The sequence below is a fragment of the Nipponia nippon genome, unplaced genomic scaffold, assembly GCF_047370975.1.
Source record: "Nipponia nippon isolate SJK-2023a ecotype South Korea unplaced genomic scaffold, ASM4737097v1 scaffold_1, whole genome shotgun sequence".
Classification (NCBI taxonomy): domain Eukaryota; kingdom Metazoa; phylum Chordata; class Aves; order Pelecaniformes; family Threskiornithidae; genus Nipponia; species Nipponia nippon.
Window position 1 is genome coordinate 36,740,782 of NW_028262290.1, and position 288,358 is coordinate 37,029,139.

Genomic DNA, 288,358 nt, shown 5'->3' on the forward strand with positions numbered 1-288,358 from the left:
TACTACTTAAAGAAGCCTGCTAACAATGCCCTTGAAGCTTTACTTACTTTGTCTTGTCCTCATGCTGGGAGCAACTCTTCCTTTAGGTGATGGATAGGAAGCCCATTTTCTGACATTTCAGATCCAGCAATGTCATGGCATGAAAGGCAAAATAATAGCTGCAGGGCCAACAATGACAGACTAAAAACATCTGAATGAAAATCTGCTTTATGAGCATCATTCTAGGCAGGACTTCCTTTTAAAACTATTCAGGATTAATTTTACATAACCATTTTATATGTAAAATCATTTAATTCCATTCACCACAGGTAATGTTGCATATTGAAAGTGAACACACTGCAGCATTTCTTGTACAAACACAAGCTCTGTCCCTGTGGACCAGAAGGGTTTCTGAGGAGTAGTAAAGCCAATAAGAAACTCAATGTTTGCTCCTGCTGACCATGGGCGCAGCAATCCCAGTGGTGTCCTATATGACTTCAAGCCCACCGTGAGAGCCTTGAGGTTGCACTCCACAGTGTGTCCTTGAGAACTGCACAACACCGAGGTCTTAATGGTCCCTACAGACATCTAATAATAACTTAATAATTAATACAAAGCATTTTTTAAAATAAGAAAATAAAAAATTACCATTTGGGTGAAAGGAGTGCCTGGCTTTGACTGAGCAGACTAATGTTCCAGGGCACGCTTGGGTCAACAGCCTTCATGTACTGCTCAGTCCCTAACTTTTTTGGAAGTTGTATTACTGGTCACAGATATAACAGACAAAATAACGTTTACTTAGTATCCAGGCCAGGACCATGTTGCCAGCTGGGGTGAGTAGAGAAAGGGAGCAGACAGAGCTTCCTTCCTCCACAGTGGAGTGGAAACTGCATTTGCAGAAGAGGGAACTGCAGTCCCTCTGCCCTTCTTGCAATTCCACTTCTGGCAATGCCTCACTGTATTCTAGCCAGTATTTCTAATGAAAATCTCCCATCTTCTTGCTATGATTTAACTTGCTAACTAAAGATAAAATGAGAACAGGCCTTCCCCAAAATGTCATTACAGTAAGTATGTTACAAGTACCTGTGACCCTAAGCTGAAGAGCTGCACAGGACAGTGCCTTATCTTAGCTGATACAGAATATTACCATTTAAAGAAGCACTGCAACAGTGGCCTTCCTCTTCTTGACAGCAACAAGGTATCTGGATCACATCTGGAGGCAGCAGTAGAACCTGCAGTAGGAGATTGAGGGCAGGAAATTCGCTGGAGAAAAAATGGGGCTAGCTTGCTTTTCCCTCTTCGAGAAGGTGCCCTCTCAGCCCAGCGTATCTCCACCTGTCTCTGGTGACACCCAGGAGACACCAGAAACACCAGCCCTGCTGTGTGCAGGACCCATCAGGTCAATGGTCACCACATCTCTGCTCCGCTGCCTCACTTCAGCTCCAGTGCAGCAAGTTTGCCCAGTCCCTGCCCAATCGATGAATACTGGGCAAAAGTCAGTGTTCATCCTCGGTGGCAGCTGGATGGCTGATGTCAGTCCTATGGGTAGAACAAACCCAATGGTATTTTCCTGCACCCAGGGGAATCGCTTTGTCCTATAACTCAGACGAGAATTTGGGCCACAGAGATTAGAGCTCAGGGCAATAGTAGGGTGGTCTTTAACACAGAATGGGAGGCTGCAATAGTTTAAGTTTACCATTGGATTTCATATATAAGCCTCCATGACTGCCATGCCTGAAAGCTTTCTTGGGTCAGCAGCTGCAGAGGCTACTGCTTGCTGAAATAAGCTTTCAGAGTGCCCACGTTAAAAACATGTTTTCAAGGATAAAAGGTGAATAATGTTTCAGCATATGGTTCCTCTTAAAGCATTTCCTTTGGTTCTTTTTTCAGCCTTATAATAATAAATACATAACTTGAGGATAATTTTGCATGCATTCCTCTAAGAGATCTGTGAGTTTTATTTGTATAGGGACCCTAAGGCTGTGAAATATGCCTTGCTGGGCAAAATATTCTTCCTAAAAAAACAACAAAACGCTGCTCTCATATCTGGCCTAAATCTGTTTTGAACATTGGTGCATATTTACCAGCTGCTTTCCTGGCTGTTTTTTTGTATCTCTGCTTTTTACACTGTGTCATTTCAGACCAGATAATTGTAAATAGCTCACTACATTCCTCTCTGGTTTTCATATTGTAGGTAGAGAATTTGGTTTAAGTGCTGGAGATGTACAGTAGCCCCAGGGCTTTGAAATGGCTTTACCACTCCAGAGGTAGGGAGTAGAAGTCTTACGGACTTATCTCAGAGTATAATTCTCCTCATTTTAGCAGTTTTTTCTCTTTTCAGGTCTACTGAAACAGGAGGAAGCTAGCTTCTGTACTGGCAATCAAAGAACATTTTTAATATTTTCAGATTTACTGAACTGATTATGTTAAATCACACTTTAGATGGCATTGCATTTCATGAGAGTCTGTTCTCCTCACTCCTTCTTGTGTTACTCTTATTTTGTGCTATCTTTCTCTATATTGATCAATGTCCAATTACTTTATTGCTACTCACTAATTAAACTTGCTCATGATTTTATTTAAAGGTATTGGTTCTGAATGACATGCACTTTCCCTGCACAAATGCTCTTTCCCTTTGTGTGAAGAAGGCACAAGTGCTGATTCCAGGTGGCACACTGCTGACTCCCATCTGAGGTGACTGGCTGGGGTGACACCTTGGAGCACCAAATCAGACACTGGCATGGTCCAGAAAATTGTATTTGATGTGTCTACCTCTAGACACACAGCAGATTTACTTAGAAGCTGGCAATGAAATTGATTTTTTTCTTGCTCTCTGTTTAATGGTGCATTACAGATTTTGTGGGTTTTTTTGTGTTTTGTACTAAACCCCCTACGTTTTGCAGTTAGTGATGTTTGTGGTCAGGCCACACTGTGGCCCACAGAAGACTAAAAGCCTGTTATGTTGTGATAACTGGGGTCGGGGGATGATGACCCAGGAGTTCCCAGACATCTTGATGTTCCTGTGTACTGACTTTTGGAGAGGATATTTTTACTCGGTGGCATTCTTCCATGTTTCTTCTATTGTGGCACTGATATTTTGTGATTTTGCCAGTGTGTTTCCCCTGAGAGAAACTAATGATCAGGTGGGGGAAAAAACAATGAGCAAATGTTCTATTTTAATACAGAATTCTGAGTTTGGATATGGGCAAAGAATTCAAACAGATTCAAACTGTTATTTCAAAGTATTTTGACTTTGTCACTTAACATTTAAAACTAGCACACTTAAAGGCATATAAGTGTAGAGAGGAGAATAATGTTTAAGGATGGTTAAGGTCATAATGCATACATTAACCAAATATAAATGCATTAGCTTATACATGAATACAGAATTCTTGCCAAAAGGCCGCTGAAAGGTGACATTGAAATAAAGTGGCAGATGCTGAGAAACAAGATCTCTGTGAATGAGAGTGAGAGGGAAATCTGGTTTAGTCTTTGTTCATGGCTTTGATCCTGGGTTCAAACAATGCTTCCACAGTTTCAGATGAATGCTTATATCATTTTAAAAGCAGGATGTTGCGGAGGAACAGAGACTTTTGGGGAAAAAATGTGAACATAAAGAATGAAATGGCATAGAAAGGCACGGTGTAACTCCCTACTTCCTCTCCCATGTAGACTGTGTGAGTATCTCTTGTCTCCTTAATGCCTGATATTACTGTGGCAGTAGGAAAAAAAAGGCTTAAAACCAGGGGTATAGATCTTAGGAAACAATTATAGGTACTAAATGTGCCTTTGCATTCAAGGCATATACCATATCTGATCTTATTGCTGCTAGGCTACCACAGCCCTGTATACATTCCTAACCAAGTATCCTGGTGTTTAATCATCTGGTATATCTTACTTGTAAATAACTTGGAAAAAAGATCTCTTTGATGATTAGCTGGTGGATCATCTACCTTTAGATATTCCTTGCTCGGGGCTAGATTGCAGCACATACAGCATCGTGCTGCAGGATGAGCTGTGGCTCAAAGCTGCCCAGGGCCTCGGCACCCTACGGTGCCTGAGTGAGGGGCTCCAGCCCGGCTCCAGAGTGGAGGAAAGGGCCTGATCCCCTCCTCAGGGCAGGGACAGAGGAAGAGCCCTCACGGCTCTCCTCAGACCTGCGTGACTGCCCATATAGAGGCCCTGTGCTGACTCAGAAAGCTTCCTGCATCCTCCCCCTTCCCTCTGCCTCACTACCCAAATTCCTACCACAGTCTGGCGTGTTGCAGGATTGGGAATTAGAGCCCCTGCCTCCTAGTTTGTCACTTACCATTTATCAATGTGATCTCCAGAGGTTAATGGTATGTAGAAAGAGAAACCATGCTTTAGTTTCTCCTTGTTTCTTCTATGCTTTCTCTTCTAGTGTTTTAAAAGTTTTATTTTATTCTTTATACTCCTTATGTACAAAACCAACTGAGACTTTTTACACTTTATTTTTCAAAATAAGAGGTTTTCTGTGTGTACTTGCATAGGAGATAGATATAAATAATTGAGAGTCAGTCCCATTTTTAAGATGCTTGACTAGCCTTTTCAGACACACTTAAACATTGGGCTTTTGCTTGAGAAGGAAAGTCTAATTTTGAACACAACTGTTAAAATTATCTCAAGTAGATTCACTATAACTTACCTCCTGAGACTTGGCATCTTCTAAAATAAAACAGTAAACCCTGTAGAACCACCACTATGACTAATACAGGTGGCATGGGCTTTATCCTGCTACTAGGCACTCGAAGGGGAGCCCACATCTATAGGCATGGTGCGAGATCCAGCCCTGCGCTACCCTTTGCAGGTAGCCTTATCACCTGCTGCTTCAGACCAGGCCCCCCGCACTGATGCAAGCCCGGCTCACCACCCCTCCGTGCCCGACGATCACTGGACGGCCAACTGAACCCATCGCTCTCACTACCCTGGCCCTGCTGTGGATCATGGGGCTGCTCCCTGGATGGGAGGGCATGGCACAGGGCAGACTATAATGTAGGAGAATGACCTCAGTGAGAAAAGGTAGCCCTTTCTTCTCTGATGCGCAGTTGTAATGCTGACAGCTGTCACCCCTAAGCTTAAGCACTGTTTCTGAGACTATCTTTCTCTTTTCTTCCTTTCCCTTATTGCTTTGCACCTTCCTCGCATTCATGGTTTCTTTATTTCATTCATGTAATTGTAGCTAGCTCTTCTCTGGAGACTGACAAACGTTAAGGTGGATTTATCTGAACAGTATCTGAGTGTGGTTAAGCTCATTGCTTGTACTAAATGAGCTCTTTAGTTTAGGATCTGCTGTTATAAGTGCTCTCTCTGACATCCCAAATAAAAATAACGAGCTGCCCTCGGGAGTTCATTAGGACACTAGCTAGCTTGGTGAGGGGCCCTGAGGAGTGAAGTTACTTGTCCTTTCGCTTTATGCTTCCCGATGCTCACGCTCCAGCAGGACCTAAAGCCCATTAGCGTCCTAATGCACATCCTGTTTTGCTTATTGCTTTATTAATGTTGGGCTGGGAATGAAGAGCAGATGTTGCCCAAAAATGGCAGCAGTGTTAGGGAAAAGGGGAAAGAAGACAAGTGTGTTGATTTATTGCCCTTGTGGCATAGCATCGAATGGAAAACCTGGCTGGAAATGTGAAATACTGAAGGAAAAGCAGAGCCATCAACTCACGCCACCCTTCAGCTGAGTTCTTCCCTCTCTTCATGGCCTGGAATAGACCAGGCTGAGGCATCTCATTGGGTGTCAGCAGCTCCCTGGACTAGCAAATACATGTAAAGCCCCAAACCCATCACAACTAAAGTGTCACCTTAAAAAGATGATGCCTTTGTAGCTCTTTTACCTTCTCTTCTGAAACTGATACAGCTCAGGAGACCATGCCAGCCTGAGTTAAGGTACTTCTCTTCCTCTCCGCTGATGATTACCATCCCTCTGTCAAGAGGTCGTGCCCCTCCAAGAACAGCAGCTGAGAGTACCGTGCGAGCGCTCACCACTGCGGCAGAGTCAGCCCATGTGGAAAGGAGGTTGTCAGTTGGGAACGCAGGAACTGTTAAGATGAAGGGCCTGTGCCTCACTAGTCCTGACTTAATGTCTTTCACTAACACAGATAAATCAAAAGTAGAATGTCAGCCTATGCCCTTAATCTAGCAAAATGGGAAGGATGTTCTTTTGCAGCTGTAGCTGTAAACAGATCGTTCTGCAACACCAATTGATTGCTTTGTGCTTGAAGTATCCCGTATATTTTAAATTCACTAAGGTGAAACTTTAAAAGCAGAAAGTTTGCATAATGAGTCTTACACATCTATATTCTATTGTGAACTTGGGTACCATCATTGCATCTTCTGTAATCAACCTGTCAAGTGAAGGGAGTAATATTGATTTCCCATTCATCACTTGGCACTGGATGCTCATACCCACTGCAGACTACAAATACTCTCTTTGCTCAGCTAAGCTGTTATTTAGGTATTCAGAGCCAAAAGTAAGCAGGGAAGTTGGGCGTTGTAGCAGCTGTAGTCTGCTGGAGTAACTTCCTAAAACAAACATCTTCACATAGTCCTAAGGACAATTTTATCTCTTGCTAGGTTTGCCACTGCAGAAAGAATTGAAATTGTACCTCTTTGCAGGCTGTACTGTTTGCAACTGCAGTGAAGGCTGCGAATGCTACACCCTTATATTTTCCCATGGGATTGGAGAATGCTTTTGTAATGCTTATGGTTATTCTGTGATCTCATGAAAATTATTGTTGGCTTTATACAATAATGGCTAGGAATTGTGGCCATGGAACAAGATCCCAAAGCTGATGTATAAATACATGATCCAGAAAGCTTACAAACTGCAGTTATGGGTTCATATACTAGTTCAAGTGCAATGGAGTTACTGAAGTGTAATGGGTTACTGCCTATCAGCTGAATTATACGTATGTTCTCAGGGATGGTGCAATAAGATGACTGAGTTGAATTAAGAGCTCGTCCTTGTTGAAATGGGCTATCCTCTCTTCCTCTTTCCCCATGGACCTCCCCTCTTCCTTCCCTTTTTTATGCAAGTTCTTGTGCTCCCATTCTTGTTGAAGTGATCCAGCTCACAAAAACAAAAGCAAAACCCTTTCTTTCCCTTGAGTTGGTTTCATGCCGCCTCAGTGAACTGTATGAGCTTACCGAAGGCTGAGCTGAGTGCCAGAGCCGGCGTGAGGGAAGCTGTGGCCATGAGGGACTGACAATGGAGGAGGTACAAAAAGAAGAGAGGAACTGCAGCAAAAACAGGCCGTGGGATGATGAGATAGAAGGAACCATGTTAGGGAGCTTATGTAGAAAGAATCATTGAGATGGAGAATCATTTAGATGAGTTTTTCAAGGATGCTTGAAAACCTGTTTGAATTGAAGAGAATACTAAAGCTACAGGCCTAGACAACCACGCAACTTGGGGTATCTTATCAGCAGGAGAAATATGGTGAAAACCTAGGAATAAAAAAGTATTGCTTTGGCTGTGCTGAGTTTGAACTGTTTGAGTGCTAAGTAAGCACAAAAAGGTATCAAGCACAAGCTTGATAAAAATTGAAAATGGTATCCTATGAAACTATCTTATCGATCAAGATTATAAATAAATGTGGTGAGTCAGTCTTAACCACTGTTTTTTTTTTAAAGGAGGGAAAACAAATCAAAGCAAAATCCTCTATCCTGCCAGAACAGCACTAGATATTCAGAAATGTGTAGGATATTATACTTCTTTGGTGTATTCTTCATCACTATTTTATGGTGAAGCTTAGGGCAAAAAGAGAACCTCATCAGTTCACCCTCTATCAAACCACAACAAATGTAATAATTTGCAGGACTATCTAGACTTATCTTAGTACTAGGGCTTTCAAAACAGAGACTTGAGAGGAAAACAAACCAGTTTGATTCAAGACACTACACAAACTGAGAAAAGGGGATTAAGAGGAAACTCTGTGAGGAGGAAACTCCAAACTACTTTTCCCAGGTTTTGTGTGTGTTTCCCACTTGTGAAGGTGGCTCACGTTGGAGACAAGAGTCTGGACAACGTGGATCATCAGGTGGCTTGCCTTTCTACTTTCAAAAAAAAAAAAAAATCCCTTTCTTCTTTTCAGTTTTCAGCAGACGCTGTAATTGAGGCATCCCCTTCCAAACATTTCATTACCTTTTACAAAACACGGTGCAACAGCACGGAGCATCCTGAACTCCGCCTGGGGCTGACAACCCTGCCTACATTTCGCGGGGCGCTCCGCTGACTTTCTCAGCGACGGGCTCGAAGTTGCAGCACCCGGCAGCTCCCGAGGAGAGCAAAGGCACCGGCCGGCCGCTCGCTGAGCCTGCCCCGCCGCCTCCTGCCGCAGGGGCTCCGTGGACTCTTGCGGGGGGGTGCACTTTGGTTTATGGCGGGCTGCCGCTCTGCCCGGCCGGTGCAGGTGGCGAAGGCCCCGGGAGCCGCTCGCTGCTCGGCGGGAAGGGGAGGTCGGAGAGGGGACGGGGGTGCCAGGCGGCATCGGCCGCCCCAGCCCGCCCCGGCGGCGCCCCGGCCCGCAGGCGGCGGCGGGCGGCAGCGGGCGCGCCTGCGCTCCGCCGCGCCGCCCGGGGAGGCGGAGGCGGGCGAGGGGGACCCGGCGTTGGGTGACAGGCGGGGCGGGGGCGCAGGGCCCGGCTGGCTCCCCGGCTCGGCCGCCGGCCGCCCCCCCGCGCCGCAGGCACGGTGAGTAGCCCCGTCTTCCTCCTCCGCGGGGGCCGGGAGGAGGGAGCCCGCTGCGCCCCGCCGGCTCCCCCGCCCTGCCCGCCGCCCACCCTCCGGGGGTCGGGGCAGAGCCGCCGCTGGGGCGCGGTTGCCCGAGCCGCCGCTGCGCCCCCCCCCGGCCGCCCAGCCGCCCCTCCGCACCGCGCAGGCGGCGGCGGGGAGACAAAAGCGGACAAAGGAGGCAAAACGCGGGTTTGGCTGCCGGGGTGGGCAGGGCTGGGCATCGCTCGGCGCCTGGCGGTCCCGCGTCTCCGCGGGCGCGGGGAGCACCCAGGCGAGCTGGGGCGGCGAGGCCGGCCCCGGGGTGCCGGCTCCCGGGGTTCCCGCCGCCGCTGCCCCGGCGTCGTCTTTGTTCCCCTCTCCTCCGCCGGCGGCTGCTCCCCGGGCCGCCGAGTTGTAGCGGAGTATTTATTTCAGCGTGTTTATTTTTAGGCTGGAAAATAAAAGGCTTGGCATGGCGACCTTTGGCGGTCGCATCCGGCGTCAAAGAAAAGGGTCGCCCCAATGTCCGCCCCTGCTCTTATGTAAATCCATGTGCTGTCCCCAAGGACGCGGTCCCCCGGGCGCTCCGGCGGCCCTCCCCGCCGCTCAAGGCAGATCCCGGGGACGGGCGGGCAGGGGCCGGGGCGGCGGGGAGGGGGGCTCGGGGGCCGGCGCCGCTGACCTCCCGTGCTTGCTCTCCGCCCCCGCAGATCGGCAGCAACCCCCGGAGCTCTGTCACCGGCGTCGGCGGCGCGGAGAGAGGAGGATGCGGGCGGCGGAGCGGCAGCACCGGCGGCAGCGGGCGGCGCTCCCCCGCGGCGGCCGGGCTGGCCGCGGGGCCCCGGCGGGCGGCTGCTGAGCGCGGCGCCGCGGGCATGCGGCGGCGGGGAGCAGGAGCCGCCGGCAGCGGGGACGCCCCGGCGGGCGGGCGGGCGGCCGCTTGAGCACGACCGAGGGAAGATGGAGCCACAAAGGACTTCGGCTGACACGTGCGGCGGGGCGGCCGGCGGCCGCGGCTAGGGCCACCCCCTCCCCTCCCTCCTCCCCTCCCCGCCATGCTGCGCTCCCGCCGGGCCCCTCAGCGCGCTCGACGCACGGCGGCGATGGAGCCGGCCGGCCTCCTCTGAGGCCGCGGCCGGACCCAGCATGGCCTCGGCGGGGACCCCGGCGCAGCGGCGCCCCGGGGCGGAGCGGCCGGCGGCGGCGGCGGGGCGCCGGGCGGAGGCGCCGCGGTGCCGCAGCCTGCCCGCGCTCGGCGGGGCGGCGCCGCGGGGCCGCGGGGCCGCGCTCGGCTCCCCCCTGGCGGCCGGGGGGGGCGGCGGCGGCGGCGGCCCGCCGAGCCCCGCCGCGGGACCGGCTCCCGAGGACGGACGGGGCGGGGGCCCCGCCGCCGGGGCTGCCCGGCCCCCCGCCGGCAGTGGGAGCTTCCCCCGGGGGCCGGAGCGCGGGCAGCCGGCGGCGCCCGGCCGAGGGGTGTCCCCGGGCCCCCCGCTGCCGCTGCGGCCGCCGCCGCCGCTGCTGCTGGCGGCCCCCCCGGGCAGAGCTTGCCTGCGGGCCGTGCTGGCGGACTCGCGCTTCTTCTTGGTGTGCATGTGCTTCCTGACCTTCATCCAGTCCCTCATGGTCTCCGGCTACCTGAGCAGCGTCATCACCACCATCGAGCGGAGATACAGCCTCAAGAGCTCGGAGTCGGGGCTGCTGGTCAGCTGCTTCGACATCGGCAGCCTGGTGGTGGTGGTCTTCATCAGCTACTTCGGGGGGCGCGGACGGAGGCCGCTCTGGCTGGCTGTAGGGGGTTTTTTCATCGCCCTGGGGGCTGCGCTCTTCTCTTTACCTCATTTCATCTCTCCGCCGTATCAGATCCAGGAATTGAACTCCTCCGTCAGTAACGAGGGCTTGTGCGTGACTGGCAATGGCACCGCCAAAGAGCAGTGGGACTCGCCGGCCTGTGTCAAGGACTCCGGCGGAAACGACCACTCTGTCTATGTAGCTTTATTCATTTGTGCCCAAATCCTCATTGGCATGGGCTCGACACCCATCTATACCTTGGGACCAACCTACTTAGATGACAATGTCAAGAAAGAAAACGCCTCGCTTTACCTAGGTAAGGCATCTGAGTACCAGGGTGCTTTGAAGGCTGAACCCCAGATCTCTCTGAGGGACTGGTTACAGGTACTTCGGTCCTGTTCCTTCTGAATGATGTCTGTGCTAAGCTTTCCTTCTGAAATGAACTTTTGATGTAAAATTGCCATGGTTTCCTATTTTAAAATGTTTTTTTCCCCCTTTCTTGTGGAGTGGTGAACAGCAGTAACAGGTGAAGCTAACCTAGCGCGCATGGAAGCGGCTGTACTCGCACCCTCCTGCACGGGGACGGGACAGCAGAGAAGGTCAGCTTCTCTGATGCTTTCCAGCACTTGGCATTAGCCGGTGACTTTTTCAGAAAGCAGTGGTAAAGTTTGCCGTGTCCCTTCAAGTTTCTTTTTGCTAATACAGAAGCTATATATTTCTAAATTTTGGTCAGCATTTTTTAGCCTAGTCTCTATCTATGATGTTAATGTTTTATAAGCACTTTGAGAGATTCTGGCATGCTTCATTTTACTTTTCCAGCATTCATTTATCTTTAACTAGCAATGCATTTTGGCTGGCATCGGTAAATCATCTGGCAACTCAGAATGAGTTCAAAAAATGTTGATAAAACAGCAAGTGAAACCTTCAGGGTTAAGAGCTCAGTTACGGGAGCTCAAGGGATGCAACAAAACAAGAGTCCGACCTGTTAGTACCTGGCACCTGGCTTTCGGCAGGGACAGACGGGTCTTCCTGACAGTTGTTCTTATGACGGGAGAAAAGGGTTTCTCAGATAACTGGGTACTAAACATTTTTGGAGTTTGACCATGATAACGAACACCATACATTTTTGATAGTTTGTGTAATGCCTAAGAAGATTGATTGTTTCTCTGAATTTGTATTCGTATCTTACATGCTTCTGTAAGAAATGAACCTCACATACTCCTTCAGATTCTTTTCAAATAAGGAGAGGCACTTACGGGGCCGAGAGAGCTGGATGGATGGATGCTCAGCATTTGCGGTTCAATTTACTTCAGCTTTACGATAACCGTGGAGATAATCATTCCCCATAAAATAGACATGCAGGAAAGGAATACACTTGGGGTATGTGTGTAATTACTTTAGTAAGCAAAAGTAGTGATCTGGATCAGTGTTTTTATTCCTTTTGACCTGTCCTTCAGCAATTTGACTGTTCCCTGAACTGTTTTAAAGCCACGCACAGTCTGTGTGCGGTGTCTTGAGAAAGCCTGAGGCGCTGTTGGTTTTCAGAAGGAGGGAGAGGTATTATCTGTGTTTTTTTCTATTGTTTTCACAGCATTGCTAATCTGCGTGATGAAATATTTGACAAAGTGTTTTCCCTCTCTTGCTTCCCTCTGAGAAAGGTTAAGTGGTATGGAAATTTAGATTAACCTGGAATCAACTTTATTGGCAGTATGAAAAAGCAAAGCATCTTGCTGCTGAGTTTAGTAACTCGTTTGGAGCAGCAGAGAGGGGGCTGAAACTTTTGCAAATAGATGATTTCATACAGTCCTCAAAAACACGGCAAAAAAGGGAATGGAAAGGCTGTAGGTGAGGAATGAAGGGTGAAAGAGATGAATGGCGTGAGAGGAGGAAGCCTTCACGGAAGGGGGAAGCAAGGGCAGCGGTCGGAAATCCTCACTGTGCAGGAGAAATGGTGCCTGCCATCGAAGCGCTTCAGGCGCAGGAAATTGTAATAAAGTGACTCAGGTAACTTTTAATTGCGGCAAAGATCAGCCTTAAAGTTAACAAAGGTAAAAGACACCAGCAGCTGTTGGAAGATTGTATGTGACCCTGTCGCCAGGGACTGAAGGCAGCTTTGATCTATACTGGCAATACCCTTGTAGAGCTGGTGTTCATATGCAGTGATACACAAAAGTAAAGATGAGGTACCCAGCTAAATTGTACATGAAAAATTTATGCCTGTGATCTGATTGTGTCCACAGGGAGAAGAATTAAAATGAACACAAAGCATGTTTAAACATGGAGTAAAATGTACCATCACCTCCTTTCAGTCTTTAAGCTACTCAGGGCTAGAAGCGATGTTGCTTGCCATTGGAAATCTTGGTATTATCTTTTTTAAGTAGTGGGAAATTCTGAGGAAACTCTTAACTTTTTCAGGTTTGAATGTTTACCTCTTGTTGGACTTGCCAATACTTTTTTAGGGGTAAAAGCTGAGTTCAGTGGGAAAAAAGAGCATCGTTTGGCACACTGATGTGAGCAAACATGGGTTTTGGAGTTTCTCAGAGGTCTGGAATGTTTCATGTCCTTGAAGAGAGGGATTTGTGGGTGGCGGGCAGCCCAGCTGGGTGCAGAGATGGGCTAGAGGTGGCCAGGGCATGGCTCTGCAGGCCAGCCACTATACATCTTGCATTACGCAGTGCCTGTTTCTCAAGGTAGTGTGATTTTATTCCTGGGGCAAGCTATACAAATGATGTCAAAATGTAAAATGTATTTATGCCTGTAGGCATGAGGTAACAAAAAGTCTTGGAGTGGGCCATGGGAGCTGGGAGGTTTTGAAAAGAGAAGGAAGCCTGGTAAAACAGATTTGAGTCACCCAGATATATGTGTCTGAGTGAGGACAGTTAATTAAAAAAAAAACGTATCCTCTAATGTAAAGTGGAAGGTCATTAATGTGTTTGTTCGTAATCATGCTGGTATTGCATTCTATGTTTTTTTTCCAAAGAAATGTAACATATATAAAGATGCGTTCAGATGAGAAACATTTGTTTACAAGCACACCCGTGATAAAAGTTCCACCGAGCTGCAGAACTGAAGAGCTCTTCCTCCCTGCGAGTGTGCCCGCTAATCATAGGTCAGTAAAGCCCCCCTGAGTATCGCTAATCCTGATTCTGCAAAAACTCACCTTATGTAGCTGTGGAAGCTATTTTATTTCTTTTCCAAGTTAATCCAGCTCAGGGCTCGAGTGGCAATAGCATATCCTCTTAAGTGTAGGCACGCAAGCTCAATGTGGACAGCTGTTTTAACATTCCTGGCTGGAAGTCCTGCTCTCAAAAAACATATTTGATGCTTATACATAGTCTCTTGGCTGCCTACACTTAAGTCCATCTGTCAGGGTGGCACGGTGCCAGTTAACAAGGTGGTATGGCGTTTTTAGTAGGACAAAGGTGCCAAGCAGGGACGTGTATTTGGGCTGCCTGCATAGCAATGTGCGAGCTCACTCTTCTGCGGGATGTTTCTTCCTTGTGAAGGCAGTGCTACCTCTGGGTCCTCCTGCCCCTTAAACCGGGTGGTGCTTTGATGCGCCGATACTAATTTTGAGAAAATGTATGACATCAGGCTTGGAAACAAGTCATGGTTGTAACAGGTGCCTAGGAAATATAAGAACTGTCTCCCTTAATCACAGATAATCCAAAATGGAAGTTACGCACTTTTGGTAAAAACTGGGCCATCACTAAGTTGTCTTTGTCCACTCCTAAAGTCTCTCCCTTCTGTGCTCGGCTGTACCGTAGCATGTCTGTCATCAGCTGCCCAATGTGTGCAGGAACTCCTTTTAATTAATTAATTAGTTAATTGAATGAATTGCAACTTAGTTTGGAGCTGAATTGGCCTTCGCGAGTCTTGTTTTGTACTCTTGATGGTATTTTTGCTACTTGTAAAATTCTAGCACTTCAACACTCTGTTTTTTCTAAACCCTGAGTTGTTTTTTTTTTTTAGGGATCCAATAGTTTGTCTTGAATGTGAGTTTACCTTGTGATTGTATCATGAATTTTAAAAGCAGTTCCTTAAAGTTAACTGTGGCACTTGGAAAGGGAAGTTTTATTAGTGGCATTACAATGCCTGAATAATTGTAAAATATTTTGCTTCTTTTGCAAGTGGGTATCGTAATAAAAAAGGAATTTACTTTGAAAATTCACGCATAGAAAGTCAATGTTAGGTTTTACAGAAATATTACATTAATGAGAATATTTGAGCATTCAGGAATGCCTTTCACCAGTACCCCCAAAAAATGACTAGTGGGTGAATTAGTCATTGTGCTAAAGATGTTTTATTTCCATTTCCAGAATGCTATAGGCTAGTTAGGATATGGTATGAGAAAACGGTCTAAGTCAGTTTAATTTCATGTGGACTCTCCATAGTTTTGGGCACACACTGTAATTACAAAATGCAAAGATTAAGCCTTTAGGAGATAAGAGCTGAAAAATGGGATAAGCCTGTGTAAATGGGGTTGGTGCAGATAATGGCTTGAGAGCCAGGGAAGTAAAATCCTTTCCTAACCTGGAAAAAGAATAAATATTTAGACTAGTTTCAAAAATATTTTGGACTCTAGCTTTGTTTTCATGAGGATCATTTGTGGGTTCCTGTTTCTAGCATTAGGTAAACCATTTCCCTGTGGCTATATTCTACCTGGAAATCACCTTCTTATCAAGTGTTTTAGAGCTGGATTCTCTGTGTACCCCTCATGTCTTTTACAGACTTCCCCGAAGCATATCAACATGTATATATGTTGATTGTATTTATTGTATTTCTAGTTAAATCTTCCCTTATATTGATGTCCCACCTGGAAGGAGAGGGCAGGAGGAGTAACTTCACGTACTCCCGTCAGAAACCCACTGCCTCTGCCTGCTGGGTCCTGGGGCAGAGTCCAGCTGCCGAACAAGCTGGGCCTCTGTAACATGCCATTGCCTGGATGTTGGCACGGGAAGCACTGGATTTTTGTGCCGCTTTGATTCGTTTTGGTCTGGCCACTTCTGGGGTTACGAATGCCACTGGAGGACAGGAGCTGGAGCCTGATGAGGGCATCAGGTTCTCTGTATGGATGCTGCAAGATCACTGAGGTTTTCCAAGGCAGGATCAACTTTCTAGCTGAACAGGAGGGACTGTCTGGAAGCAGTGAAACGGCTGACCAGCATTTCATTTTATTGTCACCATTCAGCCTATGACTACTTGTGGTTTACATTGAATATGCTTCCTGCTACCTGATATCCGAAAAGGCTCATTTCCTACAGGGTTTTCTCAGCATTGATCCCTATAGTTGGTAAACCCTACAGAAATAGTACCTTTATTTTTACAGCGTGCCCATGAGGAGGCAGGGTTTTATGAATCAAAAATTGAAGCAAAAGGGCATGTTCACCAGCATTTTTTACTGCTTGCTGTATTTCCCTTGTAAAAGACCAGCATGCAGAGCTTATTCCTCAAATACAGGATTTTAGTTTATCTGACTGAAAGCCACATCTTGGTTTATCCGTAGGCTAATGCTAAGACTTAGCCCATCAGCAGTCTTTTTTGTACAAGCATGTGCTTGCTTTGTTTGCACACTCAGCTGGGCAGAGCTAGCTGCAGGCTGAGCACACTGTGCTCTCGGCTGGGTGTAGAGAGCATCTTGGGATGCAGGTGAAGTGTCTGTGGGTCTGTTTGTGCATATGCATTATACCGTTTTCCCACACAGATGATTTAGCACTCAGAGGGTTCAGTATTGTGCTTCTCTGGCATTTCTGTAATATCTTTTTTGTTAAAATGCTGATCAGGCAGCAGGCATGGTTCCTAATAATTATTTAAAGTAGCGCTATGCAGTTTTATTGCCGTTTCCTATAGCTGAGGAAATAGAAAGATAAATTTTACTGTTCTTCTCCGCTTTAGTCTCCTGCTCCATACATGGGCTGATACTTTATTTTTCATAGTATAATCCTAGGTATAATTTTCTTAGGCATTTAGAGAAGGTGGGGTTCTGTGCCCGTATAAGCAGTGTGTGCATACAATGAGTTCAATGAAAGGTGGGGGCAGCCTTTCCTCTGAAGTTTTCTGCCTGTGGGATTTAACGTCGTGAGTGATATACCTTCACTTGCCCTGCCAGTGTCGTGTCCCTTAGGGATGCTTTCTGCATCTCTCTCGTTGTGTCCTTGCCATGAGCTACATCATTGTTCACAAGCAGCTGCATTGACAAAGCATCGCTTGAAGTAACTGGCAAAATGCGCTTTGCCCTTCTTAGGAGCAAGAAGAGACTTATGCACATACTTCCCTGATTGTCTTTTTCCTTTTATTTTAAAGGAGGAAAACTGGGTTGGATCCAGGGGTCTGAAACTCACTGAAGTCCCAAGCCCGGTTGTTTTCCTTGCTTAGCATTTGTCAAAATGCTTAGTATTTTGTTTCTGAGGCTGACAGTGCCCTTTTCACCTGCTCGAGCTTGGGAATGGCGTTTTCTTGGAAAGCAGCTCCTTTCTTCTCTGGCGAGCTCTGCTGCAGGGCTGGTTTGGGCAGACGAGTGTCTGAACCTGCTGCGGTCCCCAGAGAAGCTTGGAAACTTAGATGTGAAAGTGGCCTTTAAGTAACAGCTTGTTTGTACCTTCTCCCAGAAACCGAAGGCTTGGGATCTAGTGTTTGATTACCCCAGGGCTGGAAACTTCAGCTGTCTGCTGGATACCCTGACCATTTTGTAAAGGGTCACCGTAACTACTCCTGTTGCAAGTGGATTAGAGATGCTTTGTGTTTTATGCCTTTTCCCTTAACTTTCAGTGGCTGCCTCACCTGGGAGGACTTATTGCTGTGAAAGTACTTATGCAGTCAAAAGAGAGGAGACCGGATTTGTCTCTACCATCATTCAAAGATACATAGGTTTCTGTCTTGGCAGTGCAGGGAACATGGGCAATTATATAAATGAGGCTCGACCTGCTGTTTAGTCCTGAAGGCCAGCATCTAAAAATTCTGATTTTTAAAGTAGGTGAATGGATTTCATCCATGGATTTTAAAAGAGCAGAAAAGTAACTCAATCATATTAGACTCTTTAGTCTCACGCTCTCTTTTTAATCCTATTTTAAGTCTTTTTCACCCTGCTAGCACTTTTAAAACCCTTGTTCCTTGGGAAGCATGAACTCAGTTTTCCTTTTTTGTTGTTTTTACATGCCTTTCCCATTTCTTTTGAAAACAGTTGAGAAGTTACCATGCAAAAATGCCACATACTTCAACTGGTCCCCTCTGGCAGTTGTTGCCTCTGTGGACTGTAGGGGTCAAAGTAAGTGTTAGCTCTGTCTCGTGCTGCTGATGGATCGGACAGTGTCACGTGGACTCTGATGGCAGGGCAAGCCGATTGCCTGCCTGCCTGTGAATCATCACCAGGGCTGTCAAAATTTCAGCTCCGGGTCCAAAGGTGCCTTTGCAATCTCCCTCAGCAGCTGTGGGGGTACCAGGAGTCATTAGGGCTGTAATCTGAAGGCGCTGAAGCGGCACAGTCGGAAGAGGGAAATGTTTTCCCCAGGGAACCTCTAGAAGTAAGGGCTCTGTGCAAGGAGCAAACAACTCTGTTGGCTTTCTGAGTCCTGGTGTCCATGCTTTTATTCAAGTACCATGGTGCTTTTACCGCGACTCAGTTGGACTATCTGGGCACATGGGCTGGAGCTAGCGAAGTTATCACAGCAGACAACTCTGCAGTGTGCATGGAAGCTGATTTCACTCGAGTCAGCCAGATCCGTACCCCAACTCCTCCCAAGTGCCCAGAAAAAAATAGGATGTTTCCCATGATGGGAAAGAACATGTCAGCGTCCGGCAGCACAGAGAAGTATGGGCTGTGTCCTGCTTTGCTGCTGAACAGTTGGGAGTTTGGGCATCTGTTGTGCTGTCACAAGGCCAGAAATTCAGACTCACTGCACGGCGTTAACAAGAGAGCTAAGGAACCTGGGTCTTTCCTCTTCCCTTTCCTCCATCCTTCTCTTCTGCCACGGTGAATTTGTTCTTACCTGAGAAACTGGGAAGTGTGAACAAAGAAACCTGAGTGCTATTTTCTGCTGCCATTACACCTGATAGTGTAATCTGAAAGCACTAATTCTCATCTAGGTAAACAACTTACTTGGTAGAAAAGACACATTACAGCAGTGAAAACATTGTACTCTGGTATGAATTACATTTTAACTAGTCTCATGGTGAGTTTGGAGGAGATGCAGTCCAAAAAAAACATGTATATTTTTACTTGTAATTTGAACAAGCAGATACAAAAATTATTCAAAGAAAATAAACATGAATTGTATCATGTGAAGTACTTGCAAAACAGTACTGCATGTTCACTAATCATATGCTCCTGTGCTGTTCCTCTTTGATTTTCTTCTCCGTTTTCAGTACAGGTCCTTTTTCAGCAGCTTACTTTCTTTTCATTAGCTTGCTGGGATATTTTTTGGTTGCTCCCATTTTTTTCCTTGCATATATTGATATTAACACTTTCTTTGCCTTGCACCATTCACAGTAGGACCTCAGTCTGACGGTTACCCTCTGTGCCTTTTATCTTTAGTTCTTACAGGATCAGAATGAAAGCCTCAAGAGTGTTCAGCATTGATTTTCTTAAAATCCAGTGCTGCTCTGAAACCAGCTACCAGCTCTTCAGTTGTCTGAATTTAGTAAGCTTTTGTAAATTAGCAACTACTTTCCATATTTATTTGTCTGTTTTTTCCATCAACTTTTTCTAATTGATACTGGGTGGATTCTCATGTGGTTGTATCCTTTCCTTTCTGGATTAATTAAGATATCCTCTAGAGTCAGAATATTTCAGATAATCCTTATATTAGCTGAGCGTATCTTCTGATAGATGCTTTGCTAGCCAGGGCATGGTATTTGCTGTTCCATGCTCAAGTTGTAGTTCACCCCAGTGTTTGTCACAGATTTGTTCACAGTGCTTTACTCAGGTGTCATGTAGGCACTCAAAGGTCCCAGTGGGCTCCTGAAGTCGTGTTCCTAATGACACCTTGGTTCCCACTTCTCCATTTTTTCAGTCCCTGGTTAGATTAAAATCTAAATACCCGAGCTCCCCAGAAGTCATTTTAAGAAATACGTTTTTGCAGATAAATCAAAGTAGATTGTGAAATAGTTTTGAGCACGCTCTGGTGCCTGCTAACCTGTAATTACTCAAACAGAATGTGTTAAGCAAGCCTCATTTGTGTCTAAAAATATCTAAAGGAAATACTCTGTAAGATATTATCTGATGTTGCTGTGTGTTAAGCTTTCCTTGTACTTAAAGAGAAATTGCTCTATACAGCTGAGATGTTGACTCAGTAGATTTTGGTGGGTGTTAGATGACAGAAATCACTACCTTTTCCATCAAAGGTCCCAAAGGACCTGAGCTCATAGACTCAGAGATCAAAACCATGTGAAATTCGTGAGCAGAATACCCTGAGGATGCTGGTTAGGTGGGATTTCTCAGCTGAAGACAAACCAGGAAAGGTGAAGAAGAAGGGGAGGTTTAGTGCCAGTGGCATGGGACTGGCAGTGCCTCTTTGATGCAGTTCAAGGCGGTGTGGGGCAGAGCCAGAAGGGGCTCTGGGCCAAGGGAAGGGCGCCTGCTGGGGCCGGTTCCAGACGGAGCCCATGGGAAGGGCTGAAGGTGCTGCTCTAAGTGTCTGTGAAGTCCTGGAAAGCCCCTGGCAAGGCCGGGGACTTTTGGAGATGGAGACAACGGATAAGTTTTGCTTCTGCCCATGCTCTTTTCCCCCCAGCCCAGTATTTCCTGCTTTAGCCCGACATACTTCTCCATGTTGTCCGTTGATCCCTGCCATTTCAGTAGCTGGAGTTTAAAAAATAATAACAAAATAGTTTGCCTCTTTGTGATTTTTAATCTGAACTTATGTTTCTGTTTGTTATTTCATCCCAGTGAGTGAAAAAGAGGTTTAATAGAGAGTGTAACCTTCTGGAGTGCAAATAGCTTCAGTAATAGCCCTCCCATTTCAAAAAGTAAAAAATTCGCAGAAGACCACTACATAGTATTAGAGTCTGTAATTTCTGTAAACATGATGGGCAATTTATATCAACTTGATTTAATACAGCTGTCTATTGACAGAAATAATGAGGGTGTCCCTAGAGAAATTTTATAGTCGTGGGGGAATATAGATAACACATGAGCTTTTGAGTCTGCAATATGGTAGCGCTGATGCACACAAATTCAGGCATGTATCTGGTAAGTTATATAATTGTCCTAAAATAGGAATTTCAGGAAACTATGTTTCTTCTGCTAATAGCATGACTGAGGGAAGGAAGTGGGATTTTGGAGTTGTCTGAAACAAGTAGGTGTTAATTTGTTACCACACCTGTCTTGTGTTATTGGAGGAATATTAGTCCTGTTACACAACGAGAGTAAATAGGCTCTGAACTCAGCACTACATCACTGTAATGTAATGCCATACTGTAAATAATTTTTCAAAAGCATAGCTGAGGACTGAATTGATGCTTGAAGGAAGAGCTGTACTCTAAGTTATAGTTCCTAAGTAGCAATTGCACTCTTTTGATATGTGGAAGCTCTGTATATTCATTGACCTCAGTGACTGAATATTTTAATGGAACAGTGATTATAATGGCAAAGATATAGCTGGCCGGTGTGAATTCCTTTGGCTGCAGAAGCAAAGTAGGCAACGATATCTGTATGTTTACTCCCACGGCTTTTCCAAAAGCTCTGGGAGAAGGAAGATGAGCACTTCTAAAAGAGTACCCTCTGCATTTACGAGTACCTCTGTGACTGAGCCTATGCAGAAGTATAAAAAAAGACCTTTCCTCATTAGCTTTTGCTTCTTGCCTTACTTGATATTTGTTAACAATTGATTTTTGCTTAGATGTGGACATTTATGGGTAATTGCAGTAGCTTTGGACACTCAGAAGCAAATAGGACACAGACAGCAAGTAGGGAGGCATTTCACCTTGAAAGGCAAAATAAAAAGAGTAACGGTACTGCACCCATGCATTTGTGATAGTTAAAAGAAGATCAGCCTTCTATGAGAAATGAGGTAAAACTAATTGACTAGTATTTGCCAGGCCAGCTAATGGGAAAGGAGTTGAAAAAAGCTTTTAAACCTGGTGAGTCAGAAGCCTTGAGTACATATGTGCCTTCTCAGCCTACAATAAGGATAAGAGATTCAATTTACCAGAGAAAAATAGAGGATTATATGAACTAATATAATTTTAAGAGTGCCTACACTGATGTCGTTAGAGCAGCTATTACTCCTTTGGGTAAGTAGTAATATTTTAAATATTTGGATAAGGTAAAAGTGAGCTGTTTGTGATCAGATAGATCTATACTTCCCTTAGTCCTTATTCCCTTCTTCATCCTCCCCTGCATCGCCACACTCCAAATTTAAATCCTACAAAAATAAGAGCTTACCGCAGGTCTGTGCAATGCTTTCAAGAAAACCCCATGTTTAATTCTCAGAGTTGTACTGTGTATTTATACCTCTCTTGAGTATTACAAAGACTGAAGAAGGGATCTATCATATGTCACAGTTTCAGGTTATGTGAGAAATGACATCTCATTGTTTGCCCAAGTTGGCATACTGAAGTCTTTTACTAACTGTTGGGTCAAGGTTGACCACTTTCCTGTAGGAGCAGAAGATGTAACTGGCCCAGACAGTGAGAGGACTGCTGAATGGTCATGGTAGAAGAGTTTGATAGCCATGATGTTTATACTAGCAGATAGGGATCCTACATTATGAGCCAGCTGCTTTTTGTTTGAATTCTGCCTGACAGGAAAAAAATGGTGTAGTGTATTAGGAAAGTAGTGAATTTCCCTTGTCTAATTCCATAAGATGTTCAGATCAGTTATTTTGTGGTCTGAGCGTTAAGATTTCTCCAAAGTGCAACTGCTGGGCTAAGCAACTCTTCTAGTACTGGATTAATCCCAGCTTGCATGGCCTGTCTGGAGATATTAGAAGAATTAGTAGCATTACATTAGAAGAGACAGTAGTGTAACGCTTGTGACTGTGTTAGAGAGTCCCTGGATGCTCTTAGAATGGCTGTCTGCTGCTTTTCTACTGAATCAGGATACGGAGTGTGAGGAGCAGTGTGGTTATTTTTGTATGCAAAGGACTGGAAAATGATACAACAATTCTGCCCTTAATTTAGGCTGTATTGCACTCCTGTTAAATTGAAAACAAAAGGCTTCTTGACTTTCTTGCTGTTTTCCCTTCATTTGGTTGAGTAACAAAATGGTGTGGAGCTCAGGGAACTGACAGCTGGTGGTTTTCTGATGTGGGAGATTTGACTTGAAGAATATATGTGTGGGTGTGATGATACGAGGCAGCCTCTTTGTCCAGCCCTTTGGTGATGTGCTGTATACTGTTATGCATAGTGCCAAAATAGACAGTAATCCTCTTACGTGGGATTGTGAAGCAAGTAATAATAGAGCACAAGTCAGTGTCATCAGTTCAGAGCTGGGTTTTTGATAAACATATTTGTCATTTGTATCTCCTAGGTTCTTTAGTACTTCTTAATCTTTTTATTAACTGAGTCCTTTTCTCCAGCTGGAAATGTTAATGTTTCACAATTGTAATATCAGCTGCAATCAAGACCTTTCTATTCATCTTTCAAATTGATGCACTTGCTTTAAAAGGGCCACAGAGGTTTTGAGTTTTATAATTCAACTCATTTCCCAATATGAAAAATTCAGATGAAGAAAAATTGTAAGATGACTTAGGCTGCATAAAACATTTCAACTGTCTTACAAGGCACCCTGAAAAGATCTAAAGCAATCAGAGTTACTATCTGCAGGCTGTTCATCCCATTTAGAAAAGATGAAGTTGGCTGCTATGCAGCAGGGCAGGCACGATAAGCGTGTGCTGGAGGAGAGAAGCAATTAGCTCTACAGCAAGTGCAGTAGGAGCAGAAAGGAAGGTCTGGAGGCGTTTAATTAATACTAATGCTTTTGTGCTGATGAGGACCAGAGTCATGATAGGTTACTGCTGCCTTGGTCTTGTGGTTCTCAAGTCTGGCATCTAATGAACATTAGATTTAGAAAAGCTTTCCAGAAAAGTTAATAAATCACAACTAACTATGGCATATTCACATTCCCCCAGAAGATAAAGAGGTACACCTGATACTGAATGGGAGCAGGATCCAATCTGTAAAGCTTTTTCGTTTTTAAACAGATAACAAGTCCTCATGGGATTTTTGTACCAAATTTATTTAAGTAATCTGAAATAATGAAAATGCATGTCGTTTATTAAACATTTCTCAAGTCACCAAACCAATTAGGGAAAAATAAAACAGGGTTTCTTTTCCATTGTGAAAAGAGTTTGGGAACAGGTATCACTTTTATTAATCTGAGTTTGATGGCAGAAGTACTTTTGATGGAAAATTGTTTAGCCATCAGTGTATACTTATTTGCATAGTTTGACATTTTGAGATGCATTTTTGCTCCTTAATTCTCAATTCTTTTTATTCATTTCAACTTCCATTCATTCTTGGGTGGAAGATACAAGTAATGTCCCATTTGGTTTGAGGACCACTCTGTGTAACTCTTCTTGCTCCTGTTTTCATCTGGTGCATCGTTCAAGACATATTTAGACTCCAGTAGACTGGAGAGGAGGAATTTTTCCATTTGGTCACACTGAGAATACCAGCTCTGTGGCTTCAGGCTTACCTGTTTTGACATTTTGTAAGTGGTGTAACCTGATGGGTTTCAGCAGTGTGCATTAATAAATGCTCTGTGATGATTTAATCTTTGTGCAGGAGCACTAATATAATCCAGTTTGAGTTGTACTTGTAATCACAGACAATTCAGATAACTGCAAGGGGCCATCCACAAACTTTTCAGTTTTGTTTAGAGATTGCCTGTGTTTAGGTAACCCTATGTCACCTATTCTACTGAAAGTTATCTGTACAAACAGCTTTATTGTTCCATTTTGGGAGCAAACTTACATATCACATTGCATTTAATATATTGTATTGCGCTGACTGCCTGTTACTACATATTTTCAGATTTTGCAGGTATTGTGTGATTAAAATATTCTTATTGTACATTACTGTATGGTCCAAGAGTTACATGTCAAGGTAATTAGTCTATAATTTCTCCAAGGAATAAATCAAAAGTACTGGATTAGAGTCACAATGTTTAAGGATTATTTATGTCACAAGAAAAAAGCTGAGCAGAAACATTTGGATTTTCCTGTTTTGATGGATTTTTAAGTGTATAGCACTTCGTTTCCTTAGTCATCTGGGACTCCCCAGCTGAACGTTGTTAGTAGTATGGTAATAGCTTACAGGTCTGGTAAATGAACATAAGGAGTTGAATTCTGAATTACGGGCTTCTGAATACCCTTAATAGCATCGATATGCGGTTAATATAATGCCAAAAAAATGGTTAGTGTTAACTTGAATTGGAGCTGGAGGCCATTTTCGCTGAAAGCTGTCCCTTCGTTTTTGTCAGCTGACAGGTGTGTTTTCAGGTCGGCGTGGCGGGCCGCCTGGAGGGAGGTCTTCTACCGCACCGCTCCTTTCCCTTCGCTGTGGGTGTGTGCTGCTGCCACTTCCCTGGCGCTGGGTTCAAGGTGTTTGTGACTACCGCGTGGATCAGACCTCCTGCTGCTCTGACATAAAACTCCCTCACCACCACTGGCAGGGCCAGGTTCATCCCAGATCCACTCCTTCCCGTAGGTTGCCCACGGCCGCTGGCCCTGTGGGAAGGAGGGGGACAGCCGGGGCACCCGGGAGTGGGTGGGAGGGGGACAGCCGGGGCACCCAGGGAGCAGGTGGCTTTCAGGACCACCCAGGGCAGCAGCCTGCAGACACACGGGTGAAACCACACGCGGCGGCTGAACCACAGGCTGCCTGCGGTTGATTCTTTGGCGGCCTGAAGAGAGGCAGCTGCAGCAAACATCTGAATTTTTAATAACTGCCTGAAACTTTCACTCCTTTAGTCACAGACTTTCTTGAAATGAGGGGTGTTTAGCTGAATAGCACATGTATTTTTAGTATTTTGGAAGAGAGGATTTTTCTTTAATATCGTATTTGGAATGATGACTTCCTCATTGCCCACCTTTCAGTGGAATATTTTCTCTGCAGGTTTTTTCCCTTTATTATTACGAATGTTTGAAGCTCCCACACTGTAGGTAACAGTACATTATCCATTGATATGCTTCTTACACACTTGTAAATAGAAATTTTGAAGGTAATATTGTAACTAATAGTAATACATTATTCATTAAGGTGGTGCTTGTGTAGAATAGCAGCCAAATAGAAAAACTATTTGGTTTTATGCAATATTGGATATTGAAACTAAATGATAAAATGATAAATGAAAAAAAGATGCTAGGGATTTATCACCCTCCATAATAGACATGCTCCCTTTCTTTCCTCTGCAGTAGGAGTTTTTCTCCCAGCATCTCGCACAGACAAGCAGGCATCTCCCCAGGACGCTGCCAAACCCACCTTGTTCTGCCTTACCTCAAACATTGCATGTTCGTTTCTGAGAACCAGGTGATATTAAATTCATGCTGAAGTGTCCATACTCTAATCTGCTTTCGGATACTGTGATGATGAATCTGATCTAAAAAAAATACTAGTGTAGAATAACCTTTAAGATTAAGTGCTGTCCTTTCACTGAGTAGCACATAGGGAGATGGATGTTACAGCCTAATAAGGTATTTCTTTTGATTCCAAATGTATTATTCTTACAGTGGAAAGTCAAAGAATTTTCATTTAAAAATTAATAAAACAGCAAGACAGAGACAATGCAGTATGTATTCTATTCTTTAGAATGGCAGTAAGTGGAATTAGGTGGTGCTGCAGAAGTGCTAGCTTGTAAAGTTGTGTGAAGGCACAAGGCAGGACACCACCACATACCTGCCAAAGGGAACCTCTGTTGAACCCTATCTGCTCAGTAGTGGGGAGCATCTCTTTTTCAAGCCTGGCTTTTCTCTTTCCACTCATAAACAAAGTTGGTGCATCTCTGCAGAGATTAATATCTTCAGTGTCAGAGGGCTAGCTGTGAACATTTATGCATGTGCTTTTGGTTTGTTTTTTTTTTTAATTGAATCGTAGGAGGGGAAATCGCTTCCATTCTTTAAGATTCAAACTTGATTGTTTGGCCTTCCTTTACATCTTTCCTAACACAGATATCTGAAGTTGCATTAATTACGTGATGACAGCCTCAGCCTGAGGCATGGGAGAGCCATGGTATGGGTGAGTGGCAGGAGGACCTCTGGGAAGGCTGTGCAATGGCTCCATAGTAGCAGAGGACTTTGGAGAGGAAATTAAACAAACCAATCATAGTAATAATTGCAATATTTTAGAATTGTTGGAAATGTTTGTTTCCTAGAACAAGATCTCTACAGAAATGAAAGCCTTCTATTTTTCATTTGTTTTAAGTGGAATAAAGTATCGACAGTAAAGATGGCACATAAAATGTATGACTCAGGTGAGCTTACTGAATAACTAGTTAGTAAATAATTGTTCCCCAAATCAGCGCTCCTGTTTTCCACCCGAGTGTCTTCAGGATATTCCTGAAACTGGGCAATAAGGAGAGAAAGCCATTTTCTAATTTAGTTTCTTCCTGTGCCAATCTGAAGACATTTCATTGACTTCTGTGGATTTTTTTTTTCTGTATTGCATCAATGTAAAGGAGAACATAGTATAATCTTTACTTTTTGTTTTCTTTTTTAAGCCTATGCAAATAGTTTATTTTTTAGTTCATCTCCTGAGCCAGTTCTTCTATGACTGAAACATTACATATTTTCTGTGATTATATGAAAACTAAAAACTAAAAAAATAATAAAATACTCTGTTAAACAAAAGATTTCTTTCTGGACACTTATAAAGGTACAGCTGAAATGAAGGGATCGATTCATAAAAATGACTAGGGAAGACAGTGTCCACCAGTCATGTGCTAAATATCCCAAAGGTAAGAGCCTAGGGTGGTACCTCTGAATTGTTCCTCCTCTGGAAAAGGAGACGCATGCTGGTAGAGTCTTCTACACATTGTTTCACACTGAGAAGTAACATTTTAGTTTGGTTATTCAGCTATATTTGCTAAGAACAAGTGTCTGATTCTGCTGCCATGTCTCTGCTGGAGTTGTCACTGCAGTGTTTTGATCTTTTAGTTGCTAAGTTTTTCCCAACAGTTTCAGCGTTTGTAAAGCATAATGCTGTGTTACTATCATTTGTCTGTTTTGAAAGAAACATTTGCCTGAGTGGTTTTTTATACGAGTTAGCAGATGGCGATCTAACTGTGCTTGATCCAGCAAGAGTCTTGGTTCTGTAAGCATGTCTCCAGCTCAGAAAATCTCCGCAAAGCACTTACAAAGTGGTTAGCAAAATAATAGTAGCTGTGCTGTTTGGGAGCACAAATGGAGCAGCCGTGATGTGTTTGACAAGGGTTTACGCAGTTTTCAGGATTAGAATTGGCCTCTAGATAAGGATGTGTCACTCCAGTATAACATACGGTGACCTCAGTGGTGCAACGGGTGAGCTGCTTGATTGAGGAGAGGAGGAAATTACGGCAGGAGATATCTCAAAGTTGAATTTACTGTGCAATGTTTGATTCCTGTATTCTGTGAATGAGCGTTACCATGATATACATTATAAAACAGCTGAAGAACTTTGCCTGTATAAGAGGTTACAGTAGATGAAGGTCTGCATTTCTCAGAAGTTCTGCAAAGACCCTTTTTTAACTTGTTGTGTTTTGTCTGAGCCATTTGTGGTCTGAGTGTAGTGTCAGCAGAAGTAGACTTGTAATCTTTGGATGCTTTTTAAAATTTATTATAGACGTGCAATTTAGATTAGGGATAGGAATGTGTCAAATATAATGATCTGTGTGGTGATATAAAAATATGGATCTAAGAATGTTATATTAACTTATGAATAATTTACATAACATTTTTAGTTCAAGGGAATGTGTTAACCAGAGAGATTTTTGTTCTTAAGGCAAATGTTTTATTGTAGATTGTATTTTTATTTATGGAGTTTATTAGAAGCAAGTATGATTTAAACAGTGATTGAAAATTTAGGAGTTTTATTGCTAGTGTTCTCACATTCGATTATTTTAACTTTCACATTATAATTTTAATTGTTTTACAAGAGACAAAACTAAGGCTTACACTGCATCTTCAAGTATATGTGTTTAATAATTATCTCCGAGTGAGATAAGATATAATCTTTATATCTCCATATACTCTTTGAAGGAGTACTAGATGTTTATGTTTTTTGTGATTAACATTTTTACTCTTTTTCTCTGCCTATGAGCTGCGTGCTTCCACTTGTTTTGTTGGCAAATTTATCAGTATGAATCTGAAAATGTCGTTAAGGGTCCAGCAGTGTGTGAAGACATCCCTCTTCTGTCACATGTTGTAAAAAACTCCCATAGAGTGGAAGGATGCCAGACTGATTTTCATTAGACTTGGAAAAGCTCTGACAGCAGCAGAGACCACTGGTAACACTTGCAATCATGGTTATTCCAAGCAACTCCAGTATCATTCTTCGAGGACCTCCCTGTCAATCTCTCTCTCCCTCTGTCAGAATAATTTAGTAACTCAGGTTAAGATTTCCCAAGGAGCCTAAAGAAGTCAAGGGATCTGACTTTCAATGAATTTCAGTGGGATTTAGGGCTCAAATTTAATTTTCTTTGCAAACATAAGCCTAAAGTTTCAACAAATAACTTGCTTGTGGTAAACTGATTGAAAGCTGTGATAGTTTGCAGATTGGTAATCTTCCAATTGAATCTTCCTAATGTAAATAACGAAAAACATGTTCCCTATGAGAAGGGATGCAAATGGACAAAGATACTAGAAAAAAAGGTCACTGAATTGCTTGAGTAAGTAAAATCTAAGTCATGAGATATATTTTATTTTCATTGGTACTTAATACCTTATTTCCTAAGCCTGGCTGAGTAGTTTCTATGTGCTCAGGGATCAGTACCAGCTCCCATTTTTCTGGGGCGTTCTTGCTCTTCGGTGCTCTCAGAGTCAGCCTGGCAGAAAGGGATGCCCCAGGGTGGCTCAGGACGGCCTGGAGGTTCCCCAGCTGCCGCAGCCGGTACTGAGGCCACCCGTTCTGGGACTACCTCTGCTAAATGCTCAACTGATACACTGGTGACATATGTAAAGGGCACGGGGCCAGCTCTGGTCCTTCCCTTACCTGGGTAAGGACTTCGGAGATGTCTCGAGGCAGCATGGCCAGGAAGGAAAGGTGAAGAGGTTTCTTGTCTCTTGGCATCCTTCTTTGCAAAGCATGATGACTGTTTCTGCAAGATCTACTGTGTTAGAGATGAAAGGAGAATTTATGGGATAATTTCATGCTTTATTGGGCCAGAAAGGACTGTTATGTTCATTTACTCTGACATCTGTGTTGAATCACATTTCATTACTGCGTTATCCCTATGCAAAGCTCTATTTATATAAAACCATTTAGCTTAAAATGAGCCACTCACGGTTACAGAGAGTCTGCCACATCCCTAGGAATATAATATAGGTAATTATCCTGTTAAAAAAGTTACTGCTATGAAAGCGTGCCTGAAGTTGGCTGAAAGTCATTTGTACGTAGCCTCTAGCCACCATGTTTTTCATGTCTGTCTGCTAAATGTGAAAGCATCTTTTACTATTGGAGAATAACAATATGCTTAATAATCTGCTAATCTAAGTAGTTGAGAAACAAAGCTGTCATGTCTAATTCTACTCACAGAAGAGAGAAGGAAACAGGATGAACAGTCTGTATTTAAAAAAATTGCAGACTAAATAAAAGGATATTGGCCAATTTTCCCCAAAACATGTCAGCTGAATAATTAAATCACCTAATTAGTGAAAGTAACTATAGCTGATTTTAAATTTTTCAGTTTTTGTAAATCAATCATAGAATCATAGAATCATAGAATCATCAAAGTTGGAAAAGACCCTTAAGATCATCGAGTCCAACCGTTAACCTAACACTGCCAGGTCCATCTATACCATGTCCTCATGTATGGTGTTTTGAAATATCTTGGAAGGATCACTGTAATGTAAATAATTTTCTCTCTTGGCAATGCTAACACTGCAATTAGTAATACTTCTATATTTTATTAACATATTAACATATATTACTGTGACTGGGAATGAGCTGCAAATGGAGCCCTATATCACAGTGACAATTTATATCTTAAAAAGGAAGACAAATGTAATTATAATATTACCATTAAGGAGAAACTTTTGTAAGAGTAATTACTTTTTCAATGCTACACTTCGTGTTTAAACTACGCCATTTAGTAGCACTGATAAAGATGTTCTGATGGTTATCCTCTGGCAAATGATGATTCAATTAAATCTTGATTTTTTTGGATATATTGATTTAATATTTTTTCATGTAGAAAAAAATATTTATTTTTAATAAGGTTGAAATATTTAACTTACATTGCATTATTTTGACCTTTATATAGGAATACAGGTTAGCATTTTAAAAAATCTAGTTATCTTTACTTGACACACAGACAAAACCAAACCAAACCATGTAAAACACATTACTTAATAATGTCAAACCAAAATATTTTCATAATTTTGATTTGATTATTGACTTTGCATGTCAATATCTACTTTTTCCTGTGAGATATACTTTCATTTCTTTCAGGACCCTAACTAAAACTGTCTAAGCAATCATATGTGTTTATAGAGTCAGTTAGTTACTAACAAATGGTGTCTGTGGTAGTTTTCTGTCCAAAGCAATAATATGAGTGAATTTCCTTCCTTTTGGTTTCTTAGAAAACTGTATTCCCCTTTTTTCTCCATGACTCTCTGAGATCTCCATTTTATTTTCTCAAAATTTCTTGTGTATCTCTGACAATTCACATCCCTTTATCTATTGGGTTTAGCAAGACCTTTTCAGGGATCAATGGCAGCAGCTCTGAGCTTCTGTGTCCTATTTCATGCGACTGTGTCAAGAGTGCCAGGGTCATTTGGGAACAATTTGTTTCTCCAGGCTGCACCCATTAGCTCCTTAACTATGGGGAAGGAAGGAGGTGGTGGGGCATTTCTTGCTGGCATTTCTGCATAGGCTGGGATGTCTACACAGAAATGAAGATAACCCTTTCCTTAACTCAGGGTTATTTCTTCTTTAATTCAAGGTATTAAATCCCAGGAGTCTTTTAATTCAGTGAATCCAAGTCAGGGCCTAGAAGTTCACAGTGGTCCTGGTATTTGGTGTTGCCACAGAGATATACAGAAGTTTCTTCTGCTTTGCTGATACTAAGGCCATGTCGTCCATGTCAGGCTTGTCATGGCCTGGGTTCTCTGCAAGACCTGTCATTTAGATAATATTGATCTAAGACCTGGCTATCTAGACCTGGCTATCAAAGATCTGGCTAAGCACCATTTCCTTCTAGGTGGTTCTAACTTCTCCTGCCCTAATTCTATTAGAAGTTGTGATTAGAACCATTAAGAACATTTTGCTGTTGCATCAAAACTGAAACCTTTTTTGGTGTGGGCAGTGTGGATAAGACAGGGGAAGCCTGTCGTTTTCATCATCCATCTGTTGTTGTTAAGGAGACTGCTTGAATGGTGAAGAAATTCGTTTTGGTGCTGCAGCAAAAAACTCTGCTCTCTCCAAGCAGAACATGCAGTTGATTGAACTCTCATGTCTATCTTATGATCCAGAGGAGAGACACCTACCCAGAGCCCAAAGCTCAAGTTTTCTTCAGAAACAAACATTTCAGCATAATTCCAATTTTGTGAAAATGCCCAAACAATGTTTGTTCCTATGAGAATAAAGAGCAAATTTTGAAACTTTGGAGGTTTTCATAAAATGGTGGTGTTGTCCTATAGCCAAAATAAATAGCCTCTGCTATTTATAACTGTTACACATGGATGGGAGTGTTTTTCAGACTCTTTGACCTGTAATAATATTTTCAATGTGGTTTCAAATATGGCTATACGGCTCTGCACTTCACAATTAAATTGTTATTTAGTAATTTTTTTATTGAAGCTATTGCAGCTTTCAGCCTTTTTGAATGTAGAAAAATAACTTCTTTAGCAATAATGTTAATAAAACTAACAGGGTCATCTGCAAATTACTGGAATAATGTGCTTTTGCTTACAGGCAGATTTTCAGTGAGATAGGAGTAATGAACTGTAATTCCTGTTGTTTCGGTTGAAAGACGAAAATGTAAGTGCAATTTACAAAGAAAACAAGAAGAAATGCTATTTGGCTTACCCTTCTTTGCAATCTATTTGCAAGAGGTAGTCAAGGGAAAAACAATCGCCAACATTTTCAATAATTAACCTGTGCCTCCTAGGCAGAAACCAATTTTTGAAAGGAAATTAATTCTGAGAGAACATGATTGAAATAATTTCCCCCTTTACTTCTTGGTGCTATTATCTTGCTGGTGGGACAAAGGAAAAATGAACATATATATAGAAATTCTTTGACTATCAGTACCTAACCTTCCCTTTCCCTTTCTACCCTTCTATGGAGATATTTGGTCTATCTCCATTTCTTCCTCACAGTTTCTTTCCTAGGCACAAAGGGTCTGGTTTTGGATAATGATGAAGTATGCAAAATGTGTGTCAAACCTGCCTCTGAAAATCAGGTATTTAGGTGTGCCATTACCCAGTTTGTGCACAGTAACAAGTAAAGCCCAGATCCATAGACATTAGGTATTTAATGTATGTAGACTATGCTAAGGAACTGGTACTTATTCCTGGTTTTTCGCATGGTACATGATGGCATACTCTAAAATCTGGTCCTGTGTCTGAAAAATTTCACCAGGCTCTTCCTCTGCTTTTCCTCCAAGAAAAACATTCTCCCATCAAAAAGAAATGAGAGGACCTGAATGATATATTCCTGCCTGCTTGTGCTGTTACACTACCTGAACATGATATAAAGCTAGGACAGATACAAATATGCTGAAATACTCTTCTGAGCTGGGTTCTGATGGTCTTGTAGCTATGGACCTGGGCTTTCTCACTGCAATTTTAAATTCGCCGGATTTAAAAATACTTCAGTCTCTTTCTTTCACTTGATTATTCATGATCTACCTGGTGAGGTCTGCTTGCAGGCCAAATTTCAGCTTTTACTGCTTGATATTTTTCAGTTATGATAACCTAAAGAAAAGGGAGTGAGATGCAAATGAACAACCCAGCCTCACTCCAGGTTAGTTAGAAGTAATACTAAAGAAATGAAAATTAGTGTTAAGAAGTTGAGATCAACAGAGTCTGTAAGCACGTGCCTGGGGATAGTCCCCAATGAAAATTAAATGCGTGTGTGCGCCTTCAGCTGCCAAACCATTAAAAAAACCAAAGCCAAGCAATTAAAAGGCAGAGATGAGATATTCCCATGTGACATGACTTAACGGAAAGAATGACTGTTAGTCAAGAAGCTGCTCCAGTATCTCTTAAAGACAGCCAACAGCTTCAGTGTCCTCCTATTAGGAACATCACCAAGTAATAGGACAGAAGTGCTAAATCCTGCCTGCCTCGTGAGAGTAGCCCCACTAACTTATAGGATCCTACTAGTGTGAGTGATGAATTCACTACTGTGGACTTAGCTTTCACTGTTTGAATGAATGGGAAGTAAGACAATGAAATTAATCTAGCTAGTAATTTCTTGGATTTGGGATGTTAAAGGCTTTTAAAATAATTTGGAGTAGTAGTTTGATTAGGATTTAGGTTATATACAGTAGATAATTTTCTGTGTGGAAATGAACATTACATTTATGACGTTTCATTGAAGGTAACTTTGGGATGCTGACAGATCAAGAATTCAGAAGGGACTGAGGAGTCACTTAGTAGGTATTTACATGAAGGGTCAATGTCTCTGCCTAGTTCCATTAGTTAAAGGTATTCACAAAAGAAAACATCTTTGAGAAACATGCACTTTTGAAAAGTCAAGGTTTGGGAACTCATAGCTAGTGACCTTCTTGGGATATGTTAAGTTGGTTTATGTTTATAATGCAACGTACTGACAGAGACTTCAAAAACTTGAAGGTAAGATGTGGAGCTTTTTTTGAGAACTGATTTCCAGCAAATAACAGCTAAGAGCAAAGTTTTGCCTTTCAGGGCATCTTTGGACATTCTCACTGTGTTCAGCACAAGTTGTGTGTGCATCTGTCTGAGAGCTAAATTTCAATAACAGCGCATCCATAATAACATATTCAATAACAATATTCAATTCAATAACATATTCAATAACAATTCAATAACAGCGCAAATCATAATTCCCTATGTGTGGAAAAACACCTCAGAGGTTTAAAAAGTTGGTTTTCATTGCTCTAAGATTTGTGCATTTAAGTAGTTGTTGACACTTCTGTTTTTAAAAACAAGTTATTGAGGGGCCCAATGCCTCTTAGTCCATGGAGAGAATGCCAGAGCATCTTTGTTCTCAGTTTAGGTTGTGGTCATGCAAGTATAGACAACCTCATCTTTAGACACATGAGCCACTCGCATCAGTGGGGACTTTCCATATGCTTAAAGTTAGAGATAGCTGTATGTGCTTTTGGAATACTGTCACCAGAAGGTTCTTGCCTTTGAATTGGTTTAAGAACTGATAAAACTAATAAAGCCTGATTTGCTTAACTAACTGATCTAAGAATTTCCTCATGTGTGGTATCTAAATTTAGTTAACCACACTGATATGGAAACTGCACTTAGAAATTGCAGCTCTTTTCATTAAACTCTTAAAGCAGATGTGTCTTTTTCATATTTACTTACTAACCACAAGTCATGCTTGGTAATATTATCAGCAAATGTTTATTTATAGGTGAATATAAAAAGAGAAAAGACAGATTCTGAAGAAAAAAAAGAAGTAATATTTGTGTTTCCAAATGAAAGAGTTGTCTCTAAAGAATGGGACAGTCGCCAGTTGCCCCTTGGGTTTTTACTTCCACAGTTCTCAGGTTTTAAGAATGAAGAAATAAAGACTCCATTTTAAGCACTAGAGTAGTTTTTCTTGGGTATATCTTTTCTTAATCCAGGTATCTCTAAGGCTGAAATAACATGGTACAAGTGCAAGCCTTTCTTCTTTGATATTTTCAATGTTTTCAGTTTTTGGATTGGATGCACACACCTGTTGATAGTGTAACCTAAAGACAAGTGCTGAGTCCTGTGAAATTTTGATTTAAGATGAATTGCTTTGTAGTCTCTCTGGCTCCACAGCATAGCAAGTGACTGGGAGCAGCACTGCAGTGGCAGTGTGTATGAGAGGTACACTTTGGGATAGGCAACCTATTTTAGCTTGTTTTGTTTGGGCTTATTTTCCTCGTTTTTTGTGATGTGAGAATGGATCCTGTGAAAATGATTGTAATGTTTTAGAATATGACCACAGATGGAATACAAAGCATAAAACAGCGTAGCTGTTTAAGCCAGGGAATGATATCTGTTTTGATACAAATGATATCTTAGTAATATATCTGTAAGAGAAAAGTAAAAATCTAGTGCTTTACATCTGGCATTGGCAAGTCACTGGACATACTTGTATTTAATTTAACTTGCAGCATTTTTTAATGGAGTGGTAAGCTGGACCATTCATTTTAGTTTGCATGGTAGGCATGTAAAATTATGCTTTAGTTATGCTTCTCTAAAAATTTGTCTCCTAGATCTGTGGAATCTGCTTGTGAAAATAGTGACAAATATATTCTATACAAAGATCAAGGGAGGCTACCGGAATAGTTTTGTTGCTCTAGTTATTGTTTTGAGTGGAGCACTGGATCTGAAGGACTTTTAAAGTCATGGTAACGCTAATACATTTTGAAAGGAAATGATTTAAAGATCTGATCTGTACATTGTTATCTGAACGGCAATAATGCTTAAAGCATTGTTTTTTCCTGAGCAAATAACCACATTAAAGAAAAGCATGTATAGAAAGGCTTGGCTGTGTGTGCATGAAGAAAAGAAGGAAGTGAACTGATTTCCTAACTTAAAAGCCTTTGAGAAGTACGCCTGGCTTCCGCTCACAACTCCTCACAGTTTTGTGTCCTCAGGCTCAAAAGAGTGGTTAAACCTTATGGTTTTTTGGATGGCTTCTGTGTGGGTGAATTTAGACAGGATGAGGTAAATACGCCTTTATGAATGGGAGCAATGTTTCTTTGAAAGCTGCTTTATGCTTGTTCCTTGCTACCCCATCATGGTGCTGGGACATGAGAGGAACAGGGGAGAGCTGAGGCATGTTCCCCATTGAAACCTCTGCCTGTCAGCTTTGTTCTGTGGGGAAACTAAAACCTGACCTAGAGAAATATCCTGCTGCTTATTCTCCAGTGACAGCATAGCTCAGCTTTCCAGGGACATGTGCTGCAGTAGGACTAGAGAGGATGCTATGGTACCACAGCGTGGTGATGCTTCTTTTGCTTGCAAAATCCTGGATGGTAACTCCTGTGACTATCTTTTTTTTTTTTTTTTTTTTTTTTTTATTCTGTAGCCCCCTAAATTTCCTGACACATAGAGACACAGTCAGGATTATATAAAGTTCACCTTGCCATTTCTGATAAAGCTCACTCCTCAGGTGGTAGACAGGTAGTCTATAAACATAAGGCTTTTCTTGCAAATTCACGAATGTTTTCTTTTTTTGCTGTTTTTGTTCTGCCTTGTGCTGTTCTTTCGGTAAGAGTGTTGTTCAGCAGGTAGGACACTGAGTTATTGCTTTGGTGAAGTAAATTATACTCCTGGACTTTCTACTCTACTGCATGACTATGTGTCCTGGTGTCAGCTGGGATAGAGTTAACTTTCGTCTTGGTAGCCGGTATGGGGCTGTGTTTTGGGTTTAGGATGAGAACAATGTCGATGATGCACTGATGCTTTGGTTCTTGCTAAGTAGCGCTAAGCTCTTGCTAAATAGGTGCTAAGTGGCGCTCACACTGGTCAAGGACTTTTCAGCTTCCTATGCTCTGCCCGGTGCACAAGAAGCTGGGAGGGGGCACAGCCGGGGGGACTGACCCAGACTGGCCAAAGGGCTATTCCATACCATATGACGTCATGCTCAGTATATAAAGCTGGGCGAAGAAGAAGGAAGGGGGGGACATTGGGTACGATGGCGTTTGTCTTCCCAAGTAACCGTTATGTGTGATGGAGCCCTGCTTTCCTGGGGATGGCTGAACACCTTCCTGCCGATGGGAAGTAGTGAATGAATTCCTTGTTTTGCTTTGTTTGCGTGCACAGTTTTTGCTTTGCCTATTTAACTGTTTAATTTATTTTACTTCAGTTATTAAACTGTTCTTATCTCAACCCACGAGTTTTCTCCCTTTTACCCTTCTGATTCTCTCCCCCATCCCACTGGTGGGGAGTGAGCAAGCGGCTGCGTGGTGCTTAGTTGCTGGCTGGGGTTAAACCACGACAGTCCGGGGGATTAGTTTTACCTTTTGTATCTGTTTCCCAATCAATACCCTCATGATAATGACGGTTAAGTTTTTGGAGTAAACATTTGAAATCTACAGATATAAAAGGATTATACCTCTATGTCACTAAGTGGTCCTGCAAAATCTACCAAAATTGCCATGCTATTTTGACAGGAAAAAACATGCATATATATATTTATTTATTTTTTTAAACACTGTGGCTTTTGCAGGATTTTGCAAATTCTAAACTTTCATTGCAAATAGAATAAAGGTCAAATTCTGCTTGCCTTACACATGTATGAAATGAACAGCTGTACTACGGTGACATGCTGCCAAGATTTGAACAATGGGGTCTTTCAGAAATGTTCCTCCTCATCCAGTGATAAACTCTGTGTGGTGACATGTGTGTGCACACAGAGGAGATGACAGGCACTGAGCAATATATGCCTTTGTTTTTACTTCTTAAACCAAAGTGGCTTTTTTAGAACCCAGAAGCCAGACAGCCTGTTGTAGCCCACTAATGTTGTGTACTTTCTGTTAATCTAGGCACGATATGATGCTTGCGACTTTAATTGATACTAGCATTACTAATATAAAAAGACACAGTCAGAGGGTTAACAATGTATGCATTTAAGGATGCCATAGGGACATATGTTATATATTCCCATATGCAAAATGTATTGAAGTTGTCATTTGGTGTGATTAGAGGAGGAAAAGGACATTCAAAGTATTTTTATGACCTCTGTTTCAGTATATTTTTATAGTGTGGGTAGATTAAATAAAAATAAAATCTGGATTTTCAGACCCGTAGAAGATTCAGTCCATCTTATTGTAGTCATACAGACTTTGCTGGAATAGGCTGTATGGAAAGCTTCCTTCTGTTGAAGAAGAATCTCCTATGAATAGAAGCAATAGACAATATTATCATTTTGTCAAATGTTGTTACAATGGCAGCATTCATTGCAACATGTCCCAGGATAACGTTTCCAGTGAATGACATTGCTTGATCTTATTTCGCTTTGGTAGGTAAATTCCATGTGTTGTTCAATTACTGTTCCTTTGACTCCCTCTCTCCCATCCAACATCTTAGCTGTGATGAATGTTTGTGGCTAAGCCTGGCTAGCCATAGCCAGCTCCAGTTTCTAAACTAGGCGGTCTTGCTAGTATGGTGTTGTGCCTGAGATAATATGCCATGCTGAGGCCATACTCAGTGAGGCAGAGAAGCTCCTCAGGTACACAACTTCAAAGGAATTAAAATAACCATGGCTGGATATCATGGGGGCAAATGGGCACTTAATTAACTGTGTCTGAACCAGGATGTTTTTACTCATCTACCATCTGTGTCAGAGGTAGAACCACGGTCTGAAAGCTCAGTTTTGGGAGGGCTGGGAAAGGCTGCCCCTTGTCACTGAAAAGAAGCTGCACTCAGAGGAAGAGGTATGCTTGTTAGTGCAAACTCCTCCCCACAACGCTGAGAGAAAAGGAAAACTTGAAAGAATCTGCAAGCTCTTTGGTCTTTGAAATTGTCTTGTTAAATACCATGTAATTTTAGTAGACTAACCTGTGCTTTGGTTTGAAGACTTAAGATCCTACATCACAGCAGCAGCAAGCTACAACAGGCTTCTGGGGAAAGAGTTTTGCAAGGTCCAGTCTGAGCTGGTTGTGTTGAATGTCATGAGTAGTTCTCAGATGGCTCTAATTCAGCTAGGAGTGGGTGACCTGCAGATGCTCTTTCCTAGAGAGACCCATGTTTCCCGAGAAGTGTACTCAGTGACTTGCCAGCATTGAACGTGCATGGCTAATGCAGTAACTCTGAGGGGTACAATTTTTCATTTCAATGAAAACCAGTTAGAAGAGAATCAGATGAATGTTGTAGCCCATATGTCTATATTAACAATAGTTTCCTCATTTTATCTTTGAAAGATGATTTATTGTTTGGAGTAGAGCTATAACTTATAGAATGTACATCATCTCTATTTTGTCATGGGAAAGGACATATTACTGCTATTTTATAGCATAGTTTTTTTGACTTTTTTAGACTTAGAAATTTGAAGGCAATTTGCAAATCTAAGCACCACTCAAGGTTATGGCTAGGAGGTTAAAGGAGAAATCCTGGTTGTCCTTAAGGGCAATTTAAAAAATCATCTGGATACCATGTGGCCTGCCTCTGCATCACAGTACTCCACCATGTCCCCTGATAAAATGTTTGTTACTTCTGTTGTTGAAACTTCTCAGCTGTTGAATCAGTGCAACTCCCTAGATCAAGATCCCAGATCATGGCCCAAAGAGGGAGGACCAAAAAGAGCTATCTGAAATGCCAGGCAGGGGGCTGAAAGGAAGGTGCTCCTACATCATCTACGTGTTTCAGAACCTTTTTCATCCAGAAGCTGGAGACCTTCTAGTGACGCGAGTGGAAAAAATTATGGAACAGTATTTCATAGAATTTTGTATTTGTGAAGTGGGCTCAGTTTTGATGATGCCCTGATTGAATCTGTTTCCAGTTTAGTTTCATTTCTATATCATCCAGTAATCTTGGTGGCCTGTTTGGGAATCAGGAACCTCTCTATTCCTGGACATTGGGGTGTGTAGCTGTGAGGGCTGTGACCAGAATTTCAAGGGTCCAGGACCCTGGAGCAGCCTGCCAGGGTGACTCTTGGAGATGGCTCTCCCTTCACTTCCACAGCAAGGTTTGGAGGTTTGGGGCAGATTTTTTTAAGTACCTCACTTTGAAATATCAAAATCTTTTACTTGCCATGCCCTATCTTTAGTCCTATTTAGAAGTCCAAATCAGTTTATTGCACTTGGTGTCCAATTTCTGATAGTGGCCATTACTAGGTGCTGAGGAAGATGCTGCAAAGTGTCTTGAAGTGGCAATTGTGGAACTCGCCTGCTCACAGGTTTCCTCCTGCCCTGGACCAGGCACATGGGGACTCTATGTTTTCCAAAAGATCCAGAAAGTTACATGTTGTCTGTGAGTAAGTTATATCAAAAACTTGAAGCCTGACCAGCATACAGTAATTTTAAAATACTTTTGAAATGTTGGACAGCATTCCCTCCTCTAATGGAGCACAGTATACACTCTTATTTTTATCTTTACTGTACAGTATTTCTGCTTATGAAGAAAACCCTCTGAAATTACCAGGTGTACAAAATGCACTGTCTAGATAGTGCTTCTAAGCCTAAGCAGTTGCTGCATTTTGCCTGTTTCAGTGGTGGAACTGAAGCTGAATAAATGCAGCATAAGTATTTTTTCTGAATACTGAAATGAATGGATTAGGTCACTCTTTTACTCCCTTTGTGTTTCCTCTGTAAACTTTTTAGAGATCTGAGTTTGCTGTAGTTGTTTGAATCAATTTTCCAAGCAAACATTTGTAGAACAAAATTTATTACAGTGGATGGAGTTTGTTTTTTTTTTTTTTCCCCTCCTCATGATGTGGATTTTGCAAATAACAGTTACTGTGGGATTTATCTAACCACTTACTGCTAAGGAGCAGCATTACAATGTCTGATGGAGCATTTTAGGCATAGAGAGAATTGTTTACAATCAATCCAGAAGGGAACATGGCTGGAATAAATTTAAATAGTGAACACAGTTCTGGAAACCATTATGCAAAAAAGGCTTCAGCAAAATCTAATTATTTGAAATTGCAGTTTAATAAAAATTGAAAATGTGTTTAAGAAAGAGTAATTTAAAAATGATAAATCTGTTTAATCAATTTGTAGTCTGGAAACATTTTTTTACTATAGGCCGTTTACTTTTTGTGGTAGCTTCTGTGATGTTTTTCCCCTCAATACAGCTCTCAGATTGCAGCCCCTTTTTACTCATGACAATGTTCTTTTTCTTCTTTCTCTTATTTCAAAACATAAGATGAAAATGTACAAGTTATTTTGGTTTAATCAGGCAGATTTAGTGATTTCTTTTTGCTTATTTTTCTGTGAGATATAATTTACTATAACTGGTAATGCAGAAACCCAAGCTCTAACAACTCAGCTGTGCTTCCTCAGGTGCTGCAGTCTAGGACACAGCATGTCTGATTGAGGATGGGACCAAAAAGGATGGAGTTTGCATACTGCCATGGAGAGTGACTGCTCCACAGAAAGCATGCGGAGATAGAGATTTCGCAGTGAAGATGATGTCTTCAGAGAATTAGATAGTCAGTTGTTTTTTCATGTGCTACATAGTGGATCTGCAGCAGCTGAGCAAGAGGTGTTGTACTGCTGGAGCTTGGGTTTTGGTGGTACTGGATGTATGAGTGGACAGCAGAGACCATCCCTTACCACCCCTCTTGCCTTTCGTGCTTACAGCCAGACAGTACGGGAAGCAGGACAGAAGCATCTTAAAACGGAGTACTGCAGGATGCATTAAGGAAGGAATAGACTAGACTAGACTGTTTCAGTTGGAAGGGGCCTACAATGATCATCTAGTCCAATTGCCTGACCACTTCAGGGGTGACCAGAAGTTAAAACATATTGTTAAGGACATTGTCCAAATGCCTCTTCAACACTGACAGGCTTGGGGCATCGACCACCTCTCTAGGAAGCCTGTTCCAGTGTTTGACCACCCTCTTGGTAAAGAAATACTTCCTAATGACCAGTCTAAAGCTCCCCTGGCACAGCTTTTAACCATTCCTACACGTCCCAGGGAGAAGAGATCCGCACCTCCCTCTCCACTTCCCCTCCTCAGGAAGCTGTAGAGAGCAATGAGGTCGCCCCAGCCTCCTTTTCTCCAAAGCTGACAAGCCCAAAATCCTTAGCTGCTCCTCACAGGACATGCCTTCCAGCCCTTTCACCAGCTTTGTTGCCCTCCTCTGGACGTATTCAAGGACCTTCACATCTTTCTTAAACTGTGGGGCCCAGAACTGCACACAGTACTTGAGGTGAGGCCGCACCAATGCTGAACACAGAGGGATAATCACCTCTTCTGACCGGCTGGTTATGCTGTATTTGATGCACCCCAGGATGCGGTTTGCCCTCGTGGCTGCCAGGGCGCACTGCTGGCTCATATTGAGCTGCTGTCGACCAGCACCCCCAGATCCCCTTCTGCAGGGCTGCTCTCCAGCCACTCCTCTCCCAATTTATACTTGTGCCTGGCATTACTCCATCCTAGCTACAGAATCTGGCATTTCAACTTGTTAAACTTCATGCCATTAATGATTGTCCAGTGCTCCAATCTATCTAGATCCTTTTGCAAGGCCTCCTGTCTCTCAAGAGAGTCAACAGCACCTCCCAGTTTGGTATAATCAGCAAACTTGATAATGGTGCATTGAACTCCTGCATCCAGATCATTGATAAATATATGGAACAGAACTGGCCCTAGAACTGAACCGTGAGGAACATTGCTGGTGACTGATCACCAGCCAAATGTAGCCCCATTCACTACAAGCCTTTGAGCTCTGCCCTTCAGCCAGCTCTTCACCCAGTGTGCCGTGAACCCGCTCATCCCACAGTTGGACAACTTGTCCAGAAGGCCGCTGTGAGGGACAGTATCAAAAGCCTTATTAAAATCCAGAAAAACTACATCTACCACCTTCCCTTCATCCACTAGGCAGGTGACCTTGTCATAGAAGGATATCAAATTAGTTAAACAGGACTTCCTGTTCGTGAACCCATGTTGACTGTGTCTGATGATTGCATTATTCTTTAAATGCCTTCAAGTAGTACCCAGTATTACCTTCTCCATAATTTTTCTGGCAACTGAGGTTAGACTAACAGGTCTGTAGTTCCCCAGGTCTTCCCTCATGCCCTTTTTGTAGATTGGAATAACATTGGCTAGCTTCCAGTCAGCAGGGACCTCACCAGACTCCCAAGACCTTTGGTACATGGTCGAGAGGGGTCCTGCCATAACATCTGCTAGTCCCTTCAGTACTCTGGGATGAATCCCATCAGGCCCCACGGACTTGTGAACATTCAGCTGATACAGCTGGTTCCTTACAAAAAAACAATCTTTGGAAGATGGCTATGGTCTTGATGTTGTGGTCAAGATCATATGGATCTTCTAAAAGGTGTTGGAATTTAAGATTGTGAAAACTGACATTGACTTAGTTAAAAAGTTGATGTGGGATTTGCAGAAGCAGAAAAGGAGAAGAGTGGAATTGGCAAGACTTAAAGGCAAGGCAAATGACAGCCTTTAAATTATCCACCTTTCAAAACCTGCAAATGAGAGCAGGATTCCTAAATCTCAGCACTCAGTTCTTGTCAGCAAACAGACCAGATGTTTTTGCTCCTGCTGGTGTCTCAACTATGCCTCTACTGGGAGATGCAGAAAGGTTTCCTGGGTCCCAGGTCCAGTTGCATCTTGGCCCCCTGGTAAGATGTAGTATTTCCTTGCCTCTGTCTCTCCCTTCCTCCTGACAGCACTAGCACACAAGCCAAAGGGGAGCTGCAACATTTTCTCACACATGCCCTGATGCGGATGGTTGAAGGACCAGGACTGGAGACTGCACTCTGAAGAGTATCTTGTAGAAGACACAGCAGATAGGAGCATTCTGTTGCTATCATCTCCCACTCTGTTATTCCAAGTTATAACGATTTTGCTGTCATCCAATGGTCAGACCGTGATGCTATTGGAAAATGTGCGTCTGTATGGTTACACATGAACTACTTATTTTCATTTTACTTGCTTTTAAAATAGGAAATCCCTTTTAAAATAGCATTAAGATTTTAAATTTAAAAGATCAAATGTTCTGAGTAAGGCAGGAGTCTTGCAGGAAATATGGTATATACAGTCTGCTGGCATCAGTTATGTAAAACAGGGGCAAGTTCATGGCTACACAGATAAAAACAGAATTCTGTCAATCTCTGAAATAGAAATATTTGCTTTCTTAACTTTGGTCATTGTTTTAAACCCAGTATTAGTGTGATGGTAACTAAGTCGGAATGTTGTACTTTGTTCTTTGGTGTCTTACACAATTTTTATCCTTTGCTTTTCTGTTTGCTTACCATTAATCATGTTTTTTCTATTTATGTATTATATTTTGTTTCGATTCAAAAGAAATGTTAGCAAATATGAAAAATATTGTCAAAGTCAAGTATGCTTTCCATCCAGAATACCAAAGTAGTATATACTTCCATCCATAATTTGACTGAAAATGTACAGAAAGCAGTAATTTTCTTATCAATATGTTACTTGCAAAAAAGGGCTCTGAAGGTTTTAGGGTACAAAACTCCCTGCTTTAAGAAGCATCTTTTACTTTTGGATTTTACATGTAAATAACTAATGAAACATTCATTTTATTGATGTACGACTCTGACCTTTTATTTTCTCAGCCGTCATGTACGTAATGGGAGCACTCGGTCCCGCAGCTGGATACTTGCTAGGAGGACTTCTTATTGGTTTCTATGTTGATCCTAGGACAACTGTTTATATTGACCAGAGTGATCCCCGATTCATTGGAAACTGGTAAGGATCAAGCATTTTTCAAAACTACTTTCTAAATTGCTGGTAGGGAATTGAAACAGGCTGGGAAATCGTATTGCTTGACGGCTTGTTTAAGGTTGTACAAGGAGGCCAAGGAAGAGGAGGTTTCTGTTGATTACTACACACTAGCCTCTGACAGAGAGGGAATGCTTGCCACAAAAGTGCACGGGGACATTGCATGGAAAACCTCCTGCTTTTGGCTGCTCCCGGGCTGTCTCTGACTACTGTGGGCGCTGACTGACAGTGCTCAGGACAGGGATGGCAGGACAGAATATACATGTTGCAGGAGACCGTTGAGGATCATTGGTGCCCAAGGCCAAGCCCTTCCTGCTGGAAGGTAGATTAATCCCTTCTTTGGTTTTCCAGAGCAGGCAGCATGAAATGCTGAGCTGTGCTGCCCAAATGAGAAATGGTAGACTTTGTTTACCCTGGTCTAGGAGACGGAGGTAGGATGGGGTCAGAACACGGCCTTTCCCGTTTTGTTTCTCAGGGTGATGGCTCATGTTTAGGCAGCAGATGATGTAAACTGTTACATTATTCTCTAGTAAATAGTAGGATTCCAGCAGCGCTGAAATGTAACAGCCATAATCATTAGCTGATGTCTTTGGGCAGCCTTTGATATATGGCCTCCTTGGAAATGTCTTTTTGAGGAAGCAGGTCTTGAGGAGGCTCTAACTGGCTCTTCTCAGATAATTCATAAATCTGCCTTGAAATTTTCATGCAAGCCCCAAAAAGACTTAAGTTCATTATCCCAGGAGGAGACAACTTTCTAGGTGTAGGGTGCAGTGTCAGTTCTCGTGCACTAGATTAGTGTTTGTCACTGTGCCAGTGCAGTCAGATTGTATCCATTTCTGTTTATCCTGCAATGATCTCTCCTGACAGTTTGATGTGAAAAATTTTCTCTTTGGAGTGTTCTTAAGATTTTGAAGATTTATTGCAACTTTATTTCTCTTACTTAGTCCAAGAGCATTGCTGCACAGGACTGTCTAGCTGAATTTTCAGTGAGAGAAAGGCAAACCTGCGTGCTCAGTTAACCTATGACCTTGGAGTTAGTGACTCTGTGCTCTCACAGAAAAGATTTGTCATATGAATGTGCTGCAGTGTTAAAAACGTGCTTTGACTATTCTTGAATAAAAGATTAGAAATCAAAACAAAATATTATGCATTCTTTGTAAAACTATTATATTTCGTGTGTTTGTAAGGACATGTCAGAAGTGGTAGTCAGCATCTGCTCAGTACTTTTCAACAGAAATTGTGAACTGGCCCATAAACATATTTAATAAGTGAAATCAGTGGGCCTATATGAATGTGGGGTAAGCTTTACTTTTCACTTTATTTATAATGCAGCCACTGATGTAGCTGCCTTGTAGTGTGGGAATATCTGTGTGAGTTTTAACTTAAACAGCTCAGGTGAAGGTAATACATCCAAAGCAGCACAGACACATCAGTTTGCCACTTCTTGGGCTGTTTGCACCAAGCTCTGTGCCACAGCGGATGGACAGCCACTACAGCTCGTTTAAAGCTAGCTTGGATATATGTGCAATGTTGTCATAGCCAAATGCATCAGAGAGATCAGGCAAAAAAATGCCTGCCCTTGCTTATGAATTACAAGTTTAACTATCCTCCCTCAAAAGAGTGAGTGGCAGGGATGGATGCCCAGTGCCAGGGATGGATCCCTGGCATCCTACAGAAATGCTGTAACTACTGAGCTCCATGGCGAGAGTTAGGAGAAGACACTTCTTACAACCATTTCTGTGGGCAGGCTTTGAGAACATCAACTGTACCAGGCCTTGCAAGCAAAATAGGGAAAAGAGCCTAGTTTGGGCATTTGGAAGATTTTATGTCAAATCGCTAAATGCATTTCATGTATCTCCAATGTTTAATGTCACCTGAACAAAGTATCTTGGTGATTTCAATTTTGCACGGGGGTGCCAGCAGAAGTGATGCAAATGTGACTGAAGCAAGTGCAGGAAATCTGCTGTCATAGGATCTCAGCAGGCGAGTCACATTCTAGCCAGCATAGAAAAGTAAAAGTAATTTGGTTTCCTTTTTCCATCATGTTGATTAAATCTGTAGAGACTGGCTTTCCCTGAAGGGTGTTCTAGGTCCTTGTATTACTTTTTCATTTTTGGCGCTCTCAATTTTTTCTCTCTATAATTTCTAAAAAGTATCCCCTGCTATCAGATCTCTGGTAATTTGTTTCACAATCTGTGGTGGCCTCTCGTAAAAGTTTGGTGGTGTTCATAGCATCTGCACCTCATTCTCTTTTCTCTTTCTGAAGCTTTGTCTACCCATTAAAATGAAGACTCTCATGGTGTGAGGACTGGTCCTTTGTCCTCTGCTACTCACTGACTGCCCAGTTGCAGAGAGCTCTGGAAGTGTTGACTTTCATTCCACTGAAATCTATTTTCTGGGACCGTGACATTTTCTCCTTGAAGGGAAGTGCCACATAACCAAGTTTATTTTTATTTATGTAATGTAGCAATTTGAAATATAAGAGTAGTCTAGCACTTACTTCAGCTGACACGCTTTTTAAAAGTAGGGTGCAGTTGAGATAAGTTAGTGGGCAGTCGTATTTGAGATTCCTCAGCCTTGTCCTGTTTGAAGTGAATTAGTGTCTTTGATTCTTATCTTTCCTTTATTATAGCTGTAAGGTTTCTAATGTAGCTTATCACAGGGGGCCAGTGGAAAAATTCCATTACTAAAGGAGGTAATGATTACAGACAAAATAGTAAGTACAGCAACTATGGTATATGGCAACAAAAATTACAGTAAAGCCTATTTTTCACTTAAGCTGTTCCTGTCTAAGAGGTATGTTGCATATATGCAGGACAGGTAACTTTGTTTATCTCTTGTCAAACCTGATAAACAAACTAAGTGCTTATTTCTCAGGGTTATTTCTGATCTGATTCTTCCTTGAGTTTCACAGACCTTGGATTTGTGCTCCTGGGTTTTGCACACCTGTGCTTTCTGTAGGTGCTCTGGGCTAAATTACAGGCCAGCTGTCTATGCCAGCCCATCAAATGTTTAAAACTCCTTTTTATTCAAATGCGGTAACTGTAGGGGTATCTGTTAGAAATCATCCATCATGTTGTTGTCTTTGAGAACTGTTAATGTGCTATGTAGGCATCTCATTAGCTGTGGAGTAACCCTTGGCAGTCTGTCAGGTGCTTTGCATCAAATTTTCTTTTGCTGACACTTTTCTGAGTGTTTGCCTAGTTCTGAATCTGTTTAATACTTGGATCTTCCCATATAGTCTTTCATCGGCATTCCACACAAGAATTTTAAAGGAATTCCTCCAGCACTGTCTGGTCCTTCCTTAGCTTTAATTGCTTTTATTTGAGGTCCTAGGGCTTGTGCAGATGCCTTTGAGGTGTTCTTGTGCATATTTTCTTTGACTTTAGATGACAGAAAATAAAGGGCTTTTAATTAATACAGAACCTGTTCTGACCTCTCATTTCCCATTGTAGGCACCCTTATTATTTTTGATATCATCTTTTGTCTGTTTTCCAATTCTTTGATATTTCTCCAGGAAGATGTGAAGCATAGATGGTGCAGATAATTGCATCCAGTGCTGCATTTGTGACATCTCCAGCACTCGGTATACTACCATAATTGTCCCTTTGGATTTCAATTTCATCTCGTGCTACATCACAGGCCCCTGTCTCCTTTGCTGTTTCCTGCTGAGTGGGTGCTTTCAGATTTCTGCGTATTATGCCACAGATCATTTCTTTGATCAGTGCCTTTGCAGCTTCTGCCTTTGAGATCCTAAAAGGGATGTTATTACATTTTTATACAGTCTACCGATTTATTCCCTGTCTGATAGTGCTGACTAATCCTCCTAAAAGTCTGCTTTCTAATCCATGTATGTTATCAGCTAAAATGAATGAATAGAGGATTTTCTGTTTACATAATATCAAAACTAGTCAAAACTTTCAGTCACTTAGATTTGCCATGCAAAATCTTCCCGTACAATCTTTCTAACAAAAATGGTGTTACACATGGCTGTTTGTTTGGTGTTTGCCTTTGCATAACCATTTACCACACAAACCATTATACATGCATATGAATTTACCTTCATTTAAAAATACAGTTTGCAATATCTTTGCATTACAAATATGAGGCCAATTTTTTTTCTTTCTTGGCAAGTAATCCTGTCTACTCAATACTTTCAAACATTTAAAGTTTGAACAAATATATAATCAGTAGCTTCCTGTTGTAGCTTCCTTTTTTAAGTGTAAAAGATGTACAAAAAATGTAAAAATTGTTCTTATATAGGGTTTGCGTGGCCAGGTTTTGGTAGTGGGGGAGCTACAGGGGTTGCTTCTGTGAGAAGCTGCTAGAAGCTTCCCCCATGTCCGATAGAGCCAATGCCAGCCGGCTCCAAGACGGACCCACCGCTGGCCAAGGCTGAGCCCATCAGCGATGGTGGTAGCACCTCTGTGATAACATATTTAAGAAGGGGAAAAAAACCTGTGCAATAGAACTGCAGCCAGAGAGAGGAGTGGGAATATGTGAGAGGAACAACTCTGCGGACACCAAGGTCAGTGAAGAAGGGCAGGGAGGAGGTGCTCCAGGCACCGGAGCAGAGATTCCCCTGCAGCCCGTGGTGAAGACCATGGTGAGGCAGGCTGTCCCTCTGCAGCCCATGGAGGTTAACGGTGGAGCAGATATCCACTTGCAGCCCATGGAGGACCCCACACCAGAGCAGGTGGATGCCTGAAGGAGGCTGTGACCCCGTGGGAAGCCCACGCTGGAGCAGGCTCCTGGCAGGACCTGTGGACCCGTGGAGAGAGGAGCCCACGCTGGAGCAGGTTTGCTGGCAGGACTTGTGACCCTGTGGGGGACCCATGCTGGAGCAGTCAGTTCCTGAGGGACTGCACCCCATAGAAAGGACCCACGCTGGAGCAGTTAATGAAGAACTGCAGCCCATGGGAAGGACTCATGCTGGAGAAGTTCATGGAGGACTGTCTCCCATGGGAGAGGGACCCCATGCTGGAGCAGGGGAAGAGTGTGAGGAGTCCTCCCCCTGAGGAGGAAGGATTGGCAGAGACATTGTGTGATGAACTGACCGCAACCCCCATTCCCCATCCCCCTGCACTGCTTTGTGGGGAGGAGGTAGAGAATTCGGGAGTAAAGTTAAGCCTGAGAAGAAGGGGAGGGTGGGGGGAAGGTGTTTTAAGATTTGTTTTTTATTTTATTATCCTACTCTGGTTTGATTTGCAATAAATTAAATCCATTTTTCCCAAGGCGAGTCTATTTTGCCCATGATGGTAATTGCTGGGTGATCTCCCTGTCCTTATCTCGACCCATGAGCCTTTTGTTATATTTTCTCTCTCCTGTCCTGCTGGGGAGGGGGAGTGATAGAGTGGCTTTGGTGGGCACCTGGTGTCCAACCAGGGGTAACCCACCACAGTTCTGTAAACTGTGATTTGAAAGCAAGAGCTTTAGTCTTTCATTGTCATGATTTGATATTGCAATAATGTGATTGACTTCACTGAAACTTCCAAAGACTAGTGTAGATTAGTGTGGTGGGTTGACCTTGGCTGGCTGTTGGGTGCCCACCAAGCTGCTCACTCACTCCCCCTCCTCAGCAGGACAGGGGGAAAAAACATGATGAAAAACTTGTAGGTTGCGATAAGGACAGGGAGAACACTCACCAGTTACCATCATGGGCAAAACAGACTTGACTTAGGGCAATTAATTTAATTTATTGCCGATTAATAACAGAGTAGGATAGTAAGAATTAAATACAAAACTACAAACACTTTCTGCCCACCCCTCCCTTCTTCCAAGGCTCAACTTCACTCCCAACTCTTCTACCTCCTCCACCCTGAGTGGTACAGGGCGACGGGGAATGAGGGTTACGGTCAGTTCATAACACTTTGTCTCTGCTGCTCCTTCCTCCTCACACTCTTCCCCTGCTTCAGCGTGGGGTCCCTTCCATGAGAGACAGTCTTTCATTAACTGCTCCAGCATGGGCCCTTTCCATGGGGTGCAGTCCTTCAGGAACAGACTGCTCCAGCGTGGGTCCCCCATTGGTCACAGGTCCTGCCAGAAAACCTACTCCTGTGTGGACTCCTCTCCACAGGCTGCAGTTCCTGCCAGGAGTCTGCTCCAGCATGGGCTCTCCACGAGCTGCAGGTGGATACCTGCTCCACCGTTAACCTCCACGGGATGCAGGGGAACAACCTACATTACCATGGTCTTACCCTGGGCCTGCAGGGGACTTTCTGCTCCGTCACCTGCAGCATCTCCTGCCCCGTCACCTGGAGCACCTCCTGCCCCTCCTTCTCTCACCTTGGTGTCTGCAGGGCTGTTTCTCTCACGTTTTCTCACTCCCCTCACACAGCTGCTGGGCAGCATTTTTTATCCTTTCTTAAATAAGTTACCACAGAGGTGCCAGTAGCATCGCTGATGGGCTCAGCTTTGGGCAGTGGTGGATCTATTTGGGAGCTGGCTGGAGCTGGCTCTGTCCGACATGGGGGCAGCTCATGGTGTCTGCTCCCAGAAGCACCCCTGCAGCCCCCACTCCCCTACCAAAACCTTGCCATGTAAACCCAGTGCAATTAAATTATTATATAATGAGAATTGCACTTTCAGTACATGAGAAGAACTCTGTGGGTGAATTCTGAGGTTGTCCTTCTTTACAGAAGCAACTATGTGAGTTTATCCATGTTTCCCTGTATTCTTTCGCTGCAAGATGAACTTAGAGGAGAAATTATGTTATCTGATACTCTGCTATCAGCCTTCTGACTGCAGAAGGTTAACTCTAGAGTACTTCCTAGTAAGGCCCTTTTACCCATCTGTGTTGCTGTGGTAAAGTTCATTAAGCTTCTTGGCCTCAGGGAGGATAACTGCATGCCTGCAGTCTGAACGGCACTTTTCTGGCATCTTGTACGTCATTGCCCCTTCCGTGGGCATGTCACAAGTCATTCCATGTGAGCCAAGGGATCATTGCAGAGTTGTTTATATCCCGTTCTTATAGGACAGAGGGAGAGAAGAGAGAATTCTTTGTGAAGGGATATTTCAGGTTGTGGTCACAGAACAGAGCTGCAAAGTTTTAGGTGTAAACCCTGGTGTGAACTGCAACACGGCAGTTGTTTGCAATCAGGCTTTGGGAGCTCTTCATTGGGAAGGGAGAGAATTGGACAGTCAGGGCAGTGAGAGGTAGGCACTGGAAAGCAGAAGAGATTTAGCCCTGATGTATCCATTTGGACATTTTACCTTCTCATGCCATGGATAACTTTTTTCATGTTCTCCAGAGGAATACTGTATTGCTTTACTGGGAATTATCCAAGAAAGGCAAAGTAAAATGAGTATTTACTTCTCAGCACTCAGTACTGAATAATTACCAAAAGTGAAAATTTACGGGAACTCAAAGCTGACACTATTTCATAATATTTGGTGCGTTCTGGATAAATACCTTTATCAGTAGACAAGCCAACAGAAACATCTTCTAATTAAGGGTTTTAGTGCAATGAAGGCTCTCCCCCAATCCAATCCTTCACTCTTAATGTCAATGTTCCATATTTTGTAAATATGTCTTTCCAGCCAGTACAGCCTGTAATAATCACTGTGGTTTTTTTATTTCATGTAATGTGTTGGCTTTTATTTCTGTTCTTGTCTCCTGGAATTAGGTGGAGTGGATTTCTTCTTTGTGCCATTGCAATGCTCCTTGTGATATTTCCCATGTTTACCTTTCCGAAAAAGCTCCCTCCTCGACATAAAAAAAAGAAAAAGAAAAAGAAGGTGAACTCTGATGATGTTTCAAGTGATGATGAAGTCATGAAAGAGAAAACAAATAGCAAAATACAAGCAGACAGTGCAGTTCCTGCCTCTATGGGATTTGGAAAGAATGTTAAAGGTGAACTTTGGTTTTAATTTTTAAATGCTTTAAATTTTGTATACAGGGTCATCTAGGATTGTATGAGTGTAATTGAAGGCAGAATTTTGACATCCTGTATTTAATATTATGTTTTGCTATTGAGATTTTCATAGATGGTCATCCTCTAAAATTACAAAATGCAGTGATTAGCGCAAGACATCCATTTACTTAAATTATTGAAGTGTTTAATGTGCACCTGTCACAAACAGGTAGCCTATTTCCTATAGTTATAGGGCCTCTATTACCAGACATATTTGTGCACCTTACAGTTTGTAATTGTCATACTTGCTTTAAGCTGTCCTTCATAGAATAAAGTGCTCCTCTGAAATATAAGTGAAACAAGTAAAAAGAATTCTAGTATGTGGGTTCAATTACATTCATGCATTTGGGTAAGTTAATTGAGAAAGATTATTTGTTTCACATGCCTTTCCTGGCTATTTGGTACTGCAAGCTATTTATTTTCGGAAGGCTAGGACGAATGAAACCTGTGCTAATTTTGAAACAGGAAGAGATCAAAAGATTGACAAGTAATAGAGATTTTAATTTTATTCAAGAAGTAAACCATTAATGTGAAATCTAACAGTAAGTAGTAGTCATTGATAAAATGCCGTGGGAAGAAGGGCAGTGTTATTAAAAATTAATTAATGTGAAGCATATACACTTGACAATATAGGCTTAACAGTGTCATAATATTGAATAGTATGGGACAAGAATGAATGTGCCTTAATGCCAGTGTGTTGTCAATGCTGTTGTGTTCTCCTTGGATTCCATGATATGAATGCTGGTTGTGCCATTTTGTGGTGGTCTGATGAATGCAATGGGACTAGGAGAAACCATGAAATGTCATTTGTACCATTAGGTGTAGTTTGAACTCAAAACTTTAAGTGTTGATGTGGACATTAGTGTTACTTTTTCATTGGATATCAGTCCAGGTTATAATGATTGGAAGACTTTTTAATGACATGTTTATGATCACTGTTTATATTGAGTAGGCAAGGCTTAGCAAAACCAACGTGCCGGTTTTAAACTAAACCCAGTGTAATTCTAAGTAGCGTTTGCCCACATGCATATTCATTTGCTCTACATTGCATTTACTTCTGTACTCTCAGGGTACCTAAAGGTACTGCTAATTTCTATGGAAGTAAAGAAAAAACAGGAGACCAGAATTTGCTTGTGGTGATTTTATTAGCTTACAAAACATAATCTTAATCGAGGCACAGGGCAAGCAAGGTAAACCTGCAATATCAGATCTTTCAGAACCATGTTCTCCCTTTGTTTGCAAAGTAGATAAAAAAGTGGTGGAGAAGCAAGAAAAGCATGTTGCCTACTTCCTTCTTTGATGACTATTCCCCATATTTGTGAGTCCCCATACATAATGTTTTCTCCTAAATCCATAAAGCTAGTTGTGGCCTCTGATTAGCAAAAGTAGTTCAGGGCTACTCCTGTCAAGGTTTTCTCACCAACTCAGGGAAGTGGGAAAGGGGAGTTTAGTCTTTGCTGGGCTCCTTCCTAATCATTGCAGGCAATGCCACCAGCAGAGGGACTGCTTCATTCTGTAGGTGTGCCTGGAAAAGATACAGGTATTCAGACAAACTCTGTGTCTGGATGAGTTTGCTGATGCTGCTTCTCTGTTTCTGTACATAATTTCACCTTCCAGGTCATGTTATGTCACTAGAGGCACAGCAGATGATAGACAGAAAGCAAGTATACTCATAGGAGAATGTTTCCTATTACTTGTTTTCACAGAAATGAAAACTACTGTATATCTCATTTTAGCATGTATTTTTAATACATATATCTGCCTAAATGTGTACTATACCTTCTACAAAATCCTATATTAATATATTAGTGGAGCCACCAAATTAGAGCTTCTCATATACAAAATTTCTCATTTTCTCTAGAGGAGAAACTCCACCACGTGGAACAGTGAAAAGCAGCATTGTATTCCACATGTCAGAAAGATACCAAGTGAGTTGAGATAACGCAGAGAAAAGTATTTTGCTGTAAGCTGATAATAGCTTTCCCATTAGGTGCCATTTACCCTAGCAAAGAGGGCCTGCAGCAGGAATGCACTATCATTTAATTATTTTTCAAGTTTAAGTGGGCTTTATGGAATGAGATCATGCCTCAAGCTTCTCAGTTGAGGTAATTTTGTTTATAATGGGAAGGAAAAAAGGATCGCATGTGTCTAAGTCATTTAGCATTGCTTCTTCTCAGATGCAATGTACATTTTATACTTCCCATTGAATTTCAGGGCTTCATCTTTTTATAGCACGATGGGCAGAAGCACCACTTAGGCAGTAGCCGGGAGACTGATGATTTAGTAGGTCACGTCTTCTGTTCTGTACTAATAAATATCAGTGATGTCGTAGTCTGCCATGACAGAGGTCAGTGCCATTAAATCTGTAAAATCCATGCAGCTTTGGTAAGAAAAGTCTCAGGGAAGAAGTTGTTTGTTTTGATCTTCTGATATGATGTTGTCTTACCTGGGAAGCCTGGCAAAATGATTCTTGTCCTGCTGTAACTTGTCCTAATTTCACATAAGTTGGTTCTCTAGATGAATGAAAAGGAATTGAAAAGCCATGATGGCTTTTTGCTGCAATGGCTGTCAGTATAGGCTGAAGAAATAAACCAAAACTGGCTCCAGCTGCAAGTAGCCTCCAACTTCAGTGACCTGAGCTTTATTTTGGCCCATGGTAGAGCTGGGATCAGGTAAAAATACAAATACATCTTTGCTTTTTCTAGTGTTTCGAGATGCAAGGGCTTGGAATTCAGTCTTTTCCTATGTATGTTGCAAGTAAACAACATGAGAGGGAGACTGCTTCTGAAGCAGGTATCAGAAGTATTAAATAAAACATTAAATAGGTCACAGGATGAAGAAAATTGGATGTAGTTTATTGGGAGAAATAGAGGTAGTGTAGATAACATGAGCTAGAGGAGATTTATAATGAAGAAGCCACAGTTCAATCCTATACATGCAGATAAATCATGAACCTGAGCAGACAAAACCACTGTTTTCATTTATTACATCGATATCCTTAGGGTTTTGTACCATGGAAATTGTATCTGCAGTCCCTTTTACTTACCACTATAATGAAACTTACTATGCAACTGAATAAAGGAGCAGTGTAAAGAAAGCAAATGTATATATTACCTAAAATGTACTGATCTAGTCTGAAACGTGTAAATTAATTACACATATTTTGTAGTCTTTGAGGTGTTTTTAATGTTTTTTTTGTCACTATGTACAGCCCTTTCTTAAATGTGGAATATTCCTGTCTGCCTTTTCACATCTACCAGCTGTCATATGCCCTTCCCAGTCAGTCCCTGCCGGGGACTGAGACAGGATAGTAATGCTTGTCAGGGCATCAGCAAAGGTAAAAGAAGCTCCTGAGGGGCTCGTGACTGTAGGGTAAGCCCACTGCAGTGCATCCCCAAGGATCTGGATTGGAGTTTCTGCAGTGCCCAAAGATGAGTTGGCAGGGATCGGAAGAGGAGGAGGAGACAGTGGTCTGTGTGCAGGGGTGCTTGGTGAGCACTGTAAATGTCAGAGAGCTGAACAAACTGTGGGCTGGAGATCCTGCTGTGCCACTGACCTTGAGCGAGTCGCTCCCCCCTTGCCCTTTCTTAGGCCATCTTGAAGAGCTCAAAATAGAAAAGGCTGGCATGGCCCCATGCAGTGATGAGCAGTGATAGCTGGAGCCTCGAGGAGCTGCTCTAAATCAAGTTAACAAAAGTAATAATCAGATCAAACTCGCTCTGAATCTCCCTGCTCTTGATGGGATATTAGGGGCTGTTCAACGATCTGGCCACCACCCAGGTACTTAAGGCATGTCCTGAAAATGCTTGAGGAATCAAGTTGAATTAGGTTGTTTAAATGGTATGTGAGTAGATAATGAAATTAAATATATGGCAAAATATTATTCTAGAATTTAATGATTACCTCCATGCAGAATATATTTGAAGTAGTTGTGTGTGACTGAAAATGCTCATTTCCATTGTGATAAACAAACTAGAAATTCCGTCTCAAATCTTGGCTCTGCTTTGTACTACACGAGAGCAGAAGCTGCCCCTGAGACCTCAGTGTGGAGGCAGCCTCCTTCAAAGCTGCAGACTTGGATAGTGCTGTCCAGGCTTGGAGGACGAGCGGAAAGGAGGTCCTTTGGCTAATATCTGGATCACCCTTCTAAGGGGCTTCACTGACAGATTACAAGAGGACAGTGCTGTAGACTGGGATGGTTTATTCCCCTGGTTGTATTCATTGCACCGCCTTGGGCTAGATGCACAGGAACAGGGATAACAGAAAATACATTAAATTATGAAAAAGGAGATGAAGTCAGAATTATTTGAGTTTTTATTGAAATTCTGTTTACAGTGCTTTAAGAGTTTTGCTTAGAGCAGTATTTATGAATATTTGTATTGCTTGCAGATTCTTCTTATGCTTTTCCCTTGCCGTGAGTCAAGCAGTGGTCCAGCACACTACTGAAAGAAAATGAATACTGACTAGAGAAAAAAATATTGTCAAAGACCATGAAGGGAAGATTGCCAGTAGACTAGCAAACCAGTCCAGCAAGGCAGGTTTCAATTTAATCTTAGTTACATATTAGGTTATTTAAAAAAAAAAAAAAAAAAGGAAAGAAGAAGAGGATGTTTAAGATTCGAATTACTGCACAGAAGAGTAAACATGTTTGCAGCCATACTAAAAGATCATTTCAGTTTTAGGAAAGTAATTGATAGAGATTTATTTGTTCAAATGACAGAATGAGGGAAACTGCAAGTTCTCATAGGTTTGTTTCTGATGCACACTTGCAAAAACAAGAGATGTTTTTTGAAGACCTCCTAAAAATCAGAACATGACAGGTTTAGTAATGGCCTTGAAATGAAAGCCTAGGCCTATGGCTAGTCACACAAAAATAATGTGACATTGAAATGTTTTAAATGCATGATCGATTATGTACTACAAAGGATACTTAAAGTTTTTAGCATTCTTGCTTTTTACTAGAATTAGTGTGGTTGAAAGATATGAGATACTTATAGTGCCTTTTTATTATAGGTTTTTAAATTCAGAAGTGTAATACAGATTCTGTCACACAGGATTTGACTATAAGCATGGGAGGAAATCAGGGAAAACCTAATTCTGAATGTGTATTTTTATTTGCAAATTTCTTACTATATAGCAACGTTTCCTTGTATGCCAGACAGTTTCTCTTTATAAGTCACAAAGAGCTTCAACTCTCAGCTGCCCCAGGTGGTATGTATTAGTGCAGCGTGCAGGAATAATATCTGTTTTATTTGATGCCAAAAATTACAGTAATCAGCAGAGCTGTTCCCTGAAGAATCCTTCACATGAGTGTAAGAGAACTTGTGCTTATTCTAAGACACGGAATTTTATCTATTTATCAGTAGAAATTCAATTTGAAAATACTAATTAGTTTTTAAATTAATAATGACCTTTAGACTGAGTGCTCAGATGAGATGCAAGTAGGAGTCAACAGAAAGTATACCGCTCTATATCTGAACACCAGAGCAAAATGTTCGTTAGCTCTGCAGTTCTTTACCTAATTATTTCTTCAGTATCTTTAGATTGAAAATTCTAAACCAGACATTTTCCTGAAGCTCAGTTTTACCAGGAAGACCTAAACTTTACCAGGTATTATGATATTTGGATCAGGGCCTTTAAAATAATGGATTTATCAAAGATCTTGGACTCAGCCCTTGGCCAAGGACTTCCAGTTCATTTCTGCAAAGAGCACTTTGTTCATCATCATCATCAAATGATGTCATTGTGATGTCCAGTCTTCTGGAAGTTGCTATCTTATTATTTTCTTCCACATATTTTCAGCACGGGTGAGCAGCTGCCACCAAATAGCTCCGTTTCCAGCAGGACCGATCCTGGCACCCCGTCTTTCTGTTTCCTGACTCCTTTCTCACAGCGGCAGCGGCACAGTCATAACTGCTTGCTCCTGTTGCAGGGGGAGAAGCACTCAATCCTGCACCCTGTCCCCAGCAAAATCCTGCTACAGCTGCCCTGCTGCAGTCCTATGGCAGCCATTTTCTTAAACTGCGTCATCTGGCCCCATGAGAGGCTTTGCAAAAGCGGGGTTAGAGCATCTTGGCTCTTGCCCTTTGGTTTCTTTTTGCACCTAAGCCCCCATCAGCTAGCCCAACCCAACCCAAGCCAACCCAAAAATAGACACAAAGCCAAAGCTGATGAGGTTTGAAGGCTGACATCTGATGGTATTTGAGATCTTTCATTTTTTTCTCTTTCATTTCCATTTGAACAATGAGATAAATTTTGATCAGGTGTATTTTGAACATGCAGCATATTTGCCGATAAATACTGATACTATTTTATCTTTGTACTTGCTACTGTAATGTAGTTTCTGAAGGTGTACAGTTGCGTGACAGTTTCCATATATTCATGTTGATATTATATGGCCTCATACTCCTGTTATCTTGTTTCTTTCTGTTCTTCTATTGCAGACAGTGCCACATTTTTTTAAAAAAAAGCTGTAGGTGGTAAAAACCATTAAGATTCAAATATATGAGTGCTTCTTAATATGATTTATTCATTACTTATTTCCACCAAATTTTGTATTTAACATTTAATATGTTTCTTCATAGAGACAGCAAGAGAGCATTTGACTACATTAAAATTATAAACCCTGTACTCATAATGAATTCAGTATAAATTTTGACAACTGGCATAAGCTAAGACTGGATGCAGTCAGACAACTTAGGTGCTAATTTGCAGCCTGACAAGTTTTGACATGACAAGAGTCTAAATTCTGTTTGCTTTTATACAGATAACCTACTGGAATCAATGGAGAAAGTGAGACAGATTTTTGACTTGACAACTTTTAACATCAATAAAATTCTCACTCAGGAGTTCTTACTCAACATGTTGTATTTCTAATGGGCGCTCTTGTCATTGAATTCAATGGGCTTTGATTCAAGCAGCATTCGATTTCTGTGTGAAGTAAAAAGCAAATGAAAAAACACAAACCATAGTGGGTTAGATATAATACTTGAACAGAAAATCTGATCTTCCTAGAAGCCCCAAGGGAAAAAAAACCCCATGTTTAAAATCACGCCATCTAATCTGAAAAAATTAAATCTTAAATAGAGTTATCATTATCTCGTGATGATAATTTGACAACACTACAGGACTAAATTAAAAGTATTTAAGTGTTTCTTTTAACTACAGTGTTGAATTTCATGGGGTTTTGATATTTGGTTTGAGGGTAATTGCAGCATCTATGAATACTTTTTCAATTTAAGTCAATGATGTGCTCTCATTTTTAATTGATTGTTTTATCACTTCTGAGAATATTAAATGAGTTATGTGTAAATGTTGAGATTCATTGATATCATTGACCTCAGTTTTTCAGTATGCTTTGTCTGCCTCTATTGTAAATACTTTTAAATCATGTAGAAAAATGTTTAATTAAAAATCTTTCAGTTCACTTTTCAAATGACAGTATTATTATCCCAGCTTTCCAAGTGTGGTCCTCAAAGCAGAGAGTTACAGGTGGAGTATGTGACCTGTTTTCCTCCTGTGGAGTGCACAACTCAGTACTGACGGTTCAGCAATGTGATATGTGTTGTTATCTCATAGAAAATTCCAAAATAAGACATCAGAATAATTCCAAAATCACTACATTTTATTGCTGTTTTTCTTTCCTTTATAGTGTTACTATGTAGACCCTGTTTCTTCAGATGGTTTTGTTAAAACAGACCTCAGTTGTGTTTGTAAAAAGTGGGACTGCAGCCCTGGGGCGATGCAGTAAGATAGGGTAAGAGCAGACAGCAAAGACTGCAATCCCAAATATGCACTCTCCCTTCTGCTTAGCAAATGTAGCCAGATGCTAGCAAGCCATTCTTGCCAGTCCATCTCAAAGAAAATCAGCCTGTTTTGTTTCAGTTTGCTTTTGTTTCTCACTCATTATTTATAACATTCCTTTGTCATTTTTGTCATTTTATAGAGCTTCCAAGAGCAGCTGTCAGGATCTTAAGCAACATGACATTCCTTTTTGTGAGTTTGTCATACACAGCTGAGAGTGCCATTGTCACAGCTTTTATTACCTTCATTCCCAAGTTCATCGAGTCACAGTTTGGCATCCCAGCTTCCAATGCCAGCATCTACACTGGTAAGGCATTGCCACGTAGTGTAACGTTGAAAGGGTTGACGTTCTTTGACTAATTAAATGAATCCGTACAGGAATGAACAAAAAACATGCTTGTTGGAACAGGTGACTGGATCCAGCTTTGTGCATTTGGTTAGCTATTCAGGCCTTTTTTTGATGTTTGCTATATGTGTTTGGTAAAATGTGGACCCATTTATAGTGTTAAAGGGCTGGGGTTTTTTACATAAGCCTAGATAGACATTTTCTAATATGTTAATGGTCTTCAAGGAGGAAAAAAGCAACAAAAACAAGCTAGAAACCCCATAGGCATTACTGTGATTTGTGTGCTTTAAAAGATATTGTAAAGCTGTTCTTACTTTCTGTGAATTTTACTTCCTCTTTGATCTTTAAAATGCCCTAATCTTTTTATTTTCCCCAGTGACAAGTTTTTTATCTGTCCCATCCTTCAGTTGTCTCTCCCCTCCAGGCTGGTGGTCTTCTGCCTATTTACCTATTAACATTGAGCACACGGTGATCTAGTCTAGCTAGGAGAGCTCCCCAAATCCTCTCCCACCTGCCATTGCAGGTCCGAGGCCCCTCTTTTGCAGTTGTGGCATTTCCCCTGCTGCTGTGGCAATGGGCAGCCAAGTCCAACTTCTAACAGAGCTACAAACCACAAAATTTTAAGCTTTGTGCTGCTCTGTGGGAGGGAAAGATGGGAACTTCCCTAGGGAAAGGGGCCAAAATGTTGTGCAGAATTGGGGCCCGTGTCATGCAGGTCACCTCCCTTCTCCTAGCTCCTATATCAAAGACACTTGTCTCTTTCTTCTTTTACACTTATAAGCATCTTTTCTGCCTTCTCTATAGTGCTTTGCATATAGAATAGCTGCTGATTGCTAGACAGGTTAGTTCTTTGCTCCCCCATACTTCCATATATTGTGCCGGAGAAGGAGTGATGGAGTGGATAGTGAGGTGTGGGAACAGGGGTGAAGTATGGGGTGAAGCTGCCCAGGGGCATCAGTCAAGGAAAAGACAAAAAGTGGTAGAAGAAAGAGAGACAAAGACACAGAGACCTCACATGGGAATCATTTGTCACCTGCAGTGGCTGGAAGAAACGCGAGGAGTCTTTCTAGGGCGCTGAGGGGAAACATCAGAGAAGCACCATGTGGTGACTTCTGTTTGAGAGCTTGCTGGGATGAAATTTTCTTCAGGGCATGAAATCCCTGTGTTCTGTATACAAGGAGGAAACATTGATTGATGGGACCATGATTCTATCTGAAGCTTAGGGTAGCTACATGTGCATAGGAGTTTTGCTGTAATGAGTCTCGATGGGATTGCTACTCCATAACTTCCTTCATTCTCAGGATAAACCAGAAGCATTCTAGCCAGACAAAATATTCAACAGCCAGTACATTAAAAGATGAAAAAATGATGTGACCCTGTCCAGGGTGTGAAGCTATTAACATCTGTTGTTTTCCCTGTTATAAATGGCTTGATAAAGACTAATAATGAACCAGAAGAAGATGATGAAATAACTTGGGCTGGATGTGCAACACGGAAAAGTGAGCACTGCTTCCACAACCCAAGCTCCGAAACTTAGCATTAAAGTCAACAGTTGTTATTAATTTTATAAATACTTTTTGCAGGAAAAATGGGAAAAGGAAGCTTGGAGATTCTGTATTAGATTGCTCTGGCTAATCTAGTAAAAGACATCTCCAGTTTACAAACTTCTGGTTAGCAAAAGGAGGACCTACATGTTATTTACATTACTACGTCTATACTTCAGATGTACATTGCCAGCTACACGTGTACATGTGCTTGACAAATCTCTCCATGTGACTGATGTAAATTTTTTATTCGTCATTTTCCGTCTCATTCATAAATAGTGATTCTTTAATTAAGTCTCTGTTTCTATTTTTAAACAAACCTGGCATTAATCATCAGCAAAAATGCCATGTGCCAAACTTCATGTCTTAAACTCGTGCAGCTTGTGCTGCAGTCTTGTCTTGTTTGGAATTTTTTTTGTGTGCAGGACATGTGACATTCAGCCTTCAGTTTTTCTCAAGTCCAAAAAAATGGTCTTTGACTTTAGGTTACAGATAGATCTTAGACAAATCCAGGTTAAACTTTCAGGTGCTTTGCTAGCATATTTACTTGTGAGAAAGAGAGTTACAACTGAAATAATTTATAATTGGAAGAACTGCACACTACGTATTATAAAGCACTGCTCTGGTGATCTCTGCTAAAATGGTTACAAACACATTGGCTCTACCTTTAGTTTTAGAAAAGGTATAATACGTAGCTCAGACAGAATCAGTTTGAAAATCTCCACAGTATTCCCTTAGTGTAGCCCGCTTAGCAGATATTGCAGTTTTCTGTTCCCAGACTACTAGTAGCTGTTAAGATCATCTTTTGCCTCTGTGAAAAGCCTCAAGTGCTGCAGCATCCTGACAACAGCAAAAAGGACAAAGCTTGAAAATTGCTGACTGAAAGCCGGTATTGCCTCGGAGCACTGTACCCAGGAGTGTATTTGGCACATGCACAATTCCTGTAAGCCAAACTGTCATAAAATGAAAGAGAGTGCAGTGCAACGGCTTAGTATCAGATCTTAAGCTTTATTCCTCTAAATGCCTTTGAAAAAGAAGAAAGCATGTCCTGATTAGATGTACATGCTTTGCTTTGCCCTGGAAGCTCGTCTGGAAGTGCATTGTAGTAGCTGTGTTTCTTTGACAGTACATCACTTCAGATTTCACATCCCCTGCGGAAGGAGAGGGGCATAAGGATGAAGAGTTTGTACTTGGGGCAAATGAACCTGTCAGGCTTGCTGACACGCAGGAGGGAATGAGTGCTTCTTTCTGCTGCCTTTACCACAAACAGTGAAATCTGCTCCTGCCCTTCCAGTTTCTCCCAGAGAGAGTTTTTCCATCTCCATCTTCAGTTTGCATGGAGGAACTGGTCTTTATGCTTCTTCTGTGTGGGCTTTCCTTTACCTTTCCATCCTCCTGAATGAGAGCAAGCCTCGGCAGGCAATTTGCTCATTTTTTTACTGATCGTCATGGTGTGGCAGAGGACAAATGAAAACAGCAGCACAGTATAACTCACTGATGGAAGACCCACTAACCTAATGCCTCACAAAATATTTACATGCTCAGTTTTGACAAGATACTAGATGTAGACACACACAGTCTCAGTTTTAGTGAAAGGCTTTTCCAATATACATGTCCTCAGAAGAATAAGAAAGAAAGGTAAATTCAGGTCCAAAAGAGGTTAAGAACTCAAAGCTAAGCTATAAGATGGAAGGAAGAAGAATATTGAGGTTAGTTTATTGTCAGTAAGCCCTTGCCTTGGGCTAGGTCCTTAGTTCATATAACTGATGTAGCCACGGATTTGCTCCATGGAATTTGGTTCACCAGACAGGGGTGTTTTAGAAGGCATTGCAAGTGATCCTAGTCTGCCTTCGGTGTGGATGTGGGCTTCTCTGACACAGATTTCATAGAGCAGGGCATGCCTGGTAGACTCAGATGGCTGGGTTACCATTTTCACCCAGAGAGAACATTTTCAGTGCAAGTGAAAGGATTTGCATTATTTCTTTCCCTCGTTCATATTCAATCATTGAAAGTGAGAGATATAACAGCTCCAAAGAGATAAGAGCTTTGAACTTTGGGAAAATCATTTAATTCTCCTAGAAGGACTTATACATTTAAATTCTGCTCTTATGAGAAAAACTGCTTTTGAGTCTGTGAAGGGTTATTATTAAGAATCTTCCTCATGAAATGACATTTTATTTTATAATGCCATTTGTGATGGCAGTATAATCAAGGCGGCAACTATTTTTACCTCTTATTTTTACTTTCACAATCTCAATATTTTGATAAATATAATGTCCCCTTCACCTTTAGACCAATTAGCAGAGAATGAGAATGCTTTGCAATAATATTAAAGATATTTGCAAGTGATAGCATTACTGGCTTCTTTAAAAAAAAGACCAACATCTTAAGAATTTGGATTATAAAGTTTAGCTCCTTCTCCCTAGATGCAGCTGCGAAAAGTTGTTGAAATTCCATATTTATGTGGAATGCCTCTTTATTAGCAAAGATGTTATTTAAAGACCTTCTCACATGTCAGTGAGAAGCAAAAGCCAAGGGAAGCAAAGAAGTGCAAGACATTCACTGACACCACCACCCCAGGCCCTGGGAAGCGAGGACAGCCCGGTGACATGTTGCTGAACTGCCACCTATAACTGCAGCATCAGAGCAACAGAAATTTCATAGGCACGTTTTTGTGTCTTAAACTTATCCTAATACTAATTTTAGTAACTTAATTTCTTTCACCATGTTTGGTCAGTTTGCACTCCATGAGGCTGTGCTGAGATGAATGGGGTTGCCAATGCAGGAAAGTGCTATTCAACTTGAGTAAAGCATCCAGAAGGCAGAATTTGCAGCCCCGCTCATGCATGCACTCCCAGGTGGGCAGGCTTCTGGCGGCCTGCCTGGGATTAAAACTTGTGCTTCCCTGGAATTAATCATGAGAGTAGGAAGAGGAAGATTTGTGTCCAAATCTGGATTTTTTCAGATTTTCAGTAATTGAACTGGAGCAATGTGTATCCTTTCTCTGCATTCTAAAATAAATACAAAGCAATGTTTCTGCTTGTGAGTACAATAGTTCTCTTATACTGCTTTGGCTGCTGGTAATATCATAAGGAGGCTTTTATTAATTCTTTGACAACACTCCAGAGGTTTGAAAAGTCTGACTCAGTTTGCTAGCAGACAATGGACATCTTAGTACAGCATTTGCAGTCATCTAATTAGGGAATGAAACCAATATTTATGTTTTATTTCATTTCTGTAGATCCTGTTTTAATGTTGCTCGAATTTCTTCCCGGCAGGTGTGATTATTGTCCCGAGTGCTGGTGTTGGTATTGTCCTAGGAGGCTACATTATAAAAAAACTGAAACTTGGTGCAAGAGAGTCTGCAAAGTTGGCGATGATCTGCAGTGGTGTATCTCTGCTGTGCTTTTCAACTCTCTTCATTGTTGGATGTGAAAGCATTAATCTAGGGGGAATAAATATACCTTACACAACTGGGTAAGTATCTTGGAATCATCTGTGGCAAAAACAACTTTTTCCAATAAGCCTGATAAAGAAATGTAAAAAATGCTGATGGCTGATGTACTGAAGAAGCCACATGTTCAAATGAGAATTTGGTGAGTATTGCGATATAAACACAAGCTGTTACTATGTGGCCCCAGTTTTACATCTAGTTTATTATGAAGCTTGTGTAAGAACTCAACTTTTCGAGGGATGGGAAAAATATATTAGAATGGACTTCAGTGATTTTTACAGGAAAATAAGAATAGTATCCTCTGTACATTGCTTGGTTTAGTTGGTATTTCAAAATGTTTTCTTTTCTGCTCATGAAAATTGTGAAAATACTAAAGGGATTATAAAGATTGTTTCTGAATAGGTTTCTTTATTATCACCATAATAGTGTCTTAGGTCTACAGTCCCTATTTGAGAGGAATCACTTGGGCATGGGCTATCGACATTAGTGGTGTGCACGCCTTCTGAACCCCTTACTAGTTGTATGAATGCCCTCCAGTACTTCTTGGATCATCACCAGGACAGCGACTAGATCATAACCCTTAAAGAGATATTGAGAATGAAAAAGGCTGTCATGAAAAAGAAGGTGTGGATGTAGGAAGGTATTGGGAATAAGGGATTTAGGCTGTGACATTAAGAAATGTATGGAAGGGCATTTTAAAAAAACAAGGGATATTCAGAAGGAAGACAGTGTGGTAAAAGTTGTGAGAAGGTGTTTCACTGGAAGGTAATTCCTCAGAAGCCTGATCATGAGCTTTTATTTTCTTTCTTTTGTACATTAGCTTTTCCCCAAAATTGCCTTCTTCACATAGCTTAAACACAAGAACAGAGTAAGCATTTGAAGAGCACGAACTTATCTGAAGCAATGTTTTCCCCTTTGCTTTTACATCTGAGATAAAACCTTCCTTTTATTTATGGCCAGGTGCTGGGTATCAGATCCATTTCAATATGTTGCTTTTCAGGCTCAGCTCTGGACTCTTAACATTTTGAGGTTTGGAAGAGAGTGTAGAAGTGTGGAGCAGGAAAAGAGATGATCAAATGGGGAAAAAAAGAACTGCAGTGGGGCAGGGAGCAAGTGTCATGGTTTAACCCAGTGCTGAAACCAGGACAGCAAGCCAATTGAAAAACAAAGAGGAAAAATGGGAACCAAGGGAGGAAGAAAATAGGCACTGTTTACACAGAGAATATTTTGCATTGTGTGTTGCTAGGTGTTACTACATTGCTGTCAAACCCTAATCCTAGAGCAAGGAAAACCAGTAACTGAAAGTCATGAGCTGATGGAAAGCTGGTTTACTCCTTTGTATTCTTAATACCTAGAGTTAAAGCTTGGTGCTGAGAGGCTGACTGTAGAGGGGACTAGCATGGTGATATATCCTTGTCTGAGCATAGTGGGCTGAAGAAGGAGAGAACAGGGATGGGAAGGGGGTGGAATGCTTTGATTGTCCACCTTCTATTGATGTTTTTGGCAGCCTGTGGGTGTAGATGAAGAAATGAAAATTATTCGGAATTAAAACATAAATTTCAGAATTTCCCTGCCTTACTGATGAGAAGGCTGTAGTTTTCTGTTTGTGAAAAAGTGCTATTTAATTTAAATCTATTTCTAAATTGAATACAAGGCAAACTATTGCTATGTAACACATAACCTGCACACGGGAATTGTAAGAGTATCTAATTTTTTTTAGCAGTAAGAATACCAGTTGCAGTAAATACATAGCATGAATTGAAATAAGTGTCTATTCACAGCTGTTCTGAAAGTCAGCAGTAGCATTACTTCTTTACTACCTTCATCTAATTGTTCTTATTGAGGAAAGAGGTGAGAGAAGGTAATGGCAAAATTCTTAAAAGTGTTGAGGTATAATCAGTTGAAATCAGTATAAAAATCAGTATGCTTAGACTGTAATGTCATCAGAAATTGAGAATTACCAGCATGTTATAAAGCATGGTTTAGGAGTTTGTAACCCCACCCCTATGTGATTTTTTTAATGCAGAAATCAAATCCAAATTTATTATCAAAATGATAATAGAGAAGGAGCACTACACATAAATTAATCTTGAATATCTGACATGATAAACATTCTCTTAATCCTCATGGTCAATCATTTGGTAGCTTCAAATCATTTACTTGGTAGGCAACTCTTTTAACTCGGACATCAAAGAATGTTATTGTTCATGTAACAAAAAAGCATGCTTTCATTTTGAGGTTTAATAAAACACATACTTCATTCTCTCGTTCCAATGCAGTGCAGCGTTACGGACATCAAAGCCAGTTCAACAGGCTAGATCGGATAGGAGAAGCAGTGCAGCTACTTTGTTCAGAGTAAATGTCTTGCATGATGCTTGACCTTAACATGGCTATGCCAGGTCTGATGTCCGAGCTACCTGTGCTGGCAGCAGCCCAGAGATCTCAGCTGCATTGGGCAGTGCAGACATACCCTGCCGGAGAATCTTCTCTGGACAAACATGTTTGATTCTACTGTTCTTTTCTTTTACATTTAAAAAGTAGGTTTTTTTCTTTGATGAACTGAGTCATAAACCTCTACAGAGAAGGATAAGCTGGGGTTTAGTTAACATAGAAGTATGTGCAACCAGTACTCAGCAAAGTAGGCAATGATATTTCATAATTCAGTATGTTTCATAACTCAATATTTTTCTAACTGTGAGGAAGTGGATGGGACCTGGAGGCATGCACAGATTAAAATACATTTGCAAGGATTTGCTGCTGTTTCATGTTGGGCACAGGCAGTATGTTGTTGTGTCATCAGCAGTTCTGTTATCAGGAAGGTCAAGGGCACCTCTGTATTATACATCTCAGCATTTTAGAACCTGTTGTTCTGTGCCCCAGCCTTGTCTCTGAAGGCATGTTTCATATTTGAAGACAGTATAAGGAGCCTTATGTCAAACCACAATCATAGAATCATAGAAGCATAAAGATTGGAAAAGACCTCTGAGACCATTGAGTCCAACCGTCAACCTAACTGCCATGTCCACCTCTCAACCACATCCCTAAGCACCACATCCACACGTTTCTTTTAACACTTCCAGGAACTGTGATTGCACCACTTTCCTGGGCAGTCTGTTCCAATGCCTAACCACTCTCTTTGTGAAGAAATTTTTCCTAATATCTGATCTAAATCTCCCCTGGCACAATTTGAGCCCATTTCCTCTTGTCCTATCACTTGTTACTTGGGAGAAGAGACTGACCCCCACCTCGCTACAACCTCCTTTCAGGTAGTTGTAGAGAGCAATAAGGTCTCCTCTCAGCCTCCTCTTCTCCAGGCTAAACAACCCCAGCTCCCTCAGCTGCTCCTCAGAAGACTTGTGCTCCAGACCCGTCACCAGCTTCGTTGCCCTTCTTTGGACACGCTCCAGCACCTCGATGTCCTTGTAGTGAGGGGCCCAAAACTGAACACAATATTTGAGGTGCAGCAATACAGCATCCCTTCTCCTGCACCATAACCAGCATTCGAATGGGAAGTCCTGAATCAGTGAATTGTCTCCTTGTCCAGACAGCTTTTGAAGATCTCCAAAGACTTCACAGCTTCCCTGGGCAACCTTTGCCACTGCTCGGCCACCCTCACAGCAAAAAAGTGTTTCCTGATGTTCAGAGGGAACCTCCTGTGTTTCAGTTTGTGCCCTTTGCCTCTGGTTCCGTCACTGGCCCCCACTGAAAAAAGCCTGGCTCTGTCCTCTTTGCACCCTCCCTTCAGGTGTTTTATCTACATTGATGAGATCCCCTGAGCCTTCTCTTCTCCAGGCTGAACAGTCCCAGCTCTCTCAGCCTTTCCTTACAGGAGAGATGCTCCAGTCCCTTCATCACCTTAGTGGCACTTCGCTGGACTGTCTCTGGTACGCCCCAGTCTTTGTGCTGGGGAGCCCAGAACTGGACCCATCACTCCAGGTGTGGCCTCACCCGTGCTGAATAAAGGGGAAATAGCAGAGAACAGCTGGTTTGGTTGTTTGTAGACCGTCTCTTCCATGTTTTGTGGTATAAGGCAAATAAAACAGGCTCCATGGGAGCTTACTCATAGTGACAGATTCCTGGATTAGATCGCTTCCACTTCTCATATTTCTGGCACGTAATGAATCAAAACTTTCTGATTGCTTTCTGTTATTTTGGTGCAATTAAGATTTAGTTAAAACATGCAATTGACTTACTGGGGCACTTCACATTAAAAAAAAATTTCCTATTCTTCCTTTTGTACCACCAGTTTGAGTTTCTGTTATTCTTGTCTCTCTTTCAGTCCAATTAGCCAGTTGGATCTCTTAACTTGAAAGCATTGACTAATTGGATCAGAACAATAACAACAAAGAAGGAATCCAGCTAACACAGTGAGAGGGTCCCTTGTTTGACAGCTACACAAAAATTGCGTCATTGCTGCAATTCCAGCTGCTTGCCAACAAGGACACTGCAGATCTCTACCATCCAGAATGTCCTTCAATACCAAACCAAAAATATTGCTATCAAATTAAGATAATCCTTTTTATTATATAGCCCAATATTAAGATTAAAGAAATGGTGTGGTGAGGGGTTATCTCCTTTCCTTTGCATTTTCTTCGTCCTGTAGCTTACTACAGTGATCTAAATAAATATGAATAAAACCATGTGCAAAGCAATTCTTTGTTTAGATGTTACCAAAACACAGTCAGGCACTGTTTTTTTTTTTCAAACTGCATTTCATTTAGATGGTAACCTCATGGGAAGAGGGTCCACCTTTTTTTTCCAATATGTGTGCATTGACTGCCAGCACAATGAGGTTTCAGTCCAAACCTGGGTATCTGAAACAACAGGTCACAGCTCTAAAAACTCCAGGCAATAAATCTTGCCTTATACTTTCCCTTTTCTTACTTTACTCCTATACCACAAGCCTTCCATGGGGTAATAGTTGGAGAGAAGAACAGGATTTAGAAAAAAATATGTTCAGAACTGGAGTCCCTTTTATTGTTCGTCACATCTAATAAAGGTCTCCTCTTTATTAGCTTTACCAGCATGTGTCATGGAGACACACAACAGTCTCCCTGAGAAGTGAACAAATGCACTTTGTCAAATGGGATTCTGGGTTTTGTCCCAGCACATGTGTTTACGATTCAACTTGCAGTTGAATCTCATTAATGAAAGGAGCGGCGCCATTGTTTGTAATTGAAGGAATAGGTCAGGAAACGCTGTCGTTTGGGGCCTGTTTCTGTTAGTGTGCTCGTGCATGACGGGTGTCCTTGGCAGCTCAGGTGCAGCAGCACTGCAGGTTGATGGCATCTGCACCTGCTGAAACAGACGGGCAGCTGTTTCTCAGACATCCTGTGTGTCTACAGCAGTGGATGCATTGAAACTAAGCTGCCTTTCCCACAGACCAGCTCATGAGCAGGACTTTCTACCTTCAGTGCAATTTCCATAAGAGCCTGCTCTTTCTGACTGATGCAGGTAAATCTGCAATGTGCTGTGCAGTAATTCAGGGATCAGTGCTCCGTTTTCCTTTTTGGAGAGTAGGCAGCTTCCCAGTGTCAGATTAGGATTAGCGGAGTACTTTGGTTCAGTTTATTGCTGGAAAAATATGTACCTTCAAGAAAAAATGATCCCCTACTGGGAGAAGTGTTCATAGAAATCCGTTATAATATGTGCTATATGGTAGACCACATGTGATAAAAATGGGGTTACACAGATATATGTCAATAGAGATTTCATGCCCCCAGCATCTGAATTCCTTCATCCTTCATTAGTTTCCCATCATTGAAAGAGGAGTGAACAGTAAAGGTAATAAAGATGAGAGCATGAACTTCTTACAACTGTCTGATAACCAGCTTTTAGAAACAGAGTTAATGTAGGTGATTTTGTGTATTACGTTCTTGAAAGGATGAAAAAAATCTCTTTGCGTGCAAGGCATTTGTTGTAAACAACGCAAAAAATCCCCCAAATAAACCGTACAGTGATTTGCTGAGGTACAAAAGGTGATGAAATCTGGAGAGACACTGCTTGCAGTAGCTTGTTCATTTGAGCATATTTGCTTTGCCTGTCTGTAAACTTAAGGCCTCTTCTGGGGAAAACAGAAAAATGCCCCTGAGATTAAATTTTCACCGCGGTCTCGGTTCAGTTTCCAGTTTCATGCTTCTCGTTTCTTGCATCCCTGATTTCATTCACCTTTCTTTTTAAGCTGATTTCCTAACCTCTGTGTCATGGTAATGTTCAGCAATGCAGCTGAAGCGGGTTAGCTACGTAAGCAGAGCGAGCTGGGGAGCAGGCTCTCCTGCCTCTGGAACAACACAGCCCATCTGCTGGGAAGGGTTTTACATGATGGAGGGAAAAGAGGTCAGAAGAATGCATTTCACAGAGTGGAAGAGGTTGGAGATGGGAACCCGAGCTGTGCCTTTCCCTGCAGCCCGGGCTGTGCCCGGACCTGTCCGTGTGCAGGGTGGCAGAGCCCTGCTGGCAGCTGGGACGTGGGCACGAGGGTCTCCCAAGCAGGCTGGGGAGCCACTGCTTACCCCAAATATTCAGGCATCTGGGACATCCAGCCCAGCAAGCTGCCAAGGAGCTTGCGAAACTCCATAAACTCTGCTTCTCTTGCTGGTGTGAAAAACTTTTGTCACTGTGCTGCTGAAATCAGTATGTTCCTGAGGAATGTTTTGATGATTTGGTGTTTTCCATCAGAGAAAAGGTTCTGTTGAGAGATTACTGGAAAAGTCTGCCTGTTGCCGCATATTGCTTTCTGGAATCCAGCATGTATAATAAGACAAGTTTCAGCTGATAGCTGAGAAGGCGACAGAACCAATATCAGTCCTGGATATTTAATTTCCTGCTCAAGCTGCAACTTGTTTCTAAAACTGTGCCTTGTTTGTTTATGGCGCAAGAAAGAAAACACTCAGAAAGGCTTTGGTTAACATCCAACTACACCATAAAGTATAAAGTAGCTCCAAGAGCTAAATTTCTGCACCTCATTTGTATGATCAGTAGACAGTTAATAAATGTTTAGAAGAGACTTAGTAACGTTTGATCGGCTGCAAAAGTGCCCATCTGGAAAGACAAGCATATTCAGCAAAAGCAAAAAGTGGTGTATAAATACATTAAACGTGAGTCACATGGAAGACCCTGAGCAGCAGTTGTACTGCTTAGTGTCACTAATGACAAGAGGTGATGGCTGAAATGGGTGCCAGTCGCTGTGTGTAGAGTGGCTCCTAAGCCGAGTCTCTGATCTATTCGGGTGTAGAAGATAGAAGCAGAACATCCCTTGTGGTCCGTGGGGTAGGTGGGATGCAGTGAGTCTGATGCTAGCTTTTTACCTTTACAGCGGTCCTGCCCACACATTACAGATGCGAAGGCAAGCAAACAGCAGCCCTCGTGAGGCTCTGCATCCCCGGCAGCCTGTGAGCATGTGTACAGGATCTCGGGAATGCAGCCACAAACCCAATCCAGATTCCTGTTCAGCTCCTGCCTGGCTGAGGAGGTGCTAAAATTCCCTGGATACCTACTGATCTGCTTAGAGCACAGATACTTGAGCGAGTTTTAAACAGCAGTGGCCTCTCTGTGGCACCATTGAGCAATACTGAGAGCAGGGCAAACAAGGCAGCACAGTTAATTCCATGTTATGCTGTGGTGCCCAGTGTGGAGAGGTTGTGCATACCAACATAATTCCCAAGGCAAGATTTTTGCTTACGGCGCGTGTGCGTATATTCATGCCCCAACAGAGCTCAGTACTTAGCTCTGTCTGGTTTTGCAGATTCCACAGGGGTCAAACTGGCATGTATTCTCAGACATTCAAGTCTTCTGGACTGAACTGCATGTGGACCACAGGCAGAAAAAGGATGGTGCCTGCAGCTCTGCTTACCACTCAGGTGTGAGAAGGCAAAGGGCACAGTCTTCTCCTGGAGTTGGGGATTTTCATACATACATTCTATGAAAAGGCCTTTAAATTTCACTCCTGCAGCCTTTCCTCTTCATCGCATTCATCTGCTCATGGATTACTTCAGTATTCTTTGGAAGCTGAGTTTTCATATCTAATCAGTGGACTACTGGATAAATGATGCAATGGAGGACACTTTTTCCTTCCATTTGTGAAAAAAATGTCAGCTAGTTTAAAAGTATCAGGCAGTAAGAGGAAGGAGGGACAGCTTTGTATCACGGAGCTGGGCAGATCCAGCCTCCTGGGAGAGGATCCAGAAGCTGTGCCCCTCTGTGGATCAAGGCCAGAGTGACTGTAGCCATGAGGAGCAGCATCTTGCAGTCTGTGAAGCACTGGTGAAAGATGGCACACGGAGTATTCAGAGTAACCTTTCAAAATGAGCTAATGACACACCAAAGGGTTCTGGTACCACTGTAATAAAACCCATGAGAAAAAAAAAAATATCCAAAACTGCATTCTCGAAGCATCACCTTTCTTCACTGTTCAGCTACCATGCACTCGAGCTACGAAGAGTCCCAGAGCCATGCAGGTGTCAGACCTGGCCGTGTCTTCTGAGCTAAACTAGATCGCTGCCATTGTGACCACTGTGGAGAAGGTAGAGGAGTGCATTGACTGAAGAAGGACTTTGCGACATGTTTGAAATATGTGAATTTTTTCCAAAACCCAGATTAAGCATATTTTGGAGTCTTCAATCTCAGAGATTAGTATAGTTACCTATTCTCAAGGACTACTGAAGTGAAATAAGCTATTGTTTGTATTTTGGCCAGAGTGACCAAGAATAGACTCTTGTGTGGTTTTAGAAGATCCTATGCTAGGGAGCCAGGTAGGTGCAGGTACTTAAGCTGCTGTGACTCAAAGATGGGAAGGAAGCATTTGAAATATGTCCAAATCCACAAGGGATGTATGTGTGTTTCCCACTGATACCCACTTTATTAGCATTGGCCACTATGTTTAACAGTTATTGTGGAGAAGCTAAGAACCGCCTGATAATGTGTTTTTGCTACGAAGTCAGGAAATTGGTTGCTACAGAAGTTGCTCACTTTATGTGTGGTAGCCTCTACCCAGCTGTTTAGTCAGAGAGAATCTGACTCTGAACTCCTGATGTCCCCAAGAGCACCGTAACCACAAATGGATGGTGGATATAAGGGAAGAGAAAAGAAGAAAAATGAGGAATATATAGAGATGCAGAAGAAGAAAAAAGAGTACGCAAGAGAAGAACCTAACTTTAAAACCTTCTGAAAGATTTCCCTTGGAAGAAATGGCTTCAGTCCTGGTCCATGCTCCAGGTTTTGCTTGTAGATATGGCAGTAAAGAGTTATTGATGAGGAGACACGGACAGGATTGGGATCATGTTCAGCTTCAGCAGGAAGGATGGAAAGAGATGCCATTCTGGAGCCTGATGGTAAGAACATCATGAAGGGGATGTGGGTTTGAACCCCTTCAGGTTGAGGAGGACCTGGAACCCCAGTGTTCCCACCTCGGGCAACTGTAGAGCTGATGAAGAACAGGAAGCTTCCTCTTCCACTTCAGAAGAGATCTGTGGTAAATCCATGAAGCACAGTGTTTCTGGAGAAGGCTATCAGCACAAAGGGGCAGCTTTTTGCGCCGTGTGTAGGAACTCACTGAGCTGTCCGCAGTGGGCACCAATATTCCTATACAGTGTCAGGGTGCAGAGAGTGTCCCCGCCACTTCTAGGAGCTTGGACACCTGAGTTAAGGAGTTCAGCTGGCTGAGTCCAGGGTCAGCTCTGTCACTGATAAGAGCTGGTGTGAAGAAAGGTAGAGGCGAGGGCTTGCCCCTCCTTTCTCTTCGACTTGCTCTGTGATCACTGGACTGATCATTGTGATCATTGTATCTGGACCCAATTCTGATCTAGTCTTGCCATCACTCTCGGCTCCCATTTCACCTTCCCTGGCCAGGGTGCCAGCCAAAAAGTCATAGGAGGGAGGTCAGGCCCTCACTTCCATACTCTGAATTTTTGGATATCTTTAGAAGTGGCAGCTGTCTTGATTCCTTACAGAACCCGCTTTTCTGACTTTGGCACCTGGAAGGATGAAAACGTTCAGGTTTAGGCATTGCAAATTACAACCCATAAAGTACGTGGTTTGAAACTGGCCCCCTATCTTCAGCAAAACTTGTATATTGCAATACTGAATATTGCAGTGCCTAACATTTGGGTACTTTTAGACACAAAATAGCATTTACAAGCCTAGAGTGCAGCTATGGCAGAAAGTAAGACTTATATTTAAAGAGTAAAGCCCAGAAAAAGAAAGCTGTTTAAGCATCACAGGAAACTATATTCCTGAAAACATAATAAAATGGGGGGTTTCCTAACTAAGAGGAAATGCTTCAGGTGAAAACATTGATATCAGCTGCTTTTCAGTTTTCAGTGGCTTGGTATCGCCTTAGGCAGTGAAGACAGGTGCAGAATTCAAGAACTGTGATTTCTTTAGACAGAAAGGTATTTAGGAAATAAGAGCTAGGGTCCCTAGCCTCAGCCAACCCTATCACTTGGAAATAGATTGGTATGAATAAAGCCATTCAGGTAACTTTTCCATTGGCTTAATGCATTCACGTTGCTGGCAGTATTTTAAACCCAGATAAAATTCCAAATGAGATGCAGAAAGTTGAACCAGCAATAAACCACACTGCAGACTCTTGCTTTTCCACTTATTAAATTAATTTAGCAACCTGAAACAAGACAGAGAGCATGGCAAGTGTAGTAAAAATAGGTATAAATATAATATGGGCTATTTAACAGTTCATGCTTGTTATAATTTGGCTGCATAACGACAGCAGAAAATTACTTGCAGTTCAAGGTGTCTGCATATATATATAAGTGGAACAATTATTTTCTTTTTGGTACCTGAGCTAGCATGTTCAGTAATAGCATGGATAAAAGGTAATACTTTATGCCTATACCTTCAGGTACCTTCTGGCATAATGCCTTCAGGTAATAAAAGATGTGATTAGATTAGATTAGTTAATATTAGATGTGGTGTATTTAATTACAACTACAAGATTTCACTAGAACTTGCAAATATTTTCATGTTGGCCATAGGAACCCCTTAAGTTTATTTTTTCAGGAGCCTTCATGCGTTCAGAATTTACAAGCAAAGTAGTAGAAGTGGGGGCTGTCAGATAAAAAAAAAACAGATTCAAAACAAACAACAGTTCATGTAACAGGCTGTGGGCTGTCGAAAAATCCTTGCTATTGCATATTGTAGATGCAAAAAATTTAATCTCAATGGGAGAAGTACAGGGAAAAAAAATGGAGTTTTTTAACTAAAAAACTACATCAAACTTAGAAAATATTTTGGGCTGAGACTCATTAGAGGCTGAGAGAATACTTTTCTGGGGGAAGTTACTTGCCCTGTTCTTGCTCGTCCCTAGGCATCTTCTTATGGCAACTGTTAGAGACAGGATACTGGTGAAAAGGCAACCGTGGTCTCAATAGCCATTTTCATGTGTTTCTAAAGGTTTTCACAGAAAATGTATGCATACAAAAAATAAATTTTCAATCAGTCTTTAGCCAGCCAAGGAAAAAAAGCAATGCTACAAAACTCATCTGAGCAATGCCAGTAACTGAAAGGGACAAAGGTAGTATAGTAGCTCTTTATAAACTAGTCTGAGGTTTTCAAGAAAATATGCCCATTAAAAGTAAATGGCTTCTCAGACCAGTTATTTGTTAGAAAAATATGATATGATTATCAACTACTTCCTCATTAATGAGGAGCTTCTAGATAATAGAGATTGACACCTTACATCCTCTGATATTAGCTCTATATACACTGGGTCCAGTTATGCCAGTCTGTTTTTAATTTGGTAACAAACTAGTATCCATTTCCTCTTTCTTTAACTCTTTCATTTTAACTCTCTCTGTTTCTCTATAATCAGAATTTGTATATATAGTTATGTAGGGGTTTTTACTATTCTTTTCTTTCAGTGAGGTTGCCTTTGTGCCTGCTAATGCTTTTCCTTCTTTGCTTTGTACTCCAAGCCTTTACCCTACCCAAGAATGTTAAAAGTCCCGTTTCACCTTGGGCTTTCCTTCAGCGCAGGGAGTAGCTGGGTGTCTCCTCCAGGGTTTGTGCCCAAAGCTGGGCATTTTTAAGTGGCCTGAGAGTTGTTTTGGGCAGGGCTGAAGTGATATGGTAGGTAAGACAGGAGCTGGTTAATTTGGTGGCTGTGTGACTTAGTGAACTTGAGTCAAAACCTGTGATGGTGACAGCTGGCGGTCAGTGGTAACCAGAGTTGATTTCTTTCTACTGATAGCAAAAAGCACAATTTGATTAGTGTTTTTTTTTTTTTCCCCCATCATCTTCTGATGAAGAGTCTGTGATCTGACAGATATGGACTCTGCTATTACTAAGGCCTTTATCACTTCTGGATTGAGCTGCAATGGTACAACTGGTACAATTATAAAACCTCGATTCCAGACACGAGTTGCACTCTGGCACTCAGTAGTTCATACCGGCTGCCCCTTGGCAGCTCAGGATATCGGGTATTGTTTACATCTGAGGAGTTTGTCTTGCTTTGGGATCCCCACCACCCAGGGCAGTGCCATTTGGGGAGACCAAAACTGCTTCCAAATGACCTGCTTTCTCCAGACAGGGCCCAGATGTGCCATGCAGAGGTGTTAGCTGGAGGAGAGGGTGCATCGGGAGAGACCTGTAGCTGTCTCAGTGCAGTGCTTCATTCAAGCCTTGTTACATGAGCTCAGATGAGTGCCATGAGCTGCTGCCTTGGTTGGATTCCCTTTGCGCATTCATCCCATGGTGAGGATGTGCCCAGGCTGGCATGGCACTTGCCAGTGAAGAGTTGATGCACTTCCCTGCTGTAGCAGTTGAGATCTGTTCAACCACCTGTTTGAAGCAGCAGTGATTGATAGTGAAGAGCCTGCTTTTTGGTGTGTGCGCGTGTCCTTTAGCTTTGAAATTCCCTTTAGTTCCTTCTGAGCATACCGCCAAACGCTCCTGGGGAGGACCTAGAAAGCTGGGCTTTGACAAGATTTTGGGGAATGGTCCAGGGAAGAGGAGGAGTGGTTCTTTTACAGACAGTTAGTAAAAGCACAGCACTCCTCCAGATCTAGAGAGATTCCTGTAGATTTCACATACACATCTAAATAATACAAGCATTAAGTTTTCTGAACAGTTGTTGGTATGTGGGAAAAGGTGCCTATTAGTTCATGCTTACATCTTGTTACTGAGCCTTTCACTAGTAATCAACAACAAATTGCTGAACCTTAGGATAGACATATAAAATAGGGGTGTCTTAACTCTTAAAGGAAAAAAAACAGGGGAAAAATACAACTATTACCTGGGCAAAGAAGATACAAGTTTTAAACTTTGGTATTATTTTTGTATTGTGTTTTTAGTTGATGGCAAGGATGCCTTGGATGTTCTTCTATATTGTTTAAATCATATACATAACCTAGAGTTAATGCAGTCTTTCTCTGATAATCAACTCTCAGTTCCAGAGTTAATGAGTAGGATGTTTTCTTCCTCTGAACAGCAGGATATCTGTGCTTGCTCTACTAGCATGTTCTTTTTCCTTTCTTCAGTCCCACTCTTGCCATGGCCCACAGGAATCTGACTGGGAGCTGTAATGTTAACTGTGGATGTAAGATTCATGAGTACGAGCCTGTCTGTGGATCAGATGGAATAACATATTTTAATCCTTGCCTAGCTGGCTGCATCAATGGTGGAAACCATAGCACAGGGGTAAGTGCTTCACCCACCCACCCACATACAACCTGTGAGTAGCCCCTCGGGACTGATGCAGATCAAAGACTGCTTTGTTTCTAGTACAAGCATCCCCCCTCTTAAGCTCTGGAGAAGTTGCTCTGCTGCTGACGCGCGTGTGAGTCTTTCCATGGTTTGAAAGGCTGGTGATGCACAGTCCCACTCTCCTTCCTTTCAGTTACGTACAAATTTGAGGCACAAGCTCATTTGTACCAAGTGAATCCTCCAACCGAGTGAGTGCGAAGTGCCACGGGGTGGGGAGGGCTGGTGTTCCCAGTACAGACTCTGAAGTCCCTGATGGCAGTAGCCTGCCTGTCTGCTGCTCCTGCAGGGCTCGGAGAGGGGACCTTGAGTCCGTGTCATCTAATTCAGCTTTCTGCTAACATAGGCAGCCATGTCATACTGTCTTTCCACAAGCTCATCAGTGTTACTCTTAAGAGCAATTATGGGGTTTTTTTTGGCTCCCTCTCTGAATGGAAGGAAGAACTTAACTCCTCAGGTAGTTGGAAGTGTTTTAAACTCCTGTTTAAATTTAGTCATGGCCTGTTTAAAATCATTAGTCTTTGTGTCAGCCTTGCCATTTTGCATAAGTAGCTGTTCCATCTGCACCAGTGTATATTGATAGGTCTTTTGTTTGCATGGCTAAATAAAGACTGCCCGTTTGTCCTGCTCGCGTAAAATATTTTGGCCATTCTCATAGCCTTTCTCTAAACCTCTTCCAGGCTAAATGAAGTGATTGTCATTGAACTCAAGTAACCAGAACTTAAAGGATGTCAGTCATCCACTTTCTTTCTTGGAAATACATTGCGTGTTACAGCCCAGTCTTCCAGTCACACTGGAAAACACTTGAAAAGTAGAATCTGACGTAAATATCAACAGAGCATTATGGTCATGCTTGTTTCATACAAAAACCAAACTCTTAAATTCTTCTGTTACAGAACTGTCCTTTCAAAAAGGATAATTAAGAAAGACAGGAAGTAATGTAAACATTGATTTTCTCAGGACTTGACTGTGCTTTCCAGAAAGCTTATTTATAATGTATCAGTCTCCTGATTTGCAGTCCTTAGCCAGCCTGTGCAGCAGGAGGATGTTAGGTCCAGCACTGCACTTTCTCAGGTTTGACTGGATAACGGTCTGAAAATGGAGTTTGTATGTCAATTCCACTTAGAACAGATTCATTTCCTTTATAGGTTTTTTTTAGAGTATATTGCTGGTTTTTAATAGAAAATTGCATTGGCCCAATGTGCAAAGCCTGTGATGTGAGCCTGTGGTTAACTTTCAGTGTCTATATAAATCTTATTTGTGCTTTGCTGGATTGAGACATAGGTTTGATCTTTGCTACATTTCACCTGATATCAAACTGGCACTAATAATTCATTTTTTTGGGAGGTACCTTGGGAGTATGTACTCTTCACTACAGATTTTGAAACATACTATTTCCTCTTGTGATTTAAGAAAAGATCCTTCGTGGCCTGAAGTTTTAACTGGGTAGCTAATGGTGAATAGAATAAGGCTGACATTGGTAGGAAAATACATTTCTTCATTAAATAATGCTTTATGTTGGGCACTTTTAAAAACAAGTGTAAGCTTGTGTCACTCTATAACACAGAAAATCTTGCTAACTTATAACATTTGGATTTAAGTTTATAATATACACTTCTTTCAAAATTAACCAGTTAAAAATTGGAAGTAGGAGAAAAGGATGCCTGTGTACAGTTTATACCTATTTTATGTATATATTTCTATACTCTAGTATTTCAGTTGTGTCATATCTGTGTCTTTTAGTGCACAGATTTGGTTTATCTGGTGGTGAACCAAGACTGTGTAGTAAAGAGAACTATTTTCTGTAGGATGCCTGTTTGGAAGCAGTAAGGAGATTAAGGTGAGGGACTGTAGGAAGAAAGCAAATACTCATGTGATATTAGACAGGACAGTGTAGTGCTGCCTTGGGAAACTGGATTCTGTCATTGCCTCCATTCGTAAGTGATGTTGGGCAAGTCACTTAAACTAAACATCTTCCAGTTGGTCATTAATTTCGTATTCTTCTAAATCTGTATCCGAAGGCACAAAAAGTTTTATTTAGAATATATTAAGTTGTATATAATGGAAAATGTTCTGAAAAAAAAGATCCCAACTATCTCATATTTGCCACCCACATTTGTGAAACTTTTGATCTGTTTCAGTTATTTAGCTACAAAACAGAGATAACAACATCAGTGCCTCATCTCATAACTGTTTTGAAGATAAATTACTCCTTTTTGAAAGAGTTAAGCTATAATGATGAGTGTGACAGAAAAATCCATATGAAATATGAGTCATTATGTCTGTAGTGGAATATGTTTAGTGTGAGGAAAAAATTACCTGGAGGCACATTTTGAAAATGGGAGGTAAAATACTGGATAAATTGATACCTTATTAAGATGTTCAGCTAAATCCCATGGGAAAAAATGTGAGGCTATGTCATAACACGAACACATACAGAAGTATACATTAAAGTTGACAAACAACCCTAATTTGGGTATTTCCTGATGTCCAAGTGCTTAAATTTGCAACCTTAAGATGGTCTTGTAATGTAGCTTCTGTGCATGTGTGGTCCTAGGTTTTATGAATGCAAGCATCAAACCCAAAAACTCCTCCAAGTTACAGGAACATCACATGAGCCCTGACCTGTTTCCCCTCTAACGCTGGAGTATTCTGATCTGCCACACACCCCTTCACCATTAGAGAAGTTGAAAACAGTAGTAGAATTAATGTGACGTGAGACTATTTCTGATTTAGCTCTTCCTCACCTTGCTCAAATCACAGTCCCTTTGCCTATGATATGCCACTTCGTTATTCAGTCTGTTCATCCTAATTTCAGCCTCCTTGTCCATTCAGGAATCCCTCAAGTCCTTCAGTCTCACTGTTTAAGTCTCTGCTTTCTCATTCTCTGGTTTTGCTCCTGTATGCATTCCATCCTCATCCACATCCAACTGGAAGGTCCTGGGCTCCAAGCATGAAGTGCAGCTTGTTGCTCTTTAGCCGAATCTGGGACTTTCATTGAGATAGCAGAAGACACCTCCTGAAGAGGGATGCTGAGAGCCTGCCAAATTCCAGAATACGGTGTTGTCAGTGCTGCTTAAAGAGTGTTTCCTCACAGTTTTTGTAATAAGGTAGAAACAATCTTTTTCTCCAGCCTCCCTGTCAGAAGTGATTGAATTGTTTCAGCAGAATTTTCCAAAAATATTCCAGAACTTTTTCTAAACTCAGCCTAAACAATGGAGGTTGTAAGCAATGGAAAGGCAGTCTCATCACAGGAAGTCCTGGCCAGCTCTAAAAATACTTGGGGTGGTAACCTTGCTTGTAATTGGGGTAATGATGCTAGAGATTGAAAAGTACCATGGGACTGTTGTACCACGGCTCTGTGCAATGTCTTTTTTGCATGGGTTTTTCATGTGGAAATGTTCTTTTTCACTCTCCCCAGGTAAGAAATTACACTGAATGTGCCTGTGTCCAGAGTCGCCAGGTGATCACTCCGCCAACAGTGGGTCAGCGCAGTCAGCTCCGTCTGGTTATTGTCAAAACCTACCTGAATGAGAACGGCTATGCTGTTTCTGGGAAGTGCGATCGAACCTGCAACACACTTATCCCATTCCTGATATTTCTCTTCATTGTTACCCTTATAACAGCATGCGCCCAGCCATCAGCAATCATAGTGACACTCAGGTGAGAATTCAGTTATGGTTTTTTAAGTATTTTTGCTGTGCCCACTATCACCAGTGCCTGTGTCAGAAGAGGCTGGAGCAATGCAGCCAAACTCCTTCAAGCTTATGTATCCTTAAAAAGTGAATAGAATAGGGCTGACATGGATAGGGTGGAACTTGCTTGCATTTAGAATATGTAACATGATAATCCACTTTAGGAAACATGAAGTGCCCAGTGATTTCCAGGTACTATAAAGAGAGAACAAGTAAATGCATCATGTAAGAAAATGATTACTCCTGAAGAAATTTTTAGCCTTCTTAGAGCAATGGTTTGGATTTTCAAATGCAAATGAAAAAAAGTTAATATTTAAAATTATTCTTTTCTCTTTCTTAAAATTGTTCATTCCTGCCACATGCCTGTTTTTGCGTTTTCCCTTTTTTTCTTCGGAAGAATTTTGAACTTGTACTGTACTAGTGGTGGTGTCACCGTGATCATTTAAGGATAGAGAACAACACAGTCTTTGCAGGGAAAGGTAGTGTCATTTATTTGTCCATTTGAAAAAAAGTCTTCAGGTTTTTGGATTGGCTTTTCCCATCTCTGCCATCTGGTCTGATAAACATTATCACTCCCTGTAACATCTTTGTCCATTTAAAATACAGCTTCTGTAAGTGAACTTCAGTCTGATTTTTAAAGAAAAGTGAGCTGAAAAAACAGAGTACGGTCTACTGCTAAAATAAATTTGTATTTGTATAATATATGTTGCTGTTGTTAAAAGAGGAGGAGGAAGAATTAGAGGAAAATGAGGTAATTATTTACTAGGTTTACAAAGCACACCCGTAGGTATTGCTTCTACTGGTAACAGAAGGAGAAAGAGAATGGTTTAAAGATGTTGATTTGGTTTGGAATCTGAAGCTGAAGAGCTCTCAGAATTCAAGAAGTAAGTTCCTTTTGGATGGAGATGAGCTGGAAGATAGAAAAACCAGAATAGAATAGAATAGAATAGAATAGAATAGAATAGAATAGAATAGAATAGAATAGAATAGAATAGAATAGAATAGAATAGTATAGTTCAGTTGGAAGGGACCTACAATGATCGTCTAGTCTAACTGCCTGACCACTTCAGGGCTGACTAAAAATTAAAGCATGCTATTCAAGGAATTGTCCAAACACTGACAGGCATGGGGCATTGACCACCTCTCTAGGAAGCCTGTTCCAGTGTTTGGGATGCTCTTTAGAAGCACGCCCAAAATGATCCAGATGCAAATGGGCATTCAGTCCCTGGGACCAGGTTAGAGCTGATCTGAAGTAAATCCCTACAAAACCTGAAATGCTTGTGGTGTAATGTCAGGTCCTCTGCATGAACTGTTTAGCTGTATAAATCTGCTTCTCTTGAGCTGCATTAATTGCTAATGTAGAGACATCTTTTGACATGGTTTTGTGTAAAATCTCTCTCCAAATTGAGCTTTTTTAAACCTGTCTTGGTCCTTTTCTTTCTGCAAGAATGGTCCTCCCAACCAAGTGGGATTTTCTCCTGGTGGTGTGGTCTCTCTATCTTAACTCTGATATTCTGAGACTACTGATGTTCTGCTGCTGCTCACAGTTAGCCCCCTATAAAAAACATAATGGCAAATCTTTGTAAAAGGTCATGGGGCCTTAGAAAACATGAAGCAGATCAGGACTTGGCTTTGCTTTCCTTAGGCTCAGCTGTGAGCACAGATCTGAAACCCTCTGGCAGGCATCTGTGTCTCATCCCCAGCAAGGACAAGCACTGTCTTGCTGTTATTTTCTCAGCTCAAGTGGCTGAGGTTTATGCAGGAGCCTGATGTTGACACGTGGAGGACTGTGCCGTGTCATGTGGTGGAATTTGTCTTCCAGTTTGCTTTTCAAAAAATCTGCAAAATGGGTGCAAGGATCACTGTTAGGACTGTGAAGGCAAGCGCTCGGGGGTGGGCACATCAGAATTCCAGTTGCTCACGCAGCTTTAATTCAGCTACTGTGTGCACAACGCTGTTATATATTTCCCACAGCATTCTCCTGGAGAAGCTGGCTGCTCATGGCTTAGATAAATGCACTCTGTGCTGGGTTAAAAACTGGCTGGATGGCCAAGCCCAGAGAGTGGTGGTGAATGGAGTCAAATCCAGTTGGCGGCCAGTCACAAGTGGTGTTCCCCAGGGCTCAGTGTTGGGGCCAGTCCTGTTCAACATCTTTATCGATGATCTGGATGAGGGGATTGAGTACACCCTCAGTATGTTTGCAGAAGACACCAAGTTGGGTGGAAGTGTCGATCTGCTGGAGGATAGGAAGGCCCTACAGAGGGACCTGGACAGGCTGAATCGTTGGACCGGGGCCAACTGTATGAGATTCAACAAGGCTGAGTGCTGGGTCCTGCACTTGGGTCACAACAACCCCATGCAATGCTACAGGCTTTGGGAGGAGTGGCTGGAGAGCTGCCTGGCAGAAAAGGACCCGGAAGTGTTGGTTGACAGCTGCCTGAACATGAGCCAGCAGTGTGCCCAGGTGGCCAAGAGGGCCAATGGCATCCTGGCTTGTATCAGGAATAGTGTGGCCAGCAGGACCAGGGAGGTGATAGTGCCCCTGTATTCGGCACTGGTGAGGCCACACCTCGAGTACTGTGTTCAGTTTTGGGCCCCTCACTCCAAGAAGGACATTGAGGTGCTGGAGCATGTCCAAAGAAGGGCAACAAAGTTGGTGAAGGGTCTAGAGCACAAGTCTTATGAGGAGCAGCTGAGGGAACTGGGGTTGTTTAGTCTGGAGAAGAGGAGGCTGAGGGGAGACCTTATTGCTCTCTACAACTACCTGAAAGGAGGTTGTAGCGAGGTGGGGGTCGGTCTCTTCTCCCAAGTAACAAGCGATAGGACAAGAGGAAACGGCCTCAAGCTGCGCCAGGGGAGGTTTAGGTTAGACATTAGGAAAAGCTTCTTCACAGAGAGGGTGGTCAGGCATTGGAACAGGCTGCCCAGGGAAGTGGTTGAGTCTCCATCCCTGGAGGTATTTAAAGAATGGATAGATGTGGTGCTTGAGGACATGGTTTAATGGTGGACTTGGCAGTGTTACGTTAACGGTTGGACTCGATGATCTTAAGGGTCTTTTCCAACCTTGACGATTCTATGATTCTATGATTCTATGATTCTATGATTCTATGATTCTATGATTCAGAGACGTCTGACCTTATTCCTTCTGTCTCTGGGTTTTCCACCTGTATAATAATAATAATAATAATAATAATAATAATAATAATAATAATAATAATAATAATAATAATAACAACAACAACAACAACAACAACAACAACAACAACAACAATAACAATAACAACAACAACAACAATAACAATAACAATAACAATAATAAGCCGTTGCCATTGCCATTGCCATTGCCATTGCACTGCAATTATGCAAAGGTAAACTACAATCAATTAACATTAATATTGCAGTGAGCCTCACAATAGTGAGGATCATAAGGATCATGTCCAGCAGGATTTTGTAACGTTCAGTAAAAAAAAGATGGCCCACACACACGAACAGTGACACCCACTGTCCCAAACCAGATATTGTGCACAGTTCATCAGGCCAAGATTTGTGGCCCAGGTTGGTTCCCGAATTTCTCAACTTCAGAGTGAGTACTTGACTTCAAAACTTTGATTTTACAGCTGCACCTCATTGACTGCAGTCTTTTTGTGTGTTTTTATCTTATATTTCAATGTCATTAGCAGCTGCCTATCTTAATTTCAGACCTTTAGGTTAAGATTTTAAAATATTTTTTATATCAGAAGCAAATTTGTGGTTTCCGAAAGTTGTAGTTGCATTGTGGAATATCATTACTTTGTATTTAGTCTTTTGAAAGCTTGACATTTTTCCTTTGAAACCAGTGGAAGAAATCTTGTATTACTTGTATTGAAAAGGAACAGTATTTAAAGAGACTGTTTGGATGTTTCTACTGATATTTTTCCTAAAGTAGTTCCAAAATGCTTATGCTATGCAGAGATCTGTTAAATTCAGAAGCTGAGTCCAGCTTTCAGCAATTTAATTCTCCATTAATTCTAACTTATCTGAAAAAGATTGAGAAAATAAGCAAGATTTTATATGAAATAATAGGAAACTATCACGAGAAGCCATAAACATTTTGGATGGATTCTCTAAATTTCCTTAATGGGTTTGGATCAAATTCTTCAGACCTTAGAGGTAAAGAAAGATTTTGATGAAACAGGGACAGGAGGGGCTGGCTAGATTTTTTCCTAGCTATAAGGGTTAACAATATTAGAAGCTAAATGGAAGAAATTTAGGCAAAGATTTTTTATAGCTCAGAAAAAAGTCAGGAGGTAGAGCCAGAACATACTACAATGATTATCTGTTATGACTGTTTCTTCAGAGGAGTTTTCTTTTTGCTTGCTAGGTCTGTGGAAGATGGGGAGCGGCCCTTTGCACTAGGAATGCAGTTTGTTTTATTACGAACTCTTGGTAAGTCTTACAGTTACTCACCATTTCCATAAAGGCTCACCATATTTGGCTTAAATGTACCATAAAAGTACTAAAATTCCATAAATCTGCAACTAATGGCCTGACTAATTGTATTAGGAATCTAAAATTAATAGCTTCTGAAAACATTGTAGCTGATAATGTATTTAATTTTCTTTTTTTGTTGTTACTGACTTTCTAGAACATTTTTGTCTCAGAAAGATATTTTTAGTTTCAAATTTTATTTAAAAATTAATAGTTACTAAATATTATTTTATAAGGATTTTTCTTTTTTAGAAACAGATTTTTATTGCTTTCAGCAATAACAATAGCCTTTTGCATTTTTTAAATAAGAAGCAATTGTTACTTAATATCTAATTTCAAATGTTTCAAAGCAAAAAGGGTACATGTTAAAAGTCTTTATTCCACAAAGTAGTTTCTTTCAAGCTCTTGAACTTCTAAAATCCTGCCTATAAAGAACACTGCAGGTGTTCAGCTACTACGAATCATATGACTAGAGCAAGCATAGGACTATTCTAAGAGAACAAGAGGAGAAGCCTGTGTAGCTGCATCTAGAAGTTTTCTTTGAGAAAGGACGTTTCTGACTTGTATTAAAGGTGTCGTATTTCTGGAGAAAGCAGGAGCATTCAGTGGGCTGGCTACATTTTTAGCAACCTTAGAAGTTAAAGTCTGTTTCTGAGGAAGATCTATTCAAAAGAAAATTTACAGTTTTAGTGACCTCACTGCTTCCATCCATCTTCAGTAAGAGAAACATTTTGCAGTCTTTGGGGTTTTTTCTCCTTAATTTAAAGTAGCAGCCCCCACCCTTTCCCAGCTCACGGGCAATGGATGTTCAGCAAGTAATGCTCTGGAGATAACGTTGTATTTTGTTCCTCTCTTGTATTTTATTTCCTGAGAGCAACATTGGATTTTCTTTTGGGGGACACATAGTTCAAGAAGAGCTGTCTGGGGACAGCAGATTGAAGCAGTACCTGTTGTAAGGTGCTGCTGCATTGCCTTCTTTCTTTGCTTGAATTCTTTCCCATTTGTGGTATGTTTCATGTGTGGGATAAGTAGCGTTGGTGGGAAGATCGGCTGACCAGTTTTCCATGTTTCACATTTCATGGGAGAACAGCAGTGTAGAAATCTCAAAACTTCTCGACCTACACTGTTTGGCTAAGGCATATAGTTTCTTTAGAAGTTTTCCACTATATATTAACACATATTATTTCTATTGCTATTTTTATTTCAGCTTACATTCCCACTCCAATTTATTTTGGGGCTGTTATTGATACCACGTGCATGCTTTGGCAACAGGATTGCGGCGTACAAGGATCTTGTTGGGAATACGATGTCACCTCGTTTCGTTTTGTCTACTTTGGGTTGGCAGCTGCTCTCAAGTTTGTGGGATTCTTTTTTATTTTCCTGGCCTGGTATTCCATTAAGTGTAAAGAAGAGCAACTGCAGAGACAGAGATGGAGGGCTTCGCCGGTGAACACTGTGAGTGAGATGGTTGGCCAAGCTGGACCCCCACAAAACTATGCACGGACTAGATCCTGCCCTACCTTCAGTTCCCGAGGAGACATCAGTGTGGCACAAAGAATGAACTGCATAGCACAGACATACCCCGGCCCTTTTTCAGAAGCAATAAATTCCTCAAATGAAAATGCGTTGGAAGAAGTCACTGCTGAGATATAGACCCCTGGCTTGGTAATGTAATATTTAGTTTTGTTGGTTGACTTAATTACGGCGCCTTGTAAAACACCTGTGCCTTCTATTTTTAATCTAAATATAACACGTGATAAAACCAACAAAGCTTAATGCAAACAACCATAGTATGTTCCTGAGGGCTGGATACCTCAAACCAACCCAAGTTCTTATTTCTCCCCTCCTGACAATGGAGTTTTAAAAATTGTGTTTGTAATTCTTTCAGATGTGTCCATTAAATGTCCATGCTCTGATCTAATATCAATGTAAGGGTGAGGTATTATGAACAGCAGAAGTCAGTGGAAGAGTGACAAAAACTCATATTGTTGATGTCTAGATGTCACAAAAATGCTTAAATGTATCGTCAACTTCATATCCGCAAATCGTATTTTTAAGAGATGAGTAATTACTGTGAGTTCTGCTACAAAGCACAACTGAACTTGTTTAAACTATGCAACTTATTTGGACTATTGTATGTGCAGCAAATTAAGTTTAAAGTTTGCTTTTAAAGACATTACTGCAACTGAATTTGAAAGGGGCTATTTTCAGACATAACCATTAAATTAAAAAAGTACATAAGGTTTAAAGTACTGTTATTAACATGTTAAGCCATACAAAAGTTATGCATCAGGTAACATTTGCAAATGTGGAGTCGTAATATCTTTATCCTGTCAAAAAGTGCATTAATTTTCATTTGATGGAAGGTAGTCATTCTTCACAAAGTACACAGGCTAGGAAAGTATAATACTTGGAGTAAAAAACTTCAGTGTTAATTTATAACAACATTAAGATGTAGGAATCACACACACATACCAGAGCAGATATGTGCATATTGCTGTAATGTTATTTGAGTGGCCGTTACTAATGCCAAATCCATACTTTTTCTGAAGAAGAAAATAACCAGTTATAGCTTGATAGGAAGAGCTTGGCTGTCTTTCAGAAACACGTGCCAGTCTAGTTCAGCTTCAGTGAAAAAATCTCGAGGGAGAGCTGCTGGCTTCATTTCATGTCTGAGTGGCCGCCTGGGACCCGGCGGGCCCCTCGCAACCAGCAGCGGCGCGGGGTCGCTGCCTGCTGCAGGATTGAGCCCTTCAAGTGGGCTGCAAGCAACCTGCCTGCCGCGGTGCCTGGTACAAGGCTTTCCCCTCTGCTCCTGGCACCGCTGGGGTGCTGTGCTCCCCGCCACGAAGGACAGCTGGGGAGGGGAGGCCGGCACAGACCCTGGGTCCCTCTCATTTCTGCCCCACTTCTGCCTCTCCCACTGCCAGGTGCGGGGCAGGCTGGTGGGACAGGCCTGGAGGTCATAGTTGCATGGGTTTGTCCCACACGTGGCCTCCTTTCCTTTTCTCAGCTTCATTGAATGCTTCTGTGAAGGCAAAGGGCAAGTTGTCTCTCCTTTGCTCTTCCAGGGGAAGAGCTAAGAATAGAAATTGTCTGCAAGCATGGACCCATGGGACGTGATGTGGCCTTTTCTTATTCCAAATTACTGTAGTGTGCTTTCTTCCCCAGAGATGCTGAGACTTTCTAATCAAATGTACTTGGCATCTCATTTCTTACTCTGGAGGCTTTGTAGTGCCATGCTTATGACATACTAATGATGTCTCACAGGGCAGAGAATGATTACAGGTGGACACTAGGAAGTCAAAGTTGTATTTTGCCCTGCAGAGAGAGTCTTAGAGGTTTAGGAAATTAAAAGCGCTCTTTTAAGAGGACTCAGTGATAGGCAGGTTTGGATTTTGCCATGTGGGGGGCTTGTGTGAAAATAAATAGAAGAGAGCAGAACTTCTGCATATTTTTGAACAGAGTTATTCCTGGTTTAATTTTTAATTTGTCAAAGATTTAATTTATCAATGATCAAACATTATATGGAACCAAGTCCTTGAAATTAAAGACAGTACTCTCCTTGGCATCCATTGAGTTGTCCTGGGAAGAGTAGATTTCCCTCTTTCTCCTTTGCTGGCTGCCTTACTTCATCTCCTGGCTCTCCTTGACCAGCACATGGGGCTACCCACCAGGCTGGTTCCCCTGCTTGAAATGGTGGCTGCTTATTTCAGAATGTCTCAGTCCATTTATGTGGCTTGTAACAATTTCCACTCTCTGTGGCTGCAAACTCAAATGCTTCTACTCTAAACTACAATGTAGAGGAATATCATTTTAATCACCTTCTGCTATTCTATACATATCAATAGCTTTTTGGGATCAAGCCACCGGACACAATACATCCTCAGTCCAGTGCCACTTGAGATGTTAGCTTCTACACTTCTCATCCCAAGGAATAAATTTCCTTGGATCAAAGGTATTGGGTATATTTTTTTTTTTGCCGTAGGAGATCAGAATAGATGATAAAAGTGTCTCCTTTTGCTCCAGTCTCAAATGCTTCTTGCACCAAGTAATTCCTGCCATGGCAAAAATTGAGGCAAAGTAGTAGGACAAAGTGTAATTGCAGCCCATCACCCATCCATTTTAGTCACTCACCAATTTTAATCGGCACAGGATGACATGAAGAGCGACAATCTTTTCAAATACCTCAGAAACAGAGCATTTAGGGAATTGTAAAAGGCTGGAAATGAATCATCTATCCTGATCTATTCTGTTTCATGCCTTGCGTGCACTTCAGTTCCATGCGAATAACAAGGGAGAACAGATTAGGCTTGTAGGATTGTCAGGAGCTGACACTGATGGCAGAGGATGAGAGTGATAGAGGTGACACATCTGCAACTGCTGCAGCTTTGGAGCTGATTTCAAGGAAATTCAGAGCTTGTTGGAATGGAGACCACCTGCTTTTTAGGAAATCCTGACACACTTCTAAAAACGTTCGGTGTTTTGAAATGTTTGAGAAACTGGGACGTAGAGGTAAAGGTGTTCACTTTGGAAATACTGAAAAAGCCTTGTTTACATACTTTCAATAGCCTTTTAATTTTCCTTTCGAAATTATATGCAAAACACAAAACATAAAAAAATCATTAGTATTTTTTGATGTAGATAATTTTGACAATACGAACATATTTCTACAAAATCACTTAATTAAATTAGCATCCTCTGAAAGAAATAAAACCCAAACTCTGGCCAGTTTTTGATTGATTCCTGAAGAAGGCTTTATTGTGAGTAAGCTATAACAGTCTAAGCCAATAAAGGCACGCAGGGGAAACACATTAACTTCCTAAAGAAGTCAGTTCCAGCATTGTCAACATTGACTGAAATATGGACTGAGACCTGCTGAACAAACACTATTTTCTGAGCTTGTCATTGCTGAAGGAAGCAAAATGGCCAGAGCAGCTGTGTGCATCCCTAGAAGTAGTCATGATTGATGTGTGGTGCTAAACCAACTCAAAAGAATAAAAAAGGAGCTTTGTCTATCTCCCAGTGAAGACGGCCATGCTGTCTTCCTGCCATCAAACCCTCTGACCAGGGAATATAAAATTCCATTGACTTGTAATTTCCACCACCTTCCCTCTCTATCCCCAGACACTAAAGTTTGGATAGCAGTGAGCACAAGAAAATGTAAAGCAGGAGTTCTGCTCACCCACAGGCTGCTATCGGTAGCAAACCCAGGTCATCTACCTGCAGTTAATAAGCCAGGGATAATATGGAATAATGACACCCTACGATTAACTACAAGTCCACAAAGTGCCATCATGCCATCACAAGGACCGATTAATTTCCTCTCACATCACTTATTCCTGATTTTGAGTGAGGGACATGAGAGGAGAAGTAGCCCCAATGTGTGGACTTGACTGAACAAGTGATTGTCCTTGCTTAGGTTCCCATTCCTCCCTGTTTCCTCAACAAGGGGAAAACTTCAGAAAGGGCGTAGCCATGGCCTTGGATGCTTATGAGTATAGCACCCTCAGGCGATGGTTTGTAGAGCTTTCGGGGGCTGCAGTCTTGGCTGGAATATCTGGACAGCAGGACTCTGTGTTTCTAATCCTAGGCAAAAGCCCCCTATGGTTTTGGTCCTCCTTTTTCCCTGTGAGTATACTGGATATAGTATGGTATAATTTGAAACTGGTGGCATTTTATGTCCTTTCAGTACAGCGTGAGCAGCTGCAAGAAACATGTTGAATATTATGGTGGAATTTATATTTAATTGGAAACTTTCAGTTCTTTGACCAGTCGTTGTATCTTTAAAAGTGCTAGTAACCTGCAGTTCCTCAGAACTTGCTGTTCTGTAAGTGAAGTAAGAGCATAAATCTCCTCCTAGGTATTAGAAATCTTAGAGATTAGAAATTAGAAATAAGTTTGAAAGCCCCTAATTTAGTTACAAACACTTGAGTGTAGTGTTTTCAAAAATATGTTTTCTTTTTTTTAAAATAGAGCTTATTAATTTGTAGCATTAACCATTTATTATGGCTCTGATCCAGCAGAACACTTAAATATGTGTGTAAGTTTATATACTTAAGTAAGTAATGCACTTTAAAAATAATGCGTGTATGTAAGTATTGGACTGAATCCCATCTGCATTCAAAAAGGAGTTCCTTTACCCAAAGAGTAATTTCCATGCTGAGTTTTTTTCCCCCCATGGATTCAGTGATCGTTGTAACCAGAACAGCACAAAGTAGCACTCGAGTACTCCCCTGTGGTATTCATGTGTGGCTACTTATATATCTGGCAATGGAGGAAAACTTTCATTTTTAAATATAATGAAAATTCAAAGTATTTTGTGGACATGCTCAAAGATGCATTCTAGCTCTTCCTGCCGTTTACTTATTTCATGAATTTCTGGCTGAAAATCTGTGCATTATGTGGGGAGATAGATTAAATAAGGGCATTTTTCTGACCTTAAAGCCAATGAAACTGCTCAAGTAATGCTGTAGGTTTGGGTTGTGCCCTTTCACAGAATTTGGACCTAGAGGTTCAGATGCCATTTTCAGTATCCTGCACAAGCAGAGCAGAGCACTGCCTGCTCTATGTAACGCCAGACAGCATGGTTAGGAGAGGGATCAGCACCTTCTGTACTGTTCTTGTGGATTTTCCTCCCAAATGCCTGAGTTATTGCTGCCTTACTACACTTTCTGTGTGTGTAATACCACAGCTCTTCGTAGTGTTATATTGACATAAAACTGAAGATAAATAGGTCCAAAGTGTCTTACTGCTATTTTGGAGCCAGATTCTCAGCCTCATAAGTCCGATGATGAGGCTGAAGAACTGGGCCAGTATCTTGGGTTGGACGTTAACAAGCTGGTGCTTCAGCACATGTGGGTGAACTAAGTGATATCAAGTGCTTGTTTAGCTTTTATACTCTGTTCACTGGTTACAATTACTGGTTTTTGGAGATCAAAGACAAAATACTTCCTAAATAAGTTTTTCTGTTTTCTCAATAATGTGTCTTTTATAACGGCGTAGGAGATACCACGCTGCATGCTGCAGTGTCTGGGTTCCCCCAGCCATCCAGCTGTGATTGCTTTTCAGGGGCTTAAAACACCCAGTAACAGAGATTTAGCTGGCCAGCAATCTGAATTGGCATCTCTTTGGACACAGTGTTTGCCCCTTGGTGATTGAACCTGTATCAACACATTTCAGGTTCTTCACATATTGGACTTGATTTTATAGACATTTTTATCCTTTAGAGTGCTTACAAGATGGACAGTTGACATCATGGTGGTAGTTCATTCTTTGGTATAGAATTAAGGCTTTCTTTTTTTCTTATAATATCTTGTTTTACAAACAACAGCTCAAAAAGGTTACATGTAAACATTGTCGCAGAGTAGAGATGTGGAGCCTTCAGCATGGGGACTAGGTATGGCCAGGGTTCACATGATTCTTCTTTACACTGAATATCACTAATACATATTATTATGTGGCCAAAGGTTTCGAAGCCTACCTGATCCTCAGGAAGGAGATTTTCTCTATCCTTTCCACAGAATAGATTATATAAATTAAGGAGGACAACTAACACTATCCATATCCCATAGCCGTATCCATTACATTAACTATGGTTAAAAACTGTAGTTTTTAGCAACGCTCCTCTCCAGTCCTTCAGATAAGCTATTTTCTTGTGACTTAATACAGCTTTTTAAACACAGACATAGCTCTGCAAGTTCAAAGTAGCTCCAAACTTTTCTTGTCTTCAAAAAGTTATGAAACAGATGCTTATTTATTCAGGTTCCATTCTACTCTTCTAATTATTACATTATCCATTGTGTGTACTGTATTTTCTTATTTTATCTATCTCAAACCAGTTGTCACAATGTTATCCTGTAACAACATTTTGTTCACGATATAGAATAGGTGAAAAGCTGTGGAATTCATGAAGGGCTACAAAAAACATCCAAACCATTGTTCACCCCAAGGGAGGGTGAGCCAGCTTGATAATCTTTGGACAAATGACTAAACAACACTGTGGTGCTAATAGGTACTGAAGTATTTTGTGAGGTATTCACCATGACTTAACTGACATATTCAAGGCATGTCAATGATGCAACTGCAATGTGGTTTTGTTCTTAAAAGTCTGGACTGCTCCAGCAAAGACAGTGTTTGTAGTTCCTGGTGGGCCAATTCCTACCTAGCTCTTCTGCGGGAAAGTCACTTCAGGAGACAGTATAGGATTTGGCCCAGCGCTAACAGCTAAGGTAAAAGCTATACAGACCACAGAAATCTCAGGGGGGGCTGTATTCATCCTGCTGTGGAGTGGTACTTTATTTAGTGGCTTTGCTTAAGCAGAGGCTGAAAATAAATTCTATAGTAATGACAAGAAACACTGGGCTAAATTCTGGGACCCCTTAACCAAGCAATGTTAGCAAGCATTTGAATTAAATTGAGGATTCAGGTCTGAAGTATTAATGTTCTTCCACAGAATACCAGAAAGAGAAGGGCAGAATAAGAGCAAGTTCTAGCTCTAGCAATGGAAAAAGGCCAAATCTGGTTGGCTTTAAAGTGAGCTATGATTTAATACAGTGGGGTTTGGTTTTAAAATCTTGAAGACAAAGTTTTTCCCTTCCGTTTTGAATTCTGAAAGGTAATTATTTTGTGTTACTGTGCCTGGACTGCTCATGCAGAGAAGGCATCTGTATCCTAAGTAGCACTAAGAGGTACGGCTCTGACCGATAGGTCAGAAATTTTACCTTTTTAAAAAATTCCATATTTGAAAACATGGAGGGAAATTTCAAAACAAAAAAAAATGTACAAAATCACCTGGAACTGAGTTTCAGGAAAAAAAAAAAAAAGACTTCAGAGTCACTGTGATCCATGGTTGAGTGAAGACTTCCATCAGAGAAGACCTGCTCTTCTCCCCAGTTGAGCAACCGGGAGTTTTGCCCTTGGCTGCAGCGCGTGCCTCTACCAAATGCTTTAAGCAGAACAGCAACAGAATAGTCTGGGTAGTACGTTAGGAGCATGGAGTGGGCACACTGCCTGTAACTGTTTAGTTTTTAAAAACCTCATTATTAAGCAAATGTGTAGAGTATTAAGGAAATTTGTAGAGTATGTCTGACCGTATGAGTGTGTGGGTGCTGTGCTGTGGTAAAAAGAGACTAATTGGTTTATGCGGTTTGTTTTGCATACTTTAGGTTCCTGTATGGGGTTTTTTAATTGATATTTATTTCTCAGCAGAGCTTAGAATAATTTTAAAGCTGTGTAACACATCATTTAATGAAATCTATTGTCAGCATCTGTTGTAAACATGTGTTTACAAAACAAATTCTTGAATACTTGATATTTGGAAATAAAAAATAGCATATCAAGTGTGTTTTATTTCTGACAGAAAAAAGAAAGCAACAAAAAAGGTATGTGGGTCACTGTGCAATCATTCTGGATCAGGTGATGAAGTAGTTGGTCTTTTAGTGCACAGTCAGACAAAACCAAATCTTTCCACTGAATTCAGTGACCGCCGAATCACAACTAAGCATTGATCGTACAGAAATAAACTGTAAAATTGCACAGTTTCCTCTAGCGCTAAATTTGATTGATATTAGTTATATGTTAAGAAACACAAATTTGTTTGAAATAGATGTCGACAGCTGGAAAAAATACATAGGGTACGGGTCTATGTGCATCTACACTTCTCAATAAAAGAAGGCCAGGGCATGAACTCCAGGACTGGACTTCTGATAGTGCTCAGTTTGCTCCTTGGCTCTGATTTGGACCATGCCAACAAACTACCTCCATGTGGTTTGTGGGGAAGGGCTATGCCACAGAGACCTCCCAGATGTCAGAAGTGGCTGAGCCAGGTTTGGTTCCCCCAGTTCCTGCAGCCACCCAAAACCACAGGCTGTGTGTCAGGGACCCCCGTGTCCTCATGCAACACCGCAGGGGATGTAGCACGCACTGCAGTACCACACCATAAGAGCTCCAGTGGTTGCAACACAGGTCTGATGTCACCACAGACATTTAAAAATGGTAACGATTGGAAATGGTTTATTTTGGGTCCACAGGAATATCAGCACAGAGCCAAGGGGAGACCCGGGGCTAAGTGCTACCTAATGTGGACGGGGCCAGCCTGGTCTAGCAGTGTGGATGTGACCTTGTTCATACAATTTGGTTTTGGAGCTGGGTTTTCTACTCTCTGGACTGACTTTTATTTAAAAGTATAGATGTATCCTTGGATGGAAATTCTGTCCCAAGGCAGCCTGGTCTTTCAAGATCAAAAGAACAACATGTTGAAGTTGAATATATTTTTCTAGACATGTTTCATTATTCGGCCTTTATACTGAAAATATTTCGACCTGTAGTGCATGTTTCATGGCTGGATAAGCTGTGGCTTGTTTCTATGAAACGTCCTTGCTACTTGGTGTACTGTGAGTACTACGAGCCCCCACACCCCAGCAATAACCAAACAAAATTTTGCTGCCACGGGGCAGCTGAATTTGCATCGATTCAAGACACGGCTCGTCTTTCTGAGGTATCTAAGTGCATTTGGTTTCAGACCACAGAAACTGCAGTGGTGTGCACAACACTTAGCAGATTTGAGTCCTCAGCCAGCAGTGCAGCTTCAACTGATGTGCACAACCAGGGAGGACCTACCGTTCCATGGACGGCACAGAAATCTATGCAGTCTAGATCCTCTCTGACTTCCAAGTTCAAAGTAAGACTTACCTGTTTTCATTTCCAGTACATATAACCTCACAAAAAAGCATCTTGCAGATCCCACTGAATGTCACCGGTGTCCAAGACTGGAAGTCTGACACGCCTGAGGGACGGGATGCTACCCAGAGGGACCTGGACAAGCTGGAGAAATGGGCCTGCACATGGGTCAGGGCAACCCCTGGTATCAATACAGGCTGGGGGATGAAGGGATTGAGTGCAGCCCTGAGGAGAAGGGCTTGGGGGTACTGATAGATGAAAAGCTGGACATGAGCTGGCAATGTGCTCTTGCAGCCCAGAAAGCCAACCATATCCTGGGCTGCATCAAAAGAAGCGTGGCCAGCAGGTCAAGGGAGGTGATTCTGCCCCTCTACTCTGCTCTGGTGAGACCCCACCTGGAGTACTGCATCCAGCTCTGGGGTCCTCAGCGCAGGAAGGACATGGACCTGTTGGAGCAGGTCCAGAGGAGGGCCGCAAAAATGATCAGAGGGATGGAACATCTCTCCTGTGAGGACAGGCTGAGAGAGTTGGGGTTGTTCAGTCTGGAGAAGAGAAGGCTGCAGGGAGACCGTATTGCAGCCTTTCAGTACTTAAAGGGGGCTTATAAGAAAAATGGGGACAGACCTTTTAGCAGGGCCAATAGCGATAGGACAAGGGATAATGGTTTTAAACTAAAAGAGGGTAGATTCAGACTAGATATAAGGAAGAAATTTTTTATTATGAGAGTGGTGAAACACTGGAACGGGTTGCCCAGAGAGGTGGTAGATGCCCCATCCTTGGAAACATTCAAGGCCAGGCTGGATGGGGCTCTGAGCAACCTGATCTAGTTGTAGATGTCCCTGCCCATTGCAGGGCACATGGACTAGATGGCCTTTAACGGTCCTTTCCATCCCAAGGCATTCTATGATTCTATGATTCTACAATAAGTGTTCTACCAAGGAATGCGCTGTGGGTGAAATTATCATCAGCAGCTTTCCAGCACATGAAGGGTATCTTTGCTAGTTGAAAACTGACTAAATGAGCTACCTCGGCAGGGGTTGGAAGCACAGCAGGGTGGTGCAGCGGCCAAGGAGAGGTACTGTTGCGTGGCTCTGCACTGACATCTGCTGCCTGAGCTGGAGTAAAATTACCCCAGGCAGCTCCGAGGTGGCTCAGGCTGCTGTTGCGTCCTTTCAGGTAGGACATATGTTTTGGAAATGACTCTCCCGCTTGTACCGCACTTACTGCACGTCGGTTCTCACTGCAAAGTGGTGTCAGAACACACAAACTGGATTGTTTTTTGCTGAAACTAAAGGAGGAAGTTTTATTACAGCGTCACACCTAGTGGGCACCAGCCACCCACGTGTCCTCAGGCCTCAAGGCCAGCCCTGAGCAAATCCTCCCTCAACAGGGTGGCTGCAGCTCCTGGCTTCTCAGCGCCACCTGTTTCATCACACAGATCCTCTTCCACTGTGCTTCAGTGACTGCCAGTGGAGACAGCTGCAGGCAACTCAAGGGATTTTGGTGGGGGTGTCTATGCCCAGACCTGCACTCTGAAAACCCTTCACTCAGCTGTCAAATAAACCTGAATTCCAGAATGTTGCTATGATCCAAATGTTACCCGAGCCTTGATTTTTCTTTTTTTTTTAGCTGTTTGTGTGCATTAACACTTCAGGACTGAAAGGATTTACTTACCCATAACAGCAACTACCTCATGTCTGACATTCTGGAAATGAAGCATTACCCATCTTTGCTTTTCTTGAAGGCTTTAAGTTGGTAAGAGGTCTCAGAAAGTGTCCCACACAGTGTAAGGGTGTGAGGGCAGTACTGGCTGCCTTCTTTTATATCCCAGAAGAAGCATCGCAAATAACATTGACACCTCCCAAATATGCGCAAGTGGTAAAGTTATTCCTGTCCAGATGCAGGCCCTCTTCAGAAAGTAGATAACTATATACTGCCTTTCAAAAAAGACACACCTGCCATTATTTTGCAGATCAGAAGCAGCCAAGGCGGCCCTCCTCTGAGGCCTCCACTTGCCTGCTGTGAGGAGCGCTTGCCCATGAAGTCAGATTTAGGCATTTGTTTTCCTCCTGAGCCTGCAACTGCCTGATGCCTGTAAGAGCTTCCCGACAGTCACACCATGCTCATGGACTCGACTGCCTCAGCTATGGGACAAGAAGTACTGTACAGAAAGAAACGCAAAATATATTGGGATAGCGACATGCTGCTTAGGACACCTGCTTAGGGATATGACAGCCTTTGGCCCTTTACCTTTGGGCTGGTTGCATGCAACCTGATGCATGGCAACTTGATGCATGGCAACTTGATGCATGTTGCCAGGGAGCAAGGATCAGAGCTCATTGCTCCCTGTACCTCTTAGCTACAGAATAAGCCTCTTTAATTTATTTCCCACACTCCTGTAAGAGAGCTGTAAAAAAGGCTCCCACCTAAACTATCTGATAGTTTGGAGGATAGGGTGCTGTCCTGGAGGAAGGAAGGTTAACTACTTTCAAGCTGAGGAGGATGCGATCTCTTCTGTTTCCAGAGTGAGTACTTCAAGCTGTCATGTGAGGAGGAAGAACAAGTGAGGCGAATGGGTGGACCACACTATCGCACCATTCCCTTCTCTATCTCTACCTGAGCGTTGAGAGAGAAGAAAGCATCTTGCTTGGTTCTTTCAAAGAATGGAGGGCGTATGGTTGGTGCTGGATAATTCCTCACAGAAAGATATGAGAGGTAGTTGTATGGGACCTTGCTTCAAGTTGCCTTTGTCCTTAAAGTCTTCCCAAACTTGCTGGCTCAGCCTACTCGGTACCCTGTTTTAAAATACATCCTGTGTTTGCCAGTGTGCTTTCCAGGGGTAGGCGTCTCTCAAGGGTCTATCTAGCATTGCAATGACTGATTTTTGAGTACTTAGGTTAACCATTGGTCCCCTTTCCCGATTCCCACAAACATCGCCTGTAACCTCATGTCTGCAGGAGCATCGGTGTCCAAGGACTGTGTAGAAGAAAGAAGAGATCCAGAAGCATAGCTTTAGCGGCTGATTTTAGCTTATGAAGCTAATCTTATTCACAGGCCACCAAAGAAACGCGGAGTGCAAGTAAGAGAGAGTTTACCTTGAAAGCTAAATTCCCTTTTGTGAAGGCTTGTGTGAGGAGTTACTCCTCCTGACTAGAGATCTGTGGTCCATTCTCGTTAAGCCCTGTGTGTCCGGTCTGCTGCACTTTGCTGTCGTAGGGAAAGCTCTGCAGAGAGGAGGGAAAGCGGCAAAGCAGGGAATGGCACTGTGTAGCATTGCTTTACTTCTGGGAACTGCTGGTTGCACAGCTCCCTGCGTTGACTTCAAGGAAGAAAGGATGGGATGAACTGGGAATTAAAAAAAAAAAAAATCACAGCATGTCTTAAACAAAAAATATATATTATTCACAATCTCCAGGAATAATTTATGACTAACAGAATGTAGTGTGCTATTTTGTTACCCATTGCTTTAAATGTGAATGGATTCTTAAAACTGAAACTGTTAACACATTTTTTAAAGTAAATCTTAATTAGGAGGAAAACTGGATCATCTGGACTTCTCTGAAGCAGGTAAAGTAAAACACTTTTTATTTCAAGAAATATTGCTTCTAGACTTTCCCGAAGCCAGAATTGTTCTATAAAAGTATCACAGAAATATTATACAAGATTTAAAAACACAGTCTGGATCCTAGTAACTTAAAACCTATGTACAAATAGCAACATTCATGACCATAAATATGTTTTTCTATCAATCAGCCCATGACACATACATCGGATAAAGAGCTAGTAATTTTAACATATGTACAGAGTCATCAAAAAGATTGCTTCTTAAAATTATTAAAATCCTACTAAAAGAATCTCCTTTTCAAAAAGTTTCAACTTAAAATACAATGCAATGAATGTAAGTTTAACCTGCAGTGCTTGCAATAGCAAAAAAATACTCACTACACTAAATAACATGTAACAGATAGGAAACACACCCGTGAACTGGACACTACGGAATTACATCTGTTTGAGGTAATTCTCTTTTGTCGTTGTTGTGCTAGTTATTTAGACATTTATAAAAAAGCAAGGGAAGATATTAAGTTTTGAGTAATACAGATTTTCAAAGTTGTTTTTGTATTATACTTTATAAAATGTAATGTTTGGTAAAGTTCAAGAAAAAATTTAGAATACAACAACAAAAATTATCATCTAAACTACTGTTTTTAACCTCATGTGCCTTTTGTATCTAAAATAATGTAAATCTACATGATTTTATCATTCCCTTTAATGCCTGTTGAAAACAAAAAGAATTTAAGTCACAAAATGGTAATAATGCTTTCAAGATATTGTTCAGCCTAATAAAAATCAGATGTGGCGACAAAAGCATATATGTATTGATGTAAACCTTTCTACCAGTATCAGAAAAAAAAAAGTCAAAAAACCTCATGAATTTTTAATACTGACAATATCAATATATAGGGAAACAATCCAATTTAAGCAAATCCTCCTATAGTTAACAATCATTAGCCATACCTTTCTGAGAGTAAATTTAATTAAATCAAAGTAACAAAAACATGCAATATTTTTGCTAAAATAATATTCAGAGAGTCTGTTTCCACAATCCATGCTGATTACCTCTTTCTTGTCAATCTATTTATTGGTTTCACAATTACATGAGACAATGAGCAAACTAAGAACATGTAAGGTATTAGATTCATAAATGGTATGGCATACAGATTTTAAAAGTGCATTTTACTCAAAAGTGTGACATTAGGAATTTCCAGTGGTTAAAATAATTTATGAAAGAGACATTATGCAGACAGATTGTGTGGACTGAAACATTCATTCATGGTGGGATCATTTGGAAAGAGAGAAAGTAACTTGAACATCCTCTTCAAAGAAATACTTTTTAGCCTTTGGAGAACGTGCTACTGCATTTGAAAGTTAACACTGTTTCTTTTAATTAAAAACTGGAAATCTTCCTTCCCAGTGGAGAGAATTACAGTGATAATGTGTGCGTGTGAATAAAACAAATGCACACAAATACTGAACTGGGCTCAATTTAGCTGCAAAACGTATCTACAATAAGCATGGAATGTCAGTTGTCATGATTACCTTTATTAGTTTGCTAATAAGAAAAAGGAGAACTTATTTAATGGTTTACAACTTGCTCTAATCCAAGGAGAGTGGAGCTGAGGCACTGCCTTCTACGTTTAGGATTTGTGAAGTTTCCCCTGCAAGACTCTGTTCTGGTTTTTTTAAGAAAGTTCCTGTTTTCTGGGTACCAATAGATGAATCCCTAATGGATACGTTTACAGCCTGATGAACAAGGGGTTCATCAGACCTCATAGGAAGGTATATTTGGTCTTCAAATATATCTTCCACAGCATCACTGTCCTGATGAGTGTCTTTTTGAGGAATGCTGATGGGCTGTAGCATGAAGCTATGCCGGGACTCCAACTCTATCAAACCGTTCCCACTGAAATCCATATCAAAACGGTCCGATTCTTTATCCTCCATCCATTTTTCAGCTTGATGATTATTTCTCCAGTGTGCGTCATTCAGACTACTTTTCTCAGGAATATCATTGTTTAATTCAAGTTTCTTCTCCTGACTTAAATTCACCGTGCTCAAAGCGAGGGCTGCAAAGTCCGTTGGCACAATAAGCTGCAGCTCTTCTGCAGGCAGGCCGCTTGATTCTTCAGCAGAAGTCATTTCCACCGAGGTAAACGGCGTGGATGATTCGTCCCCATCCCCGTTGCTTCGAGCTGTGTTAGCCTTGTCTGTTTTATTTTGCTGGTAGTAACTGTTCAGCAGTGCAAACATTCTATCTACATCCTTCAAGTAATTAGTCCAGTCAGCCAGACTAAGTCTATAGTTGTATCTGTATTCATATACACTTTCATTCACACTGTACAAGTCTTCCAGTCCTTGCCAGTCGATGTCGCCAGTGAAACTGGGCAGGTTAGCCTTCCCATCCGTCCCATAACTGTCCTCTGTTGAAAGAAAGAATAAAGCCTAATGGTGAAGACCAGCTTAAAAGTGCAAGCAAAGCTCCCACGTGTGTTTCTACTCCAATTTGCTTGAAAGCACCACTATTCATAACGTATGTAGCTCAAAATGTAAGACGCTCTACATCTTCTGTCATCATATTAATGATTCTGGGCTCAAGTGTGTCCACAGCTCCTGCTGAACACACAGCAAGAAATGCCCTGTCTTCTGCTGCGTCCTTGGACTGAGTAAAAAAGAACAAAATCTGGTCTAATGGGGCTTTTTGATGACAGTCAGAGATAAATCTTTCCTCTGATATTTCAAGGCAGGAAAGGTGCTTTCATGCACGAATAATCCATGTGCCTTTCCTAAACATTCCACCAAAATACGGAATAAATAACCAAAGGTTAAATATAAAAGATGGGACTAAATGAAAGCCATTAGTGACCTGAACTTCAACAGTGCCCACAGCAATTTGGTGTCTGGGTAGCTTGAGACATACGGTCTACAAACCAACCAGCCACATTTTATTTAATAAACAATAGCCAAAGGTAGTATTTTATTTACTTTGTAAACAACTATTTTAATTTACATGGAGCAATTAGGAGAAACAAAAGCTGTAAAAACTTGGTATGAATTAATTTATAGGACTTCACCACTCTGTAAAATAGTGTTAAAATATACATAGATCTAGAACCTCCTAAAGGTTTTTTTTAATTATTAAAAAAAAAGCTTTCAAAGAACATGTCTAACAGCTTTATCAAATAATAAGTTTGAATATAGGGCATATATATGAGTCTATAAGTAGCAGTGGAGCTGCATTTTATATTGATCACAGCCAGAAGAAAGAAAGACATGAAGGAAACCCATTTCCAAAAGATTTTTAAAAGTCACTACAGTGACTATAGTAATCCAGATTATTGAATGTAGTGTGAAATTTTATATTGACAAATAACACTGAACACCACTATTTCATTTAATTCATTGCACAGACTGTGTTCAGTCCAAATATCTTATCAACAAAGTGGACTACAAAGAAAAACTAATCAGGTAATGCAAAAGCCTGTTAGGGAAAGTGGCAAATTCATCCTTACAAATGATGTTGTAGGCAATATTTAGTAATTAGTTCACTGAGATGACTTACTCTCTTTCTGAAAATTGTACAGGCAGGTAGGCTAGTAGTAATTACCTTGGAAGTTCGAGTGGCTATAGTCCAACAACGTGAACTGAGCACAGATATTTATCTATATTGAACCCTTCATCCCTACAGTGGGCTCTTGGCATCTCCATTAATTTGTTTGCATTTTAGGCTGGCCTTTCTCATTGTTCAAGTAAAACAGAAGATATAACTTGTATCTATCATAGTTTATATTCTTTGCTTCCTTACTAGCTTGGAATTTCACAGTGGAAAGAATTTCTCCAATATTTAGTCCATCATAGGAAAGTAAAAAAAATACCATTATGGTCAGAAAAAACCTTGAGGTTTTCTTATGATGAGGGGCCTTATTCTGCACCAAAGGGAGACCACTTTCATTACTTGGAAACACCTGAATCTTTAATCTTAATTGATATTTCTTCACTTAATACAACAGCTGTAAATATTTTACAACATAAAATTTAAAGATTTTACAACATAAAATTTAAAGAGCAAGTTAAATATTTTTTAGCAAACACTTGGCAAACTCCCTGTTACAGGAAGCAACACAAGCTTTTTGGATTTTGTAGAACAGCTATGACAGAGCGTCTTCTTTCTTTCCTGAAGTAGAAAAGAGAAATGAAATCATGGCATAGCCACATGAGAGCCATCTTCCTCAGTCAAATTATGGATAATTTGTTTCCTGAAACAAAAAATAATTAAATACTGCAGAGGCTTCAAGAACGAACTCTACTATTCCAGTGCTTAGAGGCATAAAGGGCCCTAGAAAGTATTATAGGAGGGGATGCAATTTTGAGGAATTTAGTCACCAAGCCCGCTAAGATATTAACCACACTGCAAATGTGAGAATATTTAAATTTTGCTCTGTTATTATTTGTATTGATAGTTTCATATTTTTTTTCTTTGCCAAATCAGAGCCTGTATCGGAAAACCAACTGCTGTAGAAGCAGTCAGTGGCCAAAGCGGTTGGGTATACGATGTCAGAAAATGAAACTGGAGTGCTCCTGTTTGACCAGTAACAAGTTTGGGGAGGGACCAGGGCAGCTGGGGGCAAAGCAGGGGCCAGAAAGGTGTCTTTGAGCCCAGAGGAGCCTCTCCTGCCTGTCCCAGATGGTGGGACGGGGTTGAGATGGGCAAGCTGGGGTGGCAGGGTGGGCAGCCAGGAGGTCTGGGGACCTGCAAAGAGGAGCAAGGTTTCTCATCGCCCTCAGCAGCGGGGCAACAGGGCTGTGCTGCAGAGAAGTAAAATCAGCAAGGAGTTTGCTGTATTCCTACATAATAGCTCAAAGAATGTCAGAGCTACGCAGTCCTTCGTGCTGGATCTATATTTTCCCCTCTAAATGTGGCATTGTTTCTGCAGTCTCAGAGGAGTTCAACAGCTGGGAAGGTGCTGGGAATTGTTCCATGATCTTCATGTCAAGCAGAAAAAAATAACTTGTGTAAACACATGGGATAGAGGTAACATATTCATAAACATTAAACAAAGAGGAAAGCAAAGTCTTGAGGTCCTAGAGCTGGCTGTATGTTGGTTGACTGAGCGAGTCACCTCATTTTAATTCCACAACTTAGCAGTAAGCATGAAAAGTTTCCCACTGAAATCAAAGCATACAGCGGGAAGGAGAGAGGAAAGAAAAGGTTTTCCCCTGTAAGAAATCTCATTACAAATAGGTGTGAAACAGGAAAATGCAGATGAGTTGCATTTGAGTAACAGCATGTCAGTGGTTTCCTCAATCAATACTTTGGAATCTCTCAGCTATGTCACAGACCCAAAAGAGAGAAAAATTGTTGCTAACTGTTCACAGTAAAAAATCTTCCGATTTTTAAAAATCAAGCATTAGCTAAGCTTCACTCTCCAATCATCATACCCTGGAGTCCCATGATCCCATCCGTGGCTGTGTTGTCTCAAAACTAATAAGGGATCTGGATATATCTCCAGTGAGACTAAAGACAAGTAGGTACAGTAATCTCCCTGGCGGCTTTGAAAAACCTCGGGCAAGCAGGAGAGGAGAGAGGAGCGTGCGATTCCCACATCCTGTCATCAACCATGTCTGCAGAGTTGTTCCGTCCGTCAAAGGACACAGGTGACACGAGTTCTTCCCCGTTGAAGCTCTCTCCCTATGTGTTGAGCAAACAGCACTATACTGGCTGTTTCCATACAGGCCTGTTGTCTCGCTATTGTGCTTGTAACACCTGTAGCGCTGCACTAACTCAGGTCACTTTGAACTGTTAACAGGTCTGAGTGGATGAACTGCAATATCTGAAGGAAGCCTAAGGGGCAGTTCAGATGACTTAGCAGGGTAGGCCTTTCCCTTTCTTATTCTGCTGGTTTCTCTGCAGGCATCGAGAAATGGATCCTCTAAGAGATCGTTTTAATGATTCCTGATAAATGGGTTTTGTTAATTTAATTTTTTTTTGTTTTAGAAAAGAAAAGCAATTTCCACCAAGATGGGGCTTGAACCAAAATATTGAACCCAGGCGTCTGTGTATATCGAGAAACTGGGTGACTGGAATGTAATGGCACAGAGCAATATCACTTGTGTTATACTATACCTTCTATTTATCCCAGTAGCATAATGTTACTGACTTGGTATGAGACGTTAAAATATTTTCATTACTAAAGAGTGTAGCAAGATATAATTTAAAGATTAATCTTGTGTGCTTTACTACTTCATGCAATCCTACAATTAAAAAATGCCATTTCTGTTAGATCTGTAGTTAAAATGAGGAATGCTTACAAGGATGTCTTCTAATGAAAGACTTAAAAGCATAATTACAGGGATTACTTTCTATCATTGTAGTAACCAGTTCCCACCAGGCTGTAATGGGCAGTGTAAACAACTGGGATCTAACCAAACAAAAGCTTATCATTTTTCTAGATCCCAAAACTACTCAAGTGAGAAAATACAAAATTGGCTGCAAGGAAAAATTAGCTGCTTAAACTGGAGATCTATAAAACATGGAAATACATTATCTTAATTGTTCCCTGGCTGCTGGGAGCTAGTGACAAGGTTCTTCTCAGAAGATCCTGTGAAAAAAGTTTTATGTAGACTTGTATACTCCTTGGACCCAGTTTACATGTCAGGTAAAAAATGTATATCAGAAGCTAATCCACCAAAGCACAAGGACAAGAAAATATATAAAACTGATATACCGTGAAAAGGTATCAAGTCTAAATATGACACTTGACAGACTTTAATCTGTTTTTTACCCTGAGTGCAAGTATTGCTCCATGAACAGCAAGTGCAGTATTGTTAAGACCTGAAGTTTTTCAGTCTCTTCAGGCTTTTGCTTTACGTTTGACTGGTTCCTCCACCAGGAGGAACTGGGATCTGCATGATAAACATGTAGGTACAATGAGTATACTTGCAAACAGATAAATATACTTGCAAACATCAGTCTTTCAGGTATTCCTCAGGTTCAAGCATTAGGTATGAAATACGTCACCTGGTGCCCCTCCTCAGTTCGAATATTACAATCTTTTTAAGAAATCTCATTTCATGCGTGTGTGATCTGGTCTGAAACCTCCCTTACCCAAAGGACCCTCATCTTTCTGCCATACTTGTATTGACCTGTCTCCTGCTGGCTTCTGAGCACATGCTGCTCACATTGAGCACTGCTTTTGCTTAAAGCAGCATCTGCCAACATGTCCTAAAGCCAGTGAGAAGATTTTACTTTGCTTCCATGGATTTGGAAGCTCTTTGGATGCCTATAACTCAGAAAGCTTTTTAAGCACATTTGATTTATGTTTAAAAAGCAGCTGTACAGACTTCCTAAATAAAACCAGAAAAAACCCCAACCCATCCAAAATCAACCCAACAACAGGAAAACAACCCAAAAGAGATGATTCTTTTTGTGTCATTTTCCCTGTGTAAACATCTAAGAAATACAGGCATGAAATATGAGCTGTATGAAGTCCTGCTATGACAATGAGCTACGTTAAATGCAGAATGGTAGATCTAAAAAATAATGGCCAAGTTCAGTGTAGAGTAGTTAGAAAATGCATGCATCAAAAGCTATGCTGTGTGCAACACGGCAGGATACAGACATTAGTTGAAATGGACTGGAGTCATGCAATTATTTGGAAAGAAGCTGCTGAGGAGAATAAAAAAGTGTGGATACCTGTGTGGATCATAGCTTCCTCCATCTTTATTTCCTGATATAGGAAAATACAAGAGTAACTTTTGTTAGTGTTTAGAACTTGTAAAACCATTCACAATGTAGTTTTCCATGCACAGCATCTAATTCCTAAAAAGAAATGTACTGTGTTAAATAAAGGCAGAGCTGCAGTCCAACAAAGATTTCCTGAAAGTTTTATATAAAAGAACTGAAAAACCAGTTTTTCAAAAATAATAAAACCCCCAAATAATTAGATATTGTAAAAAAGAGAAACATTTGTAGGTGAAGAAAGAGATACATAGATGCAACAACATAAAATACGTAGAAAGAAATATTCCTGTAAAAAAAAAAATCACAATATTCAGTCAACCAAATTTAAGTGCAATGAATTCCAGAGTAATGAAGTATGAATACCAGCTATTTTTGTACTCAGAGACTCTTGTAAAGAAATTTAGCTTTCCTCAAAAATGGAGGGGGCTACTGCTGATTAGAAGTTTGCATTGTTAAGTCTCAGTTGTGGTGTAGAGCCTGAGGTTTTTCATATAGACAGCAATTGGAATAAACACAGGATTTAATACCTCACCTGTTACTGGGAGGCAAAAACTAACCAAATAAACCCTGCAAGAGAGAAAAGAGTTATGACTATGAAGATCTGCATATGCTTGTTATTGATTAGTTCAAATAACTTGATAATCTTCCTGCAGCATTTCTCTCAAATCTTGTTGTTTGCCATCAATATCTGTCTAGAATAACTTGTGCAAACTTGCAAAGAAGCTTCCTGGTCATGTGGTTGTGCAGGATGGTGTATGTGGATCATTCCAAACTATTCAGAGCAACACAGGAGAGCAACAATTCATAGATACAATTGGTACTTAAGCAGATGAAAAAAAATGGAAAAAATGGAAATAAACACTTCTATTTTTCTTGTACCTGTTTCCAGTCCCTTCGGCCTCGGATTGCACTGCTTATAGCCTTGACAACTTCGCAGTTCCATTAGCTGTACGTGTAATTGATTCAAAATGCCTCTTTCCACTGTATGTACTGTATTTGTCAGCTAAGAAAAAGAGGAATGGAGGGAAAACATACTTGTTAACAGAAATAAAAAAAACCTAGAGGAGTCTGGTGAACAACATTTTGTAACAGGGAAAGGGGTTTACCTGATAGGGATCAGTGTTCATATCAAAATATTCCAAGAAGCCCGTTGCAAACTCACAAAAGAGAAAATTGTGGGTGCCGTTGACTGTTCGCAAACACCAGTAAGTGTTGTTATTTGAGCTTGTGCAAGCACAGAAAGAGCCCACTGTAATTAAAGAAACAAGTTATTAGTTTTCAGTGAAAAATAATAGGTTGTTTCTTCTACTAGTGAAACTTCTATAGGTTTTCATGTACTTAAATTCTAGATAAATTTAAAAAAAATCTCGTGTTTGAATTATCTCAGATTCTCATCTAAAACGAAATAAACATTGCTAACATAATTTTCACAAACATACAGTTAACAAAAGCAGAAGATAGTGAATCCTACGAGTTAATGAGGCATATTCTGTTCTGAGTCCTATCCGGTTTATTAGAATTGAGCAGAATTCAGGCTTAACAAAAAAACACCACAAATCCTGATTCTTAAGATTTGTATACAGGATTCCTTGGAATTGCTTACTATATATAAGGATACTGTTTCCCCCAACAGTAAGTAACCTTAACCTGGTAGAGTCTCTGAGGTGCAAGTACAACAGAAAATTACAGCCTTGTAAACACTACAGAGGAAGGTCAAATTGCTAGTTGATACCATAAGTGAGATGGAAATGACACAAAAGTCACAAAAGTGCGAGGTAGTGTACAGGAGTGAGGCAAGTGAGAAAGATTAGGCAATGAAGAGGTGGGTTTGCAAGCAGGGAGCTTGCCTGGCACCTTGAATGCAGGAAAGGTGGAAGAAGAAAGGTGGGAAGGAAGACCAATGTGTAATCCTATACCTCATTTTAAGCAGCTCTCCCTTACTGGCTTGAGTTTTCCACTTAACTATTATTTTGAACTGCAATCCCTCCTTTTGTTTATTTGATACACAAATAAGAGGGAAATTGAAGCACTCAGTCAGGCCTTTGTAGGACAATCCCAAGCAGTGTAACTGGATTACATCTTGTTTTCACTTTTCAACCTGGGGAAACCTAAAGCAGGCTTCCACTCCAGACTGAAGACTGGATCCAGGTGTCACAGTGATGGAAGCAGCCATAGAGGAGACCTGGGTGTATCTTCTCTATAATCTTGTTCTGCCAGCGCAAAAGGCTGTAAGAAAGGTATCTCTTTTAATTTTCAAATAAACTGCTAACAAAATTTTGCTGTAGAAGATTGTCTTTTTAATCCCAATAATAAAATATTAATATTGCCTTAGATTTTTATTTAGATTTATTTAGATTTGTTATTAGTACTGTGACTAGGTGTAATGATATCAATGTTTTGAACAAAATTCATAAGAATAGTAATGGTATTGGACCTTTCTATCTGTGTAATGTGAATCAATGCATTAGCTCTTCTTTAAGTTATGGACTGTGTCAAAGGGACATTTTTTTACACCATGACTGTTGCTGGAGCATTGCCAGAATGCACAGCAACATGATAGCTCTTTTCATAACTGTTTGTTACTCCACAGTTAAAAAGTAACAAGCCAATTTAAATGTTGTCTTTAAAACAAAAATCATGCATATGACTGCTTTAGGAATATCTTAAAATGTAAAAAGCATGTTAGCAGAACTCCTAGTGCAATCAGAACAGATTATCACTAGGAGACAACTTTCTCCAAATGAAAATCTCTTCTTAGCAAATTTTCTGCTTGGAGTCAAATATGTTGTAACTTAATCATCATTTGATCTTGAAGTTTTTGAAAGTAAAGTTTTCAATCACTTTTCTTCCTCTGCCACCAAAGATGAGAAAGTTGTTTTTTTGTTAATGCTGAATACCAAAAAATGTTGAAGCATGCCTCAATAGGATGATTATCTATATACCCTGAAGTTTAAAGGAACTTAAAATATTTTCTAGCTCTAATATTTTGTTCTTATATACCAGGTGAGCATTCCACAGTTGTGATTTTTAAATTCTTTTAGAATATAAAAAAATGGGAATAATGGGAAGAATTCGTAAGGGATAGTATCTGTATTTTCTTCACGATAAGGTAAGTTGTTTATGATACACTTTGAAATCAAAATGATAAAATTAAAGTAGACCTTTTATGTGCTAAAGTTTGTGGCAACATTAAGAGTCATGCCCCAAAAAGGATTTGTGACAATTGGAAGAATATGGTTATTAATAACTGCAAAACCAATTAAAATTCCTATGAAATATTTGGTCATCTTGATCTCCAAAAGATGACACTAATCTCATGGTTGATTACAAAAGTCTATGTTTTAGAGGCCAGCTCCCCTTTTTTTTTCTGCAGTGTTTAGCAGCAAGCCTCTTGTGACAATTTCATATAAATAATGCAACAATTATAAGCAGACTCAAGCGACATTCTTCCTTCATATTTCAGAATAACGGCAGCATCAGCATTACTAAGTGCCAGTTCTTCCAAATAATGCCCTGATTGCATGAAGTGGAAACTGTAACACAGCAGAGGATAACCTAGATCACGTCTACACATGGATGTAAGACTTACAGTTCCAGAATGGGGCTGTTTGCCAGTGGTTGTTGTCATGGGTAAAACATGTCAGTCCAGGAAGGCTACACTCGTCTCCTTTTTTCTGGCGCTTTTTCCCCTTCCTTTCCTTCTTCCTCCTCCGGTTCTCTTTGAACAGCTGCAGTTTGCCATCCACCTCCTGTGCTGCTTCTCTGTTCAGAGAGAAAGTTGGGCACAGCTGACAGAGAACAGTCTCTATTTGATTAACAACAGCATTAGTAGTTTTTACATCTTTCTGGCTTTTTTAAAGATGAGAAGATGAGAATACACCCCTCTTCTAGCTCAGCTTCCACCCCAGCTGTTACGACAAGGTGCTCTCTTCAGTAAGCATGAGAAATGATGCACTGTTGCCTTTAGGTTTAACTGAATCTTTTAAGTATGAAGCCAATCAGCTTCCGAAATTATTAATTTCATCCATTTTTTATCAAAAGGTTTTAAAAATATTATCCGTAAACTCTCACAAGTCTGTCCAAAACTACTGAAGGTTTCTTGTGAGAGCTTGCTATATGTGACCTTTTCTTTCCCACACCTCCTCCCTTCCCATCTCCACAAAAAAAACCCAAAACCCCCCAAAATGTATTTCTCCAGTCACCAAAAACCCAGCTGAGAATGTGAGAGGATAATAATAATCTTACTTGAATGGATGAAGATGGCTCTTGAGTTTCTCTTGGGCCTTTACCCCTTTCTCTTTGTTGTAATAGCTACAGGGAAAATTATTAGGAATTATCAAGTCATGAAACCATTTTCAACACAAAAACAAGCCAGAAACATACCATCTTTGACATTTTCTGAAAGAACTACACAGAATGACTTACGATTTTGGCTTCATTTAAACAAGTTATATTTGTGTGAGTGATCCTGTGCTAGATTATAGCAAAACTACAGCTGGGTTCAAAGACGTTAGTGGAATACAAACATATTCAATCTTAAAATTTTTACATTTATCTTCTTTTGATTCACAGTAGTTTCTACTCTTAAAAGTGATCTAACTAAAATGAGTACCTACAGTGGCTATAAATATCAATAAAGCTTATGTTCTTTCTTTTCCATCTCCAAAAACTTGAAAAGTGTGTAAGCCTTAGCAATCGGTGCAGCTTTCAGTGTTGAATGTCATCTCTCTTACCTCTGTTTACTACAGTCACATTCATCTGGTTTTCTTCTTTTTAGGTGCCCTCTAACTTCCCTCAAATTCTTAATTTTGTCTTGGAGAGCTTCGATCTGCAGAGAATATTTCCGAGTTAGAATTATTCTTTGAAAAGGTAGCAGTGCAAAGACTTCACTCAGATTTTAAAATACCTCTCAGATTTTAAAATACCTCTTACCTCCTTATCAATGTAAGCCTTGTGGTCCTTCCAGGCTCTGGCGGATTGGTAGAGCTCCCTCTCACAGTGAATAGTGTCATTTGGAAGAATAAAACATCTGTAGACACGAGTTTAAAAAATAGGAAAAAGGTCAGTGGTTTCCCAATTGCCTAGCCATTTCTTCTCTTTCTTCCAACATTCCTAATCAATTCTTTGTTATATTCTGTTAAGAAATAAATAAACTTTACAAGGTCTTCTCATGTTGACTTAATAATATTAATAATTGCTTCAATCTGTTTTCTCTGCAAAATAAATTAAAAAAAAATCCTCATCCATGACAGATGCTCTGTGCCTGCTAAGCAAAAATACAACGGCAGAGCCATCTTGGAGATTCTTAATCCAATCAGAAAGGAAATTGAAACTGAAATAAAAATATCTTCAGAATTTAAAGCCTGTTAACCAAACGTGCCATTGATTATTTAACCACTAGCTGCTGAGAAATATATTCATCTCGCCACATGAATATGACTCATCTTCCGAGTATGCAAAATAGTCAAGAACAGAACCTACAGTCAATGGGCTAAAGATCAATATAATCAATAAGGATCAATAAGAGTGAAAGTTAGAGCAAAGAGTTCAAACAAGTGCTTAAAAAAAAGCCAACAGAACACTCAAAAAGTGATGCAATGACAAAACCATTCACACCAGTGTTTGAAAAAATAGCTCTACCAAAAAGAAAAAAAGAATGTGGAAGGCCAAGGAGGTGGACTGAGATAGAAAATTCAGTGACTACAGGCTGGGCTTTCAAAATCTCCATGCTGACAAACAGAAATTCCTTAATTACAGAAATATTACAATTTTATAGACACAACGCTTCTTGGGTCCTGCTTCATCAGAACCCTTCTTTTAATTTTTGAGAAGAAAAGCAGAAAGGAAGATTTAGATGCTTATCTCTTCCCATGTTATCCCACTATGTTTTTTTCTTCACTCAAGGAATTCTGAAAACAATACTGTATTCAGTAAAAGTCAAAACACTTTATGGAGAAATAATAACTGTCACAGAAAGCTGTTTAAAGCTTTACTAATGCCATGGTTGGAAATTATCAATGTAAAACAAAAAAGGATAATTTTTACTTTTTAAAAATTAACTTTTAGGTTTTCATTTATGTTAAAAAAAAAAAAAGAAGAGAAGAAAAGAGAGAAACGCTACTTATATTTTAAGCACAATAAAAAGGATAAAATAGAAGATTTTTGTTGCCTGCATCTGCCTGGCTTTCCAGAACAATCATATTATCTTTTTTAAACTAAAAAATATCTTGAGATTTTTGCCTTTTCATTCAGATTTAGCGTAGGGCTAAAAATTGAAATCTAAGCATCTTCCAGGACAGAAAAATGATGTGGGTCCCTTCAGGTATAAACAGGTCTAATGTAACTTAGCTAATGTTATTAGTTGCAAACAATTAAGCATTAAGAAAGATGATGTAACTGATCTAATCTGTCCTCATTTAGAGTGGAATTTCAGTCGTCTCTAAATTTAGGCCTCTATGCTAAGCTGGTAGCCTAGACTTTATAAAGAACAGCAGGAGTGTCAGCTTCACAAGGTGATTAATCCATCATAAGATGCATGTTTCGATATGGCAGATGAATCTCCCTCTGGAGATGCCTACTTCTCCTCAGAAATAAAACCTAAACGAGATGCCTCCCTTCAAGATATGCATACTAAAGTTAAATGATTCCACCTACTAACAAGTACAACTCAGGTTTATCTAAAATCTACAATGATAGTTTTAAGTTCTTAAATATTGTAACCATAAAATCATCAAAAATGGAAAGAGAGGGACTACAATTATAAAATGAAGATTTAATTTTAAGAAACAAAACCAGAAAAAAAGCAATTGTACTTGTGTGTCACTCTGACAGAGTTGGGTTGACCTATAGCATCAGAGCCATCAGCAATCATTGCATCACCAGGAGCACCCTCGGTTTCCTCTGCTTCTTCCTCATTTTCAGCATTGTGACGCTTGGTGATACTTTTAGTCTTTAACACCTGCAGTTCTTCCTCTTCCAGATTTATGTCATATATTTCACCTTCGAATTCCACAGACAAGGACCGGGTTTGGCGAGTGTGAACAAATCGGGGTTTGTATTCTGAAGCAGAAGAAAGAAACATTCCTGGTTGCATATACATATCTACATGACCTATGCCATGAACACAAAGCATACTCCAAAAAGCAAGAATGCTGTTCAGTAAAAACAGCTTATTTTTTCTGTGGCTTTACAGAAATTTATTTAATGATTTTTTGATATGTTGGTGCCCACAATTTCATGAGTAGCATCAAATTTCCATTGCTTCAAGGTTTGCATTTCATGCTAGTCTGACCTTATGCCACAGTTAGCATCTCTATCTCCAAATAAAATCAGCATCTTAGCAATCAGATATCTAGAAAGAGACACTCAAAAAATCAGAGACCACTTTAGAAAATTAAGCCCTTCAGTACTCTGTGAAACAAGGTCAGCACCTGTAAATTGGCATGTGACATAAGTTTGATTTATGCCTTAGAATAAAATTTTTTTCTTAGGTAGCCCTTAAAAGGATAAGAATCCATCTTATATGGATATTTGCACCCTAAGTTTGCAGATGACACTAAGCTGGCTGGGAGTGTTGATCTGCTGGAGGGTAGGAAGGCCCTACAGAGGGATCTGGACAGGCTGGATCAATGGGCCAAGGCCAATTGTATGAGGTTCAACAAGGCTCAGTTCCAGGTCCTGCACTTGGGTCACAACAACCCCATGCAACACTACAGGCTTGGGGAAGTGTGGCTAGAGAACAGCCTGGTGGAAAAGGACCTGGGGGTGTTGGTTGACAGCTGCCTGAATATGAGCCAGCAGTGTGCTCAGGTGGCCAAGAGAGCTGATGGCATCCTGGCTTGTATCAGGAATAGTGTGGCCAGCAGGATGAGGGAAGTGATCGTCCCCCTGTACTTGGCACTGGTGAGGCCACACCTCGAATACTGTGTTCAGTTTTGGGTCCCTGACTACATGAAAGACATTGAGGTGCTGGAGTGTGTCCAAAGAAGGGCAACAAAGCTGGTGAAGGGCCTAGAGCACAAGTCTTCTGAGGAGTGGCTGAGGGAGCTGGGGTTGTTTAGTCTGGAGAAGAGGAGGCTGAGGGGAGACCTTCTTGCTCTCTACAACTACCTGAAAGGAGGTTGTAGCGAGGTGGGGACTGGTCTCTTCTCCCAGGTAGCAAGCAACAGGATGAGAGGAACTGGCCCCAGGTTGCGCCAGGGGAGGTTTAGGTTGGATATTAGGAAAAACTTCTTCACCAAAAGGGTAGTCAGGCACTGGAACAGGCTGCCCAGGGAAGTGGTTGAGTCTCCATCCCTGGAGGTATTTAAAAGATGTGTGGATGTGGTGCTTAGGGACATGGTTTAGTGGTGGACTTGGCAGTGCTAGTTTAATGGTTGGACTTGATGATCTTAAGGGTCTTTTCCAACCTAAAAGATTTTATCATTCTATGATTCTATATCACTGTATATGTATCTATATGTCTATACGTAGAGGACTAAGAATGTTGTAAAGGAGAAAAGCATAACAAATGGATTTTTTCTCATGCCCCCTTCAGATGTTTTTCACACTTCCCCTCTTTCTCTCCCCGAGTCACTTCCCCCCCTGTGCTGCATTTCCCATTCAGCCCTTGCTGGTATACTTCTCTTTCCAAGGTACACGACAGGTATCTCCCCTTGAAAATATCACTTAGGGGAACATTCCCCAATTTGAGAATCACCCTGGTAGTCTGTGACATGTAGACTTTTCAGCAGACTGCCTGTAGACACTGTGAAGTTCCTTAGATCATACTAAACAAATGGAAGAAATTATATCAAGGCAGCATTTAGTCTGAACAATGAGACAACTCGAGACAGACAATATTGTGGTTGAATGTACAAAGAATACCAGGGATTCTTGTTCACATCCAGAGTGGAGGAGGCTTTAAATCAGGAAATATTTTGAGTTATACTGACATTATTTTCTTATTTCATAGACATCTGTGCAGCATCTCCTAACTTTTGCCTTTCTCATATGACTTCACTATCTTCCTGTTTTAAAGACCCATCTTTATTTCATTCCCTAGTCTAGTATTCTAGATAGAGAGCAGGAGAATAGAGCCTGCTCTTGAATGAAGTCTGAAACCCAGGTCCGCTCGTATTGCTATAGCTACAGAACTTCATTTTCATCGCTGGGCAGAGAGATGAAAATACTTGTTCCATTTAAAATAATGGCTTCTTTAAATAGGCTTCTTTTGTAGAAATCATTAGCAGAAGCAAATTCAAGTACTGCTGTCCTAAAACCCTCTTGTACATTCCCTTCAGCCCACGCTCCACTAGAGGACACTGCGATCTCACTCGTGTCCCTGCGGGGATCCCGCTACTGACTTGCCGGGAAGTTACAGCCGAGCAGAATTTCAGTCCGACAGCAGTCACAGCACTGCAGCGCCTCATGTAAAAGATGTCTTTGGGATATCACCAAACAGTGTGTGAATTCGGAGTTAACGATGCAAGAAAACACTTGCCCTGGCCGTCCTAGCAAATAACGGCACCCACTGATCCACGGATGGCGGCGAGTTGTCATCTCTGAGCAGCGCGATAGGTGGCCCCAGAGCATCACCACCACCAGCAGCAGCCTAAAGACTATTCCTCACCGTGATCCAAGGGATAAATATTGTTGTTATTATTATTGTTATTACAGAGGCAATTATGTAGAACCTGACTGCCAATTACGGATGTATTCATTATACACGGAGGTGAAAACAAGAATTTACTGGTAAGTCAACACTCTGCTAGCCGTTTCCCCCCTGCTTTTTGCCTCAGCGGTTCAAGAGATCAGATAACACTTACTTTGCGCATTAGGGTTTCTCAGGAACTGTCTTTGATTTTTTCTTTGGGTCCTGCTGTTTCGGTAATCAGTGTCTCCACAGTTGCAGTCTTTGTCTTTACCGCTGTATCCCCGGGAGTGTATGCTGCGGGTCCTTTTTCTGATGGCAAGTATGTCACTAGATACCTTACACTTGTGAATTCGAAGTTTGCCGGAAGCATCCTCCGTGCACTGCCACTTCTGTGAGAGAGAGAAATGAAGATGATTTCCCAGCAGCCTTCCAAACCCCTGCTACTTTCAGGTGGATTGTAAAACAAGACAGGCAAATTTCTTTAAAAATTATCCAGTCCCTTAAATAACAAGCTGAGAAGGGAAATATTTTAAGGGACTAAACTCGTTCATGTTCTTCTCAACATCTCTCTCATGCTAGGCAAACATAAGCTTGAATGAAGTCACTGCAAATCTGCATAAAAAAATACAGCCCAGCCAAAAAAGATAGATAAATCAAGAGTATCTAGACTAAACACATCCCTGAAAGGAGCAAGTAAAAAAATCTTAATTTACTGAGCCACAGAGTACAGCTGTCAGGGCTGTTTTCACCAACTCTTTTTTTTCTTTGAAAAAACAAACTTTGTTTCTTTGTTATGTGACTTGGGATTTCTAACATGAATCAGGGGAAAATAAAAAATCCCCACAGATGAAGAAGAACTGGTTCAGTTGTAGGGTTCCTTGGAAAAGAGAAGGGCAAATTGTGGGTGTGATTTATAGAAAAATACATAAACCACCACCAACATGTAATTCATTTCCTTAACAGTGGTCAGAGTTAGGACCTGCACCCTAAGACATGCCCTTGCAAACCATGCCACTCAGACCTGCAAACATAGCTGGCTCTTTATATTTTACAAGAGAAGGGAGAAGCCTGAAAGCACGATACCCTCAGCCACCTTCCCTACACCCAGCAGGTGCAACCAAGGGAAGAACCTTAGGGACAGTAAGCAAATAAATTAGCTTGGAGAAACTTCTTTGGATACCTAAGTCTTGAGATTTGTATCAGACTTGGGAGAAAAAAGCGCAGCCTGGAAAGAATACCTGTAAAAGGCATCATCGTACGCATGCTGAATATCAGAGCAAGTGTGGGAGAATGAGAGGAAACAGAGTTTTTCCAGCTTGTCTGCACAATATCTGTCTGACTTGATTATCAACATCACTGAACCAGATGGAAGAGTCCAGGTGGACTTTTCCAGTGGATCCTACTGTCTTCACATTTCAAATTACAAAACAATTGGGACATTAATTCCCTTTCCACACCAAACTGCCTTAAAAGAGCTAAATGTATTTTTTTTTTTTTTCAACGTGGATGGGTGCTGGCAGATCAGAGCTCTTTTGCCTGTGCCCAAAGCTTGCCATATATGGCTGCTGGGTTATAGCTGGCACTTGTAACACCCGACACAGGTTAAGAAGTCTGTGAAGACTTTAAAGTCGGTTGTAGTCCAAATAACAATCGGGAGAACTACTAATATCTCTGTTTATTTATAATTTGAATATAACTATAAATGACTATTATGCACTGAGTTTTTTCACCTGTGCATCTTAAGCCACAGTGACCAGACTTCGCATAGAAAGCAATTAAGTTTGGCTGGATAGTGTAGAGAAGAAAACTTGGTAATGCTATTGATAACTGGAGTTATCAATATAACTGCAGTTTCAGCTAACTTTCCCTGTAATGTGTCCTTTTTTGGTTCCTGTGACTGAATAGCGTAACTTTCTCTTGCCTCATTACTAATAGCAAGAGAGCTAGATGCTAGACCTAATGGAGTCCCCAGACTAATTTTTGAAATGGGCACTAATATCAGAGCACACACATTTCGGTAAGTCTCTTCCATTAACTAACGGCTGGCTGCTCTGGACTGTTTTGGGAGTGCTGTCAAACTGACTGAAGAATGAAGAAAGAAAAACTAAGCCTCAGGTAGATTTGCTGACCTGATAACCTGAGGAGTGAGCTGATGTGGCTCTGAACGACAGCAGCGTGAGAGCACTCTCTGGCCTAACACGTGGGCTGAGCTCAAAGATGGATGCCATGCTCAGAGACCTTGCCCGTGGATTGGCATGACTCTGATCCCAGAACAATAAACCATCTGTAAAAGGCCATAGGCCTACGTACATCTGATGGCCGCCTCAGAAATTACACTCATGCCCAGACTTTCAGTGTAAACCCACACCTACAAGTGACAAGGTGACTTTCTACACGTAAAGTTGTCTGAGAGCTATAAGGCTTTGCAGGATTTTATTCTGCAATAGCATGTGCATTCTTCCTACCACAGCAAGAGATGGTTGTTACAGGATAAGAACTGACTGCACCACTGTATTTCCTGTGTTTATTGGGCACACACTACATTTATAAACATATGGCACTAGTTTTTAATGAGTCTCAAAAGCACCATTTTGAAGTAAAATAAGTATTCTCTTTGTCTAACATTAATTATACCAAGAGGTTCCAGGAATGGCTTCAATGGCCATTTAGATCACTTTTAACGGTATTATGACTTACATTGAAACAAGACTCTCTGTGTCTAGTACAAGCCAATAATAGTTCTCTATTTAAAACAGGGATTAAATGGGATTCAGTTCCTCGTCTTTTTTTTTTTTTTAGTTTTACTTTAAAAACTGTCATTATAAAGATGCTTCAGAGTTCTAAGATGGAATTTTTAGACTAACTTTCCTGAATCCCTGCCCATGCCAGTGTAATCGGGCACTGAGCATGCATTATGCAGTAAGTCATAATGGTCCTTCTGCTCATCTTTAGATCTATAAAATGCATTAATGCACATAAAAGAAGATTCTGACTGATGTGCTGCCCCTTCCCCTCCCCTGTTTTCTCCCTTCCTTCCTGCTATGAATACCAAACTATTCTTTGAAATCCAAGACTATTAGGTTCAGTTTCTGGGTCCCCATTTCTCCATCAATAAAAAAACATTGGCTCATACAAAAATTAAATATGTCTTCATTAAATTTTAATTCGTATATGTTTTCTTATTTTCCACATGTTTATCTTCCTTCTCATGGTGATGTTTCACAAGACACCTAAGCCAATCTAACAATTCACTGTTGCCATAGGAATATGAGATAGTCCCTGCTTCTGGCTGCATGCTGACTTAGGGACCTCTGCGCTGATTTATTCTCTCCTTCAGTAGGAGAAAAGAGGAATAACTCAGAATTAAAAAAAAAGCAAAACTAATGGGAGAGGGAAAGCAGGACCCTGCCACTTGGCTGCAACAAGCTGTTATATCGTTTCAGTCACGTTGTGAAACTTAACCTGTGTCAGCCTTTTTCCCTGTCATTGACCTATCTTTTCCTTCTTTCATCTCATTTCATCACCTACCCTCCAGCAATTATTTCCCTCTCACCTTAGCTCTCCACCTCGTTTTCCATCTGCCTCAATTTAACTTCAGAGGGGAAGAAAACGTGGAATAGGATCCTTAATACCCCCACACCAATGGAGTCCTGAAACCCCACACCTGAAAGCTGGTGGGACTATCCCGCTGCGAGGGGCTTTGCTGGTTTACAGCCACCCCGACCCAAAGCAGGGTCTGTTCTGCAAGTGTGCTTGCTCCATGTGAGCCCTCCCTGCCCTTGGCAGCAAGTTGCAGAGGCAGCTTAGGACAGGTAAAAGGACTGAGCATCACCTGGGGGCTCAAGCTGCTTTAATCTCTGCCGAACATGAAGTTTAAACATAAGTACACGTGCCTGCTCCTCAGTGGGCAGGCAAGCACCAGACTGCAGCAGGACTGCAGCAGGATTTTTTCTGCGGGTGATGTCATTGGCATGATGCATTTTCATCTGGGGGTAGAAGTTTGCCCTTATAAAGTCATTTCAAAGGCACAGGGGAGCAAATGGGCTGGTTAAAAGGGTATTGTTTGTACTTGGTGGCTTTGCTTTGCACTGCTACTGGCATGGCTCCAGGTGCGACTTAGAGCCACATGAGCAAGACAACAGCAAATGACTTGATAACTATCTTGGGTCTCAGCTTCCTGCTATTAATCAGTTTGTGCCACTTCCTTAAAATTAAGTAAGTCTATTTCATTACTGAATATAATTAAGGCATAAAAATACACATTCAGCATGAATCATTGTGATGTGCTGCACTGTAAATATCCACTTAAGCAGGATTTCAAGTCAACTTTGTTTAGTTAATAGACTGTGACAGCTTTGAGAGAGTTCCTGCCCCCTTGTATAGAGGGGGAATTAATTAGGCAGTTCCTGAAAGGTGTCTTAAGAGTAGGCAAGCTAAGGGTTTCTATGAAATTTAATTACCCACTATTTGCAGTAGACACTTCAGTGTTAAACATCTTGTCAGATTTTATCACAAAGCTATGAAACCCTGAAAAACATGCAACCAGAAATATAACACGGCGACAATATTTTTACAGGTGCTTTTTCATTTTGGTAGTGTATGACTGACTGTGAGTATTATTGCTCAGCCTAGGGAATGTTAAGATAAGGCAAGAAAAGGAAGACTTCATGAATTTAAACATGTCCTCATGATCTCATTTCCTTTTTTTTCCTGTTTTGAAAGGTATGACCTAAATTTGAAAACAGTTTAGATGAAAATACCATCATGGGCTGCATATGTGTGTACCACTGCAGTACTATTAGCAGTAACCAGATCTGGGCGAGTGTCAGGGGACCTGATGTGATAATACCAGTAAGGGAGTCTGGTTTAGGGCTGTGCTACTGCAAAGAGAACTAAGTCCTGGTTTTGCTTTCTCTGTGCCATTCAAAGAGGCCGTGTCACACAGCATATTGAAAAGTGCCCTGTAATTAGTTGTCTATGGTAAATAGCAGAGAGCAGCAGCAGTTTATTTCTGCTGAACTGGACCTGAATACTGAGAAATGTTTACGGGCTAAGGCCATGTCTTCTATGCATTCCTGCAGAGCAGTCATAAACCCTGGTCCTCACTGAGGCTCCTAGGTGTTCCTGGAAATATTAATCTCTGTTGTTACATCTCAGCAGTATTTGAACATTGCATGCAAGTGCAGCTGTTTCACAGGGATGGTGTGTCAGATTTGCTCAGGGAATTTGGAATTGCTGCATTTTTGTGGAACAAAAATCTCCTCCTTGAGTGTGGAACTGGGTTGATGCCGCTCATATGGGCAGGTCCCAATTTTTGCACCACTCTCTCATAACTGGACCACCTTCTATTGAATCACACACAGCTCCAGAGTCTGCTGGCGTTAATAGACTCAAAACTGGTTATTTATATACAACCAAACACTCTGAGGAAGTGTTCCTGAAAAGTGCAATGGTCAGTGGTTCAACAGATAGGGAAGCAATTTGTCCTATAAGAACTGATGTAATATAGTGGGAAATGTATGACAGACTTTAGAAAGACATTCAGTTAAATATACAGGGACAGAACTAGAGGGAAAAAAAATGAAGAAATTAATCACTGTGTAACAGAAATAACTTTATGAAAACTGCCAATTTTGAGCTACTTCACAGTGTTTAAGAAATGGAAGAAAGAGAAAAAAGCCTAGGAAGTTTACAGACTATACAATTTCATATTCTTGACATATAGACAAGATTGATTTTAAGTGTCATAGCTATAGCAGTTCTCTAGTTTATAAAAAATGCATGGACTGCATTGTCAGCTCTAGAAGTGTAGGCACTTAGGTCGAGACATCAAATATTTCACCTCCAGAGCATTCTCTACCAAATCTATTAGCTTGTCTGTAGTTACAACTCAACAACAATAGAAGTCTGTTATTATCCAATAAATGTCCACTCTCAGGTGCAAACAAATGGGAGCCAATGAAAAGGATAATTTTAACCTTTTGGTTATAAATAGTAATACTGATAACAATCAGTTACTATTGGGTCATATAAATTTAATTTACAGAGGACTTAATTTATACTATATTTCACTGGATACTTTAAAATGTAAACCCTGCAAAAAGAGAACCTCAAGGGAGTGCTACAGAAAGTGCTAAACATGATTCCTGCATAATCTATGTTTTCTGTCCAAACATTTTTTGTAGGTAAAATTGCTTTTTAAGGTGCCATTCTACCAAAAAGTCTTTCTGTTAGAGAACATTGATAAGACGGTGGTAAAAATGCTGAACACAGTCATGGATTGAAAGAGATGAAACCAGTGAAACAAGTGATGTTCCCAAACTGGAATATCTCTGGATTTTATCCAAAATAGAGCTGGTACTTCAGATTAAGAATTGCTTAAATTTGAAGAATTGTCAAATCTGGAAAGAGCTGCCCTCTGTTTAACAGGAAACTTAAATATTTAGGCTGAAATGTGAAATATTTAGGCTGAAATAGGAAATTACATGCTTTGAAGGATTATTTTGAGATAAAGGAACTTATCTTCATATTTGGTTTTAACTCATAAACAGGGTGGTATTTTAATAACGGATAATATAATTTCTGGCAGCTCCTATGAATTCTTGAGCAACTATGTTGCATGTTTCTGTCAACTGTGAGGGAGCTAAAGAGAGCAATAGCTGCAAGAGCTGTTCAGGAAAGCACTCAAGTATATACTTAGTTTTAAGCACATGATTGGTCCCAAACACATATGCTTCCAGTTAAGCCTGTGTATAGATGCTCTGCTGAATTATGACTAAGAAAAGGTTATCAATGGGCAGATGGCAAAGAAAAGCCAGCTTTGAACTGATGTTCTGTTAAAACAGGTTGATGGGATTAGTTGTCACTGCTTTGAACACAAGCAAATGTTGCTACTATGAAAAAAAAATATTTTCTTTCTTGCAGTAATCTACACTGACCGGGCTGCTAACACCTTGCTTTAGGAATACTGTAAGAAACTGTTTGAATAGGTGCAACATGATAGAAAATGGAGAAAGACAAGCTCAGGTGGGAGGCAGCATATGGAATAGCAGTACATTAATGCACTCTTGCATGCTCATCACCAGTGCCTTTTGACTCCTGCAAGCATCAGGAGGTTGTTCTGTAACTGGGAGGATCCAGAAGTGATGTTTATATGCCATATCATAATTTTAGTTGCGTTTTAGTGGGTGCTCGGGGTCTGGCTGTCAGTTGCTGGCCAGCCATCTGACACTTCTGGCCAGCTCTTACCGGCTTAAGTGTTTTTATTCATACTCCGCAGCTGGTCATAAAGCTGACCTTTACAAATGTATGGTCTGTGATATTTATTTTATGAGAACGTAGATACTTGAGCCAAACCAGACTACACCTAATAAGTCCCATTTTAATTTCCTTTACAATATTATCTGTAAGCTGATTGATGGCAAGTGTTCTTTTAGCATTACGGATAGACATGCTTTTGACCGAATGCTGATATGATAATGTGATAAATATTAATATAAACAACAAAATTAAATTCTTATGCTAGATTTTTAAATGGCGAAGGATACATGAGAAATAAGAGGTATGTACAGACTACGTAACATGCTCTTTGGATCAGAGCCAGAAGAATCTTGCACATTTACCACAGAGCTGATGCTTGGATTCAGCAACATGTCTCCAGTGACTACCTGTAAAGCCTTAAATCACTGTAAAATACATTGCGATCTAATTAACTAAAATCTCCCTGTACAGTCGTCAGGTGTATTCTCCAAATGGAATATTATTTCTTTAGGGTGGTTTTGGGATATACTTCCTCAGGAGGAAACACAATATTCTGCATCTCTAAAGCAGAGGTGCATGAAAAAAGGGCACAAGGAAGGTTAGCGGCTACAGCATTATACCTGTCTAGCTCCGTTTGAGTTCGTGGGCATGCATGTCATACAAACACAGGCAGCACGATGCACTTTTCCGTTCTGCCCACTGTCAGTGCTCATTGGAGTTTCAGACCTTTGCTCTTCACATACTGGCACGTATTGCGGAGCAGATGGTAGGAGATGTATGCCCATAAAATAAACAGCCCTGTGTCTGGGTTTGATTGCTGAGTCATCCAACTTAAGAGCTGAAGTTTTAAACACAAAGCTTCACAGTCCTCATTTTAGGAGGGCGGGTTTTTTTTCCTCATGTTGGGAAGATTTTAAAGTAAGGTTGTGGTTTGTGTAACTTTTCTAAGAGGATAAAAATGCATGTTTGGCTATGGATTTGATACTGATTATAAATAATGGATTGAACAGTACACTGGAGACACTCAGCCTATCAGTCACAAGACCTCGAAAGGTATCTGCTATTTGGGAAACAGTGTTAAGTCCCAGAAGTCAAAATTATGCCTCAGGAAAATTCCTATGACTCAGACTGGTGGAGAGAAAAAGAATAAATACTTATGAATTAACTTAACTCATTAATTACACATACAAGTAAGGGAAGAGAGAAAGAAAAAGTATAAATGAAGGCACAGTTAACAAGCTTTTATTTGATATTTGCTAAGTATCCAGAAGTATTTAATGGATGAGAAGATGGAGTGAGTTCAACAAAAATAACCTGCCAGAGGATTTAAGAGCAGTTTGCCTCTAAACCTCCTGAACTAACATATATTCCCATCTCAGGTTGTTTCAGTGGAAATCTGAGATGAGATTTGTGTCATGATAAGGTTGTACTAATCCAGAGAAACATTTGCTCACATGCTATTATTTATGCTCTATTGGAAAATTAACAAAGTTTTAGTTAAAAGTTTGCACTGATTGTTTCCCATTTTCAAACAGCAGCAGGGGTAGCAATGTTGCAGATGAATAGATATTTCTATACTGTGTGCCTTACTACAGTAAAGCTGCGAGGAGAAATATGTATCAATGAAATATTAAAAAAACCTGCAAAACATGTAAATGCTAAAACCCATCAACAGTCACTACTAAACCAACTGGGCTCAATCAGGTGACCTCAGTAAGTTACACCACATAAAGTGGTGACAAAATTGGCATATAAACTATGAAGGAAACCTCTGTTTCCCATCATCATTTCTCGAGTGCTCTCTGGGATGTGAAGGAAGGACCACAAAGGAAACTTCTGCCCTGCCCCAAGTCCCAAAGCTGAGCAGAAAGCCCACCCTGCTGCTGCTCCCTTTGCAGGGGGAGTGAACCTGGCCTGAGTGTGATGGGACCAGCTGTGCTGTGGGTGAGTGCATGTCAACTGCTTGGTCAGGGTGGGAGCCAATATCTAGTCTGTATCCAAATATGATATGGGCAGGTGACCCATAACTCACTTACAAGATGGTCAAAATTAACAGCACTTCCCAAGTTATGAAGCTGAGGAGGAGGAAGAAAACATGAAATCCTCAAGTCCAGGTATTAAGCAAGCAAAAAATTAAGAGCATGTGCAATTATTGGAAGGAGCATCTGGAGGTCATTTAGTCCAATCTGCTCCTCAGAGCAGGAACAACATTATTAGGTTTTGAAAGTATCCCTGGATGGGCCTTCCACAGCCTATTTGGGCTCCAGTGTTTATGGTAACATTTTTTTCCACACACCTAGTCAGACTTTCCCTTGCTGCAACTTGTCTGTTACTGATAGCCGTTTTGCTGTGCACCTCCAAGAAGTGCCTGGGTCTATCTTCTCTCTAATTAGCCATTAGTTAGTTGAAGGAAGCAATTAGATTCCCCCTTTGCCTTCTGTTCTCCTGGCTAAACAAACCTCTGCCCCTCCTCAGTACTTCCTGACCATCTCTGGGGTCCTCCACTGGACTTGGTCCAGCTTACTGATGTCCCTCTGCTAATGGAGGTCCCAACCCAAATGCAATACTCAGCTGCAGCCCACAAGCACCAAGGAGAGGTGAGTAATCGCTTCCCATGACCTGTTAGCTGTGATCCTGCTAAGGCAGCTCAGCAGGCGCGGTCCTCTCCTCCGCAAAGGCTCAGTGCTGACCGGAGTTAATGACTGGCTGAACATAACTCAAAAGCGAACACATCCATGCAGTTGTGCACATCTCATTTCTGATATGTTCTCAAGAAGGTGAGTGAATTTTTGGAAACTATCCTCCCATAAATGGGATTATGAAAAAATAGCAAGGGCAGGGTGCTCTACAATGAAAGTGATACAATCTGTCAATGGTGTTAAAAAAATTAAATTAAAAACAAATCATGGTGAAAGTAGTTTAACTTAATTTTGCATATGCATTTTATAACTATTTTTTCTTAATGAAACAAAAGGTTTTTTTGGTAACCCATAAGGCTTACTTATTTGCAGCTAACTGTAATCTATGATCTAAATTTCTTATCTCTTTTTGGCAAACAGTCATTTAGAACTTTAAAAATTATGGAATAATTATAGCAATTATACAGATGCTTAATATTTTCCTTTTTTTCCATTTTTTTATGTTTACGTACTTTTGGATAGACATTTGGCATAAAAAAAAATTGAAATTTTGAAACTTTTAATTAAAAAAAGTGTCTTTACTATGTAGAGTTCTTTTTATTTCTTTTTCTTTTTTTTTTTAGACGTTACTTATTAAATAGAAAATAAGCTGAAACAATTATTTTCCTGACTACCACATCCTTGGAGATTTTGGTACTATGAGGTCTCAGGATCACACCTCATTTTAATACAGGAAAAACAATTTTTCTTTTTTTTCAACTCCCAGTTGTGTTCTCCATTTCAAATGAACTAGATATTGACTAAAGTAAATTAAAATGAAGAACAAGCTCTAAATGTACTAGACAGTACATTGGTGTATTAATTCACCAAATGCTTATTCTTAATTCCAGACATTTAGCAGCAACTTCCCACAGACCAGTAATTTCGTTATTTAAAAATCTGTCAGCAGTCACTCATTCTGTGAAGGCAATTTTAATTTAAGTGATGTTAACTACAACCAGTTAGAGTAAATGTAGGAAGTATTATAAACCGTCATAATTAAAATGAAGATTTTTTTTCTATATATGCACTTATGTAATTTAAATTAACGAAACTAATCTCAAAATATAAAACAAAATTAAGACCCACATAACAATATTTCCTCTTTCTCTTTTCTGAGAGGTGCAAAATGTCTAGGGGAAATCTGCTGAAAGAACCTCATATTAAACTATGATGCCTCATATTGTACATAAGAAACCACCTGGGCTAAAGTAAAATTATTTGGCCTATTAACTTTTAATTTTCTTTAAGAACTTTTCTACATGGAAAAAATCCTGCGGACACTTATTTCACACTGCAATGCCTTGCTGATGTTCATGTTATTTCCAGTGTCGCTCTCTAAATTCACACCTTTCCTATTCTACGTTGACTTCCCTGTAAGCACTGCATATAGCCCGTCCCTGAAAGAGAAACTGCCCTTGCTCTGTCTGACAAGAGGTTTCTGTAGGCACATTTAACTTTGGCATCCCTGCAAGAAGCTTTCAAGATGTTAGAAGTATCAGGGACAACTTTGATCTCTTTGTTTAAGAAAATAATTTATGTACACCAATGACTAGGTCTGAAAATTGGTCTTAAAAAGGTTAGTTCAGCCTTGTCCTTCATTCAGCCATGAGGGATGGCTGCTGGGCTCTGTGGAGCCAATGTATCTTCTGCATTTAAAGGACCTCGATGGGAGTTCGTAGGTGGGAGAGCTGCTATCAAACACCATTGCTCTCATAAGCTCCTTGCTGACTCAAGGCTTTCTCCCTCCACCCTTTGATCAAATAGGATTCACCCATATGGGATGGAAAGACAAGTCTACCACCGTGGGCTGGGAACACAGCTGTGAGCGGTATTTCCTACTGCTTCAGGTGTGATATCTGGTCAGGACACTTAACATTTTCTATTCACATGTGGACAAGTAAAGTTATTCCAAGCCTGGATTTTGGCATAAGAGGTAATAAATATAAGAAATAATTGTAAAGAAAATATTTTGGTATTTTAAAACTAAACATTTTAGCGTCTAACAGTCTAAATGACTCCACTGATCTCCTTTAGTTTTTATAAAAATGTTCAATTTTTCAAATTTAATCTCTGTTTACAATGGCAGTGTTTGAACTCCTGAAAACTTTGCTCTTGGGTGATACTTTGATATTGTGTATACCCCTTCAAAAGTGGCCACGTTTAAGGAGCATGTGTGAGGTGAGAGCTGAGGCAGAGGACCTGACCGAGGATGTGCCAGCCAAAACATATTCCAGTCCAATCTGGGATTAACAGAGATTTACTGTAACACTACGCTCTAATGAACAAGAAGAGGAAAAGTAGGGATGGAGTATTTCTTTAAGTGAGCCAGCTCTCCCCAGCGCCCTCCTGTTTGTTGTGTGGAGCTCTACCTGCCCTGGGTGAAGCACCATGGGTGGCTGCAGACGCAAACGGAGCACAGTGAGGCTTTATGCTCCTGTTCAAAACAGCTTACCAATATTTCAGCGCCAGGCCTACGGCTGGCTGCAGCGGTCTGAGCAAACATCTGAGGGAAAGGCGCAAGCGCCTGCCTGGGAGAAATCGCCTCACACTCCTCCGGGGAGGTGTGTGGGGATGGGGACGGAGGGAGAGGACGGCAGAGAGGGCACAAGCCTCTGCCTGGGGCCCTCAGCATGTGCCTGGTTGGAGGTGAGGTCGGTGGGAAGGTATACAGCTCCCTTCCACATCTCCCCAGTAAATTCATCTTCATAGGTTATCATAGGTATAGCATTAATTCAGAATGGATTGAGGAGGATTTGGGGTCAGATTAACTTTTTCTTAATTTACCTCCCTCCCTGTATACACACTACAGAGCTGCAGATGTAAGCATACTAGTCAGGGGTGCAGTAACTTCTGGTTTTGGGAGCAGGCAATTAGACCTTTGTATCAGTCAGGCGTTATACTGAAATCATTAAGGCTATGAGAAGAAAAAGTAACGCTTTGGTATGGGTATCACTGTCTGATTCCTTACAGTGACCTTAAACAGCAAGTGTTTCTGAGCAAGGGGACCCTTCTATTAAAAGTGTTTCAATAAATAATAAAGCATGATGATTACCAAGTGTGTTGTCCAGCTGTTCATCCAAGCAAATGAAATCATGTGTAACTGTAGGACTAACTAGTTTGCTTCAGTAATTCTGAATTAGCCCAGTGAGTACAAGCTTTCACTGCTCAAATATGTTGTCTCCCTTATTCATAATTGTCATTGAATTATCTCTCATATTTAGCAATACACTGAATCAAAGAAAAAGTAGTCATCTAATGTTATATTTGAGCATGGGAGTTTTACCATGAACCCTGCACTGAGACAGCAAACTAAGGACCAGCCCTCCAACACCTCAAATTGGACCGTTGCTTAGAACAATTTGTGTCTGGTTTTCTTTGCTCTGAAGATATTCAGAATAATGGTCTTTTAGCTATCTTCCAAATGCCATATTCTTCACCCATAGTAAAAAATAGGTATTTCCCTGAGGCACATAGAAGACTGCAGTTGTTTGTGGCTTACCTGTCCTGGTTGTTCACAAGCTGTCTGATATCTTGCTTGTTGGCATAATTCTTTTACTCTCTCATATTTTGGTAGTTGATTAGACTGCTGAGTGTTTTTGTTGGATTCCTCCTTCTTGCGTAGAAATTTGCTGTAAAATAAACAAAGTTGAATATTTTAGACACATTCTTCTAAAGTCTGGAGATGATGAATTTAATTGGAAAAGCAAAGCTACTTGAAGATTTAATGTCTTCTCAGGGAAAAAAATCCCCACATTTCTGTTACTGACCTTCAATGTAGGTCATGTAGTGAAAAAAAGGCTCAGGTGATTTGCTGGAAATTACCCAAAGAGAAATAAGGGCTGATGAAATGTTTAACTGATACAGTTCAGCACCATTCATACATAAATGTATGCCCTTTCACAAAGCAAAACACACTGAAACAGTACTTGCCTGGCTGAAAATCCCAGCTGAAGAGACTAACGGGCTTCCATACTCATTCAGCACTAGCTTGGCTGTATCTTACGTATTACTACGTGTCTTATATGCACTGTTTTGTACTACATCACACAAGATTTCCATAATCTGTAAAGCCATAAAGTGCCACAAGGAAATTGCTGTAAAATTTTTACTCAGGGAAAATTTTCACAGCAGTAGTTGGCAAGGTAAGAGGTTGTAAAGAGGTATCAGTGAGAAGAAGAGCAGTTATAGTCATGAATCTCATTTACACATAAGTCTTTTCTTAGCTAGAACAAAAATAAAGAATGCTGGCAGTATGTGATGGAAAATACAAGTTCAGTTGATAAGAGGATTCTGCACAGCTGGATTTGAAACAGAGATTTGGAAAGAAAATGAGTCAGATGATGACATAAGTGGTCACAAGTATAATGTTAAAGAAAGAGGAGGTACATGCTAGGGGAGTCGCCAGAAAAGCATGCTTTCAAATTTCTTCAGAGGTAGGGATTTGGGAGCACAGCAGCTTGCAAAGCCAATGGTGGAAAACTAGGAAACAAGTCAGGCCTGTAAGTTTGCTTGCAAAATTTACTACTTCGCTGATCATAAAAAGGAAGAGGAGAGAGCAGAAAGGAAAGCATGTACAAGAGAGTGTTCCCAGCAGGCAGGCTGTCCTAAAACTCTCTCACCCCTAATAATTACCCTCTTTCCACCAGAAATGTGTCACGCCAAATTTTGGTCTTCTTGTTTGTTCGAAACCTGAAAGCAAAATAATAATATTTACTGCTGGCACCTATGTATAGCATTGCTAGTGTTAACTATTTTTGAAAAAACACCTCTCCACTTATATATACCTGCAATTTTATAGATGTGCTATTTAAGAAACTCTTCAAATGTGAAAGCTGTGGTCGTTGGCATGACACAGCTCATTTTCACAGAATCTTTTTCCACTCAACTGTTGATTTACTTAGGTGTTTGCTTCTGAACTGGCTAAAAAAAAAAATGCTGGGGCCCACCTGTTTCCTGGTCTCTCCAAGTCCAGAAGCTTTAGGACAGATTTGCCATCCATATCTGGAGGTGTGTCAAGTCCTGCTATATCCAGAATTGTTGGAGCGAGATCAATATTGAGAACTATCTGAGGCACTCTGCAAATCAACAGAAAAGGTCATAGCTGTCATGTGTTCAGTATGTAAGTCTTCACATTCTCTTGGAAATAGAATGGTAATTAATGTTTATCAGGGCTTTGAAGATGTAAAGCTCTACAGAAGTGCTAAGTTTAGAAAATCCCCTTTGAAGGCTACAATTCTGAGAATGACAGACCAGTACTGCAGACTGTCATCACAAAGAAAAAGCTAAGCACAATAAAACAAGGAGGTGCAGTAGCCACCATCTTTATCTCATTGACAATGAGGGCATGACGCCACCTATTCTGCTAAACCAGAACATGAGCAGCAAAGATGAGCACCTTCTTTTTAAAAGGAAAACCCAAAGCCTAACCCTACAGGACTACACACTATACAACTTTCTCATCTGCATTATAATTTATTAATAATATGCAAAATGAAAGATGTGCCTCTTTATAGGACTCATTGTTCAACACTAATAGGACATCCTTTATGAAATGAAACTAGACAGAGTGATAATTACATGCTCTTAGAAACATTTTACATTAGGTTCAACAGCTGTGCTAGAGACATAAAAGAACGTACACTGATCCCGGCTCTACACTTGGACCACGAATAAAGAAAGGAACTCGAATATCAAAGTCATACGGCATTGACTTCCCCTTGACCAGTCCGAACTGCCCGATATGGTAACCATGGTCAGCAGTGTAAATAATGTAGGTATTCTCCAGCTCTCCCATCTCTGCAAGCATTTGGTATAACTGCAACACAGCAGAGGAAAAACTGAATTAAATGTAGCAAAACATATTTTGTGCATAATCATGCATAACCATCAATTTACTCCCTTAAATACACAGAACCAAACATGACATCCATGAGGCTGTTGAAACAGACATTCTGGAGATGGACATTTTTACATCTCATCTTTACTGTGCTGTTAAAAAATTAAACTTACAAGTTCAATTTCACATTTGACAGAGGGGAAAATTAAACAAGTCCAGAAAATTAAAATAGCAAAATATGTTAATACTAATATAGTTGCATTAGTACGTCCAAAAGTCATTCTGTACTCAAACACTGTTTGGGAAAAAAGTCTGCTACAGCTTTAGGGCAAATGGTACTCACATTTGATTTACTGTGTTAGTCTACAGCTTTCTCATTCCTTACAGTTGTGGGCTTGGGAAAAGCCTGTAAATTTTTATTAAAGTTTAAAGAAATCTCTCTGGGGGAAGATCTTTGGTCATGGTGCTTGATTTTTGAACAAAAAGTCATGCAAACTACACCTAAGAGTTCATGTATCACATTACCTATAATTAGCTGTACACTGCGTTGCCTAACTTCTGCAAACACCAGCAGACTGACACCTGAGTTGCTGTGATTTGCCAATTCCCAGATTTCAACTGAAGGATGAACTGTGGAGGGAGTGTGTGAAATGAATAGAAGTTGTCATGTGTGCACCTGTGTCTATCCATGTGTACACGCAGGTAATGCATCTTCTGTTAATACCAGAGTTTATACTAGGGCCAGTGACTTTTCCCTTTTAAAAAATCATCAGTTTATTCACCCAGCAACTGAAAGAAGCAAGAGAGGAGCTTGGCACTATTTTGCAGAGAACACAAACAAAATTCATTTCTACTGAGGATATGTGGAGTAATTCTTTGTAGCCCAGGGGCTTTTCCCAGGCTGTCGTTGGTGAAGGTAAAGAAAGTTCATTTAATTTTGTAATGGACTAATAAGATAGTATTCACAGTAGTTTCTTGAACTCACTCTTTCCATAGAGTCGTCAACTGACATCAGGGTCTGAAGTCTTTTGCGCTGCAAGACATTTGTAAATTCCATGTGTATAGGCAGCATGGGCCCCGTGTACTGCATGATCCAGTGTTTATCCATGTTTGGTGCATAGTTATAGCTGGGAGTGCTAGGAGGAAAAGAAAGGATCTGAAAAGTTGTGCAGCATCACAGGCACCAGAGGAAGGTGCGAACTCCTTTAACACAGGAATAGCCTACAAACAGTTAAATCATGTATTCCATGTAGTAGCTGGTATTTCTAATGTAAAATATTACAAACAGCACTTCAGCGGCTTCCAAGTTTCATTGGTTCATATATTACTTCCTTGGTTTATATATTGCTTCCTTGGTTCATATATTACTTGCTCAACATTTTTTAACCGCTTGCTTTCTGAGCTTTCTTTCAGGCTCAAAGACCACTACCAGATCCACGGTAGTATTTGGGATATGCCAAAAGGTATTTCTCAAAAGAATCTGTAATCGTTAAAAATACTCAGCTGAATAATGCATCCCATAAAGATAAGTAGAAAAGTGAAGAAAGTCAGAGATCAAAGATGACTACTTCCCCTTAGGAATAATGTAAATCACCCTGACGTTTCCAGCAGGGAAAGTACCTTTATATTAGCACAAGTTCAATGAAACTCACAAGAAAGATACTTTCCTGTGGGATAAAGATATTTAGCAGTCAGTACTAAGATAAGAACAGTAACACCGGTGTTGTCAGTTTTCAAGATGCCCCAAAGAGCGCAAGCACTGACTTTTTTCCCCTCCTCATCACCAAAGGCGCAGTGCACCCTGGGTACAACCTCCTTGGGCCTGGCTGCTTGGGTGCAGTGTCAGCTCTGATACAAAGCCATGCTGTGGCCTTGAAGGAGGGAGCTGAGAAAGTGCTGCAACCAGTGCCGTTGACTCCAGACTCACACTGAGTCTCCATCACTTGCCCTTGGCCCTCACCTGAGCTACGTTCCAGTGATGCCTGGTGATGTGGTAGACATGCAAATTCTGCCCTTACCAAAAAACATTTATTAATACGCTATATACTGTTCAGGTGGGGTTTTCTTATGTGAATATAAAGCACAGTGCATTATCAGCATAACGTGAACTATGACAACAATATTGAACTAATACTGCTATTGATACTAGTACTAAGAAGAAGTATGGCACAGAGTCCTACTGAAGCAAAGAATAATGCTTTAGGAATTCGCACAAACATCAAAGAAAAGGTTTAAGAGAGGTGTTCTGCCCACAGCTGATGAATTTTTATCTTATCACAAGAAACAAGAATACATTCACAAATATATCACCTCTGAAAAAAACGTAGTCCAAAAACTACACCAAGTAAGTTTGCTGTACAGATATGCATGCTACAAAAGCTTTCCAGCAATCCTGTTTTTATACCTAGCATACACGACAACCAAAAGGTGAAGAAAAACAAAACAAAATCCATGTCCTGTAACGGTTTCAACCACATATGACCACTTCTCTAACACTTGCAGAATCTAGGCTTTGAGAATCTACACTTTGCTGTTTTGATGAAGTTCTTTGGGTTTTATTTTTTCTGTTTCTAATACACTGCAGTACATGATACATGTATTGCAGCATTACCTTTGAAAAATAAAGGTAAATAGAAAATGAAAAAATGCTGTTGTGTGATTGGATTAATTTGATTCCTATGGTTCTCTTTTCAGGTTATAACAAAAACGCAATTCAGTATTAATTTACTGTTTAGAAACGGATAATTTTAATATGTGCATTATGCAAAGGTACATTTTCCCCACAAAAATGTTTACATGTAGTTGTCCTTTCATAAGAGGTAGCACTGAACAATATCAAAACATTGTATACTGATAACTTAAAGTCACACCTTTGACCAGCCCTTCATTTAGCTTTCATTTTTCTTGACATGGTTGTATGTGATCACAGAATGGTGGAAGCAGTTGATTTTACTGAAGCAGTTGTTTTTACTCTATCAGCTATAGTGCATATAACCTATAACTATATATTCTGAGGATAAAAATTGGCTGAACGGACAACATAATAGACTGATAGTCAACTGCAATAAATAAATGGAGTCCACATTTTAATTGGAGACTATTTTTGAGAATTTAGGTAGAATTTGAGAAGTACGTATGTCTCTAGTACATACAGCTAGTTTTGACCAAACTACTTGATCATTAGCATCAAAGGAAAACAGAATTGAGACAATGGTATCACAAGATTTGTGAACATTTCCTTGAGTACTTCCTTCTTAAGAAGTATGGAAAATTTAGCAAAGACAAACATAAACTGAAATTCCTTTTCTGCTGGAAAATGTTTTATTTCAGGTTGAAAAGTCAAAATTTTGACATTTTCCATAGTAGAAGTCTGATTTTTTAAAGGAATGTTTATACTACCACAAAATTAATGAAACTGAGCCCAGGAGCACAATCCTCTAGATTGTTGGCTATCCAGCAGCCCTAGCAGATGGACCAATGGAGCCCTAGACTTTGAAGAAACAAGTCTTAGGAGTTTTGGTCACCATCAGGTTTAGACACATTGACAGAAAAGAAGGATACTTCCACTGCACACTTTCCTCTGTTTCTTTGGAAGTTTGTCAAATGAGATGTTTTCTCACAAAAGAGCTCAGTTTTGATTAATCAGCATTTTCCAGCAAAACCCTGCTTTTTTTCAGCGGCCTCCTGAGTGCCCCTGCCATGGAGGGATGAGGTGGCTGTGAGCCACGCTCAGCCGGCAGCACCATGACAGCCTGCCGCTGTGCCAGGAAGGAGAGCCAGCTGCTGAAGCAGGCTCAGGTCTCATGTTCCCAGGCCATTGTCAGAAGCCTCCTCCACATAATGGATAGTCTTTAAAAGTAGCACTCAAGGGTTTAGCAGGGCGGTTAAAACCTTTCACAGGCACTTTCCAAATGCATTTTGAATTTTCTGGGTGAGAAATGCAGTAGGCAGAGAGTGAGCAGAATTTTCCTCCCAGACAATTCAAGGAACAGGACCTTCTTTGAAATATCCAGTGCCAGTGGCTGATGGAGAAATGTGAAACGGGTTCAAAGTGGAGGAGAAAGAGTACTAGGGAAGAGACAGAAAGGAATCAAAAAACCCCACACCTTGTCTATGTTCCCTGCATGCCCCTGTTTGTTGTGCTTTGCAGAAATCCACCAGAAGGGCACCTCACACCTGTCTACCCTTTTTGTGTAAAACAAACAAACACAACAGAGGTGAATTCTGGGGAGAATATTGCTGATTTCTGAAAACCTTTGCAAACCTTTGCAAGACCTCTTTCCTGTCAGTGATAACTGTTTATCACAACATTTTTTTCTTGAAGCAGTCAGAGATATCAACTAAATGTTCCACTGTTATAAGCCCTTGAAAGTCACCACGGCACAGTCTGTCACTGTTTCTATTCTTCCATTTTTGGGAATGGCTTTGCTCTGTATTGACAAGTACTGCTGTAAAGTAACACCACCATCTACATTTCCTTGATTCTTCTTAGCACTGAGAATATAAGGCTGAAGATACCTACTGTGTCACCTCTTCTCAGTCACAGAGGCTATCTTGTCTTGAGCACATTTGTTGATCTGTGATCAGCAGACAGTGCCAGGTACCCCACTATTTGCAGGTTGTCCATGGCCTCTAAGTCTGGCAAGGAGCTACTGCTCATCTGTCTGTTGGTCTTTGCTGGGCTGCCCTTGAACAGCTCAGATGCTGCCCCAGAGTGCAGTAAGGAGCAGTTTCTGATTTCAAGGTCATTCTTGGTAGTTGATCAGCAAATAGTAAAGCACTTAAACTTCTGAATGTGTGCCCAGAGACTGACTAAGAGTTCATTTTACATGTTACAAAAATAGATAACATGAAAAAGTGCTCCCGTTCAGGTAGGTCAGTTCTAAAATGACCAGCAACATACTACATGAATATTGAATCTGTAGAGAGGGTAAGGATTAAGAGAGCAAATAATTACTCTACTCAAAAGGTATAGTATTTGTCATTCTTGTAGGCTGTACTAGCTTGGGCAAATCTAGATCACTCAGTTGCTCACTTATATTTGTCCAGCACATACTATGCAGAACTTACAACACAGAGACTTCTTGACACTCCATGACAGGTCTGTTCTGGCACTGGGCAGGACACTGGAAAATGTCAGGTTCATAAAATTTCAAATTGATAGCCCTAGTTTAACGAACAAAAAAATCCTCAGTACTTAACAATAACAAATGCTGAACCCAGTCAGGTACTTTCCCATAAACACATTCTCAGAATGAGAAAAATAATTGACCCTGAGATTTCGTAATCGTTCACCTATGTGAATAAATTTACAGGGAAATCATCCCATTTTATGTGCACATTTGCAAAAACCAAAAAAGTAAATTAGTATTAGCCTTCTCTAGCCTTAGATCACAGTCTCCTCAGGAAAGGGATGACTTGTGTGGTTTGAGTTGTGTTAGCACTTGAAGTCTCTGTATCAATATGCATTGTTTTGTTCATGCTACATCATGGAACTTGCATTCACTGCCTATTTACCACCTGTTAAACTGCAGCAGGAAAGCCCACAGTGGTGATAACAAAGTGTTCTACAGGTTATTTGAAGGAGTAAATACCTATAAGCACTAGTACATTTTTCTCTTTAAAGAAAGATTCACCATGAAATTTATCATTTCTTTATCTGTAAGCCCTGGTTCAAACAGATACTTAAAGTTATGTTAAGAGGAAAGGAATTATATTAGCATTCAGCTTTGTGGCCTGAATCCGAAAGGCCTCAATAACCTTCAGTTACATGAACAATTAGCATTTTGTATCACACATTTTAATTACTTTTACTGACAACATACATTTAAATTTGAAGTTTAAAATAGAGAACGTGTCTTATTTGGCTACTAAGGTACCACAATAACTTTAAGTTAGACCAGAAATAAAAAAACGGAGCAACCCAAAACAATGGATGCTTGTACTTGAGGACCTATTGCAATGGGGTCCTCAAATAGCAAAATTATTCAGAAATAAATTACACTATCTTTTACTAGTAACTGAACTGCTTTTTGTGTGATATTCAATGAAACAAATGGAATAAAGCCCTTCTGCAAATCATTGTTACAAAAAGATACTTTACGGGTTAAGAAAAGAATGGGAGATTCAGCTTGGCTGATGCTGTTTACACAGTTGCAGTATCTGTGTGGAAAAGCAAGCAAGCAGAGTACAGCATGTTTTAAGAGCTCCCAGAATTCAGTGCAACTTTAACATTTGTTTTCTAAAAGTTTGATCTAAATATATACATTTCTGTTTCAGATGGGTTAACATGGAAAGAAACAAGCAAGTTTGCAAACATTTGTTCAATTGCTCATACTAAAAATCTGTGTTTGCCTCTATTTACAATCTTCTAATTGCCTCCTGTTTTTATCCAACAAAAGAAAATTATGTTCACAAAAATACTGCCTAAAAATGTTGATTGTGAATAATTCCATAGAGTTCTCGGGGGGTTTTATCCCAAAAGTGTTTGGCTAATGTTCTGTTTGGATTAGGAGTTCTCCAATTAATGAAAATAAGACAGTACTTCTATGCCCCAGGAACATTTTTGTTTCATAAAAATAAAAGTCAACAACATTTTAAAATAATACCTATGGTAAAACTCATTGTGAAAAATGAATAGTTTCTGTAGAAAATTAACACCTATATTCTTTGAAATATGATTAGCAAACATTGCATAAGTGGTCATGTTTCTTCAGAAAAAGAGTAAATAAACAAAGGAAGCAAATCCTTTGTTTCCAGGGAAAGTAGACTTCCAGGTTTAGACACCGTTCTTGGAGAGCCAGGAAGCCTAGGTTCTGGGCAAAATTAAAAGTCAAAAAACCATGACCAGTGGCATGGTCAGTATTAATGTGAAGTTGAATTTCACTGGGTTTACTTTTGCTGCCTTTGAAAAAGGGAATCTTTTAAACCCAGAAATATTTATACATCTGGGGATGTGAGGTATGAAAGTTTCACTCCTGAAGTGTAACACAACTGCTATATTTCAGAATAAAGAAGAAAAAAAAGTTGTTACCTGTTAAATATAACACCTTTTTATTTTAGGAAAAATTATTTGTTGCTGCTGCAGAAGTTAATTGTGTAACTAGAATCTTACCGCATTTCTACATCACACTATTTCTTCTAGTCCTGTTTAAAGTCACACTTGCAATGCTGTGTGTGATGATTTTGATCATTTATCTCTAAGTCAGGAGTCCAACTGGGCCTCAGGCCAGCCATGGCAAGACACACCGACATGTCAAGATTTATTACTGATGCAAACGTGTGATCCTACTCTAATGGGTAAGTGTCCACATTACCAGAAATACCACTGTAATGGCAGATGTTTGAGACTCAGCCTCAGTGACCAGAAGACGGCCTGAATGCAGCCATCTCACACCCCAGTTTTGCAGTTAAGACTGCTATGGAGATTTGGAGGTGCAACAGCATTGCTCTTCATGCTTTACTACTGCAACCGCACAGCTAACGCCAGACCTGGTCATTCAGCACCTTTCATACTATCTTTAAATGGAAATTTAAAGCCCTACCTTTTCTCACACCACCTTGGGAGGCTTTGCAATCTCTTCCCAGATACTGTTTCTAGCAGCTCCTCCTAAGATATTTAGCCTGGCGGTAGGATTGCTTCCAGGTAACCATAAAATCTGGTTGTCAGTCCTCCTGCCAGCCCAAGGATCTTTAACTCAGCACAGGCAGCAGTGTTTCAGATTTCCATTTTTTACATTCTCAGTAAACCTGCCTCCTGCAGATTTTTGCTTCTAATGTTTGTTTACTTCACAGCTTATAAACAGCTTAGGTCTGATTCACAGTTCCCCTAAGACTGGTTCACACTGGAAGGTAAAGGGAAGTTAAAGTGACTGAGGCCCTGAGCATAACTGAGAGTTCAGGCTTTCATCAGAACATCCTTTGAATCAGAGCTTTCCTGCTCAGCTGCCTGATGGAACAAGAGTCCCCTGTAAAGGCTGCTAGGGACACCTAGAGTATCATCTCTTGTGTCATAACTTATATTTAACAACAGCATTTCCAAAGCTCTAGCAACCCTGCTCCCCAACAGATGATGTTCATTACCACAGCAAAAATCTATGTATTGCTTTCATCTAGTACAACTTCTCCAGTCCCATTTTCTTCCACAGAAATAACTTCTGGGCATAGCTAGAGTACATGCATTAGTATGATTCATGTTCAGAAAATATATCACTCATTATGGTGACAGCTGTCAGCATAAACTTTCAGAAATATTTTTAGGTGTCAGAAATAGGACATATTTTAAGGAGAAGGAGAGGTGGCAGAGCGGGAGGGAGAATGGACGCTTAAAAACAATCGAGAGTGTCTGCTGCTTCCAGTATGATATAGTCTGTTAAGCTGGAGCTAATGAGAATTAACAGGCATCACTTAGAATTAATGATTAAACAGTGTACACATCATTACCTTTCTTGTCCTTGTAAGACTTTTTATGCCACTCCAGCAGGCTGTTTGTGCTGAGGAGGACAGGATTGTAAGGTAACAATGGTATGTAATTCTTCCTTTTCTTTTTGGCTTTGATGGGTTTTTCATAAATCTTATGGACTTTACAGCTGCATTCATTTGATTTTCTTCTTTCCTTGCTGTTAAGTGGGGAAATGAGACCAACGGACACCCACATTTGAGGGCAGAACTCTCCCTGAACTGGAGTATTTCCTGCTGTAGCCGCTCCCCTCTTCATATGCACAAGTGGAAAACTTCTTCTAAAGAAACTTCTGGTTTGTGTTTTTGAAAAATTTATAAAGGCAGTATTTCAATCAAATGACAGGTACTTTACCAGCAAAGAAATGTCACATAATTTAAAGGCCTGCTTCAGCTACTGTCCTTTTAAACAAAACTTCCCCTCACATGTGGTTGACAGGCTATCTTAATCCTTGGTTTGTAGGTATAACCTTCCATCTCAGTTTGTAAAGCCAGCAAGCAGCTTTTGACCTGGTTTCCCTTCTTTGTTGGAGGTAGGCGTTACAGTAACATGATATAGCAACTACATTTTTAAAAACAAAATCCAAGGTCAGATGGCTGTCACCCAAGGTCAGAAAGAAAGAGATTCAAATGGTGCTTGGCCACCAAGGAAGAAAACCTAAGGGTTAAACGTTCAAATTACACAAACCTTGGCAGGAGGGATTTTATTGTTCTTGTGCTGTTTTCACAGGGAGCACCGAATATTTCTGTGAGAACTGAACTTCTTATATCTTTCAGAGCATGCTGCTAACATTTTTGCTGGAGAAATCAGTTATTTGGAGGCTTCAGCCACCCAGATTGGCAGTTTATCTTCAGTTTGTCTCATTTCTTAGTCTGCAGACTGAACTCTAACACATGCAGTCAGTCAGTGCAATAAGAAGCACAAAACAACCCAGCAAGGATCTCTTGAGGTCACTAGAGGAAAAACTCTTTGCAAGAAGGTTGCCAAGAAATCAACAACACCAGAAGACAAGAAGAAGCACAGCTGAGTCTTATATTCTGGGCTATTTCACAAGTAGCCTAGCAGAGCAAGGTGTTGGTTGATAAGAATCTCAACATGACCTGGCAATGTGCGCTTGCAGCCCAGAAAGCCAACCATATCCTGGGCTGCATCAAAAGAAGCGTGGCCAACAGGTCGAGGGAGGTGATTCTGCCCCTCTACTCTGCTCTGGTGAGACCCCACCTGGGGTACTGAGTTCAGCTTAGGGACCCCCAACATAAGAAGAACATGGACCTGTTGGAGCAAGTTCAGAGGAGGGCCACGAAGATGATTAGTGGGCTGGAGCACCTCTCCGATGAGGACAAGCTGAGAGAGTTGGGGTTGTTCAGCCTGGAGAAGAGAAGGCTCTGGAGAGACATTATAACAGCCTTCCAGTACCTGAAGAGGGCCTAAAAGAAAGCTGGACAGGGACTTTTTACAAGGGCATTGTAGTGGTAGGACACAGGGTAATGGCTTTAAACTGAAAGAGGGTAGATTTAGATTAGATATAAGGAAGAAATTCTTCACTATGAGGGTGGTGAGGCACTGGAACAGGTTGCCCAGAGAATTTGTGGATGGCCCCTCCTTGGAAGTGTTCAAGGTCAGGCTGGATGGGGCTTTGACCAACCTGATCTAGTAGAAGGTGTCTCTGCCCATGGCAGGGGGGCTGGAACTAGGTGACCTTTAAGGTCCCTTCCAACCCAAACCATTTTATGATTCTATGATTCTCTTTAAACCCCAGGAATCCATGCAAGCAAAAATTAATTTACATAAGTACTCAAATGAAACTAAGCCTGCAAATAGATAACTAGGATCTTTGCTTGATTTTTGCAGGTGACATGCAACCTGTATAAGGTGGAGAGGTGGTTAAAATTTTGGAGACTAATTAAACCCATTGGTCCTACTCGCAGAAGCTAGAAAACAAGTAGGCTGAAAACACCAAGCAGTAGAAAGTGTTAGGAGCATGACAAACCAATGCAAGTTTCTACAATTACTCTTTTATCAGAAGACAGTGAGCATGGAGCCTAAAATGAGTTGCTTTGGCCTGGGGAGAGGTAGGGTGAGATACAATGATTCAGTGCTTTTCTTCCAGACACAGTCCCCACAGCTAAGCGGAAACAGTTTGAATCCTACCCTCCTATATGATGGATAGTCCTCCAGCAAACAGGATGGCTTGCCTGAGGCCAGGCAATCTGTGCCACTAAATGGGAAGCAATCTGTTGAACAGAGCAAGAACAAATAGATATAACTCTTTTGCTATGAAAAGGGGTGATTGAAAGAAAACATGGGAGAGGTCCATTAAATTTGATGCAGTGACTATTCATTACTCCTGACAGGATGGGAAGTAGGGGACACTGGTGGCGTGGGCAAGCTCCAGGTTTAGAAGGAAAGAAAAGGCAGTCCTTTGTCCCCAACACACACATGACACTGTGGAATTTGTTGCCACAAGATGGTGGGGCTGCCACTGCGGTTCGAAAAGAGATCAGGCCAATGCAAAGAGAATGGGGTGCAGTGGCCTGGGTGCTTCATCTAAACTGGTGATTTTCAGAAGCTGGAAAAACAAGGAAAAGGAATCTCTCCTGTTTTTTTTTTTTTTTTTTTTTCCCTGAGCATTCCCTGCTGCTTTCTGCTGGAGCACATAATTCCAGATACTGAGTTAGAAAGATCTTTCATACAACCCAATATGACAAGTTCTATGTGTTCATATCTATCTTATTTACCTTTAGGACATAAAAAGGTGATAATAATTCTTCAGGATGATTACTTGAGAAGCATTTTCAAGTGAATATTTACAAACTAAAGTATCAATCTCATCACTTCTGTACACAGGTAGGAATTACCCTGAATATCTAAATAACTATGAAACATTGTTGACTGTTTTGCATTACTTGCAAAGACAAGTCTCAAGAATGAGGGATCGTTGAGAATATAGGATAAGAAAAATATAGTTAAGAATGTAAGGTCAGGGAAAGTGGCATATCTAGAAAGCAGCCACCAATAAGAGGATAAAAAAATACCAGCTAACAAATATTTAACCATGTGCCATGAACAGCAAATCTCTTTCTGGCCCCAACTAGTGATCAGTTTATGCATGCAGTTTATGCAGTAACTGCTACTCCTTGCAATTTTAAACTAGTTAATGTATCTACAAAAAAAATCCCTGCATGTGAGCTATTGCAGAGTGTCCAAAATGCAATTTGTAGACCACAGAGCTTTCGCACAGTGTGAGCTGATTCCTCCTCATTTTCAGAAGCCAAATCAATGTACAATCCAGATAAAATATTTTATTAAGTTTTTTTCTGTGTGGAAGGAGGTGCAAAGACATTGTTTAAGCACAAAGGGAAGAGTGGTCCACGTGCCCATGGTAGACAGAAGGGCGATGGAAAGCTTCCCTATCACATCACTATGAGGAAAAGGACCCAGAATATTTAAGTTATAAAGCAAGCTGTTAAGCCCAGGGCTATCTTCAGATTTTTACCTGGAGTTGGCCTCAGTTCTAGAAACAAAATGAAGAGTTCTTTTTTTTATTACAGTATAATCACCAGAAAAGATTAAGCATGTTATTCAAAAATGCAGTCTAATAGGCTGTTTTGGGAATCAGCCAGTATCTAGTCTATAAACAAATCTGGTGCACTCAGAAGCTACAAAAGGGTGTTTTTTCCTCTCAATGCATTCAGTTAGTTAGAGCCCAGGAAGCGCATATCTTGGAGGAAGACGAAGGAAGTAATATCTTTCCAACAGATCCTGACCTGTGTCTACATATTTTCAGGGTATTGTAAGAAGCTGCCCTTACAAAGCCAAATACTGACCTTTTAATCTCCCACAACTTCCCAAGAGAAAAAGAGCTTCTCTCTGTTTTAAGAATGGTCAGAGCTGTCACTCTCCTCCCCGAAAGAAGCAAGCACAGCAAAAGAAACAAGTAAACATTCACCACTTACTATGGGTTTCCTATATTTGAATTTTCTGTCCCTACAAGGTCTCCATAAAGAAATACCTCACAAGAAGCAGATACAAGGAGCGGGTCTGGCAGAGTATGATTTTGACTTACATATGCTGTGAAGCGTTGGGGTAGAGCTCTGAGAACTGTGGTGCCGAATCCTCAGGGCCATGGGGCGCAGCGTGGCTGATGACCATCATTATGGGCCTATGGGGATATATCCTCTTAGACATTCTGAAGTAATTAATGCTCTCATTAGTGATTAGGTCTGTGAAGTAGTCCTGGAACATACGATTAACACAAAGCAAAAGTTACAAAGTGCATGATTAATTAGATCACATACTATCATGTTATTATGTTATTTTCAAGTCCTCATTAAAGCTCAGATCAGGAAGTAAAAACATACCATCAAAGAGATGTATGATTCGAGAGAGCATAGGGGAGACTGAGCAGTAATTACTTTCTTAAGCTGGCAAGGCCACATAAAATGAGATAGTATTTTGCAAATCAGATACAACAGAAGGCATTAAGTAAATATGATTACCAGATTTTGTAATATAATGCTAAGTAACATTTAAAATGACAGACTATACTGACAAAGATATGTTTCTTAAATTTCTCTGATAAAACACTTTCACAAGATAATGGCTCCTGACTGCAAGAAATCATTGACTCCTGTGTTGTTTTTTTGTTTACATAAACATTTCTTGCGTGCTCTTTCTTTAGAGTATACTTTTGCCTATGTACAAAGTGGAAGAAATCCACAACAGGCAACAGATTGCAAAAATCTTTATCAAAGAAATTGCAAATGTGAATGCAGGGAGCAGTTGAATTCCAGCAAACTCTGTTCGTTTAATTGTGCAACTTTAAGCAGTGCAGCTGCTGAGATTAAGGTTGTACTCGCTAATAAACTGGCTTAACCCACAGCCAAGGTGGCAAATGGAAGCCTACAAGGGGAAGGGAGGAAATGGAACTAAGAAAAAAAGATGAAAACTTAAATTAAACCACCTGCCACCTTGGAGCATTCACTGTTGGCCTGGAGGTCTAGTGCGAGCTTCATTGAGAAAGTGCTGAGACAATGTTTGTAATTTCAAGCACTTCCAGGCATGACTAATCATATGTTGTGGATTCGAGGCCCCGAACAGCTGCAAAAGCAGAGCCTGAGGGACAAGGTCTGTGTCGCATGTCGGTGCTAGGACAAGCCAGCCAGCTGTGACCTCCTTGCTTGCCCGTTCCCTGTCCCCCCTGCCCCTTACCCTCTCCTGTAGCATGCTCGGAGCACACACGGTAGCCCTGGCTGCTACAGTCCTTGCAGGGGTACGGAAGAGACCGAGTGACCTTTTGGTGTACAAAATGGGTAAGGAGCGCAAGGCACCAGTGTTGTGATAACTTCTGGTTTTGTGGCCTGTTCAAGTGAAATGCCTGTATGACTGCTTTCCCAAAGCATCCACTCCCCTCCTATTTGCCTATTTATTCTAGCTACATACACAGGGTGTGTAAGGAATGTATAACTAACCAATACTCTTTATTTTCCTTTTTCTTACTCTATATAAATATATAATTAGTATCATGTAATTTCTACGGGTGGGGAAATCAGAAACAGGCATCACAAGCTTCCAATAAAATCTCATTACATGGGTCAGAAACCACAGCTGCAACATCTGTATCATCTTCCATGAACTACAGTCTGAGGAAATTCCAGATTGCTTTCTGCAGGCTGGAAAGTCTGCGATCTGCACTCCTAAGCCTTTCTGAGAAACTTCACAGCAGTGGGCAGGTCACCTTGGCATACTTTCCAAACTTTGTCAAGAGCACAAACAAGCTCTGAAGTTTTCCAACAGCCATGTTCTCGCACTTATCTATTCTCATAGTCATATCCGGAGTCTGACACCACAGGCACACAGCCTTTTTTTGTGTTTGTGCACTGTATAACGGAAACCAGCATTAACTAAGGTTTCTTATGTGGGCAACAACTGACAACACTGAGCTAACTTTAAAGTTCAGTAGTGCAGGGGGCACAATTATTTTTGGGAAAGGCCTTTATTTACTATTTCCTTCTGCCACAGAACCATCACTTTCTAGCAGAGAGAGAGAGGAATGGAGGGAGGGAGGAATCACCAGGCTGCACTGAAGAGCCCTTGGAAACTTTCTTCCATTGTGCGATTAATATTCTCACATGGAAATTGATCTGCAATGCCCTGGAGAGAAAATGACATCTCAAGTTCTTGGTTGTAGTTGGTTAATTAATTAATTATCTGGTTAATTAATTATCTGAAAGTGATTTTTATATGGATTAATGATGCAGCATTTATGTGTCTGGAAAATACCTTTGCATAATCAAATCCATGCTTCTCTTTGTTACCATTGCGAGAAATGGTGTAATTATAGAAGCGAGAGTTCTTCACTAATCCAACCCACTCTCTCCACCCAGGAGGGATGTAGCTGCCATTGTATTCATTGAGGTATTTCCCAAAAAAAGCTGTGAAGGTAAAAAAAAAAAGAACACACACACACACACATGAGGCTTTGCAATCCAAGTCTTTTAGTCTGAGACAAAAGCATGCATGAATGAAGGTAAAATGTGTTAGAATGAGTCAGAGCTGCTTTATCAAAAATGTTCCTTTTATACCTTAGAGGGTTTTGAAATTAAAATAAGTTATTTCCAGAGTTTTTATGAGAGTTGAAAGCCTTCGTGACTTTAGGTTTTCTTCTTAATCTTTTGGAATCTACTGTTCATGAAATATTTTTGGGTTTTTTTTAGAATAAGTATGTTTCTCTTGGTTTCCACTTGAAAATGGAATAAAAATTCAGTGCCCAGAGGAAACATCTGAGAAACACCTTGTGGTTTTAAGCAAGTCCTGTGATGTTCTGGAGCTCGGCTTCTGACTTTTGGAAGCTTGGGCTTAGCAACCTGGCTACGTTTGCTGGTTTGATAAAAGGTCTGGGAAGTCCAGATCTCCATCCCTCTGGGCCACTTGTGGGTAGAGCAAGAGGGAATCCCCGCCCTGCTTTGCTACCACAGCTACTCTAGGGCAAAACTAACGAAGAGACAAAGACTTAAGAGGTCAACTACCTCTACCTGGCCTGCCAAACTAAGTGTATTTTTTTCCATTAGCTCCAGGTTACAAGTCAGAACCCACTCAGACTGAAACTTTCAGCCTTTGCCGTCAGGCCCAGGAGGGTTTGCAGGTGCTCTTGCCAATTCCTCTGGAAGGAAGTAAAAAGGAAAACAACCTCATAATGCAGCAGGCTCCCAGCTATCTGGGAGTTGTGAATCGCTGTTGCCAAAGATACACAGACACCAACTGGCTTTGGGAGAACGGATTAATGCTGGCATGGCACCCTAGCAAATGCAGCCGTGCTGTTTCTAGGGACAAATGGGTATGGAAGCTCTTTAGTTGTTTGTGGTCTTGGTTGTCCAGGTCTTTGGCCTGGATAAAAAAGTCAGTTTGGATGGCTCTGTCCTGCTTTTCCACTGCCTGGGAAGTGTGGTGACAAAACACCTGACTGGGCCTGTAACTTGTGTTTTTAGGGATTTTTCAGCTCTGGCTCAGTCCCAGCAAGTTATTGGGGTGTCTGAGTAACATCACTGTTTGCATTTTTAATTTTCTTGAGGTTTACAAGCCCCTGGAGGGTCACCTATGCCAGCAGTTCTGTTGCCCGTGTCCGCAGCAGTCAGCACAAAGGTACACCCGGTGCTAACAAAATAAGACACCCCTGAAGAGGAGGGAATGACAGACACCTCTCCCTTTCCAGGGACAGAGCTCCTCTGGGCGATAGCTGCCCACCTCACTGCACCCCTCGTGGTATGCAGCCCCTGCCCTCGCTGCTGACCCTGGCTCGGCCAGCCAGGCCTGGCCATGGAGAGCTGCTGCCCAGTGTCACTTCCTCAGCTGGGCTTTGGGACACACGTCAAACCCCCATACTTGTTTCCTACTAGGAAATGAAATCACTTTGGAAAACCTCACGTTCAACCTAGACACATTCAATCTAACCAAAAAAGTACATTTGTGGAAGGGCTTAAATAATTCAGATCGGATTGATGTGGGCATGGTGAACTTCCTGGGAAAACTGGTGGAAAAATCAAAATGTTCATAATTAAAACTTGCCTGAGGCAACATAAATATGGTGCAATTGGATCATATAACTGCCAACTGCCACTAACCAGAGGTTACAGTCATATATAATGTTACTTTCCTATACCATGTGGAATGGGACATATAAACAAGTCCTACAGACACTAGACCAGGCTTCCAGGTCTTCCTCCCACAGCCAGTCAGAAAGCAACCCAGCCGCTCTTGTTTTTTCTCCGGAGGCCAACCATAAGTCAAGAAGCTTGAGGTGAAGAGGGTGACCATGGGGAGGGAATATGTGCCCGGCACCGTTGCCTCCCGGAATGGAAACCATACCTCTCCTCTAAGACAGCCAAACTGGGTTAAACACTCAGAGACTCAGATGTTTAGGGAAAGTGTAAGGGTAAAGGCTGAAATACTGTGGGAAGGGAAGCCAAGGAAGGAGAAAAAGGGGAAGAGAAGTCAGAGAGAGACAATAGTAAAGAAAAGTATGGGAGAGTGATGTGACCAAGAGAGAGGAAGCATTACTGAGCCAAGCAAAACCAAGGAGAGTCTGTGGTTACAGGGGAGATCTGAGGTCAGCCCTCCTGAATGCCATCCCAGATCCATCAGCAGCTACTGCATGACCTTGGGGAACCTCCGCGTGCTGCGCTCATCTGTAAAGGACTCTACTGCCAACCCACCTCCCACAAAGATCAGAGGCTTTCAAACTATGAAATAGAAGTTATGGCAATTTATCATGTAGGATGGTTTGATAGCCCCACCTATAATTAAGATTGACTAATACTGAGACCTGAACTCTGCTGTTTACAGTCTTGCCAAACTTCAGTCATTAGTGATGATAGTTTCCATGCTATCTGACTCAGGCTGCATTTTGCTCTATGGAACATTTTAGTCAAACAGTTCAGCAATTTCCAAGAAAAAGGCTAGAGAAAAATAAATGGGTTTGCCCATTTAAAAATCATTGGCAATCTTTTCTCTAAGAAGTTCTGGTGTCTGTAGGTTTTGATGTAGTGCCTTTGTAAATAACAGAGGTGGCTATGAAAATCTGTCTCAAAATGGTCAAGCTCTGAAAAACCGTAGCACACAGATGATCAGGAAAGACTTACTACAGCTTGTCAGTTTAATGTCACCATAGGGTGTTCCTTTATGGACCTCAGAAAGTCCCCCCAGTTTCAGTTTTGGCACTAAAACAAAGAACAGTCAGCTTCTTTCCTTCTCTCCTCTCTTGATATTCAGGCATTACCTGAGAGAAAGCCACCAGCATAAAATGCAGAAATGAAATTACCTGGGGCATAAGGACAAGAAAAGATAAACTGAATTTAGAAAACAAAAGGGAGGCTTGGAGCTTGTGGGGGCCAATTCATCTTGGAATTTCCTTGCTTTAGATTACTTAATTTTCCAACTTTAATAATGTTTTGTTAGCTCCCCTTTGGCCCCCTGAACCCCATGTTTCGGTGCATGTTATGAGACTTCAGATTGACAGCCTGAACCATTCACCTTTGTGTTGGCAATGATTTAGTGTTTTATCATAAAAATAATCTCAGAGCTGTCAAGTTTTAAGCAGCTCCTTGAGTGACAGTTTGCAGAAATAGATGTCTCCCCCTGTTGTAGAATAAAGCAGTTCCCATGTCAAATGTACAGCAAAGCCCTGAATACTAGTAGAAGTAGCGGTAGCTGTGATAATGAATCACATTTGCCAAATTGCTTTAACCAAGAGTGGTTTGTTGGTCAAAAGCTCAGGAGGATATGAGTAATTAGACAGATGAAGGGAAAAGCCAGGCTTTTACTGAAACACAAGAGTTGAGTCCCTTCACTGTGGGATTTTCTGAGTACTACTGAGTATAGGATAGGGCAAGTGAGTCAGAGCTGGAGCCCAGCACCAGCAGTTAGTGTCTGGCTCTTCACGCTCTGAATGAAGACAAGTGCCAGAGCAAAGGGAAAGCACAGTAGTGTCCATGGGGCCAAATTATAATCAGCAAGTAATCACGACGGGTGTCCTAGTTGTTTTTTGTTAACCAGAGGATTGTAAACAATTAAAGCGCTATGGAACATGTCACGGAACTACCAGGAGCTGACACCGCAATGTGCAAATGTGCTTGCTGGATCTTCACATGCTTGGCTTGTAGAATCAACCCACGTCCTTAGCTGTAGCCTGACACTTGCTGAATTGCCCAAGTCTGAGTACTGATTGGGAATGCTCAGCTTTAGAAGCCACTTGCACTCAGCAGTTACAGGGTTTAGGAAACCATTTCTGCTTGTAATTAATAAAACAGAGATTATGACTCAATTGGTAAATCCTCATTAAAAAGTAATGCCATTTCAAGGGACATCTTTTCATTATGGCGTGTAATGGCCCCCACAGGGATAACAGGAAAGATAAATGCCGATTTTTGCATTTGAATAAGACAGTGTTTATCTGCATTCTGGCAGTTTTGCTAACTGTTCCCAGGACACATTGTTATTTTTTAATCACATGTGGAGTAGCTTAGTATATCAGAATAATTGTATTCTGTGTGAGTATGTTCAATTAAGTTAATGCAAACAACAACACATGGCATGGTGAACCGTTACAGAGACATCTATGTGTCTCAGGAGTGGCTGCAGAATATATGTGTTTGGTACCTAATATGAATAGATGCCTTAATACAGGTTTTTGTTTTCCCTTTAGCAATTAAGTAATGAGTCCTGAACTGGACCAAGAGATCCAGGAGGCTGCAATGGGTGTAAGACAAGGAGAATTTGACCCAGGGGATCTCTGGATTTTGAAGCCAGGATATTTATAGCTGAATGTGATTCAAATTCTCATAATTCCCAGTACTTTTTTCCCCAGTATTTTCTACAAGCATTTATGACTAATGTTTACAGTATTACACAATAGAATTAGTCCCCTAACTCCTGTCAGCGTTAGTGGATTAGCGTACAGGTGAACTGGGCTACATCTGCTGGAGAGACATCACTGCACTTCCCCGGATCAAAGGACATATATTATGTTCTACGCCCTTGTTATTTGTTGAGGCTTTTGGGAATGTTTCCGATTTAAAACAAACCCAAACCTTTAAAAAGGCATGCTGCAGTAAGGTTTAGTCACCGTGACCCAGACAAGAGCTTTAAGTAGACAGCCCACTTCCTTTAACAAAGTCAGGAAACCATTTACAGGAGTTGCAAAGCACTGTTTATATGACATTTCAGGGCTGACACACAATGATCCTGTGCTTCTGGGGACAGAGCCCAGCAAAACTGCAACTTCCGGATTATTCCAGTAAATTCCTCCTTGCTTTCTTCCCATTATGCAACCAATAGATTCAAACCTGAAAAATTTGGTTTTTCCCCATCTATTGAAAAATTGCAAATGATAAGTGTATCACGTCATTAAAGTGCAGAAAGCCAGGTCAGTATGCCAGCACTGCCTAGGAAATGAAATAAGCACTGTCCCAAAAATGCAGTGAGGAAACTGAGGCACCAAGAGGTTAACCTTCAACTAGACCTAAGTCATGCAGGAAGCCTGTGGCGTTGCCAAGAATATTATTCAGATTTTGCAGTTCCCAGTCTTGTAACTTAACCGCAGTAGAAAACCTCAGGTTTTCTACTTTTTCTCCAGCTTTGTGGGTCTTTCCCAGTTGCTGCCAGGTTTACCATTGTAACCAGAAAGAGCATTAAAGATTTTATAACTCAGCAGTTGCAAAAAGCATTAGCCTATAACTTGATATAGCAATCGTTAGCCTGGGTGATGTCTTTAACAAAGCCTGTATTATGGGCCAAGCTGGTAGCACTTTCCAGTATTGATGTTGTCTGACACTTCTCATTATAAGACCCTGTTTTCAGTTGCTTAGAACTTTCTTATACTTGGACTGAAATTTTCCACACTGGATGTCTGCCTCAGGCTGAATTTTTTGAAACTTCTTAGCCCGAACAGTAGCCATCTTTGAGAACCGCAGTAATGGAAAAGGAATTATATTTAACATCTGAAAAAAATTATACGAGCTTTCATTCCATAGCACTTCCATGCTCTGCACTGAGAGCATGAACTCTGTCAAAGACGGGACAGACTCTCTGTCAAGGAGGCATCTTTTATCATCCTGGTGAAAATCTGTCCAAAATTTGCTCATTTTTAAAAAAAAAACCTGCAGTTTGCATATGCTGGAGGTCTGGACACCTCAGGACTCCATTCCCTGTCCACCTGTGAGTGGTGTCAGTGGGTGGGAGAAAGTTGATTGAAATGCAGAGGGCAGGAGGTGACCAGATAAGGACAAGGAGTCTGGGGAACGGCAGGAGATCCAGCAAAAGAGCTGAGGGTGGGGGAAAGCAGTGGGGGCTTGGGGGCCCAGGCTGGCAATGTAAACCAAGAAACTGGACAGTGAGTGCAGAAAGGAGAAAGAAGCTGACTGACAAGGCAAGGGGGGTGGGAGAAACAGATTTGCTGATCAGGCTGGGAAAGGAGATCGGTAATGGTAAGCAGTGGGAACAGGACGTGTCTGTCAAGCACTGACTGGACCCAGGAGGGGAGGGAGAGTGGGAATGACTTGAGGACAGACAGGCTGCGGGATAAGTCTCAGAGCAGAGGCTGAGGTGAGGTCTTGCAGGGCCAGAAAACTGGGATGAGGAAACTGAAGAGTGAAGACTGCTGTGCCTAACAGGGTAGGATGAAGGGAGCCAGAAGTTCTTTCGGACAGCGGGGAGGACACAACAATGCCTGAAAGGACTCCTGGGTCTCGCTCGCCAGCCCCCATATATATGATAAAAAGCCACTCTGCTTAGTAACTCAGTGAGAAAGCAGTAGAGTTTCGCAGAGGAGATCTGAGACTGCTGTCCTTGCTGATGCAGATGCTGGCATCATGCCACTCGATAGAACTGGTCTATCTCTTTAAACCAAGGAAATTTCACCCTCCAAAAAGTGATGTGTTATTATGCAGTTAAAGACATTTGGCCACATGAACAAGGAAGATGAAATAGTTGCACAGACAATGTTCTACCCAGATTTTCCTAAATGAAGCACTTGAATGTGTAAACTTGCTAAAAATGTTTTAGTGTACAGTTTTCTGTGCAATATTTAATAGCACAGAATTCTGTTTTAAGCATAAGTAGGCAAACATGCTGTGGTTTTTGATGAGGTCCTGGACAGAAACCAAAAAACATTTCACTTCACACGATACCATAGAACTAGAAAATCCTGCATGTTACCCTTTCCAGCCTTTTCCCTCTTCTACATTTCACTTTTTGTGGACTATTTGAATATACTCAGCATATTTCACTTTTATTTATATATTTCTTAGTTTGATTGAAAGTGCAATTTTATTCTGAAATATTTTTAATTATTTAAAATATTTACAAGTTAAATTATGTTTGATGCTCCCCAGCCACTTTTGTACCAATTAAGAAAGAAACTAAATGCTTGGAGTTCTTTCTCTCTCTTTTTTTATTTTCACTTTAGAAATATTCTGAAAACCAGGACTCATTCCCGGCTCACTCATTCCCACCCCTGTATCATGTTCTGTCACCCTCTCTGTTTTGAAAGGGTGCATGAGGCAGGATACAAATTAGGTCACTGAAATGATGCAGATTAAAAATAGCATGTGCTGGCAGTGAATTGTACTGTAAGGCTGTGAACAGGAAACACACTGGCTTTGCCTCCAGAGGAAATGTATTGTCTGCCCACACCTTCAAGAGGCATAGCTTTTGCTCTCTTTATGAAAGATTAACTTGTCCCTGTGTGTCAGTAGGGAAAGTGCACAGTTTAAATACTCCTTAGCTTTCAGTCTCTTGTCATCTCAGCATTTTATTAGTTCTTTGGTCACTACACAAAGAAATGTACCCGTAAGTGACAGATGTCAAGTGACACACATCAGAAGCTGACGTGAACTGTTGAACATATTAACTAGATGTCAAGCAAGTGACCATTTCTGTTCATCTCTACGCAGAAGTCAGTGACTAACGTCAAAACATGCCAGATAGATAGTGACATCTTGATGTGTGGTCACTTCTTGAGTTTTGAGTTTTACAAATGCAACCATTTAGAAATTAATGTTCAAGTCACTTAACTTTGCTATGTTACCATTTTTGTCCCACAAAAGGCTGAGAATGCCATCAGGACACTTGCATGCATGAGTCCTGAATGTCATTCTGATCAGTTGGCACTTCTAAGCAAGAAATAAAATATTGGGAAATACATCTTCCCAAAGAAAATTCTAAAAAATGTTAACAAGTAATTGTCCAGTTTGGTGATCTCTATTCTTCCATGTGGGGCTCCATAAGGGGAGAGCCAGGTCCTGAGTTTGGTGTGTTGCTGTGAGGCTGCCAGCGGTTGCTGAGCTAGGGCAGACTCCTGTTTTCTCCTGCACAGTTACGCTGGCTGTGAAGGCTAAGAGGAGTGAGGATTAGAGGGTTACAATTTTATAAAGTAACACTAAGCAGAGATGGCTCTGAATGCAGACACATGTTAAGTCAGGGTGAAAATTTTAAACTTGCATTTCTCTTCATATTTGCAAAGAGGTGAAACTTCAGCTGGTAAAAATGTAAAATCCTTCAGCATACAAAGTGTGACACACTATTTAACAAAAAAATGATTGTTGCATTTCTGTCTTCTGGATATTGGCTGTGCTGCTGTCATGGCTCTCTCTTCTAAAATACTAAGATAATGCTTGGCTACTGCTCCGTTATTAAGATGTAGCACAATCCTTTCCTATTGGAGGAAGCCAAGGTTGAGGTAGTGCACTCCTGGAGTTTTCCTTTGTGTTTGTGTAGGTGAGCGGCAGTGAGAGCTGAAAACACCGAAGAGCATATCTGAGAGGCAAGGCTACGTGCTGTAGGGCTGGGACAGAACAGTAGAAGGTAAAGAAAGTAAGAGACTTCAACAGTTCCTCAGGGAGGACTGAAAAAGCAGCAAATAACCAGCCAATACTTTGGAAAGAGCAAAGCAAAATCTCTAACTCCTGCATCTAAAAATCTTATGAATAAAATTTCTGAATCTAAATAGCTGAATGGACATCTACTGACATTAAAAACTAGGAGATGAAAGAAAACTTCTCAAGCTTTCCTCACAATTTCCACAAAATTTGAAAGTCATTACAGAGTGACCCCTTTTCCTCCCCAGTATGAGCAGCTGGAACCTATGTAATTAAAACAAATGTCTCATCTCTCTGAAGCTCTCCAGAGTTGCTTTGTTTTCTCTTTCTACCTATTTACAGTGCCTTCCCTGCTATTTCCCACAAATTCTAGTTTAATATTACCAATTTTGTGGACTTTCAACAATCAGGAAGCTGTGCAGTTGACTCATTGCTGCATTAGCATACAGCTTGTGAATAAGGGAAACCATAAACATTTAAACATTCTTAATTGCTTTGGGATTTTTGTTAATGACACTTAGAAGCAAAAGTGATTTTGGTTTGGCAGTGTTGTTTCTGAATATTGTCTGCCCTGCTAGCCCCGAGCACAGCTCCTGCCTATGATTTAGCACTGACGTATAATCTTCAAAACAGGATGTTTCCATGAAATGCAACACCTCCATTAGGTCACATCAGAGTAGAACAGGAGTAGAAGAGTAAAATCGAGAAAGGAAAGAAAAAAGCATTCTGTTCTTTGCCAGGTTTTCCCAGTGGGCTCTAATTATGACCGCAGTTTATTAGAGCACATTTCAGACCTCTCTTTAAATGGCCTGCTGTGCTTGCATGGAGTCCTCGTGGCTTCAGCAGGACTCCCCTCATAAGCAATCTGCCCACATGTGATCAATTGCAGTATAGAGCGTTTAGTTAAGGCTGCGGCAGGTTTAGACAGCGGATGTTTTATAGATGTTGGAAAATATTTGGAGTGAACAGAAGTAAGGACATTATATAAACACTCTCCCACTCCTTTATTTCCACTGACTTATATAATAATTTGATCCTATGCAAAAAGTGAGAGCTAAATCCTCATCATTTCAAACAGAGAACCAGGCTGAAGGTATTGCACATTGTCTCATCTGGACTGGAGCTCTCTGGATTAGTGCCTTGTCAGGACTGTCACCAAACTGTCAGTGGTCTTGGGTCACTCGCTTCTCTTTCTCTGCCTCAGTTTCCCATTGAGGAGGATATTGATTTCCTCTCAAAACAGGTAGAAATGCACAGGGTAAATACCCACAGCATCTGCAATATCAGCACAGAGTCACGACTAGTCTATGGGGCATGCAGCCACTCTTTCCCCCCAGTTCCCTCTTTTTCACTCCCAATTATTCTTGACTCCCAGGTATTCTTGAGTCATTATAATTTTACTAAACTTTCTAGCTGTGAAGTGTAGATTATTAGTTGGCTAGTAGACTTTTGATGACTTTTTAATGAGGCAACACTGTCCTTGAAAAATGTATTATAAGATCTGCTGTTAATTAAGCTGCCACTTCAAAAAATAATTGTAAGGTAATTAGAAGGTGGGCTCATCTTACAAGGAGTAAATGGATAAATTCTTTGGGGCCATATTGTTATAGGGTCAAACAAGGTACCTTGGTCAGAATCAGAGTTTCATACAAGTATTTTCATTTCTTTCGATTTACTTTTTCTCCTCCCTGCCTCTTGTTAAAACTCACCTACTATGACAGTTTTAGGACTGATGTTCTTTACCTGCCTTTGGAAAGGGATTTTTTTCCTTTTCCTTTTCTTTTGACCCCTTTTTCATTTCCATTTAATAGGGCCAAGTCTGCATTTAGTAGACATCTCCACATGCCTTCATACTACAAGGCAGGGCAGAAGATATACTCAAAGCAGAGTGTTTACCCCCAGAAGGGCAGAGAGGGCTAGTGACAGAGCTACGCAGTTTACACATGAAGCATTTAGTTGTGCAAGTATTAGATTACAAATCAATAAGATACTAGATTTTTTAAGAACAGGAAAGCCAGGTCCCACATGAAGAAGCCATAGATCAAACAGAAAGGATTTCCGAGACATAAGCCATGAGACAAAGCATATATTTTAGGGAAAATTCAGCATCTTTTCTAGCAGTGATTGTCAGTTCTCTCTCCTCTGTTTTTCTCCTCCAAAGCCTTGATGCTAACTCTTACTCAGGTTTAGCAGTGCTGTACTCAGATGGCAACTGCACTGAAACCAGCTTAATAGAGACTGAAGTACTGTTCAGTGCATGTGTCAGAGCCAACACCAGGTCCAAAGAAGTTAAATATTTGTCTGTTTTTGCTTTTTAAACAGGATGCAGAAACTCTCCAGAACTACAGATACAGAGAGACAGAAGAAAAAAGAGCAAGCTGTCTGTGCGGTGAAGAAAAGATGGCAAACAGGCAGCTAAATTTAAGGCATTGGATATAGCAGCATTAAGAGAATTAGGACAAGCAGACAGCATGGAGACATTCACCTGCTATATGTTTTGAAAGCAATCTGTTCTTGTGCCTAAGCCACTGATAGAGACAAATTTCTTTGCTGCCAATTACATTGTAAGAAATGCAGTTGGCACCAAGATCTGTGCCTCGTTGGTCCTGTAAAGGGGAGTCTTTGTAGTCGAACGACGCTTCTGGACAAATTGCACCCTGATGACCTCGCACAACTCATGTACCTTGTGAAGGGGAAGTCAGGCTGGAGCCTAACGTGTCTACAGATTGAATCTTAGGGGATAGGTGATGCAGAAATGAATCGGGTTTTACATCAAGCTGAAGCACAGACGAGAGGAATAAGAAGAGTTCTTTGTAGACAGGAAAGGGATCTCCTGACTACGGAAAACCACCAGGAATTTACAAGAAAACTATCAAATCTTATTGGTGCACAGCAGAACAATCCTTTTTAAAGGCATGCTTCTATTCCTTTTCAGAAAATGCAAATGAAATATCGCCCATGGCAAAGTTTAAATCATACCATTCACCTTGTTTCACTCCCATGACAGGCACTTTGCTCCTGTGAGGTCTTTGGCACCAGTCCCCAGCCTGGCCCTGACATCTTCTTCCATAACTGTTAGCAGCTGTCCACAAGCAGGCCATAATACTGACCATAATCACGGCTGGAACTGCCAGTTCAGACCCACAATGCCACTAAAATGCACCTCTTTCGCACTAGGTGTAACTGCCCAACAGCTTATTTCCCACCTGGGAAATCCAAACATGAAAATATGCTGCTCCATTACAAGGGAGTTCCTTTACATGGCTGTTAGCTGCGGACCTGGACCAGCAGGCAGTGCTACCCTTGCTCTCCATAACACTAAACCTCTGCTCTGTAAAGCCAATTTGGGACAATAGTCGCTTCATTTTAGGCAGTGATTTGAGACCCATTGCAGAGTATCTGTCATCTTCACTTTAAACAAAGAACTACTGTTGATTTGTCTCTTACCTGTTCTATACCCAGTGTTATTGAGATACACGGCGAAGGTACGTGGCTCATGAGTAGCCTGCCATGAGGGAGAAGAGCAGTTTTCGTTGTTGGTGTATATGTTGTGGTTGTGCACATACTTCCCAGTCAGCATGGAGGAACGCGATGGGCAGCACATCGGGGTGGTTACAAATGCATTGATAAAAGAAGCCCCTCCATTCTCCATAATCCTTCTGGTTTTATTCATCACTTGTAAGGACCCTGCAATAAGAGGTACTGATCATCACTGTGCTGCAAAAAAATAGAAAATTTTGGCTGCTACTGTGCCATTAAAAGTAAAGTATCAGTGATTAGCTTGCCTTTGGACACCAGTCTGTACTACTCCATAACTTAGATAATTTTATGAGAAAAGATAAGATTTTTAATATATCACCAAAAATATTTTTCAGGATTCCAGAAAGACATTTTTCTGAGGCTTCAAAACAAAATCAAAATACAGACTAATCTAGAAATACAATGTTAAAGCTTTAGAGCTGTATCAAATTTCTAGAACAACAGCTCTTCAAACACTGCTGTAAGAAAACAGTATGTTACACAGACTACGTCATTAGTCAATGTGCCAGTAAAATATGTAAAATCCTGAGATTACCAATAATCTGTTACATTCGTTCCATTTTATCAGATAATCAGAGAGAGAGAATGAGAGAGAGGAAGAAGGTAAGGGAGGGAGGGAGAAACAGGGGAGAAGAGAGAGACAATTTGGTAACAATTTTTCTAGAGAAAAGTTTCTCTGGACATGGGATCAGCATGTCTGGCTCCGATACTGAAGCACTATGACCAAAATCAGCTTTTGGGGATGAATCAGTATGCAAAAAATATTTGCAAAATTCAGCACCATTCTCAAGAAACTGTATTGACCCAGTTTAAAGAACAAAGACATTTTTTGCATCCTTCAAAACATCTTCATGAACAAGGTGAGACAGGCAGGGCTTGCAGATTTCAGATTGCAGAAAGACTGAGCAACTCCTGATAGGGTCTGTCAGTATTTGCTAACAGCTGTCAAACTTTGCTCTTTCTGTTATCCAACAGAGCAGAGATTGAAGGGCGAGGGTGAACTGTGGATATGGCAGTATGTGTCCAGGAAACCTGTTTACGAATTGTAATACTTGCACAATATTGATGGTAAAAAGAGGTTTCTGGAATTCTACTTTCTTTTTTTCCTTTGTTTTTACAATTAATTTCACACAGCTGACAGCAGTGGGCTTACATTTAAATTCATTGATTCCACTGATATAATAAGAGTTTTTCTTGGTGGTTTTGTTTGGGTAACTTGAGAACCAAATTTAAAAAAATAAATTTTTAAAACATGAAAGATATGTCTGTAAAACCACAAAACTGCCAAGCAGGCTCAACTTTAGGTGTAAGCGGTAAAATCTTACAAATGATTTTACTAGTTAAAGTTAAGCATGCTCTGTTTTGTTTTGGGGCTAAGGAGTCAGTGCTGACTATGACATCTTTTGCATCAAAATTGTTTGATTAAAAAAAGGAAGAGGCAGTTAGCTCTTCAGCATTTCCTGGTGCAGTGCCAATGCCTGCGTCTTTAAGAATACATTTAATACCCTGCATATAAGTCAGCATCATTTTGGACTCTTCCTCTTTCACAACCCCTCTTTTCGAAATGCAGAACATCTGCATTTGTGCTTTACTGAACTCAATACAGACAAAACCCATGTGTTTAGAGATACAGAGGAGAGGTCCCTGAACACAAAAGGTCTCCATTTGTATGAGTGGAAGCATTTCACTGAGTTGTTGAGTAGAAGTCAAATGAGAGATCATCCTCACTCTACATGTCTTTATCTCAGACCCCAGGCTGGCTTTTTCTTGTTAGTTTTTGTTTTGTTTTTTATTTTGTTTTTGCCATAGCTCTTCCATTTTTGAAATGTCACAGTTTATTACTGAGAGCTCAGCTGTAAAGTGCTTGTAGGTCCTCAGACGGAAAGTGCCCTATTCAGGTACACTAATGCATGGTAACAGCAGCAGAGCTGATGTGCACTTTCATGCCTCTATGCATTATAAATGAGTAGCTGTTAGAGCGCTTCCTCATTCCTCTGCTTGGTCAGCCCTCTGCTCTTGCAAACCTGCTGTTTATGAGTAAGTTTTTCCTCCAGGTATGCACTTACTGACACTGATAATAGATTTAGCCCCTCTGGAAATTCTGGAATAGGCACTTCAAAGCAGGTGAGACTTCCTCATTTGGAAAACAAAACATAAGTAGGAGATAAAACTTGCTGATATAAGTTATAATCCTTTGCTGTCTGTAGCTCTCCTCACAGCTTGTGCTCTTTACCATCTGGCCCACAGTCTTCAGGGCAGACGTACTCAGGCGCTGTTTGACAGCAGGACACTCGCGCTCTATATGACCTATTGGGGAGCACCTGAGGGAAACCAGATAACTGGGAACAGTCACTTTGGACACAGAAGTTAGCAAGTTTTGTCAGGCAAGAAATTCAGTGTCACCTCTCAGTCTATTCTTGTATATCAAGACATATGTTTGGTAACCAAGGTTTCATAACAAGTCTTAAAGTTGCTATGGATTTTCACCCAGGTGTAACACAGGTGGACATCTCTACAGAGGGATGGCTAGAGCCACCTTGTCTTTATTTGGGTTATACACAAGGCCCCAGGAAGGTGATGGACTTTGTCAGATCTCAGCACATATCCCCTTTTTTTCAGCTTGTGTTTTGGAAGTTCTAGTGAAGATGGAAAGCAAATCAGGCAAATCATGCCTGATATGATGTATCCAGATAACGCTGTGATCTCTGCACCCATTGCAGTACTCAGTGAATGGTTTATATGCATTTCACTGAGCGGTGCATTAGGCTTTAAACAAGGGTACAGAAAAAAGTAATTGTCTCAGATGGATTTTTCCCTCGTTTTTTTCTTTTTTAATCTTTTCCCACTTCTCTGATATCTCAAAGGGCTCTGGGTTAGAAACACCAAAACTACCAGCTTATTAATTAGTTTTGACTCCTTTCTGACATCATGCAAGATATTATTCACAGTGAGAATTATCAAAATGGTTGGGGGGTCATGGTTTGAGGTACTGATGTGTGCAAGTGATAGAGAATCTGGAGGACAGGGGAAGAGACTAAACAGTGAGCAAAAAGTTGGAAATACCTGTAATAATGCCTGAAAAGAGTACAGAACTGACCCCAGTGGGAGCTGGGGCCACTGCCCTGAAGAGCAGCAGTGTGTTGCCTGCAGGGCGGCAGTAGTTCTGGGCAGTTCTGGGTTCTGGAAGCTTGTGCTTTGCCTTGAGCAAGATGCCCATTTGCCTCAGTGTTGGGCAGTTATTTCTCTACCCTCAGGATCTTGGTGGGGGAAAGAAAGGGCACAGAGGTACAATTTAACCAGTCATTTCCCAGCTTCTGGGCCCAAGTATTTCCTGACTGTGTTCAAATGCTGTGGGCCAGGCTACTTTATACCGCTTACATTGCCATCCACCAGCTGATCAGTAATATCCTTCCTCTGTGCCACATTCCTCCCAGTATAGATAGGAACTGACTGGAGTTGTGGAGCAATTTGTGGGTTTTATCTGATAAGCTGAATGAGACAGCAGCCCTGCTGAACTTCTTTGCATTCAGAATGCAAAACTCAGAGAGATGGTGCAGATCAATAGGAAGATGTGCATACTCCTATGCTTTGAGCACTAACTAAATGCAAGCTCCCTGCCTCTTGCAAATTTTACTTTGGTTAACTCCCCTGTATATCATTTGCACTCAGGCAGCTGAATATTTTGGTTTAATGCTTATACATGCTCTGGAGACAAACTCTTCCTGACTGAAGTGTATAAAGTACCTTATATGCTTTTATGTTCAAACATTCATTTAGAAGAGCTTTTAGAAATGTTCGTGCTGGGAATACAATAGCAAATAATCCATATTGAGAGACTTTCAGTCTTGCAATTTTTGGATAGCAATGCCAAAGCTTTTTTCTGTTTGTGGCAGAAAGTGTTACTTCCCATTGACCTTTGGGAAACTTAAGATTTTTCTCAGGAATCACTGAAGGGCGAGGGGATAATTCACACATGGAAAACAGTATGGCTTTACTTTTCAGATAAGCAGAATGATTTATTAGTAGAAGTGCGAATAATGCAATACAGTAAGTCTTGGGGCTGAATCCTGTTTCCTGCGAAATGATCTATGAAAAGGGGAAACCTGTGTCTTCATTCAATGCAGTGGGAATGCATACACATCCCGGCTATTGCTCAACTGCTTGCTAATAGGAGCCAGAGTGCCCTGCAAACATCCAGAGCAGCTTTCAAAGAGAGGAGCTCCATAATATGCACAAAGTGGCTTGCCACATCCTTCCTGCTCTTTCACCACTTGCAGACTCTCTTGCAAGACTGAAGACAGCAAGTCGGTAACATTGTTCAGAGACGTGTCTGCTGACCTACCTTCCCCAGTGCCCTGGAGAAAGTAGGCTCTTTTGGACCACAAAAAGGAAGGCATGTCTTGACCCTTTTAACGAAATTTTCAGAACAACTCTATCAAGAACAAATGCATTCCTATTGTAATAGCTGTATTTTAGGCCAAAAATAGAGCCGGGAACAGCCATTCGTTATGCAGCACGGCTAAACAGAGCAGACATTTGAAAGAGTGAGAAATAAAAAAGATAAGATGTGCTCAGATCTAAAGGTCTGGTCTCGGAGCTCTGCTGCATAAAAGCACTAACTCTCAGTCATGAGATATAGTTTATTAATTATGTTCTCACAACCCTGAAGGACTGTGTAAATTATTACTGCATCAAAACAAATACAAAAATTCTAGCAAGTAAAGAATTGCTTTTAGATCTAGACCACTTTTTGTCTATAAATTTCTGGCTGAAAGTATGTGATTTTAGAACAAATGAACTATTTTGATATGTTTTCTGGAATGAAGCATTTTGACTTTTCAATGTCATATGGCATTTTGTTTAGAAATTCACTATATTTTTATTAAAAACATGTCTTTCATTAAAAAACACTAAGAATGTAAGATTTAATTTCAAATTGATTTGCCATTTTTTCACCTTTTTAATCTCACCTCCCACCCCCAAAACTAAAATATTTGCTTGGGGTAACCTAAAATGATCCTCTTTCTCTCCTTGATTTTTCTTTTTGGGCAGTGAACCAAAAAATCAGTTATATGCATAACTGCCATTAATATCTTTCTAACTTACTTAATGGAAAACATTCAAAGGCCTCCTGGAACATCATCCAAGTGTTTTAACTTTTTCCACCCTAAGAAAAATATGTGAAAACCACTTCTGGCTGGTATGTCCAGGTTGTGCTCAGATATTTAGTATACTTGTGAAAGCAAAACTATCCTATTTTTATACATGTAGCATAGTTTTAAAGCAGATGGATTTTAAACACTTTAATAATTCATAGAAATATTAAGCTTATGTCCTGAAACCAGACCAGTTTGTCTGTGTGCATTAACATGTCAGATGACGTACATGCATGTGACAAATATGTGGAGAATACTCACCTATAGAGCACTGAGGGAAAGGTTAACCTCATAAGGCTCAAATTTTTAAATGCTACAGAAAGTCACAAAGTGAAAAAGGGCTTTTGATGCAAGTTTTTTACCTGTGTGTCCTTGCATGTATTATTAAATACTTTTATGGTGGTGATTAAAGCCTTCTATGGTAGATTTTGATAAGCATATATTTCCTAAAGTCTGTAATTAAATGTGATGAATGCTATTAAATAATATTTGTTAACTCATTTTCCAAACTTGTCCCACATTCTGATATTGTTCCAGTACCAGTACCTTCTCTGAATTTAAAATACTTTCTGCTTGGCAGAAATTACTGAAAGACACATGACAAAATGAAGTAGCAAGTAACAATTATTTCTCACCTAGCTCCACATCTTGATCATCTGTGAGTACAAGGATGATATTTGGTCTGATATTTTTTCGCTCCTGCTGCACACGTCCTCTGAACCTCGGGGACTTGATGGTGGAACAGTGACTTGTTAGCCATTCAGTACTGAGCACTGCCAAGATGAGTGCAAACCAAGAAGACTTCATAGTAGTTCCAGTATTTCAATGAAAAGACTGATCCAGAAGTGCCTGAGCTCTACTTTTCAAGACCTGTAGGGAGGAAAAGAAATTCTGTTCAAGCAATAAATAAACTCCCAGTCACACAGTGAAAGGATGACACTTAGGGAAGTCAAGCCTGACACATACCATTTAACATGATTATAAGCCATATTGTTGAATAAGAGCTTTATTCTGTCATTTTCTAAGAATAAACTCGGTCATTCTGCAACTATGTTTTCTCAAATAATTTTTGCTTGAAGTCACACCCCTGCCTGCATTTGGTATAGGCATGACTTCTGGTATACTCCTCACAGTTCTCCTTCTCCTACACCCCACGCTTCTCCTTATGCAGCTTGTTCCTTACATTCAGTACCTGGGCGCAGTAAAAAATTGCTGGGATGCAGACGTGTTCAGAACATCTGTAGGAGGAGCCCTGTAAGAAGAAGAAAGGAGAAGCCTTGTCAGTCAAAGACCTCAGCACTGTGGCTGTGCTACAAAGTCTCCGGAACTGTTCGTTACAGCTTCTTTCTCTGTCCTGAAAGGAAAGAGTAGAACAAATTTGCATTCCCCTCAGCTCGCCTCCTTAATTTAATACCATACCTATGCAGCAGTTAGATGGCACCTTGGCTGCTAGAGATAAAGGACATATATATTATGTCATCAAACGCAGGTGCTTTTCCAACAGTTATAGTCAGCCTGAGATTCTGAGAATAAGAGTTAGCTCCGGCATATGGCACCTGGCAAGCAGTAAAGCTATTTTAGGCTAACTCACCTGCAGGAGCGACTAAACCCTTACAAAACAGAGGGGAAAGCATGGCTGTCATTCGCAATCTACATTGGATCACTATGTGAAAAGTCATCTTCCCACTGACAAGAAAGCTCATATTAAGTGACAGTCCAGATGACCTTACCCAGCATTGTGAAAGAGCGTAACTGTCCCTCAGTCAATCAACAACGGACCTGAGTGCCTCATCCATAATGCACACTACCTCTGGCACAGCCTTGTCCTTGATACTCCGCTTCCAGACTCAGCTCAGTCCGTTATCAGAACCCCCTCTCCGTGCCTGTCAGTCAGCCAGCCTTGCTTTTGTAAGACCTGATGCAAGCAAAAAGGCTTGGCTTTGCTGCAGCAGATTTAAACCTGCGACTGAAAATGACTGATTGGCCCGGGGAGGAATGGGTAGCCACTTACACTTTAACATTTTTGGCATTACTGACTGAAGCTCTGCAAAACCATCCTGTTACACAAGGGAAGGGAGGGGATATCTGGGGGCAAAAAGGAAGGGGGTGGGAAAGAAACCGCGGAGTCATGCCTGTTCCCTCCAGGGTATTGACCTGCCACATACATTCCTTCTGTTTTTATTTTGGGACTATGGATAAAGCACGGTGACATCGGTCAATAAAAAACCCCCACAAAACCACCCAAGCCCAAGAACATTCAAGAGGTCTGCCCAAGGGGAAGCCTGCATGGGAACTGGGGTGCACATTATATAATTAGACTGGAGCATAATTCACGAGGAGATCTGTGCACCCACACCTGCGACTTCATATTCAGACATGCAACATGAACTACAAACAGATTAATAAGCAGAAAAAATTTAATGAGAGCAACACAGAAGACAAAAAGGGCCCAATAACTCACCTAAAAATGCGTTAATAGGAAAGTGCTCTAAATTTCAGGGGAAGAAGCCACAGGAGATGAAGGGGATGGGACTTGGCGCTGGACTGCTAGAAAAAGGATCGTGTTCTTGTTTTCACATACACCTTTTATTTTAAGCTTCGCAAGCTAAACAGTTTCATGCTCCTCACTCTGGCAGGCTGTAATTACACCAGAAGAGTGTGAACGTCTTTAAAAGGAAAATCCAAGTGTCTGTTGCAGAGAAATCCTGTCTTTCATTGTCTCTGCGCCGACAAACAGTCCAGCCTGAGACTAACATTAGAGCACTGCAAAGCCAATACAGGGGACTGGAATTTAACATTAAATGCCATTTCAGTGATCACACAATATTCAGATAAGTAGACTGGAAGTCTGTAATTAGTCTGGACTGACTTTTAAAAATACTTCAATTTCCATGTATTTGTTCTAAGTCACATAAAAGCTGACAAAAGCCCCGAAGAACGGGGTTACTGGAGAAGTCAGCTTTCTTCTGACAGACACCAGACACCACATGCTCTTGGTGCAAAAGCAGAAATACAATTTCTCTAAATGTCTGATCTTTAAATAGCAAAACTTTGACTCACCTCACAAAGCATGAAAGGCTAAGTGAAGTGAGACTCAATGTTTAGTTTCTTACCTCAGTTGTACCGTACGGCAAACTTTTTCAGACAATGTTGACCCAGAAAGCGCAGTCATCCTGACTGCACTGAGCAAACATTGGCACCAACGTGTTTGAATAATCCCCCACAGTACGAAACTGCAAGTTCCTGACTATTAAACCTCAGTGCTAATAAAATTCACACTAATCCAAATGAACAAGTATTCTTCATTTCACCCTCTTTGGGCTATACTAGTTGGTTTTCAAAAAGTCCTTTCGCTTTAGCAAGTTAGGGCCACCTTAGGCAATTCTTTTCTAGGAAAAAGAGCATGAAGTACTTCTTTTCTAACTCTAATTTTTCCCCCTTGATGGATAAAGGAAAATATCAGGACTGATCTACACCTATAAAATTAATGATTCAAGTTTCATTGAATGGTTCTTGCACAAGAGCACAGTAATGCCACCTTTTGTTGCTCATAACTATTTCAGTTTTGCATATGGCAAATCTTTATTAAAAGGTAATCTTTGACAACTTATCCTCTTACAGCTTGTTTCCCAGTCCTAGAAGGAAATGAAGTAAAGAAAACTGCCAAAATACAAGCTTGATAGGGAAGACAAGGCTGCAATGTTTGTGTTGGATACTGGCTGGTAGTTTACAAGTGCCCCTACAGACACTGTAATTTGTCTTGAGAAATAGACAAAAGTAGGAGAAATTCTAAAAGGGACCGTTTCAAATTCACATGGGGAAGCAAACTTAAATTTTTTTGTGCAGTGTTCAGAAATCAAGATGGTACTATAAAATGCTTTTCTCTAGCCAGGTAAACAAGTACTGATCATAACTTCTATATATGCTAGTTGGAAAATTTAAATGATATTTTCCTATAGAACATACTATGACAACTGAAATGTACTCAGTAAATAAATGAAACCAGAGAAATCCAAAGAAACTATTTTTCCTCATCTGGATGTAATTTTTTTCTTTCAGTCGTTCTTTTTTTTTTTTTTTCCACAGGAGCACAAATTCATAGTTTGTACTCACCTTTCACGGGATAAAATCTGAAAACTTGGATCTTTAGTTGGTTCTATGCTGCTAGTATTATAACAGGCAGTTCAAGGACTCGTTGGCATGGAGAACTAATTACCCGTGAAACTTGAATCATGTTGGCAGAGCACTGCAAAGGGCTACAGTGCCACTTCGTGTGATGTGGCATAAAAACGAGGAGGACTTTATTTCTAGGTCTCTTAAGAGAATATCTTTCAGTGACTAGGAAGAAAAGTAAAAGGTAGGATAGTATCTTTTGAAACTGTTCGTAGATTTTATATGCATTTTGGCCAAGAAGTGTTTAAGATTATTCAGCGCATTGGCTGACAGTGCTTAATTTGGAACACAACAAAAGGCAGCCAGTTTTCAAAACGGAGCATTTTCCATTTGAAAATCCACTTTGTTTTCATGTCCACATTTTTTACTATGTTCACTTAAACTGCCATTTTGTGTTTGGCCAATAAAAATCTGCCCAGAATCATACACTTTGTTTATAAAGCAGGGCACTGAGTATCCAGAAGTATACTCCATTATAAGCTTTAAAGATGTATGGACTTCTTCATATTTAATATTCTACAAATGTGGCTTCCACATATCCTTGCATAGGGAATCTGGCTTACATGAACAGATTTCTTTCTTGTTTGTAAATATGAAATCAAATGCGGGGATTATGAGTAAGGATAATGGACATATGTTCATCCCCAATACCATGGGCTATGCAATGCCCAACATCAGTAATTCATGATCAAGTGGTAACAAAAGGGCAGTCAACTTTGTCTTCTCTGCACCACAGCACTGATGTTTTCTTTTGAGTATGAACATTGAGGACATCACATTATCCAAAGTTATAGGCTAAGACCCGCTGTTCTAGTGGCCTTTCCTTAGAAACAAAAATGGATCAACTCTGGCCAATAAAGGAAACAGCAGTGATTATAATACTAGAAATAATGTGGACTGTGATTGTGGAGCTTGAGAACCAGTATTCTGGTTTCTTTTCCCCAGATATTAGCAATAAATGTGCCCAGTGAATTGAGAATGTAAGGTACCACAGGGATCCTAAATCAAGATACTCCTAATGTGGTAGCAATTTTGTGGTTGTTTCATTCCTTATTACTGTCCAGTAGCCTACCGATTATTTCTCTGTACTTAGATTTCCCTGCCTCCAAAAATTGACATAGTTGTATATCATTAAGAAACAGTCCGCAAATGAATGTTTTGCTACTTAGGACATTTTTGAGATTTGCTGACAAGTGCTACGAACTTGCACAAAAATATATCAAAAGCATGGAAAAGAAGCAGAAGGCCTTGTCATTGCAAGTGATAAGTTGCCTCATTTCCTTTATGCAAAAGACCATCTTGGATAATTTCTTCTTACAGGTTTCTCTGGTAAATAAATGAATAATACCTCTCAAACAAACAAAACCTCAGATATCAATCACCACAAGAAAATGAGCTTTCCTTCTTCATTCCAAGCAGATGAGAATTATCTTCCTATGTATTTTACCCACGACCTGTTGACTTGACAGTTTTAGCTTTGATGAACATTTTTCACAGGAATATGACCCCAGAATTCTGTTTCCTTAAAATCAGACTCTCCATAAGAAAGGCAGAGAGGCAAAGGACAACAACAAGAATTCTGATTATTTATAAAAAGCAGAGTAGGGATTCTGCTATTGACAGCATTTTGTCATTTCCAATATGACCTTGGAGGTTGGTCACATTGGTGGGCACTTGGTCAGTGGCATTTCAAAAACCTGAGAGTCTGCTCATAGTGCCAGAAATCACTATCATTGGCATTATGTTAACCGGAGGTGGCTTCACCCACTAGTACCCCTGCAAAGGTCAGATTCAGTGGTTTACGCCTATCATTTTCAGTTCTTTGCTTTAAAGTGAAACTTGTGTGTTTAGCAATGCTGCTGTACTCACGAATGTTTTGCATACATGGAAACTCCAAGGTGAAAGGGAGTGAAAGGGGTTTTCTCAGCCACACACATACAGCTTCTGTGAATCTTTGATGTTTATGTCAAAGGGTGGATGGACCTCTCAAAGACTCACATAGTCTGAATGATAGCAGGTGTGCAGTTAGAGATCCAACAAAATTAGTAATTTCATGAGACTAGTAATTTCATTAAAATTGTGCACACAGATCAAAATTACATAATAAAAGGTCAGGGAGGCGAGATGTTCATCTGCACCAAAGCAACTTAGCAGTTCAGAAGTCTTAAATCTCTCCTTAAATCATATCGCTTTGATGACTGCAGGGTTGTAGCAACCTACAACAACAATAACAACTCTCAATTTCACTAATACAGTGAAGCACTTAAGTGGAAAAAGCTGTTGACAGATGACTGTTTTAAGTGTGGTAATGTTAATGCTCTTGTCACATCTTACACTTCTGTCTTGTATTTAAAAGGCAAACACTGCAATCTCAGACTACCAGGCACGACCGCGTAAATCTGCGGGTCAGTTTCCTGTGGGAATATCGAGCCTGCAGCCATGGGAAACACATTTACAGTACAGCAGCAGTCAGGAGAAAGCAAGACCTACCATCTCTTCTTAAAGGTTAATCCCCTAATCTTAGTTGTAAAGTATAGGATTTACAGTGAACACAAAGAATGTAGTTCCTATCTGGGTCTAATCTAATCATTACCTATTGGATTTCCAACGCACTTTACTGATCAATCAGTTATCTGCTCACCTTCCAAATGTAATCCGTGTATTATAATGATGTACCATCAGGGCCTCAGGCTAGATTAATTTAAAGTAACTATAATTTAAAGTAATTGCAGGCAGGGAGAATCATAACCTTATATTACGTTTTTACATTGTAATTTCACAAACAGTTACAGACAGGAAAGGAAAAAGCCTGCAGTGACTTGAAAGTATAATACACACTTGCTAACCCACTTTTATAACTTTGTACAGGTTAAGGGATATTCTTAGTAGGTAAAAGTTTCCAACACTTCATATGCTAGAGTAAAACAACAAACTGCAATAACATTTTAAAAATACATAACTGTAGAAGAAATGATCTATCTTTGAGAAAAGGAAAACATGTCTTTGATTTTAAAGTTGTTAATATAGTTGAACAAAACATTAAAGAAAATTAAAAATAATATTTTTATATTAACTTCAAATCCGTGAAAGTTTTAAAAGAAAATTCCCACATATTTTTCAGTAAGAAGAGTGCCTGCTGCTAAGTTACAAACTTCTAATAATATACAGTTACTTAAATTTATTTCTCACCATCTGATTTACTTTGTTTTAGAATTTCATATTTCAACACAGCCAAGAAGTGCACTTGTCATACAAAAGAGCCTGGTATAATTGAGCCAGATGACGTGCCCCACAAGTAAAATCAGCCATTCATGAAAGCTGGTCACCAGAGGCCATTTCAAACAATGCACATTTCAAAGTAATCTAAAGTAATCCCTTTTCTCTACTGATTTGGTTTCCAGGCAGTCTTAAGCACATGTGTGCAGCAAACAGGAGGCTTATTAAAACCTGATGTTATATTGGAAGTTATAATGCCATTGCCTTGTGATTGAATTCCGTGTCTGTGAGTCTTCAAAGAGAGGGAAAAAAATCAATTAAATTTATATGCTTATTAAACATGAGTGTCATGATACATGCCATTTATTAGCACTTGCTATATAATTAAGACCGAGAAAGATAATTAGATGTGTACTAGGCTCCAAACAGGCCTCTGATATCAGATTTTTTTTATCTTTAAAGAAAGTGGCTTTCCAGCTACTAGGTAATATAATTGCTAAAAGACTCCAAGTATTTTTCAAATATAAAGAGTAACCTCTGTGTACAAAGGAATTTAAGGTAATTTAAAAATTCCACTTTAAAACCACATATCTTTGCTATATCCCTGCTCACTTCAGCAGTGTGGAGCGTTATGAAAACATACCGTACAATAACACACTGACGGTTCAGTGATCCAGTAAGTGGTCTTGAGTTTGGAGATCATATCACAGAGGTGAACAACAGCAACACAGTTTGCACATTTCTTTAAGTTCCTATATAAGTTCACTGGCTTTAGAAACTGTGCAAAAGCATAGCTTTTCACATCTCCTTTAGATAGAGAACTCTTTCAATTTAAAAAGATTCCTTCCTAGATATGTTTACCTTCCCTCAAAGATCTGTAACTCTCTTTGAAAGAGGGATTTTTGATTTTTTATTTGGTAAACAGTTTGTTTTCCTAAATAAATGGACATGATTAGCTTGAATATGAATACAGCATCTTTAGCACAGCATATGTATGGATCTACATATATAGGAGAAGACAGAGAACATGCCCATTTCCTCATGGTAATGTACACACCTCCAGTATCACAGGGAGAGGTTAAGGCAGCTTGTGCAGTCATATGGGTGGGTGGTCTTGGGTGGAAGCTGAGCCTAATGCACGGCTGCTCTGGCCACTCTTCTTGCTGACTGCACAGGGGAAGCAGCAGGAGCTCATGGGGACCACAGGAGTTTATGTAAGGACCGAAGTGTGAGGAATTGGCAGTATGAACCTATATAAGTGTATGTATGTAAACAGATAGAGCACCTGTACTCCTAGGAGAGGATCTCACATGTACTTTTAGGTATAACACAGAAGGATGGACTTCTCACAAACACCACAGGGATTTAGAGAGGTGCCATCGCCTGGTTAACCAGGAGAGTCAGGCAGTTCCCATAAGTGTTTTTGAAAAACTTACTCTATTATACTACAGTGCAGAAAGTGAACTTACTTGTTGCATCAGTACTTTGTGTGCTTACATGCAGAGTGAGTGTGCTTATAGGCATGTAGATCCACTACAGACTGCATATGGTATCTGCTGACTTTCTCTTTAACTTCCAGGTCTGGAGGCGAGGCCTAATAATTTTTTTGTTTTGAGTAGTCCCATTATATTCAAATGAGTTTTACCCTCAGTAAGTTCAAACTGAATTTAATAGGACTACTAAGATAGACTCAATGGATCAGGTCCTGAGTACCATTTTTTAAGCAAAATCTTCCTTACTAAGTTGCTTCTCTTTGTCAAGCAGCTTTTCCAGTCCCAGCACAGTAAAAATTTTACCTTCACTGATATACATGTAAAAGCTCCTTGACAGACTAAGAATTGTGTTTTTAAATAAGTTCCTCCCTGACAAACCTGTACTATAGAGAAACCAGCCTACTAATAATAGTAAACAGACAGTCAGACCAAACCAAACAATCTGTTACAAAAAACAGATGCTTCATGTCCTTTTCCATAAAGACTAGTCAGCGAGGAAGTTGCACTGACTTGAGGCACTCCTGAGAAGCACATCACCCCTGCTATCTCTCTTACTTTTAATTGCCTTGGTAATCAGGAGGCCCCTGGTGTTCCCCAAGCTGCGTTACCTGGGGGGCACAAGGTACAGCCCCAGCCCAGGAACATGAGGGACTTGTGTCAGCTATCACAGTAATCCTTCCAGTCCCTGCTCCTCCTGTCAGTCACCTTGCTGTCCCACAGTCCCCAGTCAAGCACACACCTGCGTACGCTTGGAGGGGATTCCCAGGGTGACCTGCGGCTGACCCACCACGGGGAAACTCAGAAAGCTGTCTCCACGTGGCCTCAGTCCCATGCCAGGAGCATTGCGGGAGGCATGTCCTACCAGGTGAAAAGTTTTGCACAGGAATGGCAGCAAATATGAGCAAGGAATACAACTGATGGAGTTTACTGCCAAATCAGGTGTCCAAGTCCTTACTTAGACCCTGATACATGTGTTCTGCTGTGCAAAATAAATATGTCTGCTGGATTCAACAGGACTCCTCACCTCCTTGAAACAACCTCCTGCAGGCTCTTCAATAAATCCCTGGTGCAAGGATGCTTTAAGATCTTTGCTGAATATTTCAAAGCAAGCTAACCATCACTAGCACATGAGGAAAGGCCAAAATGTACAAAGCATCTGGATACTGAATTTCATCTGAAAAATAATATTCCTATCAAAAAAGCCTGAAATTAGAGTCACACTTCCCTGTTCAATGACAGAATATATCGTATACAGCTTATCTGTCCAAGGAATACCAACGCTCTCAGTCCGAGTTCTGGAAATCTATTCTCAAAGAGCTGTTTGAAAATAATCTTCAGTCTGAGATCTAAGAGACTCAAGAATGACTTATTGAAATTATTCTGTGAATAACTTTATCTCAGAAAACATTTTGAAACGGTAGCACATATAAATGCACCTTCATTTTCCAAGTGAAAATGTCTGCAGAAAGACTTTCTTCATCTTTCAAGTGCACATACAGGTACTTCAATTTCACAGTCCTGGCTTCTGTAGATGAGAGAGCAGTTTTAAAGCATGGAAGCCAAGGCTGAATACATTCAAGCACACATATATTTATTTCCAATGCACTTCTTATTAAGCAAAGTTCCTATTTAACAATGAAGAGACATGATTTTATATCATCTTTATAAATGATATAGATATATCTTGTATCTTTATAGATAGTTAATTGCAAGCCTGCTCATGAGCCAAGATTGTGCTAAGATGCCTGACACAGCACATACTGAATTATTTTCTCTAGCAGTGGTGGAGCAGGCAGTCAACCTTATGTCCCAGTACTTGACTGTGCATTATTCACAGAGAGGGAAGACAAGAATGGAAATTGGTAATCATTAGATAGAAGCTTCTGAATGGATCAGGAATAGGAAGGACCAGGATGTATCAGAAATCACTCCCAGATAACATCCCAGATGTTATAGAAAGGCAAAGGACAGAACTGTAGTGCTTTTCTTCATTTTGTGTAGGAAGGAAATTGGGAGGCATCCCAATTTACAGTCATTATTGTGGGGAAACCATCAATGCTTGCTTTACTGGGTGTTTTTTTCCTAAATGTAGATGAGATGTTCTTATATGAAAGGTGTCTCATAAACTGTGTCAATGACCCAATTCAGGAATACTTAGACCAACATATAGAGAATCCACTTCTTTGTCCTTAGCAGGCTCAGCTGTGAAGTCAGACCAGGCTGCTCAGAGCTTTACCAAGTCAAACCTTGAAAACTCCCAAGGATGGACACTGCCTAAATGCTCTGGGGCCCTGTTCCACTGCTTAACTTGTCCCAAGGGTGAAATTCGTTTTTCCTTATATCCAGTCTGAACCTCTTTTGTTTCAATTTATGTCCATTGTCTCTTGTCCTCCTACCATGCATGGAATGGGGCTCCGTCTTCTCAATGACCTTCCTGTAAGCACTGGGGGGCTGCTGTTAGATCGAAGCTGCCTCTGCTCCATGCTGAACAACCCAGCTCACACAGCCTCTTCACATAGGGAAAGGGCTCCAACCCCAACCGTCTTGATGGTCTTCTGCTGAAATCACTACAGTTTATTAATGTCTTTCCCATATTTGGGACCCAGAACTGTTAGATGCTAACAAGTGCTGAGTCAAATACATTTTAATATTTGTTTAAAGAGGTATTGCTGTTGTTTAAAGAGGGAGAAGTGAGCTGAACTAAGTGAAACAAAAATTTCACAGAACTTTTCTCTTGTAAAGTGAATGAATCAGTGAAGACTTTCAAATAGTTGGATTGACTAAAAACATGATTTTTCTATTTCTGATTATTTCTGAACTTTTAATGTTATTCTCAGGACCAGAAATTAATAGTGTCATTAAAAAAGCTGGTTTTGCTATAGTTAGAGGCTGACCAAAGTCCTTTGAACTGGGAAGAAATCTTCCAATTATTCTAGTGGTCATTGCTTTAGCAGAAATGAAAACTGATTTAGACATAATTTTGTGGTGTGGGTTTTTTTTTTTTTTTGGTTAATAAAACAGAGTGATTAAAGCAGTCAGGATTTGGAAAAGAAGTGCAACTTTGTATATGAGAAAAGAGAGATTTGAAATCCCCTCTGTCCCAGGCCCCATGTAAATGTAAAGAGCACATCTGGAATGAAACAAATGATCTGACTGGTTTCTGATGAGCTGGGTGGTGTAAATGTTTCACACTAACCACACTGCACACTCATAATATAGGAGCTAATTCATCTGCCATGAATACATTCCTGTGTATGTTGTCCTTTAAAATAAACAAGCAAAAATGAGTAATTTATCAGGAGTTAAACGAATATTTTTCCAGAGGGACCCCTTCTGTCCCATATGGCTGATTTTAAAGTCTAAATGCAGGCATCTTAAATGCTACATCCTCTGTCTCACTATGTGAAACAGTTATTGCTTTAAAATACGGAATTTCAAATTTTTAACGTTGTCAACAAGTTCCAATTGTTCCTGAAAATATCATTTAGGTTGCTTATTAGTTTCTTAGAAGACTGCAAAACTCTAAACACAGGGCTGCAGACAGTGTATAATGATAATTTTTCAAAGCCTCTATTTACAATTGCATTGTATTTGCAAAATGTGTTTATTTCTAGATTTAATTTAAGAAATTTTGACGTAAGGTTTATAACAACAATAAAGCAGTTTTACAGGAAAAGTCTCCTGGAAAAAAAGCTAATCATAACCAGCTCTGCATGTATTAAATTTTACAAATCCTTTTTATTTCTTAATACTTTAAAATCTATCAAAACCAAATTATTCCGAAAGATATCATTATGATTTATTAACATCACAATGATTAATGTATTTCCCAGATTTTTTCTATGGTAGGAATGAAGTTATTAACTTGCATTTGTTCCTGCAGAATCTTCCCCATAGTAAGGGTTACTCATGTAGGCAGCTCTCAGTCATGAGCTCTTAGTAATAGACACTCTGAGACTGAAGGTCGTCACAGATTTCTTAGACTAACACAGCCTCCAGATAACTTTCCTCCAAAATTAGAGGTGCTTCCATGGTTTACAGTGAAGAGCAAACAATGCCTCTTGGACAGAAGATTCCGAAAAACTCTGCAAGGAGGTCGTGGCATAATTCCCCCCGTTTTCTGCCCAAACATTTTCCTTTGTGGCAGAAGAATTCAACACTGAACGTTAACACAGAAAAACTTCCAGACTGAAAATGCCCTGTTATTTATGTGTAGTGTCCTGATGCATATCTGGAAACTGTAACTTACACCTAAAGAAACGCATGAACACTGTTTGGAAAAACCACTTGCTGTGGTGGTGTTGTTAAACAGAGAGGGAGTGCAAAAGACTACCAAACTACAGAAAGAAGGATACCCTGAAAATACATTTTCCTATCTCTGTTCTTTTATTCAATTTTATAATGCGCTTTTATAAAATTCCTAGCTCCCCTTAGCATCTCCTTTAAAAGCAGAGTGGTTTCAAGCAGATGACATACCCTAAATCCCCTCCCCAGACCTGCAGGATGGGGATGACAGCACCTATATAGCACATAGCATAATCCACCACTTGGTTGCCAGCTCAGGTTACCTCACCTTCTTGTTTTTCCATTTTACTGAAAGCTCCTAGAAACTTACCTCTTCCCTAGCTGGTAAAGTATCTTTAGATTATAGACATGTTAAAATTTGGACAAAAAAATACCAAACATTTCAATGTATAAAGACAGAGAAAGGATCTGAAATGAAAAATGCATTATGCTAAAATGTCATATAGCACCAGATTATGTTTCCATTATCTCCTACATTTAAAACTCTGTTGAGACCTGATTAGAGGCCTTTATCTTAATATTGCAACTATTTGTAAGACTCTTCCACATTTCTTTGCATGATTTTCCCTCCCAAAACTAGGCCTTTACTACAATATTGAGTTACATATTCAGCTTTTCACAGAAAAGAGCTGGGAAGGAGATATAGCGAAATGTCTGAGTGTTGGCATGTGTTTCCTACGTTCACTAATGTAATTTTTAAGTACCTGCAAATGAAATCCTCCTGTGTTTCAAGTAACACCTATAACCACATTTTCAGGGCACAGCGCGGGCCTTGTGGGCCATGGCCTGGAGCGTCTGGGCAGGATCTGGCAGCCTGTCCTGTCCTAACCCCCAAAGCAGGAGCAGAGCACTGGGAAGGGGCACTGGGACAGCCCCGGCCCCAGGCACTGGGCATCTCCCTGGGGACAGGCCCAGGCCAGGATGGGGCATGGGCCCATGGGTAGGCCTGGCTCAGCAGGGCCCAAGGCCTGGCAGGGCCAGGGGGAGCCCAGGGGGCTGAAATGGGGTCCTGTGCCGTGGGCAGGTGCGGGGAGCCCCAGGGGGCTGGAATGGCGTCCTGGGCTGTGGGCAGGGAGGTGAAGGCCTCAGGGGGTGGGCAGGGGCAAGCAGGGCTGGTGGTGCTTCATGGCCATGACACGCATGGGCAGCAACAGCAGCAGCTGTAAATGAGAGAAAAAGTATCTCTCCAGCTGAATGAGAATCAAAACCCATTATCTATAACTGCAGAAAAGTTGCTCTAAAAGTTGCAATGGACAAGTACATTTTGCCACAAAATTGTTACGGATAAATCCACAGAATTGGCTATTGTGTGGGGAAGGGTGTCAACAACAATAACCAAACAAAAATTGCGGTACAGTAGAATGGAACATGTCACAAATCATCACCTTTACAAGTATGATAAAAATTAGTCTATTTATTATAAATTATCCCATATTCTATGGTTTAACATTCAGTTCAGCAATCTATACAAAATGTATATCAATTGTTAACAGTCAAATGATACAGGTTTTAGCTCACAGGTGAGGACGCAGTGGGAAGGCAATTTTAGGAAGCAAATAACCGTAACCAAATAGCAAAGAGCTTTGGCTAATACGTTTTCTCGTTAGTGTGATATTGCTTAAAACCAAGGCAGCTGATTGATTAGTGTGAATCATATGCATCTCCTAGACAGTGTGATGAATGTCACAAGTTAGCATCTAATACCTGCCTAAGGCTTATGGATGAAAAACTGCTCATTATGTCATATGTTATGGAAATATCCTGTTGAATAGGACTTTTGGACAATTTTTTAATGTGCCATTCTCTGTTTGTAAACTATATGTTGGATATAACACTTTCAGTATTTTTGCATGTTTTCTTATATAACATCTTTCTTCTAAGTTCCTTGATTCACTGTGCAAACCATTAGCTAATTGAATATCACTGGTATCAACAAAATAACATTGAAACTAGAACAGAGAAGGATCAGCTCAACTGCTCTGAGTCTAGGCTAAGCTTTCTGCTTACTCTCAGACTTGAGGCTCAGATGGTAAACCTTAACTTTTCAATCTGAAAGTAAATTTCTATACAATTTCATGTTGTGGAAACAACAACAAAAAACACTGGAAGGGTTTTGTTTTCATTGCAGTATGAAATGAAAAAATGTGAATTCTTGAAAGCTGAACTGTCATCCTCTGACCAGCTTTACCTTTAATGAAAGACATAGTGCAGATCATACATCCCTATGATATTAAATGACAATAGTCTTAAGTACAAGGCCTCCCTTAAAACCCGATGATATTACTGCTGAGGATGTTATGCCAGAAGGACTTTCCAAAACTAGCACCATTCTGCAATTTATTATGGATGATGACATGTCAAGCTACACTGGGCCATGAGCTTGGATCCTTAACGAACATCCAGGTAAGCCTCCTCAAAGATGTATTCCTGACTTGTTTCCATTCACCAACCTTGCATTTGAGCTATGACTGTCTTACACTAATTCATGTCTTGTAAACTGATCACACACTATTCAGATGTTATTAAGGGAAATGATAAGCTGACAGTGCCATATTTGGGTCAATGTTCAAAGTAAACCCATGGTTTCACTTACTGCTCTATACTGTAGATAAGACATACTGTATTTCTTCAGTAATGTATAGTGCATGTTACCTCAGGAGCTAAGTAAGGGAACTGGCAAAGATTTATTGATATTTACTTATTTACTAATATGAAATTTTCAGGTTGGTTCATGATACAGTATTCATCTGAGTTCTGGTTCTTTGCCATATATAAATTTGCAACCATCAGACATTCTACATTTAAATACCTCAACACCATGACTTTTCTCTCTTTGAAGACAGAGGGCATATAAATTGCATAATCTGCAGGACATTCAGACTTGGGTAATAACAATACCAGTGGGTACTAAAATGTGACATATTACTTGCTGCTGTGTTGTGGACTATTGTGGCAGACGCGTCATCTGTTAACTGTTCAAGAGCAGCTTGAACAACTGTACATCTTGAACAACTGTAAGTTAGCACAGTTGTGCCAGCGGATGAACTTGCTGATCCCATGGTCAGGCTATTGTTATTATCCTGATACTTCCTTGACAGGTCCCTAGACAACAGACTCTCACAGAAAAATGTCTCACAATGTGCTTGTGCCTCAAGAAACAGCACTTGCTGCCATTTGAAGGATTTAACAGTAGCCACCATCTGTTAATGTTTTGGTTCCTTACTGGCACAGGCCAGACACAGGTAGGATGTTCTCTTCTCTCCACCATTACTACAACTGGTTTTGAATCTAACAATATCAGCTGGCATCTGAACCTAACATGCTTAAGCATAAAGCAGCAGAAAAGCAGCCTAAAATGACTGTCAGCATAAAGGCAAGGTTCCTTAGCAGAAAGGAAGACATACTGTAGATGGGGAAGATGGGAGGAACCAGGAATTACTATTCTAGTGAGAAAAGATCGTTAAGCGTCATTTTCCCAAGTCTTTTCTATACATGTAACATTCAGTAAAAGGAAACTTTTATGATCTAGTAATCAAAGTTTTCTCTACTTCCACAGCCAACTATTACTGCTGTTGTCAGCTGTGCTGACAATGAAGTATCTCCCTATCACTTTTGGGAATTATTCTGTATCTTGCAATAACCAGTGGTTATGATTAACATATTATTCTTATTAACTGGCCTTCTAGGAAAGGATGTTGACAGTTGGAGATGGGATACAACTATTAATAAGCATGCAGCCTCCTTTATTTACAAATGTTTCCTGAATTCCGCAATTTTTCTCTGATGTTCAGTGGTTATGCATTCAGTGAATATTTCCTGCCTTTTCCCTTCCTCCAAGAAAATCACATAATATAAGCACATCAAAGCTGTTGGTTATAAGGCATTAGCAAGTGATCACCCTGTGGAGGGTCTCTCAGTCTATGAATATTACTAATTAGGCAATACATATGAGAGTTTCCTCAATGTGTGGTTGCTTACTCTTCATAGAATCATAGGATCATAGAATAGTTTGGGTTGGAAGGGACCTTTGAAGGTCATCTAGTCCAACCCCCTGCAATGAGCAGGAACATCTTCAACTCAGCAGGTTTTTCTTTACTTAATCATCAGCAAAATAACCCATGTAAAACACAAAATAGTCTAGTTGTTTGATCATTCCCTTTCTTTGTGTTAGCCCTTTGATATTTAACCTCCCATTTCAGTCAGCTTTACAAGGATGTTTTCCAGAGAAACAGTATGTCTCATTTGATGCTATATTAATCATTTGAAGAGAACATGTATGTTGCTAGGTTGGCAGTAAGTGTATGCATATGAAAGCAGGCCCAGTTGTAGGCCACAATGAGGTCCTTCTGCAACAGACCAAGAGCCCTTCATCTTTATTGACCTAGGGAGCAGGTCAGATATGATGGCTGCTCTAACAAAGACATTTCTTGAATACAAAAATGCCTTTGCAGTCACACCAGCTAATCAGTCTGAAAAATCTCAATTTTATTTGGCTTTAAAATACTTCAAGATAACAGCACAATACGGCTGACATGCTAGAAGAAAGGCTAATACTTAATCTTTTCCAAGCCATGACAGACATGCAAATTAACATCTGACTGGAGATGGTAAGCCTTTTGGCAAACTCTAAGTATCTTTTCACCTACTGACTAAAGCAACAACTATCTCCAGAAGAAAGTAACTTCACCAGGTAAATAAGACACTTGCATCTCTGTTACAAAAAAAAAAAAAAAGAAAAATTCTCTGTGGTAAGCAATGGGCTATGTTGTCCCTGTTTTGCTCTGCAAACATTTTTCTTTTCACCCAGCTTGTGAGAGAGCAAGCGAACTGCATGCCAACTATAGCACATTTACCGGTTAGATTCTATGATCAAGCAGATGGTGACCTGTGTGCAAGAGGATCCTGAAAAGTAGTAACTTAGGATCCACCTGGATTCCTGTGACGGGTAGAAACTTTCATGTGGATCACAACAAAAGGATAATACTTTCACCTTTTTCCTGTCCTGTGGTACCTTACCCAGCCTGACCTGAAGAATAAAACTTCTAAGGCCACAACAATGGAAAATTAATACCCTTACACATATGTATGTGTTACATTGGTGACAAAAACTTAATAATACTTAAAATAACATTTTAAATGGAATTATATGTGACAGTTTCAAAAGAAGGAAGACCCAGCAGGATAAATACTCTTTTCTACAACAGAATAAGCTCTTACCCATAGAGATACACAACACCTTGTAAAACTGCTCAGAGATTAAGGTATGTAAGTTATGTGGCAAATATTATAGGGATCTTAGTTTCTGTCCTGCTTCATGGGATGAAAAGGAGCATTTAACTGCTTGGCTCCTGCTGTTCTTGAATGAAAATCCAATGCTTCATTAATATTTATCCCTTTTTCTTCTAACCCTACTATACATGCTCTCTTTCGGAGTTTCAGGAAAACCAGCAATTATCACATCAAAGGTCATCAGTCCACCAGGGAAACTTCAATCCTTAACCGACGGAGAATTGCTGCAGCTTTTGCAAATACCTCGGGTCAGTCGAACAAGTGTTTTCCCTCCTCCCTTCCCTCCTGTGACTCTTGTTGGTTTTATTTAATCAGCTTAGAAGACCTCCTTAGTTTTCTTGTGATGCCATACACTATCCTAGACATCAAAAAGATTTTTATACTGCTGTTATATTTATACAGAGGGAATAAAAGAATAACAATGATTTAACCATGCTACACAATAGGTCCAGTCTGAAACAGTCTGAAGGACTCTGCTTAAATTTCCCAAGAGATATTTCTGTTAAGCTCCATTCTGAAGTTATTGGCAACACTCTCAGTTACTTCAATAGTAGCAGTAGCATTAAAGAATGAAGGTGATCCATGCAGACGAAAATGACAGAGATGTTCAAGTTACTGAACAGCAGAAATCAGGAGAACCACTGAAAAATGAAAAGACTCTACTCCTGCCAACAGCAAGCATTAAATAAAAAAGATATGAGTCAAACCCCCAAGATAAATCAAGAAATTTGCTTCAAAATAATGATATTTTAAAAAATAATAAATGCTGTGTTCATGTTACTTATCTTTTGGCTTCATAGCCTTTATCGTTGTGCATTTTGAAAGTTTTTTTGGCAATCCTAGGTCCTAAAGAACATTTATTTTTTCTGCCAAATGAGAGATAAGTTTTCCTAGAATCATGTGATGCCAAAAATGAGATGTCTGATAAAGCAGAGAGAGTTGCCAATGCTAAAAAATGTGTTTTCTTCAGAGCTGAAGAAGACAGTTCTGATGACACGCAATAGGAAGGGCACCACACTCATCTGTGTTTCCAGCCTCACTGGAGAATAGATGACCAAACATCATTAATTCTGAGTATTACTTTTTTTGGCTCTTGTACCTTTGCACAATGAATTGATTTAGGCATGTAGGAATCTTGATGCTAATCAAAACATGACTTCAGTGTCATGTAGCCTGATAGCTTGGGCAGTTTACCTCCACTAAAACAAAGTACCATTCAGTGCTTTAAAAAATCATTAAAATAAATTAACAAATTTGGCAGAACTGTCAGGGAATACTGCTCCACTTTGTCTGAAGTATCATTTCTGTTTCACTGCTATTTCTGGCTCTGATCCTTTGCACAACTCCTGTGGCCAAGTTCCATTAAATAAAAGTCTTTCCTACTTTATATCTGAAGCTGTGCAGGGAATTTGCCTTCACAATATTGTAAAGCAAAACCGAATAATTTTATCCAACTTACTGCTTTAATGTAATTAGTTAGTTGATTTGATTTAATCATTTAATCCGTGCTCCCTAGTGCCTCCTTTAAAGACAGAGAGTAGGAGGGAACACTCCTATGTACTGAGCCAAGCCAGCTATATGTTTCTGAAGCATGGTTTTCATTTTGATAGAATTACAATTTTGTAATTCTATGTTTCTCTTCTTTACAATAAACTAATCTCACGTCTGTAAGGGTGGGGACGCATCTAAGAAGCCACAGAACCATACGAAGCTGAAATTTCAGCCCTTCCCAGCTCTGCAGCCCTCCTTACCAAGACATGAGCTGGTATGTTCCTCCTGCATGAGAGACTTTCCTCACCATGCACTACATCGTGTAATGGTTTTGGTGAGGATCCTGATCTTGTGCTCATTTTGATAGGGCAGAAGGGGAGAAGAGGGAGACAGGCAGAAGACCTGTTTCTTCTCCCAGACAACAGAAAGACCTGCTGTCTTCTTACTTTGTGCTGGCAAGGTTGGGAACATTGGTGTTGGTACTACAGCTTCGCATCACGTAATTGCCTTAAGTTCCTTGGACACCCTGCTAATGCAGGGCCTCCTATACAGTTAATTTGCCTAAGGTAAATATGGTAATGTGTTTTTACTGTACTTTCATATTACTGCACCTACTCCTTGGGTGTGTGGTTGGCCTAGCAAAGCAAACTCAAGAATTAACTAGGAGCATCTTTGTATAGAAATGGACTTTGTTAAAAAGTGGCTTGAAATGTTAAACAATTGGTTTGTTTAAATAGCTGAAGTAACTGAACATTTGAGCTTGACTTCAGAACATGAATATTCTCACAGCAAAATACAGCGCATTGAGGAATTTTGCCTATGACTATGGTATGAATGAACTGAATCATCCCCTGAAAAACAGACATTTCTTTGATCTTCAACTGAGCATGTAAAACAGAGGAACTGGTATAGTATAGCAAATAAGCTGCCATTTGAGCAGTGAAATTTTACTGTTTTGTTTTATGATTAGTACATTTGGCCACACTGATATTATCAGCTTCTTGATTCATAATTACTGCTCTGGTTTTAGCCCTGTTAATTTTGTTACAATTCGGTTAGATTTGACAAGCGCAGCAGAAAGCAGCCACTGTGAAGCAGCTGAAAGACTTTCACTCAGGTCCACTGGAAGTCCACTCAGGTGAGCTGAAAGGAGCTGCCTGGGTAGGGAAGCATTGGTAGCAGACAAAGGACATGTCACAGGTCTGCCATGTGAAAGCCAGGTACGCTGAACTGCCCTTACATTAGATCCTAGGTGAAAGTAACAGCAAAGACCACAAAGGCTTTTTTTAAGCTTTCTGTTATAAAAACAGTGACACCATTCCTCTTGGATAAAACCCCACTATCAATATCAAAACCTTTGTCCCATCAACACTCAGATACAGTACTATAGCATGCATGGCTCTGAGTTGTTAGAAACACACTAAGGTTGTCAAGCTGCTGTAGAACATTCGGCTCTAGCAGAGTTACAGGACAGAAATGATGCACTAACAAAAGCTGCTCTGGTTAGCTGTTTCTGGATGGTGTGATAAGCACTGATTTTTGTCTACAAAGAAATGGTTCTGAGCATTGTACCCACAAGATCACCTCTTTTCCTGAATTACAGTTCTGCAATGGGGACATTTTGAAGATAGATTAGTTTACCTGCTGGATACACTTAAAGTTTCTGAAGCTTTAGGGAAAGATGTGAGTTTATGAAACAAAGAATAGGCAGTGCGCTTGTGGCACAGGGACTTCTGCAGTCTGGGCTTTCTTTTTCCAATGGGCTGAGGAAATTCAGTTGAAGAATACAGTATCTGGATTGCATCACTGGAAGGGCAGAGGTTGTACAAAATGCATTGGGTTTTGCATTTTAATGAATTCATAGTATGTCTATAGGCTAGCACAATCACAGTGAGATAAAAAAAGAAATGCCCCCAAAGCTTCATGTGAGATACAGTATTCTTACTTATTGCCCCCAGGCACTGCATATTGCAAGACTGCTGCTTGTCTACATACAAGGCTGTGACTAAATGATGATTAATTAGCTTAACTTATACTCTCATCAAATTCACTACTTTCATATGTAATTTCTTAAATGACTTAGCTCATGTAGACAAACTCAGGCAGTTATTGACATAGTTCAAACAATTCAACACTTCTAGCAGAAAGGCTCAAAGAAATATAAGCACACTGAAGTCTTACCAAATGTCCTTAATAAAGTTTTCTCTGTGGTCACAGGCAATGGATTTTTTTTGGCTGCACAGAGCTTTCAGAATCTGTTCCACATGGCATGTCTTTGGTTCTTGTTTTGATAAGAAAAGATTAAGGGACTTGCCCAGGCAAATACCAAGACAAGGTTGGAACTACCTGTATTTACGGGAGTTCCCAGTGCATTTAACAGACAGTACTGACAGTAGTGTCTTTCTCAGTTTAGGCAGTGTCTTAATTTTGCCACTGTTCACATTAAATGTCTAGGAAGTTTTGGTCAGAATCTTGTCTACAGTTATAATCTAGAAGTACTTGCTGTATGTGATTGTTACCATCTGGGTCAACTTGGGTATATGCTGTCAAACATCAACCACAAATGGATCAGACTGTATTCTAATGATAAACAGAACCATCCCAACATAACTCTTATTTACCTTTCAAATTGTGAGGCTTAATTAATATTTTTTAGAAAGTTCTTGATGATAAGTTGCTATAGAAATTAAAAAAGTTTGCAGCCCATAGAAACCTTTGCTTCAGCACAACTAAGATGTTTTTCTTGTTACGTTTTCTCTAATTATGTTTCAGTCTTGTCCATGGATCTTAGTTTTCCATTGTCTAACAGCATGTTTGAGGTTTCTGGATTTCATTTATACACAAGCTAACATTATAGTTTCAGAATCTGCACTAGTTGAAATAGGACTTCTGAAAAGAAAAGTAAAAATAAAGAAACGAATATACAATCACAAAGAAGCTGGGGGAATATCCCAAAAGTTAATTGTCCAGAATTCTCTGCTTTTGGCAAGCCAAAATCAAGGGCAGCTAGGAACAACTTCATTTGGAAGTGCCTCCATCAGGTAGGGAAACAACATGCTTCAACTGCAACAACTTTCACAGCCATCTTAAACCACTAAGATTTTAATAAATCTGAGGCTAGGCTTTCAAGACTACTCTAGAACCTATGTGTCTCACTGTCATATGAAGAAAGTACATTTGTATGAATGTTAAAAGTTTGGAGAAACTGATGAATCAGTGATGGAGTGTTATTTCATGCCACAGGCTTTCAAGAGCTGCCCAGGTCACAGTGCCAGTGTCAGTCTAGGACTGATGCATTAGAGTCTCCTGATGTGAAGTACAGTTTAGAGATGAATACACATCCTTAAAATCAATCGCTTACTGACAACTTAAAAACATCTATCCTACTACACATAAGGAAGCACTAAAAACCGCTCAATCTATAGATATCCAGAGTGGGTTTTGGAATACATGGACCACTCTGAATGAACACAGGTCCATGCAGCTCCTCCTGGCACTTCAGAAAGACATGTTAGTTAAAATAAAAAAACACCTGAGCAAACTGTCTGAAATCTTGTGGCACTGTGTCTCCACTAGCTGCAAACTCCTTTTCTAGAAAAATGGACCACAGTACAGAAACAACTGCTTCACTCCCCCCACCCTTTGTCACCTGCCAGCCTCAGGGTTGCCATCAATGCCAGCTCCACTATGGGCTTGGCAGAGCAGCATTGAGCCCAAATTAATAAAGTCCAGCTGGATACACGTTGACACCATGAAGAGCCTCTGTGTTTCCCAGGGAACTGGCTTACCATGGAGACAGATAAGATTCATATGGGCTTATTAACTCCAACTCTGTGTAATGCAAAAGCAGCTGTACTGATTATGGAGTTGAGATGCTCCTGGAAGCAGTGTAGCCGCGTTCATGTGGCTCTGAGCTTCAGCTAATATCTGTGGCATGAATAATCTGCAACACATGGATAATCAAGTGCTGACTGTATCCTGCTTCTGAATGGGTGCACAAGCAACATAGCTAGTGAGGCAGTGCTGAGACAGAAGAATTTAAGAGCTCTGAGTCTAAAAGAAATTCAAACCCTTCTTTATTTCTAGGCTGTCAGCAACTTGTTTTGCACAGAAAAACAAGACTGAATCTTATTATTTAAAGGAAGGAATTTTATTACTTATAGTCAGATTCACCTTCATGCACAGGATCAAGCACAAAAATCTATGAATCACTTCAGGTCTGTTTTGATGACTTGTTAGTGCTTCTTAGGTCTTAGGCTGAGCCTCTCTCGAGGTATGAACGTGCCCCTGAGGACTCCACCCTGCTTATTGCTAAACAACTTCTGGAGGTTATAAGTGCTCTTGCTTTATGGTACTAATCAGTATTTGGAATTGTTCGGACTCTACAGGACTAGCTCTCTAACTTCTGGTTTTAATATTTTCTTTGGAAATGAATAAGTGCAATTGACTCATGTAATGCTTAACAGGAGTTAGCATTACTAAATGCTTACTGAGCACCCTGAATATTTTAATCATGGGAAAGATACTCTAGAGTTACTTGCCTCATGAACACAGACATATATATCTCTTTTGTGATAGGTAAATGCACATAAAAGGAAGTTAGCCATACACTGGATTTTAATTACCTTTCAGGGCCACATAACAGAATAGGTTGGAATTAATTCGTGTTAAACTCACAGCAGTTTTAATCCAGTCACTGTCTTTACTTTACACATACATCTGCATCTGCTTAAATAATTACAGTGGGTGGGATTCACCTCCACATTGTAGACACCTAGATTTAATTCTCAAAATGTTGGTATCACTACATGAGGTAGGTGTCTAAGCTCCCATGACAGTCAGAGGGGAATCTAGTCTGTACAGTCAGGGAAACCTGGAAACTATTTGGCTGTCCAGGTGCAGCTCTCCAAGTCCCACTGGCTGTATTGACTCAAATACTACTGCCTATAATGGGAGACCAGATACTCACACACTAACACCTACATCTAGGTGTCTGAATCCCACCCAGTAGATCAGGTAATTGATGTCATTTCTGAGCTATTGCATAACCCCTTTTATTGAAAATATATTGAAAAGCACAAATTTGAAAGACCTTTAAGATATAATCAACCTGCTGTACATACATGGACTAAAACCTCCCTGGAGATGCTCCTTTGAGTTGTACTGAAAGGTACAATTATTGTACAACTACTGTACAACTACAAAAGGTACAGAGAAAGAGGAAGAGGATGAAAAAGTCACACTGGGGAGGGTTTCTTAAATTTTCATGGTTTCCCAGCTTGTGTCTGGGCAGTCAACGATCACCACAACAAAACAAGGCTAGAAATTATATCTATGTCTTTATCTATATCTACCTGCAGGCACACACACACATATATATATGCATTATTTTCCTTTCTTATACACGTATTTAAAACTCAGTACACTTATTTCCTCATAAAGGTAGAGAAAGCATATTACTGCCCTATAATCTGCAGTTGGGAGGAAAAAAACAGACTTGGGTTCAGAAGTATCAATTGTAATCCTGAATTTTAACAATATAAGTCAATATAATACTGTGGCCTTTGGACGAGTGACATGACATAAGACTTCACTTGCAACACTAAAAATATTCACTTACTGCTTTTCCTTATGCTTTAGGGACGCTGTGCCTGAGTACCCAGTGCTACTGTGAGGGAAAGCATGGCACAATTTTCCTCTCTAAAGCTTTTTTCTTTCTCCTGAAGCCTAATATACCATCATACTCGACAGTGCCCTGTTCTGCTTCCTCTGCTCAGCTGTGCTAAGCAAGCTAAGGAAGCTGTCCAGATCCCAAATTTTTCTGTGAAGAGCTTGGGGGCAAACTATATTGCATTTTCAGATATTTAGTCTCATCCTCAACCTGCCATTTTTACATCTTCCACAGCTTTCTACGAAGATAAAGAGGCAACTGGGAAGAGAATAAAAAGGAAAAGGTTCGGGGAAGTGTTTAAAGTTAGGGAAACTTTGATAAGGAAAAATGTGACAAGAGGAAAGGGAGAAGGGAGGCAGTGAAATGAATGGCACAGATGTGAGAAAGGCATGTCCATGCACAAGTCTGGGCTGATTAAGCTATTCAGGTTCAGTTAAACCCCTGCATGGACACCTCTGGGAACTGTGATACATATGCGAACAAATGAACAATCTCTAAAAATACTTGGGTCACTATAGCATGAACCAATCTACTTTCCAGCAAGCATACAACAAATCACATCAGTGCCCTTTCAGAGAAACTTAGGAGCTTAACCTCAGAAGAGCAATTAAAATAATCCATACCTATCATGCTGCACAGCTTAAGATACCTAAAGTTCCTTGGAGACCTAATGCTAGGCTTCTGGGTCTGCTCAGTTGTCACCCTGTCTTTGTTGCACTAATTGCCTAAAATCCTGCCTTTTAGCTAAAGCTGTTTGGGAGATGCAAAACAGGCATGAGTCTCCAAAGGAGCCCAGTTTGTGAGGCACACATTGGCCATGGAAAATTCACAGGATATTGGGGATCCACCAGGAAACTGGAAGTCTGAGATTCAAACTCTCCTCCTCCTGACGATGTCTGGAGCTCCAGCTCCAGTCCAGGAGAGTTCCTCAGTCAGGAGGCAATGGTGATGAAAGGGTCAGTCTACCTTTCCTGGGAAAGCTGCTCCAGGCAAGATCCATATGCTGGGGAAGAGGAGGAGGAGGATTTGGTTCTGCAGCTTAGATCACTTGATGTGGGGGCAGAGTGCTGGCATTCTTGAGACCTTTCTGCTCTTTATCAAATGAGAATTTTGGGACAACGTATAAACAGTCTAGGTCCAAGTATCTACTTCCCAGAGAAGCCTGATCGTACCCCTGACATAGGTTTCTGCATTTGTATGAGACAGATGTCTAGGGTACCCATCCCTTTGCCACCCCCTATAAGCTGTTTCCATTTCCTTTGCTCAGATCCCAGTCTAGGAGGAAAAAAATCTACCACACAGATTTTAGGTGTCTGATAATACTTAGCATTTTTTCCGTGCATTTTTTTGCCACTAAAATGTACAGGAGAAGCCATGTACAGTCTGTGAATGTTTGGGAAATGTCAGTCCCCCATCCGAGCCGCTTAATGCATTTTCTGATACCTGTTCAAGATGACTCACAACATTGTGTAAATCTTGGTATTGTCACTCAACTTGTTTATGTCACTCAACAACCTGGGAAGGAGCCAGGAGCTTTAGCTCTGCTCCTGAGTTTCAGCTATTTGATCAGTTTTCTTTCCTTAGGACCAACGCTTGCAAAGTTTCACAGAGACCATTGTTTTTTATAACTGCAGTTGTAAGGCTAGTTTGACGTACCGTACCTAAATATTTTCAAACAAAAAATGGCCTTAAAAAAACTATAAATATATAAATTATTCTTTCTGTTTCTTTATATGGTCTAGAAGAAATTTGCTACCTAGATAAAGTCAGCTTCAAAATTGTTTGCTATTTAGCTAAAGGGATAAAAATTCCTTCGGGAGGTCTGAACTAAATGAAGCTATAGATTTCAGAGCTGGAGGTTTAATAATTCCCTCTGCTGTATGCTCAAAGGCACAGAGCCCTCTTGGGCAGAGGCTTCAGTTTGCCAAATTCATTGAATGAATGCTAAAAAGACCCTGATCCACTCAAGCACAGAACCAACTTGTCATTACTTGCACTGTCAATACCTGAAAACATGTGACCTTTGCTGCTGGCAAAGTAACATCTTATAGCCCAGAGGTACATTAAATGAGCTTAACGTAGAATCAGTTTGACAATAACATTAATCTAGGGCATGTGGATTTAGGAGAATCACAAATCTTCTTTTATAGCTTGAAGCAGGTCAAACATCTCCCTTTATAGAAACGGCATTTGAGTTCACACAGCTAAAGAAAATACCCACTATTTAAAATAAACATCTCTAAGACATATACAAAATATTTTAATTAAGTAGCTGCATTCTATCCTGCTTACTTTTTCTCTGCAGTTTTAACAACACATATTATTCTACCCCTTACTAAACTCTTGTTTAGTTTGCTAGCACGAGTAAAATTCCACATCCCTGAAATGGCTACATTTCAATGGTGGGTGAAATGATCCCGCTTGTTTTCTTCATATAGTGAAGGAACAGTGCTACTTGAAAATGCATTTCTTTATTTGTTTATACTTCTAGAAAAGACATAAGTCTGCAAAAGGAAAAAAAAATGTCAGTGAAACGTAACAGCCAGAAATCTTTTCTATTGTTATTTAGATCGGAGGTGCACACATTTCAAGTTTGTATTTTAAAACTCTGATCTATGAAAGTATTTTGTTTCTATTCAATGTACTGATCAAGAACACACATAAACTGTTGTCCTGCACTGAAAATTCAGCTTGCAAAGTGACACCTTCTTATTCAGCAATATTTGCTTAGTGAATAGCAAACTTCGGAACTAATGCAACAGCAAAAAAAGAAGAAAAGTTTAGTCTTTTTTTTCCCTGTTACCTCTTTCTGGCCAATAATGTTAAAAAAGTAAACAGGTTTTTATGTCACCTTGTGTATTAACTCAATAGTTAATTACATTCCTGTCAGATACAGTGGGGCAAGTCCTCCAGAGGTAAATGGCTAGTTCAGGTGTTATTATGGTTATAATCTAATGAGTAACTCTATAAGGGCATCTAAAGTTTGTAGCCAGCAAATCTTTGCTGAAGGAATATGTCTAATGTAGCCTATAGTACTAGTGATCTATAAGATAGAATCAGAAGTCTGAAAGCCCGAATAGAACAGCTCTACCTTTGAAATGTTCCTGGAATGAGACAGATCCACTCAGCTCGCTCTCATCACCATTTTTTCCACCAAACAACTATAAGCATCCCTGTGCTGTCTATACCAGTTAATATCCTTCGAATTAGTAGAACTTTGTTGCTGTTGTATTTCAGCATCATGCTTCACCTTCAGCTCTGTGTCGCCTCTCTTTAATTTTATCCCAGTCTGTGCCATGTGTGTGATGCAATATTCAGACTGGGAGAAAAGTCTCTCAGCAGAGACCCAGCAGAAAATTTCATTGCACCTGAGAATCAGACCACACATTCAGAATGTGGTACAACAGTACTAGAAACGAAATCATGGGAAAAAGATAAAAATCACCACTGCCACCCCAAAATATTCTCAAAATACTTCTCTTCTTTCATAAGGTTAAAAATTCACCATGACCCAGCTGAGTACCTGAGGTGTAAAGGCCATCCACTATGTTTTTTTCTGAGCATCACAGAATATAATCCTTCTAGAATATTAAGTGTAACCTAAGCATGAGGCCCTGCAAACACACTTCCATGGCATCATGGCCACTAGTTGGGATATTTACAAATTTACCTAAATCACAACCTAAATTCGAAGTCGAAGTTTCCATAGAAAAAAATGTATGCTTTTGTTGTCTTATTGTATTCTGGATAATTTCAATAGTTATGCATAGTTTTAAATATTCAGGAACACACAGTGTACATGATGGTTTAATTTGGTACTATTTAAACTATGAAAAGTTGTGGGGAAGGCCTCCTACCTAAAGGAAAAAGTTAATGTGTGTATAAGAATCTAAAAACACTGGTGAAGAATGTTTACATTTCAGTTACAGTTACTGAGTCATCATATCTTATTTGCTTTCAATTAGTTGCATGGTTGAACATCATCACTCAGTCATGTCTCTGGCTATTTATAAATATAGAATTAATGGCTATAAAGACCTGCTTTGTTAATCAGTGGTTATATTTTACTGCCTTAGTCATCTTAATTTACATCTCACAGGATCTCAAAATCCCATAGAAGCTCTGGACCTGATCACCAAGGGGTCTGAGAACGCCTTCAGTGGGAACCGGCGTGGCCTGCAGCTTCCAGGATCAGTTCCTAGAGATAAACATGCCCGCTGTATGATACACAGCTGCTGAGCCATGAAGCCTGGGATTTCTCTATGGCATTTATGAGCATCCCATTACTGCATTATCCAAGCACTCCGTAATCTTAAATATATCTATTTCCACAGCTCTCCTGAGAGATGGTGAAGCAGTGTTTTCCCTGCGGCACTGACTGTAGTGCTGTCGTACAGGAAGGCTTGACTGGAGCAAGGAGGTGACACTAAATTCCTCTAAATACCAGGTTAATAAACTAACTAGTGCACCAGCTTTCTCACTGCAGTGTAGCACCAAAGGAGCTGAGAAAGGGGTGAGGACTTAGAGAATCTCTCATGTACACCTCATCTCTTGTCTGTACACACTCCTATATATTAAGAACTGCAAAACTGGCTGGAAACCCATGCATTTTTCTTCCACATGAGGAATAAAGTGTAAAACGTGGTTGAATTCTTCCCCAGAAGTAGTATCCTCACTCTCAACATTTCTTTAGGTGAGAGCCTGCACTTCACTAGTACATAACCTGATTGCTTGTCAAGACCAAAACCTACCAGACCTTCATATGATGCAGATAATAGGCCATTTTCTTCTTCCTTCTGGGAACAGATAGAGGAGGTCGTAGGGAAAATGATCACAACTTGATGAAACAATGAGCAAAGAAATGTTGTCTTAGATCTGTAAATCTGCAAGGCAACAACAAATGCTGGAAAATTTTCCCATTAGTGTTTCTTGGCCCTGAGTCAGTAAGCTGCTTCATTGCTATGTCAATAGCACATATACATATATAAACACATGTCCAAGTGCTTTTCTCGCTGCAACTAGGTTTAAGCAGTTGCAGATATGTCATTTTTTTCTAGATGACCAAAAAAGTCCTCTCTGAAGAAATGTTAATCTTATTCATATGCTTCATTCAAAAAGCATTTACAGTTTTAATATTACTGTATCTCACGACTGATGTCACATTAGGCTGTTCTGTTTGTTTCTATGGTTTTGCTTTAGCTGTTTTCTTTTGTCATTCTGGTCTTAATACATAAAGCCAGAAAAGAGTTTTCTTTCTAGTATTCTTTTTTTCCATTCCCTGACTATATTATTACAATCTTAATGATGCTATAGGTCTACTTGCTAATAAAAACATTTTGCATTTTTGCAAGGAAAAACGTGAGATACTTCTGGGTTAAGTTACTGGTAGTAGAAGTTTGGGGCTGAAAAAAAATCTCCATTCTTCTTAAACATCCATCTGAATGGGAATATTTGGAAGGGGTAAAGGAAATAACGACACATACGATTCTTTTACAAAATCCACTTTAAAAACATTCCTTACATGAAATATTAGAAGTATTTTTATCAGACTATGCCTGTCTTATTTTGATGGCCTTGCATAGCACCAATTCTGCACTAAGGCATGGTAATACAACTAATACTGGATAGGAAGGAAGTGACTTAGCTCTTACAGGAGAAAAACACCACCTAAATGTGAGAAAAGGTTCATAAATATTTCCAGAGACTGGCATTTTGAAAGCTTGATCTTGAGATCTTAAGAATACACTTGTACAAAAGTTCCTGCCTTTGGTTTGTTTCAGGCTGGGAAGGAAGTTTTTTGGATCTGTTTTTCTCTTACCCTTCTCTCTTTTCCTGAGCATACTCTCAGCATACTGCCTACCAAACTGCTGACCGCCTGTTCCTCATTAAGGCATGCAGTGCGGAGAAACACTCTGGTAAGAAAACCAATGAAGCAACCTAATCAGCAGCTGAGAACCCCTTCCACTAAGTAGCAGGAGGAAACGAAGGAGAAAAACCTCATGCTTCCTCTTTGGAGCTCTACTGGTGTGAACTAATTTAATAGCGATGAGCAGCCGCAAAGGCAAACAAGTGCCTGTTGCTTTGTATAAGTGACATGTGGTAGGTTATGGATATACTAAAAGTGAATCCCAGAATCTTCACTTTCACAGCTTCTAAAGGGAAAACTCCAAGATCACAGACTTTCTACTGTATTGACAGGGTGTAAAAAACTCCCTCTGGATCTTAATCTACAATGTATATAGAAAAACACAAAAGGTTTGTGTGTGAGAGGGTGATGGAAAAGAAAACCAAATGAAAAGGGCACTCCTTTACCAGGTTAGATCAGAAATGTGCTGTGGGCAAGAAAATCACAAAATATAGCGGAAATTAAGGGGCAAAGTTGTGTCTCCTTGGAATATCTCATTTTACCAACTATATCTGTTGTAGTTAAAAGCCATTTACTCTAATGCATTTAGGGGGAAAACTCCTTATCTTTCAGCTAATAATCCCCTTCTCCATAATCCTCTTTTCCAAACTGAGAAACTTGACAGCATGAGAGGAAAAAAGAGTTGAGAACGAATCAGTTTTGTTTCCAGAAGTGGAATATACTAATGAGATAGAACTAAGGTCACTGATGGCAGAGATCTTGGGAGGGATGCAGAAGCAAATAGTTTAGCACATGCTTCTTAGCAGAAAATCTTTGTGTGGGTGCGTGTCAGAACGTGTATGTGTATGCAACACAGAGATGTACCTCTGTGTTAGAGGATTTTTCCCATGGGACTTCCCTATTTTTGGTGGGTATTTCCTTGTGACCTTTTAGCAGGAGAGAAAGAAAAAGCTTCTAGACAAGGAGATGAAAATGCTTGACAAGGTCCTGGCTAGAGAAACGCTGCCTGATTACAGATTCAGCATGACTTGGCTGCACCCTCTGTAGACAACTAATAACAATGAATTATCACAGCACAGAAAGAGGAACCCTACAAAAAGATTGTAGTTCTGCTGTACACCTTCTAGCAGGACACTCAGCAATATCTTCTGCTGACAGACCAGTGATGGTGCCGTCATTGTGAATACAGTAAAATGAAGGGTGATGCAGTGAACTGTAAAAAAATGTTACTTGCACTCGCTGTATGTCTCTGTTCCTCAGCTTCCCAGCCTCTCTCTGGGAGAGAGTCTACTGCCTGTTGGGATTTTCTGAGTTATTCTGTGAAACCCATCTGACCATCTACCCAGGTTTCTTGCTTGGAGACACCACTGGTCAGCCCAGTACTCTTGACCTATAGATCCCTCATGCAGATTCACTCTCCTAAGCCCTGTAACCTGGAGTGAAATGCTGTGATGCAAGCCTCTCTGGTTCTCATTTCAAGATCATGCTTGTTTCAGATGAAGTGAAATGGGTTTTTCAAGCTCTTACACTTCCCAAAAATAAACTGGGATCCAAAAGCCTGTTTGGAACTGAAACTGGGATACGTGTATGTGCAGTAATGAAACTACATTTCTATAAAACCTGACCCCAAGGGTTAAGTTGTATTCCACTTAATTAACTGAAGTTGGCTTTTGGAATGTCAGCGGATAATGTGCCAGGAAAGTCTTTGCACTGAGTGTCATTAATAGATTATATACATAAGAGACATGATTTTTAAGCTTCAGGTCAAAAAGCCGCCTTTTCATTTTTCTTGGAACTTTCCAACTATTTTATCCATGGTGCAAGTGATAACACTTTATTTCATAATAAATATTCTGAAGGCATTCCTAATAATGACAAATATGAATTACATTTATGCATACTTCACAGTTATAGTTTCATTGTATGAGATACCATGACCCTAAATCTGTAGAGAAAAAGTATGTTTATAAATTTTTCTTGAGAAATCTCTCTACAACAGCAGATGATGTAGTCCATGAAGAGTGAGCCTCTAAAGTTTCAGGTTAGATAAACAACGTCCAAGCTTTTTTTAAAATAAATATTAACCTTTGGATCTGCAAAAATTGCTTGGAAATCTTCCAATATAAAGTCCTTCATGAGATTATTTGTGCATCCTGCTTTTAGTAGACTGGGAACATCACCAAAATGATCACTTGTCATTTCATTGAATAGAACTGGAAGGTACTGCAAATAACAATCTAATTAATTCTCTTCAACAAAAGCAACATCACTCATCTAAATCATGTTATTTCATAACTTCCACTTCTGTGGAAATCTAAGGTGTGCATTTTCTTGGCCCTACTCTAGTTAACCTCTTTAAGAGCTACCTAGGAAAAATACAGATAAACCTAGGAAAAACTTAGATAAAGTTGTGAGATAACATTAAGATGGAACTGGAGATAATGACTAGATCAATGGTAAAGGACAGCCTGGATATCCTGATACGCTGTATGCAAGCAAACAATATGTGCTTTCTATGGGACCAACATACAGACACACATCTGCAGGGAAGATAAAGCCGACTGAATAATCTTATATTCGTTCTAATTGTTATGAAATGTTATCTGAAGATCTGGTAATTTAAATAATCTGTAATTAAAATAAACTGTGAGTTAACATGTCAAATAGTAACTGGTTCCAAAAAAAATTCCATACAAAGACTCGCACGTGAAATAAGCTTGATGTATACCAGCTGTCTTTCATTGCTAGTAATGTCTTAATTTTAAATCCAAGTTTACCTCTGCCATATACATACCTCCTATTAAATCACATGCATTTGAAAATTGTTTAACCAGAAATATTTTATGTAAATGAGGTGATAGAATATAATATAGGTGAGGGAAAAAATGAATCTCAGAGCATTTCTGTGCTCTGTCATGTGGCTTTATATTTTTATTTGTTAAGTTGAGACATACAATTTGATACTCGACATAGTGCCATAATTCCCACATCACAAGGTCACCACACAACTTGCTGTGACCTCCTAATTCCACCTAGAAGTCAGCCAGGCCTTGAAAGCGCATAACTAGTGCAAATCTTTTGGAATTGCTTTGTCAGAGTCACATAAGACAGCTCGCATAGTACTTTTCTTTACCATGACCAGCTGCATACAGTGAGATTAGCTTCAAGTTTTCATAATCGTCATGTTCACATAAACAAGGGAAAATTCCAAACCATTACTTTTTGCTTAATGTACATCTTTCCTTGCAGGAAAAGTGCACTTTTATTTTGACATAACTCAAGCCTATAAAATATTTCTTTTCCTAGGCTCGAGAAAGGCATGCATTTTGTTCACAGAATATTATTCAACAACCACAAAACATACAATTTCTGGATGTCTTAAAAAATAGAAAGTTAATAGTAGCAAACTTTGGATTGAGAAGCTATCTGTGTAATCATTTACTGGCTCACTAAAATGTTAAGGGTCCTTGGGTTAGTCTTGAGCCTTTAAATTTTGGCAGGATAGAACTTCCAGAAGATTTACTACAGCTTAATTATTGACCTGACATAATACTTAGGCTATGTAGCACATGCTGATGGCCTGTTTAGTTTAATTAATTGCTGAATAAGCATTTTATTTTTGTACCTTTGAAGATTTCCTGCAGTTAATGTGCCTTGGTTAATTTTCATAGCATTGGACAGAAGTCTGTATGTCTTGCTCCGTGAATTTATTATAGGCAAAACCTGTAAAAAGGGGAAAACACGTTAATACTTATAGCTGTTCGGAATCACACATTTTAGTTGTAACACAAGCTTTGTTCATACTGGAGTTAGAATTTGTTTGCAAAACTAAACTTATTCATTCCTATTTAGTTTGCTGAATCATCCTGCAGATCCAAGTTTATCCATGTCTCATTACTTTGCTTACAAGTCTGCAAGCTGCCATAGTTAAAATAATTGAAACATTAGAGAGCATACAATAATTTTTAAAGATCCTGATTTCCTTGTGTTTTGTTCATTATTGAAGTACCTATCAACATGTACCTGCTTTTTCAGTGCCTTAATACAGCTGAGAAAACCTATAGCAGATGTTCTTCTACATGAACAACAACAACAAAAAAGAATAATTTCTATTATTGTAAAATAACTGTACAGAAATTATAAGCCATATTTTATTCAGGTGTCAAAATCAAATTAAATTGCTTTCCTTTTGCATCCCCTGTGGGAAAGCGCTATAAAATTTAGCAGAAATGCATGTCTTCAAGTTAAGTGTAGTCTTACTGTTTGGCTAACAAAATTTTTACATCTCCAGCCTCAGATTCTAATGGATGGTTCAAATAGCTAGATGTCCATCACTAAGTTCTGTAACTTGTCAGGATATTTTCTGAGAATATTTGGAATATTTTAACAGGATTTTCAGTTTTGGAGATACTTGTCTTGGCTTTCATAATTGTTCATTCATTTATTTGTTCTTTTCTAAAATGAGGTAATATTAAAAACATGTATAAATTAGCACAAACAAGTCCATTTTGTCTTTATGCAACTGAAATGTAACTACCAGTATCTACTATTATTAATCTAAATTCCTGACTCATCTTCTTCCTATGACAAGAACCAATTGGTTCATGTCTACTTTCGTCTCTTCTGACCTGAGCTACTATGAAGATGCAAGATCTCATATGTGACTCCAGGCAGAAAAAAGTTTCACTGACAGAAAAAGAGCTCTGTTTCATTTATTTTCATGAACACAGGAAATATGTTGTCGACATGAGCTGTAGTTTCACATTTTCTTAGCCTCGACTAGTCACAAGCTTCTGACAGAAGAGACATCACCTTCCCTTCCCATCCTGGCGGCACGCCTCTCCAGCATGTGCCAGCACGCACGCTCCTGGGGTTGAGGGAGCCAGGTGAAAGAACTAATCATCTGGCCAAGTATTAATCATACCAGCCGAAAGCATACCGGCAAACCAGCAAGCAGGTTAGTTTTCAGATGGGTCAGCTCTGTCATCTGGTTCCCCGTGTTTTCATACGCCTGCTAGTGCTGTCACAAGAAAGGACCAAAACTGGGAGCCACCACCCCAGCAGTCCGCACGTACATCATGAAACCCTTGCCTCGGACATGGGGGCACTAAAACCACCAGACAGGATTTTCCTGTGTAAGCCAGCCCATCAGTTGAAAGGGCCTCTCTCTAGGCTTTAGTTTCTTCTGTTGTGAGGTTTCTTTCTCTGTCAGTCTATCTATCTGCTCCCCTTTTTTGGAATCATTCTCCATCTGGTGCACCACCATTCTGGAAGGGCCAGACAAAGCCTGGCTGCCTAATGCTTACGCACTCTTGAACAGCTCTGAGGTTTGACTTTGGTTTTGGAACAAGCATGCTTTACTGTTTCTTACAGCTGTTTTATAAGGGCAGTGGCAAGGAAGTCTATCTGTTTTGAGGATAATGAACGCAGTTAGATTCTTCATTTGAGAACTTCTGAAAGGTCAAACCCAACCTTATTAGGAAAACTCTGGTGACTTGCACAGACACTAGCAACGGGAACAATGAACACACATGGGGAGCATTATTTCATGCACAGCTGGGTACCTGGGACCAAAAAAAAAGAAATCCCAGAAAAAACTGGGGCATTTATAACTTCCAGGGAATGGAGTGATAGGAAAAAAAAAAAAGAAAGAATAAACCCTCCCTTCAACAAACCCAAAATGGAGATAGTGTAAATCAAGGAACCTGAAATACATACACTCCTAATATGCTGCTACAAAATAAAATGTAACCTTTGCTTCTCTAATGCAGAACAGGTCAATACAGTGGCATATACAGTGTGTGGCAGTGGACTCATTGTCTCAGTTAATCGGAAAGCATTGTGAATTTTAAATCACCAGCTTTTAGGCAGCCAAGACTGTGAAGGTCTGAATAAGTTTAAATAAAAAGCTGCCAGTATTTGGGAACTTAACAAATTATCTCATAGTTATTATTACGCTATAAATAAGTACGTGCAATATTATGGCTCTCTAAATCTTACCTTTTTCTTATGCAAAAAAGAAATATTGTCATTATTTTTCCACTTTTCCTCAGTTCAGTCTGTTTTTTTCCTGTAATAAATAAACCAATAGAAGGTTATAACCATTTCTAAGCAATAAATTTAATAATAGTTTTAAAGAAAAAAAAAACAGCAAATCACTTGCATTTATCTATACATTATTTCTAAGAACATTTCCCAGCACAATAAGAAAGACATTGCATAGAGTAATGGTTTTTTGAGCTGTCCCATAGGCCTCACTGGGACTATTGCCTCTATTTTCAGTAGGGAAGGGTTACAGCAAAGTACTTCGCTGCTGCATTTTTCTTCATTTATCAAAAATTCTCTTTCTTCTTCAATTCTTTTCTTGAGAACTTTATACCATTAGTGTACAGTATCTACAGAGGGCAGTAGCTCTCTAAAGCTGCTTCTGCAGGTGCAAAGCAGAAATCCAGCAAGACTTATTTAGATTCCAGCCAGTAAGTTCAGTTAAGCCTGCTTCCTAATAAATCAAAAAACAAACCAATGTGCTGTTAAGTTTTCAAGTTGGTAGTGACTGTGAAAACCAATAGGTCTTCTGGGATTTCACCTTGAAAATTTAAGCCCAGAATCTAGATTGAACAGTCTTAATGTACAATGAAAATACATAGGTATGAAATAATTGGAGACATGAAAAATAATGTTATTATTGTATTACCTACTATGCATTTTTGGCTCTTTTTCTTTGAGAGATTGGTCTCTCCAGTTTTTAATAATTTATTTTTCCTTGATTGGATTCCAACTTTTTAGCAATGCTGTAATAGCTAGGATAATCAAACTGAAGGATTTCTTTGTGATTTTCCCTAGTTACCATTGAACCTTTTTGCTCAACATTAATGTTACATAAAGTTATGGGCAACTAATGAAGACTTGCCTTTCTCTGTGGATACCCTCAGCACTCTTGGGCATGTCTATTGCTTGGGCCAAGAGGCTAGGAATTAAAAAAAGCACTCTCACAGTCAATCACACTCAACGCAACTTATCTGTCCCAATGGTCACATAAGCCCTCCACACCACAGAAGCCAGCAATGCCCTGCCAACCTTCTGAGTGCAATAACTCCTAGGTGACCAGCACTAGGGATGGGTGAGTGCACCAGGCCCCTTCCCACAGGAGCTGGTTGAATGCACAGTAGTGTTACAGCATTTTTTTGCCCCAGCAAAATCTGTGATATAATGAAAGGCCAAGAAGTCACAACTGACATGGTTTTTCCACTTACTGTATTAACTAGACCAAGTCTTGAGCACATGAAGCAATGAAAGGTTAGCTATCAGCCACAGTACAAGAGCATGTGAAGAAGGGATAGGTATGCAAACACTAGAAGATGATTAATCAAATTATTCCCTCAATTTTGAAACATAAATGAAGTCTTACTATGTTTTGCTACAGTTACTTGTTGTAGTTATGTGGACGGGTGGACTGTGATGCACAGGCCAGCTTTTTAGCCTCAGTTACGTGAGTGCAAATCCCACTGAAAGGGTAGCTACATGTAAGTACCAAAGGATGGATTTTGGCCCTTAACTTCCTATAAAAAAAGAGTGTTTTTTCCTATTATTGTTGTTGTTATGGGAAACAAATTGGGCAAAGAACTTTTGGAAGGAAAGTGTTTTCTAATGGCCAAGAATGTAATAGCAAAGAAAATAAAGAAAATGAATTATCAAGATGAAAATAAGGTAATGAAGAAAACAATGGTTAGAACAGCAAATTAAACAGAGGGAAAATGCTTAAACAATCCTCAGATCATCCTTGTTCACAATCAATAAGGTGACCGCTTGTGTACAACAAAAGCTCTTTTTTTCTTTGTTTAAAATATCTCCTTCTTTCATTGCAAGAGATCTGTGATTTTTTTACCTCTTCCGTCTTGCTCACCACTGCACTTAAGATGCTAGTTTCAAGTACATGCGACAAGGCGAAATCAAGAATCACCTAATAGTACCAACTGAAGTGAAATGTTGGCTTTAGAAACCTCTTTGTCTACATATATGAAAGGGTAAAAATACTGGATGATGAAGTAGAGTGATGATGAAATGAGCCATTGGATGATACACAGAAGAACGAATCAAATAGCACTGGAATCAACAGGAATCTTTCCATTTACTTTAGTGGGCATTGAACTAGCCCATTACAGAGCAGAAGAAGACACATGGAGATGGTAGCTACCATTGTCAAAGCTTCCAGATCTCTGTTTTCCACATTCATGAGCATATGAAAATACAATACTTTCCAGGAGGTGCACGAATGAGTTCATTATGACTTAACATTAGAGAGGATGTTATGACATAATGTTATTCTATGGAAAAAGGACCCATTATTTTCTTTAAGTGCTGCTGTGTTTAAAGAAATTGCGGAAGCATTTTCATTTTTCTTCTTTCTTTCATTTTTCTTCTTCAGGTTTCTGTGCGCCATTTACTGTCTAAATTCTGAATACAGCCTTAGTTAGGAACCTTGCCACAACACGTTTCTAACCTGTGGTACAGATGGAGACTTAACAGCATCCCACGATGAGAAAGGCTTACAGCATGCTGTAATGCAAGATTAGTATTTACTGTTCTGCCTTTGAACAGCAGGCATTTAGATGCTGCTGCATGGCATATTGTTTGGGAATTTTGGGGAGTGTAGGTGTATGTGTGACAGTGAGAGAAATCCTCCCTATATAACACAGATAGCCAATAAAACATAGGAGGGTTTACTATGTGCAGGACATTTTCCATACCTGGGACATATTGGTGATAAAGAGCTTTCCGAATCATTCCAGAAGTGGCAGTACATGACTGTTACCATGTCCTGGGGCTGCAATGATCTTCTTTAAGCTCACAAAAGAAAGGCAGTCACAAAGCCTCCCAGGAAGACCCAAGGGACTGCAGGGAGTGTTGTGTGTGATTCACCCCAACTCTGATTCAGTCCTGAATTTACGTACTCAGTTTCATGCCAGAAGGGAGGTCTTTCAGAAAACAGGAAAATACTAGACCCACATCTTTCTACAGACTCAGCCAGAGACATGTTCATTACTTCCTCAGACCAACACTGTATAAAGAACGTCCTTATGCAGCAGCTTCCCATTTCACCCAGAAACAACTTTATTCCAGTGGAGAACTCAGTGATTTCTGTGTGCATAAAGTGCTTTTGCATTTCCAGGGTATAATTATTCTATACACAAGTTACAAGTGCAAGATGATTTATCAGCATTTACCAGCAGTCCTGGTCAACCGGGGAGGTCCCAGATGACTGGAAGTTAGCAAATGTGACGCCCCCCTACAAGAAGCATTGGAAGGAGGATCCGGGGAACTACAGGCCTGTCAGCCTGACCTCAGTGCCGGGGAAGGTCACGGAGCAGATCATCTTGAGTGCCACTATGCAGCAAGTGCGAGACAACCGGAGGGATCAGGCCCAGCCAGCATGGGTTTATGAAAGGAAGATCCTGCTTCACTAACCTGGTCTCCTTCTATGACAAGGTGACCCACTTAGTGGATGAGGAGAAGGCTGTGGATGTTGTCTACTTGGACTTTAGTAAGGCCTTTGACACTGTCTCCCACAGCATTCTCCTGGAGAAGCTGGCTGCTCATGGCTTGGATAAATGCACTCTGTGCTGGGTAAAAAACTGGCTGGATGGCCAAGCCCAGAGAGTGGTGGTGAATGGAGTCAAATCCAGTTGGTGGCCGGTCACGAGTGGTGTTCCCCAGGGCTCAGTGTTGAGGCCGGTCCTGTTGAATATCTTCATTGATGATCTGGATGAGGGAATTGAATGCACCCTCAGTAAGTTTGCAGAAGACACCAAGTTGGGTGGAAGCGTCTATCTGCCAGAGCATAGAAAGGCCCTACAGAGGGACCTGGACAGGCTGGATCGTTGGGCCGGGGCCAACTGTATGAGATTCAACAAGGCTAATTGCTGGGTCCTGCACTTGGGTCACAACAACCCCATGCAACGCTACAGGCTTTGGGAGGAGTGGCTGGAGAGCTGCCTGGTGGAAAAGGACCTGGGGGTGTTGGTTGACAGCTGCCTGAACATGAGCCAGCAGTGTGCTCAGGTGGCCAATGGCATCCTGGCCTGTATCAGGAATAGTGTGGCCAGCAGGACCAGGAAGGTGATAGTGCCCCTGTACTCGGCATTGGTGAGGCTGCACCTCGAGTACTATGTTCAGTTTGGGGCCCCTCACTACAAGAAGAACATTGAGGTTCTGGAGCATGTCCAGATAAGGGCAACGAAGCTGGTGAAGGGTCTAGAGAACAAGCGGCTGAGGGAGCTCAAGTTTTTTAGTCTGGAGAAGAGGAGGCTGAGGGGAGACCTTATTGCTCTCTACAACTACCTGAAAGGAGGTTGTAGCGAGGTGGGGGTCGGTCTCTTCTCCCAAGTAACAAGCGATAGGACGAGAGGAAACGGCCTCAAGCTGTGCCAGGGGAAGATTAGGTTGGATATTAGGAAAAACTTCTTCATGGAAAGGATAGTCAGGCATTGGAACAGGCTGCCCAGGGAAGTGGTCAAGTCCCCATCCCTGGAGGTATTTAAAAGATGGATAGACATGGTGCTTGAGGACACAGTTTAGTGGTGGACTTGGCAGTGCTAGGTTAACGGTTGAACTTGATGATCTTAAGGGTCTTTTCCAACCTTAACGATTCTATGATTCTATGATTGCAGTTGTAACTCACTGAAAACAGAAAGATCTGGAAAACATTTTGGTGGCTGACTTCACAAATGCCAATAAATGGACAAGAGAATCCAGCTCCAGTTATCCAATACTTTTTTTCTGGACTGTCTATAGGAATGATTGCAGAGCAGTCTGAGGAACCACAGTTTATTGTAAGTGTTCGATTCTCCTCTGGCCTTGTATTTCTCATTGTGTTCAGTAGGCACTGTAAGAAGTATTTCTGAAAAAGGATCTATCCTAATATTTCTCATAACTGCAGCTTCATTATTGACACATAAGGGAGCTCCAGCATACACAGAGCTCTCCCACTGCCTGGCACTGTTATCATTCTGTCTAGCCTTGCTCATAATAGATTCAGGAGACAGAGTAGTAAAAAGGCACCAAATACCAGCAACTTATGAACATTACTGACTTCATCACTCATGCAACAGTATTGCCATAACAATGGAAATATCTATTGTTTTAAAAAACAATGGATCAGCCTATGCAGATCAAAATAGCATCTATTTCTATTTGCAAAACAGTGATGATTAAAACTGGTCTCATATGCTTCTAGATATTCACAACTCAGTGGGATTATCTCAGTAGCCTAATTTCTAAAGGGCTTCTATCACTTACTGCTGAAGATTCCTTGCTGAAAGACCTTCCATCATCACTATACTGAACATGCAAGGGGCAATTCAGCACCAGTCATAAAACCACCCCTGCCCCCCATTTCTGGGTGAAACAGTGCAGAAGAAAACTTCTTGGTGTCACATTGTTGAAGTGTGAAATACTGCTTTCAACAGTCATGAGCAAAACCCTTAAATTAAATAAAACTAATCTATATATATCTTTTTTTTCCTGAGACAACAGACTCAGCTCATTTAATTTTTCGTCATGATTTTGGTGGATATGACTAAAAAATTGCCTTAGTATTTGATCCTCCATTTGGAAAAATGTGTTAGCTGGATGCATGGATCTATTTTGCTACATTGTAAAAATGCACTGGCTATAGAATTCAAGTCTACTTTCAAGTGCTTTATTAGCTAGCTAGTGGCAAAACTGGACAAAACTCTTACACTTCAAAAGCACAAAGGGCAAATTCTGCTTTTTAAATTACAAGTAGAAAACCAAACTAAAGATTTGATCATTAAGTGAAGTGAAGTAAAAATATAATAAAGCCAAAGTAGTAGGCAATAAAAATATAATAAATATTCTAAAATAAGAGAACAGATTCAATTAATCTCTGACATAGGAAGTCACTTTATATTTAACTTGCAATTATTCCTACTTTGATTTGACCAAAAGGTTTGATTTGGTAAGTGTACCAATACTGAATAGATGTATAGGTTTGGGGGATATTCCCATTACCATTATTCCAGTGGAATTAATCACCGAGGAAAGTGGAAGCAAATATGACTGATCTTAGAAACAGCAAAAAGGTGGCAGAATCTTCTTGAAATAGACTGAACCTGACAGGCACTTATTCCTCAAAAACAACTTTTATACAAACTGTTATAACTCCTCAGAGTGTAAGGTATTCCTGTGTTTCTGCTATGCAATTGTGGGAGAAGAAAACAAATAATTTGCGTTCAAAAGGATATCTATGTCAGTTTAGGTATTTGGGAGACTCTAGCAGCCCCAAAATAGACTTAAAATGTTAACTGACACTCAAAATACATGAAGGGGGAGGTAGAGCAGAAAATTTCTTAGATGTGACTTGATGAGGGTTGATGAGCCCCCAATTATGTGTGTGCTTTCTTAGCTGTTAAAATATCAGCATCCCCCTGTGCCTTACTGTTCTGGCAGATTTGTTTTTTCAGCAGCCAAATATAGCCTTTTGTTTAGCAAGAAACACAAACTACAGACAAGGTTGCTTCAGACAGAAAAATAACTCAGGGGCTTAATAAAGTAGGTTTTTCCTATATTTCAGCACTTAAAATAACAAAGTCACTGTGACTTGAAACCTGACTACTTCTTAATGCCTTCTGAACATAAAGAATAATGTCACTACAATCAATGAATCAAAAAGCAAGATGACCTTAATTTAAATATTTAAGGAGCAATTTAGGAAAGTGAAACATGTGAAGGCAAGGAAGGAGGCAAGGAAGAGTACTTGCTGGAAACTTTGCCTCTCTGATTTTGAGAACACACAAGTTTACTTGAAAAAGAAATGAAAATAATTATGAGTAATAAATCTTTTGTGTTATCTTGTTAATGTCATTGCTTTTTTTTTTTGAGAAATGTGGAACCATTCCATAGACACAACTGAGCTCTGCCTTCTCTTAAGGGTTGCAGCACCATTGAAGCTTGAACTCATTTAAGCAGTTCTGTTGTGCTTTCAATTCCCCCTACCTTCTTTTTTTCTTCCAGTGGATTGAAATGTGACCAAATAGCAGCATGACTGTAAATGGAAAAGATAATTCTCACACGACATTCTTCTCAGTGCTTTGGGGAAAAGACACACATACAAACACATTTATTCATGTCTGATTCAAGATGTGAAAAAAAAAAAAATAAGGCATTGGAAACACACTTAAAAACTCTCCTATGTATTTGTTTTGTTTAGGCTAATTAAGACTTCTGCTTTATGTTACCACAATAGACACTAAACATTTGCAATATATTTACTGAGGTTAAAGGAATTATGGGTGAATTTGTATCTATTACACCATTATGCTTAAGCAACACTGCTTTGGTAATCACTTGGAATATATTTTTATCAGTCAAAAAGGTGACTTGTCAGTCTGACCAGAGACATTTTGCATCCCCAATATATTCTATAATACAGTATGCTAGTAAATTTTGTTTCTGAGGAAAAAAAATCCTCTTTTGTTGCAATGTTATATTACCATATTTGCATAGCTGGATTAAAGATGGAGGCAAAAGTACTTGTGGATTGGCTGGGATCTATAGTTTGCCTTACTTTTCTCATACCTGTGTAATTTGTTATACTAATGGTGGTCCTTATAATGAACTGAAATAATGGACAATTCCTGAAGTAAAATATGTCCAAAAGAGTGAAGAGTAAGTTAAATATTCTAACGCTAGTGATACTGGGATTTACTTCTGTTGTTGTGTCTCTAATGCGCACACGCACACACAACAAACACTCACTTCCCTTATTAAAACATGATGGTGGAACTAGTTCTTACTAACACAGTTTTTTTCCATGTCCTACTCACAAAATCTAAATTAGATTAGAGTCAAGCTGCAGCTATATTAAGTCTCCTCTTCCAAGGAGATTTTTTTGGACATATATCTTTTGAGTTTCTCCAGCAATATGAAGAACTGAAAGCTCTTAGTTATAAAAGCTATTTTAGATCTTAAAAAACTTGGGGCTACTTTCTTTCATTCAGCTCTTGTATTGTACATTGTTAACTTTTCCTGAAGCGTAAAAGCTGGAAAATTGGTATCAGCATTCTTCCCTTAAATCACAGTATACAGGATAGCACAATATCAAGACACCAGTAAAATTCAAGGCCTTGATGCATGATTTTGGAAATTTGTACTCTGTTAAATTAAGAAGTTAGTTCTTCCAGCTGTTTCATTTTCTATATCCCCAACTCTGGCCAAGGTAACTGACCCCCTAACAGAGACAGCAGAATGGGAGGTCTGTTCCAATGAGAGAGCTCCCCAGTGCTTCTTGTTTATAGCCCAGCGTATTAACTACCATTGAAAAATGGCTACTTCAATTTACATCAAGGTGCAGAGCTATGGATTGGAGTAGTTGAGGAGATGCTATGGAGCACATTCAGCTTTATTTGCAATGGGACCTCTAATCTCCAGGAGATTAACGGAGCAACAGGTGGGAGGAGTGATTCTGAAATTGCTCCAAGGCATCAGAGATGACAGATTAGTGCAGAATAAAGATCTGTGTTGAGGCTCCAAGCTGCAAGTGAAGAGTCCAAGATGACATTTCAGACCCATCACCCTGCTAAGCAAAGAGTAGCTAATTAGCTAGCAAAAAAGAAACCTCTGCCTTCTCAGAGCTTGGGCATCTAAATTATCCTGTTCAGGAATAGACAACCCATTTTCTTGAGGTGGTTCTAGGAGGTGCCTAACCATTATATGGTCAAGGCTCTTGTTGTTGAAAGAGCACTGACAAAGAAATTACAGACATCCTCCAGATGAGGGTGGTCACACACACATCTGTTCTACGGGAGTACCTTTACCTCACAGCTGCAAAGCTGCTGTGGGTCCAATGTTACATTTATTTGAGGAATGCTGAGCATTCAATGCATCTATACAAGCAGGTTTGCACTGATTTAAAAAGTCAATAAATGTCATTGTAGACAAGCCCTTAGTTTCAGAGACGTTTACACGTTTGTGGTGATGACTGCTATCACACATTGGTTACCTATGAGAAGCTACAAGATGATGGATGAGTGCAGATGGGTGGGTAAAAACTGAATCAGACTATGCTTGCTAGCAATTCAATTCAGTGAAAAGGTCAAAAATAGCAGGACAGTAACGAGGTTTTAAGTAAATGTTACTAAAATTTAGGTTATTTTGAGTATTTTCAATGCTAAACCTTATAAACAAGTATCAGAAACAAGTTTTCCCCTTTGCCCCAACCCTGTAAAAATCCATGAAAGTTCCTTTCTCCTTATTTCCTCACACTAAGAAACTCTGACAAAGATAGTTCAAATGTGGAGTGAGCTTAAGGAAATGTGTCTTCCACTCTAAATTGTCCAGAATTGGCTGAATGGTGCAGGTAGTCACATCACTTGCATAATGTACAAGTCAGCAGTTGATCTCCTCTCCTACATACCAGGCAACCTTCTCACTAAAAAAGTGATTCAGATATTTTGCCTCAAAATTGTGTTTCCTTGAATGCTACCAGAGGTTGGCAGAAGTGACATGTTCCTAGTAAAATGCTCGGCATTGAATGAATTGAATGTTCAGTGCCATTCACAAAGTTCTTAAGCTCAGACAGCAGGGAGCTTTTTAAGAGGGCAGGTATGAGCAAACTCAGGTAGAAATCAGAGAGGCTGCCTGGGAAATGAAATTACCCAGAATAATCACTAAACTAGGGTGGCTTGGGAATTTGTATGTTTTAAGTTCATAAATTTCAGCTCTGTTGGTTAGTTCCTTATCTGGTAAAAAATAGAATTTTAAAATAACTTTATAAGGATAATACATGCGTCAATAAGAGACGCATGTTGGACTAAAATTAGATTGTTTTAATTAGCAGTTCTAAAGTTGCAGAGACATATAAGAACCACCACTACTGAGAATCGACAATGAAGTTGTAGGAGGAACTTCAAGCAACATGAAGATGAGGGGAGGCAGCATTGCCAGTGCTGCTAAAGAGCAGCAAGGAACTCAGAGGAAACAATATCACTGATAATAAGAGATGCAAAATTTTAAAAGCTGTTTCAGGGCTCCAGACTGTGGGCTGCAGTTGTTTGAAATGGATCTATTTCAGGACTCACAAAGTTCACTTAAAGTCTTCCGAAAATAAAACCTAAACTCAAAATAAAAATCTTGCATGGTTTTAGCTTATATGTTTTAAATAGTAGTCTTATACACTCTATTTAGTTGGGCTGCACAGAAACCCATTGAATTTGAATGAGATTCCTTGAAGGAGATCTTCTTGAAGATGTCTATTGTGACAGACCTGGCCAAAAACAGGAAGAGCACCATCCCATGTGAATATATTTTGGAGAAATATTTGTCCTGCAGCTCCCGGTGACTGGAAAAGCTCTTTAAAGGTGAGTTAAGAATGACTGCATATATCAGGAACAAATTACAAGCTGGAATGGAGGGTTACTTTAATATACTGCTTTTTTATAAATATCCAGTTTACTCAGCGACACTGAAACTTAGGACAAAAATCAAGAATAAAACTTAATTTAGATTAATGAAAACAGCAACTTGAGAGAAAGTGTTTTAAGCAAAGTAAGCGACTGTTATCAAGTTTGAGGATGACACCAAATTGGGGGGAGCAGTGGATCTCCTTGAGACAGGGCTGCCAGAGGGACCTAGGTGGGCTGGAGCAATGAGCCATCAGGAACCTTATGGAATTCAGCAAGGACAGATGCTAAGTCCTGCATCTGGGAAGGAAGAGCCCCTTGCAATGATACAGGATGGGGATGGACTGGCTGGGGAGCAGCTCTGCTAAGAAGGACCTTGGGCTCATGTTAGACAGCAAGCTGAACCTGAGCCTGCAGTGTGCCCAGGGAGCACAGAAGGCCAACAGCATCCTGGGCTATATTGACAGCCGCATATCAAGCAGATTGAGAGAAGTTATCATCTCCTTTTGCTCATTAGATGGCACCTAGAGTACTGTGCCTGCTTTTAGGGCCCACAGTACAAGAACAGCAATGATAAAATGGAACAAGTTCAGTGGAGAGCCATCACGATAGTCGAGGGATGGAGCACTTGCCCTGCAGTGAGAACCTGGGGTTGTTCTGCCTGGAGATGAGCTGGCTTTAGGGGGACCTCACAGCAGTTGTCCACTACCTGTAATGAGGTTATAAAGGAGATAGAGCCAGGCTCTGTCAGGAGACAGCAGCGCATGGCAGGAGTGCAAGAGATAATGGGCAGAAACTGAAACAAAAGAGAGTCAAACTGGATATAAATAAAAGCAAACTTCTTCCCTGTGACAAAGTCAAGTAGCAGAACAAGTTACCCAAAACATTGTGCAGTCTCCATCTTCTGGGGTTTTCAACATCCAACTGGATAAAGCCCTAAGCAATTTGATCTGATCTCATAGCTGAGCCTAATTTGAGCAGGACCTGAGACCTCCTGAGAACGCTTTGAACCTGAATTTTCCAGTGATCATTCTGTGAGTATATGAAATGTCTAACATGTTTGTGAGGAGCCTGGTTGAGAGTGTCTTCTCTTCACAGGAAAGGGTGACTTTCCTTATTCTTGACAGAGGGATAAAGAATTGACTTGAACATCCCCATTCAGATTATTTATGGAAGAACATAGTGCTAATCATACGATTGTGTTTTGTGGGGGCAAGAAGTGGCTCGATTAAATTGAGAACTAAACCAAAATGAAATTTGAGGTTAAAGAATGGCTGGTTCTTTCCCTGCACTACGCAGTCAGCTCTCACACTGTCTCTGCACGTTGTGGTGTCTCTCATAACAAAGCTCCATGGAGCACAATTTGCTGTGGAATAACAAATGGAGACATCCCAAACTGCAAAATTCTGCTATGGTTGCTACTGGGGCTGAGGGCAAGAGAGAGGTTCAGACCTAGCTCTTCTCCTCTCAAGAGTGTGACAAATGAAGAACATGACAGCCTTTCCATTAAAAGCAACAGTGTCCTGAGGACATAGATGCCGCTCTCTCTGAAACTCTTTTACAGGGAGACTGCCAAAGTATTTTGGAGTGAACACACCAAGGACGGGGAACAGCCCCCTCACTAGCCAAGAGCATTCTGTCTCACTCTGTGTATGTTACTGTAGGCACAAAAGGTGCCCAGATAGAGATGGAAAACATGGCAATGTTTCTACCTTTTTGCAGAAGCAATGCACTCAGTATTCATAAATTGCAAACGTAGCAGTTCTTTACATTTGCTCTTAATGACAATAAAGAAGATGTTTGGGAAGAACCCATTAACCAAACTGAGATCTCTAGCAAAAGGACTGGCAAAATCATCACTAGCAAAATAGAGCTGGAGACATGAGAGAGGAAGTCTTGACACTTCATCATCATTGCCACAAGCTATTAATTTCTCTCTGAAAATCCAGTTTAAGAATTTTGATTCAGGATAGATGAATGTCTATAGCAGGGAAAGTAAACATGAACTATGGAAAGTCTTTCTGGTTCAGCTGGAAAGGCTGCAGCCAAGATATTTCCCACTTAACCTTCATCAAGGAACAGGTCAAAAAAGGCCAGTGTGTTTAAGCACAGCACAGGACAGAACAGAACAAAACTTCCTATGAAAAAGTTTAAGTTCACATTCTTTTGGCTTTCGTTTAAACTATTCCACATCACTCCACACTTTCACTTAAAGCAGTTTCCTGACAGCATTGAACACAAGATCTTAAAGGAGGAAAATCAAAAGACAAAAGCGTAAATGGAAAACAGTTCGTGTACTGTATACAAAATGGGGAAAAATATGAAGGACGCATAAGAAACAGCAAAAGAGAAATAATACCTTTAGTCTTTGCAAATTATATAATATGCGGTGCCCAAGGTAATCTTCCACCTTGTGTACTTCCATATATATGTACTTTGAGCTGAACAGTTCCCAGGACATAGGTGGCTTTACCAAAGTAGAAGATTTTTGTTTTACATGAGGCTTCCAAAGAAAAAAGAATTTTCTTTCAGCACTACAAAAAAGTAAGACCAAAACTAAGGTCTCCAGGTATGTCATTTCCAAACTGCTGAGAAAACAGATTACTTCCTCTTTGACACTGCCACCTTCCCATATCCATTACAGCAACTATAAGTATTGGACAATAGAATATAATACATGGCAAATGCCCAAGAAGTGTTTGGCTGTGCAATACCGCGCTCAGGATTTCTCCTGGAAGAAAAGATAAGTATACCTTTGAGCAGTCTGGTATGTGGATGGATCAATAGATATGAGCAAGAAGCACACTGAAATGCCACTGAGAGAGGGAGAGAATGTATTTTCTTCCCATCCTCCACTCACCAAATCTGCTCTACATTCCTTTGGGAGATCTATCAGCCATGATTCAAACTACTACTCTGTTTTAGAAGTTGCCTGTTCACTCAGAGTCATTTGTGATGGCTGTATCTATAGTGTCAGCATGACAGTTTATTGCCCACCTGAATTTTCATCTTCCATTGTTCAGTAACATTGTTCCTACTAAGTGTAGATGTCAATGATTCATGATGAAGCGGGGTAAAGAGCTTCTTCAAACAATGAGAGTGGCCCACACAGAGCTTTGAAGATAAGGGCTGAGACATGGGCTTTCAAACCAGATGTGACTCAGCAAGGTGTCTGGAAGAAAGGGGTGAGGCATTCTTGGAGACCTGCACTGCCCTGTGTTAGGCTCTCATCCAAACTAGCTGCAAGACTTTTTCTGAAGATGAGTTGTTTGACAGTAAGGTATGACTTCAAAAAAACCCAGACTCATAAATACATGCGTTACTGAGATCAATACCAAACTGAAAAGCCCAGCATATTCTTCTATTGCAGGCAGGGAAAAGTGGCAGTTCTGGCAGCTATAGGTGGTTGGAGACTAAAAAAACAGTGAATAGTTCAAATAGCTACCAGATTCAACACACTGGTGCTCCACATGTCTGTCTCTTTTCCAATGTCATGGTAGCATGGGTGTCACAGTTCAGGTTTCAGTACAGAGCTGTATTAGTGCAGCAAATGTAGAATAGCTGAAAGACTGTTGCTCATTATCTGAATTGTCTCTGACTGAAAGGCAGATATTCTTGTGGCAAATTAAAAACTTGCTCTGCACTGGACTTTGCACTGGAGCTCCTGAGGTGTGTGCATGCACTCCATTAGTAATCTCTAACAGAGGAGTGAAGCAGACAGGTCACAGCACTAGCATCACTCACCCCAACTGGAGCTGCTGATGCTTGTGTCAATGACCTCAGTGAACAGTGCAGAGTAGGTAGAAAGCAGCTTTATTCAAAGCAACCTTGAACCAGCAGCCAAAGGGAGAACCAATAGAAAGTCAGCAGTATGGTAGGTATACTCCTGAGTGTGACCACAGAACTTATTCAACAAGGGGATGCGTTCAAGCTCCTCAGCACACGTTTCTCTCCAATAACCCCATGGGTTTCTGCAGCAATCAAGGATTCTTACATGGTACACAAAAGGAGAAATACGCAAAGCATGCATGGTCTTCTCACACTACTTGTGCTGTCCAGCAGCCAGAAAAAACAGTGAGTCCTCCAGGCTTACATACAAGGTAGACAGGGTTCCTCAAAATGGACAATGTCAGGATATGGATGCACAACATCACTTGTCCAAAACAGCAGGGACCTCAGTTCTAGCTAGCCATGTCCTTATTTTACCTGGCTTTTCCAGCCTATGCTGGCAAATATTGTCCACTCTAAAGAACTCACAGCATCTGATAGACTTCTTTTTTGTGTTAAAGGTACCCATGGTACCCAAGATGAAAACAAGTACTTGTAACACAGACCTATTTCTTAAGGTATGGTTATACTGCATCTCAAACCATCACAAGTCGCTGAGGTGCAAAAAGGTGCAAAATTTGTGGAGAGGAAAAGTTTGCAGAGAAATTTAGTGAAAGGGAAAATTGGATGTGAGCTGCATAGGATCGAAAAGATCTAAAAAAGGGACGTACCTGTTTCAACACTCTTGTGGTTGCTCATCTTCCTATGTTGAGCTACTTGTTATTTTTTTGAGGAACCTGGTAATCCCTGACTACGCATACCTCAGGTCTATTCATTTTACCCTTCCTCACTTCAGAGGATCCATGCTTTAGAGGAATTCTCCATATCAAGTAGAAGGGAACAAAAAAACTAACTTAGCAGCCTTTTGCACTTAGGAGTTGAGTTGCAGAGCAGTAGAGCATAGGAAGCCTTCCTCTGTGAGCCTATATACCAGCAATGGACTGAAGTTTACAGTCAGATAAGAAATGCCGACCCTCTACTGATATAGAGATAAAAGAAACTACTGGAATGCCTGGCAGATAAACTTGGGTTAACTTCAGAACATTTTTATTGGTCTAACTATGGTAATGGTCTCTCTGAATCCTACACAATAGTGGCCAAGCAGATAGTGTTACAGTCTCAGTTCATAAATTGGCTCTAGATGTAAAATAGATCGCACCAAGGTAAATTCACATGTGCTTTATTAGGGACACATTCAGGAATTCAGGTATTACAGCTATTCTTTTCAATAAAATAGTGAGGAATGACACCAAGGGAATCTTTGCTAAAAATTACTACATAGGTTGGCTTAATGCATACTTCTTTATTGCTACCAAGGTACCAAAATGCAAATATTATTCTGAAATCTATTACTGTTAACATTTTTGCAGTCCTTGGAATAAGTGACAGCTAAAGGGTATCCTGTGCTGATTATTTACAGCATGTTCGGTTTATTACTGCACTACTGTTCTCTAATTTGTGACTGGCATGCCCTGAGGCAGCCAAGTCAGCAGGAGATAATCCTCAAAAGATTTAGCATAGCTAAATCCAGAAACATGGGTACTGAATCTTTTACAATTCTGTCTTTCTTCCATTCTTTGTCCAACATCATCCCCCTGTAAGATCATCCATTATTCTTCACTACACCTAAAGGTTGTAGTGCTTGTAGGCACCAACAACATCTCCGATCCCTCTAGGCTTTATCTGCCCATAAGCCTTTGAGACATTCCTTCACGTAACAACAGTGGGTGATTTTTAAAACATTTTCCTGTAACTTAAATGATTTAGAAAGAAAAGGCTGTGCATTTTTCTTGTCGGCATAACCCAGCACTGAAATGGATGACACTTTGAATGAGTACAGTGTTCCATTTCTACAGTCAGTACCTCAATTACATTTAATCTAAAATGATCATCCTAGTCTCTTTAAGTGGATTGCAGCTCCTGCTGTTCAAATGAAAGACCTGCTTCATGCTTTCTTCTGTGGAAAGTATAGGAGACACCTTGAAGAGCTGTGCAGGAATTACATTACAGCTGTTCAAATACAGACAGTGTTTATCCATGGCATCACTCATCTATGGGCCAACCAAGACACTCGAGTATATTAAGTCCCTCCAGCTTAAGCTCCTTAGCAATCCTCATAAAGCAAGTGGGTAGGCTCCATCCCTACATGTGCAACTGAAAGAGGCAGGTGCCTTTGAAGGTTTCCAAGAGGAAATCCTGCCTGCCTAACTGCGATGCCCAGAGGCCTTCAGAGGGACTCTCTTCATTGATCAGAGAGAGAATATGCCCTTAGGTAGCTGCTGTTTAAGTATTTAAGACCCAGGGGCACCTCAAGTGCCTTGGCTATGCAGACTGGATCCCACCCTCAGAATCTCATTTGCCTTTTTTAAAGCAGCAACTCAGCAGGCACTTGTGTTTCTTTCCTCTTCTCCCCATGCTTCTTATTAGCTTCTCTCCAAAGCTTATTTGTCTGTTTTAAAAGTCAAACAGTGTGTGTGGCCTTTCTGGATTCTGAGTGACACTGCAGCAATCCTCTCCATAAAAACGATAGGCTTTCGTTAAAAGCGTGCACATTTAGCGTTCTGCTCATGGCGACGCTGGCACAGTCACATGTGTCTGTTATCACACCTTCTCTTGTAGACACACACAGTGCCCTGGTTCAGGTAGCTGAGTGATCTTACAGCCCACATACCCTAAAGGGGTGGCCACATTTTTCCCCCTCACCCCAAGCCACCAGCTCCAACCACTTCTCTTGCACCATGTGGAGCTTCTGTCTACTTGCTGAGCTGAACCAACTCACTAGGACAGCAACAAATGCAGCTTCCCACTGCTCTGTTGAGCTCATTCAGCATGCCAGGAGGTGAGCCAAGAGCCAAACCTGGCACGAAGGAGGAGATGGGAACACACTGCTAGAGGAAGAGGATGGGAGGATCGAGGATGGGAGGATCAAGGATGGGTTTCTCCAGGGCAGCAAGCTATTCGACCGGCTGAGCAGAGTCATGGAGCCTCACCCTCCATTGCAATAAAACCTCTTTAACAAAATGGGAGTTATCAGACAAATTACAGAAATTCCGGGGGGAGTTGATTACGGTAAACCTCAGGAAAAAAAGTTGTTTTTTTTTAATTGCCAGGCATAACATACACAAACCCACGTTATTCACAAAGTCTGCATGCATTTACATAGTTAGATTTGGGATTTCCATTAGGTTCCTTCACGTTTCTGGAGCTGCATGCAAGTCAGCTTCCTCAGCATCAGGAGGATTAGGTTTAAAAAAACAGAAAGGAGAGATCTGAACTTCTCGCTTTATATCTTGCCTCTAAAACTTGCAGCTTTACAAAGGAGGCTAAATATCACGAGACTACTGATAAAAGTCAGGAGAGCTGGCAGCTCTGCAGACATTTATGGGCTTGGTAACACATTTTTCTGTTTTTAAGTGAAAACAGACAAAACAATGCACATGCTAGAATAATGAACATCTTGCCACATTACAATTACAATACTGGAATGGACCACTATTCTGTTTTTATGGATGCTTTTGAGAAAAACAATCCCTATGTTCAGCTCCCTGTTACATTTATTCTCCAGAATTCTAGTGCCAAAGGCTTCCCCATCTTCTCTGTGGGCTTTCCAAGCAGAGTTCACCTCCTGTGAAGCACCACAAAAATACAGCTGCTGTGGAGCAGCTCCTCTTCTTGCTAAGATGGGTTAGTCACATCATAGAGAAATGGTAACATGCAATGCCATAATTACACTCAGACGGCATCAGGAGAGAAATTTTTTTTTAGAACATAAAATTATTGACTTTCAGTGTTTTGCTTCCATTTAGAAATTCCATGAAATATTCTGTGGATAATCTAGCATTGATCTACAAAATAGTCTGGATTTCCATAGCACAGTACCACATCTAGCAATCTTCCAGAATATAATGGTAGAATCGTTATGCTAGTCTGTGATAAAATAGATGAAAAAGAACATTTTTGTTTGGAGTTCTAGCAATATTATAAACTTTGCAGGGAGCTATAAAAATCACAATGTAGAATTATAGTCAATTGTAAGTTATTTTTTTCTATAAAATAACTCAAAACAAAATTTTAATAAAGTCATGATAAAATCTTACGTGAAAAGGTCAACTATTACAAACGTGTTTCACTGTAACCAAATCACCAGTGATGGTTAAGGCTGATGGCTCAGAGCTCCAGGATTAATAGAGCGCACCCAGTAACAAAGGCTTACCAAACCTTTTAAGCAGATTCTGAAAGTAGGAATGTAAGTTCTGGGAAACTGCTGATACCAAATCTGCTGTGTGCAATGCATAAACCAGAAGATGAAACTAGTATTACTTTTCTCAGAAAATAAAAGTCTTTAAGCACCAAAAATTAAAAAGGAATTGCTCTCACCAGTTAACAATAACTTTTGAGCAAGAACAAGCAATACTAAAGCAAAGATCTTGCAAGGGCTCTCAAAAGGAGTCTACTGCCATAAATGAAATATGCTAAAATAATTCAGCTAAAAAGTGTCTGGTTTGGCAATTCATATATTATGTGTTGCATTCTGAGGTGACACCGGTGAAGGCCTTGAGCCTTTCCATTTTAGAGTGTCCTCTACAAGCAGATGACAGTGTTGAACGTGCCCTACTTGGTAAGAACAACAGTAGAGTTACTGCGCTCTGATCATATGGAAATGGTAAATTAGTGTTGGAGAAAGAAAAGTGAAAGACAAAAACAAAGAGGGAGGCGGGGGGGGGGGGAATATTATGTTGTTGGTCCATCTGGGAAGGCAGAGTGATGATTTAGGACTTGTTAAAGGGAGCAGCAGGCTGACTTGCTGCCACCACTGGGGCACAGCAAAGGGGATTGTATCACCTCCCACTCCCTTCTCTCGCTGCTTTCCACATGTGTAACTGCGTAGGGACAAGGTCTACAGGTAATTGCAGTGCAGGGACAGCCACAACTCAATGCATTATTCACTATGTACATACAGCCCCCCTACTCTGTCTGTAACCCCCTTACAGCAGCTCTACCTGTGATGGAGGTGTTAGGAAAATATAGTATGAGAAAGACAACTGCTGGGTGACACGTGTGTCACGTAGCTCTCTTGTGAGCTGTGCTGTTCAGTGCCTTCTAATTTAATATCCTCAAAATCTCCTAAGACAGCAGTTAAAATTTAAACAGGCATTCTGAAAACACACTCTTCATCCCATTATCAGTATCGTGGATGGGATTACAATGAGAGTGGTAATGGTGGAAATTTTTTAGAAGAGATCTAGTATCAACAGCAGGAGTGGTCACTAATTGGATTCTTTCAGTGTCACCGCAGAGTTGTCACGGGACCCTCGTTCTCTGTTGAACACTGCGGCTCTCAAGGCACTCAGAAAGGAGCTTTCTCAATTGTTATCACATCAGTCCGCCTTCCCACTCAAACACAAATCCCCCAAAGCCCTTTCTAAAGCTAAGGAAATAGTGGAACCCACGACTCCCATGACATCTGCGACAAGTGTCCAACCTCGCCTGGGTAAGAATGAGGCCGGCCATTACACAAGGCTCGAACTCCTGATCCGGCATGAACAAACATATAACATCGAGTGCAGTATGTAAGTTAAACAAAGCTAGATAATAAACAGCAAACTGTCAAAGTAGTCTGCAATAAAGTGATCTAGCCAGAACAGAATTTGCAAATCTTTCAAAATATTTTTTTCCATAGCTGTCTAACTTCCACTCAGTGGGGATTTTATAATGGCTTCTACATTTGGAAACACTGTCCCCAGCATCACAACATTTTTAATAAACTGTTTTTATCAGTTCCTGACTGGAATGAGAGCTGTTATAATAATTTTCACACTGATACTTGCCATCTCTAGGATACTTCTGGATTCTTACATGCATTTTTTTTCCCCTAATGACCTCTCATTCAGCCTACTTTTTGAAGATGTATTTACATGCCATTTGGAAATTCACCAAGGTTTTTTTTTTTTTTTTCAGTGTGAAATTACACCAATCATAATTAATTTTTTTTTCCTCTGAAATGGAGACAAAAATCAATGAAAGGCCAAGGAGACATGTCAAGCAGCAGAAACTGAAGTTGCATATTATGGTGGAACAAGCTCACCCACCTCGATTATAAAGTGCTAAAAAGAGGAAGCCCCTGACAAGCAATAAACTGACACATAATTAAGACAATTCAGGGCAGAACACATTCTGGCTGGAAAACATTTTCTTGGGCTCTATCTCACTGCTCGGAGCAGCGAGGGAAAAAAAAAAATGGTGACACTTTGAAAACAACTCTATGAAGACAATCAGTATCCCACCTAGCCTTCACTAGCTGGGGGAAAAAGAAACCCACCAGCTTTTGTGCAGTGCAGATTCCCTCACATCACAGACACAGTTGATAGTACAGACATGCCTGGTATGTTCAGCATTCCATATCAAGCAAAGATGAATTAGCCGCAACAAAAATGTATTACAGCTTTCATGCAGGAGTTTATGAATCTTTTTGTACCTCTGGAATTTTTTACCTTGAGCATACTGTGGATCTACTGAGGTTTGTACCAGTCTCAGATCTTTTCCTCAGATTATTTTTATCTCACTGTGAGGAACATCTTTGTGAGTTCTGAACAATTTTACAGCTGCTAGGATGCTAATGGGAACTTCATGTGTGTACCCAGTACAAGTGCTCTCAGGGAAAAAAAGCCAATGTCAAAGGAAGGTATGTAGAAGTCACCATAAATATGTCTTTGAATGTTTACCATCTGGAACAGTAGATTACGTTTTGACAAGAAGCTGGACTGCCCCGTGGGCATTGTCTTTTAAACAGCCCCATCATTATAAAGGAAGGAAAAACATGATTTGCTGTTCCTAGTTTCTCAGCAAGATTTTCTGGCAATGCTAGAGAAACTCTTTTTTTTTTCTAGTAAAACAATAACAAACTGGGCATGTGCAGTTAGCTATGCACTTTCTTGAAAAATATGTTTTCTTACAGATCATCTGATGTGTGATCTGACGATACCCACAGAGAGGGCTGCGTTTCGGTCAGGCTGTGACAGCAGCAGGCTGCGCAGCTCACATTGCTGCACCTTAGCTTTCCTGGAAGACCAAACCTGTAAGCACTGAAGCTGGCTTATTGGACTTCTCACAGGACAGACCGGGAAGAATGAAGAGGAGAAATCCAGTATACAAGGCATACAAGACTTTAACATAGGATCACAGTGAGGTTTTTCTTTGGTTTTGTTTTTCATTTTTAAGCTTGTAAAAGTTTACATCACTATTTACAGTGAGAAAGAGTGAACTGAGAGAAAAATCAAAACGGTTAAATTTATTCACATACGTTCTGGTCTGGTCATGCAGTCATATTAGGGATTTAGCTAATTCTCTGTTTGAAATTGCTGTGGATCACTTCTGAAGACACATTCTTACTGAAGAGTGTGTTTGAAAATACAAGCTGAGAACAACCTGTAAAGGGGCCAAACAGCCTGCTCAAAAAAAAAAAGTTAACAAAATAGTTGGTTTGAGGCAAAAATATATGTGCAACTTGAAACATGGTTTTATGGGCATCGTTACACAGTTGAATGCCAAAATTGCAAAGCACCAGCGATAAATCCCCTTGCTCAGCCTACTAAACAGATCTTATTTCAGAACACATTATATACAGTATTATTTATAGAATATCTCACCTGTAAATGGTGAGGACAGTGTTAGATTTCTTTCACAAGTAGGAGGCCAATAATTCATAAGCACCACAGGTATGTGAGAGTTAGTGTGAAGATCTGTTATAGTGCAAAAGAAACAAATAATTTTGTTACTCTGCACAGGAAGACGGTATACATATATAGTCAATCTTTTATTAAAAAATAAAAAAAAAGGAAAATAACCCATCCGCTAGTTTCTCCATCTAGATCATTTAGAGTAAAACAATGAGAACATCTTAATTCTCTGGTAAGCTAACATACTGCAATTAGTGATAACATTTCTGACTTCTTAGTTAATTTGCTGGGCTTCCCCCGCTCCAGATATCAATGAACTTAATAGTCGAATTAAACGAAAATGATAGCAGAGTTCTTCCATAACTAATTTCTAATTACATTTCTGCCCCTCTTCCTTCCTAAACATAATTTTTTGCTTACTTTTCATTAACACTTCAGATCGCTAGTTTAGAACCTATAAATATAGTGAGACTTTAATGATCCATTATAGTGATGCTACTTAGTTTTCAATGACTTGTAAAACTTTCGCAAACAGATCTGCAAATGAATTACATCCATCTGCTCTGCTGCAGCTGCAAGAGCAGCATTACATTGTACCCTGCCTTTCCCTACTTTCCTGGTTTTCTCTTAACTTTGAGCCCATGTGTAAGCCAAACCATGTCTATAGCGATCATCAGAAGCCCAGCCAGGTCTCTATAAAGGAGTCTTCAAACTTTACAGACATCTCAAATGCACTTTCAAAACACTCTGGTTTGCCTCCCAGCTGAGCCCCAGACAGGCTGCACACTGCTCAAGCATCAAAACCTAGGAAATACTCTCCCGCGACGCCTTCCCCCGCCCGACCACGCAGTTTCCACGGATCTATCGAGCCACGGGGGCATTTATACCCGCAGCCGCAGCAAGGAGCCCCCCGGGCCGCCGCCGCTTCCCCCGTCCCGCAGCCCCGGGCGCAGCACGTGTGTGCGGGAGAGGGGCGCAGCGCCCGCGGGAGCGGGGGAGAGGAGGCAGCCGCCGCGGTAAGGCACACCGCTCCCGCAGAGGTTTGCTCATCTGCACCTTCCAAAGCCTGACCTTAGCTGCGTTAAGAGTGTTAGCTCGATGAAGACAGCCAAGCATCGGGCTGTGCTCGCTGTTATCTGTCAGCCGTACAATGGCAGCATTGATAAGGCTGCAGCAACTGGCTTTGACAAGTGTGCTGTGCTAGCATTCCTCTGAAAACCGTGAAGGAAAAAGAAAGAGAGAGAGAGAGGCATGAGGTGCCTTTTACTTTACCTGAACAAAGTGTGGGGTTTTATTTTTCCCTCTGAGCTGCTGGAACCGATTCCTCCCTCTTCTCCCCCAAAGCTAGGTAGCTCTTCTTTTGCTTGCAGCTCACACTTGGGGAAGACCACACAGCTCCAGCAAGGCTGCCTCTCTCCCCTAATCCCCACTCGAGTGTGATGACACACACTAACCCCAACCATCTGTTGAAACACGTCCTCAAGCACTCAGCACAGTGGTGTGTCAAGGCGGGCTGCCCAATCCAATCGCTGGGGCTGGGTGGCTCTTAAGGAGCTGGAGGCAGAGACAAGGGCAGAAACTATAGGGCTGAGAACTCTTTAGCAAAGTAACCTGAGATTTTGAGAAAGGGCTGCTATTGAAAAAAAGAGCAGAAGGGGGAGGTACTAGCGGGAAGGTAGAGGGAGTGGATTAGTCTGGTGGCCAGTTGTGTTACTTCTCACAACTCCTTGTATTCCCAAGGGACCACTGGGACCTCCTCACAGTGGGATGCACAGAAGCACAAGAGCAACACTAAAATCTTTTTATGGCGGGTCTATTGCGGGCAATCTCCTCCGAGAGACGCTTTCCTAAAAGAGATAAAAGGTGCAGTCTGAGATCCTGATAAAGTGCTAATGTGGGAGTCGTTTGTACGGCAACGTGACATTTGCATCCCGAAATCCCAACTCCTTACCGTGCCGTGGTCACTCCGCGGCTGCCTCCAGCCTTCCTGGGGGAACGGCGGAGAGAGGCAGAAGGAAAACGGGGGTGGGGGGCGAGGCGGGGAGAAGAGGGGAGCTCCAAGGGGCAAATATTTCTACTTCTGCACGGATATCTGCGAGTCCCTCCCCCGGACTCGGGGCAAACGCCGCTGCTGCAGCCGCCCGGCCCCCGCGGCGTTGCTGTCACGGCCCCCGCCGCCGCGCCGCGCCACCGCCCCGCGCCCCGCGCCCCGCGCCCCACGCCGCGCTCCCCACGCCGCGCCCGGCCCCGGGCTCGGCCCCGGGTCCCTGCGCGCCCCCGCCCCGGGAACCGGTGCCACCACGCTTGTTGCTTCCCCCCTTCCCCGCCGCTACCGCCACGGCCGCGCCCCCTCGGGCTTCCTTGCGGGATGCAGCCCGAGAGATTAAGGCTCGCTGCCCTTCCCCTCGGGAGCGGCCACTCGCCACCCCCCCAGCCGGGGCTGGGGGCTCTGGGCAGTGCCTCGGCAGGTCTGGACTGTGTCTAGTCTCTACCTCAGTTTCTCTCGGCCACAGGGCAAGCACTATCACACCTTCCTCCCTCCCAGGGACACTGCCAGGAAAAATACACTAATTTACAGAAGATGTCCGGGAAGGGTAGATAAGGGACACAGAAAAGCTGCTAAGTGCCAAAGAAACAGTTCTTTCCTTTCTCCTCCCTGTAATAGGATAGCGTGGAAGAGAGACTTAAAATCTCAAGGGTTTTTACCTCATTACCAAGTGCCTGACTTGACACTTGCATTAAATCTACATTTCACATTATGACAGATGTTGTGTTTTCTTTGAACTGAAAGGGAGGAACGTCGTTTTGGCATTAAAAGTTACTCTGAAAGTGTTAACATCCAACTTGAAGAAAGGTTTGCAATTGTGAAAAGACACACTACCCAGCTACATGAAAGCCATATGGGAGTCTTGAAATGTTGATTTGGCTTACTTGTTCTTTAATACCTTACACAAGGCTATTTCTGAATCACTAGTGGCAAAGTGGATACTTAATAAAAAGTGAGATTAAAGAGCTGTGGTTTGTGCCCAGTTAGCTGTTATCAGAGCTGACCTGGAGAAGGAAGGAACAAGAAGAAGAATCATAGAAAACATAGAGTCATTTAGGTTGGAAAAGACCATTAAGATCATCAAGTCCAAGTCTAGTCACAATTGCATTTGCTCAAATTCTTCCCAAAAATGATTATATGGTGTCTGTTTCAGCCTATCAAACTGAATCTGCTTTCACAGATGTTGGGTATTCACTGAAATCCTAATCCCTAATCTGCTAATTCCAGATAAATAAATAAATGAACAATATTTTGGACAATAATATGTGGTGAAGTAGGGATGCAACTACTGTCCCTGGGGTATCGTAAGATTCTTAACATTGCCAATTATGGCTTCAGGGCAAGGGTTTGGTTTGATTTTGTTTTGTTCTAGTAGACTGTGGTCTGTAAACAGGCTGGATAACCTTACACACTCGGAAAGCCCTGGAGACATTATTAAACTCTTTCGCATTCTCTTTAGCTGTACTCCTTACCAGTATTGTATTAATAACTCTGCATTAAAAATGTATAGTGATCAGAGATGTGGAATACCAAAAAGCCCCCAAAATTGTGCTGTATCATCCTGTGTACTGACTCATTGGCTAAAATGCAGTTCAGCTCACGACTGCTCTATTTGACATTGGTCAGATGAGATGCAAACTCAACAGGGTTTAACCTCTAGATACTTCTAACCAACATGAACGACAGTTACGCGCAGTACGGTTATTTTATGTTGTTGTGTGTATGCTTACACAATGTTGTGTATTACATCTGTGTATAAATACACGTAAACAAGATACTGAGCATTCATATGATGTACAGGCCCAGTTCTGTTATTTTTTATGCTTGCGTAAGTTAGGGACGCCTCTGCTGACAGCTGTCAAGTCACAATAGTGTAAAATTGACACAGTTAAAAGGACCCCTAATTGGATGTTTTGTACACAGAGACAAATGCACACACACGCTTATCTTCAAAGACTCTTCAATGACTTGAAATACAAACTTTCATCTCCAAAACCAACGTTAGCAATAGCCCTCAAACATTGCATATGATCATGTTTTCACATAAAAGCTACTGCTGATGTTGCGGGATAATTTAGCCGCTACTCTTATGACTGCAGGCAGATTTAGTTTGCTGTGACAGTTTATAACAGACTTTTCCACCGCTTCTCCTCTATGCAGACTGCCGTCTACAAGGAGTTTAGGCTTTCAAGGCTGAAATGAAAGCTGCACTGGAAGAGCTGTACCTGAAATACTGTTAAAATAGTGCATCATGAAACAGGTTCTCAAGTTGACTCTCAAACCCGTGAACTCCTGCTAAGGTCAGATTGACCCCACTCAGATGAGACTTATAACAAAGTGAATAATGCTTTATGCAAGTAACTCAAGGCAATTCTAATATGCAAGATTAATTGTAGGTAATTGTGATATTGAGAAGTAGTCACTCCTGTTTTGTTCCCACAGTTAGCATGTCCCTTACTTATTAGCTCCAATTAGTTTCCATGGTAGCCAGCAGCATCTTTAAGCCAGGGCACTGAGCTTCACTCAGCGTTGCCTAGGCTAAACTCACCCCCTTTCCTCCAGCACAGATGGCCTTGGCAGTTTTGTGTGTCTATGTGGACATATGCACACATTCACACACGTGCACTTCTGCTTAAGAACCTCATGTAGTTCTCAACTCTGGCATTTTCAGCTCTCGAAAATAATTAAAGGGGATTTTTCATGGTTCCTCAGCAACCTCAGTCTATCTCCGCTACCCATATGAATAGCATCTGCTTTTTTATTTCCTTGAATCGTGGTAAGTTTACCCTGGATTCAATTAGTTTTGAAGACTTGATATAGAAACAGTAGAGGTTCTAGAACATAGCTATAAATGCACAGACAAGTCCATGGTCAAATTCTAGCCTAAAATGTACACATGCAGAGGTTCATGTTGAGCTTGGGTGACATATTGATGAGATATAATAAAAAGGCCTCTAAAACCCTGAGTGGCAAAGAAAAGGTAAATAAGGAATTACCAGAAAATGTTTGGTTTCTCTCTAAAGACCCCGGCAAATGGCAGGTTCAAAGAAGCACAGAAAAATATGTTTCTTCATATGGAGCACAGTGAGGACTTGGAACTCCTTGCTGCAGGATGCAGTGGAGGAAAAACAATTACATGCATTCAAGTGTTTTGGCAAGCTCATGGAAAAAAAAATCTACTTACAGCAATTAAACAGATACAGAACTTATGGTACAAGGAATCCTTGAACTGCCTGGAGAGGATCCTGGACAAGTACCATTCTGTGCTTGTCCTATTCTTACACTTTACCCCAAGCATCTACTATTTTCCACTATTGGAGGGTGCCAAGCTTAGTATACCCATGATTTAGTGTGGTACAGCTGTTCTTGCTTTCTTAAAGAATTTAGCCATTGGTAGGTTTTGGGCCTCACCATGGGTAGTATAAAAGAGATTAATTCCTTTTAAGAACTTCAGCCCAGATTTTTAAACGTTGGCTCATAAATCTGTATTCAGGAACCTAAGTAAAAATGGTCTGATCAAAAGTACTGAGTATGCAGCAGCTGCTACTGAAGTCAGCAGTTAAGTTTATTTTTCTCCATATGTAGGCATTCCAAAGCCAGACATGGGCTTATGTAAAATTTGGGTGCTAAATTCCAAACTATATTCTGTGCAAAACTCTGCTCAGCTGTTTCCTAACCTGGAGTCACCTAAATTCCACAGACATATGGTCTTTTAAAAGCATTCCCCTGGCACCTCTGTGCATTCCCCCATGCCCAAGGCCAAGCAAGATTCAGCAGTCAGGCATTCCTTCACTTCAGTCCTCTGAATGGCTTCATTGGGCTCTCAGAGTGCACCTACCAAATTTGGAGAGCTTTGAGTTGCATAGTTAAAGATCAACTCTTTCTTCTAAAACCTGTTCAGAGGAAGAAAAAATAGATAACTTGTGGGACATGCAACCAAATACCCACTACGCTAGCTTTCTGCTCACTGTGCCGGTTCAAGCCCATTCATTCGAACATACTATTCCAACAATGATTATTCTGTGTAAAAATACAATAATGCTAATGTGAAAAAATATTGAAAGGTTCAGTGAATCACACGCAGTGCAAGTACAGGAAAATGAAGGATTCTGTATCCTAGAAGTGTGGATGCTAGTTCAGGTGTTCCAGAACAATTTCCATACTTTTTGGGGTAATGTACTTTGAAATATGGGCATATACATGTATTCTCCCAGTTTGAATCCATACATATGCTAGGTATGAAAGGACTGCTTTAGAAATGCATTAAGGGTGCAGTTCCAGACTCACGATTACCTGCCTGTGCATAGCTGTTGTAGGGTGGAAGAGTCTAGCCTTCTTCAGTTTTTAAAGGAGGCTCCCCTGCCCTCCTCCAACTTCCCTGCAACAGGATTGGATGGTATGGAAGTTATACCCAACTACAATTTATCTCAGGTCTGCAATGCTAAAAATAGTCCCTCGAGAGCTAACCAGAACAGAGGATAGAGTGCAGGTGAGACAGACAAAAGTTCATAATTGACTCAATTTATCACAGGGCTTTACAATTTGTCAGGTTGTTGTCATCACTATCACTTGCCCCCAGAAGAAGATTAATGGTTGCAATGATCGTCGGTCCCAAATTTGTGTTGCTTCACTTACATCCCCTCCCAAAGTACTTGTTCTCCTTGGTTACCGTTTCTTCTAAGGTAGCTCCCTTACTAGTGGTTGCATAGTAAGCAAGCAAGTACCAAGCAGTACCAAGCAAGACCGCTGCAATAATGAAAAAAAGACATATTTCTTACCCTAGCAGGAGAGCTGGTTAAATTTGTCATAGCTAAACTTTTTTTTAAATATCCCAAAATAAAAAAGAAGAAAAAAAAAAAACAACAAATGAAAACCCCACATATTTGTCATGTCATGCTTAGGGAAAAAGAAAACAAAGCCAGCAAAAGTTTTCCAAGCTAGAGCCTAATATGACAATTTAATGCACTGAGAAGCTGTGGTTCTTCCCTTCTCAGCTGCCAGTTGGCCAAGAGTTCCAACTCCAGCACAGTAAACAAGTGATCAGTAAGTCTGGGAAGAGCTCAACACACCAGACAGTTGGAAAATAGAGGCAAATAAAGGCAGGAAAATCAACAGACTTAACCAGTCAGCACAAGGTAGGTGATCCCATGCTCAGCAGTAGGGAAAGCGCTAAAGGGAGAGTATATATGGAGTCTATAAGGCTTTAAAGTGTGAGAACTCAGCGAGCAATGTGCTCTCAGAACTTGTGCTGACTTCACATTTTTGGACAGAGTTCAATTTCATTACTGAAAAAATTTGAGGTAAACCATCCAATATTTAACAAAAATTGAAAAAAAGCCAAAAATTTAGAAGCCAGAATGTCTCATAGCTTTTAATGTCAATTATTAGTAAACTGATGACCAATGGTCATCTTTAAGTCCCTCCCTCTTACATAATTCTCATCTTTGCCCTTACTCAAAACTTCCAGCCTGAAAAAATTGTAATGACAAAGAAAGAAGTACTTGAATGACTCCTAGGTTAAACTCACCAAAATCAGTAAAACTTTTATTGCGAAGGCTCAGTCTTGCTGTTTCCCCCTTTGACTATGCCTCTAATATTGCACATAGTCAAGGTACCACTTGCCTAAAAAAACAACTACGTTCATGATGTTGTTCTGGACAGAGCGTGGGAATACACACAGTTTAACGTACAGATTCATTTTTTCCTAGCGAGTCAAGGAAGCAACAGCCCCTGTAGCCCTTTTATTTTTATAACAACAAAGCATCAGCAAATCCCATAACACTTTAGGAAAATATTTCATTTAACCCCTTCACGATCTAATCTCAAACATAATGATGAGAATATTTGGGAACAGAAAGACCAGACACATTGCAGGACCAGCAGTATCTCTGAATAGCAATTTTTATATGATAGCAGGGACCTTTCAGGCTCTCTTCTGTTCTCTCTGAGAAAACAGGCCAATATGCTTAAGTTGCTTCTTATATATAATTAACTTCGTAGTTGCACCTGTTAAGACAGTTAACCTCAAGGAAATTGGCACCTAACGTAAGTGCCTACAAGTAAACAGGTAGGCTAATGCAGCCGTAATAGCTGGCAGACTCACTCAAGGCCCTCTTGACCATAAATCTTGATGTAGTCATAACACCTAAGGTAAGCATATACTAAAATCATAATGCAGCTCCAAGTCACCAAAAGAATGATAAGGCAGTATTCACAGCATGGGAGAATGCATTTGCTGGAGCCAAGTTTTCTTAGTGTTGTCTTAGTTGCCACTGGTACCTTCTCCCACCCATGGGAATGACTTAAATTCCAATATCCATCTCTAAAAAAGTATGTGTAGACATGTATAGATAGATAATACTGATATGTAGAATTAAATATATATTCATATATAAAATATGTGTATGTATAGAACGCATATAATATCATAGAATATAGAATCAATAGAATGTATATATTATATGCATATAATTCTACATCTAAATTCTTGTTGTTGAGCCTAAATCAAGGATATCATAGATTGAAAAACAAACACAAACATCATAAAAGAGTATGTTTATAAACATGACCTTTAGAGAACAATTCAAATGTAGCCAGCTACTTTAAGAAAAAAAAGAAAAAAAGAAACTTAATATGCTTATCCCACCAACCCAAACCACTTGTCATTCCCTTTCTAGGTGCCAAAAGCCCAGAATGTCCTCACTCTACTGCCAAAACCTCTGGTTCACCTCCTGAAAACATCTATGGCTCACGTCTTGTGTCAGTAAAAAGAATTCATTGTAGAGAAAACCAAAAAAGTGAGGACACAGTAAAAACTGAAATGTAATATTGAAAAAGGCCAAGAGGGAACTGTTAACATGGGATAGAGAGCTGCTGGAAGACATCATGATTACTTTGCAGGTCAGAACAATCCCTCTGGATGTATAAAAACTCCTAAGAACAGGTGCGGGTCCTGTATCAATGTAATGGGAGGCTTCAGTGACAAAGAGAAGAGAAATGTCATTTCTTTCCAAGCAGAGGTAGAGTGCAGGCATGAGTGATGCCATCTGAGGGGCCTACTGAGCCGTCATAGCAGCAGTTTGTTCGGCAGTATTGATTAGATACCATTGTGATGTTCCAAAGATGAAGAAAGGACAGGCAAAATTCAGTATCATTGTAGTGGCAGAAAGATTTGGGGGAGAAAGGATGGAAAAAGTCATGGTGCTTTGGAAAACAAGTCAAATTTCAGCGAAGCAAAAGAGGTTGAGGGCATTCAAGCTGTGCAGCAAGGAGTTGGAGGGTCTTCAAAGGAGGGGGGAAGGTTTTGAAGGGTTTAGCAAAGGGTTTTAGGGGAATAGTTGCAAGAAGGGGGTGCTAGCAGGGTTTGATGCATTTCAGGGAGGTTTTCACAAAAGACAACCTGAAGAAAAGACACTGGGCTGCAGAGCCTGCTGGTTGTGGCATTTGTGAAAGGCTGTGGGTGAGAAAAGAGATTCTTGTCCTTTCTGACAGTCTGTTCCCCTCTGCACTTTTTCTTCAACTCATGGCACAGGACGATCTTGTTCCTTATCCTGATGGCTTCCCCCTTTCTCTCGGTACCCACAGCTCTTCCCCCACTGCCCTTTAACACAGCAGTCACGCTCCCTGTCTCTGCTTAAGCAGTCCCTTGGCACTTCCCAGACTGTGACCGCTAAAGGGGAAGGGACACAGGAGAGAAGAAAGGGGCAGGACTGAAAGGGGCAAAATGGAAGTCTGGCTGGAAAAGCATTTGCTGCTCCTGATGCCACCGTGGGCCTGAGCAGCCCTTCAGCCCTCCCTTCTCTTCAGCTCTCTGCTCTCTGTCCAAGCAAAACCTACTACAGCAGCAAAGGGAAACTCCCAACAGATAGTCCCATCTGCTGTCCTCAGGCTGACACTTACCCAAAACCTCCTCTTATGGCAAATATAATTATTATTTACTCTCAGTGGTAATTTAGGGCACTGAATCTTTTCCAAGCTTGTGTCAGTGAAGTTGAATTTTAAAAGGACTGGAGCAGGAAGTTGTAATATTTGCCTGGCTGGTTTATTTTGTTTTTATTTGAATTCCACATTTGGTTGAAGGGAGGGAAAAATATTTTTCCTCTTCCTTCATTCTGGTATCGATCAGTGGGAAGGTGGAATCTGGTTAGTTAGACTAGTATAAAAGGCAGAGCCATTCTTACTTCTTTACCATCCTAGGGAATTCGGAATATTTTTTATAGTTGGCTCATTCTCCTCCCAAGGCTGTACACATGGTTCTAAAAAAAGGACAGAAATGCCATTTTGCAACTAGTTTCGAAATTTGTTTTCATTCCACACTTTAATAAATCCGAGGCCTTTCTAACATTTTCTTCAAACTGAATGCTATCAGACAGTCACTTTTACACTGAAAAATCAGAATTTGCAAAAGAATTGTAGTAAATGCCATGATCTGGCATGCAGTCCAACACCCAGCTCCACAAAAGCAGCTAGGAGCTGCACGCCATCTGCAGATGATGGAGCTTCAGAGGGCAGGTTCACATCCAGCAAAAACCACTGGAAGCGACAACGCATCCTTTTCCCTTGCTCTGCTTCTCCTGGTTCTTGTTCCTGCTGACTCCTTTACATAAACATTAGCTGACCACTTTCTTTTTTTTTTTTTAATTGGCTAAATTTGTCAGGTTTAATCAGACCATAAAGCTATGAAAATGCTAGCACTGACACAAGAAAAGGCACAGAAGCGTACAGCCAAGGGAGAGAAGGAAGAAAATACATCTCAGAGACAGTCTCATCTTAAATCATCTTAAGTGGGCTTAAGCTGATCTTAAAATCAACTTTTGGAACTCACACAAACTCCAGGCGAGTCAAACTGGTGAATCTTTAAAACCGTCATCTACTGAAGGATAGCACTAGGGACAGAAAGTGCTATAGTAATGGGCAATTGTCCTACTACAGGGGATGAGACCTGTCCCTGAGAAGCTGAATTACCTCAAGAGGCAATCGTCAGAAAACATACACTTTTTTAAGCACTAGCCCAGATGCTATTTAAACCAGTCTCATTGACAATAAAGAAGTTTTCAGTGGAGTTGAGTTTGATTTCCTCATAGTGATAGATTTAGACTGAGGTTAGTGTCTCTGCCATATTTCTTTGAGAGATAAGAGGAGGCTGACCTTTCTTGTCAGGAACATAGCCTGACACAGGAACACCATAAACAGCCTTAGCTTGTGCTGGAGATGTGTTCTGCCAAAGAGTGCTCTTTTGAAGTCGCCTTCTTTGGGTCTCAAGAAGGCCCAGATGGTATTTTCCAGATAAATGAATATAAAGGTTTTTAAACCTACTGTAAGGGTTTTTTAAACCTGACTACACCTGCTATGTGCTATCATGACTTTGCTTCATAGGTGGTAAAATGGTCTACCTGAACTTTCTGAGAAGAAAAAGAAATTATATTTTATGTATATGTATATATATATATATATACACACCATCTTTTATTGCATTTAAGATTTTCCCTTTTAGTTGAGAGTCTCTGAGCAAAAGAAAAAAGCCTTTGACCTGTAGTCTTTCCAGAAGCAGCTGACAGCCTGGACTAAGCTTTGTGCTTTTACAGCCCGGCTCTGCAGTGGGACCAAGCAGACAGATCATTTCACTGAAATGAATCACACTTACCCTTCTGCAAAATAGCCTTTCAGGCAAATGAATCCATAGCTAAGTTTTAAGACAGCAGTACCTGAATCATGTAATCAGTAATGTGATAGCTGATCAATAGCTGTGTCACAGCACTAATAAGAAAGACATGCTAACACACCACGCGTTAGCGCTAATTGCAGATCTTGATCCTTTCCTGTCTCGTGTGTTGATGTAAAAGCCCAACAAGTGAAAGTAGTGGCTTTTGTTGACTATTTTAGAAATTGTTCGAGCTAAAGATCTGATCTCTCTTGTGATCTTTCTTTTGCTTAAGAAAATCAAGAGAAAGGTATTTGATCACTGAATGACAGTAATCGTTGGCATATCATCGGTAATTTTTAACAATAAACCTTTCCACTTGTGGTGAGTTACTTATTAAAATAAAAATTGGTCATTTTTATTGGGACAGCATAGTTTCCTGCAGATTTTTTCCCATTCGAGTGTTATTCCTCAAATTAGCACAACCTAAGGCAGCTTGTGTTAACTCTTTCTTATGCTAAACAGCCCTTGTTAGTTTAACAGAACAAAAGCTTTGATTGTAAGTGCAAATACGTGTGAGAATCTAGAGTCAAAACACATTGGTGGCTTTTTTCTGAATGACTTGCTTTGGTGCAAGTTTCCAAATAAAGATTTAATTGCACCCACTTGCATCAATTACAATATCAAAGCGCAGAAGTTATAAAAACAGAAGGTGCATACACAATGGCTATTTCACAGTCTGTTTTGAAAACAGATTAAACACAGTTATAATGATCATTTCTTCAAAAGAATTTAGAGATTATCAGAAACAGAACAGACTGTGGATTTTAATTGAAAACTCAGTCCGAATTCATTGTATGCCTCCACCCCAGCCTGGTCTCCTTCACTGCATTCAACAGAATAGTTAATGAGTGGTTTTAACAGGGGGAGATTTGAAACCAGGAGATATATATGGTTGCAGTGCCCAGGTCTTAATATTGCAGTGCCTGTCGTACCTTTGGGTGATCTCATTTCCTGCACTTACGCTGTGACGTAATAACACTTAGCACCTGTACGTATAACTTAGCAATTCATTCAAACAACCCAGACACTCTTCACAGTCCCCTTGGATTTGAAAATAACTATCTGTACATTTCCAAACAGAAATCTGACTCCCATATACTTGAAAGCCCTTTGTGACTCTGAAATTTCAATATCTCTCTCAAGAGAACAAAAAAAAAGTCATGCAAAAAGAACAGAGCACCTTTTTATATTTTGAATATTAATAATCACAACGACCTTTGTTTAGACCATAGAAATTCCCTGGAAAATGTTCTGATACAGATTGTACAACACAGTACATATTAAAAACAAGTCATATCAATAATACTTTTGAGAAACATAGGCCTAAATTTGAACCTCGCCTAGGCAAATTTAGAATGTTTAATTAATACAGCTCAATAGTTATTAGATCAAGATACGAACATATATAAGTTCCACTGGTGAAAAGTCAGGAATATATTGAAAAATGTGGAGAAAGTTGATATAATTATCGACAGAGAGAATTCCTTTATGAACATAATGTATTCATTAGGTCATTTCATCTTTTTTACACAAAGATTGTGTTTTCTGAGGTTCTTTATTTCTACAAGCAGAATGACATTACAGACCTCCCAGGCAAGGCCCTTCATATACCAGGTTTTTCTGAAGACTGTTTCATTGAAGTTCAATTCTAATCATTTTGCCAAAGCAGCAGTCACTGCTGAGAGTGCTTCCCATCCCAAATTAAGTCTTGTCCGCAGGGTGAGATCTGGACCACTTTGACTCTTCCTAAACACACGCATGTGGTCTCTCAATTGTCCCCAGCGCCAGGTCAGGGCACACCACTGCTTTGCTGTTATAGTCCCTTCAGCGGCTTAGAAACTCTCTGCTGGCCTGGGACCCCACTCCTGGGACACCCCAGTTTTATGAATGGAGAAGAGATCCCCCCTGTATCTGTGTAGCACTTGCATCAAGTTTACCTCTGCAAAAAATCTGTCCCAAAATTTTAGGAGAGTGAAAAAACCTTTGGGAAAAATTGCTGCCTCCTAAATTTACTTGGCTTTTTACTCTCCTAAATCTTAAGGCCGAATTCTAACAGTTGTTTAAATCATTGCAAATTTCTCTGAGGGGATTAAGCATTTTAATCATACTGAGGTGAAAAATATCCAGTGATATATCCATTGCATAATCAAAAATAAAAATTAAAATCTTCTAAAAATATTAGCTAATTCAGAGTGTCAAGGACACCAGCTAAGGACATTGAAGGATTAGCAATCACAGCCAAAGATAGTCAGGTGGCCAATTCAAACACATTACAAAACCTTTCTAAAAAGTAGAAAACCGTTGTGGTTTCACATCAGATCGTATTTCTGTGCAGTTCTGTCACTGTCTTTTTTTATATTGCAAGCAGTCTCGGAAACAAATTTAGCAATCACCTACATATCACGCAAGTTCAAGTGCTGGCCTGACAGGAACTCTGATGGACGTCCTCTCCACGGTCCCTGCGGAGCCGCTTCGCATCCTCTGCCGGGCAGAGCCGGAGGCTCTGGCACACGGCGGCAGCCTGCGCACAGCCGGCGCGGGCTGCGTGTGGGGAGATCAGCCGTCTCTCACAGCAAATGTTACTGCTGGAGAGATAGGCAGAAAAACCTCTCGTGTGCATGGGGTTGGAACCGCAACGTATTTTGTTTGTGATAGACTTATCCCCGGCAACTAGCAGCAGCTCTCGGGTTTCAGGCAAAAAAAAAAAATCTCCCTATATAATCCTGATTCACCTACTGTCACAAAGGGGAAGCGCCTAGATAACAAGGGCCATGATGACACCTAGCAATTTCTCCTAATTTCGGTGCATGGCAGGGAAGCTAAATAGGTCTCGGACATAGGGTGGTGTGAGGAACGGGGTGCCTGTCATGCTGGTGTTCCTCCTCAGGGTCTATGAATGGAGGCCAGGCAAGCGCCTTATGTCTAGCGTTACCACTGAGATCACAACTTCTAATTGTTTCCGTTCACTTCCTTACTCTCCCCAAAGCATCTCACTATTTTTTTCCTTGTTTTAGATGCATACGCTTTAGCCTTGAAATAATAAACAGACACCAGGAGGAGGATACACTGGTTTAGAGAGGAGATGATTGAGTAACTCAGAAACCTTTGAACAAAAGAGCAGAAGTTCCATGAAATCGTCTGTTTGTTTTAATTACCTGGTATTCTGGGGCCAAGATGTTTCCAAGTCAAATGACTATAATGAGCCTTTAAAATCTATATTTGGATAGATAAACAAATAGCGCTGAGCATTGCTGTTACCTCCACCTTGTAAGGGATGAGCAAATGGCTTCCAGGAGATGTGCAGCCACTCACTCAGGCAAGCAAGTCAGTGGCTCTGGTGATCCATCAGTGTAAATGCAAAGCGAGGAGAACTAGCTCTGGGAAGACCCTGGCATAGAAGAGTTATGTCGTTTATGCCTGCACATTTCCAGAAAGAGCAGTGAAAACTGTGTTTCCTTCCCCACAAGTAATGCTTGATTTCTTCTTTAAAACATAGAACTAATGCAACTTGAAGGAAAAGTATCTGAATTAATAAAGGCTATTGGCAGAAGAAGGAGAATGTTTTTGGGCTGCAGCAGAATAGAAATGAGCACAGAGATATTTTGCTAACCAAACAGTGCAGCTAGCCTCAGGGGCAGAAGAGTGAGGTGCTACACTGAAAAAATGCGTTGTAGAGGTTTTCTCATTTTACACATTTAGGGAGAAGCCCAGCAGGACAACGCTGGTGTGCGGCCAGGAGATTTACTCTGAATTCACACCAGCGCCACACAGCAGAATTAACATCGCAGTCTCTGGGGAACAGTTCCCTTTTGGTCAAAGTATTTTACAGATAGGTTGCCAGGAACTGAGATCCAGTGGAAACAGCAGTTCCCAAACTAGGACTCGCCCTCTGGGAAAGAAGGGGGGGTATGAGAGATACTGGCAGGGCTGCAAGCTGAGATGAGCAGCTGTAATCCTGAATGCCGGATGCTGGATGAGTTGGGGACGAAAGGGGGAGAGGAGGATCACAAACGGTAGAGTTCATCTGGGAGAGGGGCACGGGAAAAATAGTTTGGGAAATGCTGCGGCAGAAGCCTTTTTTTTTTTTTTCAAATCCCTTCTTTTCCATTGTTGCTTCCTTGAACAAAAGCCACCCATGCAAAGACAAAGGCTTAAAACTAAAAGGCCTGAGACATATTTCCTCACCTCAGTATCAAATATCTCCTGTGATATTTGCAATTCTTATACCATAAATAGAAATGCTTGAACATAGAGCTCATTTCCTGGTTTCTCAGAAAATGACATCCTCTTCCTACTTGCCAGTTTCCCACATCTCTCCGTGCTTAGCGCTGGTGGCCTGCCTTTCCCCACCATTGTAGTGGTTGTTCTCTTTTCCAGCAGCCACAGCCTCACATTCAGTAACCTTTGCCCTTCCATTCGATCGGAGCCCAAATGCCACCTTTAGAAAACTAGCGTACCAGAGAAAATGGAAATATGAAGCTGGGCAACCCAACATGCTGTTATCTTACCCTGTTTGTCACTGAGGTTTATTTTCTGGAATTCACCTGTAGATTTTAAATTCAGGAAAGATTTTCTAAAGGAACCAGAGCATCTGAAGACTCGTCATCTCCTTACCAGCGCAGCCCCCTTTAAAACTGAACCTCTACCAATGTGGTAAATTTGAGGCAGAACAAATATTTACTGAAAAAGAATAGTACTTTACCTTGCAGGCTTCTTTGAAGTCTTCTTGTCATTACTAGAAATTTCATTGAATTATCTTGCCATCCCCCAAATCAGCTTTCTGCTGACACAAGAGAGCTTCACCTTCTTTTTGATCCTACAAGTGAAGCCATGTGGAAATGATTGAGAGTGACGTCATGAGTTCAGCATTATGATTTAAATTTGGGATCAAGCAGGAGGAGGGGAAAAAAATTACACGCATCCATGATTACTGTGTTTGGGGCATTCAGATGCAGGCTTAAAAAAATAAGGTCTTGTCTCAGTGAATATGAAAAGTACCATGGGATCTTTTAATAGGAACTATTACTTGCCCTCATATATATATCCAAAACTTTGACTTCTTCCCAGTCTTTCATTGTTTATGTGACATTTTGATCGCTGTTGTCAGTACCAGAGGTAACTGTGTTTTGGTGATGCTGTATGTAAATAAGTTTTAGACTTTTCAAAAGGAGAAGCATGTGTTTCCATAAGCTCCAGGCCCCTTCTGGCCTCTCAAGTTGAGAGCATGAAACACTCAAAACTACTGAGTTTAAAACACTCACCCACGATTATTACTAATTATAGTAAAATTCAGGTAAGTGTCTGGAAGATGACCTTGCTAGAAAGGACATTTACATACAGAAAATGTTGAACAAGTAAATCAAGGGGCAGAGAAAACAGCTTGCAGGGAGAAACTTAAGGAACTCCATCTGCTTACTTCATTACAACAGACCACTAAGAGGGGACTGGCCAATTTTACTTCAGGAGTCCACCAGGAAGAAAGCTCCTCAATTCCCCAGCAGAATCAGGAGCAGTGCTGGAGGCTGATGCTGGAGGTGAAATCGCAAGGCCCTACATATGTGTTTTCTGAGCTGAAGTAATGCTCCACTGGAACTGACTACCGAGGAAACACCATTTCCTCGTGTCACGAAGAACACGAGTGGCCCCTTTTAGAAGACTTTCTTTAGCCAGTCTTGGATTCTGCTTTATTGTGTGCTTTTTACTGCATTCAGATCAGAGGAAGCTGGGAAGAATGTGATACACCTGATTGTTAGTGCACTTTGAATTGTATAACTCTAGAAAGGCCTTGGGAGTTTCGTTTCGTTTCTTTTCTTTTTTCTTTTCTTTTCTTTTCTTTTCTTTTCTTTTCTTTTCTTTTCTTTTCTTTTCTTTTCTTTTCTTTTCTTTTCTTTTCTTTTCTTTTCTTTTCTTTTCTTTTCTTTTCTTTTCTTTTCTTTTCTTTTCTTTTCTTTTCTTTTCTTTTCTTTTCTTTTCTTTTCTTTTCTTTTTTTCTTTTCTTTTCTTTTCTTTTCTTTTCTTTTCTTTTCTTTTCTTTTCTTTTCTTTTCTTTTCTTTTCTTTTCTTTTCTTTTCTTTTCTTTTCTTTTCTTTTCTTTTCTTTTCTTTTCTTTTCTTTTCTTTTCTTTTCTTTTCTTTTCTTTTCTTCTCTTCTCTTCTCTTCTCTTTTCTTCTCTTTTCTTTTTTTTTTTTTTTTTTTTAAACCAGAGGTCATTGGAAAGTGAAGAAGAGTTTTCCTATAACAGTTTTATGACAATGATGTGAGCAGTGAGGGTTGAGGACAGAACAGAGCCTGTGGTAGGGTATGAGAGGACATCCAGAAGCATTACAGCAGGCATAAAAGTGACCTGGGGTGTACACAGAGAATTCAATTCTTTGAGTTTACAAGCAAGATAGTAGGTACATATGCTTTCTTAAACAGAAGTAGACATCTTTTGCCACCAATGAATAATGTTCATCTTTAACCTCTGATTCAGCACTAAGCTCATACTAAAAGTCTATAAATATTTCTCTGTATGTGAATACCTAGATTCATATACAGTCTGTGACTTGCAGTATTCATTAAATCTCCCTTGTACCACACATACACACAACACTGGCAAATAAATGAATGAGACAAGAACTTTCAGCCCCAAGGCTCATTTCAATGTTTAAGCTTTTCCTTGCTCCTCCAGGGATATTCATGTCAATGTCTTAATAAGGCAAGAACAGCCATTTACATGCCTGAAAACACGTGCTCAAACTCAGGAAACCGTGCATGAAGTGGGATAGGAGTCGCATGTTTTCTCAGAGGGAAAAAGTGGAGTAGTACTCTATTGTGCAGCACAAGCTTCAGTCCACAGTTAACTTTAACAAGAGCATCGCCATGATCAGTTCAAGAAGACAAACCAAAAAAAAACATTAGTCAAAAAGACAAACATAGCACAAAACAATTATATGACTTTGGAAGTACCTGTTGTAGTAATTCACTGCTGATATTGTTGCTACCTCAGAGTAAAAAAAAAAACTCCCTCAGTTTTCTGCTATAGAGCACAAGATGTTGCCAACTCCAAAGGTGATTTACAGTTAAGATCCTGTTTAATCCATCTGACTGCAAGTGTTTACTGTCTTCCCCAAGCAGTCCTTTAACTTGAGCATTAAAGAAGAACCTAAACTGAGATGTGGTCTTTATGAAAGCAGTGCTTCCAAATGGAGTCATTTGTGAAGAGTTATACAATAAATGCAATTTTTCAAAAATAAAGACATGTATTATATACGATACACGAAAAATAACGTGGATATTTGCATTAGTCTCACATTCTAGTAAATATAAAAGATTGCATGCAAATTTATTTTCAGAAAAAATTTGTAATTTGCAGAAGAAAGATAAGGTTAATAAAATTATAATGTTTAGATGATTATACATATCACCTATTTTATTTATCTGTTAATTGAATTGATTCTCTTTATAAATTGCTCTCCATGGTGTAAAATGGCAAAGAGCCATTGCTTACCAGGGAGGTGAACATCTGTCCTCATATGGTAAACATGGCTTTCATGTTATGGTGTTAAATATACTTTGCTGAGTGAAACACGCTTGAAACCCAGGGTTACTGTACAAGCAAAGACCTGCAGGGGAATCTATCTAGGAGTTACTGCCCTGAAGGAGAGATGAAACTGCCTCCTGCATGCAGGAATTTCCAGGGCAAAGGCAGAGAACTGTCAGTACAGGGAGCTGCCTTGGGCAGCAGCCTGCAGGCAGAAACTACAGCGGGTCCACGCCTCGTCTGCCCAGCTCATAGTGCCATGTAGGAGGGAAAGCTCACTTTCATCATTGTCTTGGACTAGTATGTTGAATCACTTTCACCATGTGCTTGGCATAATATGCTGGATTAGGACTAATTCCCCATTTGTTATTCCAACAACCTTAGATCCAAATAGTGAATGTGGGAAGAGGCTATTTCCAGCAGACATGGAGAGTAGGTAGCTACAGGCCGGCATAGAGTAGCATCTTAGCAGGCTGCAGCTAAATCCTCCCTGCTGAAGGCATTACAAATTCTAGCTGTACCCAGCTTCCCTGCAAGACATCCATGACGCTGGAGCACAATTGAGAAGGACACGATGCACATGTCCCCTTTCCAGGCACCTCTTGGTACCCTTAATTAGAGGGATGACAACCTGTCAGTCTTCAGGGCCAAAAGCTGACGAAAAGAAGTGGTCCCTTATTGTTCTTTGCTAAGCAGATGGAAACGCTTGCCTTGCTGGAGTTGCAGTAACCTTTCAGTGAGCATTTCTGTAGGTTTTCAGCCCGACACAGAGTATATACTATGTGTAGATGCTTCTGCACAATGTGAAATTTTCTGGAAGCCTAAGTCCACAGCCACCTTTGCATTGCTTCTAAACACCAGAATGACACCCAAGTTTCCTTCCTTTTCTTTCAGATCTACCCTGGCTTTCTTAAGCTTCCCAGACCATATGGCTTTGATGGACCCACCCGTCCCTGGCCTGTAGCCCCTGAATCTAACTGCTGCAGCAATTTAATTTGAGCCATATACTTTCTGGGACAGCAATTCCTTACTTATTTAAAATGATCCAGTGAAAACGAACTCTCTGAACTTAGATGCTGACTTCAATGAGGATTTTGCCTGCGTATGCACAGCAGAACTGAGCTATTAACTGCTGATAAAGTACTGGCTCTTTGAAATATGTTTTGTACTTTGATGTTTTTTTTAAGAAGGAAGTTAAAAGAAGTTAAAAGAACATTTAGATTCAATGATCAAGTATTCAAAGCACTTAGAAGTTCTCAAATTAAGGTGTCATTTAATAAGGCATGGGTAACATACAAGTTTAAGACTATAGTTGGGGATATACAAGGGTATCCTGAAGTTTCTCAGATTATCATAATTCTGGCTGGGGACATTGGCCTGAGATTTTATGTGTTTTCAACTGTTTTGGTAACATTTACATGGGTTTTTTTTCCCATTTTTTGAAAAAAGGAAAATTGAAAAACTGACAGCACGTCGATATTCCCCAGCAGAAGCCTATAGCAGATTCAGGTTCCCAGCTTCTTATGTGAAATGGAGTAGGATATTATGCCCTTTGTGGACCAGCTACTAAGGGTTGGAGAAGAGAAATATACTCTGACGGTTATTTATTTCCTAGTCAGGGGTGGAATGTTCATAGCTCTTCCATTTTTAAAATCATTCTTCTACTTCTAAGCCATCCCAGTGTCCTTTGACTCCTATAAACCTCATTCATCTACACTCCTGTTTTGCATGTTTATTCCTGCCTCTTTCAAAATCTGCAGCTTTCTGTATTAGGTTGTTTCTTCCTCCTTCTCGGGTTTTATGGCAAACAATATGTTAAATTCATGCACAGTCTTCCTTCCAGTCTAGTAAATATCAAATAATATCAGGGGAGACCTGTACCTCTCTTGGAGCTCTGGGAAGGTACAGGATCGACCCAGCTGACATATCAGAGCTGATGAGGATGGAGCATGTTCAGTGCACTGGAATTTTTTGCAACTCTGCAATTTTCAAATATATATACTTCAGCCAGTTGTAGGTAGATTTTCAAAACAATGTCAAGGAATAATACATTCTTATTCTCCGTTGCCAAGTTTTTAGTCTCTTATTGGGAATATTCTATTTTGTATAAATAATTAAACATCCCAGCCAAAGCAAGACTGGTTTTATAGTCCCAATGGTTATCACATTTCTCTGGTCTATTTTTCATATCCCTGTTTCAAACTGGACAGCATAGCAATTTTTAGTCTGGTGTTCTAGATTTCAGGTAAATGATGTAACCAGCGGGCTTTTCTCACATTTCCATGAAAACAATTCCAGCAGATCATTTGTTTGTTTTAATGTCAACCAAGAAACTTGGCCACATGTAGCCTTGAAAAGTGTGCCTTCTATAAATACAACTGGTACAGACTACTATTAGTAGGAATAGCTTGAAATAATTCTTATCATTTTACTAGAAGAAGCAGTCTTTTCTCCTTAAATGTCTGAAGATCTAAATTAAAATCCTTGTTTCAAAAACACTTGTATATCTGGGGCTTTAGTCAGCTCCTGTTAAGCATTTCTTTTTATTTTTTTTTCTTTTTTCTATTGCTGTACACATCAAGCTTCAAGTTCATTTTAGAAGATCAGTACGCTATATGGTAAGACAACAAAATGCTATACTACAGCCATCTGTGTTTGTTCCATGATAAACAGGAGGAGGTTTTTAACCAAGACTTGTAATTCAAAGGAAATTCTCAGCTGAAAACACAATTAATCTCCCAGGCTCTGCTGATGATATATAGAATAACAGAAGATAACCAGCCTCTCTTCTCTTGTGGACACATATAGATGCCATCTGGGATGCTTTGCTAGTCACCCCATTTTCCCCTCTGTATTTAGGCTCCTGGATAAGAGGGAAATCAAGAGCAATGATCACCTGAGAAGTGACTGCACTATGTGTGATATCACCACCACTGTGCAGTTTGGGGAAAGGCTGACTGAGGTCTTACTACCTCTGGGTTTGTCAGCTGATGTCAAGCATGGAAAGAAGCAGGCATTTGCAAGGGGGACCTTCTAGTCCTGCTTGACTTATTTGAAGTGAAACTCTCTAAATGTTGAGGAGGAGAGAAAGGAGGTGAAAAGAGAAGTAGAAAATGAATGTTATACCTCCTATATGAGTTTTACCATTTGTTTCATAAAAAGATGTTAAAGCACAAGTCACTTGATTTTATAATTTTTTTGTACCACACATTCTTTAGGGAAAACACTGTGAGACGTAGAAGCTTTTGGGAATAATATAGCATAATCTGGAGAAAAGTTGGTGTGTTTATGCTGTGTTTTGCAACTGACCACTAATTCCCTAAATTAGTTTGCAGTTAACTCTCTCTTTGTGTAAGTGTGTAATGGGCTGCTGAGTCAAATATTTTACTGACTTTAATTTGTGATAAGTATGCTAGTCAAATGCTCTGGTGATGTGCATTACATGAGTTGCAAAGCAATGATTGAGTTATGCTGTCTTCCCAATGGAGCGCTAATAAAAAACTTTATGCTTTACAAACCATCATAACTCTGTATATGCCACATGAAATAAGGTATTAAAATGTTTTAGAGAGCTTTAAAAATTTTATTGGTACTTTTTCAGTATTGCTCCACCTATAAAGCTGGACTTCCTTAATTAGTAAGGACCTAGGCTCAGGGAAAAAAAATAAAATGTCTGGGAAAGATTGGACCCTTTAAATTTTAAGTACTCCAACTATAGTAGGTTTTGCTGTCATACAATTAAATGAAGTATGCTTAGACGAAGCAGTCATCCATCCTAGGGAGAAAGTTTGTACAGATTAGTCAGGACATTCATTTGGGGTTTCTGATTTAATTTCAAAGTGAGATGAAGTTCTTGGTTTGGGGGAATTATTTTATTCTGCCCAGGATCTTGCTGCTCATTAAAAGATCACTGTACACAGAAGAGTCATTAGCTATTCTATACATCATAACAGTATTCAGTCAAACCGTTCCTAGCTGCACAGGGATGGGTCAGCAATGCTCTTGTCAGAAAACATTTCTCATGAAAGGAAGCAGTTGGACATTCCAGCTAGTTTAAAACTCACAGAGGACCATATGAATAATACGTCCCAGAAAAATCAGGCAGTCACCTTTTTTGCAAGTGCTGGCTTCCCCTCCTGTGGTAATTTGTCTGATGGACATGTGCTTGAACAGAGCACTGGAGCCCTGCACACTTCCAAACGAGACCTGGAGCCATAGATGATGTCTGTGATGATCTGCAGTTTAACCCTTTTTTGCAATTGAATTTTTCTGCTTTGGCAAGTGCCCAACTTGCAATGTGTAGATTTCTTAAGTTGTACCAGGGACCTAGTTATGCTTACACTGATTCACAGCATTTATGACCCTGGAGACCTGCATAGAACAGCTTCTGCTTTACAGGTACATAAGCGGAGTGAGGAGAGGGCAAACAGCTGTATCAGCCTCCGCTGAGGGGAGCAGCTGACTGGGGTGAGGCTCTTGAATAATGGGGAAAGCGTAGCTAGGACCACCTCCCACCGCAACTCCTTAATGCCACTGGAGCCTTGCTGTAGAAGCTTCTCTTGGCTCTAACCCCAAAGAGCTGGGTCTCAGCCGTGTTTTTTTCACCTATTGATGATACAACTTACATTACAGTCCCATAATGGTGTTTTACCACTATGAGTTTAAACAAAAGTATCTTGTTCCTCTCTTCACTAACTCAGCTAGCTACCATGGTCTCAGTAACAACGACTCAGTTTTCTCTTTCCATCTGCCTCTAGGTTATTTTCTTCAGCTAAACCAGACAGGCAAATTCAGGAGAATGGGAAAAGGCGCAGGGTACCCTTTCAGCTTCTCTCTTCAGAGAGTGGCAGGTGACTTCTCGCAGCTGCATCTGCACCTGCTCCTCATCCATTTTTAGGGCTGAGATGTTGCAGAGATTCTGAAGTGTCACCCAGGTTTCCCAACATTGTGCCATCCAAAAGGCACTCAGGCAGATGCTGAGGACACTTTCTTGCTTAGGGTACCACTGCAATGCAAACTATCCCAAGGAATATCTACTAGGACAGTGGGAGCAGGACTTTGAACAGGCCCATTGGAGGCTACATCTGCGCTACAGCTGGAGGTTTGACTGCAGAATACCAAATAAATTTAAAGTTGCTGGTGAGAGGGGGATGGTACTTACCACAGCAATGAGACACCAGGACTTTGTCTACTTAGTTGCTGCCAGTAGTACTCCAGTGTTATTAGGACTCAAGATTAACTCTAACTCTCATATATGTACGTACTTCTGATTGCAATGTGGGCAGCAAGTAAATGGCAGGACCTGAGAGTGGTTTAGCACTAGTCTACTGCTCTCTGAATATCTATGTAGGAAAAGGGAACCAGCAAGTTTTCTGTGGAGACTATGGTGGAAGCTAGTCATATTTTCAATCCACCAGATCTATGGAGTAGGATCTTTAGCCTAGTTTACCTGAAACTGTCAAATTTAACCCTTAGGGTCCCACAGTACTTTACTTCTGCATGTTAAGTCTTGCTAACAGCTAAAAATCAGGGCCTGGCAAGAAACACCACACAATCACTTTGTGCATAACTGATGGTATAAGAACATAAGCAAATCATATTCAGTACCGACTGAAACACTGATATGTATTTTTAAGACTTGGTGACCAGGCCATAAGGATGTCAGTATAATGCCTTTATCTGGGACTTTGCACTTCAGTTGCTGTTTATCCAATACACATTCGTGGGACGTAAATATGATTTGAAACATCTGCATCACACTTGTGGCGTGTCAGCTGGACACTTACACTTTTCTGTATGCAGTTCATAAGTTTTCCCCTGCAGCTTCTTCCAGGGACCATCTTTAAGTCAGGAGGTGAAAATGAGAATATGGTAGCTTCAAAAAGATTTAGGAATGGCTGCCTTAGTCCAGAGCATAGCAAGAAGCAGCATATCATACAATTCTTTAAAAATAGAAATATCTGTCACTGGCATAAACACCCACATCCTGTCTGCAGCACGAGTCAGAATTTCCTTTTGCTTTGTCCCAGACCCAAATTACTCATCTTTTTGACAAAAGAGATGTTATTATTGAATTATAAGCACTCCCAACACAGTGGCAGATTTTCTCTTTTTTCAGGTTAATGAAACTGGGCAAAGCGTTACGTGGTGGTACTCCTCTGCCTCCAGCACATGGTCCTGCTGTGGTTTCATGTGCTAAACTGGCATCATCTCCTACTTGCTCTCCTTTGCCCTGCTCCTTCCACTGTCTGTCCCTCTCCCTCCTTCCCTTCCTCATCTCTTGCCTTCCTCCTACACTTGCCTTGTGGCAAAGTCCATTAGATGAGAGATTTAACTCACCAAAACCAGAAGAGAATTGCCCATGGTTTTTCTGCCTTTCCTGTCAGCTTGGCGAGTTGGGCTGGCTCATAGAGGGTGGTGCCAAAATGAAGTGGTGGGAGAACATGATGGAGAACGGGCAAGGAGGGAGATCTGTGAAGGGGGAGCGGGACCTTCCCCCTTGGTAGTGGTGAGAAGTTTTCACCTACCTCCATGCCTTGAGGTCTGTCTCCATCAGATGCAGCAACTATGATGGAATCATGTCCCCGCTGGATTTTACATGCCTTGTGCTCCAATTCATTAACAAAGACAAGACCTCAATTTCAACAAGTAGCTGCTAATTAAAGCTACTCTCTGAGTGCCCAGGAAGCAACAAAATTTCCTTTTTTCAGTGTTCCCTCCAGAGTCATTAGGCATTTCACAGTGGCTCCATGGAGTAATAATAGTATCTAGACAAAACATCATAGATTTTTAAGTGCGCACCTGAGACCAATTATGTCAACCTTCCCTTCTAAGCTTCCTCAACATGCCAAGCCTTTCTAGCTGCTTTTCTGTTAGCTGCCAGTGTCACAGGCAGCTAACGGAATCATAGGCATCACATGGCATGTGATGAACTTACCCTTACCTCCCATTTTTAATTCTGGAAATTTGAAATGACCACCATTGTGGTTGAACATCATTTGGGAAGCCAGTGCACAGTAAACTTAAGTAATTAACCAAGTTTGTGGGAAAGCAGGAAATCTAAGCCTGTGTCATCTAAAATCCTAACTATATATTTAACTGCACAAGTGCAGACGGCAAAAGTGTAGATATCAGATTACAAGGCATATATTAATAAATTCCAAACTTAACCCTAAGCCATAGTTACTCCTGCTCTTGCAAGAATGGTTATCCTTTTTGTTGTCTTCCTTGCAAGCTATGAGGTACTTTGGGAAAGAAAGTAGTGAACTAAATGAAATAATTTTATTCCACTTAAAGTGCCATAGATACTTACTAGGAGAAAACCCCAAATGGAGAAAAGTTAATTTAGAATTTTTTTCTAATGGGATTTGTTAGAGGAGTGTAAAAAGATTGCCACTTAACAACTCTCAGTTGTAAAAATATGATGGGTTAAACTTTGATAGTCAGCTGCAAAGTGACTTCAGTGCTTTTTGGGTATCCCAGTAGTCCATAAATAGGTTGCATAAATGCTTAGGCACCCCAGTATCTCCAGGTATCCTCTGATTCTCTCTGAAGGACCCATTTCATGCAAGATTGCCTTTCCTATGTTAGACAAACTTACTGGCTTTCTGCAGCTCAGAGTTCTGGTTTTCAAGGCCATTGGGTATTTGGAGATCCTGTCGACATCTCCGGCTCTTCAGCACTGCCTGTCACCACATCTTACTCCCATTGTGGAGCTGTCAGAATGGCTCTGACCCTCTGTCGAGTAACTCAGAGGAACCACAGGCTAAGTGGGTAGCACTGACAGATATGCATTGATGTGGATCTTGCTGGCAAATTCAAGAACTACTTTTGGCTTTTCATTTTTAATATCCACAAATCAGCAAGAAGTGAACTGGAAAGTGAATAGCCTTCTCCAGTAACATTAAGAGGTTATATTCCCTAAAATGTTTTCTTTTTTGGAAATGTGAGTATATGCAATTGGATGACTTAGCTCATAATACCCCATATGTTAGCTCAAAGTTGAGAGCATCGGTAAAACCATTGTCCATTAAAACTGTCTTTCTTCCTTTCTTTTGGCATCTGTCCTATAATAAAGTGCCTTACCTCGAAATAATCTCCCTTTTACTCATGGGGACCACCACATTGGCTGGGAAGATGGAGTCACTCAGCGGGAGAGAAAGCAGTACCAAAGCCTATGGCCAGCTTAAGCATATTTGTATATTTGCATATTTAGACAGAGAAAGGAATGGAAAGCATTCACCCACCCCCCCTTTTCGGTGGCTGTCATTTTGAGCATGGCTAGAGGTAGGATGAGGTTAAAAGTTCAGGAAAGAGAAAGAACACAGAACAACATCCTATGCACTTACTGTAACTGCAACAAGGGGCTTAAAACCCTTCCCACGTATTACCATATACAGTACTCACCGCAAGTAGTCCCCTATACTGTCTGGCTGTGATTACAGTTCATTTCTCAGCCAGGAGCAGGGTAGGACAGTCCTGAGCCCGGGCAGGCGACTGTGCTTTCAGCACGCTTTGCTAGATGGATGAGACCTGGCATTTCCAATTAGGGCACTCACACAATGCAGCGGCCAGGCCGTGGCATTGCCATGCAGCCCAGCGTCTTGGCGCAGGCTCCCTCCCGCAGCCCTGCTCCGCCGGCACAACAGCTCCAAGGTAAGGATTGTGCTCCCTGCCCTGTATTTGGGTGCAATAACCATGAGAAAATTTGCATTTATTTTCTGCATACGCTCTCCTCCTCACAGGGAAGTACAGATCGCGATTTCTGTACAGCACCATATTGAAAGGATGAGGAAGGACTGATGGTTTCTCCCAGGCTTGTGAGCTGCCATCAGAAAGCAGCACTTCAAAATGGAAGGGGCAAGTAACACCACATTAGGTGACAGCAAGCAGACCGCCCCGAGGAGGCAGGGAGATGCCTCCCTGGAGAGGCAGAAGGTATTTAAGAGTGCTTGTAGTGGAAAAGGGATCCACTTCTACTTTGTTTGGGGTAGACTCATCCTTTATTCTGATATGACCAGGGTAGATTTAATAATGCTTATCAAAAGTGACAAATGATTCACACAGCAAATTTTGTTTGTGGCTGAATGACATTGAAACACAGGATTAGACAACTAGCTTGCCCCAGATTTGCTAGCCTTGAGTTTCTGAGGTTAGAAATAAAGCAATTGGCATACATTGGCAGCGAGGGAGGCCAGAGCATAGACTCTGTGTATTCCTGAGTTTCACCATTCCCACTTCCAACTGCACAAACAATAACCCCAGAGACCCCTGCCTTTTATTTCTGCTTAATCTGTATGGGAGGGAACAATTTTTGATTCCAGTTGTTGTTGGGGATTTGTATAGTATCTTAATTCACTGGCTGAACCTAATCCTTATCTCAAAACTTTGCATGGTAGTATGTAGCTACTGCCACTCAAAGCCTTCTTGCAGCTATCAAGAAAATTGCTCTGGCCTCATGAATATCACCAGCTTTGTGGATAACCATGAGGAGCCTCATATTCTAGAGAAATCTGTTAAAAATAATTTGATCACTTTCATCTCCAGCTCCCCACCTGCAACCTGCCACATTTTAGTGGGCACTTTATCTGTTACGCTGCTCCCTGACTTCTTTACCACAGTAGGGAATCTGCCAGAATTTTTTTTTAGTCAATATTATTGAGGTTTTTGTTCACTGATAAGAGGAGATTTGCTGTACTGAAATAACAACAGAAAGCTTCTAACAGGTGCTGTGATAATTGTTCCTTCTAGCAAAGATCTAATTCATATGATAATCTGTCATCGTCTGGCATTTCATCCTAACTGATTTTTAATGCTATATTGATCTCAGCTTCCATAATTGGCCTCTTCAAATAGTTCACTTTCTTCTTCTCAGAGAAAGGGGAATTGCAGGTTTTGTTTCTTTTAGGCTTTTTTACTAACTGGTATATACTGCCATGGAATTTAATTCTGTATAACTTTTTTTTTTTTTTTTTTTAAAGCAGAATCTACATTTCTGGAACCTAAATAAAATATAGTCTACTTGCATTTGATCTTGAAATCCTTATGTAAGCCAAGACTTCTTACTTGAGAAAAGAAATGATAACTAAAGAAATTGAATGGTCGTAATTTGCCTATCTTTAAAAAGCAATGATTTGATTACTTCACACAAAGGTGTCGCTCCTCATAATATCTCAGCCGGAAAAAGAAAGATGAAGAATTGTCAATAAAAAAAAAAAAAAAGAAAAAGAAATGCTTGCAGGCTTTTGTGAATATCTTTCTGAATAGTTGTATTCTAACCTATATAAATCAGCAGCCACAGATGCAGTAGCTAAGCTAACAAAGACGTATGGTGCTCTGTGACCCTCATCATCCCTGTGCATCTGAAAACAGAACTCAGAACTATAAGGTTACTGCGAATGTGGAAAATGGCAGGCAGTCAGCTCTTTCACCAGCCTTAGCAAAATCATAAGAATAAACAGAAAGAAAAGTAAAAACATGTAACCAGGTCTTTGCACAGGGATGGGGGAGAGAGGAGAATTTTAGGTCATCTAACAGCTAATGTAAACTACAGGGTGGATTCCTTCCAGAGCTAAGCTTGTGATTACATTAATCATACACACTGGAGTTAATGCTATACATTACACTTCCAGGATTTCTATAGCGGGTTAGAGGTATAAAAGAGGGAAACAGTCCCCAATATTGGGCACACCATTAATAGAAATAAAGAACAGGAAAATAATTGCTGAAACAGCTAGTCGACTGAATACCGAGGAAATAGTGAGTGAGCAATTATCAGTTTGTAATCGATGTGACCATTACCCTCTTCTATAGTCTCTTTCTGAGCACATCTTTTGCACCTGGCACTTCAGCGAAACAGCAGCTGAAAGAGAACTCTGTAACATGTCCATAATAGACTGCTCCCCTGCCTTCAGGAGCAAGTGGCCATTTCAATGGCTGCAGATGTTAAAGTAAGAATGGTCACTGCTAGGTACCATTCTCTAGTCGTAATGCCAGAGTCCTTTCAGTCAATAGCTTGAGCTCTTTAATTCATGTTACAGTCTTTATGCCAAAAGGTCTCAAGGAAACACTGATAGCTTCTGCTTCAGATGTTCTCAGCAGACTGTGTAAATGATGTGTTGGTTTAGGTAACGTAGATGTCCTATATTTACTTGGAGTAAAGGTCTTCATTGTCTTTTTCTGATGCTGTCTGCCTAAATGGATATGCATGTCAGCTGGGTACCTTGCTGAATTCTGAACACAGAAAAAAAACCCAAAACCCAACTACGTTGTAACTGGTTCTCATTAAACTGCTAAATGGAATACTAAAAGGTAGCTTAAAATCAGGTGCATTTAATAAAGCTGTATTTGAATTGGCACACATACGGGTCCCACGTGTTTTTCAGTTTGCTAGTGTTGCAAGTTTATCAGCTGTATTACCTATGCTTAAATGTTACTTCACTCCAATAAAAACAGGCATCATTTACAATTTCTATCAAACATTGCTAAGTAAGTCCATGACCAGATTCGTTAGCTAACTGTTTGAGGCAACATAACACACCCGTTGAATTTACTGTATCTTGGAAAGTGATTTATGCCTTTAGATTAGATATGGGTTTGGAGGATTAAAAAAAAAAAAAACAATCAAAAAACAACACAACAACAACACAGGGGCATGAAGAGGGGATTTTCTGTAGAAGATATATTTTTAGGATGAACAGAACTGTACAGAGCACTCATTCACCACAGTTCACTTTCCTTGTTAAACCTGCAGAAGTACTGAAACATAAATCACAGGAAGGATTTTTGTTAGTACAATTATATAAAAATTCCACCTTGAAGAAGGCTATGTGATGGGATCTGTTGTGGGAAAGGGCATTTTCCTGTTTCTTCACTAAAATTTCTTTGGGGGGAGAGAGCATGGAGACCTCTGCAGCAAGCCTCTCCTAAGGGCTCCCAGCCCAGCCCAGGAGAGGGGCTGACATCCTTCCAGGTCCGGCCGCTTCTGTCTCTTCAAATCTGCTGTTATGACTCAGGCAAGGGCAAGTCCCAACTCCGACACAGATCCCAAAACAGATCGGTATCCCAGCAAGAGTGTGTAATATGCATTCACAGCCAGACTGCCAAAACTAACCTTGGCCATAGGAATTTGGTGTCCTTGCAACTCTGGAGACATTGCGTTCCTCAGATATGATAGATTTGTTGAAATATGAATAGTAGTTTTACAGATTTGCCTCAAACCGCCTTTCACATTCACAGTCATAGAAGCCACTCCTCTGATTTGGGACTCCACCATACCTCCATAGTACTTTGTTTGGTTGCTCACATGGAAACACAACAGTAGGAAACTATTTTATATAATTTAGCAGTGAGAAAGAGAGCAAAGGAGCCAGCATTGTGTAATTATCCAGCTCTCTGGACCACCATCAGGTAGTACCTAGAATAAAATGTGGTCATCTCTGCTTTACAGCAGCACCAAAGTGCAACAGGTTTCTACCTTTCCTTTTTCAGATTATGAAGCTGAAATAACTTATTAGAAAAAAGGAGCTGAATTTTAATAAGTAATCATGCCCGTGGTAAGATAAATTTATGCTTGCAAAGGCTTCAGCAGATGTTTTTCATTGTAATGGCTGAGATCCAGAATCTTTTTACATTTTTATTTTCTTTCTTCAAACTGAAATAAGACCAGAGGTCACTCCAACTTTTTTGTTGTGTGCATGTGTATGTGTGTGAAGAAAGTGGACACGCAGAAAAAAAAGAGCCTTCTAAATAGGAAAAATAAATCAGAAGTACCACAAACCAGGATAACCTCAGATTTTCTGAGTGATGCAGACATTTGGAAATAAAAGCCATCTGAAACAGTAATTTAAAAAACATCGCAACTTCTTTTGAAGTGAGATTTCTCAATGAGGAAAGCAACTTCTTTGGCTCAAGGAAGGTGCAGTGGCATCACGAACCTCATGCAACTTTCCCAAATACTTCAGAAACCCGTATAAACTCATCCAAACCAAAAAGGAAAACATAAAACAAGATATTTGACTCACAAACTAGCCACTAAAATGTCAACTGGTTACAGAATGCTCCACCTGCCAAGACCGAAATCTAGGACAAAGATCCCAGAGGGGTCAAAATCCTGTAATCCTTACTCAGACCAACGTCCTATTAACTCTAAAACTTCCCTAAAAAGGAGAGAAAATACCTATATTATACAATGAGACTAGAGTTAAATGTTTTTTTATGAAAACAACATGCTTGTGGAAGGTGCCAGGCTGCTAGTCCCAGAAAATAGAAGGCAGCTACAGCTGAGGCAGAAGTAGGGCTTGCTTGTTCATCAACCTGCCGTGACCTGAGGCCAGGACAAAGAGTTCAGTCTCCCTGCCTGCTTAAATCCTTGGATCAGGAGCTTTCGTAGCCAGCAAGCGTGCTAATTAGAGTCAACTGTGGTGTTGACACACGTGTACTGGGAACTGGGAGGAGACCAACCTCATTTCTACAATAGCATCACACAGAAAGAAGTTTTGGTTGGTTTGGTTTAATGACTCGATTAGAATTTGAGCCAATAATTTACAAGGGATAGGTGCTGTATCCACTGCCGGTCCTCTAAACCAGCCGGCTTCGTACAGGATCAAATTTATATAACAGTCCAGACTCAGCAGTGACATAAATAAGGGTATAAATTTCATGCCAAGTGTAAATGAGTAATAAAGTAGTTACAAAGTATTATGCCTGTATGCTGATTTGGCATTCCATGTGTGTGCAGAAGCAATTTGGTATGCTATGGGGACAAAATTCAGCCCTGGCATAAATCAATGGGACTCACATCTATTGAACACCAGAACTGAAATAGGACTCAAAAGCATTTCAGACAGTGTAGGAATTAGTGATGGGAGGGATATGTGAAGGGAGTATGGATGGGGAACAGCACAGAAGGGGAAAAGAGCAGGAAAGAAGCAAGAAGAGAGGAGGGTAGAAGGTGAACAGGACCTTCTCTGTTCTTTTTACTGTTCCTTTTCTTCAATTGGAGCTTGATTTTTTTTTTTTTTTTTTCATCCAAACTGTGCAATAAATTGAGGAACAGCTTGGAAACACTTAAAAGCCTTTTAATGATCAGTTACACCTGATGAGTAACAATCATTCAGGTCAGTTCTGAACGAGGTCCAGAGACCTCTGCGGAATTTCCATCTGCTTGCCGCAAACAGCTACAGGGGAATTTGGCTGCCAAATATTCTTGAATCCATAGTGCTACAGTCGAGGTGAACTGAGCCCAACGTATACAGTTTTCTAGACCTAGTTTCCCACAGCAAACAGACACCGAGTGATAAAACTACAGTAATACAAAAACCCAGACACATAGAATGAAGGATACTGCAAATCTGGGTGAAAACAGTGAACTACTAAGATGTAAGACAGGTAGCTGAAAGCAGGCGTGGTTTTACCAGGTGGCTAAGGCAGTTCAGTTGTGACTCATTTTATCAGGCACACTTGCATCACAAAAAGTGAAAGAGAGCTGCATGTCTCTGCTGCTCCCCTGTATAAACAGAGGCATTCCTTGCAGTGTTTATTATTGCGCTGTGCAAGCCTAGAGGAGAACAGCAAACAATGGTATACGGTATTGCCTAACAGGTTCCAGATTATCCAAATAGTTTGTAAGTGGGCATGAGGGAGCAATGCAGAAGTTCTGCAAATTGTCACCATACATTTCAGACATTTATAAGCTCTCAGGTGTTGATCACAGTGGTTTATTTATATACTATGTGCTCAGTGCTAAGGTCCTCAGCACTAACAGGGAACAGAAAGCAGCTTTTTGTTATTTTTTGGTTAGATTTTTTTTTTTCAACTGAGCACTTGCTACCAGTTTTAGAAAGCAGGTTTTGATATTCTAGTGAAAACTTATACTAATGTCACTTTTGAACAAACTTCCACTATGGAAAGCTCTACAGATATTTTAGGCATGGGCATTTCTCTCATCATTATGTATAAATGCACTTTGATTATCAAAATACTCTGATACATTTTCTGAGGCTTCCCAGAGCAGGAAACAATAAAATTCAGGATAAGGCATGAGTACATGAAATCTCCACTGTCAGCAAGCTGTACGATTTCACTACATCTTTTTTGTGCATATCACCTGCACTTTGTTACCAAACCCAGTAGAATCTATTCAAATCACATTTAAATTATGTGACAAAGTTTCTGAAAATGTTTCTTCACAATATACTGAAAAGATGCTTATAATTGATGTGATAAGTGTAAATTTATTACTATTATTCACTTATTTGATCAACATCTACCCACATACTGTTACTCCTTGCTGGAAGTTTCATTCACATATACTTTGAGAAATGCATTTAAAGCCACAAAATGGTGTCATGTTTTGCTCCAGTGCAAAAGCTCTTTTATTCTGCCCTACTGTAGCAAATTGTAGAATAAATAAAAATTGCTCTTGGGTTCTTAAAAATGTTCAGGCATAGGCTTCCAAAGGCTATCAGAAACATAAACAAACACACTTCACAACACATCACCATCACCCACCAAAATATGGGTTGCTGAAAATTATGAATACTTCCATGGTAACGGGTGAAAATTAATAACAGAGAGTGAAATGACGATAAATACTTTCCCATTGGTATATAGACCCTTAAGAATTTTTTTCAGATCCTTCCCTGAGAACAGAGAGGATGGAAAATTCAGGGGAAGCTTGTCTCTCTTGTGGGCTACACTTACCAGAATAAGGCTGATGAGGTTGCCTTTGATTAAACTCAGGACATTTCAAAGCCAGCTTCAAATAACATCCAGTGTATCTAGCTCCTGGCTAGACTCTATCAGAGGGCAAAGGCTGGGTTAAATAGTAGTTTATCTAACCACCTGCTTGAATTAGACAGATCTAGGTTAAAACATGCACTACAGTAATCACAAGCCTCTAGTTCTTTAGAGTCTAGGTCAAGGCTTATGCATAAGCACACAGCAAAGCACGTGCATTGTCAGAGCTGGGCTAGGAAACATTGCAGGGCTGCCTTGACTCCCAGACGGCTCCATACATTCTTGACCTTTCTGCCATCAAGCCATCTAAGCAGTCATACTGATTCACAGAGCCAAAGGTAATTGGGATGAGAGAAAGATCCCACAGGATCCCTGACCGGCTCAGTTCTGCGTAACACAAGTTCTCCTGTGCAAAAGTGGACATGACCCCCCTGCCAGTCTCACAGGTGATATTAAAATTTAGTCATAACAGATAGAACAGAGTATAAGAAGAAACTGATTGGCATATAATTATGTTAATCGCGGCACCCGTGCACTTCATTCAAGATTGAAGCTCAGCAGGTTTTTAAATTAGGTGTTTGAAAAGAAAAGAATTTGGTGACTAACCTTGACTCTACTGTCCTTAAGCAAACAGAGGCTTACTTATCAGATACACACTATCATTTGTTGGAGAATGTCATAAAAAGGTGAGAGTTCAGTATTTTAAAGCCCATGTGCAGCATCTTAATAAAATATTCTGCCAATCACGCAGCAAAGTTGAAGCATCCTCTTTAGATCAGACTGGATTTCCCCAAGGCTAACAGTAGGTTCATTTTCCTTCATGAAACAAATTTATATGCTACAGCTGTCTGGAAGCAACTTCCTGGGTCATCAGCTTAGTCACCTGCTCACAGATCATTAAATTCCTTCATGTACACACTGTCCCTAAAATCAGAAATATTTTTCCCCTCTCTCCCCACTTTACCCTGATTGAAAGTTTCCTCCAGAAGCTGAGTGCTCAGGTTTGCACTGGACCTGTCCATACCTGGCAGAGAGCAGTGAAGGAGTGTACATAACAGAGTTAGTTCGGCTTTAGAGCATATAAAGTCATGCTGCTGGTGATTGGGACCCACCAGATAAGACAGCTCAACAGTTGTGTGTGAAATAGCTGTGAAAATGGTGAAAAATCCTTTTCTTGTTACCATCTCATGCAGTATCCTTGTGAAGATCACAGGACAGATGAGATACAGTATCCGGTTTTCCATTACCGCAGTGGGGCATAGTTTGTCAAAATCTCCCAGGAATCCCTGACTTAGTTTCCCAGGAGCAATCAGTAGCATGTTCCAGAGAAAATCTTCTTATCTGCTCCTGGCTAGCTAGTATCAAGCTGAGGAACAGATGGTATGATCCTTTAGGAAAATGGAGATAGATGGGCTGAGGCGAATTAGACCATTCAGATCTATTTATCTGATGAGCAATGAAGCCCTGAGCTGGCATCGCCTTTTCCTAAGGTGGCAGCGGCAGCAGCAGATGTGAAGATGAGTAGGTGAGAATATGATCAGAAGGCACCCAGTGCTGAGATGTACAGTTCCTTTACGGCAAGCTCGTATGACACTGGCCAGCTGTCTAGCTGAAATTAGCACCTTCTCGAGGTTTAGCTATCAAAGCAGGAAGCTAGGTAAGACTGGGTGATGCTGACAGAAGAGTTCTCCCTCTTCTGTTAGCGTACCTTTCCAGGGATTATCCACTAACAGGGTTTTGTTAATCTTTTTTGGATTCTTGCCTGTAGCCACAGCAACTGAGAAATCACTGCTTTCTCCTGTGACCAGGCAAAATGCTGTTCACTCTTTGTTAATAGAGGTCTGGCAACAACCTTTATGATTTGATTATTTCAGTTCCTACTGTCAAGCAATCCAGCCTTCCTGAAAAAGCTCCAGTGACTAAGGAAGTAACAGCCTGGTTGAGGTGTTCCCATAATCATCTTCACCCTCTGAAGCACCTGTTCAAGAGGTCTTCAAAGACCTGTGCAGAACTGGTCCTTAGCACCCATTGTAGGGGTTTGTTATACAGAGAGGCTCCTCAGGCAGTTCCTTGTCTCTTCCTCTTGCTGAGGCAGAGCTGTATGTGCGGGTATGGGATCAGACCTTGGGGGCTGCACGACAGCCCTATCCTTCAGAGCTGAATAGCCATGTAGAGCATTGTAGCAGCAAAGCTCCTGCCAGTCCATGAACCGATGTGTGCCTCTGGGCTTGGGACTGCTGTTTCGTCAGAAGCACCTTGCTTTTGCATTGATATGGATTCAGCTGTGTCCATGAGAAGGGTGGCTAGGGGGGCATGGTGGATCAGGCCCTGTCCCCTTTGCTCTAGGATCTTTCCCTTTCTGTCTGCCCAGCTAGGTAAACGGGGAAGAAAATTGCAGGGGCAGAGGCAGGTTTCTGCCAAACATTCTTACTCCTCTCCCCATTTGTATGAAGAGCTAAAGCAATTTAAAAAAAAGAGGAAAAAAAAGAAGAAGGAGAAAAAAAGCAGTTGTCTTCTCTCCGCAGCAGGGATCACAGTGTGAACAGCCACTGAGTGACAGAGTAAGAGTAGGAGGTTGGGTTTAGCTGCCTTTATTCCTCGGTGCATGTGGCTCACAACAAAAGCCATATGCCCTGATCCTAGACATCTTTAGTCTTTTAAGCAGTCTTCAGCATACAAGTAGCTCTATTAAGCATTATTAATTATTACAGCATATGGCCATAAAGTTAAAAATGAGAAAAATCTTATCGGTTCCTTTAATTAAAATAGCTATAGAGCTAACCTCTTAGACAATCTTCATAGACAGGAAAAAAGATAAATTAATAGTCTTTTTTGTTGGGTGAGTTATTTGCAAGGCACTCCTGATTTCTGCACAAGCACTCATTCTTCATAGAGATTGAAAAGAAAAAAGTTTAGAATAATACCTGTCAAACTATGAGGTTATCTGTGAATTGTTCATTTTGACCATTCTCTATCAATGACATGCAATTTGTCCCATGAAATATTTTCTGCTATCTCAATGGGTGAGATAGTTTTATACAAGAAAAACAGCTGAAGAAGGCTAGGACAGGTTTGTGAATGCCACTAAGGGAACTGCTATTCAACAAAAGACATGAGACAGATTCTGCTTCTATTACTCTCGTATTTCTAAGGGACTATTCAACGTAAGATTGGTCAAGTTGTCAGTTACAAATGACATCAAACAAAAACCTGTGTGGCTTATTGATGAGTTTATTTGCAATCCTGTGTTTTCTGTTCTTTGCTCTTGCTGAAAACCAAAGCATATTGAATTTGCTTGACATAATGAAACTGATTCTTTATCTGCCATATTCTGATACTGAGCAATTTTATATACATTTACAAATAAAGCTCTAAGGTATAGTTCATTTCTCATTTTTCCTCCTCAAAAACAGCAGAAGTCTGCATACTTCATAGAATTCAGTCATACCACTGGGCAACAGAAATGTCTGATGTGATCTTTTCCATTTAAAAAAAAAGATAGTGGCTCAAGAAACAAACCCTTGAAGTAGAAAAGTAATTTTATTCCATATATACATTTTGGCATAGGCAACCCAGTTGATTAACAAAACTGGTTGTTTAAAATATTAATCTTATTAGTAAAAATAAAGGAAACTGTTACTTCTTATACTTGCACTTCAAGAAAAATGCTCACTTTAATACAAGAAGACAGAGACCTGAATATTTCAGCAGAAGCAAATGATAAAAAAGCAAGTCCTATTTTGAAATGTGCCTCAAATTTTGGAAAGAAAATACAGCTGGGCCCTCTTCAGTCTAGTCTGCTAACTAACCTCATCAGGTTGAAATCCAGCCCTTTCCTATAAGCACCAGGCTTTTGTAGTGTTTTCTCGACCCACAGTCAGCTGCCCAGCTCACTAAGTGCTTGCATATGCATAAACAGAACAAGGCATCCTTCCCCTGTCTGCCCCCTGAAAGCCTCAAATGCTGAAGTAAAGGGGAACCTTTTAAGCAGGGTTTTAATTAGCACCCATTGTTCCTTGGCTGGCAGGACAGGCAGAAAGGCCCAGTGATTTGAAAACTGCCGTCACAGTGGGAATCTAACTTTGCAATTGAATCAATCTGCAAACTCCACAGGACTTGTACACTGAAAATAAAAAAAGAGGGAGTAGACCAGGGCATTAATTATAGTGGCATACTCATACTGCTACATTTAAGGGTCTGTGAGCATTTCTCTCGTATATTTTTAAGAGGAAAATAGAATCATATAAATCCACTAGAGAATGAGACCTGGTCATACAAGTCTAAACATAAAAGTGAAATTCAGCATTAAGTCTACCACTTGATCTTTAACTTGTACATCTGTACTACAGATGGTTATTTCTGAAGATGTCTGAAATGGCTAACTGGGAAAAAGGGATTTCGGGAGGAAGATATTCCTTAGCTTTAGTAGGTTTGGTATATAATAAGCAGGGGTTTATGTTTAACAGAAATTCCTCCGCCTTCAGAAGAGAGGTGCATGTGTGATGATGCAGGACATGATGCAGCTGTTTCAAGAAAACCAGGCTGCAGTCGTTGACTTGAATACCCCAGATAAGAATATGTACTGGATGCTATCTTTTCAAATTTGAACAGGTAAAACCTGACTGACTTTTTTGTGGCTCTGCACCAGCCCAGGCATGGCTCACCCCCAGTCTGGCTACCCTTGTGGCAGGCAGGCAATTCACCTCTTCATATCAGTTAGTTATTTTTGCAGAGGGTTTCTCCCTGCCTTTTCAGGGACCAAAGAGAAGTATATCTTTGACTCTTACTTAAAAAAAAAAAAAAAAGATGGAAAATAAGGAAGACCAGTGAAAGCAAACTATACTAAAGCTCATTTATGAGTACCATCTATTTTATAGCTATACAGAGATTGTAAAAATTTCTGTCTAAATAGAACGTAGAAAAGAATGACATGAAATAACATCTCATTTTGATATAGTTATGTTTTTGAAAGATTCATTCTGCATATTTGTTTTATTTCTTTGCTATGTTTTAGGAACAATAGGTCCTCTATTTCATATGAGAGGATGCACCATGAACAGTGCTGTTTTCAGGACAAAGAGATCAGAGAAGGTCACTATAATTTGTAGACAAGAGGACACTCCAAGCAAAAGCCTTTAAGTTAACCTTTGGAGTAAATAAAATAATTTTAAATACTAAAATAAAAAATGGTGGGGAATAAAAAAATGTTCTTCAAAAATCTATTTTATGTTAATTTAAGCAGTCAGTTCTATGAGGAATTGTATCTACTTTCAGTGCCAAAAATACAATACGGTTTTCTTATCAGCACAGGTTTTCTTACTGACAGCAGCTGAGATTCTCTGACATCAAGACGGGGGAGCAGTGAAAAGGCCCGCTCTGAGGAACAGATATATTTATGGACCCTTTTCAGCTGCCTAGAATCCAATCTGAATCAAAACATGGATGTAGCCAGGAGCAATTTGGGAGCTACATGCAAAGCAAACCTCCTGCTGATTTGAAGAACGTTCTTCTAATTGCATGTTAAATATATCTTAAAAGTCCATGAGAGCTGGCAAGGCAAGCTTTCAGAAGCTGAGAGGTATCAAAACCAAAATTGTCTAAGTAAAAGCAAATCTAAAAAGTAAAATCAGCTTTTTTCTCCATTCCTCTCTTCTTGTTCAATGCACAGGATGGACAGAGTTCAAATAATGAGCAGCTACACAATATTTGTGCCTGCAGGCCTTATTTACTATACACAATTCATATCCTGCTCTGAAGACAGAGTTATTAAATTCCCCATGAACTTTTTCATGGCTCTACTCACAATATTGTATCTAAGGGCTTTGTGAACAAAATGAATTTATTTTTACAGCATGTTTCTGAGGACAGGGACACATTGCAAGAGGCAAGTGTTATCATCATTTCATAGAGGGGGAACTTAAGGTCAAAAGGCTAAAAGTACTTTGGGCATGTAATTTAAAGAACCAGGACCTGATATCTTTGAGAGCACTTCACATTAAGAAAAGCTTCATCTATTCAAAGCATGAATAACTTTGTTTACTTCAGCTCCAAGAGTGAGTATTTTTTTTCTCTACGAATCTGCCTACATCCCTCCAGAAAGGCATGCCAAAAATAAGTGACGACCTGAAAAATTTTGGCTTCATGGCCACAAATCACAAAGCAACCCAAAATTGAAATACAAGGGTCATTTTCCCCTTCTTGCCATCCCTGCCCAATTTGCCCTTAGCAAACAGAGGAGTCCCTCAAACAGCAGTCTCTTTGTTAAATAGCTTTGGTTATTTCTCAGAAAAAGTCTAGCTTTTCTATATAGTGAGGATGATGACCTGTGGGATAACAACAGAGTCAAGATCATCTGGATGCCTTCCCACTTAAGCATGTACCTTACAGTTGTGAGCCAAGCTCCTGCATAGTCAAGGAAGAGAGGTAAGTGCCTCCAAAGTGCAATTCCGAACACCTCAGTAGGATGGATGGCTAATGTCAGTCAGTGTGAGTCCCCCTGGATGTCCCTGTGAGCCCATTGAATCGGAGGAGGATGGGGGTGTATAGGCAAGATGCCAGGGTATGGTGCATGAGAGAAAGAAGTTTTGCAGGCAAACTACCTTCTGGTATTTTTCACCTTTCTTTGCTTAGCTTTGCAACATTGTATTCTTCCAAGGTGGTATTTAAAAAAGAAAACACCTTGGGAATTTACTCGCAAAACTCTTGATTGAAAATAGAAGGCTTCGCTTCTCTTCTCATATCAAAACCCGTGCTGGACATCCCCAGAGCTGGAAGGCGTAGTGCCATTGCAATAACTTCTGATACTTGCGGGTATGGAAAACTGCCTGCTGCTATGGGATCCGCATGAGCTGGAGCATCTCCAGCTTGGGTAGCTGTGCTGTGGGGTGTAAGAGCTGTGTCCTGCCTGCAGACAAGTGAGACTCAGAAGCACTGTGATCTTTTCTTATCTTCCAGAGAAAGGTGTGCTGGGGCATGCACAGACCTCTGTCTATTCCCCACCATCTTATCTACCCTGCATCCCAGTCAGGCCCGGTTACTTTAGGTCCAAATCCCCTTCCCACCCCAGTTTCTTTTGAAGTATTATTTTCCAACCAATCTCTTTCACTCTTTAATTCCTATTGCCATCTCTTTCTAGTTTTCCCATTGTGACTCAGCTGTACAAGCCTTGTTTCTTTTTCATTCAAATGCAACACCTTCTTTTTCCACGTTGCCAGGACCTGGCAGGATATCCTTAAGGACATGGTTAAACAGATTTGATAGCCTGAACAGCCCAAACCAGTCTATTGCAATTAGAGGACACCTCCAACTCAAATGTAAGAATATTCTTTAGAAACAGAGTTGCCAAAAGCTTACAAAGTTTCAACTGAGAGTATTCAAATTACTATTTAAAAAGGCTTAAAAATTGGGCACATTTGGGTAACAGAATAGCAAAGCCCTTTTCTGATGCAAGGCTAGCCTGAGTCACGCCCACCTTGTGTCAGAAATGCGTGTTCCTTTGTATTTATTATACAGGATGGGATGGTTTCATAGGGACAACTAAGGGGTGTTTACCTCAGAATACCCTATATGAGAAGCATAATTTCAGCTGAAGAACAACCTATATCTAATGTTCAATGGCTAGGATATTGCTTTAGAAAATGTGACATATATGTTAAAATCCTCTCAGGATTAGAAAATTGATTCCAGCTTTCCAGTTGTGGAAGAAAGACCTAACTGGTAGGCAAAACTGGAAAAAAATGGGAAGTTACCAAATTCAACTTTCTTAAAATTCCCCTTCATTGAGTTCCATTTTCTTGAAAGCTTTCCCCAAATTAAATGCTAAAAAAAAAGGAAAAAAAAAGAAAGAGAAAAAGAAAAAGAAAAAGAAAGAGAAAAAGAAAAAGAAAAAGAAAAAGAAAAAGAAAAAGAAAAAGAAAAAGAAAAAGAAAAAGAAAAAGAAAAAGAAAAAGAAAAAGAAAAAGAAAAAGAAAAAGAAAAAGAAAAAGAAAAAGAAAAAGAAAAAAGAAAAAGAAAAAGAAAAAAGGAAAAGGAAAAGGAAAAGGAAAAGGAAAAGGAAAAGGAAAAGGAAAAGGAAAAGGAAAAGGAAAAGGAAAAGGAAAAGGAAAAGGAAAAGGAAAAGGAAAAGGAAAAGGAAAAGGAAAAGGAAAAGGAAAAGGAAAAGGAAAAGGAAAAGGCTTTTTTTTGTTATCTTCAGTCCAAACCCAAAGGTTTTTGCTTTCCTTTTTCCCCTCTTCCCAAGCAATTTGAATCTTGGGGGTCCCTATGATTGCTCACAGGAGGTGACATCTGGATGCAAACCTGGTTCGTATGGGGCACAAGAGACTTGAACAGCAGTTCCAGTGAACCTCATTTGGAAAATGGATTCTATACTCAATACTTGAGAACCTTAAAAAAAGAGGAGTAATACTTCAAGTACAAAAAAATTGTTAAAAACCTGTTTTCCATAGAAGAACAGTATCAATGGATACTGTTGTTTGAACAATCCTAATCAGTGTTTGAACAATCCTAATAACTACCCTAGTAAAATACGACTTACATTGACTTTGATTTTTCATGCCTTAAACACAAATGCACCTCTATTCTTTCTGTCTTATTTGTAATTAAACAGAATTTTCCTACCACATTGTCCAAAGGTAGAGGAAATCACATGATACCCCTACCTTTCCTTTGGGAAAAAAATTGCTAAGGATTTTTTCATCTTTAGCTCTCTTTTACTGCAGATGGCAACATGTGGTTTTATAAGTCAAGGTCACATTTAGCTAGTTGTCATGGTGAATGAAAACACATGGGAAATCGGGCATATAGCATTTAGTTTGACTTTCTGGGAGAAGTAACATACAAGAAACTGTGATGAAGAGGCTGTGCTTAGCCAACCTCTGGTACCTTTAACAGTCATCTTGGCATTCAAGTTTAAACAGAGTAATGAACCTTTTCCTCTCCTCAGCTGTAAATCGATACCACCAATGTGTCCCTTATGAAAATCATTAACAAATTGTATAAATGCCTGACTAGTCAATAGAAGGATTTCCATTTCAGTTGTCCATGGAAAGAAAAGAAACTCTTTTTGTAATGTACTCAGAGCAAGTTCTGGTTGTGCAGTGCAACCATTTTCAAGATGAATATCTCAAAAGACATAACCTCATTAACTACGTCCCCCCATTCCCATCCTTTGATACAATACACAGGTATCATTCCCTTAGTCTATGGACCACCTCTGTGAAATGTCTATAAAATGTCCACAAATGTCCACAAAATGTCCATTGAGTTCATTCAGGCCATGACTTCGGGCTCCATCTGTTATGGTGGTCACTCAGGAGAGGAGAGGTGGTGTGTTGTGTGGAGTTACTGGACACCAAAGTGAGCTCAGGTCCAATCACTGCTGCACCTGCACTGCTTCTGGTAAGGCTTGTCCTCCATCGATTCAGGTGGTTCCTGCTATAGTAATTCCCACAACATGCAACTTAAATCATGGGTTACAACAATTTAAAGGTATTCCTATTACAGTCGCCACCCCTGATCCCTTTAGACCAGACCATAGGTTGCAATGAACTCCTCCCATTGCCTCTGCTCCAGCTCGGACATATTCACAGACTGCAGTCCCTTAAGGGTGTACCTGCTCCAAGTGGAGCCTTATCTATGAGCCACAGTCTCTTCAGGGGTGTACCTGCTGTGGCATAGACTTATGTGGCACAGCCACATTCACTTTGAGGTGCACCTGCTCCAGCGTGGTCTTCTCCATGGGCCACAATGCCTTCAGAGACAGACCTGCTCCAGCGTGGCCTTACCCACAACCACAGTCCCTTCAGAAGTAAACCTGCTCCAACATGGCCTTACCCATGGCTGCAGTCCCTCCAGGATTGTACCTCCTCTGTCATGGGCTTATCCATGTACACATGCTTTGAGGTGCTCTAGCATGACCTCATGCACAGACGCTGATGCTTCAAGGTGTACCTGCTGCAGCATGGACTTATCCACAGCCACAGATGCTTTGAGGTGTATCTTCTCCAGCATGGACTTGTCCTTGGGTCACAATCGCTTCAGAGGTATACCTGCTGTGGCACAGACATAACCACAGCCACAGACACTTTGAGATGTACCTGCTCTGGCATGGGATTATCTGCAGCCACAGATGCTTCAGGGTGTCCGGCTCCCACATGGACTCATCCACAGGTCACAGTCCCTTTGACTCGAGTTCACACTGGAGTTCCAGCCTGTCCAGCACAGCAGCACAGGAACAGCAGCGATGCCCTGGCCATCTGCCAGCCCAGGCTCATCGCCATTGCTGTTATCAAACTGTTCCCAGGCACAGCAGAGTAAGAAGATAAGCAGTACAGCAGTAGAGCAAGCAGCAAAAGCAAAAAGAAGCCACTAACGAGCACTAGACTCTAATATACAGTAAGGCAAGCAAGCCCCATGGCAAGAACAGAAGCCTGCTGATTAACAGCTATAAAGCAATAACAGCTATACATTCCATCTGGCACGTTCCAATCAAATCTGTCATTTCATTGAACCCTTTGAGCCCCACGTTGGGCACCAAAAAGCATTGTCATGGTTTAAACCCAGCTGGCAACTAAGCACCACACAGCCACTCGCTCACTTTCCCCCAGTGGGATGGGGGAGAGAATTGGAAGAGTAAAAGTGAGAAAACTCGCGGATTGAGACAAAGACAGTTTAAAAGGTAAAGCAAAAGCCACGCATGCAAGCAAAGCAAAACAAGGAATTCATTCCCTACTTCCCATCGGCAGGCAGGTGTTCAGCCATCTCCAGGAAAGCAGGGCTCCATCAGGCATAGCGGTTACTGGGGAACACAAACACCGTCTCTCCCAATGTCCCCCTCTTTCTTCCCCCAGCGTTATACACTGGGCATGACATCATATGGTGTGGGATATCCCTTTGGTCAGTTGGGGTCAGCTGTCCTGGCTGTGCTCCCTCCCAGCTTCTTGTGCATCCCCAGCCTACTCACTGGTGGGGTGGGGTGAGAAACAGAAAAGGCCTTGACTCTGTGTAAGCACTGCTCAGCAATAACGAAAACATCCCTGTATTCTCAACACTGTTTCCAGCACGAATCCAAAACACAGCCCCATGCTAGCTTCTATGAAGAAAATTAACTCTATCTCAGCCAAAACCAGCACACTGACTCAGTGCTAAATGTTTTCTGGGAGAAATAAGTCATATATGTATCTATGAGCTCTTAATGACTATTTTCTCCAAAGCAGGAATTGAAAGAAGCTGAAAAAATTATGGAAAATGCAATTTCAAAACAAATCTTTCTTCTTCCTAAGTATCTTGAAAGAGTACCTGAGAAAAGCTTTCTTAGCAAAATAGCTGAACTACTGTAGATGACGTTCCCCTAGCGAAACTCTTCTGGTAACTGCCTGCTCCTATGTACAAATTAAAAAGGAGAGCACAGGAGTAGCAGTATGAGGAAAGGGCAGTGATAGGCACCAGCCGAGGAAAGACCAATATACAGTTGCTGTTTGAGCTTTCTCTAGAGACTAAAACCCATTTGAAGACATCTTAAACTGGAAAGCAAGACGGTTTGAATTTTCATTAATGAAGTGGAGAAAAAGAACAAGTTGCTGGAAAAAAGGACAGAAAAGTGAGATTTTTATAGAACTGTGCTGCAGTTCACAATAAAATCCTTCCAAATCAGAATATTTTGGGTGGAAATGATGTAACCTATCACTTTTGATTGTCGGTGGAAGCTCCCAATACCTTCCCTAAATCTAGCTTGGAATCACATAAGGCACTTGGATGTGCTTTGACCTGGATAAGAACATCACCAGCTCTTCCCTCTGTCCTAGCTCATCTCTGTGGCAATGATTACATACATTCCCACAGAAGTCTGGGCTTAGCAGTTCAAAACTTTCCATCAAAAACCTGGTCGTATTTATTGAATAATCGAGCAGCTATGTCACCTCCATGGCTTACCCTTTTTGTAAAGGGAAAGCAGTCCTAGGAAAGAAAGATTAGCATTTATTTGCTGTTAGGTAATGGGAGAAAAATAGAACTAGAAAAAAAATGAAAAATCACTAGTACAACTAACACTTGAATAGCTTCTTCAGGTTACATGTCCATTCTGCCCAACCATGCTGAGTCAAAAGGGTTCCCCCTCACTCCCATATCCTCCTCCCAAATCCTCCCATTTTTTTCCCCATCCCCAGGAGGGAGTATGTTCCAGCTCTGTGAGGAGGACAGCTCCTTCCAACTCCCTTTTGCACTTTGGTTTGTCCCCTGCTGTTTAAAAAACAGTGATTTAAGGGATAATCTGACATGATATCTATGTAGTGATATGGTAGGGATAAAGGGACCCTGATTACTGTGAGTACTTCTTAAAAAGATAAACCACAGTATTCTTTGATGGAGCAAAAGAGGGAATGAAGAGAGAAAGTGGAATAGAAAAGCAAACACCAAGCTGCAGTTTATGATGAGACTGATTCAGAAAATATTACTTTCTAATACAGGCTCACAATTATGTATCTAGCTCAGTATTTTTATGTAGAAGTGATGAATCCCATGTTTTTTCCTGGTTGCAAGGAGGGCCACACCTGACCCATGTGCAAGAGAAATAACAAAGCTGGTGTTCACATGAATTCCCTGAACATGCAGAGGGATGGTGCAAAGAATGGGTGGGTTTAAATGATAACATCTAGTGACCCCAGAGCTCCCTAAGCAAAAAAAAAAGAAAAGAATGAGAACAAGGATTTCTAACAGTAGTGACAAATTCCTTATTATTGTGTGCGGACAGCCCCACGTGCACTAGTGACTTTGGTGCACTGCTTTCTGACAGCTCATGCCAGAGCCATTTTGTAATGTTAAAAGGCTAAATAGTCAAAAGGAGGGAGAAGGAAGCCAAGTGGACTATTATAATAATTCATATTATCTTTGTAATACTTTCTATCATAAATCATAAAGGAAGAAAGTTTTTCACATTGTCCTATATTATATATTCACTCAGAGCGAAACTTATCAGATGTGTAAATACCGAGGATAGCTCAATGGCTGCTGCTGGAAACAGCTACCTGAGCCTTCTCATTTCGGGATACTGGACATAGCAAGAATCAGGGTGAGGATGCCTCAGGATCCTTTATTTTGTGCCTAATGCATGTAATACTGCATAGCTACCTAGTTATTTCAGTATTACAGAAAGCGAAGGAAAAAAATCTTGTACGTAAAGACAAAAAGAACAATTCATTTCTTCTAAACTGTAAAAATCCCATCTCTCTCCTTATTTTTATTATGCTGAAATAATGACAGAGCAGAGACAGAGAAATCATTACAACTCTGCCCACGTGGTGTTCAAAGGCCCAGATTCTCCAAAGACAATGTGCTTCAGGTGCTTAAGTGTGACAAGAGGACATAGCCCTGATATTAATTGCACCTCAGAAGTGACTACTTCTTCCAGCAGCTGCAAAAGGAGATAGTTAAGCCTCTTTAGTTAAATACTTTGGATGCTAATAAAGGACATGGTATAGCTGTCAGACAATAATTCCTCCTCCTTGGAATCAATACAGCATAAGTTGCCCAACACTGGGGCTCTGGGCTGAGAGGAAAGTGTTTATAGGTGAAGCGTAAGATCAGTGCACAACTTTTCATTTTTCATCCCAGCAATACTATTTCTATATTGTAATTTGAACTACAGGTCAGGGAAGGTATCTGAAAATACCATCATGAGAAAAAAATAAGAGAATTTATGTTGAAAATGCAGCTGAGATGAAAAGTTTGTGGAGGAGACAAGAACATCAGGATAATATGAGCAATGAATCAGAAAGCAGGGGATAGGGAACACATCTCACAGAGGGAGAAGGAGCATTGGGGAAAAGGACGCAGAAGCATCAGCAGAAGTACTTAAATTAAATAGATGTGTAAAGAAACCAAAATGTGTAACTTTCTTGTTCCTAAACTGGGAAAATTGTCAAACAAAAATTATTGCAGATAAAATTTGCACATAGCACAAACGTTGGTGTACATTAACGAAGACAGAGCACATGTACAAAGTAATCTCAACTGCTGGATAAGACGATTTTTTCAAAAGACAAAATTTACATGAGTTTTGGCTCTTGCAGACTTAGAAACCTAGGGCATACATTAAAATGGCATTTTGAAATTTATTTAGAGTAGTATCTTGAAAAATAACCTTTCTGAAATGATTTAGGGTCAAAGTAGGCAAGCAATAGAACATAAGGTTCTACTATGATGCTGTGGCCAAAGGGCTAATATAATCCATGGATGCATAAATGTAGGAAAAATGGGTGACAACGTCATTTTTCTCTAGAGCAAAGATGAATTAATTAGAAAGGTAGATACATTGGAAAAATTGGAGTTCTTAAAAGCAGAGTCACAGACTTGTTCAAGAGCCATAGAAAATACCCTACTAGAAGAGACTTAAATACTTCAACAGATTTAGTCCATTAAAAATAAAATTGAGAGTCACTTGACTACAGAGCATAAGCACATTTATGAGAAGAAAATAGACGGCCCTTTAACAGTCAAGAAGGTATGATAAAGGTTGAAAGCTGAAGCTGGACATATTTACATGAGAAATTATGCACTTTGGGTTTCCATACAGAACGGGTGATCAACTTGTGAAACAGGAGAAGTTTTAGAAACTTTTGCTGTTTGAAATCCTCATGTCAAAACTAAGTGTTTTTCTGAGGGGTATGATTTTGCTGTGTGTGTGTTATGGACTAAGTCTAGAACAAAGAAAGCAGACATGCTATTTTCATAGATAAACCAAAAAACAGTACATTTAGCCAAAGCCGAAAACCTGGGGAAAATGGCACTTCAATTTTAGTTGTTCTCTCTATTTTTAAAACTTAAGGAAGGTAGATTTGACCCAAAGCTATAAAGCTTCTGTCAAGCTGAATTGAATCTTTTGTTTCATGTACTGCTTTACCAACATGTTTTGTCTAGCTCTATTCAGCTCAGAGGTAATACCATGAGATTTAATAGCTTTGATTTACAGGTCTGATGAGACAATCAAATGATCTTGCTAGAACTTAAAGTCTATAAATCTATCAATTTATTCTTATTAACAAAAGAACTTTGCATGCTGATGTTTATCTACTGCAGTTTAATATCTTCTTTTCCTAACAATAATCAATGAATGTGTTCTTTCATATATTTCACTTTATAAAAAAAATACTATCTTTATCTGCTTATCTGAGCTGCTGAAAAAGCCCACCCATTCATGCATAAACTATTCAATGAATTTGAAAATAAAGCGCTATGCTTAAATTAGCATCCCATAGTCTGCTCCTGATGATTCCCTGTCTTCCCCAAAAGTGACATGAATTGTGATACTGGGTAGTGTGCACTAGTCTTTCAATGACACTGCATCCTTTCAAGCAAAAGTAGTTGACAAAAGCATCATCAGAGTTGTGGGTACCCTGGCAGCAAATACTGATGATTCTCATGAGAAATTTTCTTAGGAACCTGAAAAGCAACAGCAAGAATTTGAAAGTTGGGGGAGGCAACGCTAAGCACTTGGCAAAGTTCTTTTTTTATACTTAAATTCTGCTCTTCAAGATATCCCTCTGCGAGACAATGCAGGCGTCAGACTTCACTGTCTGTTATTGGAAAACTGGGCTGCCTAATCTGTATAGGCAGAAGACAGAGCAGAGTCGCGGAGTTTCTATGGAGATGGGAATTGGTGAGGAAGTGCATTTTCTCCCGATTCACCCAATCTTCCTGATCTTCTAAGGAGCCATTATAGCCATTTATCTCTCTCTGAAGAAACGATGACATCTTTGGGAGCAATAGCAAAAGGAAAGTTAAGTTTGGCCTCAAGTGAGGGTACCTGATATGTTTTCACCAGGTTCAGCATTTCAAAGTCTAATTCACAACAGTTTTTGGTTATTAGACCTGACAGTATATGCCAAATATAGATAAGCTAGTAGGCTGGTTTTAACACTCACTTAGAGGTAACAGAGAATTAGAAGCATTTCTCAAGTAACAGTAATCTCATTAACACTAATCATGCTATCAAACAAATGTACACTACTCAAACTCTCTGCAGAGCCAGCCTGTTGAACACCACTGGATCTTTGGCAAGCATGTGTAGATGCCAAAACTGTCTGAGTTACTAACTCAGACATGCAACCAGACAAATTAGAGGTGCTTTACATGATCATTTGTACACCTGAGAGATGCCTGGAAAATCTGAGTTAAATTTTTCCACTTCCAGAATACATAGGGTTACTCAAACTCTGTTTATCTCCCTGTCTCCTCTGCCTCTTCCAGGGAATTTTTTTAGGAGATGAAATTTATAACTGGAAAAGGAAATTGTTTGCAGGAAGAGAGAGCTACAAAGCTGGATTTTTCTTTTTAAAGCCACTTGTTTGGCTGCTGTTACTTTGCATGGATTTGAGGCTGCTCCCTTATCTACACATGTATCTTTTGAGAGGCTAAAGGACTGGGGAGAGGAGTTAAAACATACCTTGATGGAGTCGTCAAAGAGAAATATATGTCTGGCTTCAATTTAGCTCAGTTCAGGGACATAATGTATGTGGTGGGTGACACTCATTTTCAAGGGATTGTAAAGAAATATGTTTCCCAATTTGTATTCTGATGTAAAAGTAAAGTTTGTCTTTTGAAATCCGTAAAGGCCAGATGTTTTTACAGGCTTTGTAGCACGAGCTGAAGAGGTTGTAGGGAGCCCTTTGCCTTCCTCCCCCTGCGCTCTCCCTCGGCAGTGGTGGTGCATCACGGCGGTACGTGAGGCTGACCAGTTACCTGTCCTCCCCCCAGAGAGCATCATTGCTGCCCCGCGCAGCCGCAGGCTCCTTTATTAGCACTCCCAGCTTTGCAAGCACGTTTTGATACACATTTGAATCTAAGTTTGATTTATTTAATAGAATAGGCTTTCTAGAAGAAAGTGTGAAAGTCCCAGGGGGAAGGAGGGAGGCAAGGGGAGGAAGCCCATAGAATTGCAAATTCTGGTCCATCGCTCTGAAAAATCTCACGGGAGCTCGAGGAAGGTAAAGGGCTGTCATATAAAACAAGTTCCTCAAAAAACAGGAGTGAGGGGTAGGAATTTCCCTAAAGCCACATAAATCTTGAGGACAGGAATATATATGGGTATATATCTACATATCTCACAATGACAGATAACCCGATCACAGTAATTTCTTCTGAGCTTATTCTTAACTTGCAGGTCCCCTTTGGTTTTAACCTTTTGCAGTGTTGTTTCATTTCTGATGGAAGCAGGGTTGCAAAATTAGTGTTTAGCTAATGCAAAATAATCCACATATATTTCAAGGAATATAATTTCATAATTTACTTCAGTCTACAGAAAAAATAAAATTATGGAGCATTCAGCTCACATCAGTAACAACTAATACTTCATTACTATTTTCAGTAAAACAAATCCTTTTGATAATGTAGAGAAACATTTATGTACCGAGGCATTTTCAAAAGCAGAAAAGAAACAAAGACTATGACTAGTGATATTACTACTAGTTCACAGGTTCAGAAGATACTATGTGCAGTGTAATATTCTGTGTGTTTTGTAACATACATAATAAATCACTTATTATTTACTTATTAAAAGATTTTTCTTTTTGGATCTACTTACCTCAGATTTTTAGAATTACTCAAAAAGATTTTGAAGCTTTTCTAAATTAGATTGCTCCCTTTCTCTTCTTTTTAGTAAATCAGAGATATTTCAGCTGTGGTAGACATACAGTGATTTATTTGCCATATCCATTCTCCCTTCCTCCCCTTTCCCCACAAGCCTGTTCCTCAGTTTGCTTGCCAGGACAATTCAACAGCCACGTTTTCCTTGTGCGATGTGTATCACCTCAGCATTTTGTGGTTATACATTTTACAAACTAAAAAATGTCAAGTGAAAATACTGAGACACCACTGGAAGTTTTTTTCTTCTGAAACAGGGATAGCAGGCCTAAACTCATTAAAAATTATACAAAAATCAGCAGGTCAACAGGAGAAAAAAAAGTAGGCAGGAAAATGTGGCCTCCAGTAGATACAGACTGTAATATTTGAATCTTTTCCAACACAGATATTGAGAGTACTATCACAACGCCTTTAAGGAACAGCACAAGAGGTTTCCTTTAAAGAAAACAAGGTGTTAGTGTGCTCTTCAAACATTGCTTTTGCAACCCACATGCCTAATGTTTGTGGCAGCTCTTGTTTGCTGCAATGCACCTGGGAAAAGGCTGTGGGAAGAGCGTGATCCATTTCCAGACCTGCTCTCTGCCTCTTCGGGAGAGCTGCAGCTGTGGGGCAGCATGACCCCCAGTCAGGGGCAGAAAGTGGTGGAAGAAGATAAGGGAAGGGAAGCCCAGAACAGGGCAGAAGATGGGTATTGCAGACAACAGAGCTATATGACCTTACTTACTGTAATAGGTTTCAGTATACAGATGCATCCACATCACTGCCTTCTAGTTTTCACATGAAATACTGAAAAGAAAGACTCATGCTGGATCTTGACACAGCAGCCAAAACACATGTCATTAATCCAAACTTTCATAATCAGATTGAAGGAGCTGGAGGGCATAATAATAATTATTACTGCCAATAATTTCTTTGTGGTGTGACACTAGATAAGCCAAAGCAATAACAGTTTTTCTAATCTACATGCAGGATCCATCAATGGAAAAAAAAATTAAACCAGTCCATACTCCAGTGTGATTAAAGATGTATGACATGTGAAAACATACTGTAAATAAGCCAAACTCTGCTATGCATGACTGAGTGCAGTAAATTTGACACGTCTTAACTATACGTGTAAAGATTTGTAGCGAGAGCTAGATGTCATCAAGTTCTGCGTTTCTGCTAAGGTGTCAGTTTTAGAAGACAGAGTAGCTCATCCTTTTGTGATGAGCAAACTTTTCAGGCAGCTGCTGTCCTTTATGCCTTTCTCATCTCCACCAGACTAGAGGAAAGTTTATAAGAATCTGCAAAGACCAGCAAGAAGAGTAGATAAATGAAGGACTACAGCTGGTTCCTGAGGCTCAGTGAGGTACTTCTGCTACCCATGAGCAAGAGGGGTGCCTTCTGGGTCCTCTTCCAGGAAGGTGTTAGGGGATACCCAGAGAGGAGAAGCCAAAAAGCTGCAGGGAAACACAGAGAGAAGCAGAAGCAACTCAAGCAGGGGATATGCACTGTACAGCAGCTTTCCAGTTATGCCCAGGCTTTCCAGTTCCCTTCTGATTGTCTCTTCCTTCTTTTTCAGCCAGATCTGTAAGCAGCTTCCCCATCCACCTCCTGTTTCTTATTTCTCCTTGCTTTTCTGCACCCTCACCTTCCCTCTCCTTTCCTTGTGTGTATTCTCTTTACACTCTTTCAATCCTTCTTCACTGCCCCTCTAAAAATGACCAGTGAGTTTTGCTGTAATCTTTCTGTCCCCTTCACTTTTCCATTCAACCTCTCCTCTGACAGGTCTCTTGTCTGTGTAGTTAGCAAGCTCTTCAGGAGAAAACCATTGGATCTTCTGAGACCATGGTGCTGTGAAAACTAACACCAGACCTGTGGGCAGTAAAGATTTGACCCAGAAGAGGTCACACAACTGCGCTTTCGGGTTTATGCTGACTCTGCACCAATGCTGAGAAAACAGGCTGCAGTTGGTTTGGTACAATGTTGGATGGCTAGGGGAAGATGATACTGAAGCTGGCATAAAGCCAACCAATATAAAGTTAAATTACTAACATTTAAAAATACAGTTGAATTTGCAGAATTAATTCATACAATGTCAGCATTTTGGCTCCTGTGGCTTTGGTGCTTTTGATCCAGCAGTGGGAGCCCTGAAGCAGGATTTCTTGTGTGAATGACAGCCCAAAGTTGCAGAGCACCTAGCAAGATGAAGCTTACCTTAGCTTGCTCCTTAGGCATTTTTGGAAGAAACACTGTTTTATTATTAATAGCAATAGTAGTAATAATGCTGATAATTACTCTGTGCATTAAGCCAACAGCCATTCAGGTGGTGTCTAAGTTATTGAAAATAACCTGGAAACATAATCAACTCGAACCACTCTGCTTCCTGGAGGGGAAGGCTTTTACCTCCAACACGGGTCTGGAGAAGGTGGAGAAGTCTCTGTGCCTGAGCTGCTTTTAGCCACAAAGCACTCTTGAGTAGAGCAGGGCCACTCTCATGTGGAAATCGCCCAGGCCACATACTTGTCCCAACATACCTTGAAATTGTCAGGAAAATGAAGGTAGAAGATTGTTCCCTGTCTGGAGCTGCTTCACTACGCAGCAGTCTGTTGATCAAAATTTCACCATCATTTCTCTGCAATACGTACTGAAAGCCTATGAAATGCTCCAAGCATTGTGTAACAGGAATATACGTGAACTGAGAGCTCTGAAAGATTAGCTGGACCAACGCTGTGCTTGGAAATCCAGCTTCTGACTAGGTGACAGACATCCTGTGGTTTCAGCCTGTTGGGATTTGATATTTGTTGTCTGAACACACAGCTCACCACGTAGCTTACTGCTTTCAGCACGCCTCCTTTCCTCTAGACTCCAGTACCTCTGCTCAGGGTCACCCAACAGAGCTGTACCCACATGTGCCCTGCAAGGTCTGCAATGTACCTGTGACATGCCAGGCATGTGGTCCTTGCGATATACAGCTGGTCCGTGACCTTGACAGAGGGCCAAAGTCTCCTTTTTCCATTCAGACAATATTTCTACATGGAGGGGGGGGGAAGAAAAAAAGATGGTACATGGGATAGCCCTAATTCCATGAGTCTAATCTGCTGCTGTGTCAAAGATATCACATAGTGTCGAAGGCAAATGGGCTTAACTGTGCTCAGCACATAAAAATCAGGCCTTTCCTATGACTCAGAAGGGAGCTGCTTAACCACAGACCCCAGAATCCATGACAGTTCAAGCACAGTCAGTTTTTATACGTCTGAGTTCTTAGACGACAGGGACTTGGCTGGGCTACACTGCGGGGAAAATTAATTGTAGTCCCTCGTCATCTTAACTTTGCTGAAGGATAACCTCCTCCTCGGAGGGTGAAACAGCCGACTTGAGAGAATGAGCTGTGGCATAGCTCAGAGCCACAATGAATTCTTACTAAACATGGATCTTTTTCTAGCAGATACCTGCATCTGGACTGTGGTGTGGAGTACAATGGGATTTAATAAATGCCATTAAAACTGGCAGACAGCACTGCTCCTAGAGAGGGGCCGTATATTTAAGAACTATGCAAAATATTATGCAGTATGCATGTGACCAGATTCTTTGTAGAGGAAAATCCCTAGGACTGTGTTAAATTAAATAGGATTATGGCTTTCACTAATCTGTATCCAGTGTGACCATACAAGGGTATTAGTTTGATAATATTTAAGGACTTAACTCCGCAGCAGCAGCGATCAGCTGTCTAAGCTCAGTGACTGTGCTGTTGGTGAAAATGTTAACTATTAAAGAGACTGTTATTTACATTGCCTGACTTAAACATGTGACACTCACCAGCTGGCAAATTAAGCACAAGAAAGTTATGCACACATCAAGGCATTTTTTCCTTTTGGAACAAGTAGAAGAAGTGAATCTTGGGATGTGACTTCTGCGAACAGCACTGCTGAGCCCTGCTCTTCTGAAGCCATGCGTAATGCTCCCATCAGCTTCAGTGAGAGTGGAGGCAAACCGGTGTGATGCTATCAAAAAGCTCACCCTTGCACCTGAAGCCTTTTCCCCGAGTGGCACAAATGGATTGTCAGATAAGTTAGCAATATAGTGTGGTACCTAAGCTGAGAGCATTCCTTGTCAACCTAGCATTTGTTTACCAGGGGTTACTCAGGTAGTGGTATTACAATGCTACAACTGTCTCCAGTCGCTGAAATCAGACGGAGCTCTGTGGCGTACACTGGCAAACACTGACATTTTAATGGCTCTCCTCTGGAAAAGCAAACAGATAACTCTTTTCGAGCCTGTTTCTGCACAGACACACACACGTATGTATAAATATATATATGCTCAACTAGAAAACATTAAGAGCCTTCTTAAATGTAAATCCTATTAATGCAGCATGAAAAACATTCAAAGCAGAAAAAGGATCTAAGCCACAGCTCAGTTTAAATGTCATAAAAATTTTCCCACTGGTTTCAGTAAAACAAAGATTTTCATTACCTGTACTGAAAGTAGTATTATTTCAGCAAACAGATAACATATAGACTATTTTTCTATTATTTTTTTACCATATTTTATTGTGTTAAAGGTATAAAAAGCCTAATATTACATTTTCAATTATCTTGTATGCATAGAATTTTTACCAAAAATAAAATAAAACCGATAATCAGCTTGCTTGAAGAGGATTTTTACTCCAGGAATGGATTATATGAAAATGACACCTTTTCCATTATCATTCTGTTCTTAAGATATTCAAATTTGTATATTTTTAATAGGAGGGAAAACATTATTAATACTTCAATTACATGTTCTACAGACAGCACAGCTAAAATAAAACAAAAGATTTAGCATCTTCTCACATCTCTAACATTGGAAGAAGACTCTACCTGAAGGCCATATTTTTAAGAGACATCTATATAAATCTTATTGACAATAACTGTGTTGTGCAAGTGTGGCAGAGCATAACGATCTGAAAATAAAGTATGATTATAGTGTGGGCTTCAGAATGATCGCTTATAAGAATACAGAGCACGAGATGTAATGGGTTGATTCTTAGCTCCCAGAGAAGGCTTGCAGGGCTGCCAGGACAAAATATCCTTTGTGTTTAAAAGGAACAGCCATGCAGCAGAGGTCAGTCAGGGACACAAGCGTAGGAGAAGCCTAGCGCACCCTTCCAGTCCCTCAGACTGGGTCTGTTCTTTGTATAGCCCCATCAAGGCAGACCTAATCTGTCCCATCACACTGAAATCCTCATACATGAGCAGCTGGCTATCTAATATTAACAGGAAAGACACAATATCCAAAGCAGTCTTACTCATTTGGGCACTGCAGGTGACTTATTCAAGATGAAGTTTCCCGGCAATGGAGGGTGATTTTTGATCACCGTGCTGTCCTATCACCTCACTTCTATCTGCACATACAGTTTGAAGATCTTTCATGTGCAAATATAGCTATGATCCATCCAGTTACTCTCCACATACTTCATAAGTTTACAGTGAACTTTTTATCATTAAAATCCAATTCCTTTATTTTATTATTTAACCCACTTTTATTATTATCTTATTTCCTTTTTTTCCTTGACTGAGTTAATTGATTTGCTATGTGATTGAGTGACCCAGATTAAATATCTAGGAAATATCTAGGAAATTTCTTAGGATACCCCAGCTGATTTTTTTCTGGCTTAGTCAACCAGTCAGCACTTTAAACAAAAGGGGTTAAAGAAATACAAATGTGAGTTGGAGTCTTACCAAATTTCCTTAGACAGTTTCTCCCAGAATCATCAGGAATGCTGTTTATGCTTCCTTAAGCTTTCAGTATGCTTTCCAGATGGATGTTTTGGGATCCCATCTTTGTAAGCAAAACCATCCAACTGAAATAAATGTGTGTCTGGACAGGTTCTCTGTCATACCCTGGAGCCACCTGAACTTATGGCAATTCCCAAGGATTCATACAGCTATGCCAATGCTAGGGCTCTTCTCCAGAAGACACACAAGCTGTGTCTGCTCTTGTCTTATTTTTTATATTAAAACTCAGGCAAAATTCTAGCCTAGACAGCACAATTTTAAGCTAGAAATACTTTATTGTCACATCTACAATAACAATATCAAATAGTTAAATGCTAAACTACATTTCATTTAAACAGGAATCAGCAAGCTATTTGGAAACCCATTAAAGTTCATTTCACTACATTTTTAAACACGAAAAGTTGTTTCCTAAAGGCCTGGTCCTCACTTGCATCACGAAAGCATCTGTCTCCTAAGTAAATTACTACACCATTGCAATGGCACGACAGTAACGGTAATATTAATGAGGGCTGTTTCCAGAGCTGTGTACTGTAGGTCTGGGAAAGGGCTATGGGCAGGAGCGTCTCTCCTGGTAAGGAGGGATTCGAGATACCACAAAATCTTCATGTAGTCCTTGAATCACTGCAATGGTGCAAAGGGTTACAGTGGGTCTCAGGGCAAACAAATGCCATCGAGACATAAAATATTTTCTCAAGTGTCAATCTTTCTTAAGTTCACTGAATTCAAAGGAGAGAATTTGTATAACTTCAATTGGTGTTGAGCATTGATGTATATTCTCTAGAAATACGTTATGTGGGAAAAGATAGCTTCCATTTTACTAAGACAAGTAGAAAATCCTCTGCCTTCATGCCTGAGAACCTAAATGGAAACAGAATGGCCTATTTACGTTAAAAAAATACTATCCTTCTATAAGCTCATTTGCAGTGCTGTCACTTACCTGAAGAGGAGTAGGGTAGAGGTTATCGCTGCATGCCTCTTTGTAATTGTTTTTATACATCAAGCATGTTGCCAAGGAGCACCTGTGTGTTTTGGCTTAATTTTTTATCTTTAGGAGGTTTTTGAGATACAAGAGAACAAAAAAAAAAAAAAAAAAAAAAAAAAGAAAAAGAGCTTTAGATGTATCTGCGGCCTCCCATTTAAGGTGTCAAAGCAAATCCTAAAGACATGGTGCTAGCTCATGACTCATTTTGAACATGGAAAAAACAGCTTACAGTGGTATGCACAAACGTATACCTTTAAACTGTAAGAACAGTCCCTGCAGTGCTTTCAGCCTTGGCCAGCTTGAATTCTCCTGGCAGTTATTGGGCAGAGTCTGGGAGCTGGCACAGTGCAGAGACAGGCAGTTTGCAGGTGGTCACTGCTCAGAAAATAATGTAATCGGGTAGATGTGGGATGCTCCATGCCAGCCTCTTTAGTGCCAGAGAGCATTCGCTGGCACTTTTAAATTAAATTTACTAGCATAACTATAAGCCATGTGTTCTCTTTTCTCTTTGTCAAGAGAATAGGATGCAGAAAGTTAAAAACAACTATATATGCCAATATATCAACTTAAACTGAGTTTTAAGGTGCAAGGGAAAAAGAGGCTGGTAATCGTGTTGTTATAGATGCAGTTTAAAGGCTAAATTCATCCTTGTTCTAAATTCACTGACCTTTATTTGTATGTCAGATCAATAATAATAAAATATTGGCAAGTAATATAAAATAAGTTTCTCACAACCTTTCAGCAATGCTTTGTCATCCAAAAAGTTAGGTTAAAATTGAAGAGCTTTGAGAAGAATGAGTCCTCTTAAGATGGATAGGTATGTCAGGATCCAGCTCCCAGAGTATAATCTAGTTGTTTACTTCATTTGTAAAAATGCTACCATAAACTTTCCTGGTGAAAGTTAATTCTCAAGACATTAAAAAAATCAATTACCAAGCATAGAGCTTTCTTTCTAACGATGTTACATACTGAAAATTCAATCTGGACCATGGAATTATGGGGAGGGCTTCTTCTAGATTTATGTGTGTACCTTTTAAAGGTTTTGCAGATAACCATCTGCTCAGTCCCACTGACAATGACAGTACAGAACAGAATCCATCTCTGTAAGCACCACTTGGGTGCAAAAAAGAAAATGGAGTCGGCTTCAATTTTCAATCATTATATTCCTTCCCCACTGGTACATCTGTCATTCACGTTAGCAGCTGTAACTCCACAGAACGGTAAAAACATCTCTGTTAGAAAGTCATTTATAAATCGTCATTTTTCTGACTTTAATAACATTTTTCTGTATAAGATTCTTATTCTAGCTATTAATTCCCAGCTATCTGAAGATAATTTTACACCCAAGTTGAATGTCATGTGTTACTTAAAGAATTTGCTAAATATTCAAAAGACCAAAACTGACTAGCAGTGATTTACAGGCACAATATTTATCACGCAAAATTACACAAAGAAACCACAGAATGAAACATGTTATTGAAACTTCATTCTTTTGAATTGTGACTCTGGCTTTTTGGAGGTGCACATAGAAAACAATTCTTCATAGGAATTCCATCAGAGCATAAACTGAAAGGATTTCAAAGGTTGTGTCAATTGCAAGTCATTGTAAGTAATTTTTACTTGCACTATGAAGCATGGTTTCACTGAGCTATCTCCACTGGTAGGGCCTCTCTAAACCACGGTGTACGCTCTTTTCCCCCAGTGAAACTAAACAAAGTACTCCCTGTTCCAGTGTGAACATGATTCAAGCAGTCATTGTCCAGATGACACTAAGGACACACTATCAAATCGACGCACCAGGAAAATGTGAAAAATTATCAGAGATCACAGCAAACAGCAGTATTCGTGAAACAATAAATTCTTCTTAGGCAATGTTTATAAACAATACATTGTTGATCTGAATACTTCAGTAGTGACCTAACATTTACAGAACAGAGATATAAATACAAACTCATCTTTATGCCACAAAGTACATCTTTTACCTATTGTTCTTACTGAAG

General features: G+C 40.7%; 2 protein-coding genes across 7 annotated transcripts; one reads left to right on the forward strand and one right to left on the reverse strand.

The window, feature by feature from the left end:
• The first annotated feature begins 9,859 nt into the window (after positions 1-9,859).
• On the forward strand, positions 9,860-97,477 carry SLCO5A1 (solute carrier organic anion transporter family member 5A1). Its single transcript, XM_009461686.2, has 9 exons — positions 9,860-10,817; positions 45,036-45,168; positions 52,827-53,053; positions 61,060-61,224; positions 66,086-66,284; positions 79,752-79,911; positions 83,396-83,637; positions 88,030-88,094; positions 89,344-97,477. Exons 1-9 carry the CDS (start codon positions 9,860-9,862, stop codon positions 89,787-89,789), a joined length of 2,595 nt encoding a protein of 864 aa, XP_009459961.2. The 3' UTR covers positions 89,790-97,477.
• A 4,907-nt stretch (positions 97,478-102,384) lies between these two features.
• On the reverse strand, positions 102,385-228,559 carry SULF1 (sulfatase 1). Of its 6 annotated transcripts, XM_087751781.1 has the most exons (24): positions 228,246-228,559; positions 226,944-227,036; positions 205,052-205,121; positions 202,677-202,774; positions 168,740-168,799; positions 168,183-168,417; positions 162,299-162,538; positions 150,264-150,415; positions 148,048-148,217; positions 136,509-136,659; positions 135,327-135,502; positions 134,634-134,762; positions 134,320-134,376; positions 133,187-133,316; positions 119,919-120,135; positions 116,925-117,171; positions 115,045-115,141; positions 114,846-114,940; positions 114,358-114,423; positions 113,702-113,874; positions 111,219-111,361; positions 110,992-111,115; positions 110,065-110,098; positions 104,624-104,794 (listed from the first exon to the last, which is right to left on the reverse strand). In XM_087751781.1, exons 6-24 carry the CDS (start codon positions 168,352-168,354, stop codon positions 104,764-104,766), a joined length of 2,604 nt encoding a protein of 867 aa, XP_087607907.1. In that variant the 5' UTR covers positions 168,355-168,417; positions 168,740-168,799; positions 202,677-202,774; positions 205,052-205,121; positions 226,944-227,036; positions 228,246-228,559; the 3' UTR covers positions 104,624-104,763. The 6 variants fall into 6 exon arrangements, with proteins under 6 accessions (XP_087607867.1, XP_087607884.1, XP_087607876.1 ...); XM_087751741.1 differs by lacking the exon at positions 110,065-110,098 and having other exon boundaries at positions 102,385-104,794; XM_087751758.1 differs by lacking the exon at positions 110,065-110,098 and having other exon boundaries at positions 102,385-104,794; positions 168,731-168,799.
• Positions 228,560-288,358: the final 59,799 nt, after the last annotated feature.

Bases quoted from the DNA above. Each gene is read 5' to 3' on its own strand.
- SLCO5A1 (XM_009461686.2), top strand. From the start codon at position 9,860: ATGGCCTCGGCGGGGACCCCGGCGCAGCGGCGCCCCGGGGCGGAGCGG. The intron at 66,285-79,751 runs GTAAGTATCTTG...TCCTTTCTTCAG, and splicing joins AATATACCTTACACAACTGG to TCCCACTCTTGCCATGGCCC. The intron at 83,638-88,029 runs GTGAGAATTCAG...TTTGCTTGCTAG, and splicing joins GCAATCATAGTGACACTCAG to GTCTGTGGAAGATGGGGAGC.
- SULF1 (XM_087751750.1), bottom strand. From the start codon at position 168,354: ATGAAGTCTTCTTGGTTTGCACTCATCTTGGCAGTGCTCAGTACTGAA. The intron at 117,172-119,918 runs GTAAGTGTTATC...CTTCTGCTTCAG, and splicing joins GAGAAACCCTAATGCGCAAA to AATACAAACCCCGATTTGTT. The intron at 115,142-116,924 runs GTACAATTGCTT...TCGTGTCTACAG, and splicing joins TCTGTCAGAGTGACACACAA to ATGTTTTATTCTTCCAAATG.